This window comes from Corylus avellana, chromosome 4 (genome assembly GCF_965113065.1).
Source record: "Corylus avellana chromosome 4, dhCorAvel1.hap1.2, whole genome shotgun sequence".
Lineage (NCBI taxonomy): Eukaryota > Viridiplantae > Streptophyta > Magnoliopsida > Fagales > Betulaceae > Corylus > Corylus avellana.
The window spans coordinates 33,918,924-34,132,301 of record NC_142493.1 but is presented as its reverse complement, the minus strand read 5'-3'; the positions used below and the strand labels follow the sequence as shown (position 1 = coordinate 34,132,301).

Here is a 213,378-nt window from a genome sequence, read left to right as displayed (position 1 = left end):
CTAATTATTCAAAATTGGAGATTCTCATGTTACGAAATTATGGCCATTTATTAAATTCGATGATCTATACTATGTCGGTAATTAAAACAGATGGCTTGTAAATTTGGAAAAGGATCCTCTCAACCTTAAATTTCATCTATTTCCTTCCAGTTAGTATATTTAGAAGCGTAGTATTGTCCAAAAATTTGAACCTCAACAAAATTTGGACAATTTTGCCCTTCTAAATACACTAACCGGACGAAATAGAGGGAATTTGAAATTGAAATGATCATTTTCCTGTAATTTTTCTATACTACCTCGATAAAACAAAAGCAGCTTAAAATCAAAATTAATTGTCTCCATTGTATAAAAGCAACTGACATTTTATAGACCATCAGATTTAATAAATGGTTACAATTGCATAATATGAGAATCTCTAATTTTAAGTAATTGGAGGGGATCTTAATCCCTTAATATATAAATAATATATAATTATGGAACCAACGTCTTTTTTTTTTTTTTTCCTCCACTTCGTATTCTACTATAAATTACTCTTCATAGCTTTCCATTATTATCAACACTTTTTTCCTTTTTAGTTATTATTTCATGTACTTGAATCGAGTGATAAGTCATTCTACATCTAATAATAAGTGAAAAAGAAAAGTTTTTAAACCAAATTTTATAAATTGAATAAAGTGTTGTCACTTACATATTAAATTATTATTATTATTTTTAAATGTTTACACAAGAAGAGAGATTCGAACTAGTGATCTCCACTTCATAAGGTGTAGCCTCTAGCTGATTGAGCTATTCAAATTTTCAATTAAAAACGAGATGTTATAAAACTTGATTATAAAAATTTAATTAGTAATTGTATAGAAAATCATACCTTCTCCAGTGGTGGTGTTCAACTAGAGATGGTGAAGTTTATTTTCTATCTACAGTTCATTGAGACGTTAAATTTGATTTTAACTGTAGCATTTATTTTATATGACAATTAGTATGTTATGCCCGGTTAGATATAAAGTATGGCTAAGATTTAATAATATAAAAATCCCAAATTTATAATAAATTTGAGGGGATCCTTTTTATCCTAATTGCTGTCAAGTTGGCAAAGTAATAAATGAACAGATGATGATGTCGCTTTTACCACACACTTGGGGATGAGGCGACACTTGGTAGGCTCGGGTATATGATGGGCCGGGTATATAGGCTTCCAGTATCCTGCTGATGTTGATGGGTTTGATGGGCTACTGGTAATATTTTCTCTTATTTTTAAATGCCCTCAAATATTTTCGCCGCCTGTTTCAATTTAATATTTTAATTTATCCTTGTTTCAAATTTCCTTTAATAAAAAAGAAAAAAGAAAAAAGAAAAGATACGCCGCCATATCAGATGGATTTGCTGGTCCATAAATAGACGGCAGTGATTATTTCAAGAAGTGATGAGACGTGGCCTTGGAAGAAGAAAGAAAATGGTTGGCGGTAGTCCTGAACTTACACTACACCATCCTCCGCTAGATAGAAATTGACACGTACCACTACCACCAATTTCTATCGACATCTGCTCCTCAGCCCATTATTATTTGGAGACAAAGAATTTTCAATACGTCTTTTCATTGCACTTGATGTGGATACGTAAGTAAATCCGACGGCCACAAAAGCTCCACTTGAAGTGATGTTTATCTTTTTCTCGGAATAATAAATATATAAATAAAGAGCGAAATGAATTCCTTTCATAAATTTTCGTTGGGTTTTATGCAGTTATCTGTCTGATAAAGTATGAAGCAAGAGTCATGTCTTTGGAAATGAAAGGTGATAGGTTTTATCCAACGACCCTAATTTATCCTATATTCACTAGGGGTTCACCATCCCAAATGAACATTATTTCTCCTTTTTTTTTTTTTTTTTTATTGAAATTTTTAAAAAATTAATAAATAATTCAAAACATAAAAAAACTTACAGAACTTTCAAATGTGGTTTTTCAAGGGAAATTAAAGCTTGTCTATTTATTAAAAAATAGTGGGTAGAAAAAGAAAAGTAAGCAATCTGTTCTTTGTACGTCTAGAGAAGATTGGTAAGGAGCAAGGCCCATAAGTACGTGGGCCGTCTAAATGAAGCTAGGGAAGGGCCCAGTAAGGAACCTATTACGGCCAGATTTCACGAATATGGGCCATTACCAACGGATTTTTATTTTTTATTTTTTTTATTTTTTTGTAACAACGGATATGACTGATTTTACTTGTCCATATGATTGATGATTCTGGTTTATGCTTTTTTTTTTTTTTTTTTTATGCCAAATGACTAATTAAAATCCATTTTATTTAATTTAGCTAATGAGTTTTAAAGGACACCATATATTCGATTATCTATATCATGTAATTTTTTTTTTTATAAGGATTGTAGTTTTCCTAAATATCCTATTTTTCAACTTTTTAGAAAAAAGATACGTGAAAGAGAGAAATAATAGGAGAAAATAAAATGTCTTTCATAAATAGTGACGTTACATATAGCATTTTTTTTTCGCTAATCCAAATAAAATATCCATTTTGCACTTTTTTTTTTTGGCTAATCCAATGTGAAGGTTTTTTTAACAAATTTGATTAGTCATTTTAGATAAAAATTCTATTTGGCTCCTCCATTGTGAATGCTTTAACACACTCTAGAATTTGCATTGACAAGTTAGTGCATCACTACATTCTCATTCACTGAATGAGGATGACAAGTGAGATAAAGTTGGGTACGGATTCAAATCTCGGGCAATGAAGTTGTTGGTTCATCATAACATGATCATGTTATGTCACTCAATTTTTCGTCTATTTAAATATATTCTTATGATCAATTATTTGTCTCACTTGAGTTTTAGAAAATAATATCCGCATGATGAGAAAAACAAACAGGAGAAAACGTTGATGACGATGGATGCAACAATAAGATTGAAAAAGGAAAGATTTGTCTTAATTTAAATGCCAACTATGACAGCTTGAAGGTACAATAAAGCAAATAAGGCAAGGTACTGTTTCCTATTCTGACAAGGTCACAAGAGGAAAGCTTCCTTAGCCATTCGCCTTGTTCCTTCTTGCCTGTAGAATTCTTCAAGAAACTCTGCATAACGATAGTTACGATAAATTGGAGTATGCTCCTCGTCAATCAAATCCTCTATCGGACCAATGACAGCGTCCATGTCCGGTGCGTAAAACATTGCCAGTGACACTCGTGGCTGGGCTTTGTTGGTTACAGCCCTGTGGTGCACACTCTTAAACCGTCCGTTACTCATCACCTACCACATCGAAACCACAAAAATCTTTTGTGAAAACACTATCAACCCTGCAATCTGTTAACAAATCAGCTGCGATATCCTATGGCTGTGAAGGCAGTCAATTTAGGTACAACTTAACAACCCAATATGAACACGACATGAAATTCTATGATTTGATTTTACCCAAAATATAGTGACGGATTTAGGAATTGGAGTTATGAGGGATGCAAAAAAATAATAAAATATAATGATAGTTTTTTTTTTCTTATAATATGGTAAATACAATTAAAAAAATAAATTATACCATAATATATGTAAAAAAAAAAAAAAAAAAAAACAAAAATCAAAGTAATTATTAAAAATCTTTATCTAAGGACGTCACAAACACATAATAATTTAAACTACTTGCAAAATAAATTAAGTACAATTAAATGACTAGTAGTGTCTGAGAAAAATGAGTACATTTCTTTTATAAAAGCCTTAAATCTCAAAAGCATAAATCATATTAAAGACTAGAGTCTACAAAGAAGAAACACATTTATCTATTCTAGTTACCTACTTTTTTTATAGCACATACATACATACAGCTCAACATTTTAACTTATCACTTTTAGTATCTTATTTAAATATAATTTGTCTATTCCTTTTTGTATTATTTCTTTTTTTTATTCTTTTTTACCTCATATCATTGAAACCCGTGAATAGCATTCAACGGTTTGTAGCACATGCATGAAGAGAGAGAAAGTTATTTTTAATATAGGAGCGAAGTTGTACCCCATGATGGCTAATTGTTTATTATTAAAATGAGATAGTGGGCAAGTTGTAGCACGTGATAGACCCACATCTGCCATACCTGAGAGAGAGACGGACCAAACAGAGACGAAAGAGAGAGAGCCAAAGAGTTTCAAGAAAAAATATATATTTTATTTTAAATGGATTAAATGGGTCGTATTAAGTAACTCATGAAATAATCGTGTCGTGTCGTGTCCGGGTTTAGTGGGATTGACTCGTTAACTAAACGGTTCGTGTTTGGATTTACCTTAAACAGGTGGCGGGTCATAAACGGGTCGACCCGCGGACCTGTTTTGCTAGTCCTACCTATTGACACTAACTAAAGAAATCATCGGTAACCCCTAACCAATTAAGGAAACAATTTCGATATGAGATCTCAAATTTTTAAATCTGAGCTCTTCATCTGTCCATTGGGGCTTAAGTGGTAAGTTTATATTTTTAAATCATGTTTCAGCATTTAATGAAAAAATTTAATAAAAAAATTATTACCAAGAAATTTAATAAGTTATATTTTATTATCAAATATTGAAACATAATTTATTGTAAACGCTTATATAAAATTAACAATTAAAATTTATAAATTTTAAAATATCAAATTTAAAAGATAATTCAAAAGTATCTAATGATAAGAACAATAATATATTATATTACTTTCCGTGTAATGGAGAAGCAAATATGAGGTTACCTGAATCTGATCACCCAGATTGATGACAAATGCATTTGGAATGGGATCAACGGCGACCCATTTGCCATCTTTGATTACTTGGAGGCCACTCACTCCTTCTGCTTGCCGGAGCACCGTTACCGCCCCAAGATCAGTGTGAACAGCCAGCCCCAAGGTCAGCTCAGGGTCCGGACATGGCGGATAAAAATTAGATTGCGCGTTTAGTCTAGGCGCGTCGCCCAGCCTTTTCCGCAGGCAATCTTTCTCCAGCCCAAGCCCTAGGGAAATCAAGCTCAAAAGCCTCTTCATCAAGCCGCCCATCTCCTTTGCATACTCAGCAAAAGCCTCTCTAGAATTTATAAAGCAGTCAAAATGAAAATGTACGTGACATCGAACCGATCGAAAAGAGTTGAGAAGAAATTAGTACCGGTAGTTGGGTGGATTTTTTGGCAAGAAATGGGTGAAATCGTCAGCCGGATGCCAAGGATGAGAGAAGGTTTCACTCCACATGCTGACTTTCTGTTGGCCTTCAAGGTTGAGGAAATAGTTGAAAAGTTTTACTCGTTTGGTATGGTCTTGTGTGGAAAACTCTGCTCTTTCTTCAGGAGGCAGCTCGAAAAATTGGGTGATGGCGGCCATGGTTTTGGCACATAACTCTTCAGGGACGCCGTGGTTGATGATTTGGAAGAAGCCGTATTCCTCACAAGCTTGTGATATTTTCTGAACCAAGGCGGATGGGCCATCGTTCAAGTCGATGACAGGAATGGAGGCCAAGGAGGATATCTGTACAAGTTGTGGTCTTTTGTCCTCTGGAAGGATGAAATTTGGCGAAAGCGAAATGGGTTTGTTAGCATTAGCCATTTGAAAGGATTTCATCGTCTCCGTAAAAGATTATTATTTGAGAAGCTCTTGAATCCTATGGGATTATGTAATCTCCGCAAAAGATTATTTATTGATAAAGTTCACGTAACCCTCAAACTACCACTTAGTTGATAATGTTCTTTTTAAAATTTTAATTGTGATAATGTCTTCTTCAAACTATTAAATTATTATCAATATTCTCCCTAAGATTAATAATAAGATAAAAATGCCCTCTAAATTTCTCAATAAGACAAATAATCGTATAAATTCAAAAAAAAAGTTGATTTAAAAAAAAAAACAAAAAATTTAATTTAAAAATAATATTTTTTAAAAACAAAAGTTTTTAATTTTTTTTAAACTGATTTTTTTTTTTTTTTTCAAAAAAAAAACTATTTTTTTATTTAGTTTTAAAAAACAAAAAATTTCATTTTATTAAACAAAAATTTTAATTTAAATAAAATTATAAAACAAAAATAAAAATAAATAAAAAAAACGAAAATTTTCAATTTTTATATAAAAAAAATAGAAATTCTTTTAATTTTTTTCTTATAAAATTGATTTTTTTTTTAAAAAAAAAAATTGACCAACGTTTGAATTTTTTTTTGTTAGTTTTAGGTTTTTCTAAAAGTTTTAGTTTTTTTTTTTTTAAAAAAAAAAAAAAATTTACTAAGAGTAATTTTATCATTAGAAAGAACATAGACAATTTTTAATAATTTAAGAAAAATATTATTACAATTAAAAGTTTATAAAAAATATTGTCAATTCAATGATAGTCTGAGGAAATTAAGTTGGTCTTTCCTCGTTATTTATCATACTTCTCACTGGTCAATTACAACCGAAGGGCACTGATTCCAAACGCTGATGAAAGTGGGTCACCCCCAAAACACATGGCATGCATCCGGGAGGGTGTATCGACTTGCTCCCAACCAACCACAAATTATTACTATTATTATTATTTTCCGATGAAAATGATAAAATGAAAGATACAATTAAAAAAATATATGATTTTAGAATTAATTTTTAAAAACACAATTAAGTATTTTATAAAATCATAATTTGACTTTTAAAATAACAGATTAACCTTTAAAATTTTACAATTTTTTTCAAAACACAATTCAAAACAATTTATTATTTATTATTTAATTTAAAATCTAGTACTTTTTTATTTACAAAATCGTAATACTAAACACGTATAGCGTGGTAAAGGTGGATCCGATGTAATGAAATTATGAAAGATAATGCGGTGAAGGCGAGACATACAGGTTTGGCTTTTCTTTTCTTCTTTTTTTCTTTTTCTTTTTTGGAAATTTGAAATGCCTTCACCGTGCTTTTTTTTTATTTGCATGTATAAGGGTAATTCTGTCTTATAAAAAAATTATGTGCATTTTTATCTTTTTACCGGACAAAAAAGAGTAATTTTGTCCAATTAACCTTCCAACAGAGGCAAGCCGAATCCCAAGTAATTTACAGGTACACATATTTTTCACACAGAAAAATGTCAGAGGCAGGTGAAGGAGATGGTAGAATCACAATTGTTGATCCAACCAAGGGTCTCTCTCACCTTTTCCACCCCCCACATATCCTACCACACTTTGTGAAACACCAGAAACCAAATTATTCATCAAGGATGTTCCCCATTCAAGCCAGCTCGGCTGAGCTTGTTGCTTGTTTGCTTCAACCACGCTCCTCTGTTGCTCCTCTGCTTTGATATCCACCCACCTCTTTGCCATGAACTCCTTCACAGCTTCAACCCCTTTATTCACAATCTCCATTGGAGGAATAACAAGCGGATTCTGGTCCAAGTTGAGCTTGCTTAGATTCTTGAGCTGACCGAATGTGTTGGGAAGAGCTCGGATTTGGTTGTTGCTCAAGTCAAGCTCCCTGAGGTTCATCAGATCGCCAATTGTTTCAGGAAGCTCTGTCAAATCGCTAAAATTACTGCTAAGGTTCAGGACCTCAAGATTTGTCAATCGCCCAACAGCCTGTGGCAGCCCACGCAGCTCATTGAAATGAACATCTAGATATCTCAACGATCTCATTTCACAGATTGATACTGGAAGCCAACGGATTCTATTCAGGTGGATTGAGAGCCTCTCTAGATTGACAAGCCCATACCCAATATTTGTTGGCAAACACATCAAATTGTTAAAGCTCGCATCTAACTCCCCCAGTGAACTAAAAGGAAGTAGAACCAAATTAATGAATGTGGCCCAAAAAAGAAAGTAAATAAATATGAAAAAAAAAAAAAAAAAAAAAAAATCTACACAACATGTATTCACCTGCATCGAGAAATTGTTTCAGGAAGGGTGTTTAGCTTGTTTCCTGACACGTTGAGGACCCTGAGGTTAAGCAACAGTCCAATAGAATCTGGCAGGGACACTAAAAGATTGGAAGAAACATCAAACACCTCCAGTTTCTGTAGTCCTGCTATTGAATCGGGAAGGACCTGTTTCCCAACAACAATTATGCAGACACTCAGGAAAAACATAACTCAAAATCACCAAGGTCTGTTCCTATAGAAACATATAATATGATAAATATAAAAGCAGAATAATAATAATAATAATAATGAAAGAAAATAAAATAAACACATAGATTAAGATGATTTTGCGTATAGCCTTACCCTAGTACATCAAAGCCTTAATTAATTAGATTAACAAATATTATTTAAATCCCTTGATTTAAGTTATATCCTTAATAGTTCCCATGTCATGCTTCAGAGAATTCTTATTTTGTTGACAACAAGTAATCTATGAAGTAATAAGTCATTAAGGAATTAAGGGTTCATATATGACTAGCTAATGCACTTGAATAATCACCTCAAGTTAATTAGAAATTGGAAAAGTCGTTTACTTTCTACTCAATTAACGACTCACTTTTTTAAATTGCCTCATCAAAATAACCAAAAAATGGTTTTGATGAGGCTGTAAGGAGTGCTCTAATAACAGAGTTGAAGCAACTGAAATTTAACATAAATCGGTTTTTAATGGCTTAATTGATCCAAAATTAGTACTAACCTCTAGCTGATTATGGGACAGATTGAGCACGACCAGAGCATGAAGCTTCCCAAACGCCTCAGGAAGAAATCTCAGCTGACGCCCACAAAGCTCAACCCTCTCCACAACCCCACTCTCTGCCTCCTTCAATATCCCAACAACCTCCTCACTCATCACCTCCTCCAACTCCCCGACAATCGAGCCATAAATCTCAACCAACCTGTCCTCTGCTTCTCTCAACTGTTTCTCATATTCCTCATGCATCTCCCCCAACCTCACCACCGCCTTATATATCTGCATCTCCGTGTTAACCACATCGACTCCTTCGTTTTCTTGGAGTTTGGCTTGGATTTCGGCGAGCTTGGCTCGGGCGACGGCGACAGCGGAGGGGTCGGGGCGTTGACCAAGGTTCGGGAGCAGAGACTGCCTCTGGGTGAGGTCGGGGATGGCTTGGGCCAGAGAGGATAGGACTCTGGGGTGGTTGAGATACGGCAGCTGGGTCAGCAGTGTTTCTTGGAGTTGTGGCGGGAGCGGTGGATGAGATGTGGGGTTGAGTTGGGATAGGACGTAGGCGAGAATTGGGAAATCTTTGGGGCTTGGATCCATGAAAATGACGAAGTGAGTTACGGAGACAGAGAAGATGGAAATCACCGATGACGAGTAGGAGTGACTGTATGAGAATGATGGAGAAGGAGTTGCGTAGTAGGAGGGAAGATATAGAATGGTTTAGAAAAACTAGAAGGTACTAGGGTCCAGGAGAATGCCGTGGGCGGAGGACTTTTATTAATATTATAATGTTTCTATCAAAATAAGGTTATGTATACTCGTATTATTAGATTAGATAAACGGACATATATATATATATATATATATAGAAGAAAAAAAAAAGAAATAGTATTTTCCAATAGATAATGAGAATGACTATTTTAAGTGTTAGATGTTTATCATATACTCTAATTCTAAGGCCATACTATTTTATATTTTTCTATTATTAATAAAAGTTATTTTTTTATGATAAAATAATCATTTCACATTTTCACGTACTTGAGAGGGAGGAAGACACTGACAGAGCTGACAATGGCATATAGTGTAAACTAGTTGGATTGGGATTTGGTGAAGTATTTATACGCTGAATATAATATATTTTATTTGGACCACTAACTTAAAATGCTTGAATCCTAAAATGAAAGGAGAAATAAGTGATTATTGATGGGTTAGTTTTGATTTTTCTTTTTCTCGATAATTTACCCACGCAAGCAAGCGACAATAACCTCCAATTTCATCCACTATCCCAATTATTATTGTTATTATTTTCTAAATATATCATTGACGGGTTGTTTTGAAAAGGTGGGTATTGATAGTTGATAGATGTATTTGGAAATGATATATAACCAACTCTCATCTGACCCAGCATTGTCTTCAAGAATCTTCTAACAAGAAATAATCACCGTTCGAGATTGAGCCAAACGCTTCAGAGATAATGTGGAAATGTTCCAACATAAATCTTTTTACATGTTTAAGTGTCACTCTGCTAATAGAAGATAGCTTGGAATATTAAAAAAAAAAAAATGGGGGACCAAAGTGTAGCATAAGAGAACAAGTTGACATTTATAGCTGATTCATATGAGACCTGTTGTCCGAGAACAAGTTGCCTCATTCATTTGTGAGAGGCAGTGACATAAACAAAAAATTGGGACCAGAAAGACTTCAAGTGTCCGCTCTTGCACTCTTGTACAGCCCCCCATCTCCCAAAGACAGAGGAAACCAATAACAATTAATAAAACTAGAGGAAATCAAGATTAAGAAAATCTTTCAACCGTAATCAATATGCAGCTATCAAAATTGCATCCTATTTAGTAACTTTCCCTCGCTGTGGACTGAGCTTTGAATGATATCTCTGCCATTGTCCGGTTTACAGGTCAAACAAATAAAGCAATATGCTACAAGCACTTAGTGGACAGCCTTTTGTCTTTCATCAGCATCTTCATGCTCAACCTGACAAATAAGAAAAAAAAACATTAGAAATATTTAGGAACCTGATGGAATGTAGCTACTGAAGATTACTGAACAGGTAATATATTTTGAGTTTGTGTGTGTGTGTGTGTGTGTGTGAGAGAGAGAGAGAGAGAGAGATCAACCTCAAGAAATTCGAAGAAAATTTGCACATGAGAGTTGGCTAAAAATGATGTGACTGAATATAATAGCGACCGTATACCATTGGTACAGTTTATCATTTGAAAGGATATACGTATATGGAAATGTAGTGAGCCTGTAAAGCACCATAATATCATTGGCCATTACCTCAACAAGCACCCTAGCTCTCTTCTTCAATTTTGCACCAGATTCAACTTTATCAAGCTTTCCTGAAGCCAAGGCAGTTTCCTTCCTCACTCTCTTGCCAGCAACTGGCTCAACCTCTTCCTCATCTGCATCCATTCCAACTGCATCATTAAGCTCTTTTTTCTTATTCGAGTTCGGATGGGGACACACACATTTGAGAATTCTCTCATGCGCTCGTCCCATTATTATATACGCTAGTAAAACAAAGGCCACAACTTACAGTCTTATACCCTAACTAAAATAAAAAAAATATCCTGTGTAAACTAAAAATTGACAGCTTTTACATGGTATAAGTTAATATTCCCTTCGTCCAAATCTAAATGACTCTTTTTATTGGTTTCATGACTTGATTTGAAATGGTACGACTATTAATAAAAAGATAACAATATCACCCTCTTCCTAAAATATCCTTCACTTTAAATTAGAGATGAAATAACCTTTAATAAGAATCTTTAAGAAAAAAGGTAAGAATAATAGGAAATTGAAGATGTAAGAAACTTCACTTTTAGAAAGTGGACATATATTTTACGACATCCCAAAAGGGAGAATAAGACACTGAAATTGGAACATGAGTATATTAACTATACGTGCAAGCACAGGTAAGGTAATAAAAATTTAAATCAACATTAAAAAAATGCTCAACAATAAGTATCTAGTGACAGCTTTACCATTGTCGTATTCCGCATGAGACTGAGCAATTGCAATATCACCAAAATCTTCTATATCATCTTCCTCTTCAAGTTCATCATAACCCTCAACATATTCTATCTCATGTTCCTGCTTATTCCAAGAACCAATAAAAGGGCATTTAATTATCTGAAAGTAGCATCTAAGTGAGCACAAAAGCAAATAACTCGCTTTTAAAACAATATTAATAAGTTCAAGATTTCACAAATTACCATCTCATCTTCATCTTCACTCACAGCCTGCCCCTCTTCAATATCAAGAACCTTGTTATACTCTTTAACAGGATAGTTGTATATGTCACCATAAACTCCTTGCTGAAGACGTTCCAAGAGTTCTTTTTCAATACTCTGCAGGAAATCTAGAAAGTCTTAGTCAAGCTGTAGGGACAACACATAATCATGTACATCAATAGTATGAGCTCATGTATAACCTTATCCAGTGCTGCTGCCTTTTCGGCCTTCTCTTCTCTTCTAGACTCTCTTTTTTTCTCCTTCCTTGGTGTTGTCATTATTTTCTCCCTGTTACGCAGCAGAAACAATTGCCAATACAATAAAGCACGTTAATGTGGGATGACACTATTTAATCTATAAAGGTAACAACTATAACACTTTTCAGCATCACAACACAGTCCAGGGTTGCCAATTCTGTGTACAAGTCCAATTAAAATTCACATTTTACTTCTCTCTTTCTGCTTTTATACCAAATATCTCATAGTGAATGCTATTTCACACATACAACACCCAACCCTCAATTCTGTGTCACCCAACCATCTTGGAGCAAATTTAAGTACCGAACACCTATAATGCATTACTGACCTAAGATATATAGATCTTTGCAAATCTAATTGCTTTGTTCACTAAGTGAGCTTAACTTTTTGATGCTAATTAATTACTGTTTCTCATTGCATAAAGGGATCCTTTGGCACATTTATCAAAAGAGTAATTCATAAAATATTTTGACGAAAGAAGAAATTTATCTATTATTGAAACCCACAGGCAAATCTGGATTAGGCTATGTACCACATTATGCTTATAGTTGGAGGTAAGGAAAACATAGTTTAAGTTGAATTACCCAATTGGTCGTATAGCCACAACCACACCCTCCAACCATTCATACAGGGGGAGGAAGTGTCATAGAGCTAAAAGTTAACTAGGAAAATAAATAAATAAATACTTGGTCCATAAAGATCAATGCAAGACCCTAACACTCGAAGGTCTCCCATGTTGGAAGATAAGCGGTCAGGGCATTTTTGACCAAGAGTACATTAATATACATATTTGGTCATCACATTAGCCCAAAAGCTTAAGCTAATGGGCTTGAGTCCACTTAGGTATATTAACTACCATTTTTCTTTATACTTTCTCAATGTGGGACTCAACACTCACAAGTGTACTCACATGTCATACTCTAAGCCCTAAAATTTCCTGGCTCATGCTTTATTTTATTTTTTATTTTTTAAATAATAATAAGTAACATGTTCTCTTGAAAACACAACAAATAGTGGCTCATTATAACATCATTGATCTCCCAAAAGTAACAAAGTAGTTTACCAAAGACAATCTTGTAGCACGTCAGAAAGCCTTATTTGCACTTGAGTAAGCATTTTTGGTAGTGAAATAAAAACAAATGCAAGCATGAGAAAAAATGAACCTTGTTTTCAAAGCAAGCTTCCTCATGCGTATCCGCATTTGAGTCATCTTGGTCAATCGTTGCTTTGTTTTGTGTACAAGAAACTTAGGCCAATACATCTGTCAAATCAAAAGCGAGGGCAAATTAACCTTTCTAGAACTGATGAGCAAAATCATATCATATCAAATAATCTTAAAGTTCAAAAAAAAAAACAATACAATGTTCAATACCAGGTGTTTGTCTATAATCTCAAGTGCCTTCTCATAATTCCTGGGCAACTTAACTCTCTCCCACAATTTGTTTGGCATGTGAGCTCTTTCTATGGTTTTCATATAAAGATAGAAGACTCCTGCAGCAGACTAATACAACCATATAAAATCTATCACATTCATCATTCGTTAATATCTACAAATATTAATTGACATGTGACAGCAAGTCAATTCACAAATACAGATACCAATGCACAAATAAAAAGCCTAAGATCCACCAAGATCAACCAAAAAAGCCTTGCTGTAGCACATTTTTCCATAGTCTTCAGCTTAGAAAAAGAAACTATAAAGCTCAATTCAACTAATCCAAATAATTGTATTGAGCTCAATTGGGCGGAGGATTCTGTTTTCTCAAGTCCCATAACAAAAATAAGATTGAACAAGTTTCTTCCTCTACTTGCTTCTTCAACTGGCATGCATGTGAAAATCACCACAAAGAAAACCAACAAAAAAAAAAAAACAAAACAAAAGTAAACAGACCCAATGACAGAACAAGTAAAAGGGCGAGAGGAAAAGAGTGAAAATTACCGTCATGGTCGCGAATGGTGGCATAGCGACTATTGGCGAGAGGGCACGAGCTCCGATTACAAATCCCGGTCACATTATACGGGTTTCTACAAAATTTCCCGGTTTCAATTCTACAAAACCACAAACCCACCAAGATTGACAACCCACCGCAATATTAGCACTGCCACAATAAACAAAATTAATCGAAACTTCAATAGATTCTTATAGCGAAAGAAAAATCAATGGTTTTTTAGGTGAAGAAAGACTCACTTGGCCATGAAACTGCAGTGGTTGTGCCTGATTACCTGCCATATGACCTCGTCGTGCTGCATCTTTAACCAAACCTTCCACCGTTAATTAGTGTATTTTTGGATTGAAAGGTCAGGGTTTTAAGGTTTTATGATGAAAGAGGGGAAATGGGTTTTACCTCTTAGGGTTTTAGTTTAGGGATTAAAGATTCAAGAGCATACGATCGTACCTTTTGTTTATATTATTTATATAGCGTGGTAAAGGTGGGCCGTTGATCCGATGCAATGAAAGTGAAAGATAATACAATGTTCCTAAACTTTCAATTTTGACATTGTGTACAAACTACCAAAAATATTGGGTTGAGACAAAGATAAAAATGTCCTTATAAATTTTTTAATAAGATAAAAAAAAAAAATAAATAAACCACCTATAAACTTGAAAAAAAGAAAAGAAAAGAAAAGAAAATTTTAATTTTTTTTTTTTAAAAAGACGATTTGTTTTAAACAAAATTTTTTAATTTTTTTAAAACGATTTTTTTAATGGACATTTTTATTTAAAACCGATTTTTTTTTTATAAAAAAAAAAAATTCTTGTAAAATGGATTTTTTTTTTAAAATAAATAAATAAATTTGGCCATCCCTTGGGATTATTATTATTTGTTATTTTTAGGTTTTTTCTATAAGTTTTAGTACTTTTTTTAAAAAAATTTACTAAGGGTAGTTTGGTCATTGGGAGAATTTTGACAATTTTTGGTAGTTTGAAAGAGACATTGTCACGATTGAAAGTTTAAAAGAGACATTGTCAATTGGGTAGTAATTTGAAAGAGTACGTAGATTTTTCTCAAAATATATCAACATACCCACTAACTTTTTTTAATTAAAATCAGGGTTAATTACTTTTTTAGTCCATGACAAGCCTCCTAGTCTCCTGTGGCCGGCATATATGTTTAATGAGAAAGGACTAAAACTTCTTGCTAGTCGATTCCCATAGATTAGACCAACACCAAACTCTTAACGCAGTTTTCGGTCACTAATGTTTAACGTTAACTCATTAACACGAGCCTGATAATGGACATGACCACAGAGAAGGAGGGAAGAGAGAAAAAGTGTTTGAATGTTCTTGGTGTTTTTATTGAATGAATTTTCCCTTTATACATATACAAATTACATGGTGAAAGACCCTTATGGTCACACTATCCGACGGCTCTTGGCGACCCTTTTTCATCCACCATCCGATTTTTTTTAGGATTGGTGCTGAACATGCTCGGCAAGGGTTGTGACACATGGGTTGTCGTAGTTGATCCGGTATGGCCCATACAGCGGCTAGCCCATTTGACTGGCTCTATTGGCTGAGAAGAGTCAGAAGACCACAAGATTATGTACATAATAATAATATTTTTTTTTTTTTCACCCTTTCAGAAACTCTAAATTCTTTGTCTTTACTGATGCTTTTTGTATATTTCTTTTATTTTTGTCTCATTTGGTTTGCAAATTTGAACTGTCTCTAGTATGTCATCCCACATTAATGTTGGGATGCATTTCAACATGTTAATTGGTTCTCTAGTTGTAAAGATCTCAAAGTGGGAAGTAGGAAGGAAACTTTTAACAGAACCCAAGTGCGGAAGCAGATTACCAGACAGTCTGATTCAAGTAATCCACTTAAAAAGAAAGAGGTATGTTCACTACATTAGATTACCTAAAAGGACTAGGTTTTTTATAGACAACTTTTGAAATGGTTACTTAGGTGTTTTAAGAAGTAATATTTATCCTTTTGATATGTATTCTTGTTCTGCTGCATATTTGCATTTAAATTTCCTACACTTATCCTGTCAATCATTGTTGCTACAAATATTAATGAATTGCCTCTTCATTGTTGCATGTTCACCAGCAGATTCATAACAGCAGCACGGCAGAACCATCCAATTACTATTTCTTTATATATTCATTCGATCTGACACCAACTTAATTAATGCTGGTTTTGAAGGTGACTCAATGCAACTCATAATCTCTCCTACGTTTTGCTAAATTTATGGACATAGATATATTAGGTGTTATTATTTAAACTCTACCGTAGAAAGCATTACAGTCTTCAAGGAGTAGCTCGATCAGCTGTGAATCACGCCTCATGAAGTGGAGGTCACTAATTCAAAACCTTCTTCCCCCTTCTCTTGTGTGGATATGTAAAAAAAAAAAAAAAAAAAAGTGTTATAGTTCACAACATGTAATTTAGCGATTTAATCTGGATCTTATTCCATAAAAGGACAGGTCAGATGATTATGATCGGATACAATAATGTACATTAGGAACAAATATATAATATATCCAGTTGCAATTTTAATTGTCCTGGACATTGATGGGTCTAGAATGTGACTTTTCTGCTATCTTATAATATTAGTTAGTAAGGAATTTATAATAAAAATTCGTCCAATTATAAAATCTTAGCTGGACCCATGCCCCAATTCCAATTTTCCAAAGCCTTTATATATTGATGGTGCCAAGTGCCGTGGTCATGTCTATCAACGTCTTGTATGCATTTTCATCAGCAATTAAGGGTTGACGCGCACATGGGCATGCTATATTACCAAGTTTTTTCGCATTACTTGTTTGCTTTAATGGATGCCATTTTTTTTTCTCTCTCAGACTTCACCAGTTTTCCAGCTGGGAAAAAGCTTTGTTTCGAGTGAAAAAAAAAAAAAAAAAACCCCAAATCCAGATACCTTCCTCCAAACTTACAGTATGCAAGTGCTAATTTGCTGATTTGAAATAGCAGCACTACTTTTTGCTTACCAGAGTCACCATGCTATCATATCTAATGCATTTTACAGCTTCGATCCGAGGGTCCCAACCCTCGCATCCCAAAACAAGCCTTTGTTCCTTTTAATCAGCAGCAATTGCACATTATCCCCCACCCCATTAGTCTTTGCCCTCACGCGCACGGATTAGACGCGACGTCGGCCATCGATATTGGGGTTCTATGACATACGTACATCGCCATTTGTTTTTGTTTTTGTTTTTCTTTTTCCTCAGAAGATAACAATGATGAGCTCTCTTTCCATTTTGTTTGGCTCCTCGATTAATCAGGTCGGCAAATGGAATCTTGCTTTTGAGTGGAGACCCTTTTCTTCTTACCAGAAATCATACCTCTTATCCTTCCCCTTCCCAAAACCAAATAGGTCTCTTTCCGATCGACTACTTTTTTAATCTATGAATTTATGTTATATTGGTGCACCTTCATGTACGCCAGCTGTCATGAGGTCACTTTTATGGCCAAGTACCATATATGCTCAATATTTTTTTCTCAATAAATTCGGGTAGAGAGGGCCAGAATTATTTCAAATGGTCCCCAAGGTTTCCAAATTTATCGCCATTGCCTTTGGAGTTATATGTTGAATCATTAATGTGAAAGGAACACCGGTGCCACCCAGTCGCAGTTGGGTCGAATCTGGTCAAAATGCATAATAGCATCCATCAGCAGTTAGTCAGGGCCCATTGCATACCCATCAAAAGGATAAAATATCATAAAGCAGTCAGTTTCGAAAACAGGAAAGACAAATGTAGAATCAAAATATCATGATTCTAATTCAGTTTCCTTAGCATATCGCGCTTTGCTTTGCTTTGCTACACAAATCCTAGTCGTCTCCGACTCTATGTTTGTATAACCAAAATTTTACTGCAATATTCTCCAATTCCTTTAGATATCTTGTTATAAAGGGATAGAGGTCTCATGCAATAAGATTGCATTGCAATGAGCAGCCTTTTCTTTTTCTTTTTTTAATATAATGAGCAGCCTTATATGTGCATTTTCTCCTCTCCTTTTTTTTTTTTTTTCCTTTTATGATTCGATTGAACCTTTTGTAGCTGGTTCGATGATGGAACCATTATGTTCAAGGTTCGATAACGGTTCAATCGATCAACATCAACTTTGAGATTGATTGAATACCACTACTCGATGCCTTCTTCGCACAAAACATGCACAAAACTCCTATTTTCTTCTGACTCTTCTTTCTTTTTATACCTATCCCCACCTTATCAAAGCAAAAACTTAGACTAACCACTTCTAAAACAATTCTCATGCACTACTATTAAATGAGTAATGCTAGAAAGAAGATTAAGTATTTATTAAATTATTATAAATGTGATATGACTTTTAAAATTATTATTAAATTTAAAATAATCATTATTAAATTTTAATCTATTAACCATTTTAAAATCATATCACATTTAAGAAAGTTCAAAGAAAACTCTCCTCCTTGTTGCATTATACACCATCAAATACACCATTCTCAACTTCAACAATTACTCTCTCTCATTCCCCCTTTAAACAAATCATCCCATGCATTAAAACACAAACAACTCAAAAACAATACCAAATATAAAAATTTCAACATTTCAAAACCAAAGCTTTAAAGAAACTCGACGTGAGAGCTAGGCTGCTGCCTAGGCTCCACCTACTCAAACAAGTATCCAAATAGTTTGAGGCAGGTGGGGTCTGCTTAGCTTCTGACATGCAGCTGCCCTATTGCGTGACGGAATCTAAATCCGCCAAAAACAAGAAAAGTATGATTTCTCAACGTTTGAGATAACTCATCTCTTATACAAAAAAAAAAGGGTACACAATGAAACAGATTAATTGATCATCCATGCATAAAATAATCATCAAGTGCTATCCGAGCTACTGAAATTGTTAAGCATAAAATCGCGTTTTCAAGACAAATGAAAAATTATTGAGCTTAAGAAATATTAACATTTAATGGCCAGAAATAAAGTTATATATATATATATAACTTTGCAACAGATATTGAATAAAATTTTGTTGTATAAAGAGTTTATTTCATACCATCTTAAAGAAAGGAAATCGCTTGCTCGATCGCCGCCAAGTGCTATCATCTTCCCCTGCCTGATTCATTCTTGTTTCTTCATTAACCTGCAAATTACAAATGCCAAATTACAATTAAATTGTAAAAAAAAAAAAAAAAAAAAGAGAAAAAAAAAAAGGCAAGGCAAACAAACCAGTTTTTAAAAGAAAAGGAGAAAAGCAGCCAGAAATGTCAGGTGTGACTTGGACAAACGCAATGACCAAACACAACACACACGTGTTAGGCAGCCAAAAGATAGCGGTGGCAACGTGGCGCACACAAATACGGCGGAGTTTGGAAGGAAACAAACAAACAGACAAAACACAGGCACCGGCTTTTACGGTTACGTAAGCAAATGGAAAACGGCGCTAAACGGAACCTAACGGCAAATGGGCAGTGGCCATGGAATCGGTTATGCGAAAATAATGGGTTATGGAATCCAAAACAGGACGAAACGAACAAAACTCACCACTACTTTTTTTTAACTAATTGGACTGAAATTCATTAATGGCGACGGATCAAAAGCAATCCTTCTCAACGATTTACAGTCCCAGTACATCTCACACAGACATATATATATATGTAACTCGGAAAGTTTTTGAATTGGTTTTGCTGTTTGTAGCAGTAATTTTTTTCTCCTTTATAGATTGCGTCGCATATGTTGTAGTCCAATTCCAATCAGTTTGGGTGCTATTGCCAGTGGTTCCCGTTGTGGATGAGATAGATGTGCCTAGGGTTTCCATGAGCACGGTAAGCACAGTGAGGAAGAGTCTTCGGGGCATGTTTCTGAAACACTACCGGCGGCGAGATCTGACGAAGGCACATGTCGGCCACCGGCACCGAAAATCTTGGCGTGGAAACGGTGGGACTGTGAGACGCCGAAGACGACGACGACGACGATTTGGAAGAAGATGAAGCCGACGGAGGAGGAGAAGGAATGGTTTTTTTGGTGGATTTGGCCGGCGAAAGGAACGCTCTGATCTTCAGAGACGACGGTGGCGATGCCGCTCGGTCGTACTCCTCGATGAGATTAGCGAGGTCCTCATCGGAGGTGACCGATACCAGAGCGTCAAGGTCCTCCGTAGGCAATTGGCAACGAAGGCTCACAGATCCGCCACACAATTCTCCGAGCTTCAATAACAGCTCTGTACCACACACAACCACAAATCTCACTCTGAATCATTTCTCGCAATCCACATATTCTCTTTCTCTTAATCTAATGTTCAAAATAAAATAAATAAACAAAAACAACAATAAATTAACTAACCGGCAAACGAAATGGAGCGGTGAACGGCGAGGACACGGGTTTCGCCACCTACGTAACGGAGCTTGCCGTCAGGATAACGGGGGAGGATTTTGCCGCCGTAGCTACAGAGGAATTTGATGGAGGTAGGTTTGAGGGTGTGGAGTGAAGGTCCGACCATGCTTTTCTGGGGTTTGGGTAAAAGACAAATAGCGTCCAGTTTAGAGAATAGAGGAGAAGAAGAGAAGAGAGAGGGTTTGGAAGATGCTTATGGAGTGGCGTCTTCAAGCCTATGTATGGTACCCTTTGCGCCTTATTTATAGAGTTATAGCTGGAGAGAGTTGGGCAGGAGGAGGTGGAAACTTGGAAGGGATGGTCAGCTTACGTCACTCAGATTCCTCCGTGGCCCATTGGGGGTAAAAAGGTATGGATACCTCCAATATTATCTCCCTCTTCTTCGCCTTCAACTGCCGTTTCGGTTTATATTTGATTTCGAAGAGATTGCGAGCTCTACTAGTCAATTTACTGTTTGACCCCCCGATTTTAAATTCATAAAGAATTAATGAGATTGAGATAAACCGTAAATCTAAATCTAAGTAATTTAAGAAATTATCCGCATGGAATAAATAACTATAAAGGGGTGAAGTAAAGTAATTAATTAAACTTAAATCCTCTTTTCAAAAAAAAAAAAAAAAAAAAAACTTAAATCCTTTATATATTATGGATTTTTTTTTTTTTGATAGGTAAAAGAAGGACTTAAAAATAACTAAAAGTTGTTAAATGATTTATCAACCAAAAATAAATAAATAAAGTTATTAATTGCATGGAGCTTATTTGGAATTGTGTTAGAGAGCTTAAAAATTATTTTTAGTACTTAAAAATAGCTAGAATGCACTTTTGTCAAAAGTTAAAAAGTGATTTTATTTTATTTTTTATTTTTTACTTTAAAATATCTATTTGTCAATGTAATACCAAACATGCTGTTAGCCTGTTAATAATGAGTTTGGATCAAATTCGCAAACCAATAGGGCTATTGATCAAGGTCTAGCTAGACTGAGAACTTCTCAGCCTACCCCAATGACTGTACCATCTCGAAACAATAGTCGAGTAACACACAATTGATCTTTGGAAGATCACGGTATTAATGGCATCCACTCCTAGTAATAATGGAATAGGATCCTCTCAATTTCAAATTAAATAAATATATTTTGTTAGTGTTTTTAGAAGGGTAAAATTATAATTTAATTTTTTAGATAATTTTACCCCTCTAAAATATATTATTTATTTCAAACGAAATAGTGAGGATGATTTAAAAAAGAAAAAGAAAAAAAGGAAGAAGATGTGAAACATTAAATATCTCTCCCACTTTCCTCGTCGGAGAAGCATGTTGGGACATTTATCACATTTATCATGCCTGATTCATTGGCCAGGACACCTAAGGCTACCAATGGAATGTGGCCCCAATTAGCACTAGTATAATTTTAGTTTTGTTTAACTAACAAATCTTTTAAGGCCTCAAATATAGTAAAATGGTTAGTCGCTTAGTCAATATCAATACTCTTTAATTAAGGCTCAATTATGGTAAAAAAAAAGAAAGTTGACATACCTTCTTAAACTATCATCAAATTGATAATGTCTTCTTCAAAATTCATTAACTACCATCAAATTGTTAAGGTAGTTATTGAGTTGTGAGTTTTTCCCTTACTTTCTCAACAACTATCACGACGAAACTACCCTTAATAAAATAAAAACAAAAAAAATAATAAAACTTCTAGAAAAAACCTAAAAAAAAAAAAAAAAAAAATCGAAAGGGCGGCAAATTAATTAATTTTTTTGGTTATAAAAATTGAAATTTTTTGTTTTATAAATTTTTTAAATAAAAATTTATGTTTTAAAAAAATTAACAATTTTCGTTTAAGAAAATAAAATTTTTCTTTTTCTAAAACAAAATTTTCAAAAAATGTTTTTTTTTTAAAATAAAAATTTCTGTTAAAAAAAAATTTCATTTAAAAAAAAATATTTTTTTATTATTTTGAATTTATAAAGGTATTTTTGTCTTATTGAGAAAGATATAGAGGCATTTTTATTTTTTTGCTAGTCTTGGGAGGACATTGACAATGTTTTGATAGTTTGTGTAAGACATTGTCACAATTGAAAACTTAAGAAAATAATGTCAATTGAATTTTAGTTTAAGAATTACAGAAAAAAAAATTAAATCTCAAAAATATTGAGACTTTATCGGGAAATAAACAAAAAAATGAAAAGTTACATTAAAAGGACCCTAAAACATTAAGTAATTTAACATGAACATAAAATTAACCTATTTGACTAAGTTTGTTCATTAAAATAATGTTTAGAATAAAAAAAAAAAAATCGTTTTGCACAAACTAAATTATTTATAAAAGAAATTATATGTAGATCAACACAAAAATATTTAAATACTCGTGTTTAACTAATATAAAATATATGTGATAAATAAATAGCAAAAGTAGCAGGGTTTTATTTTTTAAGTGATATAAAAAAAATAATAAATAAAAAAGTCAAGAGAAGCAAAGAAAACATAAATAGCACTTCATTTATCTTCAAATGACTCTTGCAGAGGTTTATATTGGTCCATATGTACCTCACGTCTCTAGTCTCTTTTAGTCATATTCAGACGTAGCAATCGGTCGTTTTGCGAGGTATGGGATCCACAACCAGATTTATTTGCAAGGGGAGACTGTGAGATGCTACGAGACCCTTCCACGCCGCTGCCATATGTCAGGATATATGTGGATAGCTAGCTGCTTCCTCAGAATGAAATAATTAAGGCGATTGCAATATTGTTTTTTTCTCGGATTTCTTTTTATTTTAATTTCCACTGTTTTTTGATTGGGTATTGACCGTGTGGTCCTGTGATGGCCACGTTTCGCCCAACAAAAAAGATCAGGTTCCTTGAGATTCCAAATACTCATCACCCAACAAAAAAGATGGACGTTCTCCCAAATAATATAATATAATATAATCTATTAAATTAAATAATCTAATTTCAGATATTTTTCTAATATAGTATATTATTCTTTATATGAATTAGAGTAAATTATTTCAACCCATGTGCATTATGCTGCCTGCTTAATTAGTAAAATTTATAGGGTACCCATAATCTTGAATTAATTAAGCTGAGTACATCGTATAGAAAATAATAGAGAAGTTGGTATACCAACTAACAATGATTTCAAAATTATAAATAAAAATCTGGTACAGTTTAATTTCGCCTCAAATCATTGCATAACATTGCCAATACTTTTATCAACCATAAAATATCTGGACATTAATTAGGATTTGACATGCGGCCCAATTAGGCTCCCTTCAGCCATTAGCCCTCCGTTGAATTTGTAGCTCATACGTCCGTGTATGAATTGAGAAGTCTCTCCAATTCTGGCTTATTTCTGGACAAAAAACCCCTTCATTTATTTCTTTTTATTATGATAAATTCAAAAGAAGGATGATACGGATGAGACCTATCCAATTCAAATAGAAAATTACAAGTTTGTTGAGATAAGATCGGATAATGTGTAATCATTTTGAATTTATCTTGCAACTATTTTAGCTATCTTTGTGTAACAAATATGTTGGTAAATATTGAACAGAATTCTCACAAATATTAAGTGAAAAACTTTGCCCTCACAAGAAATAGTATTTTCTTTAAACTTTTACTAAAATTTCTTATAAATTTATGAACTCAAAAAGGTTGAATTCGGGTAAGCTAAGGTTGAATGATATTCGGGAGACTATACTTCTATTCGAGTCCCTTTCTCTCTAGAGTTTAAATAAGGTTGAAGGATATTGGGATCGTCAAGCCTCTACTCATGACTTGTTTTACCACTTTTATTAGTGACAATAATTCTTATCTTTCGTGGCAAAAATGCATAAGGCCGCATGCATTTCCTTTTAATTTATATTTACTTTGTTGGTTTATTGTAGATCGAGTTGTCCATCCTTTTCATTGTCTAGCTCGCTAGTGCAGTCTTTGTTCGATGAACTTAAACAAAGAAAAAGGAGAGAGAGAAGCGCAAAAAACAACTTATTATACTCCTATCCCGTCGGCTTCTGCAGCCGAATGGAAACCCAGTTAAATTCAAGCAGCTGCCAATATTCTTGATTAGCATCTTACAAGTGTCATCACAGTATTTATTTCTCAAGTTCAAATTTGGTAGGCAGATATGCATATTAAATGGAACATCGATCGTGTTCTAGATCATCGTAATCAAATTTTATTCCATAAAAAATTTAAAAATTAAGTGACCACATGACATCAAAGTAGTGCAACCGATCTTCAAAAGTTAGAATCTTAATCATGCTAGATAGTGTCATCTCAACACATTAGTCTAAGGTTGGCTGCTTTTTAAGGATAACTCTGGGGCATTAAAAACTAATATTCGGGTCATCCTTGTCATATTCATTTGATTATGTCACACAATCATCCAAGAAAGCATCTCCTCTGAACATGCCATGGGGTCCTACGTTTGCTAGAGAGCTGCATATCCCCACCAGGCCCACCATTCTTCCCTCTCTCTCTCTCTCTCTCTCTCTCTTGTTATATTAGCGTAATTTTCAAATGGCGGTGGTCGAGCATATCCACCTTTATCTTCTTATCCTCCCCGAGAAAGGATCATGCACTTTGCTCTGATCATTCGCATTCGTATGGCACTTAAAAAAACTATTATAAAGGTCCCATTTCCAACCCTACAAATTAAATCAATAATTTAAAGAAAAATAAAAATAAAAAGTTGCTAAATCTTACTGTGATTCTTTGGTTGGAGGTTCCTGCATCACACATCTTATCAGACCCAGAAAAGTTCTTGGTGGATTTAGCAACATCTTAGAAGAGAATAACTATGTCATTCTTTCTTTTCCACCTCCAACTCTTTGTGATGCTCCTCCGATTATGGTATTGCCTTTGGCATATTTGGGATTAGAGATGTGGTTAAAATGATCCTGACCTTACGATCTCTTTTTCATTGTGGCAATTGTGGCCCACTTGGACACTAGTAGATAGGATGCTGACACCTCACCGTCGAGGAAGCCACCATCAAGCTGGGGGGGTGCGGGGTGATGATGGAAATCGAGAGCTGAGTCGGTTGTCCGTTAGTGGGATTTTTCAAAAGCGTGTGAGCCCACACGTGTCAGCACCAACGCCAACCTATCTTCAATTGGACTTTGTGAATTAAGGATCAGGGACAGCAAGTCGGCAACAACAAGCTGTGGTGGGAATATAATGTGTACTACACTTGTACCCAAGCCTTTGGTACACGAGGTTTTATTACTTGTGTGTTGGAGTTGGGAGGTTCCATCGCCGTCCGATTAGAATCGTGGTACAAGGGGCCGCCGAAAGGAAAATGTATCTGGTCCTGCTGGAGAGTTGGTCCAGTGTCGTTGTATTTGGGTTACAGTGGGGCCAGGTGGGCCATAGCGAAGCCTATATTTTCCTCACATTGCCAGTGCCAAGTGCCAAGAGTAAGGGAGAAAGGAAAGAATTGATTCTTTCTGCATGGGATTGACTGCATGCCACTTGTAGATCAATATCATGCACCTCCTTATTTAATAAGGAAATATGACTTACTATTTTTTTATAAATTTTTAAGAAAAAATCTTAGTCATGAATAGGATATTCTTCAGTTTAAAATGAACTGGAAAAGATCTTATTCCGTAGTTTTCTCATTAAATGCTGAAACATGACTCTTTGATATTTATGAATTTGAGAATCTCAAATTTAAAAAGAATTGTAGGAGATGTGAATCCTTAATTTACCTGGACCATTTGTTTTTGAAGCCTTTGGCAGAATATGCTCACTTTATTCTCTACGTGTCTGCTTTAACGTTGATTTTTTTGACCTTGATTCCCCTTTTGAAGATTCAAAATTTTGAATTAAAATGATAGGAAAGGAAACCAACAAAGTCAAGCTTTCAGATGTTGTACGTTGTTCGTGAACTCCTAGAGAGTATGGGCGTTGAAGGATCAAATTATTAAATAAAAATGAAGGAAACCGACAAAGCAGGAAGACTTGGTGAACTTTGAAATGTTTTTAGTTTGTAGACTTTAGACTCAAGCTAGACAGTTTTTCTTTCACGATGTTTCCGGTGTGGCCAATGATCGAAGTCGTTGTAATTAACAATTAAGGAAGGAACATGATTTTAAACTGATAAGATATTGTTTTGTACTGATTAAAAAGCAAGAAAAAGGATTTGGGGTACAAAACCTTTTATTGCAAGTTTAATATAAATTGAGGTGACAATTTATATGATATAGTTAGTTAGTTTCAATCAAATTTAAATATTTAATCTACTTTTGGTACATTAAAAAGGAAATTAACTCATTGAATGGCAATTGACCAACCACTTTTCGAGCTAAGGGGATATTAGAATAACATGACTACCTACTGATTTTTTCGAGGTGGATACCAAAGGATACGGTCTTGGGGTGGTCGTAACACCACCGGTGCTTCTGGTGGAGGTGGATGGCCCCCTTTTTATTAGTGGGGAAATAGCTATTTCTTTCTTCTTTTTATTTGTTTGGAGGAATAATTTATTCCTCAACGAGTCAACATGAAGAATAGTCATTCTTATAAAACGATTATTCTCAAGAATAATAAATAAACCAAACTATGGAATAACTATTTCAAATGTGGTGTTTGGTAAACCTTTTTAAGATATATATATATATATATATATATATATATATATAGGTTGAAAAAAGTGTGTTAACGTGACATAAAGATAAAATGAGTAGTGGTTGTTGATGTTTTGACTTTTTTTGGATCGAAAGAGAAATGAGAAAAGATCTTGGACCTATTCATGTTTACCAAACGGGACATAATATCTGACATAATAAGTGTTACATGAATTTACAAATTGTCGTAAAAGTAATCATATGAATTACCGTGCCTAATGCTAAAGAAATGAAAAGAATGGAAAGTATAAAAGCAATGATTTGATTCCGGAATTTCTCGTTGCACAAATTAATGGGTTTGGCGTGCGTGAATGAGCATTATTGACATGTTTTTATGCTTAAATATGTTTCCATCATAAAGAATCCGGCGAGTTAATTGTATGTACCATTCCAATATAAAATATATACCTCATCCAATGCTCAACATACAACTGCTATGTCAGTGGCTGCCGAATCGGAGCTTTTGTTCTAAGAATATCTTGTAAACTGAACCGTGCCATGGTTGACTGGTTGGCTAGAATTTCTAACTTTTAACACCTAATTCTATTTTACGCCTAAGAAATATTGGAAATCAGATGATTGTTTAGAGATGAGATGTAAAAATCTTGTATTACAAAGAAGATTTCTTACATGGTATCAAAGCATTTTGGCTAACACCTCTCAATTTGTTTTGATCCTCATGGCAACCTCTAATTCCACAGCCGAGGAGATTGATCATTTATAAAGCTGAGGGGAAACCTCAACTCTTGAGCTAGTTTTAGGGTTGAGTTAGACCCAAGACTCATTTCTAACATGGTATCAAGGGGGCGTGTTGGAAGTTCCACATTGTCTGGGTATTAAGGGGATTGGTCATTTATAAATGTGAGGGAAACGTCAACTCTTGAGCTAGCTTTAGGGTTGAGTTAAGCCCAAGACCCATTTCTAACATGAGATTCTACTTGGACATAACGTAGTAACAATAATAATAAAAAAATAAAATAAAAAACCTTATTCTTAATTAAGCAAAAATTGAAAAATAAATATCTGTCGAAGCAGTTTTTCAAATGGCCAGACCAGCAACGAAATTTTTGCCAAATAAAGAAAAAAAGGTTACTAAAAACTGCCGGAAGACCGGAGAGCCTCAAATGCCTAAGTTAGTGATATATTTTTTTTAAGAGAGATAAAACTGAATTGACAGTGTAATAAGAGAAAAAATATATATACCTGGAAAGAGAGACCCCCTCTCCTCACATAGAACTATAGAAGCATTGTTCCCATTCCTCCGAGAATATTTGGAGAGGTTATTTGGTGTCGATAAGCGGTTATGTGACGTGGCAAGAAAGGAGGGTTGGGTGTGGAGGGTCCTATCATCTAATGGATATACTCAAGAGTCCAGGAATCTGAGTTGGTCATTAAGCTAGGCTAGTAGATTTCTCCTCAACCCACTGGTCTTGAAGCATTTTTGTGGGTAGGCTTCAGGGCCATTCCGTAGGCGGGCCTCAAGGGCCCATCAGAATATTGGCTTACCGTTATCAATCACTACTTGCATTAAATTTATTCTATAAATTTCAGAGAAAAAAAAAATTGCTTACATATTAAAGTAAAAACATCAAAATTATGATAACTTGAATTTAAGAAGTTCGAATTGTGAATAAGATTTGATCCAGTTGATATTTGAAGGAAGCAAATCTGGATTCAGAAAATCCGATCGGTTTCCAGGCCCACAAGGTCCTGTGGGTGGACTCATAAACAGGCTGATATACGACTCGAACTAGTGGGCTAGGCTTACTTTTGGGCTAGGGCTAGAATTGACTGAAATGTTGATACATGCAATGCAAGAGATTTGTCACCTTTAACTATAGACAATGATTTTTCGATTAACACTAGAACTCTTGAATATTTGCCCATTTATACAAAAATGGGTTGGAATGGACCTTAACTTTTGTGATCTAACGAAGGTCAAACTCTCGATTATAAGTGAGATCTAACATATAAAATATTTAATCGAAATGATAAAAAATGAATGATAGACAAATATTCATGTGTTGCTATGATAGTCATTATGCGTACTAAATGTGTTTTCAGTTAATATTACATACTCAACCAACTCTTGTGAGTATAAAATAATAAAGGTTCTTCATTTTTTTGGTAGGTACTTTAAAAATGAATTGTCCACCGTTGTTTATCCATTTCGAAAGATGTCTTAATTTAATCCATTCGGGTGAGATGTGACCGTGCCCATCTGTCTTTGATTTTTTTTTAGTACAATTTTATTAAAAAAAGGAAAAAAAAAAAAAAAAAAACAGCGCAACAGCATGAATTACTTGAGATTCTGAGAAACTAATAGATCGAAGAAGTTTTGACTATTCCGTTTGTGCTCCACCAAACCGTATAGTTGGTTGCATCCAACGACGAAAATTCCAACCATTTGTTCTCCTTTCCCAATCAACTGGGCTTTATTTAAAGCGTGTACCTGCGGGTAAGCAATATTTTTCTCGACTGGACTGGGTATCTATTATCTAACTAATAGTATCTGATTTTCAGTTTTTTATTTTTTTCTGAATAATAGACTTGTGGATATAGAGGCGGTGAAGAGGCCCATGAAGAACTATGACCACCACTCGTTTTAGTCGATCAAAGAAGCAACCAAATCCAGCCCCTCACCTCCCATTCCACCAACAAAAGAGAAAAAGGAACAACAGATCCACTTTCAAAATGCACGCTCCCACATTCCTCCTCCTCCTCCACCAAATTCCATGGCCAAGAATCCACCTGAATAATACTTTGCATATTCAATTCTCTTTTCTTCCTTTTCTCTCCTTTTGTTCTGTTTCTCTTAGACATGACTTCCTCTTATTGCTTATCTTCAACCAAAAATACTACTACTCCCTCACCTCAAGCGTTATTTCTGCATAACACCCACCTCTACCTCCCCAAGCATCGCTGTTCTTTCTTTTCCCGTGAAACCCAACTCTCCAAGAGAGAGACTTTGCTTCTCAAGCATCAAATACTAGCACCAAAGTTTTCTTCTTTCCCCACCTTGAGCCTAAAAGACTCTAAATTTACACACCCTTTTGCCACCATATCGTCTTTTGCTGAAGCTGAAGGCGAAGAAGAACAGAAACAAGAAATTAAATTTAACGAACATCATCATGAAGCTGCGAAAACTGAGGGCGATGACGACGATTTGTCTGGAATGGCTCAGGCCTTCCACATATCTTCGAGCACTGCTTCTGCTATTGCTCTATGCATAGCGTTTGTGGCTCTCACGTTTCCATTCTTCATGAAGTCTTTGGGGCAGGGCTTGTCCTTGAAGACCAAGCTGTTGTCTTATGCAACTCTGCTATCTGGGTTTTACATGGCTTGGAATATAGGAGCCAATGACGTGGCTAATGCCATGGGGACCTCGGTGGGTTCGGGAGCATTGTCGCTCCGGCAGGCCGTGTTGACTGCTGCGGTGTTGGAATTCTCCGGGGCCTTGTTGATTGGCACCCATGTGACGAGTACAATGCAGAAGGGAATTCTTGTTGCGAATGTGTTTCAGGGAAAGGATATGCTGCTCTTCACTGGATTGCTCTCTTCCTTGGCTGCGGCTGGTACTTGGTTGCAGGTACATACTATGGTTTCTCTCTTTTAAATTTATTACATTCTGTGTTAGTTTTAGAATCTTTATGTTTGTTCAATTTGTGCAATGTGACAAGTCAGAGGAGATGGGTGTGTTGGATGTGAATTACTTTATTTGTGTGATTATACAGACTACAGGCCATTATTAACCAAATGCATGCAATGCGAACAAAGCTATCCGTACAACATTTGATTCCTAAGCCTTTCTAGCTAACTGATTAAAGAATTTGGCCCAAGTCAGTACTTTAATTCCTTGCTATAAAGATCTTGAAGTTCAAATGAGAAAAGACGTATGAGCTTACAGCTTACTAACAATTGTTCGCCTACTTGCGTAGTTTGTGTGATTTCAAAAACTTGGAAAGATATTCATTTCTATGATTGTGGAAGTCAATGCTCGGGTATTATGAGTGACTTAATTTTCTTCCTTGCTCCCCACCTAGATCACTTCACTGCTTCTTCTCATTGTGTGAAATTTTGGGCCAATTAAGAAATTTGGTTAACAAAGATTTTATTTCAACAAAATTTTCTGTCAAATTCATTTAAAGCTTTGCACTTCTGCGGTCATGCTATATCATTTCAGTATGTAGTTCATCTTACTACCCTGGATTGTTGTTGTTCACATTATGATATTTGATGCTGTTGTGGAGTTTGGTTGGTTAGTTGTGTTTTAGGCCATTTGTTTTGTTCTATACCTTATGGAACTAATCACCCACATGAGACAAAGGTGGAGCTAATATCCAAAATCAATAGAGAAAAATTCCTTGAGATTTACATCTAAAGAAGACGGAAGAAACAATGAAGAGCAGTTTCTCTATGTAGGAACTAAACAATTACTATATCATAAAGCTTGTCTTTCTTAGCAGGATGTCTCCCCATTCATAGTTCCCTAGGCGACTAGGATTTTATACTTCATCGAGTCCTTGCAACCCACCACCATATTAATATGCCTTGTATATAGCATTGACTTCCCCAAAGCAGCGTGTATGTCATCTTTAAAAATGGGAAAAAAGATTTTCCTGAGGTGAAATGCTACACATCCCAAATTTGTTTCGCAAAAGTTGGTTCCCAAATGATGTGTCAAAATCTCATGAGTTGGTGACACACTTCCCAAAATAATAAATCTCATGAGATGGTGACACATCATTTGAGAACCAATTTTTGGGAAACAAATTTGGGATGTGTAACACTCCTCTTTCCCGAGATTCTCTTTAACTAGCATTTGGAAAATTTCTTTGAACTTTATGAGTGTGTGGATGCTTGTATTTGCACATCCAATACTGGCAGTTGTATGATATCTTACTCGGACATTGGATTTACATTCCAAAAATTCTTCATTGAAATATGTATTTCCTTTCTACATAGCCCCTTATGATAGATGATTTGGAATTTATTGGTAGCAAAGGAGGTAGAATATTCAATTCAAAAATAAAATGTTTAATGGTTCTTGAAAATGCAACAGCTTATCGGATCATTATGCCTTAACCCATTTGTGTTGGCAGTGCGGTCCTAACTTCCTAACATACATAAAATTCTTCAAGAATATGTTAGCTTGAAGAGTGGTATGATCCGAAAATAATTTCTAAAACTTGTACGTGTCAGCATTATTCACCTATCAACACAGACTTGAGAGTGAGAAAATTTATTCTTAGATGCATTTGCTTTCACATGCATCTTGGAATATCCTAAATCCGACTTCTCTTAGTTTTATACTTGAATTTGAATGTAGTCATTTTCCTAATATGATTATATGCTACATTCTCAAGCTCTTTTATAATGATCTATCTTGTGTTATATATGCAGGTTGCATCATATTATGGTTGGCCTGTCTCTACCACACATTGTATAGTAGGATCAATGGTTGGATTTGGACTTATATATGGAGGAGCAGGTGCCGTCTTCTGGAGTTCACTGGCCAGGGTAGCTTCTTCATGGGTGATCTCACCATTATTGGGAGCACTGGTGTCATTTCTTGTCTACAAATGCATCCGTAGGGTATTTTCTCACACTCTTAGACTTAGAAGCAAGCTCACTGCCTTACATCTAAGGGTCTATCTTGACTTATGAATTTACCTGCTTGTTAGAAAACTGACTTTGGGACCTCGTCATTTTAGACATTGTATGGAGGTAATTTTTCCAGAAATCTATTATAAATGTAAAAAAGGCTTGAATATTATGATTAATGGGAAGCTCTCACGATGCACAATGAAACTTTGTATCCTGATAGACTCCCAAAACAAATCATAAGTCATAAGCTTGGTTGGGTGACTGCTTGTGCCTTCTGTTACCTCTTTACATGTAAAGCTTTGCATTACCAAGTATAATAACTGACGAAAGTTACTTCTTGATCATAAACAGAACTTAATACTAGCTTTCTCCATACCCCGAGTTATTTGACAGAATGATGAGATGCACAGTTCTTACGACTCTACTTTTTTTCCCAGTTTGTGTACAGTGCTCCAAATCCGGGACAAGCTGCAGCTACAGCTGCACCAATTGCTGTGTTTGTCGGTGTAACTGGAATATCTTTTGCGGCCTTTCCTCTTAGCAAGAGCTTTCCTTTGTCTCTGGCTCAGGCTTTAGCCTTTGGAATTGCTGGGGCGGTCCTTGTAAACAGAATTATCCGAAAACAGCTGGGTCATCTCCTTCTTAAGCCCACTACATTTCAAGAACAGCCAAAAGAAGGAACCATCCCCACCAAAAATATTGGGTTTCTCTCTGACATTGCGGGTCCAAAAGGTACCCAGCTGGAAATAGTTTATGGGGTTTTTGGGTACATGCAGGTCCTCTCAGCCTGCTTCATGTCATTTGCACATGGAGGAAATGATGTCTCTAATGCAATAGGTCCTTTGGCTGCTGCATTATCCATACTTCAAGGAGGTGCCAGTGGAACTGAAATTGTTATTCCAATTGATGTTCTTGCATGGGGAGGATTTGGAATTGTTGCGGGGCTTACGATGTGGGGATATAGAGTAATATCAACAATTGGGAAGAAGATAACAGAACTGACACCCACAAGAGGATTTGCAGCCGAGTTCGCTGCAGCCTCTGTAGTTCTATTTGCATCGAAGCTGGGACTTCCCATCTCGGCAACCCACACTCTCGTAGGGGCAGTCATGGGGGTGGGTTTCGCCAGAGGACTTAACAGTGTTAGAGCAGAAACTGTTAGGGAGATTGTGGCTTCTTGGGCTGTGACAATTCCAGTTGGTGCTATCCTTTCTGTTTTATATACATGGATCTTTACCAAGCTCTTGTCTCCTATTTTATGAGTGTACATTCAAAGGATCAAAGTCATGAACAGCTTATGCATCTATTTATTTAAAATTACTGACTTTTTTCACGAATTTGATTGGTGGAATATTATCCTTGGCTGAGCTAATATGATTTCCTCCGAGTGGAAGTCACCATATGGAATTGAGTAAATAACTTCGGTTTTCTTAGTTAATCTGTTAAAAAGTCCTTTCTTCTATTAGAGTTGAAGTTTGTGATTTTTATTTTTCTTGTTTAAGACGGTGGGAGCAAGTTGAAGTGAATACATCTCATGACTCAAACTGAAAAATAGGTATAAAGGTTATTTCATTTGTGAAACTGAAAAGTTCGCAGAAATACAAAGGCGATTGTTGGTAATCATCTTTAAACTGCACCAGTAAATACTTATCCTCATTTGGCCACTCAAATGCTCAATACATTCAATTCAGAAACCATAGAACTGAAACAATTTGACAAAGAGCACTGGTATTTTGCATGATATTAAAAGATCAGGAAAAAAAACCAAAAATGTGTATCAAGTTTCCAGTCAAGATTTTGGGATACCGAAACAAGTTGACAAATGACTGTGACAAGTTATTGGAAGTAGTTCAAGGACTATGCAGACAAGTCCTCTAAATGAAGAACAGAGCTCCGGTAGATTTTGAGACACTGACAAAATGGTGAACATTGAAGTAAATTTTCCTATCAGACTTTTGATCCAGCCAACATATCTTTATCAGGAATTCGCCTGCTTGGAAAGAGCACCTACCTTTGAAAGACAGTGGTGATCAGGACCAAGTCATGGAGAGAGCTCCTGGACAGAAGTTAGGCTGGGCTCCCATCCCAATCCTCTGCATGATTTTGCCTTTGGGAGGGGAGGCCTAAAAGGCCTTTTTCCTTTAACACCTTTTCTCGATGAAGATCTTGAGTCTCTTGACCACCTTGCCTTAGAGGCATAAAAGTCACTTGCATAACAAATAGAGTCCTCCATACTTTCTTCACCTACATCGATGGAGAAGTTCCAATCCCAGTTTTCTTCTTCGCCTTTGGGCTTCTCTGGGTGTCTACGCTTTAATTTCTGTACAGTAGAGGATGGGATTATATAGTATTTCTGACCAGGCAAGAGGTCGTCTTCTGGACATAATAGGGACTTGTGCGGATTTTTGAAAACTTCTGACCGCGCAACATGCATCCCAGGATATTTTTCCATCAACTGAGATGCAGGAACTGCATTTTGATACAGTTCCTCCAGCCCACCTGCATGAACTATCCTAACAGATATATCTCTTGACAATTGTAAGCTCGTATCCAATGGTATGGAAGCTCCTCCCAGTTCTTTGTTTCTTCTGGGTTCTGTGTCATTGGAAGCTCCTTCCAGGTCTTTCTTCCTTCTAGATTCTCTGTTGATGCACCGGCCGAGCCCCAGCAACTGAAAAACACCCCTCTTCAGCATAGCCGGCAATCAAATGTTGTCGAATCCAATAGCTTCCTCATAATCATCTGGCAGGAATTGAAATGGTGGCATTACATTGGTAAATTCTTTTTGTCTTTCATGGCTGGCTCCTCTAATTTAATATTTCAAACAAAAGACAGTGATGAAACCAAGGCTTAGCAAAGCATAACATGGGAGAAGGAACGGCTTCATCTTATGTCTCCTTTCTCTTCTTGGAAGTGAAAAACAAAGTGAGCCTTGAATAAAGGATGATAAAGCATCAACTGGTGCCAGCTTTGTAACTTTGTAAGCACATCCTTGTACTAGAATCATAGTCCCATAAGCCTGAAAATACCTGACGTTCCAGCTTCTTCAGTCTCCCACTAATCCAATTGTTGTGGAGAACGAGACAACCCCTCTTCAAGCAGGCAGCTTTAACATTTTTCTTCTGCCACAGGTCTAGGTAAGCACCATTTGGGAAGAGGTTTCTGTCCATGAAATAAACGGTCAGATTCGTCTCAGGTTCCACACACGTCTTATCACCCACGCGATTGGACCCACCTTCCCCACATAACGTGTCATAGAAGCTTGGCTGCTCAGATAGGCCTGAAGTTGCTGCATGCTTCACCACCTTCTCCATGGCAGCAATTGTTGAATCATCAGAATGAGCAAAGTAAAAACCAGAGTTTAAGCGCCTAGGCATGTTTATTGGTCCTGAGAACAGCACATTAGCAAAGAGGGAGGGAGGGAGGAGCGCATCAACTAAACATCAACCAATGGTCATAATGAAAAACATTTCTGGGTAAGTACTCAAATTTTATTTTAGGTATTCAAATAGTCCAATCTATTGTCATTTTCCTCCTCAGAGAAGGGGTAATTATTTGAATTTTGAGATGCTTAGAGTACGCACCTGTCTTCTTGTATTCATCGGACTGCGCCACGAGGACAGCAGGGCCAAAAGAGTAAAGCAATGGCAACGGATTTTCAAACCAATAAACATCCACATCACTTAGCAGTACATTGTAACCAAGCTTCAGTATCTTCAAAACCATTCTAGACTTTACTTTGGTGACCCTCTGAAAGCATTTTGTTCCAAAGTGGCAGTCATTGAAGCTGATGTTACTTGGAGCTAATGGATCCTTGAAAACAGGCAGGCCCTACCAGCAAATGCAAACTTTTTTAAATTTAGGGTTCACACAAGTGGGTGCAATAAACAAATCCAATTTGACCTTAGGGGCACAGCACTAAAAGTAAGAACAACTTTCACAACAATAAGGAGCATCGGATTCTTTTAAACAATATGATGAAATGTGGAGATCAGTCCACAATAGACAAGCTTCAAGATGTTAAATATCAAGACGAGCATTGGTAAGAGCCAACAAATTTTCCCAGACTTAACACTCTGCTCTGCTTGAAGCATATGCTAAATTCCTTATTTTTTTTATATGTGTGCATGCAAGTACATGGCCAAAAGTTTTCTGTAACTGAGATTGACCAAGAAAGTTGATTAAAATGAAAAAGAGAAATAAAATAGAAGAACAGGGGAGAAGCATAAATACCTGCAAGATAGAGAACCAATAGGTTTCCTGGTCAAGAGCACAAATCATAAAATTTTTAATCAGGAGGCGGCGTAATCTGCATGCCCAACTCATTAGCATGTCCTTGTAACTATATCCAGCAACTGCAAGCACAATTGTCTTATTCTTGTCTGCAATTAAAGGAAGGAGTGACTCCAAGGAGAATGAAAAATCTAATGGTTCTGAGAACTTCATATGATCCTTCAGAGAGCAATCTAGTGTTCTGTCCAGAGATTTAATGCCTTCAACACAAGCCATGATCCTCCTTTGCCTCCAGGGATGTAAGATCCTTTTCTTCCATAAGCTGAATGCACTTTGGTATCCATACGGATAAACAATGTTTTCAGTTGTATTGATGAACGTATATTGTCCCTCACACTTCAAAAGCTTTACCAGGCTAGAATAATTAGCTTCACGATAAAACAATGATCCATACAGTTTCCCAATATAGGAATTGCCAACATACTCCCAGCTTCTCTTTTCTATATCTGAAACTCTGGAATCTCCTACTATTCCATTAGACCAATGCTCCTGATCATTTAGATGGAAACTTGAGATGGTCCAACTAGCATCAAACACAAACCTGAATTCAGATGACATGGCCTCGTTAATGACCCAATTGTTGTGGATCCCCTTACCATACAAGAAAGGAGGAAGAACTCCAGTATGTAAAGGCAAATCCCCACTGTTCCATGCCATAAGCATTCTCCCCTCACAGCGATTCCACCGCCAACTTCGAGAAAGTATCTCCTGCAACTGAAGGAACAGAACAGTTAAATGGAGTATTCTCACATGGCCCATCAACTTTCAATCTGGAATACATTCTTTTGTACCTCCTGGGTTCTCACCCATTTGCCATTTCCCTTTCGCCAATGTTTCCCATCCTCTTCCAAGTAGAACGGGAAGTAGGAAATATTTCGTGAAGAAGAAACAAGTAGCCAATCATGGTCAAGTTCATAAGCGTAGTTTAGGGTGGAACTAAAGTCATGCAGAAGAATGGTCTCAGGATCGATAAGAACAAAGATGTCCGAGGTGAATGAATGTGATCTTGCTATCATGGAATGGAAGAATGGGGTGCCAAGAAACCTAGATACATCCAGACAGATCAGAAGGCAATGGATTAATGTTTCCCTCCTAAATTGGACAAGAACTTGCAAGAGTACAAAAATAATAACCAATAACTTTATCATCAGATGTTCTCATAGCTTCTTTCATACTTATGCAAAGTGGATCTCATATGATGCTGTTCTTGATCTTCTATGAGATTTATATAATTTATACATCTTGACTTTCAGTTCATATGCCTAGTAGACTTGCTCACAGGATATATTGCTTGTTAAATGATGTATCATGTATTTTAAAAAATGTTAGTCAATCAAGATCTTTCCTATAAAAACAAAAGGATAAAGATCTTGGATGTGGATGGCATAACAGCGAAAGACTTTAGGTTCAGAATAATACAAGGATAAACTCATTCTGCAGTAGAATTTAAACACCACCAGGATTTTTAGGCTTTTAAGTCTCTAGTAATACCAAAATAATTAACAAAATGCATCGAGTCCCCTCTAAACATGCTACCTGCATCTTCTTACTAACTTCCACTGGAGGTTTCTTATGTAACCCCATTTTTTTTTTTTTTTTTTTTTTTTTTCAATCTTTACATAACCCTGCACATTATATACCTTCCTGAACACTTCCAAACAGGACCTTTGCAAGCCATAGATATCAAAAATACACCAGCAAATCCTTTTATATGTATACTATTGTCTTTGCAGCCTATACTATCATTATCTCTTCATCTAAAAAGCATTCATGTCTGTAAAACCATTCAAGATTCAATGCAAAAAATGTAAAAACCGTTCCGTGTTTTGAGCAGAACTCTATTCTCAAAGAAAGAATCAATCTCCCATAGAACCCGCAACCACACATGGGAAATATTTTTAATGCTATCATACACATTTCGCACCTAAGATTAATGCAGTGCCTGGTTTGTCTTTGATGACACCTTAGAAACAACATAAAGCAACCACAGCAGACTCTGTGGCTCGACAGGCCCAATGCCTTTTACCTGCAATTGGAGAAAACTTGAATGCTCTTCAACTAGAATTTTCTGATAGACATAATATCAACTTCTAGATTCACTAACGAAACTTCTTCTATTAAGTCAATTCAAAACCAGGAATTCACTACATGAAACATATATGACAAGAACGACCAAATCCCAAGTCTCCTACAGGACAATTAAACAGTACTCCATTCTTCAATGTCATATAGTATTGGTATGTTTTCATATATAACAGTTCCCAATCAGCACTAGCGATAACTACACCAATATATAAACACATCTAATAGTTCTCCAGCACACCTCAATATACCAAATGAAAGCCTTCAAAATGAGAAATCAACAACTAAGTTATTTGCTTACGTGAAATCAATGTTGGGCTCAACCAAAACCCGCGAACCGAAAGCATCCGCGAAAGAAACAACAGAAGGGTCTTGGCTGAAGAGAACAACGGTGATTTGCGGGGACAGGGCAAGCCATGACCGAACGGCTAGACTCTGCCTAGCCCCAGCAGAGCCATTAAATGGGCTAGGCGCTGAGAATATGGTAATTCTCGGATTGCCCAGATCGCCAAGAGGTCTGTAATTAAGTTTGGGCACTTTGATCCGATCCCTGAGGGAAGGCAACCTCTGAGTAGCATAGAGAGAGAGACTAATTAACACAAACCCAGATAGCCAAATTGACCATAGTCCAACTTGAGATGCCTGTAAACCAAAACAAATTGCTTAGCAACAATAATAATGCACATGAATCAAAAACAGGCAAAGAAAACTACAAAGTAAGAGAAAGATAACAGGAAGGCATGGTAAGAAAGTGGCATGTTGAAGAAGTTAGACAAAAAAAAAAAAAAAAACTTTGTAACAGAAAAAAGTGAAAACAGAGAGGACCTTCATTGCCGTGTTGTTGAGAAGAATGGAATGAAGTTGGTGATGGGTTTGTTTTGCTTATATATGAACTGCGTGCTGGGTGCTGGGTGCTGGATCAGTGAAACTTTAACTGAAAGAAACTAATTGCGCAAGTAACAAACTTTACCACTACTATCAACACCACCAAGACGGGGGAAGACCATGAGGCATGAGCCATGTGATGTTAGGCCTCTCGTCGTGGACACGTCAGTTTCCATTGAAAACGCTTCTTTTTCGTATTTGAATAATCCAACCGCGTCAAACGGACTGGGGATTGAAGACGGGTAAACGATATCTTGTACTGCAAGTCGTTTTATCCAGAAACATCCGTACCCCAGAAGTGGTGGTGGTGGGAGACACTTCTCTTTTTCAAGTCGTTTCTCCCATGAAGTTACGCTACATCTCCGCTGCGGAATATTATCTGAATCCATTTTATCATTAAACTTTTGTTTTATTACATTTAATGGAATATCACATCATTTAAAAATTATAAATGTCGTGACATTATATTTACCAAGTAATAACATATACATTACTAGATTTTATTAGATCTGTAAACTATAATATGGACCACAAAATGCCCATTGGCCTCATAGATTGCATTTTTTTTTCCTAAGCAACTCATAGATTACATTACAAAAGGTACCTCACTCCCTCTCTTAAACCTCTCTTCTTTGATGTAGACAAAATTCTACCCCAAGCTTTTTGGACAAGAAAAAACGTTACCAAAATAATAATAAAATAGAACTATCAGCCTATCACCAATGGCCTACATAAAAGCGTCGCAGTCACAATCTAAGCCGTCCATTTAAAATAAATAGCCCAAATAAAAATAAAAGATATTACATCCGATGCCGAATCCCAGTCCTAAAAAATCATCTTTGAGACAATCGAGTGAACTACAACCTGATAAAAAGTCGTTTTCACCAAATCTCTACTAATAAGTTGTTTCTCCGAGATGCTACAGGTCGTTTCAACCAAATGGCCGCAAAATAAATACTTGATGTTCTCCTATTCTCTAATGTGCAACTCCGGCTATGCGATGTTTGGTTATTGCAATTGATTTGTTTGAATTATAAAACTAGTCAATCACTACAGGTCAAAAACATAATTAATCAAAATAAGAATGGAAAATACCATAAACCGGAACACACCTCGAAATGCCTTTCACGCTGTAGATACGAGTTATAAAGGATACCCACTAGAAAATGTGCAATCCTGAGGCCAAAAAATCTGTAATACAAATTTCTCCAGAAGTGGGGGATCTAAGAGATTACGATACAACATCTGCCTACCCTGATGCATCATTAACAAGTCAAAATGTATTTTGAGGCAAACTATCCTTCCAACTACATATTACAGCACTCAATTAACTCCCCTCGACATACACCAACATTGATGTCCAGAGCAACCAAGCACATCAATTAACCGACATGACTATGCACCAGATTTATCGGTGAAACTAGAGCTTCAGGCAAGTCAACCAAATACGTCCACTTCAACACCCATAATCTGATGGGATCCTTCCCTCCGATTATCTATGCCGCCGCACAGGTGATCTGGATCTTGACCTTCTTCCCCTGCATTTTAAAGTGGTAGAATAAATAGACTAGACGATGTCCAGAGTGAAGATTCAGAAGCCTGACACTTTAACCTGAGTTGCTTATTGTAATGATGATGGGTGTGTGTCACAAAAACATTTGCACAATCTTAATTTCAGAGAACATACCTAGTGGTATCAAGAGAAGAGTAGGGAGAATGCTTGCGCTGAGATTGCTTGCTATGTGGGGACCGCGAAATTTGTCTAGAAATGAAAACATCCATCATACTTATTTGGTGAGTTAAATAAACGTAATTCAGGAGAAACGCTCAACCTTTTACATAGTCAAACTTGATAAGAAGCTGCCTGTTAGCACTAAATTTTCTGCTTCTAACCATATAAGATTTGAATAATATAATTAAAAACACCAGCAGGTATCAGCCAAAAATCAGTGTATATTGCTAAATCCTCAATGATCCACTCAACGACGATTTGTTGGCCTATCAATCAAATGATAACATGAAAAGAATTTCACCAGAGAATCCATCTTTTACGTTTACTGATAATTGTATTCGCATGAAAGTGTCCATTATTCTAATGTTAACCAAGTAGACAGAATAAACAATAAGCATTTGCCAGATGCATCAAAGTGAAATTACAAAACTGCAAATATATTGTTGTCCAACACACCAGGCTGTATTACTAATCTGTCAAATAAAATTTCTAAATAAAAGAATGCAATGAAAAGATAAAATCATAATCAGTAGCACTGAGAGCAATATCAATAACAATAGTATAATATTAACAAATTAGAGAAACAATCCAAATTCAGGAAAAAATGGGTCTCCTCTATAACCATGAGGTAAAACCTGTTATGTAGCTGTAATTAGAATTTCAGGATTGATGTGAATGTCACAGATAAACAGAAAGGCATAGGTAAATGTATTGTTTGCAGCCAGATAAAACTAAAGAGGGAGGCAGTGCAACAGAATCTGTACAGGAGAGAGAGATTTGACAATCATTTATACAGTAAGTAGTGAATATGTAAGAAAATGGTCAACTTGACTGAACTAGGTCTTAATTCCAATTTATGGAAGATAGAAGAAAATTGTCAATTAGCAAATTTAATATTCATAGTAGGACCAATTAATCATTTTAACTATTTAACAATTTTAAGTTCCAAGAATAATTCAGGCAAGTAACAAGCATTAGAAACCTGTAAAATATAAGGGCTAATGCTGCAACTTAGCGTGTTCCCTGAAACTGGGCAGAAAGCTAGTCTCATTGTACAAACCTCACAAATCTCACAAACAAAGCATAGAACAAAAACTGAAACTCTCAACAATTTTGCTTTCATTATTATGCATCTCCCAGCAAGATTGCACCACTCGCTGTCACCACAGAAATAATATGGTTGACACCATAAATTAATTATACATTCCCCTTATTAAAGAGTACATAAAATAAATCTTTACTGAAAGTGAATTTCTAGAACCATTAATAAATGTACAGACTTCTGACATAACAGGGTCACCCAATTGAAAATCAGAATTGCAAGCTTGACAAGTCACATTATTAAGATGCCTTCACCTACCATATATCGTAATTAACTGCATACTATCAACTGCATACTATCAACAGTTCACTTCAATCCACGTTTGAAAACCACAAAATAATTTGTACAAAGGAAAAATTATCAGCAGTATCAAAAGATGAATTAACGCATAAATTAAGTACCATGCTGGGAACTTACAACATTACATGGAAGTTGAACTAGAACACTGCATATTTTGTTCCAGATACCAATTAATCAACCTACTAATGCCTTATTTTTAATTTATTTGGTGACTATGATAATATCTCCATGTCATACAATCACTTTTTTTTTTTCCTCAAATGCCACTTATGATAGACTGGCTCAATTTGATACTCATAGGATCTTTCAAACATCCCCTTGACATTTGACAACCTGAACCTGAATAAAAGAAAGAGATTTTGATAAATGGGTACCTTCTCCTAGACCTGACAGGTGATGGTGATGAGTTACGTTTCCTTGATTGCAGTTTCCTGCAGTATCCAACCACATATATAAGGACCACATAGTATAACTGGAAGAAGAGAGCAAAGCAAAAATATTTTAGTTGAACCTTTTAGAATCATCTGAGGCTTCATCACTTGAATCATTGGCATGACTAACCGAGGTGTCTTTGCTGTTTCTACCCTTACTGCTAATGGAAGAAGAGCGTCTTTTTTTATGCCTGCTAGATTCACTTGCGATTTTATGTCTTGATGTATCTTCCTCCTCATCCTTTCTGTGTTCTCGTTTTCTGCTGGTATCTTCTTTAGCCCTAGCTCTATGGAATCTCTCTGTTTCTTTTCTGTCTTCCTTGACATCAAGGTGGTCAGAACTTCTTCTTGACTCAGATTGCTTTTCTTTTACCCTAGGCTCAAAATTTTGCTCTTTCATTCTCTCCTTTGACCCATTCCAATCATCTCCTTTTTCCTTTCTTGGATGCCTTTCATCTCGTCTCCTACGTTTCTCATCTCCATTCTCATCTGCCCGAATCTTGTTACTGTCTCCTTCCCTAACAAAGTCTTTCCCAGAACTCTTTTTACTTTCATGTCGATCATTTTTATCTAACTTCATTCTGGTTTCACTATGGTGAGGATCATTGCTTGATGTTTTCTTGACAGTGGCATACTCTCCAGGCAGTTCAGATTCCATTATTCCCACATTGTTCTTCGATCTAGAGGCATGGGTTCCATCTAGCATTTTTCCACTAACAGTAATTCCATCATCACTATCTTCAGAGACCAACTTGGAAGAATATGAATGGCCCAGATCCCTATCCACCCTATTATCATTCAACTCACTAATAGTAGCATCATTATTATTTTTGGATTCAATTGAACTGGTTTTGCCCACGCCACTCTCCATGTTTTTCTCACTTCTACTGTCCTTTTGAAGTTCTACTTTGGAGATTCCATTCTCAGCTGCATCATGTGTATCTTCTGAAAGCTTTTTAATGCTCGACTGCTGATTGGAATTTGACAGACTGGAGTTCCGGATTTCATCATCTCCATTATCATCATCAGAAGCATAATTTGCAAGACCTAAAATATCTCCAGGGGAGTGGGAACTAGATTTTTCAGTGTCACTTTTAGTGTCAGAATCCTTTGTTGCCAGGGTGGGAATTAGAACTTTTGCAGATGCCTTAGGAGCTAGAACTACTGGGTGAGATGATGGTGCTTCCTTATGATTGGAAGCGATGGTCTTCTGGTCAACTGTGACAACAAAAATTGAAACCATAGTTATAAATTTTAAGATGTCAGGAAGTTGGATCACATCAGAACTAGCAACCAAATATACAGAAACTAATATGAAAAGTTAAGAGTTCATGATACAATTACCCTCAACGGTTAGATCATCTTCACTGAGAACTTTAGTTGCAATTTCATCAAACAGCTCATCAGTAACCTAATAAAAAACATAAAATTTAGAATTACAGCAGAAAGAAATTAAATAAGAGAACAATCACTGTTTCAGCAGCTGTAACCTTTAAAAGAACTTCAGTTAGCACACGTTTTATTTCCTGGTTGACTGCTGCAGTTCTAGCTGCTTCAACATAATCCTACAAAGACCAAAAAAAAAAAAATGGAATTTCAATAACAACAGAAATGAAGTGCAGCAGATAACTAAATTAGAAGAAAAAAAATAACGAAACAAATAAACAAAAGAACTTCTCATGTTATGGAAAGAAAACTTCACTGGAGGGGAAAAACCAGCAAACTCAATCATCTTTTTATATGAATATACAATGGATTATCACAGGATAAAACAGGTTAAAAAAAAATTAGCACCTCATCATCATCCTCCTCTTCAGTTGACCTAGAAGAATCAATACTTTTGTTGTCTGCCTGGTCAGACTTCCCGAAAGATTTATCGATACCTTCATCCTCAATGGATTGTGTTTCCTCCTTGGGATGGTCTACAGAAGAACTTGTAATGACTGCTTTCTTTATTTCCTCTTTAAGCCAATTAGGCACTGAAGCCTGGAAAAAAAATTCCAAAGATGAAATCAAAAAAGATTATGTCACAGTTTAAGTATCAACACTGACAAAAAAATTACCTTTTTAGGGCGTTCAGAAGCAGAAGAAATTCCAAATGCATCACCAGAGAAGGCTGCAGTAGGATGAAGTGTAGTTCCTGCACCAAGAGCAAAAGGTGCACCACCAGATGGAATCGTGGCCTGGCCCAGTCCAGGGAACCTTCCATATGGTGGTGCAGCATGTCCAGGAACAGAAGAATGTATGGCCATGGAAGGATCATGCTGCTAAATGAAACAAATGTCAGCATATTCTTATGAAGGCTCTACAATTGAAGGAGAACTGAGAGAGCCAGAATCAAGACCTGTGCCCCTGATGAAATATCAGAAGAAATTGAAGGATAAACCAAACCAGGTGCAACAGGGGGAGTCCAATTATTCATTGAGTGCACTGCTGCAACAGGGTCAATGCCTCTTACATGTCCGACTGAATCATGATGAGCATAACTGGAATGCATATGTGAATCGTGACGATTAAATCCAGGTGCAAAATCTAAAGGCAGATCAGCAAGATTGGTTGTGGAATCAGCTGACGGTTTGCCATATGTGAAGGCTGCAGGATGAGATGGTTGCATGTGGTGCTGTCCCTCCTGAGCTGAGGAATTTGACAGAGGCAACAGTTTGTATGACTGCTCATTTTGACCTGCGGTATCTTCTTTACCTGCCAATTAAGTGAGTAGTCAAACAGCAAACAAATAAAAAATGTGTGTGCGTGCACATAGGGGAGAAAGGGGTGCCTATAAAGTTCAGAAGGAAATCAAGAATCCAAAACTTCAGGTTACACAGACAAATCCTGCCTTTTTAAGAATTCAGATATTGATGTGCTTGAAAGATGAGTGATATAACCATCCTCTAAAGAAAATCTCTCATCCGGACCAATACAAGCTTATACTGCTTCTCATATTACAGCAGAAGCTGTGATTAAAGTGGAAACATAAAACTAATTATTCAAGGCTAGATGTCTTTACAATCTCTATAACCCATTTACATTTTTCCATGCATCCAGCACAGCAGTTTTCTGGTTCTGCCTACAAAGGACAACATTAATACACCATAAATTTCGTCCTGTTTGTTAACTGTCACATAACTAGATCACACATGGTTGAATCCTTCATAAGCTCAAAGATCAGGCTTCACAACTTTGAATGTTCTAATATAATGCCAACCAACAAATTCAATTCTTGTCGTTAACTGAAGCATTTACATTATCAAATTCTATTTACAAAAAGGAATCACCATGAAGGACCTAGACTTGCAGAAGAGCATGCCAATGTGATACATTACAGTGCACTTGATCACATCATACAACTGGTACAAATTATTCTACAAGGATTACCGATGTAAAACTGCATGTATAGAAGAGAGCACACAGAGAGAGTTAAAAAAAAAATGCAATCTGCTAGAGAAACACTTCCCAATAACCAAATTAAATTGGGGGTAGGGTGGGACCCTCCCCCCCCAAAAAAAAAAAAAAAAAAAAACCCGAAGGAAAAGGAGAAAGTAGATTCCAAATAAATCTAATACACAAGGAGATCAGGGGTTTGAAAGTCAAAAAGTTCATACAATTCAATAATTGCTATATAAAAAGCCCCAGTTACGTATTAATATTGACAGAATTGTAAATTTCAAATTAATTAGTAAAACAGAGCTCCATAGCAGCAGTTCTTCAACACAAGTTTCACATGCAAACTCAATATACTAAGTGAATTATTACCTGTAACAGAAGAATAACTAGAAGGTACCTCCTGCTGATGAACAGATGAACTTGGGAGCATATTTCCTTGATGAAATACAGCACTTGAATCTCCAAATGTCCCATCTCTGGCAATGTAAGTTAGATGCGCATCCGGAACAAAAGAAGATGGTTCGGAGCATAAAGATGAAGTCTCCTGGGGTTGAACTACCGATGGCCGGTGCAGAGGTGCGCCTGAAACTGGAAACTGTTGGTAGCTTGATGCAGGAAGAGACTGATCTTGAATATCTGGGTAATGAGCATCAACAGACTGTGGATACTGATCATAATAATGACTTTGATCTTCCAGCCGGCCAACTGGAGGAAACAGAGATTGTGTATGCTGATTCTCCATTGCAGTTTTAGCATCTGCCCAAGCTCTAGCCCTGGCAGCCCAATCTTCTTCATTATTATGGGCTGTCATTAAAAAAAAAAAGAAGTTAAACCCAATGTCATTGACACAGAAAGGAATGCTGAGTCAAGATGATAAAAATATCAAAAGATAAAAACATGGCTCACCATCAAACAATGGGCAGCAGTACCATATATCTTTTTCACATTACAATTCCAACAATTTGCAGGTCAGAGAAAGTATGTCTTATTATCATTAGCAAATCTTTCTTTGATAAATAAGATTTTCACTATGAGAACCTATAGCAAGTACCATGTATGATGGCCATCACCAATTTAAAATACACAAGGCACCTCTTAGAGTACTGTTTAAAAATAATATTGCCCTATGTTCACATGGCCAAGACAAAAGCAGTGTGTCATACTAACAAAGATTAATTGTACAACACTGGCCACCTCTCGAGTTCATAGACCATAGTCCCCATTCACATCCGAACCGTCTCCCACTTTGTATAACCTACGACAACATATAGCAGACACATAACCCTCTGTGCATCCTAGTATACATTAAGCTTGGGGTAGACTAAGCTGGATCACCATCTTCGGTCACAGTTCAGTTTACAACTCAATTAGATCACTTCTAGTGTGCTTTTCCTTGTGCGGATCCTATTTCAATGGAAACTTGGTCAGTCAATCTGCCTACACATCTTGCTTTTACTGCTATGTCGAGAGTTACTCCACGTATTGCTTGACGTAAAACAGAGAGTGGATTTGTGTGTTGGGAATATGCATACAGGTGCACATAATAACACATACTATGGTGTTACAAGCATTGCACATAATCATATACCACTGAAGTAGTTATGAACATTTCCTAGAACTAAACAAACATTTTATTTTATTTTAATGGGTAAAAACAACTCACACACCACTATGAGATTGAACCAGTGACCTCACTGTCCATCTCCTTGTTTATTGAAGGAGATGCCATTTTGTCCAGAGACCATTAGCTCTATCGAGCTAAAGAAATTAAGTTCTAGTAAACTATTCAAGGATCAAGATCAGAAAAACAACTCGGATCAGGGCACGAGATCCAAATTACAGTAATAAGGGGTCTAGAAATCTTGATAACACCCGCGCAGCACATATGCTGACCATCAACACCTTAAATGCATAACATACCACTTAAAACTACGAAAACAAAAAGGGCAACACATTATATTTCACTCGATGGTTCCTATGTACGAATTACAAATTTAAAACCCACAGAGATCAACCAAATTAAAGAGACACCAATTTAGCAGTCAAACCGCATATATACATCATAACTGACTCATCACCAATCCTCAACTAAAATGCTTCTCAGTTTCATTTCAAAACACATCAGTCCAGATGCAGAGTTGAGACGATTCAATAGCAAAGTAAACCAAAATGCCTAATTTGACAGCAAATCGAGCACTTAAGTTGCAAATCGAATAAAAAAACATGAAAGAGTAAGCAAAACGTGAGAAACAGGAACGAAGAAACAACTTATACACAACAGCTTACCGGGATAATTCCAAGCCTGGTGGTGACCCCAATTCGAAGTGCCCCATTCCTACAAAAAGGAACATTACGCGTTAAAATCATAGTTAATAGCACTCTACTACGATCCGAGTAAAGGAACCAACAAATCTACCAACATGAGAGCCTATAAATGGATACCAATCATTGACCCAAAACCGAAGCCGTTAACACGCAGAACAAACGGATAAGTTAAAGTAAAACCCCACAGAATCGAGAAGGGCAAGATTGAAATTAAGCCAAAAGGCCGAATAACGATGAGAGAGAGAGAGAGAGAGAGCTGAAATTACCTGATTGGCCTGGGGATAAGACTGGGGAAGCTGGGAATGGTGGGGATGGGGAGGGGGAGGAGGCACATGGGGGCGAGGGGGAGGAGGGAACTGGGAGTGGTGGTGGAGGGGAGGGTGCGAAGGATAAGGGTTAGGGGGTGGAGGATAAGAGGAGCCAGGTGGAGGTGGAGGCCACTGCGGCGGAGGAGGGGACGGGGAAGGGGACTGGGACTGGGGGTACTGGAATTGGTTTGGGAACCATGGCGGCGGCGGTGGCTGCTGATGATAGTGGTGGAATTGGTGGTGGGGATCCGACGTGGGCGGCGTCTGTGGTGGCGGTCTCATGTAACGTTGAGGCTGAGGCTGAGGCTGTTGTTGATACGCATCCATGTGGTTCAACTTTTTACTTCTCTTGTATGCAGTTTTTCTTTTCTTTGGTCGTTTACTAGTATTTGGGTGATGGCCAAGAAGCTGAAGGGTTTGCACTTTGCAGGAGCCAGCGCAGGGAACGAATGGAAATGAATGAACGAGTGAACCAACCAAGCAAGTGTGAAAGGAAAAAGATTTTTGGAGGAAAGGGAGCAGGTCAAGTCTCGGCCAGGCCTAGCCTTTGGAATTACTATTCCTAGCTTGGGCCTTGCATCTTCTTGGTGGGCCGTCTTAACTAAGATAATTTTATTTACTTTTTTGATGATCTCTACGTATTTTTTCTATATTTCTATTTGGGCTGGTTGTATCATTTATTTTTCACAACAAAATAATTAATGGTGCACATGTTTGTATAAACCACGCACGGTTCGAGGATCATTAGCCAGTTAGCCGCTGACAGAGTGTAACGTAGATGATATGCATGCATGCACTTGGTTGCAGTAGAAAGAGAAAATGTGCTGCATGGAGACATGAAGTGGCGCTACCTGTTAGTTAATCAGTTAATTAATTAGTTGAAAAAAAAAAAAAAAAAAAACTACTTCATGGTTCAGAATTCACAGAGAGAGAGAGCCATGAGCCAGAGTACATGGCATAATCAGCCCATTAGAAACCTTTATTAGCATTTGCATTTTAAGTCTGCTTCTTACTCAGACACGAGCTTTGACTTTTGAGTAGCGAGTATTTTCGAAAAGTCAAAAGTTTGAATTGTACAATTACAAGATAAAATGATTGTGATATAATAATTGAAAATGCAACGTATAAATCAAATTACATTTATCTGGTGACAGTATGCCTGATGACTTTGATTGTTACACTCAGTCGTGCTTTCTGAAGCTGCTTCCCATGATTTACGGAGTCTGGAAAATGTACTGCCCGCAACAGCTTCAGTAACATCTTTGTATACTCCTTTAGTCTTTTTCCTAAACATTCTGCGTTTTTGTTTTTGAATATTATGATACATGGTTCTCAGCAGTGAAAAAGATGCTTGAACCTCCATACTGCATCAAATAAGTCACAGGAGAAACAAAAGGCAAATATCTAAGCAATCCAAGATCATGCAACAGCATCAGCCTGTCTTCGATTCAGTCGAGCGTATAAGCCATCCATGCGGAGAAGCTCCCTGTGACTGCCCATCTGTGCATTGGAATATAAGTTACATTCATAGCTTAAACTTCAGAATAGGATCAATAATGAGTGTTGAAGACAGCCACATCACAGTTTTTCATCTCATCGTAAAGCCTTGCAGCTCCATTATGAATAGGACGCTTATAGCTATAAGCTCCATCTAAATTGAAGGAGGGCAGACCTGTCATAAGTTCTATCTCCACTATACAATCTGCACCCTTACAAAGGACTGGCAAAGTTTATTGGCCCGATATATGTGCCATGCTCAAGCACGGGAGATTGTGGGATCAATCCCAATAAGGCTTTTGAGTAAAGGTGCCGCAGGGTTCTAGGGTGTCCAAAGACCCAAACCAAACTGAAACCAACCAATTTGGATCGGGTGCCATTTGGTTCCAAACAAATTTCGTTCTGTTCTATGTCCAAAACTTTGGACCTGAATGGTTTGCTTCGGCTCTCAGGTTAGGAGTTGTGTTACTAGCGCAAATCAAAACAAATTTTGTATGTATATTATCTTAACTATATGCATGTCTTTGTACTATACATTGCTGAATATGAAATTATAGATCCATCACACTTCTTCAACCCACAAAAACTTCTACACCTCTTCAAACATTTTGTATTATGTTATATGTTTTCTCTATATCTCTCACTCTTCTCTCTTTATATGTAGCCTTTTGTTTTGCTTTTTCAAGTGAAAAGAGAACCGTGGAACTGAACCAAAACCAACCCAAAGATACTTTATTTGGGATTGGTTCAGCTCTATTGCTATGAGTTGAATTTTATGGAACCAAATTTAGTTGGTTTGGTTCTTAACTTACGTGGAACTGAATCAACCAAAACAGAGTTGTACCCTTACTGATATTCTTTTAACCAGGTTTTCATGAAGAAAATTTGTATAACTCATTATCAACAAACATATTCAGGGTAACAAACTTCCAAAAATGAAATGATGGATAAATTATCTAGGGGTTCAAAATAAATGGACAGAAAACTAACCTCAACAACTTGACCACCATCCATTACCACAATCCGGTCAGCAGCTTGAATTGTAGAAAGCCTGTAGAAAGTATGCAACCAATATAAGAAAATTGAAATAGGAATTTTATCGATATACCTTGGATGCACTACTTAGAACCTTCTATCAATCAAAACTTTGTAAAACAATTAAAACACTGAAAGTGAGGGTATTGGAGAACCACCTGTGTGCAATAACTATGGCACTTCTCTTTGTCTTCACATCACTTCTGACAGCACGAAGAACACCCTAGATATAGCGGCAAATGATATATTAATATATTTCTCCTTTTTGTTTTTCTTTTAGGTAAAGCAATAATACAGAAATATCATTCTCATTTTCCCCCCATGTGTGTCTGTATGTGTGCGAGTATTGAGATGGAGTTAATTCTAGATGCACTTACCTTGACATTGTGCTCACTCTCTGCATCTAGTGCACTAGTGGCTTCATCAAGGATCAATACAGTTGGGTCCCTAAGAATGGCCCGAGCAATGGCTATTCGCTGCTTTTGTCCCCCACTAAGCAAATCATCATCAACAAGTGTTTGGTAACCATTAGGCAGTGATGTGATAAAGTCATGGGCATATGCCTGCTTGGCAGCCCATTCAACATCCTCCTGCTTTACATCTCGAGTACATCCATATCTGATGTTTGAACTAATATCCATACGGAAAAGTCTAGGTTCCTGTGTAAAATTTTTGTGTAAGAAGAAAATATCTAATATATTAATTGAATTTATTTTTGCTTTAAGCAAATCAAGAACCTGTCCCACAAATCCAATTCTTTCCCTCCACCACATGATGTCCAACTCTTTAAGAGGGGTGCCGTCTATCAAAATCTGCAATTAAAATAACAATTACAAATGAAAAATTCAACTAATGGGCATCTGGACACCAATTATCATACTTAAGCAAGAAAGATTAATAGCATCACGGGCTATCAACCACTTCATCCTAAACCCCAAGAGGGAGAGCATCAATCAAAATCCCCAATTAGACCGACAACTGCTAATTAAAGGTTCAACTAATGCACATCTACAACCTGGTTACTTGAATGTAAGTAGTAGAAGATAAATAATTAGAAGCTCACTAAAAAGGAAATAGATCCCGAAAAGTGGAAGCTCAAAGTCATTAGCTGGCTACTGATAAGAAAAGGTCAAAAAGAAAATTGATATAAACATGACTCAGAGCAAAGGGAACGATGATCAACATCATACAAAACAACCAAACACAAGCGCATACAAGGGGAAAATCTTTTGAAACTAGATCCTTTGGTTTTTTTTTTGATAAGTACATTGGCCCCAAGGGGAGGGAGAAGGAGAGATTCAAACTAGATCCTTGGTTGCTGGAGTTGGATCCTAGAATGTCATATGTAACGACTTAGCTGAGAAGCTGATGGTGATCCGTTTGTCACAAATGGTAATTTCAGCAACTTACTTTTAAGTTATTCAAGAAAGAAACATAGAGAGTATCTTCAGGTAATTCTTTGTTTCTTCAAAACCTTTTCTTTTAACACAAAGAAATTGTTTTAAACACGATTTCCTTCCAATTTAATGCATTAGTGACAAATGTTGAATCAAGGCTAGATATATTACCTGACCATTTGTCGGCTCATAAAGACGGAGCAAAAGATTCACCAGTGTGCTCTTTCCACTACCACTAAGACCAACCTAGGCAATATAAAAACAGAGTTTATTTCCTATGGTCATTGTAGCACAAAAAGGAATCAAATAAAGCAAACAGAAGTACTCTCTTACGATTGCAACCACTTCACTAGGATGCACTGAAATGCTTACATGTTGAAGTACATGAACCTGTTCAGATGTCTAACTATTAGTTCCTTCTGAAGTAGCCAAACCGGTAATTTTCAGTAAAAGTAGAATCACCGAATCAATTTAGGATCAGGTAGCCTAATTAAACAAAGCAGGAAGCATCAGAAATGCTAGTGGAATAATCTAACAGCCTGGATTTCAACTATTGGTTAATTTAAACTAGTGTATTATACCAGATGAACTATGTAATGCTATTACAGGAATTTATCCCACTAAATACTGAAAGGAAATGAAATAACATCCTATAGCGTAATGAAAATGCTTTATCTGGTAGGATAAAAACTAATCAGCTCCTAAATAATTAAAACTACTCCTCGCTGTATAGGCTATAAATACATGCTCCTAAGACAACCAACACGTTGAGATACTCTACCACTTGACTGGAGTGTTTCCTGCACAACAGAACAGGGAACATCTTCTGTATGCAGGCATTCTTTCCTACCTAGCACCATTTGTATTCCACAGAGGTGGTAGAGCATTGAAGATATTAACGAAAACAGAAGTGTCAAATATCATGAGCCAGATGTAGTATTTATAATATTGAGCATGGGATACGTACTGTTGGCCTTGAAGAATAATGAAAAGAAACATTTACAAACTCAATATGTCCCAACAGCCGTCGCAACTTCAATCCTGTAGAGTAGTACCATCTAAAATCCATAATTTAACTAAAGAAAAAGAGAACTTTTTAACAAAAAAAGATGCATCGAGTGTTATATCAGCTGAATGGGTAGAATTCAAAATCCATAATCCCAGGTATCTTTCAATTGTTTGCAGCCTCCCCCCCACCCCTAGTAATGTCTTCTCACTAGAATCATCTTAGTGAGAGAGATATTTCAACAATAATTTTCTAATTCCTTAGGTTCAAAAAATAAAAATTGTAATTTTAAGCATCATGTGCAAACAGTAAGAGCAGGTTCTGGTTGCCTCTAACATCTCGTTATAATATGCATCATGCCTAAATGACACCAAGAGTGTTCTGTTCAGATACAGGTAGATGTTTGAAAAGATAATCTCACGTTGTTCATTGCACTAGCAATTTGGGAAATGGAGCTTGTTGAAAATGAAATGATGATGATGGCCAGTACGCTAACCTTTTGATATGAATTGATCACTGGGAAAGAGATCCATCAACTGGAAGACTTTTTCACTTGCCCCAACAGATTGCATCAAAGATGATAAATTGTCCCCCACCCACCATGTTGAATAAATTAGCCATTCGCTGTACAATATAAACTTTGTAAGTTGCTCTGCTGTTATATGGCCAGCTAGAATAGACGCTCCTCCCAACAGGACAGAAATAACCTACAAAATTAAATTTGCTAATAAATACTGAAGTCAACCACTAGAACTGAAGAACAAATAGAAAATAAAACTTTCACTTGATGATACAAATGAATTTAAAAACATAATCCAAAGCTGATAAAGCTTCAACATTTATCAAACAAATAATCCATTCATCCATAACATCCAAATTTCATGCGCTGATGACGAATTACACAAGCTTTGCTTCAAGTCCAAACAGAGTGCAGCTGGAAGCAATTTCTTAAATTAAAGAAACACTTTTTCTTAAAACACAATTAGAGATGAGATAACAAAAATACATTAACCTGGGATATACTACCACATAGGCTAATGATATACCGGTTAAAAAGTCTTTACTTCAAGCCAAAACGCTGGGACAGAAAGCAAAAACTCATGTTTAAATCACATAGATTATTGATTATCAACTGGAAATTCTTCATACAAGAATTAAATTTTTGAGAAGGAAAAAGATAAAAATAATTATCTTGAACACTCAAAATCACGATTCTGAAAAACACTGAAAAAGCAAGACCTGAGTTGAGTGATAAAGAGTATTGAAGCTCAGGTTCCAAAAACCATATGCAGCACTTTGTCGCAAGCTTATATCAGCTAATTTCCCCAGCCAATGCATGTACCTATACACCATAGTAGGAAAAATTATCTGTTAAAGCCCGTTAACAATACAACACGTGTCTGTTTCCATTTGTTTATAAGTACACTGCATTACAGAAAGTTAAGTGAAGAATCACTGACTATTAAAGAAAGACAGGACCTCTGGTAGCAATGTTTACCTTCTAAGTTCACCTTCCTCTGTTCCATAAACGCGAACAGTTCTCATCAAAGAGAAGGTCTCCTGAGCAACCTGCATTAGATAATGAAGCATTGCTTTTTATAGAAATCATCCACAGATCATAATTTTCAATGGCAAACCATAGATAAGGAGTCTTATTCTACTTCATTGGCAGAAGCAGTACATTCTTGGATTAACCTAGCTGCCTTCTTCTGGTACCTATAAAAAGAACATAAGCAAAGTCAACAAAATTTCCGAAGAAACAAAAGCAAAACAAGAAAGAGAGAAAAGAGAGAGATAGTGAGAGACTGAAGGCATTAAGCAAAGAATAAATAAGAGTGCGCCAGTCTATATGCCTGCGTGCATTTTTATGTCTCAGCATGTACAATCAATATCTTCCATAAAGACAAAGGGATTTCAAAAAAAAATGGGCCTTCCATTCTCTTTGTGAAGCCTATTTTGAAGCAAATTTACACATAAAAGGCTAAAACTAGAACCATCTAATTGTCCTTTACCCATATTGCCATTTCTAATTTTAAACTTTCTCCTCTAGTCATGCACCCACCTAACCGCCTCATTAGGATCACAAGATGTTACATCAAAGTACATTCATTAAGTCAAGGTCAATTTTCAACTAAAAAAGTCTGAAAATAAATAAGTAAATCTTACCTGCCATAGAGCAGCATAACTGCTGATAAAGTAGAGCAAATCATCAATGTACACAAACCAAGTGGCCGAGATATAGTTAGCAAGTAAACCAATGCACCCGCTCCCTGACATATAATAATGCAAAACACAAACTTGAGCCTCAAACAAAGGCAAATCAGAAAGGTGTTAATTGTTCAATCAGCAAAGGAACCTGTAAAACATTGCGTAATATCATATTAAGATCATTCCCAATAACCCGTGACACTTGCTGACAATCCGCCCCAAGCCTACTTGTCAAATCACCAACTGTTTCAGAGTCAAAAAAGGATATATCCTACAAAAGAGATACTGCAAAAATAAGTTAAACTAAACACCATATCTAAACAGAATTAGCTTGCTTGATCGTTGAACATGACAGTATATTTCAGAACCTGCAGGAGAAGGGAAGAATATAATGTTTCCCTCATTCGCTTGACCTGCAGAATGTTATAAAAGCTCCATTCAGCATAAAAATAAAAATTAAACTACTGTCTGAAGACAAGTACCAAGTAATTGTAAGGCAGAAAGCTAAATGGAAAATAATAATAATAATAATAATAATAATCCATTCCACATCACCATAAACATAGCCCTGCTAGTAAACAATATATGCCATCTAATTTTGATCTTATAATTCACAAAACATAGTCTAGTTTACAGGAAAGCTAGGGTTGATAAACACATTTTCTAGCACCCATGGAAGCAATTTTCAGATTACATAACAAGATAGCAAGTCAATATAATAACTCGAATTACCCATCCAATAAGGCATGCATACATACATACATACATTTTGTATGCATACGTACATTTTATATGCTTTTATATATGTATAAAAAGAACAGAGAAAGATAGAACTCACGAGGATCATATTTGCAATGCCGAAGCAGCAACCTCGCACACCACTGAAGTTCAAAGAAACAGAGTATGGGGTCAGCTGCTCTGTCACATGGTTCATCAACATGGCTCAAATTCCACGCAAGGAGAGCAATAATTATTATCATATGAATCAGAACAACACCATTAAAAACAATATAAACTGCTCATTATAGAGCCTATAGCCATGTTCTTTAGGCCCAAAAAAAGTGTGTCATGCAACAATTTGCAACTTAAGGAAGAAGGGTACTTTGACCATACAAGATCTTGACCTGCATATTCCTGAAGTGAAGCACAGCAGAACCAAGAGACGCACATTTCGATGGAATACCGCGATGTCACCGCTCTGTGCCGAAAATATCGAGGCCGTCAAGTAATGCGGCACCGAAATCTCCGAAAGCTACAACGGCAAATTTTACGAAATTAGCAATCAAACAAATACACCAATCGAAATTCTAATGAGCTCACAAAATCAGAAAAGGCACGCACCGCCGCGAGAATTAGGGCAGCGAATGCGGCGAAGATGACCCAACGGTCCTGAGCGATGAGGTTCCACATTCGGGTAAGAGCCCGCGACACGGTCACCGGCTCGGCCAGTAATTTTAATTCGACGTCTTGGTCGAAGCTCCACCATTTTCCACCGGGCAAGACCGACCCAACAACGCGAATCCATCTCCGAAGCCTCTCGAAAGGCTCGATGTTTTTCTCCCCAGAAGCTTCTGGAGAGTTGTGGATAGAGAACCCATTGATTGAAGCTGATTTTGGAGGAGGCAAAAGAATGCGTCGTCTGGAGGTAGAGGAAGTGTTGGGAAGATATACGCGGAGTCTGGTGCTGGAGTCGGAATGGAGGCGTTTGCACTGAACTTTCAAGAGAGGGGGTTTAGGGTGTATTACATTGCAGAGTAGCAGAGCCATAGGTCGGCAACTGTACTGATACGCAGAAAATGGTGCAAAGCAGAGTGGGAGAGAAGGAGAGGTGTTGGATATTATAGAGGCTATGAGGTCGAGCTTTTTACGCGAAGAGGAGGGATTAGAGAAGGCTCCACTCCATTTTCCGAAATTTTTGGCGTGCAAGATTTGGCTTCGTCATAATTGCTACAAAACAAGAGGGGGCCCGATAGCATCGGCCTTGGGGGAACATGGTGCTTTACGCTACTAGCTTTCACGGCGACGTTTTACGGTTGTTAAATCGACAAAAAGCCTTTTAACGACAGCTTCTAGTGACGAGGTTTTATTTTACACTCTTTACCGCGTCCTTTTCTACGGCGAAATGTTTGTTTGGTCGATATATTGGTTCCCACGTCCCACCATTTGGAGACGTGTTACGGCGTTAGGCACCGGGGCTCTAGGCGTCTCCTACACTAACCGCCCTTTTGAAATTCTGTTCCAACATTAGTTAGTTTAATTGAGCATTAAGCGTATAATTGTTATATATATTCTGAATAAATGTTAATTTAATAAAATAAATTCTTTCAAACTAACTTAAAGGAAAATAAAAGTCCCTTTCAAATTCACACCTACGAAAGGCCATTACCTAGTCTTTATATATTATTAGCAAGAATATCCATATATGAAAAAATACAAAAGATGTAGAAAACCTCAGATAGATCATAATTTTGTGGGTTTTTTGTTTTGTTTTCCTTGAGTACTTTTCGAGTACACATAACTTTGCATTCAACTATCGTTTGATGTAATTAATTGAACAACAACAAAAAAAAAAAAACTATCGTTTGATGTAATTTTCTTTTTTCATTTATGCACTTTCAACATTTCAAAGTAGAAAAAAAAATATACAATATATCAAAAATCTGCCTCTATTTTTTTTGTTTGTTGTAGTTTACAACCCAATTCTAATGCCATATTTGACTCACTAAACCTTCAAACACTCATATTTGTATTCTCATTTTTAATACATTGACTATGCATACTAGTCCTTGACACTTTTTTTTTTTTTAATCAAATGCGGAAAAATGGCTATAAGGGAAGTCCTTGACACTTGAATCATGCAAGGTAGTTACAAGTTAGAATAACATTCTATTGATGGTAATAGAAGCGTCTTAGATACTTCAAGGTAGCAAGAGAAGATATATAGAGATCCGTGCATACATGTCTCTAGTCTCCTACTAGCCTTATTGAGGTTGGGGACATGCTTTGGTTTTGCGTCAAAGTAAGGCAATTGTCAGCGATCAGCCATTTATTCGACCTTCGATGATGCAAGAGAATGTAATTCGCCTTTCTTTTAAAATTTTGTTAGTTTTTTGCATTTATTTGAGACTCGATGAACCATGTCTTTTTGGAAGGGGTTAATAGGTCCTATTTATTTTAGTGGGTTCGCTCGTCCCTTAGGGCCATGTTTAGATTGGCTCGGTATTAAGCCGATGCGAACTAAAAGCCTATGGGCCCTAAGGGAATTGATTGGGCTAGGCCTCCTATCTTATATTCATGACTTAGATATTAAATTAAAAAATGATTACAAGTAAAGATTGTTCAATTTTAGTCAAATATAAATAGTTTAAGATCCAAATTTAAATGTGTCCACATGCAGTAAAAGTAAGAGTATGTTATTTCCTTCTCCAATTTTATTTTTATTTTTTTTGTGTGTGTAAAATTTGCACACAATGCTCACCCTCACCCACGGATTTAAACTAAAATACAGATGATACAAAATTTTACATAATCAAGGCAAAGATAAGGTAAAAGGTAGGCTTGCTAACATGCTTTTTTTTTTTCTTTTTTTTTTCTCCGAAAAAATGTTTTGATATGATATTAAATGGAAAAATTATTTTTATGTTTACAATGATATTTTGTGTTTTGAATTGTTTATTAAAATTTTTATTAAAAAAAAATACAAAAAATAAAAAATAAAATAAAATTTTAATAAACATAAGCAAAAATTGTGTAAAACTATAATGTAAAGCTCACGGAAATATCATTATTTATATGAGTAATGATATATATACTCTTACTTTTTCACAATATTTTTTTATATTTATAAGTGATTTTTAAAATTATCATAATTTAAAACTATTTATAAATGTAAGAAAAATAAATATAAAAAAGTGATGTACGTTACGTAGCGTTACTCTGAAATTCACGCTACGGGACGACGTCCTTGCGTCCAAGCTTCAATACACGCCGTCAATTTCGGGACGGCTTTCGTCGAGGCTTGATGTCAGTGTCGCTGCCTAAAACGCCGTCGTTGTTTGTTGACATACTGTGATATTCCCAGTGACGTGTTCAACATTACCAAGCTTCCGTTTCCCGTGAGAAAATCCGAGGCTACTACAGTCGCCACACGGCTCTCGCCTACATAACGCCACGTTAACATTCTTTCGGACAATAATACATCTATCAAGTCGACAAATTCTCTACACTATTCCAAGACTCCAAGCAATCGAGAGCAAAAGAGACGGGTATTTTAGTCATTGCAACTTCATCAACCACCTAAATATCTCTCCCCCAACTGTCTTTTCAGCGGGAATCGGAATCCCATCCCTCCCTCTTACTCTCTCTCTCTCTTTCTCTCTTGTTTATCCACTGGCACCATGGCCGTGGTTCTCGGAAATTTAGCTCTGTTACTAGACTTGGCCTCGCCTCGGACCGTAACACCGGACCGCAAGACCCGTACGGTGGCGCTCGACGTATTATTGAACCTGCCGAAGAGATTAGACCCTCACGCTCACTACCACGCTTCTGTTGCCTCCAAGAGCTTCGATTCGGACGGGGAGGCTAGGAGCCAGCGCATCGTGGCGCGCGGCAAGTCGAATTCGAAGGTTAACGGCGTGGATTTCGACGCGGGCTCGAGCGACGAGGAGGGGGATCAGGAGGAGCCGTTCGATTGGGAGAAGGAAATGCGGAAGAGAGTGAAGGAGATCGAGGAGAGGAGGGAGCTGGAGAAGAAAGCGGAGGAGTTGCAGAGCCAAGTGGAGGATGGTGATGAAGGCGAGGGCGATGAAGAGACCGAGGAAGAGAAGAGGATGAGAGTGAGGAAAGAGCTAGAAAAGGTTAGTTTGTTGATCCTAATTTTTTTTTTTTTTTTTTTTGCTTGTGATCTGTTTGGCTCATTAGAAAATGTTGGTAAAAGAGTCCTCTTGCTTGGTATTAGTGGATTTGCCTTTACATGTGGTATTGTTGTTGCTGGGAGAGAGGCAGGTGGCTAAGGAGCAGGCGGAGCGGAGAGCCACGGCACAGTTGATGTTCGAGTTGGGCCAAAAGGCTTATGGAAAGGGTATGTACGGACGGGCCATTGAGTTTCTCGAAGGTGCTCTTACTATCATCCCTAGGTCCACACTATTTGGTGGTGAGGTTGGTTTTAGTATCCACTGCAAAAATCTCTTTTTGGGTACGTAGGAGATGTTTGATCACTGACTAAAACCGAAAGTTTTTTTTATTTTTTATTTTTTTTGGATTGATTGTGGTGTTTCCAGATTCAAATATGGCTTGCTATGGCTTATGAAGCCAATAACCGCCACAGAGATTGCATTGCTCTTTACCGGCAATTGGAGAGGCAGCACCCAAGTGTCAGTATCCGACGCCAAGCTTCAGAGCTTCGCTACATTTTGCAGGCACCCAAGCTGAAGATTTCCCAGGAGGAGATGGTTACCATTCCGCTGATAGGTTCTACTTATGACAGGTAATTTGGTTCTTTTCATTCGGCTAATTGGTAAAATTTGATCAAGCGTATATGTTTCACATGCCCTGTATTATTTACCAATACCATCATTTATGGTATACATTTTATGTTATTCAATTCTTATTGGGTTCGTGGCAGTGCGTAAACTGCCTGCTGATGGTACCCGAAATCCCCCTGTACTTGCCTGTAAGGTAGTGCTCTCTCCTAGAGAGTGAGTCCTTGATCCATTTGTAAGTCATTGTGTGTGAAAGCAAGTTCTTGGTGAGTTAGCATGAAGTTAGAAATAGCTAATTAACAACCCCCACCCCATCCCCCCCCCACCCCCCCTTTCACATTCTCTTCTTGTCTGAATATATGCTTATGTAGTTTCTGGAGGCAGCCCGAGTATTAAGTATATAACCAGTTTATTTCAGTGAGTTGGTTCCTCGATTCTTGAACTTCTTATGAGAGATGAGGTTTCCTGTGGGTATTAGTTAGAGATCCACATTTGCCCATGAGATGAATGTGGTTACTTGGCTTGGCCAACACCTGTATTTGTGTGGGCAGCCACCAGAGGCAAAACAATATGAAGCATCAGGGACTTCAAGTGGCTCCTAAAATGATATAAACTCGTCTAAGTTGTAGAAATATGAAGTGTTGCCAATTACTTGGATACTACTATCACGTCTTCTGGTGCACAACAAATTCTTTTTTATGGACTGCCAGAAATTTGAAATCGAATGCTAAGTCATATCATTATAATTGTGTCCTCATCCTCTGCAACAGATCATTTACTTCCAACATGAGTTGCTTCTCATTAAGAAGATTGATACTTTGAGAAGTCTTTTAGTGAGCCTATAATACAGCATGTTGAGACGCCAATCAACTCAAAGGGTTATGCCTATGGGTTTAGGTCCAACTACCACGTGATACCTATTTCCATAAAATGTAAACTGCCACGTGAATTTATAAGGAAGTTGCAGTAAAAGTTATAGTATCCCAAGCATTTTCCTTTAATTCCATCTAGGAGCTTGGCCTTGGCCTTGCCTTTTCTTCTGGGGAAGTGTTTAAAATTTAATGCATTTACTAACTGAGTCATATTTCAGATTCTGATTTCTTCTGTTACTTTGAGTGAATTAAAAAGTACCTGGAGGTGTTGTTTGTGTGTGATTATTGCAGCTATGCTGGAACATGGAGTGATAAATACAAGAACCGGGATCAGAAGAGAAGTTGGTCAACAACCAATCAGCTTCCATCATCCAAAGACTATCTGGGTGACTTTCTGGTTTGGCGACCTCCTACCGGAGTGGAGAAAAGTCAAGCTTTCTGGGTTGCGTTGACATTATGGTTGGGCTTGGTTGGAGCTGCCCTCTTTCTACAAAGATGAATCATACATAGATATGTCATTGGTATTTGTCAATTCATGATGTGTTAAGTAAAAAATATAGGTTGTAATTATGTTCTTTATGTAACTTTAATTTTAATCGAGAAAATGTTGTGTGCATGAAGTAGAAAGATGCATTCATTTCTCAGTGTTCTTCTTATACTGCTTGTATTTCTTTCTGCCACCCTTATTTCCTTCCTTCTATACTAGCACTTCCTCCAGAACCTCCATTGGTGCACCGCCGAACTTCTTCAAAGAGGCTATCCAATTCTAGGAGGAAATTTTACACGTCATCTTTATCTAGCTGGTGCTAGCATTTAACCAGTGTTCATTCAAAGACTGGGATTACTTTTGATTTAGCCACTATTTCGCGTTCTTATGACCATTGAAGTCATCTTTTTTGTTGATAAAATAGAAGATTATTAGGAGTATTATACCTAATTCGAACCTAATACATGATGCCATTAAGAACAGTACAAATATTGTGAGTTCTACCATGAAACATGCTTGTTCCTCTCCCTCTAGATTGTGGAAATCGTCTCAGTGAATATAAGACTGCAAATCGGGCTTACGAGGGATTTGTTTCTATGATTTTGACACATCCATCCTATTATAGTTGCCTAGTTTCTACTAACCATTTACGTAGATTGCATTTATCACAAATTGAATACCAGATAAGATGCACTCAAAAAATGAATAAGAAAAGAAAGAAGAGGTAGATTGTTAAGTTTCATGTGTTTTATGGTAGGACCGTTTATCCCTCCATCTATAGCTTGTGTTGTGTCTATTTCTATCATGTTTTCGACAGTTTTCCCAATATTATTTGTAGTGGTGAAAGGCCAGAAGCTGTAACTCTAGATGTGTAATACACATTCTTTTTAATATAATTGTTGAGCCCAAAAGAACTCCCTCCATCTTTTACTGATAGAGCTGCTTGTGAACAGGCACGGGATCAAATTATTTATTAAATAAATAAAGCATGAATAAAAATTTAGGCTTGTTTATTATTAAATGAGGTGAACTCATATAAATTCCATTAGCTTGTATAAACTCGTATAACTTAATTTTTATTATTTTTATTATATTAGTTTTTTAATTTTGTAATGATAACATATTAAGGGTGCATTTGAAATTACGATTTCGCAAGAATGATCTGCGTTTTTAAAAGATATCGCTACACTTAAGACGTTTGGCATTACGATTTAAAAAACACTTAATTTAAAATAGAAAAAAAAATTTATGATTTCTATAAGCAAGTTAAAGGGTACTTATTTGAAAATTTGCAAATTTAAATCAAAATCATGATTTCGTAAAAACTTTTTAACATATTTTACCGAGTACCTTTGCGATTTTAAAAAGTAACAATTTAAAAAATGCAATTTTTAAAAACGCACTTATTGAAATCGCAATCTCAAATGGACTCTAAATATTTAAAAATAAATTATCTTCATAATATAATAGATATAGTTAATGAAAAGTGATTTTTAATAACACTGATAAAATCTTAGTTCCATCATTAAAACCATGCATTTTTTTTTTTTAAAAAAAAAAAAATGCACCACATTGCCTATTGTGCAAAGTGCCATTTTTTTCAATGGTACTTTCAAATAAACATTTACCTATAAAATCATGGGCCCAAACACACTCTTAAACCCTTTATCCAACGTCTTGCTTATAGCCTAGTCCACTTGGTGAAATCATCTATTGGACTTTAAAGAAAAAAAAAAGCCTAACTAAGCTTTTGTTTGGGTCCTGGATCTGGATGAATCAAGAGCGATTGGTTATACTGGACATAGGACCACGAATTTCACTAGACCGTCAGAAGATCACTAATGCGCCATTCTCAGCCCAAGTCGTTCCCAATTCCACCACTACCCCCATCCAACCCCAAACCCTAAGGGCAAACCCGTCAACCCAAAATATCCCATCCCCCATTTCCCATCGTCCACCCCATAAATCCCCAAACCCTACCCCTCCTATCAATACTTCGTCTCTAGGCCGCCGAAAACCCTAAATCTTCACACTCTGAGCGCGAGAGAGATCGAGAATGACGACTAGGTTCAAGAAGAACAGGAAGAAGAGAGGGCACGTGAGCGCGGGACATGGCCGTATCGGAAAGCACAGGAAGCATCCGGGAGGTCGCGGTAACGCCGGAGGCATGCACCACCACCGGATCCTCTTCGACAAGTACCATCCCGGGTACTTCGGCAAGGTAGGTATGCGGTACTTCCACAGGCTCCGCAATAAGTTTTTCTGCCCTATCGTTAACGTAGACAAGCTATGGTCCCTGGTCCCCAAGGACGTGAAGGAAAAGGCCTCCAAGGACAACGCTCCCCTCATTGATGTGACCCAGTTCGGCTACTTCAAGGTCCTCGGAAAGGGCATGCTGCCAGAGAACCTGCCCATCGTTGTCAAGGCAAAGCTCATCTCCAAAACCGCCGAGAAAAAGATCAAGGAGGCCGGTGGCGCTGTTGTTCTCACAGCTTAGGTTCCGCTGTGCTTTTTGTTATTAGTTTTTTGTTTCTTTGAAATTTTGTTCTGTTTGGGAACTTCAGTCAAGACGTGTTTCGTATTATTACGATTATTATCTGTTTTTCACTGAGATTCAAATGATGGGATTATTTTATGGTTGCATTATTTTTTTTGCAATGGTAGAATTAATGGTTTAATGCTTGGTATTATGTGATTTTGTTGTTTCACTTTAGAATAACTGTTTTGAGTTAAAATGATGAGCAATTTTATTTTGATGCTAGAATTCGAAAAAAAAATACTTAAGCTGGATTGTTTCGCGTTTTGCATCAAACTGTTAAATGAGATTTAATGGTTAGATATATTACCATTTTACTTGTTTGTGCTTTTGAATTGGCCACATTGTTGGGTTCCTTTTTGGAAAGGAGTGCTAGCAGTGATATTGCTTTGCTTTAGGATTCATATTTTCTGTTTTTATGAGAATTTGTTTCTCAAGGCAGGGGCACTCGGTGTTTTAGATTTGACAATGTAAAATTATATTGTAGGGCAGATCTCTGCTTAATGGGAATTGTGCAATCAATCCAGTGCAAAATAAATCATTAAGGTTTTGCTTCCATGTATTACAGTCTATGATATGTATATTTTATCATTGAAAGCGTCAGTAGTCTATATGTAATGTTTTAGCGGTAAGCAGTAGCTTGGTTCAAGGTACTTCCTCCGGACATATGAATGGGTGCATTCTTTTGGGAAATGAGTATCCATTGCAGCCCTTCCTTTATTTTATTACATTGGTCTTTTCTTCTTCTAGTTCAATGTTTTTGTCTTATTTTTCATCTTCACCTGTTCTTGTGCCTATGCTGTTGCATTTGCTACTTGTTTGTCCTCATTCCTTTTTACGTAAAGGCCTTCCTAGCCTATTGACGAAATGGGGCATTTTATCTTTAGAAACTTATTGAGGGTTCTTTTGGGTTTAGGGTTTGATACTATGATTGTTCAATATCCTAATATCAAGTAGTTGGGCTTACTTCCCTGTCTGTTAATTGAGGAAAATTTTCTGTTTCTACTAAAGTCGGGTATTGTTTACATATCAGTTAGTTGGGCTTATTTCCCTGTCTGTTAACTGAGGAAAATTTTCTGTTTCTACTAAAGTCGGGTATCAATTACATATCAGTAGTTCTTTGATGCCAAAATTATGAACTCAAGTTCATGCCTTAGATTTATGTTCAGTTCTCTGTATTTTTTTTTTCTTTTATGGATGACCTTGTATCCTCTGCTTCTTAGGGCTGTTTTTGCCTTTTGCCTCATAAGAATTTTCATGAAAGTGATTGAATTGACCATGCCTTTGTTAAATCATGGGTTTTAATGGTCGAGCAGTATATTCTACTCTTCTTTTTCACCAAACATTTTTTTATGGCTTTCTTTGCTTGCACATACTGTGAAATATACAGCTCTGTGCCTCTCTTAAGGTATTTTTGCGACTATAGCTTATGGTAGATAGTGTTGACACAGGTATTACAATTTGTTCTAGAATTCCAAGTTCGACTTCTGCCACACTATAATTCCTGTGTTTATTGGCATTCGTTTATTACTTGGCTATTTTTAATCTAGATTTTTAGAATTCATGTTAGGTGGACGAAGTCCAATGAATAGTTATTCTTCCATTTGATGTGGTAGAACCGGCAATAGAGCATTGATAACTTGGTACTTCATGGGTACTGGAGTCTTTTGGAACTTTGTTTTCATCACTTGAAAATAATTGTAACATGGACAGAAATAATATATTTGCCGGTTGTAGTTTATCTTGAGAGTTTGAATGGTAATTTCCTCTTATGTTAGAACTCACCTTTTTCTCTTTTGGTAATAAGGTTAGATTATGAGTAGTGTTAGAAGTTTCTCTTATGCCTCTTGCGTTACTCTAAAAATCAAAGAAGCTTTTAAAATTATAATTTGATTAAAATTTGGTAGTGATTAATTATAAGTCTAATGGTAATTTTAAAAATCATGTCATTTCTTGAGAAAAAAAAAACATTTCTAGCATTAACAACATTGTTCATTGTTGCCTTGGATATTCTGCCATTTAGGTGTTTGATAACCGTTGTGGTAGTTGCTTACTTGCTTTACTGTGTAATGGGTAAGGGGTAAGTAGTCTGGGTTTATAATTTTAGAAATATACAGTTAAACGTTTAGTAAAATTGCAGCTAAGTCTTCAAAGTTGTGCATTTTGCATTCCTTTGCTTGTGATTCGACAAAAAAAAAAAAAAAAATGCAAACTACATTTTTTTTTGAAATGCACTCTTTAACGCAATTTGGTTTAAAATCGCATTATGAGTGAAATTGCAATGACAAAACACACTACAATCTTAATAAGGAAAACAAACTTGAAGAATATCTGCTCGATCTGGGTGCTCTACTGCCGACAGTATGTCAAACTAAATTGCTCTTTAAAGAAAAATTTGATGTTATACTAAATTGTTGAAAGAGCTCTTGCGGTCATAGGGTCCAAAATGTTGAAGAAAAATATGCTTAGAAGTAGGGTCTGCACTCGCCGATGATGATGATGTTATTGGTAGAACCACTACGCCGCCTAATTTTTTATTTGGAAGTTCACAAAAAGGTCTGTCATGTTTCTTCACTTTCATTTTTAGGTCTCGGCGGTTTTTTCTACATCGTTGCCTTCTCGTGCTGTAGGTCCTCCCCATTTCCTTATTCTGTCTTCAGCAATAGAAGCCTGTATTTCACACCAATTTTGTAAATCCCTCAATGCTTAACATGTGTTTAGTGTGGAGCATAATTTGTGTAACTAAGGATTGGTTTGCCTTTGAAGTTGAAGTACTTTACCTCTTTATTCCAGTTGGTCCTATAAATGATGATGAAAAGAACACACGTCTGCACGATTGTTCCTATCATCATTCCATACCAAATCCCCTGAAAATTAACAATGACATTGTAACAAAATAAGAAGTTAATGTATTTGTAAACACCTTACTTTATATGAAGCAAATGAGGTCCCGCTTGATTGTTACTCATGGTTGTGGTGATTTTCAATTTGATAATTAGTAAATGTTTTTCTTTTAGACGCTCTTTTAAGACAGATTGAGTCATAGTTAGACTTCAATCCCATGCAACGCATGCTAATAAGAAGTTGATGATGAAAGATCATTCTCTTCCTCACGAGACCACATGAGAGTAAAAATGAAATAAAAGAGAAAACTGAAAAGAGGGAGAGAAAAGGCTTACCTTGACTCCCATACCAAGCTTATAACCCATTACGAGACCCAGAGGGACCCCAAAAAGGTAGTAACATGCAATGTTCACATAAGCAACAACAGCTTGCCATCCTGCCCCAATCGCCACCCCTGCAAAAATCGATTCATCCGATGATTAATATTATTGGTTGTATATATACAAGAATTCAACATAGAGAATTGCAAGGGGGGCAAAGGTTATAGGTACCAGAGAGAACGGGCTGAACATTGTCAATGATAATGCATAGAACCAGTATTATCGTGAGCTCCTTAACTAGGGCTTCCACGCTTGTATCACTTGAAAACAGAGACGGGTATATGTTTCGTGTGATTATCAGAACAAGTGAGATGAGAATGCCGATCAAAAATGAAGTTGCTACTGCCACCACTAGCGAAAATCTTGCTGTTCTTGGATGAGCTGCACCCAACTCATTTGACACTCTCACACTGTACAATTTTAGCAGAAAACTTTATTTTTTTTCAAGTAAAAAAGATAACTTGATAGGAGGCTAATGTGTTTCTACAACAAACCTTATGGCAGCATTCATCCCAAGAGCTACCATGATCGTCCACCCTAATATGTTCATGCTGCAACATCAATAGCAATAGCCCACAAATGAATTAAATTAAAAAATATATATATATATCCCCACAAATCCACGGGAAACAAGGATAGAGAATTCAAGAAAGTTACCCACTCCTTTTTACGGTCTATTTAGATTCCAAGTAATTAGATTAGATTTCAATCACACCCGAAAGGCCTTCTATTCTCCTACTCTCTTCTTCTGAATCTCTTATTCATGTTTGTCTTCTTCTTCACATAATCACAATTCTTTGGATTATATATATATATATATATATATATATAGTGATTTCCATACCAAACAAAAAATAAAAATTTTTTTTACCACCCTAAAAGAAAAAAGTAGTAGCACGAAATCCCGGAGACATATGGGCCCATTTGGTAAAGAGTTTAGTTGTAAATTTTTTACTTGAATATTATTATAAGAAGTAATTAATTTGATATAAAGATAAAATAAGATTTACATTTTTTTTAATTTGGCAAGAGAAGGCTTATGATCTTCTTGGGGCAACTTCGATAATTCGGAGGCCAATCATACGTGTCCATCGCGCCTTGTTAGAGGAAATGAAGGGTGAGGATGTAGGTACAGTTCAGAAGAGTGGGTATCTTTGGTCAAGATTTCATGCGCAGAAAATTAATCTTGACACGATTCCTGTATGGTTTGAATTTTTCAAGCTTAGAGGTAGCATGAAAAATAATTTGACATAAATTTATCCTTGTTTGAGAAAGCAAATTAATGAAGTATTTATGTTAGCTTTTTAAAAAAACCTTATTAAAATAGAATATTAATTCCACGTCCGGCCAAAGAGATCCAATTAGACACCATCTCTTTATTTGTCGTACGTCTACACCACGTTGGCGACTTTATTTTAGTCAGACAATGATACCAAATGCAGCGAGGAAACCTCTCGTACTAAATTTAATAAATTGACTTGACCCTATCATGCGCCGCCCCCCCCCCCCCTTCGGTCCTTGGACGTATTCCATCCTCACATTGCTCCATCGCAGTTGATGAACTTATCGTTTTATTTTCTTTTTCTTTTTTTCTCTAATATACTTGCTGACAGTCTATTTCTATATATTATAATAATAATAATAATAATAAAACTCACCAAATGGACAAGGCATCTACTGAAACTTCGGCATTCTTCAGATATCCGGCGAAGAGGATCAACGCCATGAAATACCAAACTTCCAAGCTGCAGAGGATTTGGAAAGACACTCATCAAATAAAGAGTTAGTAAATAATTCGAAATCATACTCTGAAACGCTGTAAACCCCGGCCCACAAAATGAGTATTTTAGGTAAAAGCTTTCTCTTGGACTTGAATGCTAGCTATCAAGTACTATATATCAACTCTACAAAATGCTGTATATATTTTCTCTCTCTCAAAGAAAAATCTAAGATATTTTATTTTTTTGTTAGGTGGGAAACTAAAGAAACGAGAAAAAAGAAAAGAAACTGTTGAGTACTCATGTCCACCAGAAACAAAAGCATTTAATCCTTTATTTAGATAACGTTCAAGATTCGACTTGACATTTGATTTGATATAATTAGACAAATTAAGGTACGAATTAATGTTTCATTTTGTTTGGGTTTGAACATTAACTTTGTCCTTAACAATGCCAAATGCATGCTGTTGATTATGTTAAAATAATATATAGCCAAGCAATTATGTTCGTAATTTTTTTATTATCTTATATTTTTCTAATGAGTGATAAGGTGGACTGAGTATTAGAGTAGTGATTAAATAATTAAGAGTATAATCTTTATGAAGTTGAACTTTTCAAACAAATGGAAATTCAACAAAACACTCAACTCCTATAAATTACAAGTGAGAAAAGTTAAATGGGTTGCTTTGACTAGTTCTACATGGTGATTTTTGTTTTTCCGTGAAAATAATTTTTAGTGTTTTGTATTGTTGGTTAATCATTTTACATTTCTTTGTTAAAGAGAAAATAAAAAAATAAAAAACTATTTTAAAAAGCATTGACAAAAAAAAAAAAAGTATATATATTATTAGTACAAATAAGTGTACTGTGTGCAATTAATACGATAAATATATTATTTAAAAAATATTAAATATAACAAAATAAAATTTTAATTTTTCTGCATCATGGTCAAACACGTATGGTTTTTTTTTTCTAATTAAAAAAAAAGTATAAACTATTATTTTCTTACAAATTAAATTTAATAAATCAATTATTAAATTTGTAAAGTCTACCATTGATTTATAAATTCACAAATCTAATATTATTTGTAAGATGAAATGTGTCTAATATGTCAAAATGATCCTAGCTAGCATTTCATTTTGGGAAAATTTCACTGAAGACCCTCGAACTTTCACCCATTTTGAAATACACTCGCTAAACTTCAAAATCTTTTAATTTAATCCCTTGAACTTTCAATTACTCTCAATTTGAACCCCTCCGTCAATTTTAGCGGTTAAAAATACAAAAAAAAAAAAAAAAAACCAAAATATCCCTGATTTTTATTTATTTTTAAATAAAAAAACGTTTTGAAAGTTAGAATTTTATACAAAAGTCATGTAACGTTTAAAATTTGACAAAGGGACTCAAATTGAGAGTAATTGAAAGTTCAGAGGATTAAATTAAAAAATTTTAAAGTTTAGAAGGGTATTTAAAAATGGGTGAAAATTCGAAGATCTTTAGTGAAAATTTTCTTTTCTCTTATGATTGGAACGGATAGAACCCAAGACGCACGTGATTACCATAGAGCATCACGTGCTCCGGCAAGGGATCAGAGCCGGGCGAACCACAAAAAAAAAAAAAAAAAAAAAAAAAAAAAAAAAAAAACAGGGGCTCACCAGAGCATGACTGCGGAGGCGAGAGATAATCTAACGAAACCCCAGAGATTGTGAAAGGCCTTCCAGGAGAAGCCAGACCAAGCGCCATCACAAGGGCCACTGAAGATATAAATAAGCTGAGCCAGGACTATGAACCACCAGGAGGTGTTGAGCACCACCGCCGCACCCACCAGACCCCATCCTAGCTTCAGCATAAACAGCCAACTGAAGAAAGTGTGCAGAACAAGAACCACGGCCGCAATCACAGCCATCACCATGATCTTGCTCTGCGACTGCAGGAACTTCGCGATCGGAAAGTTCATGGCGTAAGCGAAGAGCTGCGGAATCATCCAAATGGCGAACACTCCCGCAGCTTCCGATATGGCTTCCGTCTGCCCGATCAGTTTCAACAGTGGCTCCGCGAACACGTATAACTGGCTTAGAATCACAGCCGTCGTCAACAGAATCACCCATGACCGTTGCATGTAGATTCCCAGCATGTCAAGCTGCCCAGCTCCGACCGCTTGCCCACACAGCGTCTCCAGCGCGCTCCCCATCCCAAGCTGATCATTAATCACAATTCAATATATATATATATATATATATATACATGTACTAATTCTATCAATTATACCGCAAATATGTACCATTACGCCGAAGGAAAAACCGGCGATGACAGAGTTTTCGATGGAGACGGCGGCGAGGGCGAGAGTACCAACATGGCCGGCGAAGACTTGGGTAATGGCGCCGAGGGAGTATTGGCATATGGAGGTGAAGATGGCCGGGCCGGCGAGGTACCAGAGCTTCTTTGATTCAATGAGGAACTGTGTGAAGAAATCGGCAGGCCCCTTGATATGAGGGATGTCAGGGACGCCGGCGACGAAGGTGACAGCAGAGGACGTGTTTGTTGCTACTGGGTCGGAGAACTGCAGCTGGTCTTGGTCTTGGCTTTGGTCCCCACTGGAGGACAGAAGTGGCTGCTTAGCATTCTCCATGTGTGAGAGAGAGAGAGAGTTGGCCTTATGTTTCAGTAAAGCCGCCTCACCGTAAGAGCCAACAGTCTCCTCTACTTAAAGCAGCAAGGGCCTGGATCCCTTATAATTTTTATTAAATTTGAGATTCTTAAATTTATAAATCATAATTTTTTATTTTATTTAAATTTTTAAAATAAGTTATATTTTAAAATTTAATAAAAAAGGTACCCTTAAAGAAACGTAAATGAGAATAAGCCATATTATTTTAATAACTTTCTCATTAAATTATAAAATATAACTTATTTTAGACGTTTAACTAAGATGGACGACTAATCCCGCCTAGTAAGACCCAAATTTCTACTGTACTTAATAAATAATAAACACCAATCAAGACAAAATTATCTAATATTGTTTAATGCAGAATATGTCATGCCTTAAGCTTGCATACAGTGAAGTTAAAACTGATTTAAAAAACATATATATATATATATATATATATATATATATATATATTTTTTGATACGACATTAAAGTGAGAACTGTTTTGTTGTTGTGGGAACTTTCGTTTCAAAAGTATTTTATATTTTAAAAAATGTTTTGTGGCTGTTAATAATTTTGAGAAAAAAAAAAACAAGTATTCAAAAAGAAATGTGTTGTGCACGTTGGATCATTTTGTTGTACGTGTACATCTTCTCTAGCTAGAAGTTAGTTCCCTATCTGGCCGCCGTTCTCATATTGCAGGCTTGTTGTTTTGTACCTATTTGGCTAATCATATCATTTTTGCAGTATCTCAAATAATTCCGAGAGCAAGCTTCTTATTATTCGAAGTGAAAATTGTTGTTTGCGTCTTATTATAAATATTGCTCTTGTTGTCACTCAGTTTTCCACCTCGTACGTCTCCTGTGTATATTAATTGTTCTGGATCTTCATTTCCATTAAAAAACATAGCCAAAGAGAAAGGTGCAATTGTTACAAATTAATATATAACAGTGCAGAGTTGGACACATTTGACAAGAACATGGTTAGGTTTGGGTTGAAGGGTTCTGAAATTTAAAGTCAATATTAAGTGGGCCTAAATGGGTATTTGAATTGAAAGAATATCAATGAAATACTTTTTTTTCTTTTCTTTTACTTAAGGTGATCACATTTCATTAAAAGTTGTATTCTGAGCAAATGAATCTCATAACTCCCTTTATTTAAGTTTATTTTTTATTTATTTATAAAATTAGAAAATACTAATAACACAACGTGTCAATAATGATATTTGCAACGTGTCAAAACATTAATACAACGTTGCAAGCTGGTTGGGGGACACTGGCAACCCCTAAATTTTTTAAACGTCTTCTAACTATTGCAAGTTTTATATGAAGGCCAGCAAGGTTTTACCCTACACAAAAAACAGCCTGACCATTTGTATGATGTACATGTGTCTGTCACCCATTTTTCGCTTGAAGCGCGTGATAATACTTGAGAACTTGTCCTCACAGATGGATGACATATATGAGTAATTTTAAATACAAAGGATTTTAATTTTTAATTTTTTAATATGATGTGATTTTATAACAAAATTTGATAGTGATCTTCGTCCATCCTAAATTTGAATGATATTTTTAAAAGTTACATCACTTACGATAAAAGTGGATCATGAAGTTGGATCAACAAAGGTAAATTGGTGATGTTTGGCAAACTCTTTTTTAAAAGAAAAAAAAAAAAAAAAAAGAAGATAAATTAAAGGATTGATATAACATAAAAGTGAAAGAAGTTTTAATTTTTGTAAGATGTGACGAAAAACGTTTGACTTTTTTGGTATAAATAAAAAATGAAAGGAAAAATAATGAAGTTTATATATATAAGAGATGTTACTATTCACGCTCATTTCATACCATTTTGTTAAATTAATTATTAAGTTATTAAATTTATCTCTTCTTATCAGCTTAAATTTTTAAAACAAATGGTAATTTAACATGGTATCATGGCTAAAGGTATTGAGTTCAAACTTTAACTCCGTCAAATCGCACCTCATTGTAATTAAATATTCTACGTCTTTTGGGACAAGTGATAATTTAGCACATTTGACATAATGTATTTTTAAGTCTCATATCAACCGATATAAAATAAATGTGAAAACTACAAGTATTAAGAGAGTGGATACATTATCATATAAAGACTATTTATAAGATCATTTAAATTTTTTTTAAATAACACGACACTACACACACTTAGTCTTAGATACTACAAAACAAAGTGAGAAGCTATTAAATAAATAAAAGTGAAATTGAGATGATCTTATTCCATTAAATACTAGCATCAAGAGTATTTCTCACCATAATTGCTATTTTAGTCGCTCAAAATATCAAAATACGCATTTTTTCTATTCAACGAAAAAAAAAAAAAAAAAAAAGGAAGAGAGAAAAGAGGGAGAGGGAAGAGAGAAGAAACAATAAAAAATTGTTTCAATATACGTAAATATTTACTATAACAAAAACTTTATTTGAAACATATGTTTAAAACTAAGAGCATCTTCGAAAGAATGGTTAAGTTTTAACTATTTTGAGCTATTTTTTTCTCCAACAATAGCATTTTTTCTTCCAACATGAATAGCAAATAATAGGCTAAAGAGTCTATTCACAAAGAGTTTTTTATTAGTTTTTTCTCTCTTCCTCTCATCTCTTGTCTCCCTCTCCCTCTCCCTGTCTCTCTTCTTGCTGAGGAGCCAAACAAATGAATTCAGAAAAATTTTCAAACAGACGTGGCAATAGTTTTTAAATTAAAAAAATATAATTTTCTCTCCCTTGTCTGCCACTCACACTCTACCACGTCAGTTTGAAATTTTTTCTGGGTTCATTTGTTTGGCTCCCTAGCACTCCCCTCTTCCTCTCTCTGTGGAACAACAAAAATCTGAACAATAGTTTAGCCTAAGTCCCATCTCCTCTCTCCCTCTCCAAGGATCTTTCGTCGCTAGGGCTCAGCGTGGAGTCCGGAGATCTTGCCGGAAATGGAGGACGATTCTCTTGGTTTGGGTAGATCTGGTTAGAGGAAAAACACTCCTGTGATTTGGGTAATTTGGTTCTCTCTCTAATCTTGATGCAGCGTGACTTAGTCCGCTGTAGCGAAGAACAACAATAAAGTAGCGGATAACTAATTTCAGATCTTAAGTCTATCAATGATCTAAGAATTATTCTAAAAACAATAGATTCTATCTAAAGTTTAAATGAAAAAGATGTATAAACTCAACTTTGAGTATTCTCATTAATCAAAATCAATAATAAACAACAACTCCTTACTCTGGAGGCTATAAGCATATATTTGTAGCTCAAAACCCTAAACTTAATAAAATATGACATAAATACCCCTACAACTCTAAACCTAATAAAATAATGAAATAAAGACTCTAAAAAACCTAACTTTAATAAAATAATAACATAAAGTTGGTTTTAAATAATAAAAAGTAAAAATAACATAATGACCCCCTGCGTGCACTCGATCGCAAGCACGCGGGCGATCAATCGCACTTCCAAGGACCTGTGTGATCGATCAATACCAGAACCTGTCTTCTGTGATCTGCATCAGATCTGCTCCTCTCTCTAGTCTCATATATATTCCTCGTCCTTCACTCTTTTTCCTCACACCTCACCATCATTATCTACCTCAACAACACCAAAAACCCACATTTCAGTGGCCAATGGAAGAACCCTCCTACTCTGCCCTTGCTTCACTTTTAATGATAAGAAGCACGATCTCATAATTTGTTCGCCCATATAAAAATCAGAAGGAAACCCAAAGAGACCCAGCAGCCCCACATTTTCCTTCACCAATTGATCAAATTGATGAAGATTACATCGCCCTTTCTTCCTCATTGTCATCCACACGGGCTGGAGAGGGAGAGGAGAGAGAGAGAGAGAGAGACGAGAGAGGAGAAAGAAAACGGTTGGATTAAAAATAATTAAAAAAATAAAGAGTGAAATAAGAGTATTGGTATAAGTGAGTGATACTAAAATGCATACTTGTATTCTACTAAGAATGATGTGGTTATTAAAATTATCATTGTACTTGTGATTTATCATTATTAAGTTTTGGTCCAAGAGTGATTTTAATAGTCACATCATTATTAATATGACATAAATATGTCATTTAGAATTACTCGTACAAGTTTTCTTAGAGTCTTATTAAAGTCATCCAAATAAAATATAATTTTTAAAATTACTGTTAAATTTAAAATGTGATTTATTCACTTTGGATTTATTGACTATTTTAAAAATTACATCCCAATTAAAATAATTATAAGAGAATTTTAGAATTACTTATAACATTAAAAAAAAAAAGAAAAAAAAGAAGAAAAAAAAAGGTGATAATTAGAGCACATGCCGAGGATGCGGTAAGAGCAAACGTCACTCTTTAAGACAGTCGTCATTCATTGCGCCCCATTTGATACGGGCGGCCTGTGGTTTTACAGCAAACAGGTAGGTGACGAAATTGCTGTTGAAACGAATTTTCTTATGAATTGGTTGACGATGGACAAAAAAAAAAAAAAAAAAAAACCCTCATAATATTTCTTTCAAATTTAACTCTAATTTTTTTTTTTTTTTATATCACATTAATTATCTTTTATTATTATTATTATTCAAATAAAAAAATTACTATTTTTTTATTTATATTTTTTCATATCAAATATATATATATATATATTTTCGCATCAATTTCAAGCCACTAAAAAAACAAAATCCAATGACAAACAGCCCAATGTGTCATAGTCAGTCTGAGTGGGTAACAAATTCCATATATGGGTGCCGCAAATCTACCAGTCAACCCCATCTTCTGTACTGTAATGTCAGTTTCACTTTCTCCATCGGAGAATGGTAGTTGACCATAAATTATTGAGAGGCACTTCAAACGTACGTAAAAGCCCAAATGTCGATTTTTGGGCTTTTAATATTAAAAAAAAAAAAAAATCTTTATGCTTTTTGACACGTAAACACAATTCAACTCAATCCTTCCGTTTACTTTTTGTTAGTGGCCTATCTCTTTTTTTGAAAAATGTTAAAATCATAACATAAATTTAACTTGCAGACAATTTCTCTCCTTTCGTTCAACTTTCGTTCCCATCCTCCACAACGCGTACTTTCCATCTGCCTAGCGTCCACTTTTCAAAACCGCCTACCACCACCGGTCGGCCTTGACGTGGACGGTTGCACGTCAAGTTGCAAGAATGAAGATATTACAACGAACATGGCCCCACCTTGATTGGAACCGCGAAATGACGTGTACGGCCCAGATTCAAAATCCAACACCACAATCGTCATTCCCTCCCACCACACCGCCCATCTTCCCGGAGATAGAAAAAGAATGTTAAAAAAGGAATGTGAGAATCACCCCCACCTGTTAAATTCTTTAGATAATTTTACGTGAAATTATTAGGTTTTGAATAATTATTCTGCCATTTACATTTCGCAATTTTAAGCACATAATATTTGGTTTAGGATATTTACAAAATTAGGGAAATTTTAATACGCCAATAATTCAAAAAGGTCATAAATGGCAAATATATTATGGAAAATGATGTGTAACATGACTAATATTATTTAGGATAAAGTCTACTTGACCTTCTCAAATTACCACTCCAATGATAATCTACCTCTTAAACTATCAATTGCGATAATTTACTCTCAAATTACCAAAACAATGATAATGTACCCGAAATTTTAATAAAATCATGAAATTATCTCAATTTCATTAAGTGTGGTTTCAGCTAATTGAGCTACTCTTTGAGACAGATAGTAGTTAGCTTTTAAAACCATATTTTATTTTATTTTAAAATAAAATAAAATAAAAAATGAAAAAAAATGTCTGAAGCAACCCTATCTATTTTTTGTCTTTCTTTTATTTGGTATTTTTTAAAAAAAATGAAAACTGGTATTTTTTCATAATAATGTCATTTTTTTTTTAAGAAAATGTAATTATTATGAAGAAAAATACAATTTTTCATTTTTTTTTATAAAAAAACTAAATAAAAGAAAGGCAAAAAATAGATAGAGTTGCTTCAGACATTTTTTCCATTTTTTATTTTTATTTTTTTTAAAAAAAATAAGGCAAAAGTTAGACTTTTGTTGGACAAAAATGTTGGGCCTTTAGGATTTGCCAAAATTCAAATTTTTTTTACACGTAAGAGAGAAGTTGGCCATGAGTTGGGTTTGTATTGTATCCATATCAAACCTCTTTTTCTTTAGTGATTCCTAATTATAAGTAAAAAATCGCAATTTAGGAGCAATGACAATAAACTAAGTGTGAAAAAAGAAAAACCTTCAATTTGGTGGAAGACTAATATAAGTACGATTTTGTTTTTGATAATGGGGGGGGGGGGGCGCTCGCATGGAGCCAAGAGGAGACCAAATGAAGAACTAATTTAGTAGTATTTAATTATTGTCAAACAATAATTATATGAAGATAGTACATGTCACACAAAAAAGACATGGCAAATAGGCAATCAACCGAAATAAACAGATATCTGGCAAAGAGGATCAACGCCATGAAATACCAAATTTCCAAGCTGCGGAGGATTTGGAAAGACACTCATCAAATAAAGCTTTCTCTACGTGAACGCCAGCTTAGCTATCAAGTATATATCAACCCTACAAAATGCTGTATATATTTTCTCTCTCACAGAGAAAAATCTAAGATATTTTATTTTTTTGTTAGGTGGGAAACGAAAGAAACTACTGTTGAGTACTCAGGTCCACCACAAAAAAAAAAAAGAAAAAAAAAAAGGCATTTAATCCTAGAGATAACGTTCAAGATTCGACTTGACATTTGATTATGATATAATGAGACAAATTAAGGTTTTCATTTTGTTTAGGTTTGAACTTTTGGGTCAGATTATTAACTTTGCCCTTAACAATGCCAAATGCATGCTGTTGATTATGTTAAAATAATAGCCAAGTAATTACGTTCGTAATTTTTTTATTTTCTTATATTTTTCAAATGAGTGATAAGGTGGTCCTGAGTATCAGAGTAGTGATTAAATAATTAAGAGTATCATCTTTATGGATTTGAACTTTTCAAACAAATGAAAATTTAAGTCAACAAAACACGCATGACCTTTAAATTACAATTAAGAAAAAAGTTAAATGGGTTGCTTTGACTACTTCCTAGATGGTGATTTTTGTTTTTTCCTTAAAATAATTTTTAGTGTTTTTGTATTGTTTGTTAATTATTTTACTTTTCTTTGTAAAAAAAAAAAAAAAAAAAAACACTATTTTAAAAAGAATTGACAAAAAAAATTATGTATATTACTAGGACAAATAATTAAGTGTAATCTGTGCAATTAATATGATAAATATATTATTTAAAAACATTAAATATAATAAAATAAAATTTTAATTCTTCCTCTTCATGGGCAAACACATATGTTTTTTTGGTCCCCACTAGAGGACAGAAGTGGCTGCTTACCATTCTCCATGTGAGAGAGAGAGAGAGAGAGAGAGAGAGAGAGAGAGTTGGCCTTATGTTTCAGTAAAGCTGCCTCACCGTAAGAGCCAACAATCTTCTGTACGTAAGAGCATCTCCAACAGATGCTGTAAGTTAACTCTTTAGCTAAATTTAACAATTTTCGTCGTCCAGCAGTGTTGGAAGATAGTGCTTTTCCTTTGAAATTGCCACAGTACTCTTTCAAAGGATACTTAGTAGTAGTAAGTGATATTTTATTATATTTTATTTTTAATCTTTTTTCTCTCTTTCTCCCCTTCTCCCTCAATGCAGTGATATTTTATTATATTTTATCTTTCTTTCTATTTTTTCAATTTTTTTCTCTCTTTCTCTCCTAAGGCTCCCTTCTCTGAGTTCTCTCTCCCTCCCCACAAAAAAACTCAAACCCAGCCATTCGAAGCAAAGGAGAAGACCACACATCCCAACAAATCAGACGTTTCATCTCCGCCTGCAGCTGCTTGTCCTCCCATGTCAATCCTGTGCACGAAGGTCTTGGCTTTGTCCGGATCATCAGTAGGAGTTGCTGGGGTGGGAGCACCGATCTCGCTGCTGTCCGGATCATCAGTAGGCCTTGGCCTGGTTACGTTTTTCAGAGAAGACAATAGGGGTAGAAGTGCTGACCCCCCTGTGGCGATTTGGGAACAAATATATTCCTTGAGCTGGATAGAAGTAGATGATGATGATAATTTTCCAGGCCGAAAACGATACCCAGCAATGGCATAAAAGATAAGATCAGCCTGCACAAATTTTGAGAGTTGAATTCTTGGGTGTGAAATTTTGCAGGATTTGTTGCCTCCACCGTTACGAAAGAGCCCATACCCACCAAGAGATTTGCAGGGATTGGGAGCGAGAGGGAAACCAGCGATTGGGGAATAATATGGTTTTGCTGTGAGAGAGAGTAATGAGAGGAGAGAGAGACGAGAGATTGAGAAGAAAATAAAATGATAAAATAATATTTTATTAGAATGAATAGTTAAAATAGATGATCTTGGAGTGTGTAGTAAAAAATGAATTAGTTAAAATGAAACAAAAAAAAAAAAGGTGGTATTTTGAGTTGTTAAACTACAACTCATTGCTGGTGATGCCTAAGTAGTAAGGGCCTAGGTAATTAAGACCTAGGCCGCTTACCATTCCAGACACAGAGAGATGGCCTTATGTTTCAGTAAAACAGCCTCACCGTAAGAGCCAACAATCTCCAGTACTTAAAGTAGTAGCCGCGAAAGTAGTAGCGCGGCCTTGGTAAGAACCAACTTCTTCATGTACTTAATAAATCACAAACATTTTCCTAAGGTATACTTTAATTAGCTAGAGATTACAAAGCGAAGATTATTAGTTTGAATTATTTATCTCTTTTTGTATGGACATGTCAAAAAAATAATAAATTATAAAGACCAATGAAGACAAATTATCTAATGTTAAAAGCTGATTATGTCATGCCTTAAGCTTACATATAGTGAAGTTAATACTGATTTAAAAAACATATTTTTTAATTTTGATACGACATTAAAGTGAGTAGTGTCTTGTTGTTGTTGGACCTTTCGTTTCAAAAATATTTTATATTTTAAAAAATGTTATGCGCATGGTTGTTATAATTTAAAAGGTCAATAACTTTTTGGTATTTGGGTTTTGAGGTTTTTTAATTTTACCTCTTAAGTTTTAAAACATGACAAAACTAGTACCTCAGATTTTGGAAAAGATCGAATCACCACCTCCAATTTGAAAAATTCTATGGGAGTGGCCGAACCACCCCATGGCCCTTGGGGGTGGCTCGGTCACCCCTAAGGTCAAACTGGGGGTGGCCGGCTACCCCCATAGAATTTTTCAAACTGAAGGTGGTGATTCGGTATTTTCCAAAATCTAAGGTACTAGTTTTGTCATGTTTTAAAACACAAGGAGAAAAATTAAAAAATCTCAAAATCCAAATACCAAAAATGTTATCAACCCTAATTTAAAAAATGTTGGAACTTCGTACTTCATGGGTATTAGTGTCCTTTGGAAATTTGTTTTCATCACTCTAAAATAATTGAAACAAAGACAGAATTAATATATTTGCTGGTTGTTGTTCATCTGGGAGATTGAAGGGTAATTTCCTCTTATGTTAGAACTCACCTTTTTCTCTTCTGTTAATAAGGTCAGGGTAGGAGTAATGCTAAAAGTTAAAAGTTTCTCTTGTATTACTCTAAAAATAAAATATCTTTTAAAATCATTATTTGATCAAAAAATATTAATTAATCGTAAGTCTAATGGCAATTTTAAAAACTACGTCATTTTTAATTAGACACAAAAAGAATTTCTAGCATTACTTGTTACCGCTCACTTGTCACAGAATAAAAACAACATTATTCATTGTTGGCTCGGACAGATTATGCCATTTAGGTGTTTGATAACCGTTGTTGTAGTTGCTTTACTGTGTAATGGGCAAGTAGTTGGCTTATTGTGGAGTCATCTTGTTGAACAAGAGTAAATTCAATTTCAATTAATTCTCAAATTTTCTTTATAATAGTTCAATCAGACGAGCCTTACCATCTGTTTGGGTTTATGCTTTTAGAAAAATGCAGCTAAGTGTTTAGTAAATTACAGTTTAGTCTTCAAAGCCGTGCATTTTGCATTCATTTGCCTGCGATTTGAGAATGCCAAAAAAAATATCATTTTCAAAATACATTTTTAAACTATACATTTATGCAATTTGGTTTAAAATCGCATTATTAGTGAAATTGCAATGACAAAACACACTACAATCTTAATAAGGAAAACAAACTTCAAGAATATCTGCACTGGGTGCTCTACTGCCGGCAGTATGTCAAACTAAATTGCTCTTTAAAGAAAAATGTGATGCTACACTAAATTGTTGAAAGAGCTCTTGCGGGCATAGGGCTCAAAATGTAGAAGAAAAATATGCTTAGAAGTAGGGTCTGCACTCACCGATGATGTTATTGGTAGAACCACTACGCCGCCTAATTTTTTTTATTTGGAAGTTTACAAAAAAGTCTGTCATGTTTCTTCACTTTCACTTTTAGGTCTCAGCGGTTGTTTCTACATCGTTGTCTTCTCGTTCTGTAGGTCCTCCCCATTTCTTTATTCTGTCTTCAGCAATAGAAGCCTGTATTTCACACCAATTTTGTAAATTCCTCAATGCTTAACACGTGTTTAGTGTGGAGCAAATTTGTGTAATTAAGGATTGGTTTGCCTTTGAAGTGTGAAGTACTTTACCTCTTTGTTCCAGTTGGTCCTATAAATGATGATGAAAAGAACACACGTCTGCACGATTGTTCCTATCATCATTCCATACCAAATCCCCTGAAAATTGACAATGACAATATAACCAAACAAGAGGTTAATGTATTGTAAACACCTTACTTTATATGAAGCAATGAGCTCCTGCTTCATTGTTACTCATGATTGTGGTGATTTTCAATTTGATAATTAGTAAATGTTTCTCTTCTAGGCACTCTTTCAAGACCGAGTGAGTCATAGTCAGACCTCAATCACATGCAACACATAGTAATAAGAAGTAGGCGACGAGAGATCATTATCTTCCTCACGAGACCACATGGGAGTAAAAATGAATTAAAAGAAAACTGAAAAGAGGGAGAGAAAAGGCTTACCTTAACACCCATATCAAGCTTGTAACCCATTACGAGACCCAGAGGGACCCCAAAAAGGTAGTAACAAGCTATGTTTATATAAGCAACAACAGCTTGCCATCCTGCCCCAACTGCCACCCCTGCAAAAATAGATTCATCCAATAATTAATATTATTGGATGTATACATACAAGAATTCAACATAGAGAATCATAAGCGGAGCAAAGGGTATAGGTACCAGAGAGAACGGGCTGAACATTGTCAATGATAATGCATAAAACTAGTATTGTCGTGAGCTCTTTAACTAGGGCTTCCACACTTGTATCACTTGAAAACAGAGACGGGTATATGTTTCGTGTGATTATCAGAACAAGTGAGATGAGAATACCGATCAAAAATGAAGTTGCTACTGCCACTACTAGAGAGAATTGTGCTGTTCTTGGATGAGCTGCGCCCAACTCATTTGACACTCTCACACTATACAGTTTTAACATAAAACTTTAATATTTTTCAAGTAAAGAAGATAACTTGATAGGAGGCTAGTGTGTTTCTACAACAAACCTTATGGCAGCATTCATCCCAAGAGCTACCATGATCGTCCACCCTAATATGTTCATGCTGCAACATCAATAGCAATAGCCCACAAATAAATTAAATTAAAAAAAAAAAATCCCAACAAATCCACGGGAGACATGGATAGGGAATTCAAGAAAGAGACCCACTCTTTTCTTCGGTCAGTTTATATTCCGACTAATTAGATTAGATCTCAATCACACCCGAAAAGCTTTTTATTCTTATACTCTTTTCTTTTGAAATTCTTATTTGTCGTTTTTCTTCTTCTTCACAGTTCTTTACATTATATGAAAATATAAAAAATATTTTTGATTTTCATACCACACAAAAAGCAAAAAATAGGTTTTTTTTTTTTTTTTACACGAAATGTTTGAATATTAGAAGAAGTGGTTTGCATTTTTTGTGAGAGAAGGCTTATTATGATCTTTTGGGGGGCAACTTTGATGATTCAGACGCCAATCGTACACGTCAATCGCGCCTTGTTAGAGATAATTAAGGGTGAGGATGTAGGTACATTTCTGAAGGGTGGGTAGCGGGAGTACCTAATTATTAGACCTTTTTTTGTGTCGTTTTGGTTTCAAGTACGGCTAAATCTTTTTCAAGATTTCCAAGTGCAGCAAATTAATTGTACACTACACATTCACTGTATGCTTTGAATTTTGAACTAGGTAGCTTTGATAAACAATAATCTCATATCAATTGATTTTGAAATAATTTTTATCCTTGTTTGAGAAAGCAAATTAAAGTATGTTAGCTTTTAAAAAAACCTCAATAAAATAGAATATTAATTCCACGTCCAGCCAAAGAGATCCAATTATACGGATTGAGATCCTTTAAAATTTATTAAATCTCAACCGTTCATTTCGTTTAAATTTAAAATAAGTTATATTTCAGTATTTAAAGAGAAAATTATTCTCAATAAATTTAATTAGCCATATTTTTTCATTAAATATTAAAACATTACTTATATTAAAGACTTCAATAAAATAAAATACCAAAATACCAAAATTTATAAATTTAAGAATCTTAAATTTTAAAAAAAATGATGAGGAATCTCAATCCCAATTAAACACCATACCTTTACTTGTCGTAGGTATAGACCACGTTGGTGACTTTGTTTTTGGTCAGACAGATACCAAATTCAGCGAGAAAAGCTCTCGTACTAAATTTAATAAATTGATCCTAATCAATGCATGTGCTGCCCCCTAATCAGCGAAAAAAGCTCTCCAATAGTAATAAATAATAATAATAATAATAAAACTCACCAAATGGACAAGGCATCCACTGAAACTTCCGCATTCTTCAGATATCCGGCAAAGAGGATCAACGCCATGAAATACCAAATTTCCAAGCTGCGGAGGATTTGGAAAGACACTCATCAAATAAAGCTTTCTCTACGTGAATGCCAGCTTTGCTATCAAGCATATATCAACCCTACAAAATGCGGTATATATTTTCTCTCTCAGAGAAAAATATAACATATTTTATTTTTTTTGTTAGGTGGGAAACAAAAAAAACTAGGAAAGAAACTGTTGAGAACTCATGTCCACCAGAAAAAAAAAAAAAAAAAAAAGAAAAAGAAAAAAGAAAAAAGAAAAAAGAAAAGAAAAGAAAGCATTTAATCCAATATATAACGTTCAAGATTCGGCTTGACATTTGATTATGATATAATTAGACAAATTAATTAAGGTACGAATTAATGTTTCATTTTGTTTGGGTTTGAACATTAACTTTGTCCTTAACAATGACAAATGCATGATGTTGAGTATATTAAAATAAGTCTTTAAGAGTTAGTTTAATTAGCTAGGATTAGCTTCATGAAGTGGAGGTCATTATATTAAAGATAAAAAATAAAAAATAAAAAAAATTATATTAAAATAATAGCCAAAGTAATAATTTTTTTATTATTTTTCAAATGAGTGATATGGTGGTAGTGCGTATTAGAGTAGTGATTAAATAATTAGGAGTATCATCTTTATGAATTTAAACTTTTCAAACAAATGAAAATTTAGGTCAACAAAACACGCATGACCTTTAAATTACAATTAAGAAAAAAGTTAAATGGGTTGCTTTGACTACGTTCTAGATGGTGATTTTTATTTTTCTATGAAAATAATTTTGAGTGTTTTGTATTGTTTGTTAATCATTTTACTTTTCTTTGTTAGAAGGAAAAAAAAAATACTATTTTAAAAGCATTGACAAAAAAAGTTATATATATTACTAGTACAAATAAGTGTACTGTGTGCAATTAATATGATAAATATATTATTTAAAAAGCATTAAATACAACAAAATAAAATTTTAATTCTTCCGCACTGTATGCTATATATATATATATTTAATTTTGTTTCTTAAAAAAAAAAAAAAAAAAAAGGTAAAAACAAAACATACAAGCTCAAATGTCATTTTGATAGGAGAAAATGTAAGGTAAATAAATTTTTTATATTGTTCTTAAATGGTAGCTCAATTGGCACTGAACCATATTTAATATAAAGTTCACATAAGTCCACAAATTTAATGGTTGATTTGTAAGATGAGATCAGTCAAATATGAGAAAAATATTGCCATAGAGCATCACTTGCTTGGCAAGATGAGAGTCGGGCGATAAAAATAAAAAAATAAACAAGGGTAAAGTCCACTTAACCCCCTCAAACTACCACCCTAATAACAATCTATCCCTCAAATTATCAATTGCGACAATTTACCTCCCAAACTACCAAAACAATGACAATGTACCCCTAAATTTAACAAAATGACAAAATTACCCCTAATTAAAATAGAAACAAAAATATTAAAATTTAATTTAATTTTTTTCAAAATTTTAAGGGTATTTTTGTCTTATTGAAATTTCTATAGGAGTAATTTCATCATTTTACTAGCATTGGAGGATGGAGTAAATTGTCGTAATTGATAATTTAAGAGATAAATTATCATTTAGGTGATAGTTTTTTTTTATAAGTAAAAAAAAAATAAAAAATAAAAAACTTAAAACATGGCTCACCACAGCATGACTGCGGAGGCGAGAGATAACCTAACGAATCCCCAGAGATTGTGAAAGGCCTTCCAGGAGAAGCCAGACCAAGCGCGATCACAAGTGCCACTGAAGATATAAATAAGCTGAGCCAGGATTATGAACCACCAGGAGGAGTTGAGCACCACCGCCGCACCCACCAGACCCCACCCTAGCTTCAGCATCAACAGCCAGCTGAAGAAAGTGTGCAGAACAAGAGCCACGGCCGCAATCACAGCCATCACCATGATCTTGCTCTGCGACTGCAGGAACTTCGCGATCGGAAAGTTCAGGGCGTAAGCGAAGAGCTGCGGAATCATCCAAATGGCGAACACTCCCGCAGCTTCCGATATGGCTTCCGTCTGCCCGATCAGTTTCAACAGTGGCTCCGCGAACACGTATAACTGGCTTAGAATCACAGCCGTCGACAACAGGATCACCCATGACCTTTGCATGTAGATTCCCAGCATGTCAAGCTGCCCCGCTCCGAACGCTTGCCCGCACAGCGTCTCCAGCGCACTCCCCATTCCAAACTGATCATTAATCAAAATTCAATATATATATATATACTAATATACATGTACTATTCTATCAATTATACCGCAAATATGTACCATTACGCCCAAGGAAAAACCGGCGATGACAGAGTTTTCGACGGAGACGGCGGCCAGGGCGAGAGTACCAACATGGCCGGCGAAGACTTGGGTAATGGCGCCGAGGGAGTATTGGCATATGGTGGTGAAGATGGCCGGTCCGGCGAGGTACCAGAGCTTCTTTGATTCAATGAGGAACTGTGTGAAGAAATCGGCAGGCCCCTTGATATGAGGGATGTCAGCAGCGCCAGCGACGAAGGTGGCAGCAGAGGAAGTGTTTGTTGCTACTGGGTCGAAGTACTGCAGCTGGTCTTGGTCTTGGTCTTGGCTTTGGTCCCCATTGGAGGACAGAAGTGGCTGCTTACCATTCTCCATGTGTGAGAGAGAGAGAGAGAGTTGGGCTTCTGTTTCAGTAAAGCCTCACCGTAAGAGCCAACAATCTCCTCTACTTAAAGCATTAAGCCGCCTAGGTAGGATTGATATCTCTTAAATTTAAATGTCAGTGGTTGGTATTATTTAAGTCTTTAAAATAAGACATATTTTATAATTTAATAAAAAAGTAACCCTCAAATAAGTAGATGAGAATAAGTCATATTATTTTAGTATTTTTCTCATTAAATTATAAAATATGACTTATTTTAGACGCTTTATATGAGATGAACCGTTGAGATTTATAAATTTAAAAATCTTAAATTTAAAGAGAATTCTAAGAAGCCTCAATCCGCCTAAATAAGACCCAAATTTCTGGTACTTAATAAATCATAAACACCAATCAAGATAAAATTATCGAATATTGTTAAATGCTGATTATGTCATGGCTTAAGCTTACATATAGTGAAGTTAATTAATACTGGTTTAAAAAACTCTTTTTTTTTTTTTTTTAAATTTTGATACGACATTAAAGTGAGAAGTGTTTTGTTGTTGTTGTAACTTTCGTTTCAAAAATATTTTATATTTTAAAAAATGTTCTGTGGTTGTTAATAATTTTGAGAAAACAAAAAACATATTTCTAGTTTTAATTAAGAATCTGTAGAACGCGTTGGATCATTTTATTGTGTATATCTTCTTTAGAAGTTAGGTCCCTATCTCTCATCTGGCCACCGTTATCATATTGCAGGCTTGTTGTTTTGAACCTTTTGAGCTGATCTTTTTTGCAGTATCTCAAATAATTCCAAGAGCAAGCTTCAGTCAAGTGAAAATTGTTCTTTGCGTCTTATTATTGCTCTTGTTGTCGCTCAGTTTTCCGCCTCGTACTTCTCCTGTGTATATTAATTGTTCCGGATCTTCCTTTCCATTAAATAACATTAGCCAAAGAAAGAAATGTGCAATTGTTACAACTGAATATTTAACTGCGCAGAGGTGGACCACTTTTGACAAGAACATGCATGGTTAATTAGGTTTGGGTTGAAGGGTTCTGAAATTTAAAGTCAATATTAATTAAGTTTATAATTAATGATATTTGCAATTGATTCAAAACATTAATACAATGATGCATGAGTACCCTACACAAAACACAAGCCTGCACGCTCTTGTCATTTCACATGCTTTTTGCCGTTTTGGAGGGCAAAGCTTCTTCTTTTTCTCTCCAATTTGCATTAGGGCTTCGGATTCGGAAATGGTCGAACCTTCGCTTCAAAAACTTTTGGGACGTCCCCAAAGGGATTTTTGGCCAAATTAATTAAGGCAAAAATACACAACTTTCAAAAACTTGTTTTTGCCAACAACCGGGCTGGCACTGTAGTTGGAACCGTTCCAGCTACAGTGCCAGCAGTAAAAATTGACTTTTTACTTAATTTTTTTTTTTTTTTAAAGCAAAATGTTAAAAGAAAAAAGAAAAAAAAAAAAAAAAAAAAAAAAAAAAAAAAAAGGAGGAGAAAGATGGGGTGGTTCCAGCCACCCCTTGGCCAAAATGGGGTGGCCGGACCACCCCATTTTTGGCCAAGGGGGTGGCTAGAGCCACCCCCTGGCCGATCTAGGGGTGGTCGAACCACCCCCATGGCCAAGGGGGTGATCCGGCCACCCCCTTGGCCAAAAAAAAAAAAAAAAAGGGAGTGGGTGCATTTGGGGGTGGCCGGACCACCCCCAAGGGGTTGGGGGTGGTTTCGGCCACCCCATACCTGCCCCCCTAATGCACCCAATCCTCCTTTTTCTTTTTTTTTTTTTTTTTGGCCAAGGGGTGGCCGGCCAGGGGGTGGCTCCAGCCACCCCCTTGGCCAAAAATGGGGTGGTCCGGCCACCCCATCTTGGCCAAGGGGTGGCTGGAACCACCACATCTTTCTCCTCCTTTTTTTTTTTTTTTTTTTTAATATTTTGCTTTAAAAAAAAAATTTAGTAAAAAGTCAATTTTTGCTGCTGGTACTGTAGCTGGAACAGTGCCGTTCCAGCTATTAGGCCTGGGTATCGGTCAAAACGGTCCGGTTAAGGACCTTATCGGTTATTAACCGATAATTTTCGGTTAAACGGTTTATTAACCGATACCGAACCAATAAGAATTTTAACCAATAATTTCGGTTAAAACGGTACACGGTTAAACGGTCCGGTTAACCGATTAACCGATAGCTTTATATTGATTTATTTTGTTGGGCCAAAAACCAAAAATGAGTTTTTTTGACTTTTGAGAGCCCAAATACTTTTTGTTGGGCTAAAATAATTTATTAAAAATGAGTTGTTTTAGGGACCAAATACTTTTTGTTGGGACCCAAATATTTGTTTTTGGGGCTAAAAATTGAAGCTTTTTTATATTGATCCACTTTTAACTTTTTTTTTTTTTTTTTTTTTTTAATATTATAAAATACATTTTTCCAAAGCAAATGGACTAATTAACATAATGAATGCTAATTATACTAGCAAAACTAGTTAATGAAAAATGTTTTTACCAAAGGCAAAGAAATCTCATCAAATGCCATCACTTAAAAAAAAAACATCAAACCTACCCAAACTCAAATTAAAATAAAATTCATTAATGAATAATAAACAAAGTATTAACTAATTAAAGTCACTTAGCAAAAGGAAAATAAGTCATGGGCAACACCATTACACAAATTCGGAAACCTGTGTCACTTGTGGGAATTTGGAAACCTCTCTAAAAGACTAAACGGCACCGTTTTGGGACTAGGACTTAAAAAAAAAAAAAATAAAAAAAAAATTCCGGTTTCTTATCGGTTAACCGGTTAACCGATAAGAACCGCTTAACCGGACCGGACCGGACCGGACCGAATTCCGGTATACTTTTTTTAACCGATAAGGATATCGGCATATCGGCTACGGTTTATATCGGTTCGGTCGAAGTCGGTAGACGACCGGTTAAACGGTAACGGTTAATTTGCCCACCCCTACCAGCTATAGTGCCGGCCCCGACTGTTGGCAAACAAGCCTTATGATGTATCTGTCACTCATTTTTCGCTTTAAGCACGTGATAATATTTAAGAACTTATCCCACAGTTTTTAATGCGAAGAAAAACGTTTGACTTTTTTGGTATAAATGAAAAATGATTAATTTTTTTTTTTTTAATATAAAATAGATGCTACTGTTTACGTTCATTTCATACTATTTTGTTAAAGTAATGATTAAGTTATTAAATTTATTTTTTTCTATGTGAAGAGGAGTATTAAACTAAGGCTCCGTTTATTTCGACGTAAAATGGTTTCTTTCGTAAAATATTTTCAAGAAATTCATTTTCCCTGAAAATATTTTCCGTCGAAAACATTTTACGGCGTTTACCTTGCACACGGAAAATAATTTTTTTTAATATCTTTTTATATATATATATATATATATGGATCCGGCTTACATGCTGTTATTAAAATAACAGCATGTATGATGTAGTTAAATCAACGGTCAATATTAAATTTTAAAGTTGACTTACTTTTATAAGCATTTAATAGGAGAGAGAAAATGAAAAGAGATTTTGAAAAATTCAATCTTGACCGTTGATTAAACTACAGCATACATGCTATTATTTTAATAATAGCATGTAAGCCAAATCCTATATATATATATATATATTTTTTTTTCCAATAAGGTCCCCACTAGGACTTGCACGAGTCTTGACCGGGACCCGCCCGGGACCTGCCCGAGACTTAACCGGGACACGCTTGAGACCCGCTCGGGACCTGACCAAGACCCTTTCGGGACTTGACCGGGACGCACCCGAGACCAGACTGGGACCCGTCCGGGTCTTGACCGGGACCTGCCCGGAATTCTCCCGGGACTTGATCGGGACCCGCCGGGGACCTGCCCGAGACTTGACCGGGACCTAATCGAGACCTGCCCGAGACCCCGGAGGGACCTAACCGGGACTTGCCTGGGACCCACCCGAGACCTGACTGGGACTTGCCCGAGACCCGCCTAGGACTTGACCGGGACTTGCTCGGTCCCGGGTAGGTACGGTCAAGTCCCGGGCGGGTCCCGGTCAGGTCCCGTGCGGGTCTCGGTCAAGTCTCGAGCAGGTCCCGGGCGGGTCCCGGTCAAGTCGTGGTCAGGTCCCGGGCGGGTCCCGGTCATGTCCTGGTCAGGTCCTGGGCGGGTCCCGGTCAAGTCCCGGGAGGGTCCCGGTCAGGTCCCAGGCAAGTCCCGGGCAAGTCCCAGTCATGTCCCCGGCAAGTCCTGGGCAAGTCCTGGTCGGGTCCCGAGAGGGTTCCAGGCAAGTCCCGGGCGGGTCCCGGTTGGGTCCCGGGCAGGTCCAGGGCGGGTCCCTGTCAAGTCTCGGGCAGGTCCCGGTCAAGTATCGGGCAGATCCCGTGTAGGTCCCGGTCATGTCCAGGTCAGGTCCTGGGCAAGTCCCGGTTAGGTCCCGGGTAGGTCCCTCCAGGGTCCCCGACAAGTCCTGGGCAGGTCCCGGTCATGTTCCGGGCAAGTCCCGGTTAGGTCCCGAGTAGGTCCCTCCGGGTTTCCGGGCAAGTCCCGGGCGGGTTCCGGTCAAGTCCCGGTCAAGTCCCGGGCAATTCCCGGTCAAGTCTCAATCAGGTCCCGGTCAAGTCCCGGGTGGAACCCGGACAAGTCCCGACGAGGTTCTATGCGGGTCTTGGCAAGATCCATCAATTTAAGAATGAGATGCTCATAGTCGAAAAATGGTTTACGGTTTTGAAAACTGTAAACCATTTTCCTAAAATTAAAAAAGAATTTTTTGTCAAAAGGAAAATATTTTCCGTTGACCACTATTTTACGTCGAGGTAAACACCATAAAATACGGAAATCATTTTCTGGAAATCATTTTACGTCGAAGTAAACGGAGCCTAAGTGATTAAATTTACATAAATGTTAAACTAAGTATACATATTTCTATCAACTTAAGCTTTTAAGGTAAATGATAATTTAACACATTTGATATTGTGTATTTTAAGTTTTTTTTTTTTTTTAACAATTAAAATATATCATATCAACTAATATAAAATGGTTATAAAATTGATATAATCATATAAAGAATATATTATAAGATAATTTAAATTTTTTAAATAACAGGACACCACACACAGATACTATAAAACAAAGTTAGAAACTATTAAATAAATAGAGACGAGAGAAGAAACAATAAAAAAAAAGAATTGCTTCAATATACGTAAATATTTACTATAACAACAATTTTATTTTGAAACATATTTTTAAAACTTAAAAAAATAAAATAAAATAAAATAAAAAAGCTGATAATTAGCTCATATGCCGAGGATGCTGTAAGAGCAAACGTCACTATTTCATATATATATATATATATATATATATAGTCGTCATTCATTGTGCCCGGTCCACTGGGGGGAAACAATTTTATTTTGAAACATGTTTTTAAAACTAAAAGAAAAAACAAAGCTGATAATTAGCTCATATGCCGAGGATGCTGTAAGAGCAAACGTCACTATTTCATATAGTGGTCATTCATTGGGATTCGGAAGTTCTCTAATTGATCATTTGGGTCTTCCATTTTCACTTAACAGCGTACACTGTACAACGTGATCCATTAAAAAATAAATAATAAAATATTAATTAATTTTTTAAAAATAATAATAATAAATAATCATTTTTTTTTTAAAATATGAGGTCACCGGTAATTTCAGTTGAGCCATGGGTTGGCTTGAAACCACCTCCATGGCACTAGGGGGTTCGGCTACTCCAACCGGTCTTTGGTGGTGGCTGAAACCACCCCTATGACCCTAGGGGTGGTTCGGTCACCCCCAATCGATATTTGAGGGTGGTCGAACCACCCCTTAGGGTCGGCCACCCAAAATCATTTAAAGTTTTTTTTTTTTTTTTTTTTTTTTAAGTTAATTAATATTTTATTATTTATTTTTTAGTATGACACATGATGTAGTGTGGACTATTAAATAAAAATGGATTGTGAAAATAATCAATCGGAGAATCTCTAATTTTCTCCCCCCAATTGAAGGGGTGCCGGATCCCATTCATTGCGCCCCATTCCACTAGGTGGATGATACCGGTGGCTTGTGGTTTTACAGCGAATAAGTAGGCAGAGACGGAGGGAGGGGGGGACCGAGGTAGGCCATGGTCCCCCCCAAAAATAAGGGGGGGAAAAATTATAAGTAAAAAAAAAAAAAAAAAAAAAAAAAAAAGTAGTAAAGTAAAGTTTTAAGTTTAGTCATTTGGGCCATTTCAAAAAAAATTTGGCCCTATTTTTAAATTTTTTTGCCGTATCCAATAAAAACTTTTGGCCCTATTCACTTTTTTGAGCCATACCCATTAAGTTTTTTATTTTTATTTTTGGTCCTTACTTTCAAATGTCCATTTTTTGCCCTTACTTTTAAATGCTCACTTTTTTTGGCCCTTACGGTAGTCTTTATTTCATAAAAAACAATCAAAATAATTTTTTTTTAATAAAATTTTTTTAAAGAACTGAAAAAATAAAAAAAATAAAAAAAATAAAAAAAATTTGGCTGGTCCCCTCTCATCAAATTTTTTTGGCTCCGTCCCTGCGGGTAGGTGAAGAAATTGCTGGTGAAACGAATTTTCTTATGGAATTTTCTTATGGGTGCCGCAAATCTGAGTCGGTAACAAAATATTGTGGGTAGATGCAAATCTACCCACAATATTTGCAAAAAGATGTGGGGGAATAGTGTGGTAGATGCAAAAACATTCTGAGTCTTAACAAAATATGGGTGCCGCAAATCTACTAGTCAACCCCATCTTCTGAAAAGTCAGTAGCACTTTCTCAATCGGAGAATGGTAGTTTACCATAAAATTATTGAGAGGCACTTCAAACGTACGTAAGAGAGAGAAGCAAAAAAAGAAAAAGAAAAAAAAAAGAGAGAATCTGGGAGAGCCAAACATTTAATCCAAGCATCCTGTTCCACGCTCAGCTCTGGTTCCGACAACCAGATTCTGTTGAACACCCACGACCCTTGTTCTATTTTTTGGGGCATTGTGTAATTAGGGTGCTGCTATGCGGCTGCCAAAAGGCAGCTTCGCTTTAAAGATGTATTAAAAAAAAAAATTGATAAAAGTACAATTTAAACTTAACTTTGACTTAACTTTTTTCTTAAGTTTAAACGAAAAACTACTTGTGGAGAAGAGAGAAAGCCTTAAACTAGAGAGAGAAAGAGAAATTTTGTTTAGAAGTTGGACCAAAGTTGAGTTTGAGTTGTGGCTGTATCACATCTCTAAAAAAAAATAATTAAAAATTTTTTATCATTTTTTTAGTTAAATTTTTATGAGTTAATATTTAATTTTTAATGCCTCAAAACATATTTTTGGATTCAAAACTAAATTTAGGGGTGGAAGGTACACTTTTAGGGATTGTATCACCCAAAAAGAGTTCAATCATCTTAAATTTAGTAATAATACTTCAAATTTAATACTAATACCTCAAATTTAGATTCCCCTTTAATATTTATCTTCTTCAATTAAAAAATAAAAAAAAGAGGGTAAAATGTCTGACGCTTGAGGCAGCCATAAATCTCTATTTGTCTCCGTGTCATCTTGTGTCGTGTGTACTCGCCATGTAGGTCTATAACTTCTAGTAGTTGTTGTACATTTTCCATCCAATGCTTCTCAATATATATATATATGGCTCTGATCAATTGAATTTGCCCAACAGCAAAAATTACTAATTGGTTCATGTTTTTTAAGTATGTCGATTTTTGGGCTTTTAATATAAAAATTAAAAATTAAAAAAAAAAAAAATCTTTATGCTTTTTGACACGTAAGCACAACTCAACTCAATCCTTCTGTTTACTTTTGTTAGTGTGCTATTTTTTCTTTAGTGATTCCTAATTATAAGTAAAAAAATCGCAATTTAGGAGCAATGACAATAAATTAGGTGTGAAAAAAGAAAAACCTTCAATTTGGTGGAAGACTAATATAAGTACGATTTTGTTTTTGATAATGTGGCGGGGCTTGCATGTAGCCAAGAGGAGACCAAATGAAGAACTAATTTAGTAGCATTTAATTATTGTCAAACAATAAGTATATGAAGATAGTACATGTCACACAATATAATTGTACCTGTTGTTTTTTTTTTTTTTAATTTAAGACATGGCAAATAACCAACCAACGGAAATAAGCGAAGGATTGATTTTAATCTGTCAAAAAGTATGAGACTAATTTTATCACTTTTGAAAACACCCAATGACTAATTTAATACACACCAAAAATATATTACCACTATTGTATTTAACCCCTTTTTTTTTTCGGAGATAGTTCGTTTTTTTGTTTTTTTACAACACATCTTCGTGCCACAACAATAAAGAAAAAAGTAAAAAGTTAAAAAGGCTTGGTTGTTTATGCTTATTTTTGTAATTGGTTCCTTTAGTTCAGACTTTGGTATTAGAGAAATACTAGAGGTTAATAAGTTTCTCATATTTTGTTCATATTCCCTTATAATTAATAATTGGATTTGTGGGGTCCACTATTAACTTATGTAAAATCTATATAAATTTACAAATCTAATGGTTAATTGTAAAAAAATTTGGGTAAAATATGAACCTCTAACATTTCTCGTGGTATTATATAATATGGAGATTAAGAACTTGGACCCAGCCTCGTATCTTGATTACAATGGTCAAACATTAAACCCAGCCCACAACATGATTCCTCGCAGATGGGCCTACGGGCAACACCGACCAATATATTAAAATTTAAAAGACCAAGCTCGCCCAGAGCTTGGGTTCCTCCCCATGCGGTCCATGTCGACCCGTGTACGTAAATAAAACTTGTTGCGGGCCGGGAATGCGAACACTGAACACATATTCCATGTGACAACGTCACCGTAGCCAGACATGTATTTTAATTATGTGGACACTAATTGTGTGTTTTATTACGACGTCACAACACAATATTAGAAAAGTGAGTCATATCGCACTTAGGTTAAAATTTTTTTTAAAAAAAAAAATCATAATTAATTAATTAATTTTTTTTTTAAAGAACTCAAGTTAAAAAAAAAAACAAAAAAAACTAGCAAGGTGGGTCTTTCCCACTACAAATAGGGGGAGAAGAACTAGGAGAGAAATAGTTGGGAATGCAGTCAGAAAAAAAAGTCTAGTTGCAGCCTAATTTATCGAATAGTGGACATAGAAATTTACACTTCTGTTGATATTCCGAACTTTCCAAGAAGAGGAGGCAGGAATGATGGAGATGATGAAAGCAATAATAGAAGAAATGCACCAGTCTTGGTTGAGTTATGGATTCTTAATAGCAAGAGTAACAATAAGGAATATCTTTTAAGATTAAAATGAGACAAACCTAGAGGGACTGCAAGGTTAGCTGCCAAAGCTTCACCAATAGTAGAATTACACGGCGGGCTAATAAGAGAATGACCTTTGATGATGTGCCCAGAAGAGTCACGGGAGATGGCCACTTATTTAAACATGATATGCGTTATAATTTACGTAGAGTTTCCATGTGACATTTCATATTTTAATGACTCAAATAAAAAGGGTGAAATCACCTCAGAGCATGGGCCAATTTTAAAAATTCTAATAAATTATATGTTTTCTTATGAAATAAATTAGCTGAACTTGTTTCATATTTTCTTCACATGTTCAACTCGATTAGTGGCAGAGCCACATGGTACCTTAGCACCCCCAAGTATTTTAAAATTTTTTATTTTTTATTTTTATTTTTATTTATTAAACCCACGGCACCCTCAAACTTAACACACATCACATGTTTAATGTAATATCTCAATGATGTGTAGTTGGTCAAATTTCCCTTGTTTTTCTTGAAGTGATTATGGCCAAAGACCATAAAGTATAGTTCTAGATACTTTTTTTTTTTTTTTTTTAATTTCTATATTTTTGATATAGTGTCGACATATTACATTTCTAATATATCAATTTCAGCACATATGTATGAACTTTTATAGATATTTTTTGTGATGCATAAATTGTGTGAATTACCAACTTTTTAAGCTGAAGAAAATTTTTAGGACGCAAACAAATTTTTTAGCGGCACCTCCAATATAAAATAGCTGGCTCCGCTACAGAACTCGATGAACTTCCAACGATCTAGCATCAAATCAATGTGTCTTTTACTTCTTCATTGTTTGTTCTGTTACTAGAATAGAAGGTGCTGTATTTGGTTGTTGTCTTGTTTGGTCGCCTTGAAGAAAAGATCGAATAAGCAAAAGAAATCCAGGAAACTTACAAATTATGGGTGGCGTGGGTTGCTTTAATTTACTTTCCACGTTCTTCTTCGTTGTCCTCTAATGCCCCACGAGAAGAAAAAACAAAAAAAAGAAAGTATTTTTTATTTTAAAAAAGTTATAATTAAATGATGCCAAACTGGCAATGAGATTAAAAGCTGATTCTGTGCAAAATATACACGGATCGTCCTTATCCTCGGCGTGGCGGTATCCACGTCGACAAATGAGTCATTAGTCATTTCCTTTATTTGAGAAGTGCTATTTAGTAATTAGTATAATCTCATATTATTATAATGAGAAATTATAAAATTATTCTCTCAACCATTTTTCAACTATCTCTGTGCAGTGAATGAGTAAATCTAGCATTGGATTTTTGTAAAACCTACATGAGTCTACAAATTCAATGGTAGATCCATTAAATTTGTAAAAAGAAAAGATAATTAAAAAAATAATGTCTAGCACGCCTTATATTATCATACAATTATGATGATGTGGCAGTAAATATTAGCTATTAATTTTTATTTTTACAAGCCATGATTCAAATGTTAATTTTGATTGCCAAGTCCTCGTAATTGTATGACAGTATTAAAAAAAAAGAATAATTCTAGAAGAAATTATTGCATCGCTTTAATCAAAATTTAATAATAATCAATCATAAAATCAATGGTAATTTTTAAAACAAAAGTGACTTATAGCATTACTTATTAAAAAAAATTTACTAAATATCACTTCTCTTTTGATTTTTATGGTATTCGGAACAATATGAAATTTTTTGACATCATCACCTCCGACATCGAATACAATTTTCTAAGCTGCCTTCGCCCCCCAAAAAGTGTTTGCATGTCTGCCGGAATCTGTTCAGAAATGATCTTCAAAAACGAAAAACAGATTTTCGATCGTCTTCAAGGACAAAGAACAACAAAGACGAACGGGTTTTCTTTATCTTCGGTGGTCTGGTGATGATAAAAATGAAGAAGAACAGTGATAACAAGGAATAAAATCACAACAGCATATATAGCCAAATAGTTTTGAGAAAGAGGAAAAATTGAAAACCAATGAGAAATAACTCTCTATTTATTGCATAAGGACGACCCGTGTATATTGTTTGATAATGATAGAATAATCTCTATATATACATTAAATACTATGAAATATTATGTCACATAAACTTTAGGATAATGAGAAATAAATAAGAGAGAAATATATAACATTCCTATTTGGTGGGTGTTAGCCCCAAAAAGAAAACCGGTTAAAATTTTCTATTCAAATTTTAGAGAATTCGAATAAGAAATAAGAGGGTGTGCATGCATATCTAAAGTGTTCAAGCAGGTAAACCATCCCTTCAAACCACTTAAGATCTATTTGTAGGCTTTGAGACTTACACTCTCTCTATTATTCTTTTCTTTTGGCTGTATATTCTCACTATTCTGCTTCCCTCGGTTCCTATAGTTAGTGGAAATGACTCTCCTTTGGTCCTGGCTAGTTGATTTTAGGCTAGTTTAATTTTTTCTGCTTCTTGTACTTTAAAAAAAAAAAATAATAAGAAAAGATCATTCATATGCATCTTAGGTGGATCTCCAATAGTTCCTCTCACCTCTCCACTTCTCTCGGATCACGCCGGGCCTAGCTTGTCTTCAATGGCATGGTTTTCCTTTTCCCAGAAATTCATGCCTCAAGAAAAGCTAAAATATTTGATATTATATATTAAGTTTTTTGTGAATTTGATAGACCTAATACAACAGTATTGAACGCGTGCAAATGCATGCAATTAGTTATTCCAATAAGTCATAACTAATTGAAAAGAAAAGTCAAGACATGCAAAGCCTGGCTCAACAGGGAACTTCTTTGGTTTGTGGCCTTTATGGGGGGCCGGGTTGGTGGAGGTGGGGTACTACTTTATAAGAAACTTTTGCTCGTCGGAATCTACGTGGCAAGTTGCCGCCGACGTCATTTTGTCCACTAGACAAGTACATGGTGGGTCTCCTCTGTACTTACTTTTTGTACCATTTATAGTTGCGTCTAGCTGTCCCTTCCGAACTTTTCTTGTTTTTATATTTTTCTCCAATTCGATTTGTGTTCTCGGTGTCATTGTCATCTAAAGTTACCATTTGAGATTAGGACGAATTTTACTCTTTACCATGCTTTACTATTCAACATGTTGATGCAGTGGATCGCACCACCATTCTCAGACTTCAAATGCCTGCAAGAGAGAGAGCCTGAGACCGATCCCAGACTGCTGGGGCGAAATTAGAGCTAGATAGTTTTTTTAAAAAATTATTTTTTGTGGGAGATCATCTTATGGATTAAGGTGGTTCTACCCTTAGCCAAAGGCTAACGTGTTAAGAATTGACATACAAATTAACCTAAAAAGTTGACTTGCGTCGGTGCTTGCAAGGCTCAACCGAGCTGTCACCTCTACTCGTCAATCCAAATTGCATGAACCGACAAGTTAGGCAGGATTTAGTAATCTTGGTCGTAGAATCCCACTTTAGCCTTTATTGGGAGCATTCAAAAACCAATTTAAATATTCAAATGAGAAGATTACTGCATCTTATTTTTAATTCGGGTGTGAATCACCTCTTATTTTTTCTTTATATATATATATATAGCACATAAAATATATATTTTTTTGTATGTTTTGCTTACCCCATGATCTTTCCGTTACTTTTTAGATTCTAAAAAACTAATTAAAAATCAGTGCAACCACATCCACATCCATTAATTAATTATATATAAAATAAAAATTTTATATTCACATTTGATCAGTGATTCAGCATACCATTTTTAATAGATAATATATCTAATCCATTTAAAATTTACGTGAAAGAGTCATGTTTTAGGCATCACCTTCACCTCGTCTTCTGCCCAAAAAACAACCAATTCATGCGACTATCCGAAAGTAAATTTCAAGACTTGCACGCTTGCATATGAACCTCGGAATCATCATAATTAAGGAAAAAAGAAAAAGAAAAAAACAAAAGAGTGAGTAATTAACTCGAGAGTAGATATATATATTAAATATTAGATAAGTTTGCCTGTGAATGGGACCATCGATAAAGACATGGGTCCGCAATCACAATCCTTTGGATCGCTTGCTCGACGTCTCAGACAAACATTGTTCTTATCACTACTCATTGCCCACTTTATCCTTATTTAATTAGTCCCGCGAAAGTAAAATAAAAACTAAATAAAAAAAAATTATATGAGAAGATTAATCTTTTGGAAGGCATTTTTTTATTTGAAAAAAATGTTCTACATCTCATAAAGATATAAATAAATAAAAATTAAGTATTTTATATTTTAAGTTGTTTATTATTATTATTTTTTTCAAAACAAAAATCAAAATGGTTTGATCATTCTTTGACTTTAGGTCTTTATCAAATCCCTCACTAAAAAAATTATTATTATTTTTATTTGTATAGCTCATTAAGGCAAGGCTGTCCTTCCAAATTCGTACAAACTTCACAAATTCTTTAAGGAGTTAGTTAAAAAAAAAAAGTTATAGATTTTAAAAAAGACAACAGTAAATAGGATCGGAATTTCTTAAAATTATTAGTATAATTGTAAGTATAACAACTCACTTTCTTTATATACACAAAAAAATGTTATTAAATTGAAATTAAATAATTAATCAAGGAAAACTAGAAGTGAAACCGACTTATTTCTTACCGAGTATTTATATTTTTAAGTAAATATTTTTTTTTTAACGTGTCGGTCAAAATTATTCTTAATTTCAAATTTTCATGTATATTTTTTATTATGCCAATAAAATTGTGGGCTATTTTCTTTGTTTATGAATTATGAATTTATGATGCAAAGAGAGTATGCAGTCCGGAGCGCGTGGAATTGAGACAGGCCAGGGTTGCGTTTAGTTTAACATTTCACCTTCGTTTTATTTACTGCAAGCCATTTCGGGTTTTTTTTTTTTTTTTTTTTTTTTTTGGGTATAAATAGAACCTCAACAGCGATCTGCGCAACTCACCGAGGCAACCTACACAAAGCAAAAACAGAGACATTTTTCCATTTTCGCTTCCACATATTATTGTTCGTTTTCTTCTTTTATTTCCGGGAAAGTGAGAGGGAGAGAGCGAGAGAGTGAGAAGCGAGAGGGAAAAGAAAACGTCGGGGTCTCTCTCCGGGCATTGCTGTATGTCAGTGGAGTATTACAGTGACAATTTCTACGGTGGATACGGTGAACTTGCCAACCCTTTACAATGGCCACAGCTCAGGAAAAAACGACGCCTTGTTGCGCTCCCAAAGCCACCACCACCGTCACCAAATCATTGCCACCTCAAACTCCTCCTACTCCTCTGCTTGGAAAGCCCTCCGGCGATTGGGCCGTCACCGGGTCCGACCCGTCGGAGGATCCGCCCCTCAAGAGGTCGTCCGTGGCGACCATGATCCGCTCCTTTGATACCATCACTGACCCTCCTACAAGCACTGCTTCCACCAAAGGTTAAAAAGATAAGCAAAATAAAAGCATGTTTTTGCGTTCTTTGTTTTGAATTTGGTTTTTAGGACTGTTTAACTTATCTTGGTTTTGAACAGTGGGGTTCTTTGAACATGTGTTTGGTTGCTGAGAAAACATGGACTCTGGAGGGGGGTTTTTTTTAAGTAGTTGTTGTTGTTTTGGATTCCAGGATCAACTAAAGTAAGCGAAGTGGGGTCAAACGGGTGGACTTTTTTGTCTTCTCGGGTCCCGAGTAATTACAACTCCGACACTCAAACATTTGTAATTCCCTTTCCTGCTCTTCGTTTTCTCGGCAACCAAACACTAAAATAATATGATTTAGTGTCTGAGGTGTTGAATCTAATGGTTTTTAGGTTGTTAATCTCATCCTCAACAACCTTTCTTTATTTACTTGTATATTATAAAATTTAAGGCTGTCAAGTATATTGTGGGTGCTTAATTGACTTAGGTGGCTTTTTCTGCTTCCAATTGCTGAAAGTTCCAAATTTTATTGCTATCCACGAAAGCGCTTTTCTGTTTAGGTATATGAAAGATTGGGTAGCATTACTTTCACTTATGTTGCTTATGAATCTTGCTTGTTTGATTGCATAGGTATCTCAGTCATGGTGAGGGCTCAAACCAGCCACCCTTTGGATCCTTTATCTGCTGCCGAAATCTCTGTGGCAGTGGCAACTGTCAGGGCAGCTGGAGCAACCCCTGAGGTTAATTGCATTATTATTTTGTTGAACCCGAATTATTCTTGAGATCATGAAATAATCAGAGTTCATTTTACATGTTTTCCATTTCTAATATCAGCTTGAATAAGTGATATTGTTTCTTGAACTTTTAGGTGAGGGATAGCATGCGCTTTATTGAAGTAACTTTGGTGGAACCAGTTAAGAGCGTTGTTGCATTGGCAGATGCATATTTCTTCCCTCCTTTCCAGCCATCACTACTTCCCAAAACAAAAGGCGGACCTGTAATTCCTAGTAAGCTTCCTCCAAGGCAAGCAAGACTAGTCGTGTATAACAAAAGGTCGAATGATACAAGCATATGGATCGTTGAACTATCGGAAGTTCATGCAGCAACTCGAGGTGGTCACCATAGGGGCAAAGCTATCTCATCCAAAGTTGTTCCGGATGTTCAGCCTCCCATGGTATATTATGTGCTATTGTTTTGTTTGAACTTAAGCTGAAAAGTTGCTACTTGATGATAATACCAGTTGCAATGCATTTTATTTATTATTATTATTTTTATTTTTTTTATGAATAATAATTTATTAAAGAAGAAAAGCTCGCATACCCGAAAAGTATACAAGAGAAGCAACCACCCTAATGGGGTCAAAATTCTAAAAAGTTAACAAGATCGAAAAGACTAGAGGAAGAGAAATTAGGAACAAAGGATACAACCCAGTCTAAAAGAGAACTCAAGGAGGATTTTAGTTGTAGCACATTAGACTTGTGGTCTTCGAAAAAACACTAATTCATCTCTCTCCAAATACTCCATATTAGTAAAGTAGGGATGACTTTCCATATGGCCTCTTAGGATTGTCTGCTCCCTTGCGTCTTCCAACAATGAAGTAGCTGTAGAATATCACAAGGTGTTTTATTTGTACCTATAATTTAAATAGCTCCACTGAAATTTGATTGGTATTTGAAGTTAGATCAATCATCTTGGCTAGGCCATTGAAGAAATTTGGCTTTCATCCATGCGTAAATCTCATTTGAAAATTAATATCTATCATCATAGAATGCCTTCATTGTAGTTTTAAAACTGTGTGCTATAGATACTTAATTGATTTGGTTGGACTTTTTGTGGGGCTCTCATGTGAATTTACAAGAGGAAATGTTCTATCTTGAAATATAAGCTATTATGCATTTTGGCATGATTGTGATTTCAAGAGAAAGGATTTGAAATAGGTTTACGGAAAAACATGCTGTAATGTAGACTGCCTTATTTTATCCATTCTTAAGGGAATTACCCAAACACTTCAGCAACCTTCCTATCAAAACCTTTTGCTTGCTTCTGATTGATTTTGTAAATAAATGATTTTATGACTGATGACCGGCTTGTCTCTTACAACATTTCTTTGATCGCATGGTTTAACTTCTCATCCCCACCTGCACTAAGCATCATCCTAATTCCATATGGTTCAATTCTCTTTGTGTTTGTCCAATGTCGACATTCTTCTTAGTTGATTCTACTAGTACAGGATGCTGTGGAATATGCTGAATGTGAAGCTGTTGTCAAGGACTTTCCTCCATTTAGGGAGGCCATGAAGAGAAGGGGTATTGAGGATATGGATCTTGTGATGGTCGATGCCTGGTTAGTTACTGCATTGAGATTATTTTTCATGGAGTTTATGTGAAAAAATGTTTTAAATGCATGGATTTACTAGATATTAGTTACTTGCACTCATTTTAACTTTCCAGTGTGCTAACTCTTTTTACAGGTGTGCTGGATATCACAGTGATGCTGATGCTCCTAGCCGCAGACTTGCTAAACCTCTTATCTTCTGTAGAACTGAGAGTGACTGCCCAATGGAAAACGGTTATGCTCGTCCAGTTGAAGGAATCCATGTACTTGTTGATATGCAAAATATGGTGGTTATTGAGTTTGAAGACCGTAAACTTATTCCCTTACCACCTGCTGACCCATTGAGAAATTATACTCCTGGAGAAACACGTGGAGGTGTTGATCGAAGTGATGTGAAACCTTTACAAATCATTCAGCCTGAGGGTCCAAGTTTTCGTGTTAATGGACACTTTGTTCAATGGCAGAAGGTGCTAGCTTGTTTGCAGAACTACATTATTGATTAGTCTAAGTTCAACAAGTTGTATTAGTTATCTTATTTTCATTTCTGGTTGGCAGTGGAATTTTCGTATTGGTTTCACTCCCAGGGAGGGCTTGGTTATTTATTCTGTTGCATATATTGATGGTAGTCGAGGTCGGAGACCTGTAGCCCACAGGCTAAGTTTTGTTGAGATGGTGGTCCCTTATGGAGATCCGAATGAACCACATTACAGGAAGAATGCATTTGATGCAGGGGAAGATGGGCTTGGAAAAAATGCACATTCACTTAAGAAGGTCAGGATACTTTTTTTGCTGTTTTCTTTGCAGGGTTGTTTACAACTTCCTCTTTCTTTTGGTTTAAAAGTGATTTTGTATGATATAATTTTCGCATTGCAGGGTTGTGATTGTTTAGGGTATATCAAGTACTTTGATGCACACTTTACAAATTTCACTGGGGGTGTGGAAACAATTGAGAATTGTGTTTGCTTGCACGAAGAGGACCATGGGATTCTGTGGAAACATCAAGATTGGAGATCAGGTTTAGCAGAAGTTCGTCGGTCTAGAAGGCTGACAGTGTCTTTTATATGCACTGTGGCTAACTATGAGTATGGATTCTTCTGGCATTTTTATCAGGCAAGTGAGTCAACCTGGACCTGGTTGTGAATCTCAGTTGATTGTATTGCATTGATTGGCAGAATTACTCACATTGTCATGTTGAAATGCAGCAGTTGCTCCTTCAAATTGTAAAACGGTCCGCTCAGGGCCGTATTGGGCTCAGTATCTTCATGATGGCAACATTTGGTTGTCTACTTATGTTCTTATTCGTTTTGAGTTGCTAGCTATAGTGTGCTGCCCCAATTTTTTTATTTTATTTTTTTCCCTTTTAATTAGCTTTTGAGTGTGATTTTGTTGTCTGAAGCATGTCACTCAAGATAAATTCTCACTACATTTCTTTTGTTATAGGATGGAAAGATTGAAGCTGAGGTTAAACTCACCGGAATACTCAGCTTAGGAGCACTACAACCAGGGGAAACTCGAAAATATGGTACAACTATTGCTCCTGGCTTATATGCTCCTGTCCATCAACACTTTTTTGTAGCTCGTATGGACATGGCAGTTGATTGCAAGCCCGGTGAAACGTTTAATCAGGTAAGTTTACATGTGTTTAAAGGTTCTTTCTTCTGTATACTTGATTATATTGTTATACCTCAGGCAGGCAGTTTATAGCTAACCATCTTGTCTTTTATATTTTATTGCTTAAGTGCATTTTGAATGAGGTTCTAACTGTTTTCTACGGTTTTGTTATTAAAATTTTTTGACACAAGCTGCTTTGCGGGCCTAGCCATCTTGGGACTTGGATGACATCTTGATGGATGGTATAGTATAGTGTGTGTGTGTGGTATAAGAGCATAGCATGAGTGTGTGCTGATGGACATGTACTAGGGTTTATATATATATATATATATATATATATATATATATATATGAGACAAAAGTACAAACAAGATTGCAAAGCAATACTTTTTACAATGGCGGATCCTTCCCACTATCAAGAGGAAGATCTAGTAAAGGTCAGGTCCCTCTGCTGAACGGCATGGATCACAACTAAAGAGTCTCTTTTTCCAGGACATATGTGAATTAGGTTGATTTAGCTATTTAAATGCACAAGGGGACAAGTGAATCATACTCCCTTCCTCAAAGCCATTGGGGAAAGGAATTGTGATATTATTGGGTAAATTCAATGTAATCGTTGTGGTCCGGTGTCATTAGCTCGCTTGTACGTGAGTTTTGGGTGTTGCAGTCTATGTAAAACAATCTTTCTAGTAGAGTCACAGATCTACTGAAATGGCTTTTGCTATGTTGCCTAAAGATGGAAGAGCTCACAGAATTTTTCATATTGATGATAATTTCCTACTTAACCATGTTTTATTTTAATCGCCTTATAATACCTCCGAATAGGTGCATTTTTTTTCTTCTTGTTGCTTCATAAGGTCATCTAAAAAAAATCATTGTCAGATTTGTCCCCATGATGATTAATAGATCTGAACTATCTTTCTCTTTTAGGTTGTTGAGGTGAATGTTAAAGTCGAAGAACCAGGAAAAAATAATGTCCATAACAATGCTTTCTATGCTGAAGAGGAACTGCTGAGATCTGAATTACAAGCAATGCGTGATTGTAATCCTTTATCTGCTCGCCATTGGATTGTAAGATTCCTTACCCTTGCTGAAGTTTAATGTCATAACTTGTCCAAAACCTCTCATTTCGTTTTTGCTATTACATTTTAGATGACAACTGATGTTGGTTGTCAAAATTGTGTTTTTTAATTGTCACTTTGATTCATGATAGCTAGGGAACTTAGTGTAGTCTATATCTAATCCTCGTCTGCTCTTGTTGAAACCTTTTACCAGTCATTTACTGTTCCAGTCTTATTTGTAGGATTTTATGTTCTTTTTACGATTCCTTTCTCATATCTTATGATTATTGATTTATTTTAAAAAGCATTATTGTTCATATTTGTCGATTGCTTTTCAATTCGATTTCCTTTGTTGAAGAGTTGCCTACAATTGATCATTTATTCAGTTTTAGTCAGTAGTAAATTACTTTAATGATGCATTTTATTTTCTAATTTAGGTTAGAAACACAAGAAATGTCAACCGGACTGGACAGCTAACAGGATTCAAAATTGTACCTGGTTCAAATTGTTTACCGTTAGCTGGTTCTGAGGCAAAATTTCTAAGGAGAGCCCCTTTCTTGAAGCATAATCTTTGGGTCACACCATATTCACGTGATGAAATGTATCCTGGGGGAGAGTTTCCTAATCAAAATCCACGTGTTGGGGAAGGATTGGCTACTTGGGTTAAGCAAAATCGATCACTGGAAGAAGCCGACATAGTTCTTTGGTTAGTTCTTGTCTATTTTATTAACGAGATATATTTATAACATGGGAACCATTGTAGAAAGCTCTATGCGCTATGTGAATGTAATCTATGTATCTATTTCTGTGTGTATCATATAAATTTGATATTGACTTTCACTTGCACTTCAATGATTCCAGTATAGTTGAGCCAAATCTAGTGGTGAAGGTATTTAGACATAGCTTGGTAAATGATCTTGTTCTTATGCATATATTTCACATGCTGAATTTGATTGTGTTGTCAAATAAATACAGGTATGTATTTGGAATCACACACATTCCTCGGCTGGAAGACTGGCCTGTTATGCCGGTGGATCGCATTGGTTTTATGCTCATGGTATTCCGCTCATACGCGTTTAAGATTTCTTGCTTCTTTCTTTGTGCATCAGAATTATTGACATAATCTGGTTCGTTTTTTGCTGTTTTTAATGCAGCCACATGGGTTCTTCAATTGCTCGCCAGCAGTGGATGTCCCTCCGAGTACATGCGACGTGGAAATTAAGGAAAATGGGATTGCAGTTAAGCCTATCCAGAATGGACTTCTAGCTAAGCTTTGAAAGGAAATATTTAGCACGATTTAGTGCTAACCCTTTATGTTTTAAAAAGAAAGACGCTGTTTAACTATGTGGATTTGGGTGTGTTTGTCAAATAATTGAGCCGCAGGGCCTAACTTGCTGTTGATATGTAACATTTGGCTATGCCTGAGGCATGTGCTTTGCTAATGGCATGGCTGATCTTCAAAAGTTTAATAAATGCTGGAGTATTGCCTCTGACAGAAATTTCCTCCAACCTATTTCTGTCCTATCACCCTCTATGATATTTTATGGTGCTGAAATTGAAATGTCCTCCATGTTTGAATGGAATAGGATCTTAGAATTTATTTTATGGCCAAGATTCTGTTTTGTTGCATTGAATAGTGTATATTGTGACATGATAAATAATGTCACTATATACAAGATTAGATATGTTGAATTTAATTTGGACCATGAAATGGAAGGGACCTTAATCTTGTTTGAATATTGATATTATTATGTAGTTATGCTAACAAAGGGCTATGCAATCTAATGCAAGCAAGCGCGGATGAGGCTAATTAGGTTGGATTTAGATTGTGCAAAGCGTTTGGGCAATTCGATTAGGTTAGTTTTGAATGCTTGGAGCACATGCCTGTGGTTCAAGTGTCTTCTCACATAAGGCAATGAAGAGCAGTTTCATTGTACTTGATCTCCATCCAATTAGGTTTGGTTTGGATATGCAATGTAATTATACTTATTTTACTAAAAAAAGAAAGAAAAGGTTATCCTTTCAATAATATGACCTTTAAAAATTGTTCATATCCGACCGATTTTTATTTTTATTATTTCTTGGTGGGGTTGTTGTGGTCGGAGTAATTTTATATTTTCCTGTTTAATTATTTTTGACTTGTTTTCAAGCTAATTAACAAAATAAATCTCGATTTTGAGTCATCTTCTTCCTTTCTTAAATAAAATAGTCCTACTTTAGGAATGGTTGTCATCAGCAGACGTGGCCCCAGGAATTAGAAGCGGTTCACATTCGTCGTGGTCAATAAGTCATGCAATGGGTGTTCTACACACATCCCCATGTGGGTGACGCTATCAGCACTCATTCCTCCTCATTCCCGTGCGTGGAATTCGAATGTAACAAAAAATAATAAATAAGATTTTATGATTATTGAGGAAGAAATCTTCAAATCTGCTCATTCTCCTTTACAAGTCAAGCCGAAGATGGCATTGCAAGTCAACTACTCTTTTTCTTTTTTTCTTTTTTTTTTTCTTTTTTTTTTTAAAAAAAACAAGTCAACTATCTTCATATTTCTGTGGGTTGGGGCGGGACAGTTTTTTTTTCAATGGATTACGGATTTGAGATACTTTCGTGTTGATTCAATTTTTTCTTATCAAATATAACAATTTATATAAGATGTAGGAATGTTTGTTAAAAATTTTATTTTTTATTTATTTTCAGGATAAATACATTACCAAACAATTCAAAACATAAAACACTCTTCAAAACAAAAAAACATATTTTCATCTTTATATTATGCCGCAACATATTTTTTCAATAAAAAATAAAAAAAAATATACCTCCCAAATACAATTTTGTTCCCTTTTGTTTTGTTTTTTCAAAAATAAAAATATTAACAAATAATTACAAATATAAAACACTCACAAAACATTTAAAATTAGTAAAAAAAAAAAACCATTCAAAAACCAAGCAAATTTTCTTCCCTTCTAATTCATTAATCATTATAATTTTTTTATGGTAAATCCACAGGTTATCTTGCACCTAACAAAAAAGAAAACTGAATTCAAATTATATTAAGTCCTCCATCCACGCTCTTTCCTTGCAAGTGCGCAACACTTCCACTCCTCCTTTCTTAAATGTCCTTCCTACTAATTACTAATTTTACTAAACATCGTAGATAACGGCAATTCCCCGCGTAATTGAGCAGTCTTCTCGATTGATGGGTCCTCCCAACACCACGCGCTCTCACTGCGCGATTTCCCAGAAAGAGCAGGCCTACCTAGTCGACACACAGACATGCGAAGAAAGAAGGAAACGGAGCGAAACGGAACGGAAACGAAACGAAACGAAACGGTCCCACCAACTAAACCCAAACCCAGACCCTCTATAACTCAGACGAAAGCCCTCTGACTCGCCGTAGACTCACTGCAGCCGTCCAGAGGAGAAGTCGAACAAGCACTCTAATTCTTCGCCGATTGATTTGGAGGAGGTCAGCGGCTGAGTCGAATGGCCTCGGAGGAGAAGCGAATTGCGGTCGAGCTCTCGTACCCTATTGGACTCGCCGAGCAGGTTTGCTCGGCGGCGGACGACGCCAAGTCGTTCAAGCTGGAGTGCATCGAGGTGGGCAAGTATGCGGAGCGGCTTAAGCAGATGTTCCGGACCCTGGTCCGTTTCCCCACCACAACGCCGTCCCTCTACGAGCGGCCGATTTGGCGAGTGATCGCCGAGGTCTCCAAGAACCTGGACCGTGCCCTAACACTAGTCCGCAAGTGCAAGCGCCAGAGCGTCCTCCGCCGCGTCGTCACGATCGTGACCGCCGCCGATTTCCGCAAAGTCTTCGGCCTTCTGGAGTCGTCCATAGGCGACATGAAGTGGCTCCTCAGCATCTTCGACTCCGAAAACGCCAACGGAATCGTCCTCTCTCTCCCACCAATCGCGAGCAACGATCCAATACTCGCCTGGGTTTGGTCCTACATAGCTACGCTCCAAATGGCGCAGCTCACTGAACGAGTCGAAGCCGCGAACGAACTCGCCTCGCTCGTCAAAGATACCGACAGGAACAAGAAGATAGTCGTGGAGGAAGGTGGAGTCCCTCCATTGCTGAAGCTCCTGAAGGAGGGCACGTCTCCGGACGCGCAGGTCGCGGCGGCGAGCGCGCTTCACAGCCTGGCGGACGAGCAGGACCGAGTGAGGAGTATCGTGAACGAGCTTGGGGTTCAGATTATAGTGCAGGCCCTCGGGGACTCGCCGATGAGGGTTCAATCTCAGTTGGCGAGCCTGGTGGCTAGGATGGCCGAGCACGACCCTCTCGCCCAAGAGGATTTCGCCAGGGAGAACGTGATAAGGCCGCTCGTGACGATCTTGTCGTTCGAGACCTTTGCGGACGACCACAGAGATCAACAACTGGGTAAGCAAAGCATTCATTCCATTGTTCAAATTAACAAGGAGATGGAGAAGAAATCACTAGCTAGACCCAGTAGTAGACAGTATTCGAATTCAAGTGCGAGTTCCAACTCGCATTACTATTACAGTTATTATTACAATTCCGAGGGGAGTAAGCATAGGAGAGAGAGGGAGAACGAGAGGCCGGAAGTGAAGCTTGGTTTGAAAATTAGTTGTGCTGAGGCTTTATGGAAGCTTGCGAGAGGGAGTGTGGCGAATAGTAGGAGGATAACAGAGACGAAAGGGCTGCTTTGTTTGGCGAAGTTGGTGGAGAAAGAAGAAGGAGAGTTGCGATACAATTGCTTGATGACCATTATGGAGATAACGGCTGCAGCCGAGTCCGATACTGACCTTAGACGTGCAGCATTCAGGACTAATTCACCGGCTGCCAAGGCTGTCGTGGATCAGCTCTTGAGGGTGATGGAAGAGTGGGACAGCCCGGTGTTGCAAATCCCGGCTGTAAAATCGATTGGTTCTTTGGCTAGGACATTTCCTGCCAGAGAGACCCGGGTCATCGGTCCCCTAGTGATTCAGCTTGGTCATATGAACCTGGATGTAGTTGCTGAAGCTGCCATTGCGCTGGGCAAGTTTGCTTCTCCTGCCAATTTTCTTCGTATGGAGCATTCAAAGACGATAATTGAGTTCAATGGTGTGCCTAATTTGATGAGAATGCTAAGGGGCAATGAACGGACACTGGTGCATGGTTTGATTCTCCTTTGCTACCTTGCATTACATACGAGCAACAGTGAAGCTTTGGAACAAGCTAGGGTGTTGACTACGCTCGAGGGGGTAGACCGTAATGTGGTTGCCCAGGATCCTGAATTGAGAGAATTGGTGTCCAATGCCATACGCCACCTCAATGTGTATCATGCCGGAACCCTTTCTCAAATGAATACTTTTGTTCCCTGAATACCAACTTGGTGAGTAGTGGACCCAATGTTTTTGTGGGGGCATTACTGCACTGTTCTGTACATGGAACAGGTTGATACTTTTTGCTCAGGTGAAAGAAAAGAAAACAAATGTCATAGAAACAAACAAGTAGCTCCATAAGAAAATACAATAGGTCATCAAATTAGATTGTCTTGTTGAAAAGCAGTTTATGCACAGTTTAAAAGTAGATTGGATGTTTAGTATGAACAGATATCGATTGGTGTTACCTCTGTTTTTTTGCTTCTCCTCTAACCAGACTAACCTCCCCGTATAAAATGTCTTTTCTTGAAAATATCTGCAGTAACAGTTACATTTACTCCATGGCTGATTCGTGCATTTGATTCATCTGTATATTGTTTTGACTTTTTCACCTGTTTTTTTGGCTGACTACTTTCTTGAATTGTGTCTCCCTGGACTATGAAGCATCAGAATTATTATTGTCACAAGTAAACTGATTGGTTTTCTGAATTTGCAAGCAACCATCCCCCAAAGGGTGCATCTTCACATTTTGGAGCTGCGTTGAAGCAGACTTATCTCATTTGTTGTCCATATCATCCATGCTCGCAGTTTTGTCTTTCGTTTCTGACTGTCAGGGACTGGTTCCAGTAAATAAAGGTACTTCTTCTAACCATGACTTATACACCCCTGTGAATTGGTGCGGGATCCTTGGTACAAATTGCCACAGGAGATGTATGATACAGTGGTAGTATTATTACAAATCCTATCATTGAGGCGATCTGCTTCACCAAATTTCATCATAGCTACATTTTTCATTTAGCCAAAAGACCAACCACCACTCTTGCTTAATTTTCCATGGCAAAGTTGACTCTTTGAATGTTTCTACTAACATCTACTCTAGAGAAAAAACAATCACATGGATCCTGTAGTTGTCTTCACAGGCTGCCAGCTTTCAGTTCAATTTTTAGCAGCCTATGGGGGGAGGGTTCTACCGATCTAGCCACTCCTAGTAGAGGCCCTAGTCTTATAGAATGAAATTACTTCAGGAGGTGGTCAGTTCTAACTTGTCTTTGTCTCCTCGCTATGGCTTTGTTTTTTTTGAAAATTAACTAATTCAATTCATTCAACTGTTGGGCACTTGGGGACTGCACTTTTGGTTTTCAAAATATTTTGTAGTGAACTTGATTGTCTTATAGTTATGGTTGTGTTGCTTCAGACATGGTCTGAGATGTAATCCTTCTGGTTCTTGCCTTTTCCTCAACTTAGGATTGTTGGCGTTCTATCAGTTTTATAAATGTCGTTTTTTAATTACTAAATTGATTAGGAGTCTTCCTACTCACCAGAATCATTGTTTGGCATCTTTCTGGGCTTATTTTGTGAGTCAATGCCCTCAACTTCGAAGTCTGTAAACTTGACAATGGCATCAAAATTGATTTAAAGTTTGACATGGATGGTATTCAGAAATTTTCCAATAGGATAGTGCTAGAGATACTCGTATTTTACTCCCACCTCCTATACTCCCTAATGTGGTACCATCACATCAGCCAAAAATAAAAAAATTATCCAGCCTCTTCCATGAGGGTGGTCAACAACTCCAACCGAATTTCTGTTGTGGTTGCAGTACCCCCAAAGCCCTCGAAATGGTTGCAACCTCCCTCGCCTGGTAGTTGAGGGTTGCACCAACTAAGTGCAAAATTTTGTCTGAAGGGGAGGCAGAAGTGTATGTAATATTACTCTTTCCCGTATCAAATGTTATCTCCTCGTGAATTTCCTTCCGGCAATCTGGTCCAAAGGATACTAGAGTTCCGGAGTCTCGCCAATCTTCAACGTTACATACAAGCAGTGGGTGGCATTTACATAAAAGAAAATGCCAACCACGTAGTATTAGTATTACAAGCAGTGTTTAAAGAAAGAAACAAATGTGAATTACTTCGTATCATCCACACCCAAATCTCCTTATATTATTCAAACACCTAAGCTAGGCAATTCACGAAATTCTCCACACAAAAAAAAAAAAAAACAAGTGTATGTTGCTATATAGTGAATATATTTTCCCTGTTATGAGACAATATTGCAATGTGAAAATAAAAATGCTAATTTTTAACCCACTGGTCATGGACGAAAGAGAATAATAAAAATAAAAAATAAAGTAATTGAGACAATATGGCAAGTAATTACTCATTTTGTTTCTGAATTATATACAATACTTGAATCTTGATAACCCTGCAGTCGGCTGTAGACTCGAGAATCTATAGAAGTCACATTGAGGGAATCATTTATGACCTGCTGAATCGCCATCATCATAACCTAATCATAAGAAAGAAATCAGGCGATCAATCGCCAAGTTGAATTGTCTACAGCTACAGAACATTTGACACCCTGGTAGATAAGTAGCTCAACTTTACTTATACTGGATGAACGTACCTTTAGTGTAATTCACTGGTCATTTGCTCAATCCTATTTTGCTGCAAGCCATTCCTAATTACAATCAACAGGTCCTTAATCTGTCAGATTGCTGTCTAAAAACCATTGCATATTGATCAGCACAGTTTGAGAGTGTTCAGAAGATACAGAACATCTAACAGATTCCTCAATGATGCCACTAAGAACTCAAACAAAATAAGGGGTTAGTTATTGTCCTTCCAATTGAGGAATTTCAAACCATCCAATTCTGAATGCAAGACCTAATGTTCGATTAGAATCAGTGCTTGGACTTAAAATATGCCAAGCGCAGAAAATGATAGTGAACAGCGAGGGACATATGTTCTTCATAACTGCGATCAAACATCAGGAAGAAGAAGACTAATGAAAGGGCTGACAAAAGGGGAGGAAAGGAAAATGTAAAAGTTCACAAACCCTTTATGCTGTAGCTTAGCAAGATGAAGGCAAAGCACACCAATTGTCAGCAAGATGCATGACTCGATCTCGTGAAGTTGCTGACAATTGTTGGAGAATTATGTTCTTCACATGCGCTGCTGCTCTTTCACCGGCTCGGGTAGCAAGTTCCAGGTACACTACAGCTTTCATCATCTCCCCTTCCTGCGCAAGTGTTAATCATCAAAATCTCCAAGACCTTGGCAAATTATTTATTTAACATAAATTTGCTGTTTGTTTAAATCGACAAGAAAAATTGAACCCCTGCCCCGGACTACCGTGGTATGCAAGGGCCATTTGGAAAAATTGGAACCTCACTACAACTGTAAATCTTTAAAGGCAAATTGCTGTCCTTCCCTATTATACTGATGGAATTAGAACTCCGGGGGAAAGTGTCTCTCTTGAAATGCATGATATATATGCTAGTGGATGACCTGAATGTTCATGTTGTATATCCTAGAAGCTTTGAGCCTGTTGACATTAAACTCTCCTAATCTTACATATACAACTGGTAAGATTCTAAGAATTAGAAACACGGCAAAAAGGGGTAATGTAGGAGACTAGTGAATGCAGGAGAGAGTGTGTGTTGAGCCAAATTTATTTCTTCTGGATTATACAGCTAACTTCATACTTCATGCCTAACCATATGAGGTCTCCTATAATGTCCATTCTTTTCTTCCTTTGTTCTTCTTTGGCATTTCATTCTCATAAGGTTAAATGTCAGAAGTCTTAGTTTAAAGCATCCTACACAATTTACATAAACAAATATGTTTCCATGGGTATATATACTTCATGCACTATATTTTCCTTAAAAGTATGTATAAGAATGGTATAGAAACGTTACATACAGAAAAGAGAGCAAGTCCATGCTCAAATTGAGCTTTACTGTGACCCCGATCAGCCGCCCGCTTCATCCATTTTCTCGCCTGACGATGACTGTGCACTAAACCCTCCCCAAATGAGTAGCATAGCGAGACATTGTACATGGCTCGCAAATACCCACTTTCCGCAGCTTTTAGATACCATTTAGCCTGTTCCAGAATAAGCAAACTTATCACAAAGAAGCTCTCGAATATGCTGCAACAATCACACTTCGTATCACCGCATACAGGGTTTCAAACCATTTTCAGAGTATGAAACCACAAGTAAAAAATTCACGCCCAAACCAAGAATGAAAGGAGCAAGGGAAAGAATTGCATACAGCCTCTTGTATATTGCAATCTACGACGCGACCTTGATGCAGACAAAGCGCGAGTTGGTACTGAGCACGGACATGGCCAGCGAGGGAAGCTTTATACAACCATTTCACAGCCTCCTTCGGATTCGAAGGTTCGCCTGCAAGATTGATAAACTTGCCATAAGCACGAGATTGCAAACATTGATGAACAATTTAAGGCTTGTTGATTTAAGAAATACCTTGCAAATAAGAAATAGCTAAATTGCACTGTCCAGCTGGATCGCCAAGCGAGGCAGCTCTGTGATACAAACCGATGGCCTTGTCCTTGTGGCCCAACTCCCAGTAGATGAGACCAGCATCGACCATGGCCAGGGAGGAGCCACGATCCGCGCCTTTGAGAAACGAGTCTAGAGCCTTGTCCAAGTTAGGGCGCACCCCGCCGTGGCCGTGCTTGAACCGCTTGCCCCACCGCAGGAACAGCATGGCCTCCCTTAGCGGCCGGAACGCCTCGCACCACGACTTGCACACCAGCGACGCAGCACGAAGGTTACGGAGACTGAACGACCCTGCTATCTTCGCCACCACGTCGTACGGGAGAGACGATAAATCATGGCCGTCGGAGTGGAACAGGATCTGGCGGCTCGGAGGCGATGCTTTTCCGGTGGGGGGTTTAAGGTACTGTTTTGAACCGTTGGCTTTCGATAACGGAAGCGATGAGAAACGAGAGCCGTCCGATCGGCCAGGCCAAGTTCTCTGCTTCATCTTCCACGGTCTCAGACCATGGAGGATTAGAAATTTTGAGATATGAGATATCTGAGATATGTTTGGTAATATTTTGTTGCATATATTTTTTTTTTCATCCTTTTTTTTGACCGATCTCGGTGAATTTACACATTTCTTCTTCAACTACCATATGTGCAAATTCCTCAGTGAATATTTGAGATTTACCAAAAAAAAAAATGATAGGAAGTTTTTATCACATTAATATACATAGTTCAACATAACTCTAGTTCAAAAGTCTAAGCTAATGGGTTAAAGTCCACTTAGATATATTAAGCACTCTTTTTTTTTTTTTTTTTTCTCAATGCGAGACACAACTCTAACAAATGCACTTATAATATTTTATCTATAATTCATTTAATAAGGTTGACTTAACACTTTCAATCAACTCTTGAATTAGAGAAATGTTGAATATTATAATTATGAGTAATGTTATACGTCTTCTTAGAGTCATCCCAAATGTGATGTAACTTTTAAAATTACCGTTGAGATCAAAAGTCAATAAATCACATCTCAAATTCATCAGTGAGATGTGATTTATTGACTTTTAAATGGTAAATTGTCATTAAGGTGGTAACTTAAAGATGTTAAGTGGATTTTATCTTAAAGTTTAAGAGACACTAAAAATTAAAATTAAGTGAAATTTCCCACATATATATATATATATATATATATATATATTAGAATAGCACTTGGCAATCAAACTTGCTTCACCAGCTTTACCACGCCTCACATCAAGGCTCTGAGGCCCACTAGGAGTAGGAACTGTCTCGTTGGTTGCTTGTCTTTAAATCTTAAACAGTAGGCCCAACATTTTATATTCTAAACGTTAACAATTCATAATGTTTTAGGAATAAATTCTGTTTAGAGGTTATCAAAAAATTAAATTCAAAATTTGATGAAAATACTAACAGATAATGTTCGGGTTTAAAATCATAAAATTGAGAACAAAAAAAAAAAAAAAAAAAGGCACAAGAAGTGTTTAATATAACTTTCCTATTTTTAAATATTGGGTTCCTACTTACTACATTTATAGTTCGTTTAATTATGTAATTTCGTAGATTAAAAGTGTATTTTTAAACTGCAAGCAATATGGTGTATTTTTAAAAAATACATGGTTTTATTATGCACACTTTGAAACTGTTAAATCAAACGGACACTTATTATTGCTTTATTTTATTTATTTTTTTTTAAAAAAAAAAGTGTGAATAAGTAAGGGAAATGAAATAAATTTAAAACATGTATAATGTTAATAATTTTTCAACAATAATTCTTTTAATAAGTAATCCTTTTGGAGTGCTACATATTACATATATACGACTTAGATATGAATCGTGTGGGAGCTCCAATAGCAGCATGACAAGTCACACTCCAAAATCTGCTGGTGTGGATGGCCCCCACATGCGAACCAATCAAATGCATTTGCTACGGGTGATTAATCAGAGCCCTGACACGCATTCACTACAGAGATATGTTGTCATGTTTCAGGTAAAAAAATATAAATGCTTGCTCGCTATTGCCCCACTGAAGATTTTTTTAGATTTCTTTTTCATTTTTTTAGGGACACCGTACGTAATAGATTGTTGATGGCAATATGGCATGCTTAATGCTTATTAAAAAATCGACAAATTAACTAGCTAGAGCCAAATCAATTCTAGATATGCCTTGTTGGATCTCACATGATGCTTTTATTTTATTTTTTCTCTACTTTTCTTTTTTCTTCTTCTTTTCTTTTTAATTGGCAAATTTATGTGGATTTCAAATTAAAATGTGTATGCCTAGCACAAATCTTTAAAGTATTAGGTATCTGTGTACCGTGTTTGGGCTTGAGTTCGGTAATTGAACCTGTTAGGATTAGAATATTAAGAAATACGTATTTTAATTTTAATTAGAACTTAACTTGAGCTAAATTAGCTAAACTCATTTTTGCTAGACTTTTTGATGTTGCTTTTGACAAATTATGTATTCTCATTCTAATGATGTTTATTTTTTTTTACTATTACATATTTATTTTGTATTTTTGTATTTTCTTTTTATATATATAAACAATAATGATTATAACACTCAAGAGAATTCAAGTGATAGTGGTAGTGATTATGGACCATACATGAAGGCACTAATGTTATTGAATGTTATTTGAAGGCCCTATTGAAGGAACTTTTTATTATGGAAAATATTTAAAATCATCAATATTTTTTTTATTATATATAAAAAAAATATTAAGGCACAAAAAAGACAAAATGTTGGACATCAAGTACATAATTAAAGTTAAAAGTAAGGCATCCAAACCATTAAAAAAAATTAATATTTATCCATTTTGATATAAAAAGGTTGATATAAAATGATCATGTCGTTTTTGGTCAATTTGCAACTTTTAAAAGTTTTTTTTTTTATTTTTTATTACCAAATAATAGCAATAATTTTAAAGCATTTTAGACATTATTATTATTATTATTATTATTTTTTCAACGCAATTCTTGAGCGGATAAATGCCCAACAACTCCTTTTACTTTTTTTTTTTTTTTTGCCCTGATCAAAATGAATAATGCTATGAACCATCTTTTTTTTCTTTCTAAAGTTGATGTGGCTTTCAAAATTACCATTAGATCAAAATTCAAGTATGATTCATCAAAAATTTAATAGTGATTTTAAAACCCACATCAGCTTTAAGAGGATAAAAGAATCGTTCCTAACATTATTCGATCAAAATTAGCTTCTCTAGTTTATGTTTTCAAAGGTAAAGCATAATGTAACGTGGTTCTAGAACAACCATCCAATCCAATTTTGAACCCCATGGTCCCCATTGGCATTTTCTTGCATAACCATAAATTAAAATTTTAATTTTGTTTCCTTGTCTCCGTATATGATAAGAGGAATACAAAACCTGAAACAATGCATACAGACTACAGTGTATGAAATCAAACAACTTTTGATCTCCTCCATGTGGTCTCCAATAATGGGATTCAACTAAATATTATTTTAATTTAATCCAAAATGACGACCCACTACATGCCAAGTAAATATATGCAGTCTTTGTAGGACGTGTTGAAACACTATTGCCTCATGTCATGGCTCCGATCCCGATGCACTTTCTTTTAATACACCTTTAAACCCGGGAGATTAGGTGAACTTCCCTTAGCCTTGATCGTCATAATTATTGGTTATCCACTTCTAAACAAATGGGTTTTCTTCCTTTCTCATAGACATTCCATATTCTATTATAAAAATTACACTTCAAAAATAAAATATATATCTATAGTGAATGTCAATTATTGGTCTGCAAAACTTCAGCTTGAAAGTTGCAAATAAGCTTGACAGTTCAGCTTGTCAATCTTGGACACAAACCCAATACAAGAATTGTGACAAATAAGGGCGGTTCTTTTCTTTTTTGTTTTTGGTGGGCAAATAAGGACCATTCAAATGACATAGGATTCTAATCTTCCTTGCACATGTGGTTTGTGCTTTTACTATTAGGAATCACGGAAGAAAGCATTACAGAGAAGCTTCCCACTATGATAAGAGTCCGAGGTGGCCAATCTCTCAAGTCTAAAGAGGAGATGATGGCAGAGCATAAAGGTACAGCTAGCTGCTATGGCTAAAGGGTTAAAGTCAGGAATTGTCTTGGTCAAATCAGCTACGTAGCATCCGTGCAGCTCCTTCTTACCCAATATTTGAAAAGGATTTACCTTTCCTTGCGTTTGACATCTTTTGGCTGCTTGCCTTGATTTTGACTTGCATCGGCATTCGTACGCACTAGCACGAGCAGTTTCAAGGAGATGAAAACCAACAAAATGAAATTTGTTTTACCCAGATCATGTTCATCACCCTCTCTTCACCTTCTATGTCATTTTTTAACACACACAGGCAGTCGAATTCAAGAAAGAAATTTCTTTAAGCAACTCATAAGCCAAGCTAAAATATTGCCAACTTTTTTTTCTTTTTTTTTTTTCTCTTTTATATATAAGACCCTGTACATCATCAACTCCTACCCTGCTACAATAAGCGTCATGAGAGAAAACAAAGAGAGGGAGAGAGGGAGAGGAAGAAATTAAAGGTACAAACTAGAATCACATATTAATTAGTTCTAACAAATGATCAAAGCTAGGCCTCCAAATTCAACAATCAACGAGTTAGCTAGCCCTCTGCATAAACACAGTTTCCAAGTCCGGAGGAGTGAAGAACTCCCTGACACCGCCATAGTTACACTTGAAAGAAGGTTTACGCTTTCTGGGAGCCGGCGGGCACGTCAACCTCGTTGGAATCCTCGACTCCTCCCCAGTCGGCGTCGTCGAACACTCTTCTTGGGCTTCGCCGGTGCCGTCCCATTCCTTCTCCGCCGGGTTGGCATATATAGGCTTCAACGGAGCCCGTAAGGGGATTCCGGCAATAACCCATTTTTTCCCTTCCGTTTCTAAGCCTCCATCAACCTGCAGTGACTTCTCGGAGAACCCCATGTTGTGTGGCTGATCAAAATTGAACAGGCAAAATCCTCAGAGGTAATATATAAAGAAAAATAATAAAGGAGGGAATAAATATGGGTTATGTTATGTTATGCGCAGGGAATAAAATGAAACCCCAAGGAAAGCGCAAAGCGGTGAAGAAAGGATGAGGGTGAGGGAGATGAAAAGGGTTTTGACGAAAGCTTTGGAATTGGAGGGGACAGAGAGAAAAGGAAGAAAGAGTGGCAAAGTAGAGTAGGGTTGGAAGAAAAGGTTCAATTCAATGTTCCGTTTATACCAATCAGATGAAGAGAGAAAAAGAGAACCCGAGGAAGCCCGTGACATAAGCATTGCCCTTTGCCCATTACTAAACAGCACTAATGGACAGCGATAGAGCGAGAGAGGCTGCCCGTTAAAATAGCTGACCACGGGCAGGAGTGAATTTTGGGGGGATTGACTTGGACTGGCACGCCAAATTCTTGGACCCCGCTTCTTCTCTCTTTCTTTTCTTTTCTTTTGATTTCTATTTTCTTCTTCGTCTTTTTTTTTTTTTTTTTGGGATAATGAAATTTGAGAAAAATATTTTCTACAATATTTTGTATTGGATTGATAATTGATTTCTGAAACTGAGGTGGTTTATTATGCCATCTGAATCAGGAGTGGGATTATAATTTCAAGTGGGTCAAAACTTTTTTTTTTTTTTTTTTTTAAAAAAAAAAGGTTTTTTAGAAGGTAAAAAATTAATTTAAAAGGTATTAATTTTGGAGGATTTATTTCATAAAAAACATGAAATTCAAAAGATTTTTTTTTTTTAAAAAAAAAATTGGGGGCTATTAGTTTAGTTCCGAGGATGAATGTGGTTCCACCCCTACTAAGTGCTTATTTTTATATAGTCTAATAGTTAGTTTTAATGAAATTTTGAGATTGAGATATTGTCTAGTGAGATTGAGATCAGTCTACCACCACAACCACAAGTTTTTCTCTCACCTTGATGCTTACAATTACAAAGGAGTTCCACGTTTAAAAAGCCACTTTCTCATATTCTATATTCCTTAGATGCCAAAGCACTCAAATAGAATGAAAAGTATTCTAAATGATTGGGAGGACTTGATTTGCCATTAGATAATGTCACTCACACAAAAATAACAAATAAAAGCAGTGCCTAAAGTTAGATCTCACAGCAAAATGACATTATATTGTCACATTTATTATTTGTATGGGACATGTGTTTTAAGGTTTGTATAATCCTACTGCATGTGATCATCAAAAGCCTCCAAACCCTACAATCTCTAAGGAAAAAAACATTTAAGAGAAAAGTTTAATATATAAAATTACAATAAATGCTATAGGTCAATAAGTTTCTCATATTTGATTCATATTTTTTCACAAATTCAATAGATCAACCATTAGATTTGTGATGTTCACAATTGATTTGTGTAAAGTCCACATATAAATCCACAAATCTAATGGTTAATTTGTAAAATGAGATGTGCCAAATATAAAAATATATATATATATATATATACTCATAGCATTTCTCTAAAATTACAAACTTTTAAAGGTTTGAATTGAACCATCAAAATATCCTCATGGAATCAATTTATATAATGAGATATAATCATGTATTTAATAAAAAAGATAAATAATTAATAGATTAAATTATCTTACCCCACTATACAGCATTAACGAAACTAGGGGACCACTTGTACCATGCTTCATGCCCCTCCAAAAATGCCATACCCTTATATGATTCCCATGGTGGCCATCTTATGGATTGAGGAATGTTAGGTTATCCTTTGGCGTACGTCCTTTTAGTCCAAAGTAGATATTATTTTATAAAAAAAATTCAAATATTATCTATAAATAAATATTGATATAAACTAAAAAAAAAAAAAAAAACTGTCTATTGGGCCCCATTGTTTTGTTTTATTTCCCCTTTTTTACACAAAAAAAAAAAAAAAAAAAATGATGAAAGGAGATACAATTTGATCAAGATACCATTAACGTGAACCACGTAAAAGAAGACACAGCATAAACGGGCACAGGAAGGAACCCATATGGGAATTTCCAGGCAATATTAGATGAATTTAACTTCTGATATAGCATGTCACAAATTTAGATTTAAGTTAAGAGTTGCAATGACTTCTATGGCAAGTTACAGAGGCCCGATGGTCATGAGATTCATAGAAAGATTGACATATGAGAGATGATAAAGGATGCTGGGAAGTTATCTTCAACAGAGTGAAGTTTATATACCACCAGGAAGGGAGGAATGGGATAAAGTTTGAGAAGTATACATTAAAGGGCTTGTGAAAGCCAAAACAAAGGACAAACTATGATACAACTTAGAAATAAGGAAGCATCCTTTACATCCTCGAGTAACCTCTGTAGTCTTCATATTGCTCCATAAACTCGTCATTGAATTTCTTGAAACTTGCCATGATTGCAGGCATGTCCTCCTCAGCAGGTAAAATGGTTGTCCTCAGGTGGAAGACCCTATAATGGAAATGTATTCAGTTAGATTAATTTGTATTTAAGGAGCTGTAAAAATACAGAAATACATGCTAAACCTAAAATAATTATCCTGTGAAAAAGTTTTTCAGGGTAGAGAGCCGGCTAGCCAATTTGCGTAAATAATATAATAATAACCAGGAACAAGCTAGACAGAAATGGTAATAGAAGCATTGTAAAGAAAGCAATAGGAAGATTGACTTTATTCTAGCCTTAAAAAAGAAAAGAAAAGGAAGATGCCTTTGGAATCTAGCTAAAGAAAAACTAAGCCCCACACAGAAAAATTAGAAGTAGTTACCCTTCTTTCTGTCCAAAGCCTGAGCCAGGGACCGTTGAAATGCCAGTTGCTTCCAAAAGCTTGAGACAGTAGAGAACATCAGGAACTTTTCCAGCCCTTTTGGCAGCCTCTATTGCCCTTGGTGGCAAGCGTATTTGAGGGAATGAATACATTGCACCTAAAGCCAATTTTTCTCAATACTCACATAATAACCAACCATTAAAATGCATAATATATATAGACCAACAGTTTACCTTCTGTGAAATTACAAACCACATTTCTGCAGCTATTGAATCCATCAGTCATTATCCTTGCTCTTCTCCTTAGTGATTCGATAACTCCTTTGCTGCAGGTTTCATGGTTCATAAAATACTATTATTCACCACTCGAACAGGGGAGAGGCCATCTCTTGATACCACAAAGAACATCAACATACCCAAATCTAAAATATCTTACAATTCTTTTTTACCCACTTACGAGAAAGAAAAGAGAAAGATCCAGAATCAAATCTTCAATTTTTTTTTTCTCTATCTGATGATCATTTGTTTGAGGTAAATGATTTATTAATGATTAATAATAATGCTTCATCAAATTAATGGCAATAATTAGATCACACAATATTATTATTATCATGACCATGACTGACCACAAAAGGCAGAAAGATGTCAAGTTGCACTTCCATGTGGCTTACAAGAGAAATGGCACAAACTTCAGTCTTAGTGGCCATACCTTTCCCTAACAAACTGATCATATGAAATATCTCCAGGTTTGGGCGGGCTCACCATCAATCCCATCTGTAAACAGAAGAAAAGTAATTTTCTCATTAAGATAGTAGTTTTTGTATAGAGAACTGGATGAGCCCAGTTCGATGCAGAATACTACAACAGGAAAAATTTAGCTTTAACTCACAAATATCTGTGCAGGGACATTTGGACTGAGTGATATGGATGCAACTTTATAGATCTCATCAACTGTCTGCAACATTAAGTCATGAAATAAAAAAGGAAATGAGGATCAGTAGCTTAAATACCATTTAAAAAACAAAGAAACATAAATATGCTTGAATTCCATCACACATAAGTCAGAAGCCTGCCTTGTCAAATCAACATGATGAAGAAGCAGTTTTTATGTTTGTAAATGTCATGAATTGGTCTTTTCCGACTAACAATATTAGACCACATCTTAACATCGTTTTTCAAGCTTCCTGTTAATGATGTATATATATAGTTAGAAAGATAGATAGGATTAGGAAAGAACAAGATGGGATCTGCTACCGTGGAGCGATAGATCCAATAAGGGGGAAGAGTTAATAGAAATGCTGCCATCGAAGGGAATGGGAGTGGCCAAATAAGTAAGACCATGGGTGCAAGAATTTGCGTTTAGGTGGACCTTAGTGACTGACCAGGAGGAAAAAGAGGACAGAATATACACTCTTCTGTATTTTTTTCTTTTTCAGTTCTAACGCATTTTGATTTTGAACACTTCAAATAGAAATAAATGTAAAACTAATCTTTTGTCTCTACAAGTTATAGAGAGACAAACCTTTGGAGGAATGTTGGTCATCTCAAAGTATCCACCCCGCTGTCCACATTCACCCCAATATCCTTTGGACACAGTGTGGAAAGAGACAAGATGGAGTTCCTTGCTTATGGGTGGCCCCATGTCCATCAAAACCTTTCAGATTTATAGGAAACAAGAGTATAAATATAATTTAAGAGTCCATGCAAGGACTTAGAGAGAGATAAATCTAACAGCACGACAAATAATCTACCTTTTTAGCACTAATAAAAGGGCGTTCATCCTGGTATATGTTCTGCTGATAAACCTCATCTCCAAGCAACGCTAAATTTTCTTGGTAACAGAACTTCAATATTTCTCTCAAATTAGCTACACTAAGACACTGACCGGTGGGATTGCCAGGGTTTATTATCACCATTGCTCTTACCTGATCATATTCCAATATATAAGAGATTTAGTTGGCGGTACAAAATATTACAGGAAAGAAAAGAAAAGCAGTATAATTATTGAAAAGCAAATACCAGAAGACAAGAAGATATTGTAGTATTAAGTACAAATGGAAGAAGATAATAGATAAATCTTCTCGAGGCAGATGGATGTATAGTATAATGAAGATTCTCCAAATAAACAGCCAAGACAAGTGAGGTTTGGATGAGTAAAACATGGGCAATTGGAAGTTAACCAACCAATTTATTACTGCCTCATTCAAATGTAAACCCATATTCAGGCCTCACGGTCCATCCATTTTTATTAACTGCTAAAGTTTCACCTTAGTTTCAATTGGATTCATGAAATTCTCTCACAAAAAAGGCTAAGCAAATGGATACTAACAGTTATCCCTTTAGAGCGAGCCTCGGCAACTGAACTGCGAAGGTTATTAATATCAAGGCCCCAATTTGCTGTCTCCTCTAGGAAATATGGAACAAGAGAACCGCCAAACAGAGAGATTGCAGCCGAGTAAAGTGGGTATTGGGGGACCGGAACCAAAACCTGCCAACACACAAATATTTATGGAAGAATTTATCTTGTGAAAGAATTGGCAAAGGAGAAAAGCCCTAAAGTAACCAACAAGACAAAAAAGAAAAAACAATTAAGGAAAAAGAAAAAAGGAAGTGGAAGAAGAAACCGAGTTTGATAAAAGAGGACACTATAAATAGAGAATTATATCAAATGATTTATTACCCCATCCCCTTCACCACGGATGATAGTATTCAAGATCTGCATCACACCTTTGCTTGCACCATCCGTGAGAAATATGAGTTCCGGGTCACTGTCAATGGAGTACAAACAATGAACCCCTCCAGTCAACAACTTCGTAAACGAAAAATCAAAAACTCATGTCAAAACAAAAATCAGACTGGTTCAAAGATTCATGTGGAGCATTTAGTACCTTGGATAACCATCACGCTTTTCAATGAACTCTGCCACTTCTTTCCTTACTCCTGGAATTCCTCGGGAGTCGCTGTAAGCACCTACATATATAATGAGGGGATTATATGATCTTGTCGCAGTTTACTACGGAAGCACATCTAAACCAGCAACAAGATGCAAATCAGTAGGTGAGGGGAAGGGGAAATGCGAATAATACTAGGAAAGAAAGAATATTTTGATAGCTCAACTGAAAATGTGGCTGACAAGGAGATGATGGTACAGGCCAAAACTTTTTGAGCAAGGCTTTGCTTAATTAATTAGATTACTTCCCACAGACACACTGTGATGTACAGTGTTGTCTTAGATAGTTAATTCATTTTCTTATAAAAACAAAACACAAAAGGCAGGTGAAAGAGAATACCAAGACCACCCGTAGTCAATGAAAGATAATGTTTTGCTCTTGCAATTGCATCAGCAGGAAAAAGCAGTCCAACATTTGGATCATCTAGTAGAAATGGAGCTTGGCACAGAGCAACTACCTGCAACAGAGCAATTCATTGGTTCAACACAAACTATACTGGCAAGAATTTCAAAACGGTTCAATTTGACCAGAAGTGGAAATCAAAAGAGAAAGAAGTAAACACTGAATTAAGATGAAGCAATAGTTATGAACCTGACGAGGGAAGGTCAGCGGCTTTTGTCCTAGCGCATGCGGATTACCAACATTTGTGAAAATAATCTGTGAACATAAAAATGAATAATGAGACGATAAAAGCACATACAATCAGAATAGTGGCATTAAAAAGAAGAACATTGGTTTTTAACTAATCCTCAAAGATGGTACCATACCTTATCATGCTTTATGAAGACTAAAGTAGCATTTAAGACAGCAGCAGTACTAGTATATCATACTCTTGCGCAGAATACAAGATCCCTCTCTTTTTATTTTTTTGGTAAGTAAACAACTATGGTAAAGCTAGAATACAAGGTCCTAAAGTTACTCTGCGAGACAAAGTAATTTTGAGTTATTTGTCACTTTTCTTTTCTGCAGTTCCCCTATACAAATATTCTAGTGCATATACAGCCATTACATATGGGACCCTAAATTCAATTAAACCCACATAGACGGTTTTGATAATTTGACAGGCATGCTGCATAAACCTAATACAGATATTCGGAAACAATTTCATGTTAGAAATACAAATTAGTTTTCAAAATAGAAATACAATTCCATCAGTAACTCCCAAGACAAAGATACTTAATACCCCCATATATCCATTAGAAACTATATAACCAGCTTACTGCAAACTGAAACGCCAAAACAAAAACCTTATAAACAGAAGCCCTTACCAAATCTCTAAAACAAGGTGCAAAACAACACAAAACGTTACAGCCAAATAATAGCCAAAGAGAGCTAGCACATATACCTTCTTGCCTTCTTTCTGAAGCTCAGAAGCTCGAAGATACAGTTCGCCTCTAACGGCATATTGGGCCTTCTTCACGTTCTCATTCAGTGACTCATAGTCTAATCCTTTGGGAAACATGATGAACTAGCAACCTTCTCCCAAATTTCACCCCAATATAAAAGAGAAACAGTGACCCGTAAATCAGTTTCTAAGGTGAAAATTTAAAAGGTTGAGATGAGCCAGAAACAAGCCAATCCAAGAAATGTCACGGATCCACAAACCCCATTTAGAAGCTTAACTCAAATGCGCATATACATGACAAGAAAAGATTGAAAACCAAATAGAGAAAACATACCCAATTAACAGTCGCAAATCTCCCAAACAAAACCCAATTTGTTAGCATAAATGACTTGTTTTTTGGGTACGTAAAATGTTTGCATAAATGACAAATTAAAAATCTTTTAATAATGGGTTTCAAATGGTGACCATTATAGTTGAAACAGGTACCTGTGACTCGAGTTTCCAGCACTAGGGCCTGGGTGGCTCGTGGACTTAATTCAAGTGCTGTGCTTCAGTAGCACAGAGATATATGCTCGCTCACGCACGCACGCACAACTTGTGAACGGTATTCTGCTACTGACACAAATCTTGAGGGCTTTTTCTTTTGTCCTGGCGAGATGGGATATCATGTGTCACTACGTGAATGCAATGGCAGCACCAGAGCCACTGAAAATGGTATGTAGATTATTGCTCTATATCAAAAAGGGATAAATCTCATGCAAAAAGTGTGGCCTAGCTTCAATCTACCAGTTCTTGGTAGATAGATAGATGAAGCATGTTTTTCAATCTCTCAAGAGTGGAGTGGTCCATATCATCAGAACTCTCCCTCTCAAGTCTCAAGTTTCATCGCCCTTTCGTTTTATTTTATTTTTTTGTATTTATTTTCTCTCCGTGGCCAAATTGGGTTGTCGTCTTTCAGACTTTTGCAAGCGGCCGGTCGAACTATAGTTAGGTTAGATTGAAAACTAACCATAATTGAACTGGTCGCAATCACGGAATAAATTTTAGCTTATTTGATAATGATGCTAATGATGCTAATTATAATATTATTTATTCTACAAGGAAAACTGAATTACGCAAACTATTATCAATTCAAAACAGAAAAGGTAAAGTAGGTTGATTATTTATTTATTTATTAAGTAAAGCTATAAACTATACATTTTTATTTTACTATTTTTTTTTTTTTTTGATATGTCCACGCAAAAAAAGGAGAAGGGAAATTCGAACTAGTGACTTCCGCTTCATAAGACGTGATTCACAGCCAATTGAGTCACCCCTTAGAAACTATTTTTATTTTACTATTATTTCATAATATCGCACAACATTACCAAAAAGCTTGAGACTGTTAGGATTACTATTTATGATTTGTACAACATTATCACACAGCAGTCTGTTGGAATTTCTTTTTGTCATTCACACAATATTAGGAAGTAGATTGAGGCGGTTGAGATTCTATTGCATGAGAAACCGAGTAAAGATAGACAAATATAGGATCAAAATCTTGTTTGCGTGACTCTCCATTTTAGAATTTCATCTTTAAGTCATTTCCAGAATAATGAGTGTTAATACACACGTGAATAAGAATAACCAAATTAGAACATTGACTATTCTATTAATTATAAAAGATGAAAAAAAAAATGATGAATGCCTCTTTTTTTTTTTTCTTTTTTTAACCACAAATAGTGTTTATGCTAAATTTTGAATGTTGTTAGGAACATTACAATATTTTAATCAAGTAGTAGCAACAATTGGTTAAATACGAGATGTTATGCTATCTTCCTTAACTTTTATCTTATTCTCTACGCTTTCCCACCCACCCAGCAAATTATGTGACCGATTAGTATTAGTAGTCTAAGAGCTCGTTTAGGAGTGCGATTTAAGAGAAATAATCTGCGTTTTTAAACTAAATCGCAATTTTGGATTGTTTGGAATTGCGATTTTAAAAACGCAAATTTTGAAATAGTGAAAAAATCTGTAATTTCGATAAGCTGACTAGAGTGTGCTTATTTGAAATAGTGCGAATTTAAACAAAAAGCACGATTTCGCTTAAACAAAAAATTGGAGTAATATTTACCTATTTTTGAGCGGGAATGAAAAAAATTACAAATATGTCCACCTAATATATATTAAAACCCTTCATTTCTCTTCTTTTTCTTCATCCTCTCTCCACCCCTTCATCCTCTTTCCGCCCCTTTGCTATTTCTCGTGTAGCTGTCGTTCATCCTCTCTATCCCTCAATCATGTAAACATCTCATGCTATAGAGGTGTTTATGCTGATGTTTTTAATTTCCTCCAATATTTTAACTAAAAAATTGATATATCTTAAAAACAATATTGGTTGCTAAAACAGGTACAAGTTGGAGGTTTCAACTTGCTTTGTATGCTTTGATCACCTGAAATGAGTGATCTAAACTAGACTATTTTTGTGTGCAAAAGTATATTTGGATGACATTCATAATAAAGGTATGTGTGCAAAGCTGGTTGATTTTTCGTGGTAAAAAGTAATTTACCCTATTTTCATTAAAAAGGAAAATTGTGATGAATTTCTACTCCCTCCCCATAATTTATTTGACACTTATTATATCCAAGAATTACATATAATGGACTTAGTGGGAAACACTCAATATGATCTATGCTTTGTTGTGGGCTTTGTCCGATTAACAGCTCTGTCGCAATTGAATGTCCAAATGTGAGGGGCCTCGTTCCCCTACGTGGTCCGACTAGGGATTTTTGTTCAATGGGCCCATGGATCGTGGGAATATGGACTGTCCATAGCAGGCCATACAAAGCCTACACTCTTCTCGGCGCCGTGAGACTTGATGCTTTAAAGAATTAATATTAATTAATTTTGAAGAATTAGTTGATCCCGACATCATACTTTATGCTAACAAAACTTATGTTTCTCTCTCCTATGAGCCTCACTAGGTGTCCCTTTGCTATTGGGTAGTGATTTGGCTGGCTGTGATGCTTAGTTACTAAACCCGACAAATCACATCTTATGACAGGTCTCACATTATAAAGTGATTCAGTTCTGATAAGGTATTGTCGTTTGGATCTCGAGAACTTGATTGGGCTTGGCTTGCTTGTAATTATGCTTAAGGCTTGTCTTGGACTTGGCGCACACTACCTATGGAATTATCACTGGTTACACCAAATCTGGGTACTTCAAAAGGTAAGAAATAGACAAGGATCCAAATTAATATAACGAAAAAAACAAAAATTCAAAAAAGGATTTTATATAAAAAGTTTTTTTTTCCAACAATTGGCCAATCTGAATTTCCAATAATTATGCATGTGACTTGAATAACATTTTCAACGAGTTCGAGCTTGTCCGATCTTTCAACGAGCCAGTCTTAAACATACATTTTATAGCTCGACTCAAATAAACATCTTCGTAAACGAGCCAATTTTAAAATCTTAAAGCTTGACTTAATTACAACTTTGATTTTAGTGTTATATATATTCCTTTTGTTCGGAAAATGTTGGAATCTATTGACTTCCATTATCATAATCTAACCGTTTGGGAAAGCGTTTGGAATATATTGGCTTTCATGATTGGAATCTAATTCGGTAAACTTTTTGAAAAGCCATTTTTTTAAGTGTATAAAACTCTTATCAAATACAATCTCATTACAAATACCTTTTTTCAAAACAAATTAAAATTATTAAAAACGTATGTGAAAAGTACGTATTATTATAAAAATATATTATTCTCGTATGCTAAATGACCCTTTAACACTTATAGAAGCCAAGTTTGAAGAATTCCTACAATTTAGTAGGAAATTTATATCCAAACTGAATTGTATTTTTTATGGTGGAAATTGTACATGTACAATTTTTTTCAAAGTTCATAGGCGGATGATTACATTACATGTATGAAAAATAAGAACAATTAAAGACGATAGACACTATAAGATGTATTATATCGCATTACTTTACTCCTAAAAGAGTGTTATAATAGTCCTCAAATAGTAATTCAATCCGTTAAAGACTACGCTTCATAAAACATAAATAATTATTATTTTTCTCACTTTCTACCTACATTTTTTAAAAAGAAAAAGAAAAAGTGTCACAGTAGTTACTCATTAGATGTATTTTTTTTTTTTTTTCAATCATTTCTTTAAAAAAAGAAAAAGAAAAAAAAAAGAATATTTTTTACTAAGAACTTGTTTGTGTGTGCATTTGAAGAGCTTAAAATGCGTTTTAATACTCAAAAAGTTCGTTTGAAAAAGAAAATACTCATCTGGTAAAAAAAGTTAAAAGCGATTTTAAATGTTCAAAAAATCTAAAAATGTCAAAATGCACTTTCGACAAGAACTTAAAAATAAAGAGTTTCGCATTTGTACCATTATTTTACAGCATGGTTGAGATTTTGTTCAAGAAATAGAGTTAAAATCTCAACCAAAATAATTGTCCAAACACGAAAAATGTGTGATTTTAACAGCAGGCATAATTTCGGTATGAGAATAACTTAAATCTGGATGAGGCGTAAAACATGGGTTTTACAGCCTCCAATAACATCAGATAAAGCAAAACAATTGCACAAATGAGAGCCCTTACGATGCAGTTAGTGCATAAAAATGGTATTTTGCAGCCTCAACTGATGTGTTGACACATCATCAAGTTCATTTTAGCAAAATAAAATCAAAACAACAAATTTTAAACCAAAACCAAATTTGGCACAATAAACTCAAACCACCGGCCGGCATCCCGTGGGTCGTGGCCAGTCCAAGCGTGGGTTTGGCCGGTGCTAAGTTTGGGTTTGGTCAGACTCGGCCGTGGGTCACCATCTCCGACATTATTTTTTTGTGAAATTCAGTATTAAAATCTGATTCTAATGCTTAAAAACGAATTTTAAATGTCTCAAAATTCGTTTTTGAATTCCAAAACTAAAATCTCAAGGGAAGGCTAACCTTTTTTTAAAAATTTCATCCCAAAGCCAGAAAAAATACTCACGGCGCCGAAAATGTGACTCAATGCACTGGAGCCAGATCTACGGCGAGACCCATCGTGGGTCTGGCCGGATGGTTGGGTCTGAAGCGTTACAGCAGAGACCCACGGGGTCTCTTTCTTTCTGCCTCTTCAGTTCAATTTTTCTTGCTTTTGAGTTCAAAATCCAGTGCATTAAGTTGTAGATTATTTGTGCTTTAGGTGATGTGTCTTTGTGCTATTAGTTGCTGCAAAAGACCCATTTTGCAGATGGACTGCATAGGAGGTTTATTCAAACCAAATACAACAGATTTCAGATTTAACAGAAGAGAGAAAGGAGAGAGACTGGCCAGACCCACGGCTGGGTCAGCCGTTGCCGTGGGTCTGGGTCTACCGTTGCCGTGGGTCTGTCAATGCTTTCATATGATAGGACCAGATTGACCCTTTGATTGTTTCGATTTGGGGATTTTGATTTAGGGTTTGAATTTATGTGGGTTTTGTTGATTGGATTTTTCTTGAGTTGTTGATACGTACTTTCAGTTACAGGCTGCCCACGTTCCGTTTGTCGAGGAAAGTGTGAAGGAGGCGGATAGAGCTTTGATCTCACACCTTCATAGGTTGTCCGAGTTCAAGCAATGCTATAAGGATTGCTGTAGAAACTCTGATTTTGGTTCTGATTTGCCAATTGGGTCTTGCTTGGAAGCTCAGTTGCAAGAGAATCAGAGCAAGCTGCGCACACTCGGGACCGTCTCAAACCGGTTACAGTTGGAGATTGATCAGAAAGACAACGAGGTTTTGGCTTTGAGGAAGACGTTGGGTGAGATTCAGAAGAAAAAATGAATATGAGCGAAGAAGTAAAAACCTTTGTTTCAATCCTATTTCATAAGATGATTTTAACTTACGTGTCAACCAGGTATTGGAGGCTGCAAAACTAGTCTTTTAACTGGATAGTAGGGGCTCTCTTTTGGAATTCAGGACAGAAAAGCCGTCATCGTCCGTAGTGCTAGTGTTGCTACACATAACATTACATTACATTGCAGCAGTGACCGCCATATGGCGGCCACCCGACAGCTTTGCTCCCCGCCTACCCAAAACCCTAACCTCCCTCACTCTCACTCTCACGCCCTCGAATCTCTTTCTCGACCCTCGGAAATCAAATTCTCGAAGAAGAAGATCAGGAGCCACAGCATCAGGTGCGATATCACGAGCTTCGACTTCGACAAGCCCCAGAACTGGGCCGATCCGATTCGCTTGATTCACAACTCTTCTTCTTCTCACTCGCCCTCTTCCGTGCCAATGGCCGCGCGCAATTCGCCTCCTAAGAATGTGAAGAAGGTCTGCCTGTTCTACTGCGCGGAGACCAAGGCCCTCGCCGAGAGAATCGCTGCCGAGTCCGATGCCATTGAGCTCCGCGGCATCACCTGGAGGTCAGGTTCTCATTTCAATTTCGCATCAAAATTGAAAGAGCTTCGTTGATTTTAGCTTCCGTGGGTCCCGCATCGGGACCCACAACAAATCGAAATTGATTTCGTAAAAAAGGTATTAATGATCAAATTCAATTTAAATCTAAACGAATATTAATTACATAATTAGATTCTTTGAGATCAACGGAGCGAGTTGAGATATTATAGCAGTCATATGACTATAAATTCAAACTCTTCTATTTTTGTGTTTTGCCATTATTGATCAAATAATTAAAATCGAGCCAAGTTCATAAAAATATTATTTATGATTCAATATATTGGATTGAGTTTGAACTTTTACTAAAATTTGTGCATGATTTTTTTTTGGGGTAATTTATGGTTTAGAACATTTGATGATGGATTCCCGAACTTGTTCATACCCAATGCGCAAGGCATTCGAGGACAGCACGTGGCGTTTCTGGCGTCGTTTAGCTCCCCTGGACTGATATTTGAGCAGCTCTCTGTCGTTTACGCATTGCCGAAGTTATTCGTATCGTCGTTCACCCTCGTGCTGCCCTTCTTCCCCACGGGAACTTCGGAGCGCATGGAGGATGAAGGAGATGTTGCCACAGCTTTTACTCTTGCTAGGATTTTGTCGCACATACCCATTTCGAGGGGAGGGCCTACTAGCCTAGTTACCTTCGATATCCATGCTTTGCAGGTTTGTGCTTAATTTTTTTACATTTTTTTATACATGAATCCAGTGAGCGTGAAATGCAGGAACTTACTCACTATCATGTTCTTATCAATAATAGTTACAGATATTAGTGCATACAAATTATTTTTTTAGTCAATGGGTTCTATGTTATTTTTGGTTTTTTAGGAGGTGTCATCTGAGATAGAGATCCTTGGCAATAAATAATAGTTATAGATATTAGCATGTATAAATTTTGTTGGTGAATGAGTGATGGTTTTTTGGGTTTTGTTTGTTTGGCTTTGTTAGCTGCTTTATTTTTTTTAGAAATGTCTGACCATCTGCTTTATTTATTTTTCTGCGTCTTTAGGAGAGGTTCTACTTTGGTGATAATATTCTACCATGCTTTGAGAGCGGGATACCTTTGCTTAAAAGTAGGCTCCAAGAGCTTCCTGATTCTGACAATGTAAGATTTTATTTTTTTCCCCCCTCTTTCATTTTTTGGGCATGTAAGATATTTATTAATGTGTTGAGCTTCGTATTTGTACAATGATTCTTTTCCCCTGTTCCCGGGGTCGTTGTATATGAAGTCATTAATATGGTGTGATGGCTACTAAAATCTTTAGAGACCAGGGTTCCTGAGTAAGCCTCACAAACGAATATATTGGATTCCTTAATTAGGATTTTGGGCGCATAGCAATTTTAATTGTTCCTGTACTTGAAAGATCCCAAAATATGGTTCTTTGCTCTGATGGTTTCAGCCCTATTACAAACACTGAGACCAGTTTATATATATATAATTTGGATGCTTTCCTTACAAGTTAACCTTTATTCTTTTACAATAAAGTACACTTCTCTCATTTTTTTAGTCCGGATTCTAGAGTCAATCTTTTTAGGTACATTTTGTGCTGATTTTGAAATTCACTTGGAGATGGTGGAAACCTGGAGATCAGATACTGATGAAAGTATTTATTCTGGAGCGATTTCTCATTTGCGGCATTGAATGCTGACCTTCATTTTGCAGATTTCCATTGCTTTTCCGGATGATGGTGCATGGAAACGATTTCATAAGCTACTGCATCATTTTCCAACGGTATTATATATGTAATCTTTTTAACATGGATGCTGTATTTTCACTTATAATCATGCGTAAGCATACTTAACCACTTCTTGTGCTTTCCCTTTTGTTGTGTAAATTTGATGCTAATTTCACTTCAGTTAATTTGATTTATTACATTAGATTATATAATTTTTTAACTACAAACTAGATTAAGGTTTTTTTTTTTTTTTTTTTTTTTTTTTTTTCCTTTATAAGTAAAACTACAAACGAAATTAAGTTAATGTTCAAATTTCATTTATGTTTGTTTATGTCAACGCTGGGAATCTGATCATTGCACACCCCACTTCCTTGAGTTCTGGATACAAGGATTTAGGAAAATCTATCCTTTTTTTTTTTTTTTGATAAGTACTTAGGAAAATCTATCTAGGATGAGACAATGTGAATGCATTATTTCTGGGACTTCTCACGTTTCCGAAACATAGTTTAGGCAACCCATATTTGATCTTCTTCTAGAGAGGATCAGGGAAATACATTTGATTACTTGTTTTGTTAATTGGAAGATATTGCTCTTTTCTGGCTACCTTTGCTGCTTGGGGTTTGTGTTGCCAGCAAGCATATGCTTCTAGGACACCTGTAACCATGCGTATATGGTAGAATGGATATACCAATGGGCTATAGCTCAGTTTTTATCTGGCAGGGTCCCGTAGTAATAGTGACCTCTGGTTAAGAGTTTAAGAGTACAACCCTGCAACGGTAAGTTGGTTATATCCACAAAAGCTAATGTTTTTCTGAAGTTCTAATGTGCACTAAAATATAAAAGGATTGATATGATCATGCAGTTTGCCCATTTGTAAATGGAAGAAAGGGAAATTTCCAAGTGGGAATTGCATTTTTTTTTATGACACTGGATGAAATGTAGTATGAAGGAGGAAATGGCATTCTCCATCCTCTTACTTCATCCCAGCTGATCCAAGAGGATAGTTTCTGTTATCTGCTTGAATCCTATGTCCTATGCTTGCATTCAACTATACTATTTCATCTCTTTCATGGGAGATACTAAATTTCCAACTTCAATAGTCTCTGGGTTGCCTGCATCACACAATTGGCTTGCAGATTGTTTGTGCTAAAGTTCGGGAAGGAGACAAACGAATAGTTCGAATCAAGGAGGGAGATCCTGCTGGACGGCATGTTGTGATTGTTGATGATTTGGTTCAGTCAGGTGGCACTCTTATTGAATGTCAGGTATGCAAGTCCATGCACATGATTCATGTTTTTACCATGTTAGTTCTTGAGTAATTTCTCAGTCTGGACTCATATTTACCGACCAGAGAACAAGCATGAATGTTTAAGGCAGTAAGTATAAGATCTTACTGATTTGAGATCAAGAACTCGGGAACTTTGATAATACTGTTATTTTGTTTGGCTGAATTCCTAACAGTAAAGGTGAGAGAGAGAGAGAGAGAGAGGGGGGGGGGGGGGGGGGGGGTGTTGTGATAACTGCTGATTTACTAAAACTTGTTGGAAGAAAGTTTTGGGTTGTTGCTGATGACTTGCTTTATTTATTTTTTATTTTTAAATGATAACCGATAAAACCCATGGTAAATATTGCCATAAAGTGAAGCTCTTACCTGCTACTTCATTTATTGTCTGCATAAATCAACCAAAGGCTTATGGGTTATAACCATCTTCTGGACCAACGTGGTGTAGCTTCATGCATCTTCTGTACTGTTAATATCTTAGAGCATGTTTGGGATTGTGTTTGAGAAATAGAGCTTTTAAGTCAAAAAGAGTTTTTTGGCAAAACTTTATTTTTAAGTTTTTGCCAAAAGTGTTTTTTGAACCCTTAAAAGCGTTTTTAATTTTTTTTTGCCAAACGAGTACTTTTTTCTTCAAACGAACTTTTTGAATGTTAAATGCACTTATAGACTCCTCAAACGCAATCTCAAACAGGTCCTTACTCTTTAACATGGACATATAAACTGGAGGGTGCATGATTTGGCTACCTTGCTCTCAATTTTGAAGTTGTTCATAGAATCTTGGCTACACCAGACTGTACTGTTTATGAAGATACAATAAATGGACAATCAAACAACATGATCAACACTTGCAAACCTTCTTCACAGGGTTGGAAAGTGAAAATTGACTTCGTTTGGGTCATCTTTTATGCCCCTTCCTTTTAGTTCCTTTGCATGGAAAATACAACTCCCTTCTTTTCATATTTATAAGCTATTCTTTCTAAATGCATGTGTTTATCTTTTTTTTAGAGAGTGTTGGCTGCCCATGGAGCGACAAAAATCAGTGCTTATGTGACACATGGGATATTTCCTAATAGGTCGTGGGAACGCTTTGAACGTGACAATGGAGGTATTGCATGCCCTCGTCTGTTACATTTCTAGTTTCTCAAACAGAGTTTATTACAAAAAGAAATTGATGGGATTTCTTTTGTTTCCATCCTAATCTTTACTACCGTTTGCTTTTCTCTTCCCTTCGAGATAGATATGATAACGATTGTAGTGCCCCCATTGTAGGATAGTTTAATCATTTTTCTGAGTTATTTCCATGTTTTTTATACAGGGAATCCTGAGAATGGGCTGACCTACTTCTGGATAACGGACTCATGTCCATTGACAGTAACTGCAGTAAAAAACAAGCCGCCATTTGAAGTTCTTAGCCTTGCTGGTTCCATAGCTGCTGCACTTCAAATATAAGAGATGCTTGGGAGCATCAAGTCACCAGCCTAATCATCGTCTTGTGGGGGGAAGTTAGTGCGTTATAGACAGTGTTCTTTTTTTTTTTTTTTTTTTCCTTCCCCATTGAACCATGTTCAAGTGACTTTGGGGTCACCATCTATAGAGCAATTATGATAACTATAACTATGGGGCGGCAGTTTAGTGGTTGAACAGATATTGCTTTGAGCCTTTGATAGAGTAAATAATGTGCTGTTTGCTTATCGTCTATGGAGAGATCTCTGTAGACTTCTGCTTGGAATAAGATTTGAAGATATGAGGGCCATTGTGAAACAATCTTCTGTTCTTGGCCTGTTTTTTCCCCAAGTAAGATGGATTATAATTACAAAAACAAAGGAGGTCTCTGGCACATTAGGAACTAGGTTGTTCATGAAAACCATCTAGATGCTTTTCAAATAGCCCAAAAAGTTATAACCATTAGAGTATTCGCCACCTTCATGACCCTGTCAATTTTCAAGGTTTGCCCTCGTAATTTTGCACGATAAGCAACGTCAATCAAATTCTCTGATGGTATTCCCACTAAGCATATTTCTCTTGTTAGATGTTCTCCTCGACGGTGGCAAGGATCCACCGTTGTAAATGCACTGCGGTAATCTTATGTGTACTCGGTACTCTACTCACATCTATATTCAAAAATAATTTTTTTTTTTAAAAAAAAAGCCAAAAAAATCGTCATCAATCGTCATCATTCATTTTACGCCGCCTTTGTTAAGAATTCAGACGCAGTCGCCACGTGACGGTACTATGTATTTATTTAAAAGAATTTGATCCAACGCACCTAACGCAGCAAGTGAGCCTATGCCCGCCATTCTCATTTCTCACCCATTTCTACCAAATTCCTTCGGCGTGCTTTCCCGCGAACTAGGGAGAGTGGAGAGACCGGTAGACCACCATGAAGGCTCTGCTGAGTCCACAACCTTCGTTCTCATCCATCTCTCCAATCCACATCAACAGGCCTCGGAATCTTACGTATTCGCCGATCAAAACCTCTCTTCGATTTTCCTCAAATGACTATGACCGTCGAATTGGAAGAAAGCCTTGTTTGGCCGTGGAAGCCACACTGGACTCAGCCACGATCGACCAATTAGGGCTTCCAGAGTCCGATATTCGGAACCCAGCGGTTTCATCTTCGTATCGTAGTCCCAAGTCGCCGAAGCCGAATCAGACGGTGCTCGATGCCCAAGCTAGGGTTTGCACGGGGCCCACCCAGACCAGGCCGCTCAGTGAGGACCAGGCTTTCAAGGTCTTGGATACCATCTTAAGATCAGGTAAAACTTTTTTCATTGGTATTTACATTTTGATACGTACAATCAGATATTACACATTGGATATCTAAGCCGTAATTGTGAAATTCTGTTGTCACCGAGCTTTTTATCGGACGATTCAGACCTAAATGGTTTTTTATGTTTTATGGTGCAATGTTAGCTAAGGGAGAACTCAAAGATGAAGAAGAAGTTTCCAAAGCCCAGCTTGGGGCCTTTTTCGCGGGGATGACGATCCGTGCGAATGCCTTTCCCGAAGCGACCCAATGGAGTGAGGGGGAAAGGCGTGCAATGAACTCGTTCTGGCCGCTCCTGGCTCGAGCACTTCCGCCGGATGTAATCTTCATTGCCGATCCCGAAGGCTCTATAATGGGAGTAGGGAGTTCTATCGGGCCCCAATACGTCGGCAATAGCTCCAGCGAAATGAGATTGGTTGGTGCCCTAAGGGAAGTTCTGGCCGGAGGCCATCTTGGATATGAGGAGGTCCAAGGTGTTTTAAGAGATGTTCTTCCGCTGAAAGTAGACGATGAGGAGAAATCTGGAGTAAGTGAGTCATTGCTTTCGGCCTTTTTAATAGGTCAACGTATGAACAGGGAAACCGATCGTGAATTAAAGGCATACTGCCTTGCGTTTGATGATGAACTCGGTATATGTTTTACTTTTCATTACTCTGTTTATGTAGGGGTTATGAGTAATTGGGCATTCTAATTCGAAAATATGTATTTTCCTCTGCTTAATTTATTCATCTAATTCTCATCAGGTCCTGCTCCTGTGGCCGATATTAAATCATTGACTCATTATGGTGAACCTTATGATGGAAACACACGTTACTTCAGGAGCACATTGTTTGTTGCTGCAGTTAGATCCTGTTATGGTGAATCTTGCTTGCTTCATGGTGTCGAATGGATGCCACCAAAGGTTGGCCCTCAGCTTATATGAATTAGTTTTTAAGTTTTTACTCAATAGACAGTGTGGATTTTTCCATGATGCATTTCATTTTTGAAAGAAAAATTCTATTTGAAAGTAAAATATATAAGTAGATGCATCCCTTGATTTTACTGCATTTGATCTTTTCTTCCCCTGCAATCAAAATGTTGATGTTGCCTTATAAGCAACTTTTCTTTGGAGATTGAAATATATTCAGGATGATATATAATGATATAGTTTCAGATTTTCATTTTGTTTATAACTTTTATACTTCGGCTCTGGAGCATTTGAATGTCTTCCTTGTTCAGGGGGGCATCACTGAAGAACAAATGCTGAAATTTATGGGAGCAAATACAAGCTTATCCCCGTTGCAGGCAAAAGATCTTCTCGAGGTCTCTGTGGTTTCGAATACAATTTTTGCATGCATTGGTGCATCTTTTTTTCTTTGTTTTATTTTTGTTTTTAAACTTTTAATTGCTATCTCAGGATGAGGAAGTCGGTTTTGCTTACATAACTCAACGTGAAGCTCGCCCATCTTTGTATGAAAATCTAACCAAATATTACTATTTCACATCTTTCTCTGAAGGATTTTTTTATTTTTTTCTTTCATTGCACTGAAAAGAGAAAAAAGAAAAAAGAAGAAGAAAAAAAAAAAACTAATTTTAGCCTGAAATATCAATTGAAAAAGCAAGATGGATCAGGTTCCCTATGCCTAAAATTTAAAGATAACATTGTAATGCCATCTCAGTTTGAATGTGTTTCCCATGGCTTTTAAGTGACACTGGCTACTTTAAGGAGCTGAGATTAGTTCTTCTAGATTTAGTTTTCCATCTCTGTCAATGGTTCATTTTTCAACCTTTACTGACATAGAGTTAGAGGTGCTTGACCTCGTTTTAGACTTTTGACTGAACCAAATTGCATCAAAGATCAAGTCAATCTTGTCATAGACAGTACTTGCTTCTATCTACTTTAATTTTCAAATGTAATTATGCCTGCACTCACTTGGCGGTCTGTTAGCTAAGTTGTGGGTTTTTTTTTTTCTTTTTTTTCTTTTTTTTTTTTTTTTTTTTTTTTTTTTTTTTTTTATGTCTAATGTAGATTGGTGTCGGGAGGGATTTCCTTTTATTATGCTCAAAGAAAAATTAGGGGCAGGGGGGAAGCCCCTAGAAAATTATTCATCGCTTTATCTTTTGGCGCACTTTGAGCTTAATCTAGTTTTAACCAGTCATATTTACTGACTGTAAACAGAATGAAGGTAAATAACAGCATTGATGATTTCTGCAGATGTTAATACTTACTAAAAAGACTATTATTGCAGATATTCATTGGCTAGTTTGAGGGAGCATATAAAAAAGCGCCCCCCTGTGGCAACAACTGAAAAGGTTCAGCAATTTGTTAAGGTGGGCCACGTTCTTATTTAATTCTGGTGTTATTAGCTTTTATTATTGGTCATTTCTGCTTGATGCGTACTTTGCTGAGTGAACAAACTTCCATGACATTTTACTGGTAAATCTAGATTCTGCTATAAATCAGAATGTACAGCAAATTAAAATGTTTTTGAATTATTTTGTTATTCAATTAATCAATCTGCAATTTATTTGGCTACTTTCTCTGAAGAAAATTAGTAAGTGTTAATCTAACGTGCATGACTTTCATACCTAATCTCTGCAATTTTTTGAAGTATTTCCTTGTTCGTTTCTTTCTAGCTAGGTGCTTCCTCGTGTATATTTTCTGTGTACTTATTAGTGCCTTTTTGTTTTTAATGATATTTGTCGATTACTTATAAAAGGAAAGTCACATGCATGCCTATGCATGTGTAAATCAAACTTTGTTTTAGGATGAAATTGTCAGTCACCCAGTATAAGTCTAAAGGGGTTGGCTGTCCAGAATTTAAAATTTGTTGTTTTCTTGACAGGCTCGAGGGAGGGAAGCAATGGTTGCTGGATTTTATCATGATGGTTATGAGGAGCCACTGTTGATGCTCATGAAGAGAAGAGGTGTTGATGCTGGCTTGGTGGTGAAGGTCAGAACTTCGCCTTTTAAATGCTATTGCACCATTGGGTTTTATAAAATATTTAACTTTTAACAGCTTTGCAATTAAAGAGAATCTTCTAATGAAGAAAAGTGGGTGTATTTGATCTCTCTTAATGTCAGGACGGTCTGGTATAATGTAATCAGTAGTGTAAGTATCAACCAGGAATCCATATTAAGCACGTTATATAATCTGATTATGCTGTTGGTGTAGGGTGAGGAAGGGGCACTCTCAATGACAACGAGATTGCGGTCAGCACACATTTCAAAAGGATTTCCTGTGAACTACTGTTCGGGTTTCCGTTTGCTGAGCATGGTGTCCGCTTGTGAAGTTGATGGTTTGTATCTTTTGGTTACCTTATCTTTGTTCAGTCCCTCTTGTATTCATTTCTGTATATGTGTGTTGTTGAGAGTATTTTGTTCACTTGAGATGATTTAGATTTCGGGCTCGTTTGGGTGTGCGATTTTTTTCTATTTTACTTAACTGAACTCAAAATTGCGAATATCGATGAGAAAAAAGAGTTGAGATTATGTTTGGGTTGTTTGAAAAATATAAAATATAATAATAATAAATCAAATTAAAATTATATATATATATATATATATATATATATATATATATATATATATATATATAATTTTCTTGATTTTTAAATTTTTTTATTAGTTGGGTTGAAAAATATTGAGTTGAGTTGAGTGTTACTGGTGTCAAATCAAACTAAGAAAAGAGAAAAAAAAATTGAGATAAGTTGGGAAAGATTTCCTTCCCAAACAAGCCCGCAAAGCATTCATTCTTATCATTATACTGAAACCTGAAAGTTTGGTGTTGCAGGTGTGTCACGTCAGAATTTCAATCTAGAGGTTAACGCCAAGGACTATGGTTTTGAGCCTACCAATACTCCAAGAACTGATAGATCGGTTAAGTTTCCAAGTTCTTTTGCTTTCTCTTTTTTCTTATTGTATGGCTTATCATCCAACCTTACTTTTGATGAATATATAATCGCAGCTACATTCAGAATAATAAATTATGTTGTCTTCTACCTCCCAACCTATATTATGTCTACTGGTCATTTGGGCTATTAAGGGAAAGGGACTGGTTCTATGAATGTAGGTGTAAAATTCTTCAACTAGACGAGGCTAGATATGTGCTCTATTTAGTATTTTTGTAGGATTGGATAATTTTCTGTAGTTCTAATGGAACCGGTTTCGTGACCCCCCTTGTTCTTTTTCTTTTAAGCCTTTCTTCTTGTTTTTGCCATTTTTCTTTTTAACAAGTAATTTAAATTCTGCAAGTTCAGGTCTCAAAGAATATTGAGTTGGGTTTAGCAGCTCTTCATGGTGAAAAGGGACCTGCATATGATCGGATAGTGTTAAATGCTGGAATGGTGGATCATTTGCTGGGATGTGATGGTGCAGAGGACATATCCATCGCGCTGGATAGAGCGAGAGAGGCCATTGACAGTGGCAAGGCTTTAAAAAGGCTCTTAAATTACATAAAGATTTCTCACCAAGTGAGGTAAATTAGGCACAAGTTGCGCTTGCTTTCATTGAGATCTGTTTTTGTAGGTTAGCATTGTAATTTTGTGTCTTTTACACGTCAATGGACAATACACTCTGATAAATAACGAAAGAGAAAGGGGGATTAGAGGTCTTTGTTCGTTTTTCCCGCCAATTTGTAAAATTCGCTTAGCAGATAACCTCATTGTTTCATCTTTTTCCCATCAGAGCTCACATGTTCTTGGTTATTGTAGCATATTTTTTTACCCAAACATTGTTGCTAACTAACGGTTGTTTATCGTTTGGTAGCTTTGAAAGAGATCATAAGTTTCGGATATTTTCTTTCCCAACATGTATGAGATTGTTACTATGGTTTTTAGGCCTTTTTATTTATTTATTTTTTTCTTTTGAGACAATTGATTTTTGCCTACAAATTTTGATGATATAGAGCTGATGTGATGCGAGGGCTGATAGGTGGGATACTGATGGGGTAAAAGTATGATTTCTACCGTTAATTTTTTTAATTTTTTTTTTTAAATGTGATTTTGGTATATATATATATATATAAAACTAAGAAGGAAGGGAGTTCTTTCCAACGTCTAGCCAAATTGACAAGCGCAAAGGTGAGGAAATGAGGAATTGATGCTTCCAGAAAAAATCAGGGGACAGCCCATTTTGCCAATTGTGGATGCGAAAGTACTTTGTTTAGCCTCTCGGGACGAGAAAGAAAATTGGAGTTGTTGATGTCCAAGTTACGAGGGAAAAACGTAACTTGTTAAAACTATAAATTGTTCAATATATATTTATATATGATGTCCCTTAAGGAAAGAACCACATATCAACTTGAATTCAACCTAAAAATGTAAAAATGTTTTGCTAAGGTAGTTCTGTTCTTGTTTTTTTCGTAAGATAATTTGCTTAAATGCTCGTATAAGTTCAAATTAAATATACATGTGAATAATTAAGGTGAAAGATGGGGAAGAACCCCCTTTAACTCCTTCCTCATTCAATTAAAAAAAAAAAAAAAAACCGAAGAAGTGAAGCCAAACTGTCATGGCCGGACCTTTTGAAAGAGAAAACTAAATAAATCAAATTCTTAAGATATTTTATTGAGAATTTTCTTTCAAACTTTAGTAAGTGTTTTCAAATTCATTAAATCATTATTGAATCTAAAATGTATTAGTGATTTTTATTGTCATGTTAGAGAGTGCATGCACTTGAAAATGTATATTTGGGAGCACATGTAGCTTTTCTTTAATTATTTTTTAAAAAAATTATAATTTAAGCGGATTAAACTATACTTGACCCGGTTGGAGTAGCTCCATATATATAGTGGATTGACGTATTGGATAATGAAGAAAGAACATAACAAGACTGTCTACGTCTCTTGAGCGAAAAGATAACACTATAAAATACTAAAATTCTTCTAATTGATTAAAAACGTACCAACTATTACAAAGTTTGCTAAATAAATAATAGATTAATGACACCTCAAAAGGAAATTAGAATCACTATAAATGAGAAAATTACTTTGTAAGGCAAGGATAAACTAAATATTGAGATATATTTTGGTGGTAATAGCTTGTAATTCCACAAATTACACTTCTCTTATTAGTGAAGATTGCATTTGTGACTCCAATTAATCTCGTTTGTAAACTTCGTTTAAACAAGGGTTTGCAAATAAGTGTATCTGTTCGAATAGGGTTTGCATAGTAGTAATTATGTTTGCAAGCCTCATTTAAATAGACTTTACAAACGAGTGATTGTGGCTATCTTAGCTGGGCGTGACCATAGCACTCCCTCAAGTCCACCAGGGTATCAGGGTTTGCAAACAAATGCATCTATTCGAATAGGGTTTGCATAGTAGTGGTTATGTTTGCAAGCCTTATTTAAATAGACTTCACAAACGAGTGATTGTGGCTATCTTACCTGGGCGTGACCATAGCGCTCCCTCAAGTCCACCCAGGTATCAGGGTTTGCAAACAAATGCATCTGTTCGAATAGGGTTTGCATAGTAGTGGTTATGTTTGCAAGCCTTATTTAAATAGACTTTATAAACGAGTGATTGTGGCTATCCTACCTGGACGTGACCATAGCATTTCCTTAAGTTCACCAGGATATCGATGGGAAACCAAAGTAGTTAATACTAGTTAGGCATATGTGGAGATTTTCTATTGCGGAGATTCGAACTCACACCCTAGTACATGCCCTGACCACGTGGGAACTTCCTTGGGCCATTGAACCACCACCCTTGATAGTTCTACCTTCTATTTGTTGGAATAGGATCCTCTCCATCATCTCCAGTTCAAATGAACAGGATAATATTCAATTAGTTATAATGGAAGGGTAATTTTGTCTTTTTACTTTTTGAGGAGACAAAACTACCACTCCACTATAACTAAGTGAATATTTTCCGATTCAAATGAAATTGAGAGGATCCTAATTCCTATTTGTTTGCTCATTTGTAAGCGCTTTGCAAACAAATAGTATTAATAGCCTTCTATCCTCGTAACAGAAATTTTTACAAATCAATTTCTAAAAATAAAATGTGTCCTTTGAACTATTTAAAAAATACCAGTAAAAAATGATTTTCGGAAGACGTGTTTAGACTTTAGAGGATGATTCGTAGAAATTTGTATTCATATATAATATCCTTCCCCTGTCGTCTATTCCCAAAATTGAAATTGCAACGGCCAAGAGAGAGAAAAATGGCGGGAACTCTGGCAATAGTACCGAGCGAAAGAGTAAATGAGGCGGCGGCTTCCATTAGAGAGCAGTGGGAGATCCAGTTCGCTCGCTTCTTCAGCTACCCTACTCTCTCCTCCACGTGTCCCGATCTCGTGCCTCTCACAATTAAAGTCCGAAAACAACGTCGCCAAGGCACCTGGGTCTCTTCCTCCTCCTCCGCTGTTCTGGAGCTCGCGCACGACCTCTCCGGCTCCGAAACAATCCTCACCGTCTGTTTCAGAGGGAGGAACCTCGTGAGTCCTCCGTTCTCTGTTGTTCTAGAAGCTTCATCTCGTTCTTCTGCTTCTTATGGCTCATATTTTTGTATACTGTTTGGTTGTTGAGAAAGTCGAGGAAATTCAAGTATTAAGCTATTTTTTTTAATCTAATATCCCTGTATTTTCATGGCAACCGAATTACTTAGTAATTAGCTCATCCGAATTTAATTAAAATCGGCTTATCATTTCGTAAGCTTTTGCTGTTCCTATTTCTATAGGTTTATAGGATTACGCTCCTTGCATGTGTTCTTAAAATTTCGGATCAATTTGTCTAGTCTCTCTCTCTCTCTCCCCTTGTGTTTTTAGAGGCACTACGTATGATTTGTGCTGTTATGTTTGTTCTTTAAGCTGGATTGGATCTAAGACTTAGAGATTATTAAAAAAGAAGAATCTCTATGATTTTAAGGTGGCTATAGGTGCACTGATTCAAGCTTCTGGAACTTCTTTGAATTGTTAATATATGTTTCTTTATCTATCTTTCTAATTATTCTTACATTCATCGAAAATTCAATTATTGAAGAGGAAATGGTCGAGAGTGTGGTACTATCGATGAATTCCTTTCCAATTTAATTGATGAGAATTCGAGGTGCTTTGTGATCTGCAATTCTCATCTAATATTTTTCACTGTCAGCTCTCTAGGAAATAGCATTCTGCATTTCATTCATGCGCTATTTCTTTAGACTATTGCAACTTCGAAAGATAATCTTCTGACACCGTCCAATTTTATTAACCGCAATGTTTTGGCGAGAACTATTTCCAAACTGGCAAACAGGACTACTGACTACACAACTTCTTTTGGATTCCAATTTATCCATTTTTACGGAGAGGGATACATCTGGACAGAACTCTGACTTGCACAATTAAACATGTTGCAGGAACAACACTACGTGTCCAAGCTGCACTTCTCCTGGCCTCAGGTGTCATGCTTATCCGGATATCCTGCCAGGGGCATCAGAGTAGTCTTTGTGAGCTACAAAGATCATGTAGGCGAGGCAAGTTGCTTAATTTGCTTACTAGTCTCTATATTTCAGCTTCGTGTGCCATAGGAATTCAAAATTTTAAATTGACACAGTAAAATATTGCTTTTTAACAATTGCATGGACAGATATAAGCGGTAAACTGTGTGCTCTGTGTTATGATTTCCCTTCAGTGCCGCTATCTTCTAATTTTAGAACTAAACATGAAAGATTGCAATATTCCTTCCCTTCTTCATTGGAGCTGCCTGTATTTCAATATGTTTTTGCGGGTGTTAAATTGCAAGGGTGTGACTGTAGAAGGGTTTCCTTATGAAGACTACATTTCACTAAGAAATCAACTGGCATGTTACTGTTAATATGTCTACTTCTCTTTTCTCTGGCATTAATACATTTGAGTAGGTCTTTAGGATATTTACGTTTAGAATTTTTCTTCAATCCCATTGAATTATTTCATATCTTTGCAGATCCAGAAGTTTGCTTTGCGATTTTCTACAAATTGTGAGACACAGATATTCATAAATGCTTTGAAGGTGAAATCATTGCTGCTTGAATTGTTTAGAATGGGTCTTTGAAATACAGATATCATCAAAACGTCCTGAACCCAAAGGCCACACTTCAGTTTTTCAATACTTTCTCCTCTTCTCATTCACTGATGGTCATGTTTTATTCCTTTTTCAGGATATCTTGAAGGATGCAAGGGATTTTGCACCTCTAACTAGCAACTTAGGATCTGAAATTTTATCACAATCTGAGTTCATGTCTTCTAATGGACACCCCGATAGGTAAAATGATCTGTTGTTGATTAATTAGTTCATTCTTCCCATTGCAGGATATATATGAGTAAGCAGATATAAATGTGAAAGGGAATACTGACCAAGCTTTGCTTTGTATGCAGAGCTTGTGAGGAGGACTTGAGTTTTATGGATACTGTCCAAGCTTATACGCCTCAAATGTCACCAAGTTTCAACACTGAAGTTGAGCAACACTCGTCAGAGCAGGAAAAGAAAACTGACCAGGAAAAGCAAACTGCAGTTTGTCATGAAATTGTAGAAATGGTTGCAGCATTACCCCCCAGCTTCACATCGTTACTTACCAACTGTTACTCTGAGGTCACCCAAGGTATAATAGATTGGTCCACTTATAAACAGGAGAAACTCTTATGTTTCCATTGATGACCCGATTTCCTTGATTGAAATATTTAGGTGCAACCAAATCATCTGTTTGCAAGGAAGTTGATCTCAAATCCCAAATCATGGTATCCTTTCAGAATTTTGGTTTGATATTGTTAATACATGTGTTTGATAAACCCGAAGAATAAGCTGTGGTGCCAAATTTTATATAGATTGGTTTAGAAATTGGAAACACTTTTTTTCACTCCTACTATGTGAAATTGATGCTCTACAGAACTGCTTTTTTCATACACGTTATTTGTTTTGTTGCAGAGATACATGGAAGATTCTTCCTTCCAAGGTGAGTTTGTTTTGAACTTTTTAGGCCAGGTATGGCAAAGATTTATTTATTCATATACATTCGGTAAGGCATGTTTCTGGAATGACCAGATATGCTGATGAGAGTGGAGAAAGTTATCAGCGAAATGGGTGGTAATATGACACTGTAGTTGAATATGGCTTTGCATATGACGTCTGGTGCAGAATGCACAACTCCCCACCCAGGCGTTTGCCTCGTACAGACTAAACTATCTTCATATGAAAAGGTTCCATTTTTCTTTTGATGATTTTTGAAGATATTTGTAGATGACCAAGTTTGCTTGAAAGTTGGGTTTCACAGCCAATCGGCATATAAGTATAGTTTTCCGTTTGAATGTAGGATTGCTGTTTCTTTGATTGCATATCACTTCCGTGTCATTTCTTTATGTTCGATACTGAGAAATTTAAATTGAAAGCAATCAACAAATTATCCATTAAAATGAATAATAAGGTCCAAGAAAGAAAAAGAGAACAAAATGATAGAATCAACTATGAGTAGAGATTTTCGGCAGCCTGTGGTTATCCCAGCATCTACCAAAGTCTGACGTGACCATTTTTTTTTAAATTTTTTTTTTTTTAAAATTAAAGAAGAGAGATATTAAAAAGAAATCTAAATTTGAAGTATTAGCACTAAATTTGAGGTATTAGCACCAAATTTGAAGCATTAGCACCAAATTTAGAATGATCGAATCTCTTTTGAGTGATACAATCCCTAAAGGGTTAACCTTCCACCCCTAGATTTTAGTTTTGAATCCAAAAACAAGTTTTGAGGCATTAAAAATTAAATATTAACTCATAAAAAAAATGACAATTTTTTTTTTTTAATTTTTTTTTTTAATATATGTCCCACGCTAGGCGGCCTTTTGGCAGCCGCATAACAGGACTCAACAACTATAGTACTCCGGCCTATCGAGGCAGGACTCACCAGCAAATACAAGCAACAAATTAAATATATATACATATACATACACATACATGTATGTAAAAGATCAGTTAACAGCCCGACAGTCTTTCCTTATCTCCCCTTCTATTCCAGTGAGCACTTCCACCATCCCCAGCCGAATCATGGCCTGACTGAACTTGTTTGACCATTCTCCTGGATTAAAAGCCATTCTATTCACAATCTCCCTTGTCCCGGGAGTATTAGCCATTGCCTGATCAGATTCAAGCAGTGCAATCCCTTGCAACAGCTTGAGATAGAATGTGTTCTCCAGCCTGTTGGGTGATAAGTGATCGAAGTACACGGGTTGATCACCTCTGATTAATTCTGCAAACAAAAAAAACTGTTGGGCTGGGCACATGGATGATAGAAAATTAGCATATGCTGTGTTCAGGTTAGGGTCTCTCCTATGAGTTGTGCTGAAATTATATAGTCTGTAATCAAAGAAGCGGCAGTGGGAAGCGCCAACCGAGTGTGCACCGGTTAGGACAACCATTTCTTCTATGGTCAAGCCTTTCCTGGTGAAGATTTCTACTATAGCATCGAGACGTAACTTTGCACCAGGGATGTTGCCAGGTATATCAACTACACGGGAAGAGAGACTGTCACGGCGGCCGGCTGGGACAGGATAGTTTGATAGACCAGATCGTGCAACAGCTTCCCGGCTTGCAAATGCTAATATATCAGCACAAGAGACTGTGCCAGGGCATTGCTGCTCAAGCTGGGTCTTGATCTCGTCAATTATATCAAGGCCCCTGAGGGTGGCACCGTTGGCTCCTGCATCTTTCTCTACACTTTCACCAGATGGTGTTGTGTCCAACAGAAGTGAGGCATCACAGCCCTGGGCATCCATACATATATATACATAACCAAAAATCATGATTTTACGACCCGAACCAACAAAACATGAATTTTAGGAAAAAAGCTTACATTGACAAAGCAATCGTGGAAAAAGAGGCGGATGAGGCCAGCAGCATTGCGTGGATTCGTCTCGATGCCCCTGGAAACAACATCAGCCACAATTTGCTCGGCACGGGGGCAAGTTTGATTGTAGAATCCAACCTCTAAGTCGTTCCCCATATGCCTTATTGCCTCGGAGGAGATGAAGATGGAGCACCACGCCAAGATTGTCACGATAGTTACGCGGCTCACTTCCATGAATTATTATTGTTTATGATGGCTTTCGTTTTTAGCTCTTTTAAATGTTACAAGTTTCAACCAAAACCACGTTGTCGGGGGTTCGGGAGACAAGGAATTTTCACAGGTTTTCAAAGGAGGACGGTTATGGCAGTTATATGAGATAATCAATCACTGCCTTTTCGTTTTATATTGGTCAGCAACACAGAGAATTGCAAAATTGTGTGTTTTTTGTTTTTGTACGGTGTTCCTCGTTTCGGGCCGAATCTGAGAGTTTTGAGGTAGTTCGGCCCAATGGAGCGCCCTAGTTTTGATTGATGGAGTTTGCAAAGGTTTTGGATGTTGATTCAACAATCAACTGTTCAGGCGTTGATCAAGAACGTTTAGCGGCCAAGACTCTTTCAAATTTCAATTCTCTTGAAAATTTGCCTTCAAACCAATCCAAGCAAGTGTATGGTTATTGGTTACGGACTTCTTGACCTCTGGTAACCGTCTACAGCATTGACTGGCTTTTCAAGTGGTTCCAAGGACGTGGAATCTCATGTAACCTCCCTCATAGATTCCTCCAATTGAATTAGGGGACCAAATAATTCATCATAAACTTAGGATCATATATCTATTTTAAGGTTTATATTACATTTTACAGATATTTCTCGGTATACATATATATATTGTCACATGGTGATATTGTTCCAGTTCCATGGTCTAATAATAGCATGGAATGGTTCAGTGACGTACGTTGCATGCAAAATTTGTATAAGATAAATTTCTGTTGGGTCAATAAATTTGGTTCCTACGTTTCCTGGTAGGTTGACTATATTTGCTTTCTGATGGCCGTTTGATAATCTTTCAAGATCATAATGGGGTCCAGAGCCAGAGGCTTACTTTACTGCAGGTTTTAATGACTGCATCAATTCATTGCCGGCCCTATATATATATATGTATCAGAAATAATATGAAGATCCCACGTGGAGCTCTCACAATGCCCTATAGAGGAAAGAGCACCTTCATGGTCATGGGCCTTGTCATGAAGTCTCCCTTTGGACACAGTAATTTTCCGGGTATTGTGAAATAGGAGGGCACATTCTATAATAAGTCTCCCTTTCAGGTTAAAACAGACTGCACTCGGGGTTTATTACTTATCGGATCTAAGAATAAGATTCTCTTTATTTAGTAAAATAGATAAGATCTATTTTTGGTCGAGATTTTACTTTTTAGATTTAATATTATATACATTGTCACATAGTGAATATATTTATGCACGACGTGATATCATGTGCACGGTTAGATCCTTTTTATTTCACTTAAACAAAAGAGGATCTTGTTATTAGATTATTCGAATTTCAGTTCGGACAGCCTATCCAAATTTCAATTCAGACAACTTAGAGAGAAAAAGAGAGTTGTAGGGCTCGCCTATCATATAGCAAGTGAATCATATATCTTAAACTATCCAAGGCAGATGAGTCTTGCAATCTCCTCTTTGTGATTGTAATTTTAAAAGTAAACTTCAATAAGGCTGCATATGGCTTGGCCCAAGAGGCTTGTAAATGGTTCATTGAGAAGACCTGGAACACTACAATTCCAGGGCCTTTCCATGATATTGTTTTGATGAATCAATATGTATTTATCTGATTCTTCATTAATGATAATTTATCTATTTCTTAAAAAAATAAAATACCTGTCCAAATTTCTATAACTAAAAATTTTCTGATCTAGACACAACATCATCCACATCCATCTTGAGAGCACTCTTTGGAATAAATAAAGTAACCCCCACTTTTCCGAATGGGTTGGGTTTTGGGTGCTGACTTCTCCCTGCCGACCCAGAAAAAGGATCCTCTCCATTTCAAAATCCCTCAATTTTCTTCATTTAGTGCATTTTGAAGGGTAGTATTGTTCAAAATTTTTAATGATGGTAGTGCATTAAATGCAATACTCTTCAAAATATACTAAATGGAGAAAATTGAGGGATTTTGAAATGGAGAGAATCCTTTTCCACTGACCCAAGGGAAAAAGATACCTAAATAATTACAGAAATGAACAACTAGGAGTCCAAGAGACACCTTTGCCCGAAGAAATTAAGGAAAAGAACTCTCTACCAGTCCACAACAACAATAACCAGGAGGCAGAAGGCCAACCATGCCTATCAGACTGATAAAACAAGGACACTTCTTACCTGACTAATAATAACTTAAGCCACTCAATATATATATATATATATATATATATATATATTCCATGAACCGTTTCCAAGATAAATATTTTAGGTCTAAGATTTGAACTCAATGACACCAAACTGAAGAGTCACTCAAACCTTAGCCTTTTGGGTAATTGATCAGACAGAGCTTATATAGTTCCACAGATGTGACCATAATGCATTATATATTAGGAGTCACCTTTCTTACATTGCATTAAGTATTGCTGATTAATCGATCATAGTCAAAAAAATGAAAGATATTACTCCTAATCCTAATCCTAAATTTATTTATAATTTAATAGGTTGCGAGTTTGGTAACACTGTGTATGCATCTTACTGGCTCTACAATCGGACAGACAATTGTAGGAAATTTTGATTGAGGTCTACCTACTCGAACAAGGAACCTCTCACAATTATAAAGATCTCGTGCAATTTGAACAAGGGATTATAGAAAATCTCATATAATCCCTTATATAGAAGTTTGTTTCCACTTTTTTGCGGCTCAAATAAATTGTAAGCATTGAGGAAAATTCTATATGGCGAAAATTAAAGGCGGCAATTCGTGTTCATGTGTTATTTTTGAATTGTGTTGAGACATTGGTCTAAGATTATGTAGATCAATCCCAATTTGACCTATTTAATTAAACGGGCCAAACCCTTTAATCATAACCTGCTAATCTTGTATTGAGTTTGCAAGTCGTGTCAAAAATTGTCAAGTCCTAATGTCGTGTATTGGGTTGTTGTTTTGTTAATGCACGTGCATAAGACTATATAAGTTAACTCTAACCCGATTCATTTAATTGAAACTTACAAATTTTATATTAAATTCGTGCAGAGTTCACGAACAATGTAAAAAATTGCTATCCTTATAAAAAATCAAGACAAAATCTGAAAATTTCAAATACTGTTTTATGGAGAGACTATTTGTTAATTAGAAAACAATAAAATTATTGATTTAATATTTAATTATCAACTGCCTCTTGTGCGGACATGTAAAAAAGAAAAAAAAGAAAAAGAAAAAAAGATTGGCAGTTTCCAAATGAAAGCCGTCAATCTAGCGATGAGTAAGCCGTTCGTGTTTCTTAAAGAACAAACAAGCAATGACAAAGAGAACCGAAGCTACCAATGCTGCAAGTTGGCAACTCATACATTTCAATATTTCTCCTTCATTCCCTTAATTACAAGGAGAACTTCCATGACCACAACCATGGCTTCCCATCCTCTCCTTCCCCATCTCCTCCCTCTATTGGCAACTCTATTTGCTAGGATTCTTGCGTCCGACACATCCATCAAAACAAGCCTTATTTACCCTTTTAACTGCGCTACTCAAATCAACACATGTAATGCCTTTCTGTACCACATGAACACCAGGGTATCGGCAGAACAAATTGCCTCTTTTTACTCTGTCAATTTGTCCCAGATGACGCCTATAATGCATGGCAACAAGCAAGATTACCTCATCCGTGTACCTTGTTCTTGCACAGATATAGAAAGCACTGTGGGATATTTCTACGATACATCCTACCCTTTAAAACTAAATGATACATTTGATAAAGTCTCTGCTGAGATATATAGCGGGCAAGCTTGTACGGGTGGAGGAGATGATCCAATATTAACGCCAGAAACAAATTTATCTGTTCATCTTCCGTGTGGGTGTGTAGAGAGTGATTCTCAAACAGTTGTAACATACACGGTTCAGGATAGAGATACAGTAGCAGGAATTGCTGCACTACTATCTGCTCAACTGAGTGACATTCAGAGGTTGAACAGACAACTTATAGAAAACCTGACGTTTATAGAGGTGGGCTGGGTGTTGTTTGTGCCTATGGAGAAGAATGGTATCCCGCCTCCAAAGAGGGGTGAGATCCTTTTGCAACTTTATGACTCTCATGTATTTGAATAAAGTACTTTGTGTTTCTGCTAAGAACCCACATAAATGATTTGTTAGCATCAAGTGCCTTTTTATTTTTTATTTATTTTTTTATTTTTTCTATATTTTGTTACATCTGTTCTGGTAATCTGTGTTACCTTGATCATGTATTCTCTTTCATGGTCAATCCTAATTTTGTTCTACTGATTTAAATTTTTTTGATTTAGTCCAACAGATCCTTAGTGCTGCAGTTTGATATATCTAAAAATATGCATAGATGTCTAAATGAATAAGAAAAATATATTTGTATCATTGTATATGCAAGCATTTCAGATTCAATCAAGGAAAAGCTGATGTAGTTTTTCATAAGTTAATTTGCATTGTTTTTGCCGTTTGTCACCAGGAAAGAAATGGAAATGGCCAGTAATCATTGGCACATTATCGGCTGTGACATTACTTTCAATGAGCACAATGATTATTGTCCTTCTCAGGAGAAAAAGATGCCAACAGAATGAGGAAGATCCAAGAGCTGTAGCCAAAAGCTCGAGTGCTAATAGAATCTCTCTCTTCCAGAGTCAGTACCCGGATAAAGATACCATGGAAGGTTAGATAAACTTATAAAACACATTCCCAAACGTGATAAGACCTAAGCATGCTCTATTAGTTCTAAATATTTAAAAATTATGTCCGGAGAGAACAGACAGACAAAGAGAACATAGAAAACATTCCTAGGTTACTATTTTGGGTACGTTTGTTGATGTGTTTTGAGAAATGTTTTTTTTTTTTTTTTTTTTTTTTAATTTTTGGTTTGCAAGAGTGTTCTGATGTGATTTAAAGAAGAAAATTGTTTTTAAAGGTATTTTGTGTTTTAATTAATTTCCCCTTCTTTTTTTTCTTTGAACCAGAAGAGAGGCACTCATAGTACAATTTCATTGTGCAGATGCAACAGCTTTTGAATCAGAGAGACCAGTAATATTTAGTCTAGAGGAGATTGAAGAGGCTGCAGGTTACTTTGATGCAACTCAGAAAATCGGAGAGGGTGGATATGGGAGGGTGTACTTGGGAATACTCCGGGGGCAGGTATGGCAGGGTGTTTGCCAGTTATCTTCCTTAATTTCTCCTTTAACATGCTTAATTAACCATCTAAATTTAACAGCTTCTTCAACTTTCAGGAGGTTGCAATAAAGCAAATGAGATCTAATAAATCCAAAGAGTTCTTTGCAGAACTAAAGATCTTATGCAAGATCCATCACATAAATGTGGTAAGAAAGTATATATATCCTAATATCCCTAATAAGTAATAATTGACTCCAAGCATGGTGTGAACGAAAAGACTCGAATATATTGACTAGAAAATTCTCTGGTTTAGGTAGAGCTCTTGGGATACTCCAGCGGAGATGACCACCTCTACTTGGTCTATGAGTATGTTCGGAATGGATCACTTAGTTCTCATCTGCACGATCCACTGCTAAAAGGTACTTATCTTATCGGGCTACTTATCTCTTACTCTGTTCAAAAGACTTTGCAGTGGTTTAATTAGATGAAATATATTAGATTTGAGACCTAGTAAAAGCATTAGAAAGCTAAAGCTGTATAAACTTGGACTTTCTGGCGATGTCTCTGGTTCAATATCAGGATGGTCCGTGAAACAACTTAGAAAAAAAAATTAGGCACACATCTGCGCTGTCACTCTAAATGACTAGTTAAATCACATTTGGAGCTCTCTAAAATTGTTTATAAATCTCAGTTTCATTTAGTAAGGAACTAATACGAGACTTAGCAAAAAAAATTCTTAAGTGGATTAGAAGTTGAACTTGAATGATTCAAATATAAGCTAGAAAGCTAGGCTTACACAGGATGAGCAAGATCCTAAAAAAAATGGTTTTGGAATCAGGTCATAGGCCTCTCTCTTGGACTGCAAGAACACAGATTGCACTGGATGCTGCAAAGGGTATTGAATACATTCATGACCACACAAAAGCTCGGTATGTGCACCGAGACATAAAGACAAGTAACATTCTACTTGATGATGGGCTCAGAGCAAAGGTACCAAAACCTCACTCCTTTTACCATCAGGGTATAGTGCTTTCACATTATCATTTGGTCAATTTATCTATTTTCAAAAATCTATTACATATATTGATAATATGCCTACTCTTTACCATAGGCTTTTAAGTCCTCAAAAGACTGCAATCTTGATTCAACAAAACATCAGTTCTCTTCTCTTTGTAAATCATACTCTGTCACGTTCATGAATCTGCCATATCACATATTGTATCAATTCGAATTAGAACTGGACCAAGCCGAGCCCTTTTCGTATGGATTTGGTTTGGATTCATTTTCAGTTAGAACTGGACCCGTTAAGATTGGAAAATGTATCCCATAACAGGACGTACATAATGAACACATGTTCCAATTCCAATTGAAACGAATCCTTTCTACAAAATGAACCTGCAATATTGCTGTAAAAGAAATATAATTAGTCGTAACCTTATTAAGCATGTGTGATGTGCTTTGCCTCTACAGGTAGCAGATTTTGGATTGGCAAAACTTGTTGGGCGAAGCAATGAGGAAGATTTCCTGGCGACACGGCTGGTTGGAACGCCAGGCTACCTTCCTCCAGAGTGAGCCTGATGCTTTATTTTGACTTGGTATAAATCTTTTTTTGAGGTGCAGTTAAATATTGTATTTCTGACCTTCAAAACTGAAAGATCCGTGAAGGAGCTCCAGGTGACCCCCAAAGCTGATGTATTCGCATTTGGAGTGGTTCTAGCAGAACTGATCACGGGACATCGTGCACTCATCCGTGACAATGGGGAACCCAACAGGATGAAATCACTAATTACAGTTGTAAGTCAACAAATTCTTTACAGAAAGAGAATTTATTAGCTTCTTGTGTCTATATAATATTACACATTTCTCAATTATTAGCTTCTTGTATATATATATAAACATACAATGTTCTCTACTGTTTCATCATTTTGTATGCATGATCATGATGAGCATGCTATCATTTTCCATCCCATAAGCAGATTAAAAACGTATTCCAAGATGAATATCCAGTGGTTGCTTTGGAAGCTGTCATAGATGGAAATCTTCAACGCAGTTACCCTTTGGAGGAAGTATACAAGGTTTGCATGATTTTTTTTTTGTTGGGTGGGGAATATACCCCCTTATTACCAAAAAAAAAGAAAAAGGAATTCCCGATTTTTTTGTACTTAATTTTCTGAATTTTTTGCCTGTTCTTTTTTTGTTTGTTTTTTTTTGGGGGATTTTTTTTTATTAATAGTATTTTTATTATTTTGAAATCTCAATGCAACCTCAATAGAAAATTGAGGAAACAATATTGTAAAACTTGTTAGTAGTTAGAAAAGAATAAAAGTAATTTCCCATATTTTGTTATGTCACACAAAATGTGTTGTTGCAGATGACAGAAATTACTGAGTGGTGTTTGAGTGAAAATGCAGTTGACAGACCAGAAATACGAGACATAGTTGTGACACTCTATCAAATAATGATGTCCTCGGTTGAGTGGGAAGCATCACTAGGAGGGAACAGCCAAGTTTTCAGTGGGATATTTAATGGAAGATGAGAAAAACTAATATATATATATATATATATATATATATATATATATATATATATATATATGTATGCTGTGATTGACATCACTTACAATTGATTTACTGTTTTGATATTTGATAACATGATAGCTTAGAGACTACTTTGTTACTCACTCAATTTCATCTTTAAATTATCCGAAGACTAGATATGGGAATGTGTAATTAATTTGGGTTTTTTTTTTTTTTTTTTTCCTTATCAAATAACCACCCCAATTTACAAAAAGTATCAATAGTACGTAGATTTATTCCTTCACTATACGGAGATGGTTGAAATGATAGTTTTTATTATTTCTCTTTTATTAACGCAATTGGTTCTTTTATTTATGTTTTGTTCAATAATTAAATAGCCTAGACCGACAAATGTCCCCCCATAAACCGAGTCCGAAATTTGTTATATTTCATATAACTTGAGAATATTTGTCAAAAGAAGTGGTTTTAACTTTTAATGCCTCACAAAACAAGATAGACATGGCTAGAGGACATGGAAAAATCTAGAAAAATGTTTCCTCCATAAGGCATAAGAAAAATATAGGACCTTATTTGATATATTTTCCAAAAAATAGTTCTGAAAACACATGAGAAGAAAAACTATTTTCTATTGTTTGTTATTCTAAAATTTGTTTAGGAAATTTCCATTGACTAGAATTGCAGTTATATGGTTTTTTTTTTTTTTTTTAAAAAAAAAGGATTCTAAAACACTAAAAATATAGTTTTTTGTTTAAAAAAGAAATAGGGATTTTGAGTTAATGTTTTTTATAAAATTGAAAGCAGAAAATACCTATGCCAACATTATTTTTATCCATATCTCTCTCTATCTTTTGTTTTTTTCCTTTTAAGAACAAAAAATTAGTTTTTAAGAACAATTCAATTAGGCCCATAAATCGAAATTTAAAGGAACTTGTTGAGGCGAGGTATTGAATTCTTAAAGCGGAAGCATTCGAGGTATGAGCACCTTCAGTAATGCCATTGGCAGAAGCCGTTACGTAAAAACATCCTCTAAACGATGTCGTACAAGAAACGGACCTTGCGGGTCGCTCCCAACATGGAGCTCCAATATCATTTCACTCGAGTCTTCAAAGAGTTTCAGACACAGAGACGAGAGAAAGAGACTGAAAGTCTGGAACGATTATCTTAATTAATTCTGACAGATCGTTCAACGTCGAAGTGGAATAACTAGATGGCAAGCCGAGCGCAAAAATTCCCTCAGCATTTAGATCCACTCTCCCCTCTCTCCGTAAATTAATCGAGCATCAGTTCTAATCCATTTTCTCCGTAAATGCTCGTCTGATCTGATCCGATCTGCGAAACCCTAAGAAAAGAATTCAAAAGAGGAAAACAGAGTAGGAGAAAGAATGGCAGGGGCAGTGTCGGCACTGTTCCTCTTGGACATCAAAGGCCGCGTGCTGATTTGGCGCGACTACCGCGGCGACGTCTCCTCCTTGCAGGCCGAGCGCTTCTTCACCAAGCTCATCGAGAAGGTGCTTCTCTTCCTAAATTTTTTTTTCTTGGTGTTGATTTGTGGGTTCGATTTGCAAGCTTTCGCTTCTGATTGATTTGGTTGGTTGCTGAGAAAACTAGACGATTTGCTTTTTGCGTTTTCTGGTTGTTTCTGTTTCCAAGTAGTGCAAAGCTCGGTTCAACTTAGCGCAAAGTGATACAATTGGACTTGATTAGTTTAGTGGAGATCCTGAGTTCTTAGAAATTTTGTTTCTATGCAAATGAACGGTGCCTAAGTTCTTTCTACGAATTATGAATTCGATCAACTTGAATTGAATTTCCGAAACTACATTTTATATCAAGTTTATTATGTAGAGGACTATGTGTAGCTGATCCCGGAAATTTTAGTTTTTCTCTAATCACCTCTTGTGTATTGTTCAGGGTGATCCAGAGACCCAAGATCCAGTGGTGTTGGATAATGGTGTAACCTACTTGTTTATACAGCACAACAATGTGTACCTGATGACGGCATCAAGGCAAAACTGTAATGCTGCGAGCCTTCTTTTCTTTCTGCACCGCGTAGTTGATGTAAGTGTCTATTGGTAATTATAGGTCCATGCCTTCGCTGTTTATAACTGATGCATGTATAAGACAAATTGACTTTTGTTTCTGCTTTCTGATGAGTTGCAAGATTGAGATTGTTGGTTCTGATTGATTTCTCTGTGGCAGGTGTTTAAGCATTATTTTGAAGAGTTAGAAGAGGAATCGCTTAGGGACAACTTTGTCGTAGTGGTAGGAGAATATGTTCAATCTTTGTTTGCACCTTATGCTTAAACTAGATCCAGTGTTGTTCATTTGAATGTTTTGTGTGGTTATGCTGATTCCTTGTGTCCTTGGCAGTACGAGTTACTTGATGAGATTATGGACTTTGGTTACCCTCAGTATACGGAGGCAAAGATTCTTAGTGAATTCATCAAGACCGATGCTTACAGGATGGAAGTTACGCAGAGGCCTCCCATGGCTGTGACAAATGCAGTGTCTTGGCGCAGTGAAGGCATACAATACAAGAAGAATGAAGTAGGTTTTGGGGGGGGAGGATTTTTTGTGTTGTTTATTGATGTTGTAAGCCTCTGAATGATATTCCTTTCTTCTTGTTTGTCAGGTTTTCTTGGATGTGGTGGAGAGTGTTAATATACTTGTTAACAGCAATGGACAAATAATTAGGTCTGATGTTGTTGGGGCGTTGAAGATGAGAACTTATTTGAGGTGTGCATTCAACATACTATGGCGTTTTTAGTTTCAGCAATAGATAAAATAGTTGGTAGTTTTTTATAACTTCATCTATGTTTAAGTGATTTGACTCATAACTTTCTTAACAAACCTGTGCCTAAGGATTGACATTCTTGAGAAATGCTACACACACTCTCACTCCTACACTCTCAAATGCACACTCATTGACATGACAATGAAAATCACTATTAGAATTTAGATGGATCGCTATTGGATTTTGAATTCAATGGTGATTTTCACTCCTATGTTAGGGATTGTGCATGTGAAAGTGTTTCGACATTCTTTGCCAAATGAATGCAAGAATTCTTATATCGGAATGCCAATGTAGGATATGTTGGTGCAAGAGCGCAACTCCATTGATGTTGACACTTTTGTTTTTAAGGTCAATAGTGTGAGAAGCAGTGATTGCTGTTAGTCTTCAGTGATGCATCAAAGTTCAGAGTTATGCACAGATTGTTGTAATGCACAACATTTCTTGTGTTAACAGGCAAAAAAAAATGGCCTTGATTGATGCGTTAGTGTTACTTTGTCATTACACATCCAGTAATGGATTCCACACACTTAAATCCCTCTGTCTGGCCAGTTAGTTTGTGGGATTTGCATTTTATCGACCAAAGCATGAACTGCCTTGTGGCAAGTTTGACTTTTTTGGAAGGTCTTAATTTTATTTGTACATTGGGAGAAAGTGAAAACAGACTTGTTTACGCTTTACGTCCATATAAATCTCTGTATTATTATTAGCATGTGTTTTTGTTTGTGATCTATTTGCTGACTTAATGCTTCATACCCATTCCTTTATGGTTCATGTGGGCTCTAGTTCGAAAGTTCATGATAGTTGTCATGTGTAGTGATCCAAACTTTAGACAAGAACATGAACTGGCGCTTGATAATTCAATGTAATATTGCTTGCAGAAATATATTTCTTATCAAGCTTTCTCTGTGTCTGAGCTTGCTATTTGCCTTAATGTTCTGGTCAATTTTAGCTGGATACTAGAAATATTCACTGATTTTTCTGTTGCAGTGGCATGCCCGAGTGTAAGCTTGGCCTAAATGATCGAGTATTATTGGAGGCACAAGGTCGAGCAACCAAAGGAAAGGCTATTGATTTGGAAGATATCAAATTTCATCAGTACGTAGCTTAACTTTTTAATCTACTTAAAATTTGGTGTTGGTTATATGAGTGTGTGTAATGGTGCAAATGCTGAACCTTTTATGAGCTGACGTTCAAATTTCTATTTTTGCTTCAAGTTGCTAAAGTAAATGTCAATTTTTGCATTAGGTGTGTGCGTTTGGCCCGATTTGAAAATGATCGGACAATATCCTTTATACCACCTGATGGATCTTTCGATCTCATGACATATAGACTTAGTACTCAGGTTCACCTTGTGCTTTAGAAATTCTCTTTTTCCTTTTCCATTTTTGAGTTGCTTACTCCATGCCATTTATTGACTTAAACTACTAATTCTGCCATCAGGTAAAGCCTTTGATTTGGGTGGAAGCTCAAGTTGAACGGCATTCAAAAAGTCGTATTGAGATCATGGTAAAAGCTAGGAGCCAGTTCAAGGAGCGAAGGTATTGAGATGCCTTTTTGTGTTTTTTTTTTTTTTTTTCCTGAGGGTTGGGTTTCTTTATTGCTGTCTGATCATGTCTCTACTTCAGTAGATTGCTCTGGGTTTTGTGCAGCGCAATATTTTTTCTTTAGCACTAATGAAAATTTAACTGTACAGCACTGCCACAAATGTTGAGATTGAGTTGCCTGTGCTAGCAGATGCTACAAATCCAAATGTTCGTACATCAATGGGGTCTGCATCATATGCACCTGAAAAAGATGCAATGGTCTGGAAAATTAGATCTTTTCCAGGTGGCAAGGTATGAGTTACTTTAGAGTGTCTCTTCACTCCTTTCCAGTGTTAATATCTTGTCATTGATAACCATGACTTGAAGGAGTTATTCTAGTGTCCATGTTCACTTACCGATTAACCTTATTTTTTATACTATTTTTGAATTTAAATTGTTTAGGAGTATATGTTGAGAGCAGAGTTTCGTCTTCCAAGTATAACGGCAGAAGAATCAGCTCCCGAGAGAAAAGCTCCTATACGTGTGAAGTTTGAGATACCATATTTTACTGTTTCGGGAATACAGGTATGCATTTATATGAGACATGAATGCAGGGTATATCATATTGGACTACTTGATAATGTTTCTTCTTAATCTTCAGTTATCCATGCTTTCAGTTATATCCCCTGTCCCCCTCGCTACCCAGGGCCATTTGTCTCTTTTTCTCAGATTGATAAGCATCATAATTTGTCTTATCAATGCAATGGTTAAGAGCAATCACATTACTGGTATTCTTTTCTTTTAGTTTGTTCCACTTGATGGTTGCCAAGTATTGTTTGAATTGCAACTAAATTTGTCCTTCACTTCCAGTAAGTGTGTAAGAATCTAGATTCATAGCACTGATGTGATAATCAAAAAAATGAGTGGAAAAGAATAATAGGTAAAGAAATAGTTAGGGAAAAAGGCTACACGTGAAATGGATCAGATTTAAAGAGTTGATTTTTTTTTTTTTTTTTTTTTTTAATTCTATTCTCCAGGAAAACGGACTTTATTGTGGTTTTCTTGCTTCATTGCATGTTTAAGTACCATATGAAACTTTACCAATGAGCTTTAGCTCAAATGGTACCTTCTCCCTTTATAGCAAGGTGGAAGGTGAGGTTGTGGGTTCAAGTCCCATCAAGTCTCATTGGGTGCGTGTGTAATTTACTAATTAAAAAAAAAATGAAAAATGGTACCATATGAAGCTTTGTAGGGAGGATTAATATGTCATTGGGACCATCCAGGAGACGTGTCAAAGAATATTGTTGAGGTTCACTGCACCTTAAGGCGGTGTTTTTCCCCCCTTTTATGTGGGTAAATTAGGACGGTGTTGTTAAATTAACTGGAATCATGATGAGATTAATATAATTTACATTTATGTAAATCTTGTGGTTTTGTAGGTTCGTTACTTGAAGATTATTGAGAAAAGTGGATACCAAGCTCTTCCATGGGTGAGGTACATTACAATGGCTGGTGAATATGAACTAAGGCTTATTTGAAAAGCTTCACATGTTGGTGTTCCCATCCACCCATATATATTTTTTCAACGAGATATTACTTGGTGGATAAACCGTGTAGTCTTATGAAAGTTCATTACTCTGGATTGATGGGTTATTGGGTATAATCTTTATTTTTTTTTTTTCTCTGGCATTATTTTTGGCTTGTGTATCATTAATCAATTTAACAGGATTATTAGTTGATGGTCCTCCAGAAGTGCATTTTATTGTCCTTTGTATTTTGTTTGGAATTACGTAGAACATATTGTAACTTAAAATATGTTTTCATGTGATCTTTTATTCAAATTTGTATTGGTTGAGAAAATTCGGGATCAATTTTATCGGCTTATAATCATAGTTCCCTTTATTCCACTTTATCTCCAATTCTTAGCTTGATGGTTATTTCTTATGTTACCTGTGGCACGTTCAGTTTGTGTTTTTGGCCAATAGTTTCTGGTTTGCAAAAAGAATGGTGGATCTTGATTACCCTGCAAAATCTGAATCAGATTGATACCGTCCCTATTGATCAGGGATTACACGGATATAACATGCAGTGGCAAGCAATGGTCTAATTTGTGAAGTAATGATTATGATGATCATGAGTACTTTCGCTTCACTTTTATTCAATAATGCTTACCTGAAAGTGGAAATCAATAATTGATTGACGATGTCTTGTTAGAGCATATCTACCGTTCTTATAAATTAGTTTTTTTAACTCAATTTAGCTGCTTTATTTTTTTCCTCCAATAGTCCTTGTATAGACATTTTTTATGCAATTGCTACAGTATGATAGGGACGTTTAAGTAATATTTTATTACATATATATATATATATATATATATATATATATATAATATTTTCTCTCTCCTCTCTCTCTCTCTCTCTCTCACTTTATGGGGAAGAAAAGGAAATGATAAAAAATAATAAAATAATATTAAAAAATAATATTTAATTAAGGTAAATAGTTAAAATATATGTTCTATTGGATTCTGTAGTGAAAAGCTAATGGCTAAAATGAAAAGAAAGAATAAATAAAAAAAAAAAAAAAAAAAGTATTTTGAGTTGTTGAAATGAAAGCCTTTGTTAAAGATGCTCCAAGTATGCTGGGATAAAATAAAAGTATAATTTTTAGCATTACTTTAATTATTATTATTGGTCATTAAATTAAGAGTATTGCTAGAAATTACACTTTTACCTTACACACTTGGAATAATATTTTTATCTGACAATTATCTTATAATACTTATGTGTTAACTCTAACCAATATTTGGATCAGTAATGTGGTAGTGTCTATAAGCCATTTGGACTAATTATTGATTTTTTAAAAATAAAAAATAAATAAAGGGTGGATTTAGCATTACTTATGTTAACAAAGTTGATCCAAAGGCTAATTGACACTCTCATGTAAGCAATGTGAGATAATAGTGAGATAAAAATATAGTTTATAACATTACTCAAGAGTAATAAACTAAAATTATTACCCCATAAGCAGAGGCGGATGGGGGGCGTCCACTCCTGGTAAATTTTTTCTAAAAATAAATTTTCTGAAAATTTTTTAAAATAAAATAAAAAAAGCCCAAATTTTCTACTAGCTCCTATAAAATAAACTCAAATTTCATATATTTGACACTTTTAGCCCCTATAAAACTCAACCCAGCCCAAATTTCATCCCAAAAATCAAAGTAAACTGAAGGAGATGTGTTTTATACTACTTTTTACCTACCATGCTACCACACTTTTTTTTTTGCGCTTGTTTATTGATGTTGGCGGTTAATACGCCGTGATTCTGTTCTGTAAATCATGTGATAAAAGTTCTCATGTTTGATCTGTGAGTCGTTTTCCACAGGCTGCAACTTGATTATATTTTATTATTTATTTCTGTCCTTATTAAGATAAATTCTTGAATTCGCCACCGACCATTAGGCTTTCAAAAATATAACCCTGTAAGATATTATGGCTATATTTCTTTTTATTAATATTTTCTGTTCTCAACACTCTCCTGATTTACTCCTAATGCGGCTTAGCCAAGTACAGACAGAACTCTAGCAAACAGCAGAGTCGGTCATTCATTCAGTTTGTGAATCAAGTACAGAAGAGAATAGCTAGCCCAGACAAATTTTTTTTTAAAAAAAGACTGACCAACATCGTCATCGAAGCACACATGTTCACGTTAGCATGTTTCCCCTGTCAATTTATATATGTGCGTGAATATGTTGCATGTTCCAAAACATGCATGCGTTTCGAAAAACATGTTTGTCAGTTTGTCCTATAATACATCGAGATGCATACTCTGCAATGCATGTGTCAAACACAAATTTTCAGCAAAAGTCGACGGCAATCAACCAGTAGCATCACGTAAAAGCAAGGTTTGAGCAGATTGAGAGAGAGAGAATCCAAATCATATTTTGTTTAGTTGACTTTGACTCTTAGATCACACTAAGATCTACCATTTCAACATTCATCAACTAAAACTAAAGGTCAGACGCCTGTGGTCAACACGAATCAACGGTGGTTATCAAAATGAAGCACCTGACCAAGTCACCACACTGATGGGCTCGGGCCCACCAGGAGAAGTACCAGCATACAGCAGAGCCTGGATCGAAGACCTACGACGACCCCATCCACGCCACGATCAATTTAACCCAAACTTTTGGCTCCAAAAACCACGATACATTCCCAATTTTGTTGAATTCGTCACTCGTCTTTTGCTGGAATTCGTTTGATAAGAGAGTCTAAAAATTTGTTTAAGCTCTGTTCAGCTAATAAATAAATTGATCTCGAATCTTGTTAACTCGAGCCGAGTCCAAGTCTGTTCAAGGGCAACTTTGTTCATTTACATTTTTAGATGTGACATACTAGTTAGACATATATAGTTCTTGCTAGTTATAATTAAGGATTTGAAGTACTTGATAAAACTCAAATGTTTAGGCGCTCATTCTCATTTATCAATTAATTGGATTTGAGACGTACCCTTGCTTTGGGGGAGAGGATGAATTGACGGAATTGACCCCATTATGTTATGCAATATTTGATGAGCCAAAAACCTTAATAAATTAAGTGTGCATCATTGGCGGATTGAAATGGGATTCTTATACAACAATTCAATCAAAATGGCTGCAGATCAGAAAAGGAAAAAGGAAAAAATAAGCAATGTAGATTGTGGATGAGATAATTATAAACATTACAATCGGGAAATTGGCATTGCCCAAACAAAACAACAATAACAACAACAACAAAAAATTAAATACTGTAAGGTTCCACAAGGATTCTAAGACAAAATTAATTAATTTCCGTTCCTAATCCCCTTGATCGCCAGTAATCGTTCAATGACTCCATTAAAATCTTCTTCCCTGCACAGTAAGCTAATCCTCGTAAACTTGGGGTCGGCTCCAAAAGCCTTCCCGCCTCTTCCAACGATATCAAATCCTCGTAAAAATTCCTCGCAGTCCTTGATGCCTTCTTTGCACTCCAACCACGCAAAGGCTGTTGGGAAAACAAGAAAAATCATTAATTACGACGTTAGAACATATGCTTTAATTTTCCCATTTTTTTCTTACAACGAGGAAAATAAATTAGCATGCGATATATATATATATATATATATATATATATATATATATATATACCCGGCAGCCTTTCATTGAGCTCTCCAGTGAAGAGGCAGCGTTCTCGCGGATACTTGAACAAACTGAGACATTTACTATGCTGAAGTGCTTCTCGTAATTTTTGCCATCTTTTAGACATGAGCTCTCTGGCATATTCAAAGAAGTTTTCCGATTCGGCAGACCCAACATTCTGGCAACCATCACAAATCACTTCTATGATTTTCGCAGTTCTGAATTGTGATTCTTTTGATACACCAATTGAAGTGATTGTTATATATTGAGCCATCTTCTTAGCAATGTCTTTATCCTTCACAAGAGCCCAGCTAGAACACAAAAGAAAGGCAAAGCGTCAATCAAAAATTAAACAACACCTGCAGCTAGCATAGTATAAGACAACTAAGTACAAATCGAAACCTTGGAAATAATTAGATGCTCACCCAATGCGGGAACCGGCGTGTCCCGTGCATTTGGAACATGTAAATAGCATAATATCGTGATCTGCTGCCGAAGTAATAGCCGTGTATTGCGGCCAGTAATAAGCAAGATCATAGATAACATTTCCTTGACCACTTTTCACCACAGACTCTCGAAGAGTACCATCTGGGTTGTTTGGTGAGTTGACCACCTCTATGTAAGGTCCATCTTTATCAAAGCTACATGCATCACCTCCCCATTTGTAGAGGCCCGAGCGCAGGCAATCTACCACTTCGGGATATGACTGCAAACAATTAAACTTTTCATTTAATTAAATCCAAAAAGGAAAATAATTGAAAGGCTTTACTCTTGAAATTATGCATTTCCCTCGTATATAGTAGTTGCAAATGCAGTATAGTAAAAGCATGGATAATTGTCATATATGTAAACTTTAATTCAAAATGAATGACGAGTATATAAAAAAGTACACATTATATATATATATATATATATATAGTAAATATGTGACAAACGAGTGAGTCCCGCGTTATGGTTTATATTATCCAATATTTTTACTATATTTGACTTATACGAGATCATAGTTGTGTTGACCAAGCAGTAGTTTAGTTAAAGCACGCAGTCACTTGTTGCCACGTTTTGTTCCCAACATCGTCATTTTCGAGACACATGCTTGTTACTTTTTCCCACATAAAAAAGATGTAATTGAATCGAAGACTAGCGGTGAGAGACTGACCGAGTAATAAGGGGCGGAAGACACGACACTGACGGGCTCAAGCTCAACGCCAGCGGCAGCGGGAGTAGTGAGAGCGTAAAGCGCAGCTTGGAAGAGCTGCGTTGAGCCCGTCCCCACCACGATATGCCTATCTTCGGTTACCGCATTCCCGACCACACGATGCAGCCTCCTGATCGCATCCCCGAGTTCCGGCTCCAAAAACCAGCACACATTTCCCACATCACTGAAATAGCTCATCAACTCACCCCCGTCGATCACCACCTTACTCTTGTCACCCATCTTTCGCCAAAATGGCTGGAACACCGTCGGATCACCGCTGTTAATACACAAAGAAAAATCCCATCAAGTTACGTAATCACTGAATTATAACACTTGTAACAGAAAGCAATGACGAGTACTTGTGAATCATTATCATTGATAAAGCAAAAGAGAAAGGGCGATAAGAGTTACGTAGTAAGAGCGAGAACGGAGTTTGACGAGAGAGTAGGCCTTGTGCCATTAGTAGATGACAATGAGCGTTTGTCAATGGAGGGGGTGGTGCCGTTCGCTGTGCAACCCATTTTTTTTTTTCTTTCTGTTAGATATGATTTGTGTGTGAATGTTCGGTAACCGGTATATGTATATATATATACACAAGACTCCGGTAGGTGCACTTCCTTAACTTTTTTCTTAATTCATTGTATCGGAATAATAAAATCTGCATCCCTTTATGGTATTAATGATAAAATTTTAGTTTATTTTATAAACTTTAAATGCATTAATTAACTATCTGATTCTGGTGGATTTTTTTTGGCTATGTGGTCTCATAATTAGGCATGCAATCTTGGAGGGAGAGAGTATCCAGCAAACAATAATTGATTGCTAATAATGAATATTCATTATACAAAATTGAATCGAAAACTCCTCCTTCCATGACTTCCTACATTAATAATGTAGAAAAAATTGAAAAATATCCAGATATTATAATTTTTTTACAAATTGACGAGTATTATGCTCTATTTTTGTGTTTTCATAACTTGTAACACGGTATATATGGCCACGCTTTTCCTTTTTCTTTGTGGCTGGTTTGGTGGAGTTGGCATATATGTTATATGTGTAGTAGTATTTATTATTAATTTATTACCTTCGACTTCCAAAAAAGAAAAAAGAAAAAAAAATTAAAACACCATCTGATACGACGTTGAAGTGGCTGGTGATAATATATGCAACTATCTATTTGGTCGGCCGGTTTCCTTTTTCAGGCATGGAACATGAAAATTAAATTAATTGCATGTTTTTAGGAAGATCCAGTTTAGGCTCAAACACAAATTAATATTTTATTTTGCAAATTAATGTTGGCTTGAAAATTGTTGTATTTTGGATTGCAAATTTGGTCCCCCAACACATGACTTGTGTTGTGTTGCGCAAATGAAAACGCACATTAATTACTTTTTGAGGCTTCGACTCAGATTCTCAGTGTCTGCTCCAATCTCATGTGCCACTGCCACCAATGATGATGCATGTGCAATCCATGATTACACATCATCACACATGTGACCTTCTGGCAAAGCAAAAATAAATAATTTCTTAAGAAAATAAATTTAAACAAAATTAAAAAAAAAAAAACTATCGAAGGTGTCTCCATCCCCTCTTTTCCCGGAGATTCCATTTAGTTAAAATAAGAGGGCATTTTTGTTCAAAACAAATATTTTGGACAAGTTTTAGACAAAAATGCCATCTTGTTTTAATTAAATGGATCCCCTCCATTTCCATCATTTGAAATAGTTCTGGTCATTGATTTGTGGCAAGATAGTTTGTCTAACTCTCCCATTAAGGACACCGAAAGGAAAATGCTATTTTATTTTTGAAAATATATATATAAAAATATTAACGGTCGTTTTTTAAAGAGTCTCAAAAGATATTAAAGTAGCGCATCAAATTACTAAAATATGTCAAAAAAATCACTTTTTTAATACTTTTATAATACCCTTAAAAAATCAAATAAAAAATTAATCAAATAAAAAACTAAAAAATCAATTAAAAAAAAAGAAATGTGTTGTGGGTGGCCTGTGAGCCACCCCCAGAGGTGGCGTGGGGAGGCTCTCCGCCTCTGGCCACCCTTTTCCTTATTTTTTTTAAAAATAATTTTTAGTTTTTTTTTTTCTAGTTTAATATATTTTTTTTTATATTTTCTTTTTTATTAAGAATGACACATGTCATCATTTTTATTGGCGTTGACATGACATTTAACAAAATTCGTCAAATTTTTTAAAGGAATTTGAGTCCAGAGACTAAATTATTTTTTTGGCATATCCCAAAAATCTCTTATTCCACTTTCATACGACATAGAGCGATTTGTAATAGGCCAACCACATGGTTTGATTTTTCATTTATCCATATTATTTATATCGCACAAGCAATTTTCGTAATTTAGGCCAATTATAGTGAAGTATTTTTTTATATATTTATTTATTCGCCCATTAGCTTTTTTTTTTTTTTTCCCTTTTTTGTTTAAAATATAGTTTAGTTTATTTTATTATTTTATTATTTATTTATTGTAGTTTTTAAAAGAATAGAAGTATTATAGGAATATATAAAAAATGTGGTCTTTTTGACTTACTTTGGTAGTCTATGGGCTATTTTAGTACATTTTGAATATTGTGAAGCTCTTTTGCAAAGAACTGTTAGTTTGTGGGAGCTTTTTTTATATTTTTTTTTCCTTTTTTTTGTCTTCTTCTTATTCTGTCCAATTCTATATATATATATATTTCCAATCTACTATTGAATCTAATGAAATTTAATGGTAATTTTGAAAAAAAGTTGGACTAGAGATGGACAACAATTAGAAGAATATATAGCATTTCTCATGGCATCCTCCAATCCTTACTATTAACAATCTATTAAACTAAGATATGTTCTAGGAAAATGTGGTTGTCACTTTTTTTTTTTTTTTTTTAATTGCTTTCAAAAATCACATAATCAGTTTAAAAATGCATGTAAGTATCAAATGTTCTAAAAACAAGTCAATTTAATATAATGAATTACAGGACCCTTCCTTGAAAATGTAGAAATATAGTACTGCTCTATTGTTATCGTCTTTTTTACTCTTCTTGGTGGGCTATACCATTCTTTAAAGTATAAAAATTTCTTTTAAATTAGTATATAAATTCTGTAAGGTTCCACAAGGATTCTAAGACAAAATTAATTAATTTCCGTTCCTAATCCCCTTGATCGCCAGTAATCGTTCAATGACTCCATTAAAATCCTCTTCCCTGCACAATAAGCTAATCCTAGTAAACTTGGGATCGGCTCCAAAAGCCTTCCCGCCTCTTCCAACGATATCAAATCCTCGTAAAAATTCCTCGCAGTCCTTGATGCCTTCATTGCACTCCAACCACGCAAAGGCTGTTGGGAAAACAAGAAAAATCAGTAATTACGACGTTAGAACATATGCTTTAATTTTCCCATATTTTTCTTACAACGAGGAAAATAAATTAACATGCGATATATATATACATATATATACCCGGCAGCCTTTCATTAAGCTCTCCAGTGAAAAGACAGCGTTCTCGCGGATACTTGAACAAACTGAGACATTTACTATGCTGAAGAGCTTCTCGTAATTTCTGCCATCTTTTAGACATGAGCTCTCTGGCATATTCAAAGAAGTTTTCCGATTCGGCAGACCCAACATTGTGGCAGCCATCACAAATCACTTCTATGATTTTTGCAGCTCTAAATTGTGATTCTTTTGATACACCAATTGAAGTGATAGTTATGTATTGAGTCATCTTCTTAGCAATGTCTTTATCCTTTACAAGAGCCCAGCTAAAACACAAAAGAAAGGCAAAGCGTTAATAAAAAATTAAACAAAACCAGCCGCTAGCACACTATAAGACAACTAAGTACAAATCGAAACCATGGAAACAATTAGGTGCTGACCCAATGCGGGAGCCGGCGTGTCCCGTGCATTTGGAACATGTAAATAGCATAATATCGTGATCTGCTGCCGAGGTAATAGCCGTGTATTGCGGCCAGTAATAAGCAAGATCATAGATAACATTTCCCTGACCACTTTTCACTACAGATTCTCGAAGAGTACCATCTGGGTTGTTTGGTGAGTTGACCACCTCTATGTAAGGTCCATCTTGATCAAAGGTACATGCATCACCTCCCCACTTGTAGAGCTTCGAGCGCAGGCAATCTACCACTTCGGGATATGACTGCAAACAATTAAACTTTCATTTAATTAAATCCAAAAATGAAAAATAATTGAATGGCTTACTCTTGAAATTATTCTTTTCCGTCGTATATAGTAGTTGCAAGTGTAGTATAGTAAAAGCATGGATAATTAGTGTTAGGAAAATACGCAATAAATCCAGAAATTATAAAATACAACTAACTATAGTATTTCAATATTGGATCTCATATTTAATGCGACTATATTAATTGAACTGGGAAAAAAGTTATAGGGATGGATCTTTCCCATTTTTAATCTGAAAAAAAAAAAAAAAAAAAAAAAGAAAAAAAAAAGAGAGAGAATAGAGAATCTTATAGGAATACTACCAAACACAAGGAATGTACACGAAAATTGGCACATCTAAAAACTTTCAAAACACTCCAACTTTGAAGGAAAGAAAGATCAAGAGTAATGTCAAATACAATAGAAGCAAACTGCCAAGTGGAGAAGTTATGAGATTGATTCACAACTAGAATCACCAGAAACGCATCCCCTTCCAAAGCAAAACAACCATAACTAGTAGAAGCAGCCACTCAAATATATTAGTAATATCACATTCAGTTGTCATATATGTAAACTTTAATTCAAAATGAATGACGAGTATATAAAAAAGTATACGTTAAACATATATAGTAAATATGTGACAAATGAGTGAGTCCCGCGTTCTTAATCATAATAAGAGAAATTCTTGTGGTTTATATTATCCAATATTTTTACTATATTTGACTCATACGAGATCATAGTTGACCAAGCAGTAGTTTAGTTAAAGCACGCAGTCACTTGTTGCCACGTTTTGTTCCCGACATCGTCATTTTCGAGAGACATGCTCGTCACTTTGTCCCACAAACAAAAGATGCAATTGAATCGACGGATGTAATTGAATCAAAAAAGTAGCGGTGAGAGACAGACCGAGTAATAAGGGGCAGAAGACACAACACTGAATCACTGATGGGCTCAACGCCAGCGGGAGTAGTGAGAGCGTAAAGCGCAGCTTGGAAGAGCTGCGTTGAGCCCGTCCCCACCACTATATGCCTATCTTCGGTTACCGCATTCCCGACCACACGATGCAGCCTCCTGATCGCATCCCCGAGTTCCGGCTCCAAAAACCAGCACACATTTCCCACATCACTGAAATAGCTCATCAACTCACCCCCGTCGATCACCACCTTACTCTTGTCACCCATCTTTCGCCAAAATGGCTCGAACACCGTCGGATCACCGCTGTTAATACACAAAGAAAAATCCAATCAAGTTACATGATCAGTGAATTATAACACTTCTAATAGAAAGCAATGACGAGTACTTTTGAGTCATTATCATTTATAAAGCAAAAGAGAAAGGGCGATAAGACTTGCGTTGTAAGAGCGAGAACGGAGTTTGACGAGAGAGTAGGCCTTGTGCCGTTAGTAGATGACAATGAGCGTTTGTCAACAGAGGGGGCGGTGCCGTTTGCTGTGTAACCCATTTTTTTTTTTTTTTTTATCTTTCTGTTAGATATGATTTGTGAATGAATGTTCGGTAACCAGTATATATATATATATATATATATATATATATATATATATATATATACAAGAATGTGGTAGGTGCACTCCATTAAACTTTTTCTTAAATCATTATATCGGAATAATAAAATCTGCATCCCTTTATGGTATTAATGATTAAATTTTAGTTTATTTTATAAACTTTAAATGCATTAATTAATTATCCGATTCTGGTGGATTTTTTTGGCTATGTGGTCTCATAATTAGGCATGCAATCAGGAAAGTGAGGCAGTCCATATTGCATTTGGATTCTCTATGGTCCGTTTGGACTGGAGCAGATCCAGTCCTTCTTAATATAGGGCCATAATTGTTCCCAAAAAATTTTTTGGACTATAACAAAGTCTGGATCACCTCCGGTCCAAATGGACTGGAGAGAATCCCAGTTCATCCGTATCTGGGTTGAGACATAAGGCTTTATGTACATGTATATGATTATACCGGCCCAATCTTGGAGGGGGAGAGTATCCAGCAAACAATTATTGACTGCCAATGAATATTCACTTTACAAAATTGAATTAGAAACTCCTCACTAGATGACTTCCACATTAATAATGTATGAAAATGATCCGAGTATTATAATTTTTTTACAAACTAACATGTCAACGAGTATTATGCTCTATTTCCGTGTTTCTGTGACCTGTACTCCTTAGATGACTTCCACATTAATAATATACAAAAATGATCTGAGTATTATAATATTTTTTACAAATTGATGTGTAAACAAGTATTATACTATGTTTTCGTGTTTCCGTGACCGGTGATTTGTATTGTATGGCCACACTTAACTTTTTTTTTTTTTTTTGGGCCGCTGGTTTGGTGGGGTTGGCATGTTATATGTGTAGAAGTATTTATTATTACCTTTGACTTCCATAGAAATTAAAATTAAAACACCATTTGATACGACGTTGTTTGTTTGTGTGTGTGTGTTTTTTTTTTAATAACAATTTGATTTCATTCATTCATCAAAAAAAATATATATATATCTAGAGCACGAATGCTCTAAACAAAACAAGAGCATAAAGCTCTACATAGGATGAGCACGAAGCTCTAGAAGTACATTACGGATGTACATCTAGAATTTCTTCCATCCATATATATCTTATCCATGACCTATTTGGTTGCAGCTTTGGCAAGACCGTGTATTGCCCAATTCACTTCTCTCCGAGTGTGCCGAATCTGCCAATTTTTTGAATGATTAAGCACTCCTTTTATATCATCAAGGACGTGCCGATATTTGCTCAAATTTTGATTGTGGGCGGTGAGGGCCTTGGCTACTTGTAGTGAATCACCTTCCAAAATGATCGATTGTAACCCTAGATCTCGACTAAATTCTATAGCACTCAAAGCCCCATGCGCTTCTACCACCACCGAGTCCAGTGAAATTCCTACTGTTAGCACTCTAGCTGCAATCACCTATCCTTCAAAATCCATTACAATAATGTCAATTCCCATTCAGTAAATTTTTGAATCTAAAGCTGCATCCCAATTAATTTTGTAAACTCTGATAGGAAGAGCTTGCCATTTGTTAGGGCCTGAAACCACATGGGAAGCCATAGGTACCGTCTCCTTAGCATTTGCATCCCTGTATTCTTTTAAAAAAAATCTCAGCCTCTTTTATCAAGATATTTGGATGCAAAAATTCCCCTCCGTTGACCACTGTATTTCTTCTGAACCATATCTTCCTAGCAGTCAGTGCATCGAATTCTATCTCCTCTTAAGTACACCGGTCCACCATTTGCTCCCATATTTCTACAAATGTGTTACCAGTCCACGTACTCTTTTGCATCGTCGGCCCACATTCTCCCCATACATCCTTTGCCAAAGTGCAGTCCCTATGGATGTGCAAATAGGGCAAGGCTTAGGTGCGGTAGTTTTGAACTACCGCACCATGCTGTAGTCCAAAACTGCACCGTTTGGTGCAGTTTTGGGCAATAAACAAATAGTTCTTTTAAAGAAAAAGAAAAAGAAAAATATTTAAAAACTAAAAGTATTAAAAAAATAGAAGAGAAAAAAAAAATTGAAAGGGGTGGAGCCACCCCTTGGCCAAAATGAAAAATATTTTTAATTATTAGTTTTTTATATTTTTTAATTCTTAAATAATTGTTTGTTATATTTTTAAAAAAACCTATTTTTTCCCAGCTCAAAACTGCACCGTTTGGTTCAGTTTTGAATTTTTCCTTCTCAAAACTGCACCAAACGGTGCAGTTTTGGACTACTGCATGGTGCGGTAGTTTTGCACTACCGCAGCTGGTTTCCTTTTTCAGGCTTGGAACATGAAAATTGAATTAATTGCATGTTTGTACGACTCGGTTTAGAAGATCCAGTTTAGGCTCAAAGACAAATTGATCCAGTTTAGGAAATCTTCATCCCTACATCTCAATTCCAGGCAATAAACGCTTTGCTTTGATTGAATTTCATTAACTTCTATCCCACTTGTTTTGACATAGAGGCATAAGCTGCTGATATCTCTTTTAAAGCTAGAAAGCAAAAACGGTATAATTGCGGAAGTAGAGAGTAAAGACTCTAAACTAAAAAGAAAATCTACATCTACATTGGGAAATGAAGAAAAAGGTATACCAGGGAGACATTGTTTCTTTCTGGTTGCAGCGTATCAAGTGAGAGAAAAAGATACAAAAAACTATTGGTGTACTTCGTTTGGTAATATTTGCGGGGTCTTCCTAAATACATGCTTTCTGCAGCGTTCAAATATGCTGTCATAAATCAGATCAAATTGAACTCCTGCTCTCTCCCGATTCACAATGAACAATATGTGATCAGCTTCCACAATCTTGTAGTACCTGCATTAAGTCAAATTCCATCTCTGAGCAAGTTCAAAGAAGAATCCTTAAAGCTAAGATGAAATGCCCAAAACTGGAGGGTGAAAACCGAAGGAAGTAGGAATTATTCACTTTCCTAATACCATAATCTTGGAAACTTCAATAAGAATTTTAAATTTTCAATATTAGTCGATGTCATTATGGAATTGGACAATTAACTCATTATGGAATTGGACAATTAACTCGTTCTCTTGATGTTATGTGAATTTTTTTGTTAGCATTACAATTATGTGAGAGTATAGTTGCAAAACTATATGGCTGAATTATCTTCAACCATTAAGGATGCATTTGGATATGATGCAAAAAAACTGAATGGTACCTACTGAATGGCTGAATTATCTTCAACCAGTAAGGATGCATTTGGATATGATGCGAAAAAACTGAATGGTACCTACTAAAGTTCCTGCACCACGATCTTCAATACCTGAACCTACGACAACAACAACTGGTTCCGTATTCGATCATACACTCATTCGTATGGTTGATGGAAAAAACACTAACCCATGCTTTTAGTCATTGATTTTTTTTTTCCTTTTTTGCAATATTTAATCATGACACGTTGCAAACTAGACTCTTTGGCCTAGTCAAGCCATCTTTGTCTAAACATGCACATAATAGCAGTGGAATGAATCTCCATAATTTTATTTTTTAATATACAAATCATCCTCCTCCATCTAATTGAGAGCTTCTTAGAAAATGTACCCGGTGAGTAGTTAAATTCAGTATAATATGACTTGGCTTAAAACCTAAGCAGGATCATTTTGTAATTTCAAACAAGCTTGACAGATCTGTCAATAAGTATGAGCATGTAGTCCCTAGCATTGTTAATAGTGTCCATTAGAAACAACCACAATTAGAATCAAATTTCCCAAAAGCAAGCCCTATGATCCATACAGTAAATATGATCTTGTAAGTAATTGTGTTAGGTAAACAATTCACCACTAAAAAGTATGACTTACCAGATGCCTGGTTGTAACGGTTGGCACTCTGAATCATTTTCAACAAAACGACTTGGATGTTCAATTGGAATTCGAGGGTGAGTCATGGATACAGTGTTGAGTGCTCCATCATTGTCTTGCCAATCCTCATCCCTGAACATATATTCACACGAGAGTCATGACACCAACAACACAATTTTTTTTTTTTTTTGAATATTAACCTCAGCACAGGCTCCAAAATCAAAATCATAATAATCTATTGGTTTGAGCAAGATATTACATATCATAAAGGGTAACATCTATATGTTTTAAATTCTAGAATTTAAATACAGTAGTATTCATGATCATTATAGAAAAGGAAAAACTAATTGTCACACTTGGACAATATATTCACAGAGAAATTCTAGTAATGATTCATTTAAAACACATTCGAAATAACAATAAGCTTTCTCAAAATAACAACCTGAAGTAATTTGAGAAAAGGTACTAGATAATGGGTTGATACAACAACATATTCATTTAAATGAAAAAAGTACCTGTAGCCCTTATAAGGGGGAGAGACATCTGGAGGATGACGCCATTGACTCATCTGCAAAACTCTTATAAAAAGCAATGGGTGGATGCCAAGTATGCTAGAAGGAACCGTGACACCCAATATCTTTTTAGTACGCTTGGTAGCATAGCTGAAGTAGTATGTATTCGGAAAGGTATGCAGCCGGCTGTTAAGTCGCATGGACCCTTGAATTGTAAGATCAGGGAGGATCCAGTCTCTTGAAGCAAACGGGCCTGAATTCCCCAAGAGGCAATCCACAAGACCCCAAACACCAATTTTCCTCCATGACATGTTGAAGTGATCAAACCCAAAATTGTAATATGCCTTCAGCCAGGGAATGTCAAACCAATCGTATATTGTTACCCCTACGCGGCACAACTGCAGTAGACATATAGGTTTCAAGGTTCTCCCATCTTCTGGCCTGGAACAAGTTCAAACTTCACAAGTTCAGCATCCAGAAATTGTTTAATGTGGAAGAAAATTGGATTAGTAGCCAAAATATACAATGACATAATTGCCAACAATTTCAACTATGAACCAACTTCACGGAAACAAATGAAACTAAAATAAATGGATAATAAGAATGAGGCACTCATTATGACATATCATCAGAGTGATCAGCTTATATCAGCTTATATGGCCAAATAGGCTAGCTTAATTGGATAATGAAAGCTTAATTCATTAAAAACCTGAGCTCTCCGAGGTGTTGGCAAACTTTAACTCTTAGCCATGCTATCATCTAGTAGTTATGTTTCTGTTTTGCTCTCAGCTTGCTCAAACATCCCTTTTTGATAGATAAAATAATGAAGTCATAATCAAACTACTATCTACTACATTTTTCTCATTTGGCCAATATTATTTCAGCATTACGGTGGTGGGACTCAAATTCCCAATAATAAACATGAAGCTGTAGATTGTCATTGCTGTAATAGGAAATAAAGACACTGAAAAGTTCCAAGCAAAAACACAAGTTATAAACGGAACTCACTGCATCCCATCTACGTAGCTTCTTGTAGTCCCATTGAACGCTCCTGACAAGGATGTGATGCTCAACACCCAGTTCTCTGAAGTGTTGTCATACCCCTTGAATGCCTGCGAACAATATGAAAAACGAAATACTAATTATTTCAACTTACAGATGTGTTGTGGCTTCTCCTTAGTTCACATCATACAATTTCAACCGACCTTATCGGCGAGCATTTGCTGCAATACCCGAACAACCTGTGCTCCGGCCGAGTGCCCCACAAAGTGGATAGGGTGATCCTCATCCCATTCTGGGTAGTGCCCTGTGGACGATTTCATCCATTAGAATAGGAAAACACGAACAGAGAGAGCTAATTGCAAAGAAGGGGATCTAGAACCTTGTTCGTAAACCCGTCCGAACTGCGAGTGCCCACAAGCCTTGCTGTGTTCTTCGCCGTAATCTACCTGCCCGCCTTTCAAATAGTAAAACAATTCACGAGCCCTGAAACCCAAAAGCCCGTTCTTAAGACTAGTTCAAAGAAAAACCAATGAGGGAAAAAAAAAAAAAAAAAAAAAAAAAAAAAAGGAAAAGAAAAGAAGCCCATGAATGACGCTGAACCCGAAACGTTTAAGAGTTGCTCCAAGGCACATACATACCGATCGTAAATGCTGGTTAGAGACCCCAAATCAGGTACCAGAACCCTTTCATCCTTCTTCTCTGCCCCCGCGAAGTACGATAAACCTCCCAATCTCTAAGACCCCAAAAGAAACAAAATGAAAATCCCAATTGAATAGGAAAATGAATGATACTAATTTGATGGCAACGAGTAAATATGAGAAAAATAGGAAATACCCCTTTTCCAAATCCAAATATTCCATGGACCAATACAATAGGAGGCAGATTTTCAGCATTGGAGCTTGGCCCGCTGGGCACGTTCTCTTTGACCTCAACATTCATATTAGGCTTAAAAAAGTACTCATTCAGCGCCAGGGAAAGATCACCAGCCACGGCTGTGCTGAATATGTAAAACCCATATAGCATATGCACCAACGAGCTCACAAAAAGCTCTGCGAATTGCAGTGCAGCTACCCCCCATCTGATCATCTCTCTTTTCCACCCACACCCCCAAAGGAAAACAGCGCTCTTGAGCCGCAAAAGATTTCAAAGCAGAGCCTTGCTCGTTCTAACGGCTCCCCTCCGAAATGCTTCGAAGTCGAAAAAAACTTCTACATCAAACTCGTCGAAGAACCCAAAGGGGCCTTCTGGAACGAGATTTTTATAATGTAAAAGTTTTTCTCTGCCTTTGAAATTGGGGCCTCTCACAATATGTTCTCAAATAAAAATGAATAAAGAAGTCAGCAACCAATCAAAGACTTACAGTACCATTCATTTCTTGTCCGTTGGGCGATACGTAAAGTACCAAAATTAGCAAAAGTTTGGTTTCGTTGTTGCCACGTGTCCTACGGGACCCACTAAAAATATGGAATGGGAGCACCAAATTTTAAAAGATAGATAAAATGCGAGAAAATCCAAGATTTTTGCCTCTATATAAAAAAAAAAAAAAAAGGAAAAAGGGATTGTAATAATTTATTAATAAATTAAAATAATTTGGATTCGAGGCGTTTCTTTCCAGGAACGGTGCGCTGGAGAAGAGCTGGAAGGTTCGCCAACCAGCAGAACCAACCCCCAACTGTACTAGCCTTATCCGTTCTTCATTATGTCACGTCTTTCTCAACATCTGATTTTTTTTCCTTGTCACTCACGCGCCTGCTTATGAAGGTGGATGTCACGGTTGGATTGTCTCAAATTTATTTTATTTTATTTTTTTTTAAAAAAAGACTAATTTTAAATTTAAATAATATGACAATATATATACCATAATCTATGTAGAATTTAATTTGATCCATTAATATATCCTTATTATCCTCTACATTTCATCCAAACAAACTTTTCGGTATTTATATCCACACAAAAGAATCCTAAATTAGTGTTAGCTTTTTATGTTCTTTTTCTTATAATTCTGTGTAATTTTGTTTAAAAGTGTATAAGCGGTTGCAGTTAATGGTTATTGGTACTTAGGCGGTTATTTTTATAACCGGCAGTTAACGGTTATTCAAACCAATAACCGACAATTTTATAACCGTTTTTTTTATATGGGCTTTTTGAGGTATTTTGTGCCTATTTTCTAAGCTTATTTTAAATAGTTTTGGGTTAAAGTGTTCCTAAAAACAATGAATATAATGAAACCCTATCCCTAACTCGTATTTAAAACGACACTGTTTTGGTGTTAATTGTTTGGGTTATTCCGTTTGTACACTCCTAATTATTTTGTTATTCATCATAATGCAAAACATCAATTATTGCATGGAATTTCAAGAAGAACTCTCCAAAACCATAATTATGGGATAAATTTTATTTAATAAAGGATTTTATATGCTCCTGTAATATATATATATTTCTGATAGCAACAAAACAATCACTATAATAGTATTATTTACAGTTTTCCACAATAAATTATGATCTAATCACAATAATATCTTTAGTCTCAATTTTATTGTTTGGATCACCTTAAAAATTTTCAGGGAGAAGTAAAATAGCACGCCAAATTTTTTTTTTTTTTTTTTTGCATTAAAATATTAAAAATAAAATAAAAATTTCCTGCAAGGCGTGCTTGTGTGCTCTGAATCACGACTCAAATTCCCAAGCCAAGAGTCCTGACATAATAAAAGAAGTGGCCCCTATCATTATTATTTTTGCCTTATTCATTCACCCGGAATTTTGCCTTACAAAGATTTGGACGGTAGCTTACGCGCACCTATGGATTTGTGGCCTTCATCTTTCAGCCATGGTGTGCGGTCAACCTGTGGCCACATGACCGTTCCGCGTCGGCTTTACCTAATAAATTCATGAGATTGGCGTGCCTTAACATGCACCGTTACCGGATTGGACTGTGCACTATGAGTTTCGTTGAGCTATTGAGCTTTGGGCCGTGATACAGATTACACGGGAAGTAAAAAAAAAAAAAATTAATATTTTAATGCAAAAAAAAAATAAAAAAATTTGCACGCGGCGTGCTCTCTTTTCATTCACCCTTGAGGTTTTGTTCGCATTTGCCAAACTTTTGCTACACAATCCATGTCGTTCAACTGCTTAAATTCCGAGATGTTAACAACGGTCGGATTTGTGAATAAATAATTGATAAGAATGGTTTGCCACGTGTTGATAACTTTTTGAGAAATGTATATATTCTCTTATAAATTTAATAGATCAATTATTAGATTTATAGAATTATTTATTTATTTTTATCATCTTATCTTACAAATCAACTATTAGATTTGTAGACTTATGTGTATTTCACATAAGTCAATAATAGACTCTTAAAAATTTAATGGTTGATTTATTAAATTTGTGAAAGAATATAGACAAATTATTGACACAAATCATTTCTCTTTTTGCAATGACATTTTTAATTTAACATGAATTTGATATAAAATTAGTTGTTTAGAATTAAGATATCGAAATAAGTTAAAGTTGTCTAATATACGGTATATATTCATGTTTTGACATGATTCGATATATGAATACAAATTATAACTTTTGAATTCTTAGTGTTGTCCCATTTGATTATGGATTTTGATGCCTTAAGTATTTGATTAATGGAAAAAAAAAAAAATGCCTCAAACCTCCTTTTATATAGAATTAGATATTTTGAAAGGAATTTAAATTTGATTTTTTTTTATAATTCAATATATTAAATTAAAATATGTTTAAAATGCATATAATTTTTACATATATAATTTTTAATTGTTTAATTATATATTTAATAAAGTATGTGACTCTCATTAAATAAAAAAATAGAGAGTTTGAGACCATAGAGTAGGGCGGGAAAATATAGGGTAGAAGGTTACTAGTTTGAATTATCTTTTCTCATTCTTTTGTATGGACATGTAAAATAAATAAATAAGGACAATTAATATGGGACCAAATCATGAAAGTGTTATCTTCGTAAATTCAGTTCAATACTCCAGTTGATTCATAATTATTTTAAATGCATATTTCTGCTTTTATTTACATTGAAATTTATAAATACAAAAATACAATCTAAAATGTGAAAACACTTTTTTTTTAATAACATTAATTAAAAAAAAAATGACATAAGCATTCCAAATTCACAGCCTCCGGAACGAAAAAGGAATAGAACAGGTGGAATAACAAATCATATGAAAGCGATAGGACACGTCTTCCCATTACTTTTCGTATAGTACTTGTTTTCCACGCGGAGAGCTCGATGACTTGAAATAAATAATAAGGGCCATGATACTAAGAATGCCGGCGACTGTTCATATATATATATATATATCATGTTTTTATTTTTTTAATAATTATAATTATATTTTATTATTTTAAAATATCAAATCACCCCGGCGTGCATCATGTCGGGCGTGATGTTTAACATCACCCAAATAATAATAATAAATAATAATTTTACCTTTCTTAAAAAAATCCTATTCTTGGTTGAGGTATGGCATTTTAAGTAGTTCTTTTTGTTTTTATTTTTATTTTTGACATGTTCACACAAGGAAATAAGGAGAAAAATTCAAACTGATGACCTCCGCTTCATGAGGCATGATTCACAACCGATTGAGCTAGTATAAAACACTTTTAAATAGCGATATGCATAAAATAATTGAGTGTGAATAATAGCATTACTTATTTTTGATATATTTTCTCCTTAAAAAATGTTAAAACTATAATTGGTTGTCATGTCTTTAATATGTGATTGGAGGGTGTAATTATATAAAATTATTTTTTTAATGGTTGGCTTGCCCCCAATCAAGTACAGACAAGTGTTAAAATATTTTCAGTAGGAGTAGTTCAAATAACTATCGAAATTTATACTTTAACCATTCATTTTTCTATGCACTTTCTAATAGATTATTTATTATACTCTCTATTTTTTTAAAATATTTTTTTGTATAGAAGATAGTGTGAAAGAAAGAGAGGGAGAGATAAAATAATAAAAAAACTTTTATAGTGTAAATAGTGAATGGGCAAAAGAGTGTATTTACCCTTCATACTTCATACTCTAAGAAAAAAAAAAAAAAAAAAAGAGTTCAAGTAACTATTTTGTTGGAAAAAAAAAAAAAAAGTTTATAATAGTCAAATTTAACTATTATGAGACATTTGCCTTTTCTATTGAAAATGCTTTTAGCTGATTGTAAAAAGAGCTCTATGTGTAACATTACATAGTCGCTAGAATGGCTAAATCTATATGCCCGAGAATAATTTTTATAAAGACCTTATATAAATCAAAGAGAAATGATAAAATAATTATCTCAATTATCTTTCAATCTTCTCCATGCAGTGAATAAGTGAATCTATCATTGAATTGTTGTGGGATTCATATGAGTTTACAAATTCAACGGTGGATCCATTAGATATGCTAAAAGAGATAGTTAAAAGATGATTAAAAAAATGATGTGTAGCATGTCTATAAATCAAGTCATTTGTACCATACAATAAGAGGTTGACACGTCACGTAGTTTATATTTTGTCCGTATAAAAGTTAAAAAGAAACTATTGGTGTCAATATTTTTCTTATATTTCTTATTTTTGCTATTAAAAAAATCCTTTCATAGTAAAACAACCGAAATTCTGGATCAACTGAGCCACTTGGGCCCTCGTCTTGCAACCCAAATTTTCCCATACGGCCGAACCATTTCTTCAAGCTCCTCCCTCCCTCGCAACGCTAGGATTTAGTGCATCTTTCAGAGAAATCCACCCAAAACCCAAACCTCGGAGACTGGAAGCCAATGCAATTGCAAGATGGCGGTGCAGCAGTTGCATTTCGGGCGCACGAAGAGCGTAGCGAAGCGATCGAAGAAGTACTTGGAGGAAGCGCTGTATGCGAGGCTCTTCAGGGAAGGTAGCGCAGAGGTGAGCGTTCGGCACCAGCTCAACCAGTTCCTCAAGAGTAGCGAGCGAGTCTACAAATGGGAAGTGGGAAACAATTTCAAAAGGGTTTTCGAGCGCAAGGTCTACTACCCCAAGCGAGTCTTCAAATGGGAGGTGGGCGACACCCTCAAGAAGCTTCGCGAACGCAAGCTCCACTACCCTGCTGTCAAGGTTCTCCTTCTAAAGCCGTCCAATCTTTTATTTCTATAAATATTTGGTTGTGGTTCTATCCCCTTTTTTTTTTTGGGTGATGAATTATCCCTGTTCGTCAAATGCTAATAATTATGGTTCATAAGTTTGGGAGCTCCGTGACTTGGTGCCAAATTTGATGGACTTGCTTCTTTGCGTTATAGCTTTAATAGGGTTTTCAGCATGGCTGCGTTTTTTTTGTTGTATGTAGAATTCAAGCATGTCAAAATGTGAATGCTATGTACAATATAGATCTATTCCTGGTTTGTATGTGTGACTTGTTGTGTAATTTAGGCATCAGTCAATAGAATATCTTAACTTCACAACAAATTATTGCTCTCTTTGGTTCAGCTAGGCATTGCATTTCGATAATGTAGTAGCCAACTCTGCCCCCCTGATTTAGTACCTCCTGGAGGGGGGAAGGGGGCACCTGCTTGGTTTTATAACATTCTTCATTGTCACACGCTTATTATATTTGAGTTTTGTGATTTTAGTCTGTACTGCAAGTTGTAGATTATTGGAATCTTATTTTTATTACTACAGCTTTCAGAAACTATGACTAAAAGGGGCATGAATCAGACGATCAGTGATCAAGCTATACATCTAGATCTAGTTGCCAAATCAAGAGGCATTGCTGCTGCAGAAAATTATTTCATTGGTCTTCCTGAATCATTAAAAAATCATCTCTGTTATGGTGCCCTTCTTAATTGTTACTGCAAGGAACTGATGACTGAAAAAGCAGAAGCTCTCATGGAAAAGATGAAGGAACTCAACCTTCCTTTAATTTCCATGCCTTACAACAACGTTATGACCCTTTACACAAAAACCGGGCAGCCAGAAAAGATACCAACCATCATACAGGAAATGAAAGCCTCCCATATCATGCTGGATTCTTATACATACAATGTCTGGATAAGGGCTCTTGCTGCTGTCAATGATATTGCCGAGGTTGAAAGGGTTATTGATGAAATGAAGCGGGACGGCCGAGTCGCAGGAGATTGGACAACATATAGGAACTTAACGTCAATATATGTTGATGCGGGATTGTTTGGAGAAGGCCGAAAATGCACTTAAGGAATTAGAGAAGAGAAATGCCTGCTGAGACCTTTCTGCTTAGCAGTTCCTAATTATGTTGTATGGCCGAACAGGGAAACTGCTTGAAGTTTATTGGGTATGGCGTTCTTTGAGGCTGGCTTTTCCTAAGACTGCAAACATAAGCTATCTGAAAATGATTCAGGCATTGGTTAACTTAAAAGATTTACCTGGAGCAGAGAAATGTTTGAAAGAGTGGGAATCTGGGTGCTCAACTTATGATATCCGTATCGCTAATACTCTGATAGGAGCTTATGCAAAAGAGGGTTTGCTAGAGAATGCAAAAAAGCTCAAGGAGCGGGCTCGCAGGAGAGGAGCCAAGCCAAATGCTAAAACATGGGAGATATTTTTGGATTATTATTTGAAAAATGGGAATTTTAAATTGGCGGTAGATAGTGTTGCCAATGCAACATCTGTTGGTAGAGGGGATGGTCGGAAGTGGGTCCCATCATCTGTGATTGTCAGCAGTTTGATGGGTCACTTTGAGCAAGAGAAGGATGTCGATGGTGCAGAAGGTTTTCTGGAGATTTTGAACAAGGCTGAGGTGAATGTAGGGGCTGAGGTTTTTGAATCACTAATAAGAACATATGCAGCTGCTGGAAGGACAAGCCCTGTAATACGTCGCCGGCTGAGAATGGAGAATGTTAAGGTCAATGAGGACTGCTTGAAGTTGCTTGAAACAATATGTGTTGAGTGAGTTTTATTTTTTCTCACTTTCTTATCTTTGTATTTCAATTTCTGTAACAGCAATTTTGAATGGTTTCTACATGCTATTCAGTTTCTACAATAATTTATTCCCTTCATGTGCGTATCAATGTGAGGTGACACATGGCCTAGCCCATTCAAGAGTGTCTCATCTGTTTGAAATTATGAAATCTCGAACCAAGGATGCTCCATTTACATATGTGAAAGCTGTGGATTCTATTGTAAGTATGGCTGCATGCCACCTATTCAATCTGATGCAGTTATGTTTGAGAATTTTTTGTTACATTCGGGCTCTTGCCTGACACTGGCCGCATATCCAAAGCCCGTAGCATGCAAATCAGATGGATACTGGTTTTGTTGATAGGTTCAATCCTACACAAAATACTCCTTCCAGCTCTTTATATTGCCAGATGCTCAGATGTTTGTCTGTGCCAGTTCAATTATGTAGTGGTGATTAGACATGCTTCTATTTCTGGGAAGAACGGATTTAATTCTTAGGTCGTGCCTGAAAATTTCCTTGAATATTCATGGAGATATGGCCGTTCAATACTGCTCTAAGAGTCAAGATGACTTCCCTCTATGCAAAACCAGGAGTACTTGGCTTCTGGCCATTTTTTTGGGTTCTGACAGATTTGTTAAACAACAAAAATATATGAATATGTTCTTTGTTCAAAAAATTATCTCCAGTTTTTGAAATCTATCCCTTGTTACGAGTCCTAAAGCCATCATGAGTAAGTTTCCGAAATTTGTGCCCAAGATTAAAATTGCATGATTTCTTTTTGTTAATAATAGTTTTATGCTTCCCACCTGCCATGCATATGGTAACAGGTCAACTTGGTGATTGCTTGATATTCATAAGATATTTCGAATGACCTTTTGTTAAGAGACTAGGATTTCAGTGGTCGAGGTATGTTGACTTTTATGTTTAGCAGTTGTATGGAATATGTTGAAGAATGCTGCCATACTTTTAAGTATATATTTATTTAACGTGTCAGTGAAAATTATCATTAGATTTTAGATCTATAGTCTAATGGTGATTTTCACTATTACGTAAAAAAGTGAATTTCAGAATGCATGTATCATTTCTCACGATATAAACATAAGCACTAAAATCTAAAATTTTGTTCTTTTTATCCATTTAACATACATGAACACAGTTGGCCATTGGCCAAGTCTTTGTTGTTTTCATTACTATGGCAGTAAATACAAGCATTGAAGTTGAAAGAAGAAAAAGTCGAGGATGATGAAGAAGAACTATTTGAGTCTGTTGTATGTTACATTTTAGTTCCTTATATTTCACTGTTACAACTTACAAGAGAAGTTAACGGGTGGTCGGTGTTAAGAACATCAACTAAATTATTAAATGTATTCTTTTATATCAGCTCAATTAAGCTTTTGAATAAGTTGTGATTTAAGATGGTATCAAATCAAAAATAATTGCAGAGATCTTAATCCGTTCTGCAACCATCTGAATTAATGAAATCTTAGACCCTCACAATTTTAGAAAATTACAAAAACCTTAGGCTGTTTTTCTTTTATGGCCAGTTTTTTAACTTGTTTCTTTCAAGAGAAATACTATTTAATAAACTGGTATATAATTGCTATACAACTGAGATGACATGGCAGTAAAAATCGGTAATTATTTTTTTTGACGAGCTCAAGTTAATTTTCACTGTCATGTCATTTCAGTTATACGACAGTACTCATATAACATTCTTCTACTAAATAGCATTACTCCTCCGTAATACTAATGATCACTTCAAACAAAGCCACGCGATTGAGTAATTGGGGCATGACAAAAGAAGAAGAAAAGAAAAGATAAACAAATTCCATGTTGATAAGAGTTTCATTTAGATTTTCCTCAGAGCACAGTGATATATGTATAGATAATTGCCTACTTATTGTAGGTAGGTGATTGAAGATATATAAACGAAATACAAGAGATATAACACATAACTAGAACAACTATGTGATCTTTGAGAGTCGTAGTCCATCTGATCGAGTTTCCTTATTCTCATACGAAATCCTATATAGTTGGAACTTCTCAAGTAAACAACCGTTGAAATTTAAAGACAACTAGAACAGCAATGAGTGTAGGCAAAACAAACGAGAACATGCTCTGTATTGAAGACTTAGATGAAGCCATAGGGCTTTGGAATTCTATGAAGCAGATTCGTAGCAGCAACAGCAGACGTGGAAACAACTGCGCAGTAAACAAATAGACAAATCACAATGCCACACGTCTATCTGAGAAGAAAATCAATATAATCCCAAAAAAGAAAAAAGAAAATTGCAGAAATGAATATTGAATCAATGTATAAAAGGAAAATGGCTAGCTATATGAGGAGATAGAGGGCTTACCACTTTGAGTCGTCGCCCCTAGACTTGGTTTCCACTGGAGGAGGAGAATTCTGAGAGTAGCCGGAGCTGAAGCCGTCTTTTGTAGGATAGCCAACCGGTGGTGGAGCCACATAAGGCACTGGTGCAGTTGGAGGATGTGCAGCTGAAAATGTTCAAAGCCACTCAATCAGTACTCAATACATGACATATATAATAAACTGATGGAAAACAAAAGTAATCATATGAAGAAAACATGGTAAAACGGTATTCACCAACTACCTGCAGGCAGCTCACTTGAACTCATCTTTGAAAGATGTACGTGTATATGTAAGAAAGAGATGCACCAAATTATTAAGAGAAGATGAAGATGAAAAGAATGAGATATTGGTTTCGGGTAGACGAAGGTTTCATATATATAAAGAAAGAGTAGTACGCTGCTTGGTATGTAGATTCATGCATGTGGGCTTCATCTTCCGCCCTTGGCTTCTGGTCAATTCGTCCTGGACGGCATTTAATTCCCACAATAGACCACCTCTGATCCGTCCTTCACAAAATTTGTGCATTTTTTGAGTAATTAGTGAATTGGAAGGATATTTTTTAAAATCATTATTTCAACTTGTTTATTTTTGAAATGATATATTATTATTATTATTAATTTATTATTATTTTTGGGAAAACACATGCATAACTATTTGAATATCCATAAATGTTACCAAATCCATCGTGGTTGATTGTCTCATCGTGGCCTGGCAATGTGAGTAAATGGTAAAAGAGTTATAAATGGATCCGGGCCAGCATTTTGTTTTTAAATTAGATATGTTCATACTTCATGAAAAGAAATGAATAAAGTTACGATGATGCTATTTCGAAGGACTTTCGAATTTTACATATAATTTTAAAACAAATCATTTTTATCTTGCCACCCTTTAATTTGTATCTCTTGCCGTAGAAGCTTTAATTGGACGGGTAGATATGTGACCGTTTGGCTACAGCCTATGTAGGATTATTACACAATTAATTAATTAATTAATTCATTATTTTTTTGTTGTCAAATATATATCTGTTAGCTAGCATGATTTACTGCTAATCACCTCTCCATGGCCATGGTCTAAACGTAAAATTCTAGAATGATTATATGGATTTCTGGTGTGAGTCATTGACCCATAATCTAGCAAACAAACTCAACAAGTCAGTTCAACCTGACTTCTCTTGTCGCACCCAATGGAAAAGGTTCAGAAAAGAAAAAAAACATTTAAGCTAGCTTAGACTTTTCTAAGTCTTAATTTGTTTACATCAATTTTATGATTTAAATTAAATTTTATAGTATTTAACGTGCATATATATGGTGCCACGTCAAGTGAAATGGAAATGATCTGCTAGTTAAACTGCGTTATACAAAGGCTTATCTCCTAATCTAATCTAGTGTCACTGTATATATATCCCACCGGCCACCACCATTGATGACATTTCCAGTACCGGACATATAGAAATTCAAGTTGCACAATTAAGTTCCTTTAAGGTGGGGCTAAGCAATGGCTCTCTCATTTCCAATTTTCTAGGATCTTATCTTATGCCATAAAGTTCAAACATTATGCATAGAAATTTTCTACAAGTTAGCTTCTAAAAGCGACATATGTTTTTTAGCCTATTAAAAAAGTATATAGAAAGCACACGTTATTAAGAAAAGATATAATTAATACATGTCATTTTTTGAAAGCGAATTTGTACAAAATTTTCTACAAACCAATTTATAAGGAGCATATATGCTCCAAGTAGACTGCAATTTCTTTTCAATTTTCTAATCCATTAGGAAACCCAATGTTAAGTTCATGTTCATGAATCGTGCCAAAAAGAAAAACAAAAATGTCATTTTAAAGGCCAACACCACAAAAGTTGACCGACTTTGGTGAAAATAACAAAAATGTCATTTAGAGACTAACACTACAAAAGGAAATATCATTTTAAAGACTAACATCCACGACAATTAACAAGAGACGACGGGACTTTGGTGAAAATAACAAAAATGTCAAAAGACAGATGTCATTTTAAAAGGCTTAACACCACACAAAGAGAGCATCTCATATGACTTAGTCATTTTGCATTATTATTATTTTTTGTTAAAATTGCTAATAAAAAGACTAAAAAAACAGCTTCATCCAATTATGTGAAACCAAATGCAAAATACAGTCATGAATAGTTTCAAGCAACAAGTAGTATGAACGCGTAGTTATTTTAACATTTCTCTTACGCAACATGGCAGCGTTGAAAATAATATTTATCTAATTTCTTATTTGAAATTTTCTTCGATTTGTCGAATTTCATCTGATTTTTGTCTCATTTGCGATTAACAGATGGATTGTAGTAGCAAATTAACAATTTGTGTTTTCACCAAAATTTCTTGCTGAACAAATTAACTTGTGTTGTGTCATGATTACCTTGAAGAAATGCTTCTATTCTTAAGCAAATATGCAGAAGTAAAAGAAAAAGAAAAAAAATGAAAAGGAAGAGACTGTAAAATTGTTGAGCCAATTCTCCATAACCTAAACCCTTTTTTATTTATTTCTTAATCTTTTTGCTATTTAAAAAAACACTTTCAGAGTAAAACAACCGAAACTCTGTATCAGCTGAGCGACTTGGGCCCTCCCTTGCCTTGTAGGTTAATTATAGGAAGGCGCAAAGGCCTATTAAACTAAAGCCCACAGCCCAAATTTTCCCAAACGGGCCGAACCATTTCTTCAAGCTCGTTTCTACTTGGCAACGCTAGGGATTAGTGCAACTTTCAGAGAAATCGAATAAAAACCCCAAACCTCGGAGACTGGAAGCCATTGCACAAGCAAGATGGCGGTGCAGCAGTTGCATTTCGGGCGCGCGAAGAGCGTGGCGAAGCGATCGAAGAAGTACTTGGAGGAAGCGCTGTACGTGAGGCTTTTCGGGGAATGTAGCTCGGAGGTGAGCGCTCGGCACAGTTCCTCAAGAGCAACGAGCGAGTCTACAAATGGGAAGTGGGCAACAATTTCAAAAGGGTTTTCGAGCGCAAGGTCTACTACCCCAAGTGAGTCTTCAAATGGGAGGTGGGCGACACGCCGCCGACACCCTCAAGGAGCTTCGCGAACGCAAGCTCTACTACCCTGCTCTTTTGGTTCTCCTCCTAGAACCCTCTAATCTCGTTTCTATATAACTATTTGGTTGTGTTTGTATCCCTGATCGTCACATGCTAATAATTATTTATTTTTTATTTTATAAGTAATAACCAGTCTTATTAGAAACATGCTAATAATTATAGTTCATAACTTTGGGAGCTCTGTGATTTGGTGCCAAATTTGATGAAATGAACTTCCTTCTTTGCGTTATAGCTTTAATAGGGTTTTCAGCATTGCTGCATTTTATGTTGTATATAGAATTCAAGCATGTCAAAATGTGAAGGCTATGTACAATATATACAACTATTCCTGGGTTTGTAAGTGTGACTTGTTGTGTTATTTGGGCATCAATCAATAGAATTATCCCAACTCCACATCAAATTATTGCTCTACTTTTGGTTCACCTAGCATTGCATTTCGTTAAAGTAGTAGCAAAATCTGGCCCCCGATTTAGTACCCTTTGTTGCCTCTTTACTGAGCTTGCTGGGAAAGGGGGCACCTGCTTGGTTTTGTAGCATTCTCCATTGTCTCAGACTTATTATATTTCATTTTGTGATTTTAATCTGGACTGCAATTTGTATATTATTGGAGTCTTATTTTTAATACTACTACAGCTTTCAGAAACCATGGCTAAAAGGGGCATAAATCAGACAGTCTGTGATCAAGCTACCCTCTAGATCTAGTTGCCAAATCATGGGGTATTGTGCTGCAGAAAATTATTTCATTGATCTTCCTGAATCATCAAAGAATCATCTCTGTTATGGTGCCCTTCTCAGTTGTTACTGCAAAGAACCGATGACTGAAGAAGCAGAGAGAGCCTCATGGAAAAGATGAAGGAACTCAACCTTCCTTCAAGCACCATGCCTTACAACAGCCTTATGACCCTTTACACAAAAACCGGGCAGCCAGAAAAGATCCCGGCCATCACACCGGAAATGAAAGCCTCCTCATACTGGATTCTTGTACATGCAATGTCTGGATGAGGGCTCCCTCTGCTGTCAATTATTTTGCCAAGGTTGAAAGGGTTATTGATGAGATGAAGAGGGACGGCCGAGTCGCTGGAGATTGGACAACATATAGCAACCTGGCGTCAGTATATGTTGATGCAGGATTGTTTGAGGAGGCAGAAAATGCACTTAAGGAATTAGAGAAGAGAAATGCCTGCCAAGACCAGTTCCTAATTACGGTGTATGGCCAAACAGGGAATCTGCTTGAAGTTTATCGGGTATGGTGTTCTTTGAGGCTGGCTTTTCCTAAAACTACAAACATAAGCTATCTGAATAGGATTCATGCCCTGGTTAACTTAAAAGGTTTACCTGGAGCAGAGAAGTGTGCAACTTGGAGTGGGAATCCATGTTATAGGTTACCGGAGGCTTGCACGAAATTGTTTGAAACAATGTGTTGAGTGAGTTTTATTTTTTCTCACTTTCTTATCTTGGTATTTCAATTTATGTAAAAGCAATTTTGAATGATTTCTACATGCTATTCAGTTTTTACAATAATTTGTTCCCTTCATGTGTGTATCAATATGAGGTGACACATGGCATAGGCCTTTCAAGAGTGCCTCGTCTATTTGAAATTATGAAATATCGAACTAAGGATGCTCCATTTACATATGTGAAAGCTGTGGATTCTATTGTGAGTATGGGTTCTTGCCTTTTGTATATGAAGCTATGTTTAAGAATTTGTTGTGCCGTTCAGGCTGCTTGCCTGACACTGGCCGCATATCCAAAGCCCGTAGCATGCAAATCAGAGGGATAGGTTCAATCCAACACAAAATACTCCTTCCTGCCCTTTGTATTGCCAGATGCTCAGATGACGAAGAAGAAGTATTTGAATTTACATTTTAGTTCCTAATTATATTTAACTGTTATAGCCAATTCACTAATTAATGGTTAGGGCTAAAGCCATCATAATCAAGTCCTTGGGTTGGCCTGTCATTTTCTGTTTCACTGTCTCAGCCAACTGACCAATGACTTGGGTTAAGGCCTTGAACAATTACTCTACTAGACAACCAGAATCTTTTTTTTTTAATTAAAATTTATCTGTCCAGACAACCAGCATCTCAGTAAAAGGCATGTCATATATGGAAGAACGAATAAAGCTGTTAAATCTTACACAAACCTCAATCCGTTTTTCTTTTTATGTTTCACCATCTCCGTCAATAGTAATGACTTCGGGTTAAAGCCACAGGGTTGATTAATCATATGGAAGACTTAAATGAAGCCACCGGCCGGGGTTGGGTTGTCAGAAAAGGAATTGGAAAATATAACTATGCTCTTTTCTCTGTGTTTGTCCTTCTATTTCCTTATGTTTCGGAGTCTCAACTAACCCAACAAGCAGTTATAGCGTACCAGGAAAAAAAAAAAAGGACAACACACTGACTCACTGAGTAATCGAAGTGAACACTAGGGTTCTGTCAAAGTCGTGCCAAATTGTGACTTCTCTTACAGTTTCACCCCAAATATACACCAAAAGATGCTAACAGGACACCGACTTAACACAATATATGACCATAGTCCATAGGGTCCACATATTCATGAAAATAATTCGAATATGATGACCGTAAACGAGGTGGATTGGTTGGTTGTCTCATTGAAATGTTAGCAGAAGAGCAGCTACATGGAACCCCATCATTCGCTACAATTGAAAGCGGCGTATGCTTCAAGTATAGATGTGTTGTATATTTGACTTCTTATGATCCTACATCTGCTAGTGCTAGCTCCACCGACTTGTCTTCCAAGTCAACTCTCTCTCTCTCTCTCTCTCTCTTTGATGCTTTGATGATTCCTTGCTGCATTAAACTAGTGTCAGCTTCAAATTACTGAGTGCTTTCCGTCACCCTTTATGGACGTGAAGAGAGGAGGACGACCGTAGAGCTGGTTGACGTTTTGAACGTGCCAAATAATATTGTTGAGGCATGGTCGGTGTTGATTATCTTTATCTTTTTCTTTGAAGAATATGATTTCAATTTTAAACCAGCTGGTTGACTCACACACAATGAGTGAAAAATTAAGCTGAAAAGATTTTAAGTATGAGAGAAGATATATATCAAGAGAGATTCGGTTCAATTAGGTGAACTTAGATATTATATTTCTTTACAACAACTGAACAAGGTTTCATATAGAGGGGCGCAAGCATAGAGATAAATTAATGAAATAAATATAGTCAAGCAGATTCTGGTGCATATTAAATGAAATTTATATGTATATGTTTTTATGCAGACAAGTTATGTAAGGTTTAAATGCTTGACAGTATCATAATATATAAGAGTTTGCGCCGTACGATAATAGATATCTCGGTTCGATAATGTCAACATATCTTTTGCTTTGGCTTGAAGTTGATTTAAAGGTATACTTGAACTTGAAGGAAAAGATAGTTGGCAATTGTGCACATAATCAATTACAAATACATTTTAAACAAATTAATTCATGTGGGAACGCTTTGCAAGCATGGAGAAATGCGTAATGATAGAGATGGGGGTATTATAATTGCAATATTTCTTTGGGGCTCAAGTGATCAAATACATTATCTAGCTAGAACCCTTTTTTTTTAATGATGTTTGTTAATGACACTAGCTATCTCCAATTAATTTTTTTATATTTTTTATTCAAAGGAAAGGGTGTTTACTTTTGTATTAGTATATTCAAGTTTGTGGCCAAAACTATCTATTATATATGTATGTTTTGTTAATTAACTATGTTTCATATTTGCTCCAGCTGGATCCACGTGCTGATCATAAATATAGCTAGATACTTATGGTAGCTCAATTTTCGGTTTACGATTCGACCCCCTGGCCTGTCGGTTAGAAAAAGAATTTTAGTAAAAAATAAAAATAAAAATATAACTAGAGATATTTTTGTGTAAAAATTAACGGTAAAAAAATAATTGGAGTTTTCTCTTAATCTTGCAATCTAATATTCTTGTGCCTTTGTGGAGGATATTAGCAACTAAAAAGAAAGTAGGTTTGATCAATTGGATGGCTCCCCCTATTCTAAAATTGAATTACCAATCTTTCATATTCAGCAAAAAATAAAAAATAAAATCTTTCATTCCCAAATATTTTCCAAACAAAAATATTTTTTTACATGAATTATGAATTTGACATTAAATTAGCACATTATGGTTGATGGGTCTGATCTGTTTAATTACATGAGTAATTAGTCAAGTTAGAGTTAACCTATATAATCTTGTATCCGACACACAAACACGAATCGTCACCTCTAAGAAGAAGTAACGAAAATCACAAACCACAGTATATTCACTATTTCTTTTCCAAATTTACACAAGTCCCTAAAGGTGGTATAATTAATGAATCACATGTTAGTAAAAAAAAAAAAAAAAAAAAAAAGGATTGAGAAGAAAAAAAAATGGAGTTGTAAACATGTACTCCAAGTTGACCCAATGATCTCGAGCAGAAACCCAAATAACCCAAGAAAAACAGAAGCTAAGGTAACTTTAATTTCCACCTCTATACCTTTCCCTTTAGGGACACCTCACACTTCTTCCAGGTCCACCATAGTAAAAATAATTCCCCCAAACATTGTTAATCCCTCCTTGTATATCATAGCAATTGGTATGATCGGCTAGGACTCTTAGGTTTGATAATGGGATCAAGCTATTATCCCAGTCAACAACCTGCAAATTTCGAAAATATGAAGCTTTTCCAAAACCTTCTCCTGCAAAATGTCCACTGCCCATTTGGGTCGAAGTGTGGAAACCAGATGGCCTAGAATTAACAACTTCTCCTCCAAATTGCACCATGCTTGCATGATCACGTAGGTGGGTAAACAAGAAAGATGGCCAATATCCAACTAGAACTCCGGATCCGAATTCTAGCCACCAATTTCCATGCTTTGGATCCTACATGACAGGCAAAAAAAAAAAGAAGTTACATATTTAATTTGAACCTTTATAAAACCTTGTTTTTCACTCATTACCCATTAATTATAACCCATGTGCAGCATGTTAACAAGCTCAGAGACAGGTAACATGGGTCAAAAAATAAAAGTTGTAAAAAAAAAAAAGAAAAAAAAAAAAAGGGGAAAACTATGTGGATTGTTCTCTATAGAATCAATGATAGTAGCAAATGAAAAGGGTGCGTAGGTAGGAAGCTCTTTTGCTTGAAAAAGAATAGAATCTGGCAAAGCACAAAAGCACTAAGGAATTCCAGTCCATTATTTGTAATTATCAATGCATGCGTATGACCTTCTATTGTCTTCCATGATTATTATTATTGCAACTTCTTCCACGGTTAAAGGGATGGTCAAACCTTCCTAGGCTGCCAAACATCTTTTATAAATTATTTTAACAGCTCATTTTTTTTTTTTTTTTTTTTTTTTTTTTTTAACTTTAATATCATGATTTGGACCACTCATTTAAAATGAATGCCAAAAAAAAAAGTAATGTATCCTATACGATACCCTAAATATCAATCCGTATGGAAGATGGTGTCCTAGATCTTTAATGGACATCTTAGGACTTTTTGGGCAAAGTATTTACATCTAATGGCGGAGAGCAGTTTACCATAAATTTTTCTTTAACTTTGGTGGGACCAAGGTTAGCCTATACGGCTATACGTGCGGTAGAAGCACCCTTCAATTATCAATTATCAATTATTTTTGTAAAAGAAGTTGAAATTACCTTCCAAACCAATAAGCTAATATCGAATTGTCCACCGTTGTACGAGGAAGTTGGAGAGATTGCCGCCCCAATTGCAATTCTATTATTAGTCTGAACGAAGCCTGAGCATAGCAAATTGTAACACCCGGTTGCTTGATACGCGTCCGTCTATAAATTAATAAATTAATAATTACTTTACTTGTGAAATTAATTACAATATATATTATGAAACTTAAAGGAAGGGGCAACTTACAGTCCAGTAAGTAAAGAATCTAGGATAGTTGTCCCCATATAGCTCGGGGCTAACCTGCAGAAGAATTAATGAATTAGCTTCCATGGCTACAAAGCCTACAACTCAAAAGATAGAAAGAGAGAGGTAGTTGAGCTGCGTTAATTACTTTAAATGTGAAAGGAAATATTGGTATTTAATGTGTTGAAATACTTCGCACAACCAATTATGTATTGAGCGTTTGAGTGTTGCTTTCAGAATTAATCTGTTGACAATGTTTTCAAAGGACAAATTAACTTTTCTTTTCAATTGAGTTCTTTTATTTTTTTTATTTTTTTACATGCCTGCCAGCCAGCTTCAATGGTGTTAAGATCATCGCCGAATGAGCCAGAGATGACCCACATTTGAGACAAGCTGAATTCATATTGATTAGCCACGCGGGGTGCCCACACATTTATGCTGGCTTTTGCTCCGTAGTATTGATCACCACTCACATACCCAACTGCATGCTGCAACCCAGAATTTTGAATGAGGAGAAGACAATAATAAAATGAATAATCTAAAACTATTTTCTTATGTTTCTTCCCTTTTCATGATTTCAGGGAGGCTTGAACCCTTAATAGAAGAGCAGCCATGAAATTCTGTTCTTACTATAAATAGAAATTAACCAGATTATATTTGATTATCTTACTGATATAGGAGCAACAGAGACTTTCTTGTCATGCTCTGAGCCATGTTATATTCAAAATTCTGTGGAAGAATTTGTAGCAAGAGAGTAAAGGCGAATAAGTTTATCACAAAAAAAAAAAAAGGCAGTTTTTTGTCACTCTTTATTCCTTGTTTAACAACTTCCATAAAGTTCTTATCTAAATCTTAAAGGAGGACAAGAACAGAAAGAAATTAATAAATTAATAAATAAAGGTGCAATAAGGAGAGAATTTCTCCTGGTTGATAATTTGTGTGATTCTTGAAGAAAAATTCTGGGGTGTCCTCTATTTATGTATTTGCTTTTATACACTTACCTCATGGCCATTGCTGCTGGAGTCTCTTCTAACACGTCTTCTCGGTTTCCTTCCAAATCTTTGGACAGATTTAGCTCTTAACATATCTTGTTCAGATGTTCTTCTGATTGGAATTGTTCCTTCTGGACATGATTCACCAGACATACTCCATAACTGGAAATCTTCTTCTACCATGCCCGTCGGGTTATGGCCATTTGGTCTCTCTGGCGGATCCTACAATTTTTACAGCCAAAAACAAACTCTTTAACAGCATTATCTTGGCTCTAAGCCTCTAAGATATGAATTCTGAGAATCCCAAGAGATGCAAAATTTGATTTATAGTCATTTTTGAAGTTCAATTACCAGTGGTTTTTGTCCTTTAAGAAGAGGGTGATCAAAAGCTGGTTGCAGATGAGACACAACGCAATCCATGAGATCACCATCAGGACTCTGCAGCCAAAAACAAACCTAACATATTATTAAGTCCAAAACAGAGCAAAAACAGGGGAAGTGAAAGTCATGTCTATAAATATATAGAACAGTGTTATAAGAGATAGAGTAAAATGCCTGAATTGTCTTGACCGCAGGCTTGTTGATCTTCCTGAGACGAGATCTTATTACTTGCAGCTTTTTTAACTCTTCCTCCGGCCTGAAAGTTCGGTTGGCTGCACGGTCTTCACTGGGTGCCGACGAATGGGCCGGACAAACCAAAGTAGAAACAAGGAGAAAACACACAAAAATGGGAATGATTGGAGAGATCTTAGACCAGCTAGCTGCCATGTTTGAGAAATCTCTTCGACTTGTTTCTTCTGCACTATCCGTTTGTGTTTGTGTACATTGGTTTTGTCCTCTTGTGTGCTCAAAAAATTTATTCCTAGGTATTCTCGTCGAAGACACACCTCCCAGCAAATCCATCCAACACCTAATGACTATTCTAAGAAACGCACTTCACTCTCTCACCATTTCCAAAGGTTTGGAACCCCAGGACAAGGAAAACTTCCTTCTATTCTCCCTCTCTCACAGCTTCTAATACCTTGGTTTTAAGTTCTGACAACTAGAACTTCAAGGCATGAGCTAAATAAAAAACTCACAAAAAATGGGTTGGGTTTTCTTAAAGTTTTACCCATGTGGGCATGGAGTTATAAATACAGGGTAGTGATGAAATCATGCCCTGCATTTAAAATTCGAAAAAGAAAATGAGGACAGAGGAAGATCAGGGGTGGTGTTTGAGAGGTTGTGTTTCCAGTCTCCAATACAAAGACTGAAACTTTATCTTTTTTGTGTTAATTTTATAGGGCAAAATGGTACTGATGACTGTTATTCTTTACTTTGGCTCTGAGGACAGATAGGAATTACACTTGATTCTGGGTTTCCAAAGTTCTTTGCTTTGGGGCTTCTCTTTCTCACTTCCCTAGATGTTCTTTGTGTCAGCTACTCTATTTTATCCTCCCTCCCTTCCCATAATAATTTAACAAACTAAGGGTAACCCACTTTTGTTTTCCAACATTTCTTAATACGACCAGTTTTTTGGGGTTGGATAATTTGACAAGGAAATGATGGGCTGTTGCCGATGCTACAGTAGTTGAGTTGGGGATGGGTGGAGATTTGTCCATTTGGTGGGTGACCACCATGCTAGATTGCTAGCCACGTATCAATTCCAAGTCAATACTTTCCTAGGCTTTGTAATTTTTGACTCAATCTTAGCTTCTTCTAAGCGCCACACCTTTTTGAGTAGTCGTTTTCAAGGCGTGAGCCAATTTGTTTATGTGTTGGGCCTGCCGTGTTCGCACGCGCATCTGGTTATGTGCTCTCTGTGCATGCTTATGCACACACCCATGCATGATCAGCTGCTCTATCTTTCATTTCCCCTTAATTTCCACTCTGCTTTTTTCTTTTATTTATTAATCCGTGTATTATAGTCTAAAAGATTTGAATCTGAGCTAATTTTTCCCAATTACAGTGTTTTGATTTGTTGGATATCCTTTTTTAAACGTGGGCCGAAGAACTAAAATATTTAATTAAAATCGAGACCTTTGTTGTTCTACCTCTTTTATAATAGGGAAAAACCTTTTGTGGACAATATGGAACCCTTCTCATATCTACCAAGCCAAAACGACAAGATAACATTTACATGGGCGACCAGAACTACTGGAGAAGCCTTAGGGGTCATGATGTCAGGGTTAGATACACATGACATCACTGATCACTCAAGGCTTGGATTGGTTACAAACTTACAGTTTGTTTTTAGTAAATTACATGTTGGAGTTTCAAATGTAAAAATGGAAGCAGAAATAGAGCTAATATTATGCAAATCAGTCTTAACCTCATGATTATCTATTATTATTCTTATTATTATTATTATTAATATTAATGTAGTTTAATTTCGAGCTGATTACTCTAATTAGTCTACCAATGCCTGGGTTTGCCTTTCCCAGAGTATTCCCCTCGGCTCTCTTTTTAGGACTCTGGCAATGATGCCTGCCACTTCTCCAGCATTCCCTTTATTCCTAATTTTATATCTTGTTCTAATTCTGCTTCTACTTCTTAGGGTTTTAACTTTTAACACTCAATTACACCTCCTTCATACAGAAAATGGAAAGCATTCAAGAATATTGGCCCACAAGCTCTCTCTCTCTCTCTCTCTCTCGCTCTCTCTCACTCCTTCTTTTGGGCTTGCTTGGCCCACAACGTGTCACTCTCATTTCAAACCAATTGGCAATTTGGCAGACATAATTTAGTTATCTCAGTGGAACCAAACCACATAGCAATGAAAAAACAATACCTTCTGGTTTGATTTTGGTTAGACCCTAATTTTAGGGTCAATTTTGTTTTACCTCTTTCTTTTTAATCTTGTCCTTCCTAAACCAAAATCGCGGGTCCGCCATTACTTATCGGCATGTCTTAATGACAGTGATCTCGTGCGCTTTAAAACCAAATTAGCAAAAGTATTGATTGATTACAAAACTTTAATAACTAGGGTGGCAGCTAATGAGACCTTTCAACACTCAATATTAATGGAAGTTCCAACAATAATAGGGCTTTAATTAATTAACTCCAAAACTAGAATCAGCTACAATCTAAGGTTGGTGCCGAAAAGTTTGACAACTCATAAATAAAGAAGCTTCTGTTAAATTAAACCAGCTACAATAACGTGTACTATCATAGGAGTAAGGGTAATTTAACCATTTGAAAGCTCCAGTTGAAAGGCTGCTTTTCAGCAAGTATTCAATTGCTTTAATTTGGAGGGCAACGAAGGCAAAAAAATTTACCCTTTTGAAATAAGTGGTTTTTTTATTTTTTTTTTATTTTTTGTTTACGTGTCCACACAAGGGAAGGGGGAGAGAGGATTCGAATTAGTGACCCTCGCTTCATTAAGCGTAGTTCACAGTCGATTGAGCTACCCCTTATGAACTAAATGGTTATTTAAAATTGGTATTAAAGCATTTGGGATAAATAGTTATTTAACATTAGAATTAGTGTCGAGATCTTGAATTTAGACCTTAGCTTCACAGACTGTTGTTTTTTTTCCTTTTTTTAATATTATTTTTACTTTTTGGACAGAGAAATGGAAAATTTGAGCTTATATCAATCCATATGATTGCCTCTTGTGAGGGGGGGAAAAGGGTCATGTGCAATCTCGTTTGAAGCAACCATGAGATCTTCATTTTGTTATGGATTCAGCATTCCCCTTTTCATCATCTTGAGAGAAGAAAAGCAGACAGCAGTGGGAATGCCTAAAAGATGGTCATAAACAAATCCAAGTTGAAGTCTTAGAGTAGGCACTCAGAATCTAAGGCTGCTATTATGAATCCTTTTGCACACCGATCATTTTTTTTTCCTGCTCTTTATTCTCAATTGCTGGCTCTCATGCAAATCCCACTTGGGGAGTAATCACAAACCAAACATCAGAGCAATTAGCCAAATAATCTTAGCATCTGATGCATGCATATTCTTTCAAGTTGCTTTCTTTAGTCTGAATTCTGAAGCGCAAGGGTCAAATCATATGGTCTACAATATAATCATATTGTCTCCAAGTTGACGCTGAGAGATGGGGTTATGGCGTCTGGATAAAGAAAAAGGCAGGCCATATATGTATTCACACAATGGTCAAAATTTATGTACGTTAATTGACACACACAGACAGTGGAAGCCAAAGCCAAAGTTCCGCTTTACTGACATCTTGATGCTGTTTGGTTGCATTGACTCTAGAATATGAGCTGAATGACATGCATGTTCACCTCAGAGGATCTAGCTTTCTGTCTCACTCGGGTTATTAATTTACTTGAGTTAATGAGAATTACTGCTCCAAAACACACACCCACACGCACATAAGAAGGAGAAGAAGAAGAAGAAGAAAAAAGGGTATTGCAGCATGCTGTTGAATGTTGATTGATAGCAGAAGAAACAATACTAATATGGGTCTAAATCTAATCCACCCAAAAGGAAAGTTGAGATCCAAATTTTGATTGACCAAGACTCATATCTCCTTAAAACCTGGTTGACCAAAACCTTTTCAATCAATTGGCTTAGAGACAACATGACTAGACCCATTTCTTCTGATGGGTTGAGAACCCCACAAGGAAGAACCCCAGGTGAGACTTTTAGGACCCAATTCCTAGAAACGTTTGTAATTCCTTGACTTGATTTATTTGTCATGATGACATAGTTGTAATTCCTTGACTTGATTTATTTGAGCCGCTAATAGGGTCAGTGGGCTTCAATTCAAAGTCTAAAGGACTTGCCTTTCGCAAACTTTTGCACTATTTTCCGATCCCACTTGGAAAAGAATGTTTGTGAAAGTTTAAGATAAGGAAAATAGATGTTAAGGAAGTACTTCTTAGACTATATTCTTCTGTCTTAAAGTAAAGTAGATGATCTTCTTTGAAAGGACACAAATATAAATATAAAAACAAAATACAATGTTCGTAAAAAACCGATACGCTTATAACTCTTTTATAACTTGTTGACACGTGTTAATATGTAATTAAAGTTAGGTTAACTACTAAAAGAAAGATTGTAACACCTTCCAATCACATGCTAACACGTATCAACAAGTTATGCTAACATTTTTCTAAAATTAAAAACAAGCTATTTTGGAACAAAGATGCAAGTAGATTGCATTTCTTGTACGAAGAGCATCTAGGCATCTAACTTTAGAATTTTAGTTATATATACATTTTTTTTATTATAAAAAAGGTTGAATTGTAGTAAAGTGAATTCCACTTAGGCCACACATGAAAAGAAGAGAATAGAATCATGAGAATGAGTGGTAGCAGCTTATGTAGGGCTTAAATGATGGATCAATTCAAAACCACAGAACCAGCAGGAACTTCTTTCTTTCTTTCTTTCTTTTTTTTTAATTTTCTAATTAAGTAATATTTGTTCATGAAATAGTAGTTATGACCCTCCCCATCCATCCAGTGTGTACATGACTCCACATAAAAGGGTCATTTGATATCTTTCTTCTGTGATTGTAGTATTTTAATGCAAAAAGGCATTTGAAAGGGCAAAAGCGAGCATATAAAAGGGTTGCAAGCATGGAACACTAATGTTGGGCAATGATTTTGTCTAAGAGGCATGCCCAGCTTTCCTAATTGAATGTGGATATATAGAAGTAAATCTTAAAAGGGTTTTCCCAGTTAATAATAATTATAATAATATCGTAAAAGGGTTTGCAAAGGGACATAGCCAGTGAAACATGTCGGTGACTGCTCCTTAGGTCCAACTGCGTCTGTGCATAAGCCATGATTTAGGAGGGTGGGATTGTTGGAAACCAACTTTCTGCGAGCACGGCATCCTTAACCCATAATCTCATGGCCCACATCGCTAATACATCATCATGTGTATCATAATTATGATGTTGCTCCATACAAATACACACTCTCTCGGCATTGCTTGCCATGGGGAACATACATGATGATTAATCATATATTTCATTCATTATCTCCACATCTACAATATCATCTGGCCGGCTACCAAAGAATGTTGCAATTTAGATATTTGTTATTCCAAACATACTTTGTTTCCCAAATATGCATGGTGATTTTTTGCTAAGAAATAATTTTATAAGTAATTATTTACCTATGCAATTTTTTTATTTTTTATTTTTTTCTAAGCAATATACAGGAAAAAGGATTAGGGCAACCCAACAATAATCTCATAACAACAAATACAGTACTTCAAAAACCTAAGAACTATTGGGAATGGACAGTGATTGGCTGGCCCAATTTAATGAGTTCTTGACTCAAAAGCCAAGAGAGAGGCTGTCTTAGATGGCAGTTTGAAGGGACAAGTGAACTACCTAAAGTAATTACAACAACAATAAGTCTTGAAAACTAAAGCAGGAAGAGGAGCACTGTAGCTAACTAGACCAAAGTTTTCGAAAAAGGAGCACCAATGTGGCATCCGATGAGGTAAGTACCCAAAGAAATAAGACGGATGAACACCACATTTGGATTTAGGGCTATCCATATATAAGCAAAATGAGTATAAATTTAAGAAATTTGTAGATTTTCTACAACGCATAACCACAATTTTTCTCTATCTTTGTAAACTTAATTATCCCCTTAATGTTACAAAATTTCATGTGATATAAAGTTATAAATGTATAAATATTGGCTTTAGTTTGTGTTACGTGGCCGCACAATGCAAACTGAAGGGTGCCACATGGAGCACTCCAAGCTTAAGTCGTGTGGTGGGCCTGGTGGGTATGAACATTGAAAGGAGTTTTGGGATTATTAATTGATTTAATTTGGATGGATATCTTCTAAAATTTAAATGGGTTCGAAAGGAGAGAACATTCCCACGTGATAATTAAGGCCCTAATAAAGCCCACTAATTGTCTAGCTACTCGATGCTTTTAAATTGAGCCTAGTTACTACTTAAACTGGCCCATAGTTAACAAACAAAGGCCCATTTACTAATCCGGTTTTCATGATTGGGGGGAGAAGTAGCACCCAACTCCAATTCCTTCCATTTTGAAATTATTTAATTTTTTTTTATAAGCAAATAAGGGAAAAGTGAAAGGGGGAATTACAAGGGGGGGGGGGGGCGGCCAACCCAAACAACAGCCCAAACCAAACCTAAAAGCAAAGCAGAAACAAGAATTGAAAACCAAGCAAGGTAACAAGAGGGAATGGGTCAAAAAATGACCCAGCCCTATAGAAGTACCAATGCAGCCGCAAAGGGCTGCTAATAAAGGCAAAACAAAGAAATCCGAAGAAATCTTTGCAAGCAGAACAGAACTTGCGATGCAAAAGGCCAGATATGGGACATCGACAGACGGCCACACCATAACAAAAATAAATAAATACAAACAAAACAATAAGACATAAAGCAGGAAAAAGCAAAGACAAAACAACAACATCAGTGACTGAAGCAACCGACAACCGAGAGGAGGGGTGGAGGAAGACGCTACACGGCGGCGCGTTGCGTTCACGCTCCCGCGAGTAAGATCAACTTTCGGGCGCGTGGGGACCACGTACTGTCTTGTGATGGCCGGACGATGACGCAATCGACGCCAACAGGAAGCGGAGGGACCCAGGATCATAGAGGAGGGGCACGTCTGTGGATATGGCTTCCTGAAAATGATAGATCTAATTTAAAAAAAATCATATCCAAAATCTACAGAAAGGAAGCAGATCTGGGGTCGAGGACAATGGTTGGAGGCTGAAACCGAGCGGCTAAATGGGCTGATGGATATGCTTGACAAAGGTAAGTCCTTTGAAGAGGCGGTTATAGTCTCCGAAGAGGCGGATAGGACCTCCAAAGAGGTGCAAAAAAGAAGTTCAAATAAACAGAGGAGAAAAAAGGGAAAAGGAAGGGAAGGAGGGAACCGTAGCTCCCTCCCCCATGGGCTACCGGAAAGGAAAGGTTTTCTTCAGTAAGAGGAGAGAGGGGAGAGCTCCGGAAAAAAGTGTGTTAATTAAATTTTTTTATGTGTTGGCCACGTGCACACACAAAAGTGTTAGAATATTAATTATATGGTTAAAGAGAAAATTCTCACTTTATTTTATTTCTATCTTACTAGATTAATGTGGAATCTAAGGCGTAATCGTATTAAATTCAACTTAAAACTTTTGAAACTAGGGAAAGAATTTGACAAGTAAATTCAGTAAAGCAATGAAGCAAGGTGCTGCCTGATCATTGAATGCGCAAAAGCAATTTTGCCTTATTTCTTTTTCCTATGTGGCCATTATCGATCTTCCACTATATCCAAGATAAGCTACATTAGTGATTCCCAGGGCACTTGAGTTATTAATTTGATAAACTCCATGATATCCGATGTAGACCGGATCTTTGACTCTTAAAATTCCTTTGTGTTGTCTAGGAAAGTGGATGATCATTCATTTTCGATATATATATATGAAAAATGTTATGGCTTAATAAGTTTTTTTATAAATTTAATAGACCAACTATTAAATTTGTGGAGTCTACCATTGATTCATGTGAAATCGAATCATATAAGTTCACAAATCTAATTATTAATTTGTAAGATGAGATGGGCCAAATATAAAAAAAATATTAACCCTTTGCATTTTTTTCCGAATATATTCTGGTTGTTGGTGACCAATCCTACGTGTCACCTAAATTTGGCTCGCTTTTGATTCCGTCCTCATCATAATATCATTTGGGGTTGGTAAGGAGACCCTTCCCCAGTTCCCCCTAATTGATATATGACGAGATAAGCAAAGCATTTGACCATTTGTGTTGGGCAACTAAGAAATAATGATAGTGATAGTACTGAAGCCACTGAGGATTTGATTAAAACACACGAATCCAAATACGATTCTCTGTGTCTGCCTTGTCATCTTTGATTAATGCACCAAGTACATCTAATCTTCTAATCTTTTAATTACGAGGAACTGTGCGTCTATGTTGTCTTTCCTGTGTGCTCTACATTGTTCTCTGCCCACTTGCAGCATCACCTTTTGCTTTTACAAGAATCTCAAGCACTAGATAAAATGTTCCATTAAACATGAGCCACCGGCATCACCATGGAAGCTCACCACGGTGAACTCTAAATTGAAAAGGAAAGAGAAAAAACAAAAAAAACAAAATTGAAATGGAAGGTTGCACTAAACTAGAATCTCATGCGAAGAGACTGTCTTATTGCGCTAAAATTGGATTTGCT

The 213,378-nt window shown here is 36.1% G+C and overlaps 28 protein-coding genes and 3 pseudogenes across 44 annotated transcripts; 12 read left to right on the top strand and 19 right to left on the bottom strand.

Annotated features, from left to right (window-relative positions):
• Window positions 1-2,861: 2,861 nt before the first annotated feature.
• LOC132179593 (protein DMR6-LIKE OXYGENASE 1) lies at window positions 2,862-5,599 on the bottom strand. Its single transcript, XM_059592332.2, has 3 exons — window positions 5,121-5,599; window positions 4,715-5,042; window positions 2,862-3,258 (listed from the first exon to the last, which is right to left on the bottom strand). Exons 1-3 carry the CDS (start codon window positions 5,567-5,569, stop codon window positions 3,016-3,018), a joined length of 1,020 nt encoding a protein of 339 aa, XP_059448315.2. The 5' UTR covers window positions 5,570-5,599; the 3' UTR covers window positions 2,862-3,015.
• A 1,415-nt stretch (window positions 5,600-7,014) lies between these two features.
• Window positions 7,015-9,295, bottom strand: PIRL2 (plant intracellular ras group-related LRR 2). The gene is made up of 3 exons (XM_059590211.2): window positions 8,572-9,295; window positions 7,834-8,000; window positions 7,015-7,729 (listed from the first exon to the last, which is right to left on the bottom strand). The coding sequence occupies exons 1-3, from the start codon at window positions 9,154-9,156 to the stop codon at window positions 7,081-7,083; spliced, it is 1,401 nt and encodes a 466-aa protein (XP_059446194.2). The 5' UTR covers window positions 9,157-9,295; the 3' UTR covers window positions 7,015-7,080.
• Window positions 9,296-10,132: 837 nt separating this feature from the next.
• Window positions 10,133-14,438, bottom strand: LOC132178628 (uncharacterized). Of its 3 annotated transcripts, none has more exons than XM_059591095.2 (9): window positions 14,253-14,438; window positions 14,004-14,113; window positions 13,437-13,555; window positions 13,228-13,325; window positions 12,008-12,095; window positions 11,790-11,924; window positions 11,559-11,667; window positions 10,852-10,991; window positions 10,133-10,545 (listed from the first exon to the last, which is right to left on the bottom strand). In XM_059591095.2, the coding sequence occupies exons 1-9, from the start codon at window positions 14,312-14,314 to the stop codon at window positions 10,501-10,503; spliced, it is 906 nt and encodes a 301-aa protein (XP_059447078.2). In that variant the 5' UTR covers window positions 14,315-14,438; the 3' UTR covers window positions 10,133-10,500. The 3 variants fall into 3 exon arrangements, with proteins under 3 accessions (XP_059447078.2, XP_059447079.2, XP_059447080.2); XM_059591096.2 differs by having other exon boundaries at window positions 10,852-10,976; window positions 14,253-14,437; XM_059591097.2 differs by lacking the exon at window positions 14,253-14,438 and having other exon boundaries at window positions 13,437-13,565; window positions 14,004-14,232.
• A 2,484-nt stretch (window positions 14,439-16,922) lies between these two features.
• Window positions 16,923-20,742, bottom strand: LOC132177452 (RAF-like serine/threonine-protein kinase 20). Of its 2 annotated transcripts, none has more exons than XM_088515759.1 (4): window positions 20,354-20,742; window positions 19,241-20,231; window positions 19,068-19,154; window positions 16,923-17,672 (listed from the first exon to the last, which is right to left on the bottom strand). In XM_088515759.1, exons 1-2 carry the CDS (start codon window positions 20,508-20,510, stop codon window positions 19,777-19,779), a joined length of 612 nt encoding a protein of 203 aa, XP_088371885.1. In that variant the 5' UTR covers window positions 20,511-20,742; the 3' UTR covers window positions 16,923-17,672; window positions 19,068-19,154; window positions 19,241-19,776. The 2 variants fall into 2 exon arrangements, with proteins under 2 accessions (XP_088371885.1, XP_088371886.1); XM_088515760.1 differs by having other exon boundaries at window positions 19,556-20,231.
• An 8,921-nt stretch (window positions 20,743-29,663) lies between these two features.
• On the top strand, window positions 29,664-33,984 carry PHT2;1 (phosphate transporter 2;1). The gene is made up of 3 exons (XM_059589950.2): window positions 29,664-30,626; window positions 32,441-32,632; window positions 33,082-33,984. Exons 1-3 carry the CDS (start codon window positions 29,859-29,861, stop codon window positions 33,904-33,906), a joined length of 1,785 nt encoding a protein of 594 aa, XP_059445933.2. The 5' UTR covers window positions 29,664-29,858; the 3' UTR covers window positions 33,907-33,984.
• Window positions 33,985-34,309: 325 nt separating this feature from the next.
• On the bottom strand, window positions 34,310-35,347 carry LOC132176952 (uncharacterized). Its single transcript, XM_059589118.2, has one exon. The coding sequence runs from the start codon at window positions 35,337-35,339 to the stop codon at window positions 34,686-34,688; it is 654 nt and encodes a 217-aa protein (XP_059445101.1). The 5' UTR covers window positions 35,340-35,347; the 3' UTR covers window positions 34,310-34,685.
• Window positions 35,348-35,584: 237 nt separating this feature from the next.
• On the bottom strand, window positions 35,585-39,929 carry LOC148586628 (Nucleotide-diphospho-sugar transferase family protein). The gene is made up of 6 exons (XM_088515385.1): window positions 39,845-39,929; window positions 39,321-39,661; window positions 37,729-37,981; window positions 36,878-37,651; window positions 36,229-36,475; window positions 35,585-36,032 (listed from the first exon to the last, which is right to left on the bottom strand). The coding sequence occupies exons 1-6, from the start codon at window positions 39,848-39,850 to the stop codon at window positions 35,599-35,601; spliced, it is 2,055 nt and encodes a 684-aa protein (XP_088371511.1). The 5' UTR covers window positions 39,851-39,929; the 3' UTR covers window positions 35,585-35,598.
• A 1,072-nt stretch (window positions 39,930-41,001) lies between these two features.
• LOC132178460 (cyclin-like protein) lies at window positions 41,002-49,976 on the bottom strand. Of its 3 annotated transcripts, none has more exons than XM_088515383.1 (12): window positions 49,445-49,975; window positions 49,140-49,188; window positions 47,223-47,657; window positions 45,814-46,169; window positions 45,533-45,736; window positions 45,264-45,455; window positions 44,960-45,034; window positions 44,814-44,880; window positions 43,550-44,687; window positions 43,413-43,469; window positions 41,592-41,666; window positions 41,002-41,442 (listed from the first exon to the last, which is right to left on the bottom strand). In XM_088515383.1, the coding sequence occupies exons 1-12, from the start codon at window positions 49,811-49,813 to the stop codon at window positions 41,397-41,399; spliced, it is 3,063 nt and encodes a 1,020-aa protein (XP_088371509.1). In that variant the 5' UTR covers window positions 49,814-49,975; the 3' UTR covers window positions 41,002-41,396. The 3 variants fall into 3 exon arrangements, with proteins under 3 accessions (XP_088371509.1, XP_059446879.2, XP_088371510.1); XM_059590896.2 differs by having other exon boundaries at window positions 45,533-45,733; XM_088515384.1 differs by lacking the exon at window positions 41,592-41,666 and having other exon boundaries at window positions 49,445-49,976.
• A 571-nt stretch (window positions 49,977-50,547) lies between these two features.
• ABCB26 (transporter associated with antigen processing protein 1) lies at window positions 50,548-58,537 on the bottom strand. 2 transcript variants are annotated; one of them, XM_059589551.2, is made up of 18 exons: window positions 57,971-58,537; window positions 57,754-57,881; window positions 57,468-57,510; window positions 56,998-57,042; window positions 56,778-56,900; window positions 56,588-56,691; window positions 56,083-56,137; window positions 55,920-55,990; window positions 55,661-55,763; window positions 54,918-55,128; window positions 54,383-54,456; window positions 53,749-53,805; window positions 53,587-53,661; window positions 52,756-52,830; window positions 52,396-52,677; window positions 52,177-52,241; window positions 51,974-52,034; window positions 50,548-50,986 (listed from the first exon to the last, which is right to left on the bottom strand). In XM_059589551.2, exons 1-18 carry the CDS (start codon window positions 58,394-58,396, stop codon window positions 50,906-50,908), a joined length of 2,079 nt encoding a protein of 692 aa, XP_059445534.2. In that variant the 5' UTR covers window positions 58,397-58,537; the 3' UTR covers window positions 50,548-50,905. The 2 variants fall into 2 exon arrangements, with proteins under 2 accessions (XP_059445534.2, XP_088371507.1); XM_088515381.1 differs by lacking the exon at window positions 57,971-58,537 and having other exon boundaries at window positions 57,743-57,783.
• A 2,410-nt stretch (window positions 58,538-60,947) lies between these two features.
• On the top strand, window positions 60,948-63,635 carry LOC132177610 (Tetratricopeptide repeat (TPR)-like superfamily protein). Its single transcript, XM_059590000.2, has 4 exons — window positions 60,948-61,485; window positions 61,634-61,786; window positions 61,909-62,114; window positions 63,273-63,635. Exons 1-4 carry the CDS (start codon window positions 61,027-61,029, stop codon window positions 63,478-63,480), a joined length of 1,026 nt encoding a protein of 341 aa, XP_059445983.2. The 5' UTR covers window positions 60,948-61,026; the 3' UTR covers window positions 63,481-63,635.
• A 1,799-nt stretch (window positions 63,636-65,434) lies between these two features.
• On the top strand, window positions 65,435-66,114 carry LOC132178683 (Ribosomal protein L18e/L15 superfamily protein). The gene has a single exon (XM_059591178.2). The coding sequence runs from the start codon at window positions 65,525-65,527 to the stop codon at window positions 65,963-65,965; it is 441 nt and encodes a 146-aa protein (XP_059447161.1). The 5' UTR covers window positions 65,435-65,524; the 3' UTR covers window positions 65,966-66,114.
• A 2,172-nt stretch (window positions 66,115-68,286) lies between these two features.
• LOC132178649 (protein DETOXIFICATION 29) lies at window positions 68,287-73,645 on the bottom strand. Its single transcript, XM_059591128.2, has 8 exons — window positions 73,228-73,645; window positions 72,602-73,143; window positions 70,887-70,973; window positions 69,723-69,779; window positions 69,400-69,638; window positions 69,184-69,302; window positions 68,785-68,871; window positions 68,287-68,674 (listed from the first exon to the last, which is right to left on the bottom strand). Exons 1-8 carry the CDS (start codon window positions 73,573-73,575, stop codon window positions 68,588-68,590), a joined length of 1,566 nt encoding a protein of 521 aa, XP_059447111.2. The 5' UTR covers window positions 73,576-73,645; the 3' UTR covers window positions 68,287-68,587.
• Window positions 73,646-83,831: 10,186 nt separating this feature from the next.
• On the bottom strand, window positions 83,832-89,223 carry LOC132180027 (protein DETOXIFICATION 29). Its single transcript, XM_059592871.2, has 8 exons — window positions 88,814-89,223; window positions 88,191-88,732; window positions 86,455-86,541; window positions 85,178-85,234; window positions 84,855-85,093; window positions 84,639-84,757; window positions 84,244-84,330; window positions 83,832-84,133 (listed from the first exon to the last, which is right to left on the bottom strand). The coding sequence occupies exons 1-8, from the start codon at window positions 89,165-89,167 to the stop codon at window positions 84,047-84,049; spliced, it is 1,572 nt and encodes a 523-aa protein (XP_059448854.2). The 5' UTR covers window positions 89,168-89,223; the 3' UTR covers window positions 83,832-84,046.
• Window positions 89,224-103,357: 14,134 nt separating this feature from the next.
• On the top strand, window positions 103,358-110,305 carry LOC132180026 (spermidine copper dependent amine oxidase 1). 3 transcript variants are annotated; one of them, XM_088515156.1, is made up of 13 exons: window positions 103,358-103,833; window positions 104,441-104,550; window positions 104,679-104,984; window positions 106,041-106,153; window positions 106,281-106,611; window positions 106,700-106,915; window positions 107,018-107,254; window positions 107,585-107,770; window positions 108,686-108,826; window positions 109,254-109,541; window positions 109,658-109,705; window positions 109,792-109,873; window positions 109,971-110,305. In XM_088515156.1, the coding sequence occupies exons 1-13, from the start codon at window positions 103,593-103,595 to the stop codon at window positions 110,036-110,038; spliced, it is 2,367 nt and encodes a 788-aa protein (XP_088371282.1). In that variant the 5' UTR covers window positions 103,358-103,592; the 3' UTR covers window positions 110,039-110,305. The 3 variants fall into 3 exon arrangements, with proteins under 3 accessions (XP_088371282.1, XP_059448852.2, XP_059448853.2); XM_059592869.2 differs by lacking the exon at window positions 109,658-109,705 and having other exon boundaries at window positions 109,254-109,522; XM_059592870.2 differs by lacking the exons at window positions 103,358-103,833; window positions 109,658-109,705 and adding an exon at window positions 104,129-104,202 and having other exon boundaries at window positions 109,254-109,522.
• A 1,652-nt stretch (window positions 110,306-111,957) lies between these two features.
• ARO4 (armadillo repeat only 4) lies at window positions 111,958-114,148 on the top strand. The gene has a single exon (XM_059590131.2). The coding sequence runs from the start codon at window positions 112,303-112,305 to the stop codon at window positions 114,145-114,147; it is 1,845 nt and encodes a 614-aa protein (XP_059446114.2). The 5' UTR covers window positions 111,958-112,302; the 3' UTR covers window position 114,148.
• Window positions 114,149-116,197: 2,049 nt separating this feature from the next.
• LOC132179919 (F-box family protein) lies at window positions 116,198-119,002 on the bottom strand. Of its 3 annotated transcripts, none has more exons than XM_059592726.2 (6): window positions 118,417-119,002; window positions 118,202-118,335; window positions 117,849-118,031; window positions 116,983-117,165; window positions 116,551-116,728; window positions 116,198-116,433 (listed from the first exon to the last, which is right to left on the bottom strand). In XM_059592726.2, the coding sequence occupies exons 1-4, from the start codon at window positions 118,937-118,939 to the stop codon at window positions 116,998-117,000; spliced, it is 1,008 nt and encodes a 335-aa protein (XP_059448709.2). In that variant the 5' UTR covers window positions 118,940-119,002; the 3' UTR covers window positions 116,198-116,433; window positions 116,551-116,728; window positions 116,983-116,997. The 3 variants fall into 3 exon arrangements, with proteins under 3 accessions (XP_059448709.2, XP_059448710.2, XP_059448707.2); XM_059592727.2 differs by having other exon boundaries at window positions 116,551-116,645; XM_059592724.2 differs by having other exon boundaries at window positions 116,551-116,604; window positions 118,417-119,001.
• Window positions 119,003-122,873: 3,871 nt separating this feature from the next.
• Window positions 122,874-123,673, bottom strand: LOC132179191 (cyclin-dependent protein kinase inhibitor SMR6-like). Its single transcript, XM_059591855.2, has one exon. The coding sequence runs from the start codon at window positions 123,409-123,411 to the stop codon at window positions 123,088-123,090; it is 324 nt and encodes a 107-aa protein (XP_059447838.1). The 5' UTR covers window positions 123,412-123,673; the 3' UTR covers window positions 122,874-123,087.
• A 1,950-nt stretch (window positions 123,674-125,623) lies between these two features.
• On the bottom strand, window positions 125,624-131,394 carry AOAT2 (alanine-2-oxoglutarate aminotransferase 2). The gene is made up of 14 exons (XM_059589937.2): window positions 130,987-131,394; window positions 130,501-130,631; window positions 129,747-129,812; window positions 129,495-129,612; window positions 129,093-129,174; window positions 128,885-128,972; window positions 128,534-128,692; window positions 127,956-128,129; window positions 127,727-127,858; window positions 127,094-127,159; window positions 126,914-126,978; window positions 126,439-126,530; window positions 126,206-126,362; window positions 125,624-125,892 (listed from the first exon to the last, which is right to left on the bottom strand). Exons 2-14 carry the CDS (start codon window positions 130,615-130,617, stop codon window positions 125,763-125,765), a joined length of 1,446 nt encoding a protein of 481 aa, XP_059445920.2. The 5' UTR covers window positions 130,618-130,631; window positions 130,987-131,394; the 3' UTR covers window positions 125,624-125,762.
• Window positions 131,395-135,546: 4,152 nt separating this feature from the next.
• PRS3 (phosphoribosyl pyrophosphate (PRPP) synthase 3) lies at window positions 135,547-141,648 on the top strand. The gene is made up of 7 exons (XM_059589731.2): window positions 135,547-136,895; window positions 137,277-137,592; window positions 137,936-138,031; window positions 138,590-138,658; window positions 139,739-139,867; window positions 140,890-140,989; window positions 141,200-141,648. The coding sequence occupies exons 1-7, from the start codon at window positions 136,522-136,524 to the stop codon at window positions 141,331-141,333; spliced, it is 1,218 nt and encodes a 405-aa protein (XP_059445714.2). The 5' UTR covers window positions 135,547-136,521; the 3' UTR covers window positions 141,334-141,648.
• A 496-nt stretch (window positions 141,649-142,144) lies between these two features.
• LOC132179557 (anthranilate phosphoribosyltransferase) lies at window positions 142,145-147,426 on the top strand. The gene is made up of 10 exons (XM_059592298.2): window positions 142,145-142,640; window positions 142,798-143,280; window positions 143,395-143,552; window positions 143,870-143,953; window positions 144,048-144,100; window positions 144,880-144,961; window positions 145,477-145,584; window positions 145,807-145,930; window positions 146,425-146,510; window positions 146,891-147,426. The coding sequence occupies exons 1-10, from the start codon at window positions 142,265-142,267 to the stop codon at window positions 147,110-147,112; spliced, it is 1,776 nt and encodes a 591-aa protein (XP_059448281.1). The 5' UTR covers window positions 142,145-142,264; the 3' UTR covers window positions 147,113-147,426.
• Window positions 147,427-149,781: 2,355 nt separating this feature from the next.
• On the top strand, window positions 149,782-152,862 carry LOC132179692 (poor homologous synapsis 1). Of its 4 annotated transcripts, none has more exons than XM_059592449.1 (8): window positions 149,782-150,070; window positions 150,970-151,086; window positions 151,536-151,601; window positions 151,750-151,853; window positions 151,967-152,190; window positions 152,274-152,326; window positions 152,514-152,541; window positions 152,631-152,862. In XM_059592449.1, exons 1-8 carry the CDS (start codon window positions 149,798-149,800, stop codon window positions 152,687-152,689), a joined length of 924 nt encoding a protein of 307 aa, XP_059448432.1. In that variant the 5' UTR covers window positions 149,782-149,797; the 3' UTR covers window positions 152,690-152,862. The 4 variants fall into 4 exon arrangements, with proteins under 4 accessions (XP_059448432.1, XP_059448434.1, XP_059448431.1 ...); XM_059592451.1 differs by having other exon boundaries at window positions 152,476-152,541; XM_059592448.1 differs by having other exon boundaries at window positions 152,514-152,693.
• A 685-nt stretch (window positions 152,863-153,547) lies between these two features.
• On the bottom strand, window positions 153,548-157,845 carry LOC132176940 (peroxidase 57 pseudogene; annotated as a pseudogene).
• Window positions 157,846-158,024: 179 nt separating this feature from the next.
• LOC132180060 (lysM domain receptor-like kinase 3) lies at window positions 158,025-162,294 on the top strand. The gene is made up of 10 exons (XM_059592904.2): window positions 158,025-158,691; window positions 159,106-159,306; window positions 159,643-159,782; window positions 159,875-159,964; window positions 160,072-160,177; window positions 160,597-160,748; window positions 161,229-161,326; window positions 161,414-161,552; window positions 161,735-161,833; window positions 162,130-162,294. Exons 1-10 carry the CDS (start codon window positions 158,028-158,030, stop codon window positions 162,292-162,294), a joined length of 1,854 nt encoding a protein of 617 aa, XP_059448887.2. The 5' UTR covers window positions 158,025-158,027.
• Window positions 162,295-163,364: 1,070 nt separating this feature from the next.
• LOC132179517 (AP-1 complex subunit mu-2) lies at window positions 163,365-168,516 on the top strand. The gene is made up of 11 exons (XM_059592253.2): window positions 163,365-163,803; window positions 164,204-164,350; window positions 164,492-164,554; window positions 164,663-164,839; window positions 164,925-165,028; window positions 166,074-166,181; window positions 166,332-166,428; window positions 166,527-166,624; window positions 166,780-166,921; window positions 167,072-167,194; window positions 168,049-168,516. The coding sequence occupies exons 1-11, from the start codon at window positions 163,678-163,680 to the stop codon at window positions 168,145-168,147; spliced, it is 1,284 nt and encodes a 427-aa protein (XP_059448236.1). The 5' UTR covers window positions 163,365-163,677; the 3' UTR covers window positions 168,148-168,516.
• Window positions 168,517-171,427: 2,911 nt separating this feature from the next.
• LOC132178459 (L-tryptophan--pyruvate aminotransferase 1-like) lies at window positions 171,428-173,477 on the bottom strand. Its single transcript, XM_088516023.1, has 5 exons — window positions 173,368-173,477; window positions 172,918-173,233; window positions 172,187-172,467; window positions 171,771-172,072; window positions 171,428-171,627 (listed from the first exon to the last, which is right to left on the bottom strand). Exons 1-5 carry the CDS (start codon window positions 173,475-173,477, stop codon window positions 171,428-171,430), a joined length of 1,209 nt encoding a protein of 402 aa, XP_088372149.1.
• A 2,624-nt stretch (window positions 173,478-176,101) lies between these two features.
• On the bottom strand, window positions 176,102-178,601 carry LOC132178458 (L-tryptophan--pyruvate aminotransferase 1-like). The gene is given in 6 exon segments (XM_088515716.1): window positions 176,102-176,301; window positions 176,423-176,724; window positions 176,839-177,119; window positions 178,046-178,084; window positions 178,087-178,357; window positions 178,492-178,601. Coding segments are annotated over 6 exon segments (1,203 nt in total).
• Window positions 178,602-181,209: 2,608 nt separating this feature from the next.
• LOC132178941 (alpha/beta-Hydrolases superfamily protein) lies at window positions 181,210-185,299 on the bottom strand. 2 transcript variants are annotated; one of them, XM_059591527.2, is made up of 8 exons: window positions 184,825-185,297; window positions 184,629-184,723; window positions 184,370-184,473; window positions 184,194-184,294; window positions 183,997-184,100; window positions 182,992-183,429; window positions 182,477-182,608; window positions 181,210-181,478 (listed from the first exon to the last, which is right to left on the bottom strand). In XM_059591527.2, exons 1-8 carry the CDS (start codon window positions 185,074-185,076, stop codon window positions 181,319-181,321), a joined length of 1,386 nt encoding a protein of 461 aa, XP_059447510.2. In that variant the 5' UTR covers window positions 185,077-185,297; the 3' UTR covers window positions 181,210-181,318. The 2 variants fall into 2 exon arrangements, with proteins under 2 accessions (XP_059447510.2, XP_059447511.2); XM_059591528.2 differs by lacking the exon at window positions 181,210-181,478 and adding an exon at window positions 181,485-181,962 and having other exon boundaries at window positions 184,825-185,299.
• A 4,347-nt stretch (window positions 185,300-189,646) lies between these two features.
• LOC132178917 (large ribosomal subunit protein mL101 (rPPR4)-like) lies at window positions 189,647-192,643 on the top strand (annotated as a pseudogene). The gene is made up of 2 exons (XR_015911941.1): window positions 189,647-190,098; window positions 190,660-192,643. The product of XR_015911941.1 is annotated as a large ribosomal subunit protein mL101 (rPPR4)-like (transcript).
• A 1,135-nt stretch (window positions 192,644-193,778) lies between these two features.
• On the bottom strand, window positions 193,779-194,625 carry LOC132176897 (uncharacterized). Its single transcript, XM_088516154.1, has 3 exons — window positions 194,533-194,625; window positions 194,275-194,416; window positions 193,779-194,116 (listed from the first exon to the last, which is right to left on the bottom strand). Exons 1-3 carry the CDS (start codon window positions 194,555-194,557, stop codon window positions 194,074-194,076), a joined length of 210 nt encoding a protein of 69 aa, XP_088372280.1. The 5' UTR covers window positions 194,558-194,625; the 3' UTR covers window positions 193,779-194,073.
• A 2,426-nt stretch (window positions 194,626-197,051) lies between these two features.
• LOC132178947 (large ribosomal subunit protein mL101 (rPPR4)-like) lies at window positions 197,052-199,005 on the top strand (annotated as a pseudogene). Its single transcript, XR_015911944.1, has 2 exons — window positions 197,052-197,392; window positions 198,008-199,005. The product of XR_015911944.1 is annotated as a large ribosomal subunit protein mL101 (rPPR4)-like (transcript).
• Window positions 199,006-201,627: 2,622 nt separating this feature from the next.
• Window positions 201,628-205,687, bottom strand: LOC132177673 (protein neprosin). Its single transcript, XM_059590099.2, has 7 exons — window positions 204,813-205,687; window positions 204,609-204,695; window positions 204,267-204,479; window positions 203,589-203,753; window positions 203,269-203,322; window positions 203,037-203,183; window positions 201,628-202,256 (listed from the first exon to the last, which is right to left on the bottom strand). The coding sequence occupies exons 1-7, from the start codon at window positions 205,158-205,160 to the stop codon at window positions 201,879-201,881; spliced, it is 1,392 nt and encodes a 463-aa protein (XP_059446082.1). The 5' UTR covers window positions 205,161-205,687; the 3' UTR covers window positions 201,628-201,878.
• Between the last annotated feature and the right edge of the window lie 7,691 nt (window positions 205,688-213,378).

Coding starts and splice junctions, on each gene's coding strand:
- LOC132177673 (XM_059590099.2), bottom strand. CDS start 205,160: ATGGATTTGCTGGGAGGTGTGTCTTCGACGAGAATACCTAGGAATAAA. Junction 204,696..204,812: donor CTGCGGTCAAGACAATTCAG/GCATTTTACTCT, acceptor TTTTGGCTGCAG/AGTCCTGATGGTGATCTCAT. Junction 203,184..203,268: donor GATTCTTTACTTACTGGACT/GTAAGTTGCCCC, acceptor ATTAATTTATAG/ACGGACGCGTATCAAGCAAC.
- LOC132178649 (XM_059591128.2), bottom strand. CDS start 73,575: ATGGAGAATGCTAAGCAGCCACTTCTGTCCTCCAGTGGGGACCAAAGC. Junction 69,780..70,886: donor GTAGATGCCTTGTCCATTTG/GTGAGTTTTATT, acceptor TTGATGTTGCAG/CATGAACATATTAGGGTGGA. Junction 69,639..69,722: donor GGGATGAATGCTGCCATAAG/GTTTGTTGTAGA, acceptor AAAATTGTACAG/TGTGAGAGTGTCAAATGAGT.
- LOC132179557 (XM_059592298.2), top strand. CDS start 142,265: ATGAAGGCTCTGCTGAGTCCACAACCTTCGTTCTCATCCATCTCTCCA. Junction 143,954..144,047: donor AGGCAAAAGATCTTCTCGAG/GTCTCTGTGGTT, acceptor TTGCTATCTCAG/GATGAGGAAGTCGGTTTTGC. Junction 144,962..145,476: donor AGGTTCAGCAATTTGTTAAG/GTGGGCCACGTT, acceptor TTTTCTTGACAG/GCTCGAGGGAGGGAAGCAAT.
- LOC132177452 (XM_088515759.1), bottom strand. CDS start 20,510: ATGGTCGGACCTTCACTCCACACCCTCAAACCTACCTCCATCAAATTC. Junction 20,232..20,353: donor CCGCTCCATTTCGTTTGCCG/GTTAGTTAATTT, acceptor TGTGTGGTACAG/AGCTGTTATTGAAGCTCGGA.
- LOC132178628 (XM_059591095.2), bottom strand. CDS start 14,314: ATGCAGCACGACGAGGTCATATGGCAGGTAATCAGGCACAACCACTGC. Junction 12,096..13,227: donor AAGCTTGCTTTGAAAACAAG/GTTCATTTTTTC, acceptor GCTGCGTAACAG/GGAGAAAATAATGACAACAC. Junction 11,925..12,007: donor AGGCAGCAGCACTGGATAAG/GTTATACATGAG, acceptor GATTTCCTGCAG/AGTATTGAAAAAGAACTCTT.
- LOC132178460 (XM_088515383.1), bottom strand. CDS start 49,813: ATGGATGCGTATCAACAACAGCCTCAGCCTCAGCCTCAACGTTACATG. Junction 41,667..43,412: donor CCTGTCAGGTCTAGGAGAAG/GTACCCATTTAT, acceptor TTTCATTTCTAG/ACAAATTTCGCGGTCCCCAC. Junction 41,443..41,591: donor TCTTCTCTTGATACCACTAG/GTATGTTCTCTG, acceptor TTTAAAATGCAG/GGGAAGAAGGTCAAGATCCA.
- LOC132178683 (XM_059591178.2), top strand. CDS start 65,525: ATGACGACTAGGTTCAAGAAGAACAGGAAGAAGAGAGGGCACGTGAGC.
- ARO4 (XM_059590131.2), top strand. CDS start 112,303: ATGGCCTCGGAGGAGAAGCGAATTGCGGTCGAGCTCTCGTACCCTATT.
- AOAT2 (XM_059589937.2), bottom strand. CDS start 130,617: ATGTTTCCCAAAGGATTAGACTATGAGTCACTGAATGAGAACGTGAAG. Junction 129,813..130,500: donor TTCAGAAAGAAGGCAAGAAG/GTATATGTGCTA, acceptor TTATGTTCACAG/ATTATTTTCACAAATGTTGG. Junction 127,160..127,726: donor TGACCAACATTCCTCCAAAG/GTTTGTCTCTCT, acceptor TTAATGTTGCAG/ACAGTTGATGAGATCTATAA.
- LOC132176952 (XM_059589118.2), bottom strand. CDS start 35,339: ATGCTGAAGAGGGGTGTTTTTCAGTTGCTGGGGCTCGGCCGGTGCATC.
- ABCB26 (XM_059589551.2), bottom strand. CDS start 58,396: ATGGCTCTGCTACTCTGCAATGTAATACACCCTAAACCCCCTCTCTTG. Junction 56,692..56,777: donor TATTACGCAATGTTTTACAG/GTTCCTTTGCTG, acceptor ATTATATGTCAG/GGAGCGGGTGCATTGGTTTA. Junction 50,987..51,973: donor ATGGTGGTCAAGTTGTTGAG/GTTAGTTTTCTG, acceptor TCCAATGCACAG/ATGGGCAGTCACAGGGAGCT.
- LOC132179593 (XM_059592332.2), bottom strand. CDS start 5,569: ATGAAATCCTTTCAAATGGCTAATGCTAACAAACCCATTTCGCTTTCG. Junction 5,043..5,120: donor AAAAATCCACCCAACTACCG/GTACTAATTTCT, acceptor TATAAATTCTAG/AGAGGCTTTTGCTGAGTATG. Junction 3,259..4,714: donor ATCTGGGTGATCAGATTCAG/GTAACCTCATAT, acceptor TCGATGTGGTAG/GTGATGAGTAACGGACGGTT.
- LOC132178459 (XM_088516023.1), bottom strand. CDS start 173,477: ATGGGTTGCACAGCGAACGGCACCACCCCCTCCATTGACAAACGCTCA. Junction 173,234..173,367: donor TCCGTTCTCGCTCTTACTAC/GTAACTCTTATC, acceptor GTGTATTAACAG/CGGTGATCCGACGGTGTTCC. Junction 172,468..172,917: donor CTTCCGCCCCTTATTACTCG/GTCAGTCTCTCA, acceptor AATTGTTTGCAG/TCATATCCCGAAGTGGTAGA.
- LOC132180060 (XM_059592904.2), top strand. CDS start 158,028: ATGACCACAACCATGGCTTCCCATCCTCTCCTTCCCCATCTCCTCCCT. Junction 159,783..159,874: donor TGGGAATACTCCGGGGGCAG/GTATGGCAGGGT, acceptor TTCAACTTTCAG/GAGGTTGCAATAAAGCAAAT. Junction 159,965..160,071: donor AGATCCATCACATAAATGTG/GTAAGAAAGTAT, acceptor TCTCTGGTTTAG/GTAGAGCTCTTGGGATACTC.
- LOC132180026 (XM_088515156.1), top strand. CDS start 103,593: ATGGCCACAGCTCAGGAAAAAACGACGCCTTGTTGCGCTCCCAAAGCC. Junction 106,154..106,280: donor CTTGTGATGGTCGATGCCTG/GTTAGTTACTGC, acceptor CTCTTTTTACAG/GTGTGCTGGATATCACAGTG. Junction 109,706..109,791: donor AGCCAAATCTAGTGGTGAAG/GTATTTAGACAT, acceptor AAATAAATACAG/GTATGTATTTGGAATCACAC.
- LOC132179191 (XM_059591855.2), bottom strand. CDS start 123,411: ATGGGGTTCTCCGAGAAGTCACTGCAGGTTGATGGAGGCTTAGAAACG.
- PIRL2 (XM_059590211.2), bottom strand. CDS start 9,156: ATGGATCCAAGCCCCAAAGATTTCCCAATTCTCGCCTACGTCCTATCC. Junction 8,001..8,571: donor TGTCCCATAATCAGCTAGAG/GTTAGTACTAAT, acceptor GTTGGGAAACAG/GTCCTTCCCGATTCAATAGC. Junction 7,730..7,833: donor GAAACAATTTCTCGATGCAG/GTGAATACATGT, acceptor ACTTCCTTTTAG/TTCACTGGGGGAGTTAGATG.
- LOC132176897 (XM_088516154.1), bottom strand. CDS start 194,557: ATGAGTTCAAGTGAGCTGCCTGCAG. Junction 194,417..194,532: donor TTCAAGTGAGCTGCCTGCAG/GTAGTTGGTGAA, acceptor GAACATTTTCAG/CTGCACATCCTCCAACTGCA. Junction 194,117..194,274: donor AGGGGCGACGACTCAAAGTG/GTAAGCCCTCTA, acceptor TTTACTGCGCAG/TTGTTTCCACGTCTGCTGTT.
- LOC132179517 (XM_059592253.2), top strand. CDS start 163,678: ATGGCAGGGGCAGTGTCGGCACTGTTCCTCTTGGACATCAAAGGCCGC. Junction 164,351..164,491: donor TTCTGCACCGCGTAGTTGAT/GTAAGTGTCTAT, acceptor TCTCTGTGGCAG/GTGTTTAAGCATTATTTTGA. Junction 166,625..166,779: donor AGCCAGTTCAAGGAGCGAAG/GTATTGAGATGC, acceptor TTAACTGTACAG/CACTGCCACAAATGTTGAGA.
- LOC132180027 (XM_059592871.2), bottom strand. CDS start 89,167: ATGGAGAATGGTAAGCAGCCACTTCTGTCCTCCAATGGGGACCAAAGC. Junction 85,235..86,454: donor GTGGATGCCTTGTCCATTTG/GTGAGTTTTATT, acceptor TTGATGTTGCAG/CATGAACATATTAGGGTGGA. Junction 84,331..84,638: donor AGCTTGATATGGGTGTTAAG/GTAAGCCTTTTC, acceptor GTCAATTTTCAG/GGGATTTGGTATGGAATGAT.
- LOC148586628 (XM_088515385.1), bottom strand. Junction 37,652..37,728: donor AATGGGTGAGAACCCAGGAG/GTACAAAAGAAT, acceptor CTGTTCCTTCAG/TTGCAGGAGATACTTTCTCG. Junction 36,476..36,877: donor ATTGGTTCTCTATCTTGCAG/GTATTTATGCTT, acceptor ATTTGCTGGTAG/GGCCTGCCTGTTTTCAAGGA.
- LOC132179919 (XM_059592726.2), bottom strand. CDS start 118,939: ATGAAGCAGAGAACTTGGCCTGGCCGATCGGACGGCTCTCGTTTCTCA. Junction 118,336..118,416: donor AGCTATTTCTTATTTGCAAG/GTATTTCTTAAA, acceptor TCAATCTTGCAG/GCGAACCTTCGAATCCGAAG. Junction 117,166..117,848: donor ATGGACTTGCTCTCTTTTCT/GTATGTAACGTT, acceptor ACACTTGCGCAG/GAAGGGGAGATGATGAAAGC.
- PRS3 (XM_059589731.2), top strand. CDS start 136,522: ATGGCGGCCACCCGACAGCTTTGCTCCCCGCCTACCCAAAACCCTAAC. Junction 136,896..137,276: donor CTCCGCGGCATCACCTGGAG/GTCAGGTTCTCA, acceptor TTTATGGTTTAG/AACATTTGATGATGGATTCC. Junction 139,868..140,889: donor GCACTCTTATTGAATGTCAG/GTATGCAAGTCC, acceptor TCTTTTTTTTAG/AGAGTGTTGGCTGCCCATGG.
- LOC132177610 (XM_059590000.2), top strand. CDS start 61,027: ATGGCCGTGGTTCTCGGAAATTTAGCTCTGTTACTAGACTTGGCCTCG. Junction 61,486..61,633: donor TGAGGAAAGAGCTAGAAAAG/GTTAGTTTGTTG, acceptor GGAGAGAGGCAG/GTGGCTAAGGAGCAGGCGGA. Junction 61,787..61,908: donor CCACACTATTTGGTGGTGAG/GTTGGTTTTAGT, acceptor TGGTGTTTCCAG/ATTCAAATATGGCTTGCTAT.
- LOC132179692 (XM_059592448.1), top strand. CDS start 149,798: ATGGCGGGAACTCTGGCAATAGTACCGAGCGAAAGAGTAAATGAGGCG. Junction 151,602..151,749: donor TATTCATAAATGCTTTGAAG/GTGAAATCATTG, acceptor TTCCTTTTTCAG/GATATCTTGAAGGATGCAAG. Junction 152,327..152,513: donor ATCTCAAATCCCAAATCATG/GTATCCTTTCAG, acceptor GTTTTGTTGCAG/AGATACATGGAAGATTCTTC.
- LOC132178941 (XM_059591527.2), bottom strand. CDS start 185,076: ATGATCAGATGGGGGGTAGCTGCACTGCAATTCGCAGAGCTTTTTGTG. Junction 184,724..184,824: donor TATTTGGATTTGGAAAAGGG/GTATTTCCTATT, acceptor TTGGGGTCTTAG/AGATTGGGAGGTTTATCGTA. Junction 181,479..182,476: donor CCGTTACAACCAGGCATCTG/GTAAGTCATACT, acceptor GACTTAATGCAG/GTACTACAAGATTGTGGAAG.